The sequence below is a fragment of the Diplotaxodon limnothrissa genome, linkage group LG7 (assembly GCF_057381915.1).
Source record: "Diplotaxodon limnothrissa isolate DT_005_m linkage group LG7, D_limnothrissa_male_GT1.1, whole genome shotgun sequence".
Taxonomy (NCBI): Eukaryota; Metazoa; Chordata; class Actinopteri; order Cichliformes; family Cichlidae; genus Diplotaxodon; species Diplotaxodon limnothrissa.
The window spans coordinates 19816682-20105039 of NC_140602.1; the positions used below are offsets into that span (position 1 = coordinate 19816682).

Genomic DNA, 288358 nt, shown 5'->3' on the forward strand with positions numbered 1-288358 from the left:
GAACCAGCCACCCCTGATTGTTGCCATTCTTAAGATGGGGCCGCTCTCCAGTTCAGCTCTGACCACTCCTTTTGTGTTTGCTGGGAGGGTGAGGGGGGACAATCAACCCTATGTGACAGATAATAGCCTCACTGGCCTGCTCACCCTTCACTCCCCACTACTGCTCTATCCTCCCATAAAATTCCACACTATAATTGCGTTCCCTGGAAGCCAGTAGTAGAAGAGGAGGAAAAACTTAGAGGAAGAAAAAGAAAGATTTCTATAGTGAGGAGCCTGTATTCATCCAGGGCCTATGCACAGCAAACAACAAACTGCGAACCACAGTCTAGAAAGAAAGAGCCATAATAGTCAAAAGCAGTGAAGGACTGGCCCACCGGTCTCCAATTCAGTAGGCCCTGGCTTCTTTAATAACTGAGTGAGTTCACAATTAAACCCTGCTTGCTGGTAATGCAAGTCTTCTTAGAGTTTCAATTGGCATTGGTGGGAGACAGGGCTACTGTTGTGTCCTGGGATTAAAGCAGGCAAGGGGAATCAAAAGCCATTTTACAATACAGTAATCAGCATGTTTTCCCTCTGAAAGGCCCTCTGCTCCCCCATTTAGAAAACACAGAGCATTACCTCTTTTCTGCTCTATACAAAACCCATTCAGCCACATGCTTTATTATATGCATTAATCCTATGTGTTGTTGGGGTTCTGGGGCTCTATGAAACAGGGGGGTGAAGGTGAAGAAGTGTCCATTCCACACAGATCGGTAAGAAAAAAAAAATCCATGAACTGACCAAGAAACAGACCTGAGTTATATCCCTTGTATCTTGTTTGAAAAATGTTGAAGGCTGCTATGATATAATAAATCTAGATTTGTTTTATTCCTTTTTAACGAAAGATAAAATTCATGATCTCACTATTCATTTACACATTTACAAGACATTCTTTTCACATACTATTTGCAAAAAAGGGAAAAAATTCTTTAGGTACCAAGCAATACTTTACTTTTTCACTATTTATGCGAATTAGTGGGCAAAAGTAGCAATAATAATAATGCACACATCAGAACGTATAAGATAAAACAAAGACGAAATAGAAATATATGCTGAATAAAAGAGATGGAAGATAAAACCAGTGAGTAATAAACACTAAGTAAAAAACAAAAACAAAACAGGAATAGCACCAGATCTGAATGCTTTTAGCAAACTTCTTAGGATTTATATTTTTCTTAAGTTGTTATAGCTAGTAGAACTGTAACCTCGTGCTTGTGTATACATTTTACAAATACAGTGCCAGAATTAATTAGTCTTACATGGAGATGGCACGATACCGCTTTTTTATGTCCGATACCGATACCGATATCATAAATTTGGATATCTGCAGATACCGATATGAATCCGATATAGTGTTTTTTAATCAACAAAACTGTTTTTTAAAAATATCTTGCTGCATTTTGTATAAGTTCATACTCAAGTTTAAAACAACAACTACACTAAAGCTATTCTGTTATACCTGTATGCAAAAAAAAATAATTTCATAGTTCAGCAACACTGATCAATCTAATAAACTTAAACCTACTCCATCCTCCCTATTCTGGTATTTTAAAGAGTACTTAGCATAAATATTAAGCAACTTAACTAATAGGGTTCCAACTCCCAGCAACAACAAAAATAAATAAATAAAAAATAGGGAACCACCCCTCACGCTCCACCTCATGATGCTTAATCGACGTAATCAACCTTAATTTGATGCAGTGTAAAAAAAAAAATGCACAGAAATCAATTATTTTTCAAGAAATATTAAATAGATTCAACATCTTTCTTCAACAAAATTGCAGACTGCACAGATGGTACCTTCCCAAAGGAAAAAGTACTATAGCTTACTAGGGTATATATATATTAGACTTAATAGTTACTATATACAGTAATGGACTTCTATTCATTTTACATCAAATTAAAACTTTGGGTGTCAGATAATTATTTATTAAAAGCTAGACATTTTAAATGAGAATAAGAAAGAAAAGTATGTCTTTGTGCCCCCTTTTCCCTGTTCATGCCCTATCGGCCCCCCTGGCTAAACTTTGCTAGATCCGCCCCTGCACTGTTACCAGCGTCAGCTACGTAAAAAAAAGATCATCGAGTAGAAAGTAATATTAAATAAATCCTAACAACAGCTTATCAAGCTTAAACGTGCTGCTGTTGTTCAGCCGCTGGTTTCCTCTTTCTGGTGCAAAGTGGGCCAAAAGCAAACTAGAGACACGGACTCGCGACAGAAAAGCCGATCAGCTGATCATTAAGCAGTTTCATGATTGAAGTAGCAGCAAGAAGAGGCAGTCGCTTGTTAAGCTTAACGCAGGAATGCTTTACAAACATTCAGAGATGGACTTACACACTTGCTTTACTTCTCTCTGGGATAACTTTGTCGGAGATGAAATGCCGGGTTGCTAGCGAAGCTCCAAATGCTATCCAGACCACCGACAGGTCCCGCATGCCACAGCCGCTCTATCATGTGATGCATACTGCTCCGAGTGCTAACGTTCTGAGGTGAGTTACGGCGTGTTGCAAGTTTTGTGAGGTGCTTTCGTGATATTTAATGGATCGGATTACATTTTTTATTTTTCTCCGATATCCGATCCAGTAATTTAGGTCAGTATCGGACCGATACCGATACGTAATATCGGATCGGTCCATCTCTAGTCTTACAGCCTTTTCTATAAGAACATCCGTGAAAAAGCTCTTAAGGCCACAGAAAATACCTGCAGAGAGTCAAATACCAGAACAGATAAGGATGACTGAACAATATAAAATGTTTTGACATACCAACCTGAGAACTTCTTGAATTCTCTATGAGAAAGCTTACAATATGATTCCACTCACATGGATACTAGAATATTAAGTAATATACAGGCCCATTGGTGTACTTGTAAGGTTCATCAAGAACTTGATGCTACTATAGAAAACAACTCCAAGACCAGTGCACAAGTTACCACCAAGCATAGCAAGATGATAAAATGTTCCTTTTGCTGTTAACCCTCACCAGATAGGGGTTTCAGGATCTCATTTGTAGTGGTGTGGTCAAATGTTGGCAAAGGAATTTGATCTGTACTGAAATGTTTTAACTTAAGGCCACATGGGGCAGCTACAACTACCTTGGGATCCTACAGGCCACTGGGGACCATGATGAGAGTGCAAGGAGATTGACCACGGCCAAATGGCTCCAGAATAAGAAAAGAGGCACTTACACGCAGAGTGATAGAAATACGATGCAAGCCACTATCCAGTAAACATACCAGTCATCAGATACCCAGATGGAAGGAAACCTGACCAAATAAAGAAACCGATCCCACTGATGTCAAAACCGGCAACCTCCTTGTAATGCAAGGGGTGTTTCCATCCAAAGTCTAGCACAATGAGACTCTAGAAGCAACAAAAGGCGATAGTGCAAAGATTTGTGAGTGTCAGAGCCACAATACAGAATGAAATGAGGAGCTAGCCTCATTTCATTCATTGTGATGAAATGCTATGAGATCATGTCCTGATCATAACAGGACAAGAACAGGTCTCAAGCACCAGATCCACAGAGGCAGGAGTCTACAATACTGGTCCTAAGTTTCAAGCTGTGACAAGACACCACTGAGATAGTCCAGCACACAATAACAGGATATAAGACGCAAACTACACCATTCATGGAGAGGCATAACCAAATAGTACACAAAAACAGAAACATTAGTCAAGTCAAGTCAAGTCAAGTCAACTTTATTTGTCAATTCTGCCACATGTACAGGACATACACAGAATAGAAATTGCGTTACTCTCAAACCCTAGTGATTAGAAAAATGCAAATAAAATAATTAAAAAGTAAAAATTTAAATTAGCAGCTGAAAGAATAAAACTAAGAAAGGAACAATACATTGAATCACTCAATCAGAATCGACTGAATGGAACTGAAATATATGGAAAAACACTTTAATCACTGTGTTCTCACACCATTACTTTCTACCAGAAATGTTATTTCAGCAAATATCTCCCTAAGAGACTGGTGAATTTCTTTTTTCCAAGAATATTGAACAAGATTATTCTTAAGCAATAGACATAAGCCAACAATGGCATGCAACAACTTTACACTTGAAGAAAAAATTAATGATGTCATCAAAGGTTTTATAATATGGTCTATTTTAATTGTGTCTGATAACAATCTATTACAAAAGATTCAAGATTGAAGAGCTTTATTGTCAATACAACAGCATACACAGTATACAGCGTACCGAAATGCTGTTTCACCCCAAGCCCCCTATGGTGGATTTATAAGTATATAAAAATATATCTCCAAGAGATATAAAACTAGGAATTACAAATAAATAAACAAATGCTAAATTTGGGTAAAATTAAGGGATAAAAGAGTACTAATTACTAACTATACAATACTATACAAGGGCAAGATCCACGCATTACCATGTGAAGAGGAAATATTCCATGTTGCTGACCTTCCACTTCTTGATCCATAACAAGCTAACCAACCAATTGAGTTTATCCTGAATCATCCACAGTTGTCCATGTAATTGATCTCTCTGAAAAAAAAACCTGCTCCATGTCATGGACTTTTGACTCCTGTGTGAAGAAACACAACTGCTGACTTTTACTATGGGGTACCTATGAATGTACACTGAGGTTTGAAAAACCCTGAAGCTAAGATCTATAATCTGCAGATCTAAGCATTGAATGAATAATCACAGAAACTAAAAAGCTAAAAAGGATTGGGTAGTGAATGAAAAGCTTCCTATCTGTTGCAATTCATAAAAACGGAATCCTTTAAGCACAGTGATCCAGTTTTCAGAATAATTGACTTTGAATGAACTTAGTGATGTGCCGTCTTGGTGAGTGCTTTGTGATCAAGACTCTGGGCATGTTTTGTTGGATCAGAAACACAATCAAGCTTTAAAGAATACAATGCTCTCAAATTGCGAATGACAATATCTCATGATTCAGACATTTTCATTCATGGTTAATTTAAGGTTTCTTTACAACATCTGCTTGTGGAATCTGTGTATAATTGTGTGCAGTTGCTTCTGCTCTGGTTCAAAATTATGTTATGTTTGAAAAGCACTTAGCAGAGCATTAAAGGACTAGAACTGTTTGCACTGACACTAAGCCTAATGGAAATATTGACATTATACTACTAATTTTTAAATGCTCATCTGTGCTGCTGGAGGCCAGTATTGGTATGCTGAATCACACATCCACCACATGTCAGTATGTTATCTTCTGTATCTTAAAACATGCCTTTGCAGAAAAACAAAATGTAGCACAGTAAAGTACTGATCCATCTGATGCGTGGGTAGAATGGCCCAAGACCAACTTTTATCAATTTAAAGAAATCTCCCACATTCCCAACCAGCACCCAACCCCCAATTGCTTTTTGTGCAAGCCTGTTGCAATAACCTTACTCATGACCTCTGTGTTTAAATCAGAAAAGGGAAACTAAATAAAAAGGAGATCCTCTTGAAGTGCTTTTATGCAACAGGAAGGATGATAATATGGTACTTTGTCTCCAGGCTTGTTCTGTGTTGGGCAAAACATATACTGCGACAGAGTGTCATTTCACAAACATCTTGTATGTCTGTTTTCTCTGTCTTGGGTTGTGTCATTCATAAGGAACTTAGTGGCAGATTGTTGAGGAAGGAGGGAGGGTTTAAGGGCATATGCTCTTAGAAGGAGAGAGAGAGGGATGGAGAGAGATGGGATAGAAGAGAGTGAAAAGGCCAAGAAAGTGGGAGGGATAGATGAAATACAGAAGAGTAGAGGGGAAGATCTTCAGTGAGTTTGGCAGCTTTCCACAGAAACCATTAAGCATGAAGTGCATGTCTATGTTCGTGTATGCGCATGTGTGTTTTTGTGCACTGTGCACCAGGTAACCACTCAGTCCACCTGGCTGGAAGAACCACACACTGGAAAGTAGTAGTTGAGTTTTGTAAGTCTTCTTCCTTGGGCAAAGTTTGTTCTGTACTGTATACCTAAGGAAATGTCAGCACTGACATCCACCAGCTTTTAACAGTGACACAACAGCTCTGATGACACAACTGGGTCTGTCACAGATATATTCTTAGTGTATTCATATTCTTACATAAAAGCACTAAAGAAATGGCTTTGATGAACCTTATTATTATGAGAAAGAATGTGTAATACCAACATTTATATGTTACTGGTTTGATGCATTGTGAGACATTTAAAATTCATACACTGCTAAAAAAAAAAAAAAAAAAAAAATTAAAGGAACACTTTGGAAACACATAAAATCTCAATGGGAAAAAATCATTTAAGATATGTGCCACATTTTTGGTGTAAATAAAAATAATGAATCTGAATTCAAATAAAGTCAGTTTTACTCACATTTCATTGCAGCATTTTCAGAAAAACACTGTGATGAAACGTATTCCCCACTGCGTAATTCATTATCGCACATTAAAATGTATTAAGAAATGATTAGACAAAAGAGGGGTTTTCAGGGAATACTCTTAATTCTCAGTTCCATATGTCAGAAGAAGACATAGAGTGTGATTAAAGTTTCATTGTCTATCTACTAAGCAATAGTCATAATGGACAAAAAATATGATAACAAGATCCTTGATGACAAATTTGTCTTTGAGAAACAAATCCAGAAGAACTGTTTTTGGACCGCCTTAAAAACAAACTAATGAAATGAGTTAAAGTAGCGGTTAGTGTGCTGCTGTTCAAGTGTAGACGTGTCATGAATGCTGATACAGTCCTCAGCCAAGGCACTGGAGAAACTAAGGACTGTGATTAATATTCCATGGCCGCACTTGTTAGCATGCATCATCTGGTCCTTGCTCATTCTCTTACAAATAGACACACGGACTCACGCCCAGACCCATGCTATCCTCCCACTCTCCTGCATGGCCTCAAGTGCTGAAGGGAGATTAGATTCTAGGAGAGGCAATGCTCCCCATTACTCTCTTGTTTGGTGGCCCAAAAGCAAAATGAAAAATAGCCCTGTGGTCCTAATCCTGAAGACACTCAACACACTCTTATAGTCCTCCCAGCGTGCACTTCATTTGGCTTCCAGTGCTGCCATGGTGACTGGTGGCTATAAAACCATTAGTGAAATTGCTATAAAAGCAGCATGAATGCACAAATCACAAATACAGCGCATGCAATTTATAACCACTTCTAGACAAACATTTGGTTTTCATTTGAGCTTCATTTATGTTTTGCCGTGATTACAATGATAACTCTTCTTTTAACATGTGCTGTCAGGATGAAAACATATGAGTTTAGTGCAAGAAAAACACCGTGAGGTTAGCTGAAAATCCCCTCGATATGGGTTCCCAAAGACTAGTGGTGCTAGAAGCCTGGCTCACTGCCAAGAAACCATTACTAATCCCTCAGGACTGTTAGAGTAAGGAGTGCTCGTGTGCGTGTGTGTTACACGAGTGCGACTATCATCTAGCATATAGCATGTAGTGAGCGAGTGTGTGAGAGTGTGTCTCCCGGTTCCTTCCAATTCCTCATGACCACGTTCCCTTCTAAAAAAAGGTCAACATCTAGATAAACTTAGTAACACATGGTAGGAGCTGAACTAAACTGTTCCTAAGCGTTGACAGTATTTCCATACAGATAACAATGTGTGAGTATGCGTGCATGCGTGTGTCTGTGTGTGGACTTGGGTTGAAGGTTTTAAAACCATGATTTAAAGCAACAATCAGAGTACAATTCCATATAAAAGCTCATTTAAACATGAGTAACTAATCAAAATTGTTTATCCACCGTTAATATCATTTACGAGTTCCTTTACAGCCTCTGGCACTTTTACTGTATAGCAAGCGCAAAATATGCCGTGACAGCTAATGTGCGAATAAATATATATCTTTCAGTCTCTTTTTCCTTACCGCCCCCGTGACAGCCATAAAATGTGTTTTTGAAAACATGATTGTGTTTACCAATTAAATGCTGGCTGCAGGCCCTTGAACTTTGTCCTGCAACTAAACAAACCCGAGCTAACCATGTGTTGCTATGAATAAATGCACATCGGGCCGCGACAAACCTTTCCCATGCATGTCTGCATGACAACCTCCAATAGCCTCACAGCAACCACAGTAAGATGAATGAACACCCACACACGTATACACAGACATAGCACAGCACAGAGGAAAATGGAGTGCCAACATCAACCTGGTGGTATATAGTCAAGTTCAAAGGTCAGCGCCGGACTGTCTTGTGGTTCAGTTTGGCATGCTGGCACTAATTCACAACATGCTCGGTTGTTATAGCTGAAAGGTTCACTGGTCTTTAAAGAAGTGCATAAGACCATTTTAGACTGTAGTACAGATTGCACATTAAGATCATCTGTCCCTAATTAGCTAACATGTTTTGATCATTCTCCAGTAAAATTAAGAGCAGGTGGTTAGATTGTCTTTTGTTGTTTCATTTCCTGAAATTCAACCATTAGCTATCTTTTTTTCCCCCTGAAATAAAATTTGCCTACCCAGAAAGCAAAATATATTTTTTGTTGTTTGCCAAGAGCATAACATTTGCTTATTTGCTAATCATGTGTTCAAAACAAAATCCAGAATACATGCTGACCTCACAGGCTCGACCGCAGGCACGACAAACACATTAATTCACCCGGCGTCATAAAATGCACCTCACAAGAAGCCAAGGCAAAGACAAACACGAATAAAATAGCGTGCAAATCTTTCTTTCCTCCCCTATTTTGGGGAAGGGCAGCCCAGTGTTCTGTGAATGAACCCTGTCTGCCAGTCAAAAAATTTAAGAGCAAAATTACAAGGACACCTCCTGCATCTGTCTGGCCAATGCTGCTAAGCGTCCACATATTTAGCCTTAACTGAACTAGCTGTACTGAAATTCTCCATTGGCTTCAGATCACTTTGCAGGGGAAATGTCTCCTAATTCACTTATTTATTACCACATTTCCACTGAGCCAAAATTGTTTTACACACTCACACTTATAACACACAGTTACCCCAAAACCTACTATCTTTTTTAACCATGATGAAAATATACTTAAAATATACTTATATGTCTAAAACCTGTTAGATCTCCCTATTTTTCACAGGGTCTGAATATTCCAGTCACAATGAAGAATTATTAAACAAAGATGCATATCAAAGAAATCTGTGTGGCCATACTCATTAATGTCTAAGATCTTAAAATGATTTATGAGTTGAAAATGTTAAACAAGTTGTAATAGATACGGGAAGCAGGAGATTAACCGCAGTCAGAGAGGTATATTTACTATCAGTAATACAGACAATTTTTTTTATCCTTCTTGCTACTAAACATGGGTAAAACTCTGGGCAAAGTCTCTTTTGAGCAAAACTATTTTATAATTTTCATGTGTAGCCTGTAAGGACAAATATCCCTCCTTGGCTGTCTATATAGGGTTGTTTGGATTTTAACCATTATTACATCTTTAGAAAGAGGTGTATTTCTAATGTCTGTGAAGCTCATCGTAGTCTAAGGAGCTTGGAAAGAAAAGCATCTGGACTTCCTTAAGTAGCTTGAAGACGTTTCACCTCTCATCCGAGAAGCTTCTTCAGTTCTAGGGTCAAATAATGGTGGAGAGTCCCAGATTTAAGCTCTGTGGGAGTAACCCACCGAGAGGGACAATGGACCCCCTGATGATCCTCTACCCAATCACATGAGCCAAGGTGTAAAAATGGGTGTAGGTCACAATCAGCCAAGGTTTCGGGTGAGCTCATTGTGAAACCTAGCCCCACCCTATCATGTGATTTCCTGAGGTCAGATGGCCCAGGATGTGAGTGGGCATTAAGGCATCTGGGAAGGGATCGCAAAACTGGATTATAGATGGCAGACAGTTGGTGTCATAAACGACCGCCTCTGTTCAAAGATGGTCGCTCACAGTGGACGTAAATGGCTTCTTTTACTCCTCTTTCAAACCATCTGTCCTCTCTGTCCAAAATATGTACATTGGCATCCTCGAAAGAGTGACCTTTGTCCTTTACATGCAGATGGGCCGCTGAGTCTTGTCCTCTGGAGGTGGCTCTTCTATGTCGTGCCATACGTTTATGAAGTGGCTGTTTGGTCTCTCCGATGTAGAGGTCTGGGCATTCCTTGCTGCAATGTACCGCATACACCACATTTTTAAGTTTGTGTTTAGGAGTTTTGTCTTTGGGATGAACCAGTTTCTGTCTGAGTGTGTTGCTGGGTCTGAAGTATACTGGGATGTTGTGCTTGGAGAAGACTCTCCTGAGTTTTTCTGATACACCGGCTACATGGGGGATGACAATGTTGTTGCGTTTGTCGTTCTTATCCTTCCTAGTTGGTGTCTTTTCTTCTTTTCTGTGCATTTCTAATCAGATGCAGTTATGATAATCAAAAGGTTAATGAGCCAAAAGATAGTGCAGGTTATTTACCAATCGGACAGTTAGTGGTTCCATCCCCAGCCACTGCAGCCTATTTGTAAGTATCCTTGGACAGGATACCCTGATTTGCTGTGTCTGTGCAAACATTAGGCATGGAAAAAAGTGCTTGTCTGTGTAATTCAGTGAATGAGGCTTGTACTACAAATCATTCTGAGTGCTCAGTTAGTGTAGAAAAGAGCTATATAAGTACCAGTCCATTTACCATTTTTAATGATAAGTGTAAGTTGAGGCAGTCTCTGTAAGACTCACTATCAGTCTCACAGATCAACAAATCGATACATCCATTTTCTTCCACTTATCGATGGCTGGGTTGCAAGGGAGGCAGGTAAGCAGAAAGGTACAGTCCTCCACCTACCACCTCCAGCTTATTAACACTGAGGCATTCCCTCGCCAACCAAGAGATGTTATCTCTCCAGCATGTCCTGAGTCTGTCACAGGGCTTAATCCCAGTAAGACAGGCAAAGAACACCTCACCCAGGAACTACCCAGAAGACATCCCAGTCAGATGCCTGATACACCTCAAGCAATGGCTCTACTCTTGGTCCCTTTCATATGACTGCACTTTTCACCCTATTCTAAGGGAGAGGCCAGCAACCCTTAGGAGAAAGCTAATTTCTGCTACTTTTAGCCACAATCTCTTTTCAGTCAATACCCAAACCTCACCATAGCTGAGGGTAGGGACGTAGATCAACCTGTTAATCGTTAGCAACCCATCCCTGATCCAGAGTGCAGACTAACCTTTTCCAATTGAGCACCATGGTGTCAGACTTGGAGGTGTTAATTTTCATTCTTGCCGCTTTGTACTCATGCAAACAGCTCCAGTGCATGCAGAAGGGCATGCACTGGAGCCAACAAGAACCACAAAAGGCAGTGATAAGATTCTAAGGCCACCAAGCCAGAAGTCTTCTGCCACTCAGGTACACCTGGAAATTCTGTCTATAGCAGGCTGTCATGATGGAGTACAACATCCACTAGAAATAAGTCTGAGTTACTGCCTCAGAAGTGTTTAGGTTTACGACATTGCTGATAAACCTATACACTCAAAATATCCCCACCAGGATACCCTGAGGGATGCAGATGAATGTCTTCTCTAAGTCCGGAAAACACATGTAGGGTGGATAGGTAAACTCCCACGCACACTCAAACATCCCTGAGAGTATACAAAGTTGGTCCAGCATTCTGCGACCAGGACGAAAACGGTATTCTTCCTCCAAAGCATGATGTTTGACTAATGTAAAATCTTTACTTTCCAGCACCCTGGCATAGGCCTTATCAGGTAGGCTGATCCCCCTGTAGTAGGAGCACACACTACGGCTCCGCTTTTTAAAGATGGGAACCTCGCCAGAGGTGCTGCCAGACCTCCATGTGACATTGCAGAGGCATGTCAACCAACACAGTCCTCAGCATCCAGAGCATGAATGGCAGTCATTTTCACTCTGGCGTTCTTAGCCAAATAAAAGTGTAGTAAGCATTTGTAAAGATGAGCAGCTTGGTTGAGAAAGAGCAGCACCAGCACTGGTGATGATTGTGGTGATACATAGAACGTCAAATATATGGCACTCCTGGAAATGAATTCCATGCTCTGTAGAAAGATATTTGAGCTTGATCTTTCAACCCTACCTGAAATAATCAAATTACAGACATTACAACTAAAACTGTTGTTATCTTTATGAAGCAATGCTTTGGACTGCTTTATCCTATCCTCTATGACTCCATTTTCCTGACAACACTAACATGCATATTGAACACCTTTTATTTGCAGTGTGAATTGCCAGTATCTGCAGGCATTGACAAAGGAATTCATAAGCTCAGGAGAGTAGGATAGCTCAGATAGCACAGGTTGTCTACTAATTGGAAGGTTGTTGGTTCAATCCTTGGCTGCTCCAATCTGCATGCCTCGGGCAAGATACTAATCCCCAAGTTGCTATTGGAGCGCGATTGTTAGATTCTTAGGCACAGAAAAAAGTGCATGGAAGAATGAGGCATGTATTGAGCGCTTAGTTTGAGTAGAAACGTGCTTTGTACTAACCAGTCCATTTACTACTCAGACATGTATAATTTTGATCCTTTGGAGAATTTGGACCCATTTCTCAAGTGGCACCAGTTCTCAGTTCGTGTTGTCACGCATGTGTCAAAAATCTGACAGAGATTTTGCATGCAAACTCATTTTATGCAGAGTAAGAACATTTCTATGCACTTATTAGTAAATGAAGTCCAATATTCCAGAAGTCTTGTGGTTTGTTCAGATGCAACTTTGCAAACCTAAGCCATGCTGCCATGTTCTTTTTAGTGAGAAGAGACTTTCTCCTGGCAACCATTTCATACAAGCTATACTTGTTCGGTCTTTTTCTAATTATACTGCTATGAACTTCAACATTTAATATGCTGTGGCCTGTAGAATCTGAGATGAAGCTCTTGGGTTTTTTGCTGTTTCTCTGAGCACTGCATGGTCTGACCTTGGGAATTTGGGAAGACCATTCCTGGAAAGATTGTGGCATTGTCTACTTAGTTCCTCATAAAACAGCACAGAGTCCTGTGAAAACCTTTGTTTTTTCACATGACTACACATCATATCTGCATGAAAACAGCCCAACCTGAAAACTGTAGGGCACTGGGACTGAAATGGGTGCAAGACATAACATAAGCATAACATTTTGCACTATCGTATACATCAAGCTGACATAATTTTTAGGTTTTCGTGACATTATATACAGAATGTAAAACAATTTCTCTAAATGACCTTAGCCTTAAAAATCTGCAGCACAATAATAATCCATATAACACTGATGGGAACACATTTCTGCAGATAAATTCATTTCTCTTTTGAAGCTTCATGTATAATGTATGTTTCCACTAATACAGTTTTATAATGTAGCGAGTTGTTTTCAGTGTTTTATTGTTCATTTTTGTAATAGAATGGTTCTAAAAATAATTCCTCAGCCACTTAAATAGTAAACAGAAATAACAAATGTTACACTTCTTCAGCCACAAAGGAGTGCAGAAAGAGTGCAACAAGCTGCAGGAGGTTGTCAGAGTAAAAAAAGGAAAAAAAAGACAGGCAAGACAAAATGGTGTGTTTTCATCTGCTCCAATGTCTCCTGTTAAACAGTGGAGTAAGGGGGTAGGGGGGTTATATTATCTTGTTGTCTTCCTCTAAAAGTCACTTTACACCACTACATCAAATAATATTATATTGTAGAAAATAGTATATTTAAAGTTAAAGAAAGTATGTTTAGCAGTAGGAAACAGAGCTGCTACATTTAGGCGCTTATTTTGACATATTCTCACACAAGCAGAATACTAAAAGAGAACCAAATGTATACAAAGCCTGTGATTACGGGAACATGTTGATTTTGACGATGCACAAATTCAGCGTCACGGAGTGCAAGAAGCGTGCACTGGTCCATGTAAATGAGTCCCAGTGGATGTGATGACAGGAAAGTATGGCGTGACTGCAGGTGTGTCTCCTCTTCATGCACTGAGAGTGGATGCGCATGACTGCAAACAATTCCAACAACACCAGATTCTGGAGCTCCCATCAGTCCTTTACATTATGTGTTGATAAATCTATATTGTTACAGTGAGCCTGTGTTTACCTCAATGAGTGTTCGGCATTAGATCTTTTTCTTTGGATGGGAGATTATTGAATAAGAAAAAATACAGTAAAATGTAGTTGATTTTGTCTTTCATGTATCAACTCGTGAGGAAAAATTAATAAAGTGGCTATGGGATCATTGCCGTGCGTTTCTAATCCTTTTTAGTGGTAATGGGTGGTCTGCAAATTTGCATAAGACAACTGCTCTCAGACGGATTACAAACTGGAGCTGGCAGCCTTTTATTGCTGGATTGTCAGCTGAATGTCAGTACCTCCATCCTGTCAGCTTAGCTTCAAACATTAAGAATCATTTAAGTGGAAGAGTGAACCAGCATTAAGCAAGGATTAGAGAATCCTAAAGGTTTAACATTGCCTGACCTGGGCCTTGTTTCCACCAGGAAAAGAACTGACAGGATGTTTTGCTGACATGCTGTAGGATTTTTAGTTTTGCAGTAAAAATTGTTATTGCAGAGATCTTTATATTGGTCTTTGTGTAGATAAAGAATTTATCAATAGTAATATTTTTCCAGATTTTGTTGACTTTTGTTGTAAATATGGTGATCATGGCTATAAATTAATTTTACTAATAAAATCATAGTGATGCCATTCTGTACATTTTTATGAGTCATTTTGTCCTTTGGCCTGCTGAGAGAAAGTTTGTATAATGAAAAAGTGACATCAAAAGGAGAGGTGTATTAAAAAGCTCTTGGCTTTATATTAGAATTTAGTTAGCTCTGTATAAATATGATCTTATCTTATTACTCTATAAAAAAACAGGGAATTAAAGTTAGAGGTTGAAGCTCAGGGAAAAGAAAATTGAGATAGGGTTAAGGAATATTCTAACTATAATAACTTAATCTTGCTGCCAAAAGTTGTTGTTGCCATTCATATCTCACTAAGAATTACTCTTAATCTCACCCTTAATTCTGTCTTTTTTGTTAAATCATCCACCCTCTTGATCTCTCACTGTGCCAGTAAGGCAATAAGACAGGCAGGCGGACCTGTAAATGGTCTGTGCATGGAGTTAAGAACTGAGCCAAGCATGGTGAGTCATGCTGCAGGAGCATGCTAGTGGATGTAAAACAGAACCGTTGTTTCCTGCTGAGTCAAACCCACAGCTCTCATTAAGTCATTAAGACATAATTAGTCTGTGTGCTAGAGAACAGGTAGTAAGAGAGCAGTAGAAGTAGTAATCTGCTTCTGAAGTCTGTAGCCATACCAAGCAGATCTAAACTCTGGTTTCATAATATAGTCCACTGCCAGCCGACTATTGTTTGAACTAGGATCTTTATCTAATCTGTGCTCACTTTGATGCCATGCTGGTTAAGGCTTGTATCATCTTATAATGGCATGTTAAGCAGCGGTTACTAGAGGTCAGGTTTTGCACACGTTATCCGAATCTGGACCGGGTTCTGGCAGTACATCTTCTCCATTCGGAGTGATGAAGAATCCACAGCGTGCATCCGTATCCTAGCAACAGACAAGCCATAAATCAGCACCAAGGAAAGGGACACACAGGACAAGCTGAAGGCTAACAAAGGTCTTTTGAAAGTACAAGCATTTTTCAAACAAAACACTCTCCTCTCTCGTCTTGCATCTCTCCTTTCTCCTCCTTCTCACCCATCCATAGCAAGAGCACTGTGGCCTTTTTGTTTTAATGCGTAATAATATGCAGAGAAGGAAAGTAGGCCTTTTTTTTTCTTTTTAGAATGCATTACATGCTGCACATAAATAAATAATTGGGTTAATATAGTTTGATGTTTGATGTATGCGATACTGCTTCTAGTTTTATTGGCTAAGTAAAGTGTGCAGCTTCTTCTTACATTGCAGCTGGTATTTAGAACAATTGCGCTTGGGCTCACAACTCAAAATCAGAGAGATGTCAAGATCACAGAATTGTATTGCTTCATTCTTTCCTGTAATGCCACCTGTTTGCCCTAATGACCTTATCTCTGCCTGGGAAATCCCGAATTGCACATCAGTAGAGTCATCCAACATTTAGACTCCATTTGCGGTTAATAAGGCTGGCAAGCATCAAAGCCTTGACTGGTACGATATGTTTAAAGCTGCCGTGAGCTGTTACGAGTTGCTATGAGGTGTTACGATGTGGTACAATGATTTGAAATGACCTCGGGGGTCATTTGTCACCAACCTTAATGTGGTATCTCTGATTGAGTGTTGATGGTAAAGTGCTTCGGGGCTTGGAACTAAATCAGTAATCGGCCAGCCAAGGCAGCAGCTGCACAAACCACATGAGGAGCTGATGGCAGGTAGAGCAGGTGCTCTCCGCCAAAGAAGGGCTTTAATCAAACCTTAATGACACAAAGATTATGATTGGCTGGGAAATATAACTTTTTATTCAATAAGAGTTTCAAAGATACTTTAATCGTGATGTGGAAATGGGTGCCAAGGGGAAAGGTGAGGAAAGAAAGACAAAGAAGGATCCAAGAAAAACTGCTAATTAATTAAACACATGGCATCCAGTGAGATCAAAAGCAAGACTTTTAAAACGGAGCTTTTTCACCTCAGGCGATGATATGAAAATCCTTATTGTGTTTTAACTTACTGGCTTGTGTAGTTAAGGTGATGCTTTTTCCATTAGATGCTGGATAAGATTAGTCACAATGTATGTTGTTTCTGCAGTTTCCCTCCTGGAAAACATAAACAGGTATTTCAGAAATATGTAATTGGCACATCATTTTATTTTCCATTCATTAGTAGCAATTGTTTTGTTTTGCTTTTACACAAAAAGGTGAGGTGTAACGTTGACATCACACACATGTGAGGGCAACAAGCAACCTTTTTAGAAGAGTACGAAAATATGTGCAACAATGCCACCCCAGCCTCCTCACAATCACAGTAATACTGACACACATCACCGAACAACCACAGATTATAGGCCACTTCTTCAGTAATTACTACTGGCCAGGCCTAAGGCATAATCTTGCAATTTCCTCTATGACGTGCAAAGCATGCAACTTCATATAGGTAACTGAGTCCACATGGATTGCCACATTCTTTTCAAACTTGGAACACACATACTTTAGATTCTTCAGATAAGCAATTAGCCATTACATCAAGTGTGCCTGTGATTCAAAAACAAACACTGCTTATATGGGTTCATTTCCTCGCAGTCATGACGACTGAGCACTTGCTTTCCTCCTCCTTGGCATCACACACCTTGCTGAATCACTGTAGAATGCAAGCTGGGCCACATGACCTAATGATGTGAGAAATGTATACTACCAGGTCTTCTTGTGAAACTCACAAAGTTGTGATAGAAGTTAATTTCCTGGAATAGGCCAGTCAATGTCAAAACTTCCCATGACTACAGTCAGTTTGAAGTTTCATATATGCGGTTGATTCTTTGGCTATCAAAATAATATTATCCATCCATTCGCTTCCGCTTATCCTTTTCAGGGTCGCTGGAGCCTATCCCAGCTGTCATGGGGCGAGAGGCGGGGTACACCCTGGACAGGTCGCCAGTCTGTTGCAGGGCCAACACACAGGGACAGACAACCATTCACACTCACTCGCACATTCACACCTAGTGGCAATTTGGATTATCCAATTAACCTATCCCCACAAGCTGCATGTCTTTGGACGGTGGGAGGAAGCCGGAGTACCCGGAGAGAACCCACGCAAACACGGGGAGAACATGCAAACTCCACACAGAAAGACCCCGGCCTGATGTGGGAATTGAACTCAGGACCTTCTTGCTGTGCGGCAACAGTGCTAACCACCGTGCCACCGTGCTGCCCAAAATAATGTTATAAGGATTATAATAACATTAAGGTTTTGAAAGTGCTGAATATTACTCCTTATGAGTCAACAATTCTGCTTCTTGCTTGATTGAACCTGAGAGATAGCAAGTGTCTTCATTTCTTGACATTAACTCATTTAGGAATGGTCCATTTGGCTTATAAATACATTCCTATACAATCTTTGTATTCATTTTACTAGTTTATAAACAAAAATACTCTCATAGTGCAGAAATGAGACCAATGCAACGCACAAGTACTGTACCCCCACTTCATTTTGTCACTGCCTGTATGCAAAAGATGGAAATTGTCTCTAAATAGCAAGTGGAGAAGTACTCTGACTAAGCATTCTTTCTGATGGCCAGTAGGAGGTATTCACATGAGAACTTTTCTGATTTAATTTTCTGTTTTTGTTTTGTTTTTGTTGTTGTTGTCAGACAACTGTACAGGCACATAGGTTCACATAGGTGTAACTGATATCCCCATGTTGGTGTTGTTCTTGCATCATCATCGTAATGTTGGATCAACTTTGCAACTGTGGGCAAAAAGAGAAAAAAAAACCCTTGCTTATATAAAACTCTCTTCTTGAACAAATGATATTTTATTTTCAATGTTTTCTTTATTAATGTATAAAATATAATAAATATACTATCAAGTTAAGTTTGCTGTTGTCCAAATTTAGGTTACTCGTGTTTGTTTGTTGTGGCATTAGCCGCTGAAATGTTGATCTCGCATTGATGATGATGTAGGAACAACACCAAGATCCACCACGGAGGCAACAGATTGTACTTTCAGTTATAGTCACATGTAAAATTACCAATCAGAAAGAAAATTTGAAATCACCAGAGGCCAAACCTTCTTGTTTACAGCAAACAGTTGGCGTTGTTACTCAAGAATTTTTTTTTCCTTTTTGCTAAATCATATAGTTAGGGATGGATCTGACAACCATGAGTCCTCCCTTAGTTATGCTGCAATAGGAGTAGGCTGCTGGGGGATTCCCATGATGCATTGAGTGTTTCTTCTTCAGTGACCTTTCTCACTCACTATGTGTTAATAGTCCTCTATGCATCACATCATTACTTGTTATTAATCTCTGGCTCTCTTCCACAGCATATGTTTTGTCCCATCGTCCTTTTCTCATCCCAACTTATTGCGCCAGGTTGCCGCCCTCCCTGGTACTGGTTCTGGAGGTTTCTTATTGTTAAAAGGGAGTTTTTCTTTCCCACTGTTGCCAAAGTGCTTGCTCATAGGGTGAGCACCCTAACCCTAACCCCTAACCCTGATTGTTGGGGTTTTCTCTGTATGTATTATTGTAGGGTCTTCCCTACAATATAAAGCGCCTTGAGGGGACTGTTGTTGTGATTTGGTGCTGTATAGATAACACTGAATTGAATTTAATTTAATTTAAAACCTATTCTAACAGCTTGGCCAAAAATAAAGTTATGATTTTGTAAAAGGCACACTTCACCAGATTCCAAATATTAAAAAGGCGTTTAAAAAAGAAAATGGTTTGGGTTAACAAGAAACACTCCAAAAATTTTTAATTTTTTAAATAAAACTGTACAGTTGTTCATTTTTACCCTATAACTCATTTATAATTCTGATAGTAAAGCTTTTTTTTTCTTTTTTCTTTTGGAATAATGCAAAAAAGTCTAACTGCAGGTGATTGAGTTTATTGATTTGCATTAGCACCAAAGGTCCAATCTGACTCAGGAAAAAACCTTTCCAATCCTAATGAGGATGCACAAGATCTTTCTATTCAAAATCAAAAGCCAGGCCAAAAAGCAATTCACAAAGATCAACACAGTGAAAGAGTAGAAACAAGAAAACAGAAACACTGTATCTGGCATGGACAGAATTTGCACCACTTTCATGCATGTGCACAGATAGACCCCAGGTACTCCACCACCTGCACTTTTGACCTATTACTTGATAAGTATAGTTTCTAGTTTACAATTTGAATGTTTTATTTTTAATTCACCCCATGGCATCAGTTCTCAATTAAAAGCATGTAATACCCAACAACTCAACTAAAATTCTGCTGGACTCCATGTGCTTTTGTGTCTTTTCTTGTTGACTTTGACTCTTCTTTGTTGTCAAAGCAAGTTACACATGCCATTAGAGTGCCCTGAGGAACAGCATCACATCTCTGACCTGGTGACAGCCAGGCCATGGTTGGGTTTACCCTAGCCTCATCCATCGCCCTCATAAAATAAACATACTATTACAACAATGTCAATGCAGTCAGCCAAGCCATTAAGCAACAATAGTCCTCCATTAGCTTATAAAATCATTAAAATGTACAAATAAACTCTGTTAGGCTCCTTGCCTGAGAGGAGAATGCCATCATTAGTCTGTGTAAATGTTTGGATGTCAGATATGTTAGTACTCAATCAATATATCAAGATTTGTTCATGTTAGCTTACAGGTTTTTAATCATTTCCATTGCTTACAGACGTAGTCAAAAAAAATTTGGATTGTTAACTCACAAGAATATTTTATGTTGGATGAAAACATAGTAAAAAAGAAAATCCTGTTGCACAAGTGAACCACATGTCTGGGGCTGTGGGCACCACAAAGAAGAGCTTTCTCTCTGAGTGGACTGTTCAGCAGTGCAAGCGAGATGAAAGAATAAGTTTGTGCTCAAGCCCATGAGTCATGATGTGTGTGTGATTCTGACCTGCCACAGATTAAATGAGAGGGCCAAAGATAATGGAGCTAGTTTATGTGTGATGGCCAAATTAGTTTGAATAGTTTGTGCTCTGGCTGATGAAAATGTTACCAGCATTAAGAGAGTAAAAGTCCAAAAATACAAGCCTAAATCCAAAGTGCACATTTTAAATCTGCTCCAAGAGTCAGAGTCAGTTCCTTAGTCATCTATATCACTTTTTTACCATATTTGATTATCTTACACAGTATTGATTTTGCATTTGCCAATTGCTGAACAATGCCAAGGAACCCCCTCACCCCCCAACACACCCACACAAAAGTCACCTCATCCAACCAAAGTGAGTTGATTGTAGCCCAAGTGTGCAGACACAAGGAAGATTTGTATAAGTAATGACTGATGACTAATGTGATTACTGAATGTAGACAGTTACAACTAGAATACAAATCCTTTCCCTGTTCAAAAACAGCTTGTAGTCCAAAATTAATTATTATGCCTATAAATAAATGCCAGCAAAGAGAAGAAAAGATTGATTAAATTCATAAGGAAATGGAAATGAGACAGTAGAGGAAATGAAGTTGGGTTGAGCCCATGTGAAAGGTCAGACATCATGTCCTGTTAGCTCTGGATGCTGTTGCTCCATAGTTCATGGTATGTTGTTGACATTCTGCAGACCCATCTTCCTTGCGGTTTTAACCGGTAATATAGATATAATGGAGTGTGTTCTCCTCAGTCCTTATCAGTTCTTTAGTGAGAAGCCCTTGGAAAGGTCAAACTGCTAATGTACATTGTGAATAAAACAATATGTTATATTTAAAAAATCAGACATTCAGCAGGTCATGCACTTCCTTGCTTAATATTTTTTTAATAGCAAAATAATAAATAGGCCATAATATGAGTTTGCATTTTATGGACGTGAAGAAAGGAATCTAAACCAGTTGTAATCTATAAATGAGTTTTAATAGAGGAATTTTGTTTTAAAGATGTGTTTGGCTTTTTATGGGGTGTTTCATAAAACTTGAGAGAATGAGAAGTACAAGCTTAACTGATGAATTAATCAGTCAACACAAAACTTCAAACGCTTTATTAACAAGCGCATGTGTACCACTTTATTTGCAGGTTCTTTGTTCTATGAGGGACTTTCAAAGCGGTTGAACGAACAGTCAAAACGGTGTCATGCCATCACCAAATTTTCTCCAACAAGAATGGTAATAGTAAAATTTAAATCCGAACATCTCCGAGTAATATCCCTTCCCCCCCGTTTAATGACAGAGACAGGAGAGTGAGAGAATTTCAAAGTCTGAAATAAAGGGAGGAATGTAAAGTTGTTGCTGGTATTAGGAGAGTCAGACACAACACTGACACCTAGTGTTAGAGCAAAACAACCTAAAGCTCATCTAACAGCTGTTCCCATTCGCTTTATTAATGATGTGCTGCGGGAACACAAGACGGTACCTGCAAGTGATACTTTATAACACAGGAAGATTCATGTAGGTATGGAAAACACGGAGAGTGAACAGTTCACGTGTGTTTGTGTTTCCCACAGCGAATTGTCAAAACAAACAGAAAAGAGGCTTTAACCAAAATATGAATTAGCAAAGAGGTGAGTGATGCTGATACAACTGAATGTGGCATTGTTCCCGAAACCACACAAAGACAAATACACACGCCATCGTATGTCCTACACACACACACACACACACACACACACACACACACACACACACACACACACACACACACACACACACACACACACACACACACACACACACACACAAAGACACTTATACAAGTACGGTGAGCCTTTAAAAGCCATTGAGCAGAGAGTGATAATTATGTGTGTGAATTCCAGGACCCCTCTCAGCAGCTCTTCTGGCTGGTGTTGAGAGCTGTGTCCTACTGGCCCTACTGGTAACGCTAACCCACATACTGTTAGCTGCCACTGCTTGTGGCCCATATTATACACTTTCACTGCATCTCTGAAGCTCCTGCACAATCTTGTATAAACATGTGAGCGCAAGAGTTGGCTGTGCATGTGCTGGGGAAAAAAATACTATAATGGTGACCACCCATAGACACTGATACATGTTGCTGAACAATAAAGCATGCTGATGTTTGTTTTCAGCGCTTACCTTTATTTACAAAAGGTTTCAATCAAACTAAATGAATGATAGAAGCACACAAAATGAGTCAACTCTCATTTCTTTATATTTTACATATAGGGAGACAGACTTTCTGGTAATTATTTAAAGTCTTGACAAATAGTTCTCCAAGATTTGTGAAGGTCTTTCAAACATTTCTTTGGAGATTGGCTGCAGTTTCACTCATTTTTATTCCAGTTCTTCTGCTCAGTCATTTTCAGGGAAATGTTTTTGGTTTGTTATGAATTTAAGCATAAAAAAGCCCAACTCAAGGGGTGAACCAGTGCCATGTAAATGTATACAGTAATGGACAACTTGGCAATAAAATCCATTTTAAATTGTGTCTTTAGTGACTTTGTTTAAAGCATGTCCCCAAAACACATCATTTGGTCCCATTTCTTTAGTTGATTCCACAACAAAACAAATATAACTTACAGAGATACATTAGTTGTATGGACATAAAATGCTATTTGTGTATCAACAAGGTGATTCCCCAAAACCTATTAGCCAAATATTTGGCATATCTTTTCATGGTGTGCACTGTCCTTAAAAAAAACTGAAGAAAATAGGGCAAGAAGTGGCAGGCCTAAAAACATATCTACAGCAGATTGACAGTATTTGAAAGTCTTTTTTTTTTTTTTTAAAAAGGGTGGCTGTCAAGAAGTCATTCTTAAGTAAGGGAAACAGGGAGATACGGCTGAGGAATGCCAATTTACACAAGAGCGGGATTAAAAGTGACAGCAGGCCTTATAGAGTGATGAATCCAAATTTGACATCTTTGACTTAAATTGTCTTCAGTATTTACAATACAGAGGTACAAGAGTAAGCATCTAGTCATCTGTAAAACATGAGGCAGGTTCCATTTTTTTCACATGACAATGATCCCAAACACACTGCTAATGCAGTGAAAAGATGATAGAAAAATGCACAATGGAACACTATCAGACATGAACTGGCCTCCCCGGAGCGAAAGGCAGTCATCATCCAAAGAAGAGTTTTAGGTGTCCTTTAAGAAGCATGGAGAACTGTTCCTGAAGACTAATTAATAAAATTACAAAACTTACAAACTTGTTAAAATTCTACAAACTCTAGTATGGCCTTATATGCTGTATTTCCGTGTCTGTGAGAGCATCTATGCTCTTTAAGAATACACTTGCAGACTTTACAAAGACAAGAACCCCAGGAAAAGGACCATCTTTAGGTAGGAAATATTGAATATTTGCATGGAGTAAAAGAAAGATAACTGTGTAGTGGACTGTGTATTGCATCAGTCCAAAGCATTACAGTGACCCAAAAGAAGTGCCAGGTGTCTGACACATGGTTCATGCTTTTCAAACCTTTTAAACATTTGCCCATGGTGCAATGACAGATTTGCTGTATTGCATATACAGTATCAGGACACTATCATGCAGTTTACTTACTGTGAATCATATCAACAGATAGCTTATCTGATGGTTTATTTTGCAATCACTTCCTCTTTGTGAGACTTTTTAGTGAAACTTGCTACATTTGGAAAGGAAAGCTTGTGCACACCACAAGGTGAAGTCATCCTAAATGAAAAATCACAATGAGTGAGATAAGCTATGAAGCTGGTGGTGAGAAGACAATGCACATCCACCGTGCATTCTTTTTTTGTCAATGAGGTGCTATAAAAAAGACTAAACTGAGATCTTCCTTTAATTATGAACCCATAAATTCCATGAGGTCGACATAACCACCACAAATACACAAAGTTTTTTCCTCCTTTGTCTTCTCCCATGGGAATTACAGCATTATGTTTTCCCTTTCCGCTGAATGTCTGCTCTGGTGGGTATGGTGGTGGTTTGATGTCTGAGGTGCAATGAGCCAAGACTGCCGTGAACACACTACTGCCTATACCCAACTGATGAATGTTAGGCATGTAGATAAAGCGAGTGCCGCTGAACCAAGGCCACGCTGCTGCTCTGCGTCCCACTTAGCTGGAGAGAAAATTGTGCGTGACAAACATCAGCCTGAATTCACATCTGCATCTTAAGGCAGGGTGTCTGGGATGCCGAAGAAAAGAACGCAATTTATTGAACACAGCTCATGTCTGGCTGGGCAGATGGCAATCACATAATGCAACTATTTTAGCATCACAGTGGCAAGAAGGAATCAGCTGGTTTAGTCTGGGAGGTGACTAATAGGCAAAAAATAGGAGGGAACAGAGAACTCTGTGGCGACTGCCCTGGGCTAACCTGGCCTATACCAAGCAGCTTGTCAGCAAAAGAGGCAGATGACAAACGCAGCATAGTGGATGGTGGGTGGTGATGTGGGGAGTGGGGGTTTGTTTCCTGTTACATCATCGGTGGCTGACAGACAGTGTGGCAGACTTATCTGTCTGTGGTCTGGACAAGCGGTGAGTCACACTTTCTGTTTACCTCAACGTGAACCCATCCCTGAAGCTTCTCATTTGCCATCCAACAGCCTCCATTCAACAGCCACATGAGGGACAGTAGCAGGGTGGCTTCCACCAGCGGGTTGGCATTCAAATCCAAGAATGTGCTATGCCCACACCTTGCTAAACCGTGACACCTTTCCTGTGGTGCAGAAGCTGGTTTCTTTCAAAAGGCTCTCAACTGTAACCAGAAAAGTAAATACAGTTCTTCTACTGTAGGCCTGCTTTTAAGTCGAGCAGACTTAAGTTAAAGAGTGTTGGTACTGATATACTGTTTCTTTTAGTCTACTGCAGGGTGAGATTTGTAGGATTTGAGATAATACATTGATTAAAGCTGCTTAGACAAGCACAGGAAAGTACTTAGAAGAATGTTTTACTGACAACTTAGTGTCAAAACTAACCTGATGTGGCAAAACTGAGCCACCTGGTTCCCTATGAGAGATTTATACAAGTACTGACATGTTGACACAGTCCTAAGAAAAGAGTGAATGCATCTCTCAGGGTTGACTGATTAACTATCTAAGAATTTTGTAAAATTATTTTAAAAGGAGGAAATAGCATTAAACCCATCACCCAATTCTTAGTTTACCATACTTATGGACATACAAATACATTAAAGTGTGTGCTGGGTTCGTCATAACATAGAAAAATCTGTTGTTAACAACCCATCTGAAATTTGAAGGAAAAAATAAACAAAAGTACATAAAAATTGTTCTCAAAACTGTAAAAATACAAATAATATGAAGGAAAATTTGCAGTATTCTCTGCTCTTAAAAGCTGCAGCAATAGTTCCTGCTGTCACTGAAAGGATGTGCCAACACATTGGGAGGGAACCTGGAGATTGGGAATTTGGAGTCCTGACAAGCATGTGGATTTTACTTTAACAGATTTTAGACCACATACACCCCTTCATGGCAACAGTTTGTCCAGGCACATGGCAAAAATTGCTCAGGAGTGGCTGGAGGAATATGAAAAAAAGTTTAAGGCATTTAAAGGGCCTCTACATTCCTCACAACACAATCTGATCAAGTATGCATTGGCCTGATCTGCTGCTACTTACTTAGTGCTTGATACCACAGGACACATTCAGAAGTCTTGTGGAGTACATGACTGCAACTGAGTAGCTCAAAGCCACTCTCCCCTCCCCTCTCTTCCTCTGCCTTGCATGTGATGACTGCTTGGCTGTGGTTCCCGTGACACCCCACCAATCACCACAACCTATGACCAAGTTCAACAATAACCAATGATGACAACATCCTCAACTAGTCAGGAAGTCCCATCAGTGGGACACAAATTCAGATTAGTGGCTCATCCCCAGTGAAAAGAACTTCTGGCACTTTGCCTTAGCTTCCAAATCTAAACCAGCAGTCTCTTGTGAGAATGGGCTTGAGCCCCTGATGTGTTAGCTCTCTGTCAGGCAAATGTCTCACCAATATCCTTTTTTATATTCTGTCCCTCAGCCTGTGTTTTTAGTCATTCATCCATATATGAAAACCTGTTGCAAGATGTTTGCAAAATGTGTTGGGGGAAAAAAGCCTAAATATGATATTGGCTAAAATTCAAAGAATACCAAACTGGCACACTCTGAAAATTATTTCTTACTAAAAGTTATCTGTTTCCATTTCTTTCAAATTTCTGCAACACATAATTTACTAATATAAATGAGGAAAATCACAGCTATTGAGATACTAACAGAGCCATAAAGTAACGCCAAGCTTTCCATATATTATAAGAATTTCTAAAATGGCCTTGGATTCATGCCACAAAGATGAGGCCATACTTCCAGTAGAGCCAGACTAATCACAAATGCAAATAAGCACAACGAATGGGAGCAAGAGAGCACTGCAGCATCCTTTGATAAACTTCTGGGAAACAGCACTTGGCACGTCTTGGGTTCTACTTATCACTCAAAGGGAGGCTGAAACATACATGCCCGCTGAGACAGTCTTATATATCTGCCAACAAGACAGAGATTAAGAGGGTAAATGAAACTGAGAGGCATAAGATTACCGGATAAATTTGGCAAAAGGGCAGCGTAATCAGCTCTGCCAATTTGTACATTACAGTTCAGTGCAACCACACACTCTCATTAGCAAAGGAATATCCTTGGACCTGTAAAGAGCAATAAAGCTGTGTATATCTTTAGGAGAGATCACTTAAGAGTGTCACTTAACTTTGATGAAATGTTTTGAAGAGATAAGCAGGCTGTGAGGAAGAACTTTTTATGTGTGATGTGATAGTTGTATTAGGACTGATTGTGGTTTTTTGGTTGTGTGGGATATTGGTAGCTAGTGTATAGCAGTGCAACCGATATGCTAAAATCTCATGCTAAACTCTAGGCTCTGAGCCTGGAAGATGCACTCAAGTGCAACAAGATATATCAACGAAAAAGAAGCCCCTAAATTGCAGACGTCTGCCTCAGACACAACAAAAACCATATAGGCACATTAAGTGTGCACGCACGAGACCTTATGTATATTGTCCAAGTGTACTGCCTGTTATTCCAACATAAAAAACAAGGTGCATATTGACTGAAAAGGTTTAATCTGAATGTTTGGAAACAAAATAATACTGGTATCAAATGAGGATGTCATTATAGTTTATTATCTGATTTGGACATTTGTTTATGTTCAAAGAGATTAAGTGCTAGTTTAAGTGGTTGTTCAGTGCATGAGTCAAATTTAAAATCATTGTAAATCAATAGCTAGAGGTTTAGAGAAGTGCACAATAGCTCCTGTCACAAAGCAGGACTATTCAGAGCAGACTATCTGGAGTGGAGTATGCCAGTTCACACTAAAACATAAGCAAATACTCAATGAGTGAGCCAGCTTCCAGGAAAAGGCAGAGCCCAGTGGAGATAGCTGCTAATCTGAGCATGAAGCAGAAACCCAAACAGAGGGCGACCACAGAGCGGGCCAGCCGAGCACAACGGCCAAATACATCAGACACCTTTGGGTGATACCAAACCACAGGATGCGCAAGAATCCTGGGAGAAATAGCATAGGCAGAGCAGCTGTAACCCACCACTGAAATAACTAACCACACAGAGAACATCAGTGAAAAAGAACACTTCAAATTCCTGAGTGCAAAGAACCAAGACTCTATACTAATAATAATTCAAAAGGATGCATAAAGGAATCACTGGTGGCACTGCTGAATATTTCACAACTGGTTGTTATTCCATTATTCCATTATTATTATTATTATTATTATTATTATTATTATTATTATTATTATTATTATTATTATTCTCACATTTTTTTTTCGGTTTAAAAAGAATACTAGACGGCATTAAAATACTTGTAGAAATTCGGGGAAAAGCAGATATTATTAAAGGTTTGTTTGCCAAATGAGACAGAGCGTTCAAAGGGGAAACCACATCGTATTGTGTAAGAATCTGTGGTACTACAGGCCATCATTAACATTTTGTCACTGGGCAATACATATATCTTTGGGATTAGCTGTTTAGTGTTGATTTGAGCCTGAAAATGTGTAGAATTCTGCCTTGGGATAGTCCTATTCACTGACTCATGAATGCTGAACAGCCATGTGTCTGCTACTTCAATGGGTTATAAAAACGAAGACTCCTAGGATTACTGATGATCTTTTCTTTTCAGTAATCCACAGCTGGCAAAGTTAAAGTCAGTGTAACTGTACAGTTCATTTTCCTTTTCTTGAGAAATAAGAAAGCAGGATGCAGATGTAATGTGCCCATAGTTCTTTCCTTGCACTGATTCAACAGAACACTTTGTCAGCATTGTTACAGTTCTTTAAAGAAACCTGTGATTGTACTTGTTTTCATCATTTAGTGATGTATCGTAAGATGTCCCTGCTTCACTGGGGACTTTTTTTTTAAGCGACATTATCCCCTCTCCAAATTAGGGGTTACCTACTTTAATGTATGCATTTGTAAGTTAAAACAAGGAAGCACTTCTGATTTTAGGTTTTCTTTTTCAGAGGAGCCACAGTACGTAGTCACATCTAGAGTCATAGGCAGTGAGGATTTAACACTATTAGCATGATAATCAACCCCAGGGGGAGCAGAGTTTAGGTAGCGGTGTTGGTAAATGGCATTAAAGAAGGTAATAGTGGAGAAATTATATCCTTATGCTTAATTATAGCATTTTCAGAAAGACATCTACTGTAATGAAATTTATTCCCCACATCTGCGTAATCCATTATAGTAAATTTACATGTTTTTCAATAAATTACACGTTACAGGGAATACTGTTAAATGTTCAGTTTCTATGCCATATGTCACAACAATATCCACTTGTGGATGTTTCAGAGAAGTCAAATGAGTCTAACAATTAAATGCATGTTGAAGCTGTCATGTTCAGGATGAGGATATTGTCCTGTCTTTGTGAATTTCTATGCTTAAACAATTATTTTACTTATTTTGGTTTGTTTTTTGGTGGTCTGGGAGCAGACACAATATCTATGGGAATGCATTTTTGGGTGGATTAAATGAGAAAAGAAGTTGCAGAGAGGTGTAATAAATTTGGCCAGATTTCTAGAAATGCGAGCTACTCCAGCTAAAATGGGATGGATGTTGTCTCCCCTGACAAGACTGGGTTTTCCCCAGAAAGTTTCCCAATTATCTATAAAACCTACATTTTGTTTTTTGGACACCGCTCAGACAGCCAGCAATTTAAGGAGAGCATGTGGCTAAAATGTCACTCCTGGTCCGATTGGGGAGGGGACCAGAGAAAATTAGAGTCCAACATGGCAAAGTTACACTCCAATTCAATATAAATCTTATTCAGGTGTCATTACTGCTGATGTTGCCTTATTATGGTGAATTATTATGGTGGCTTATGGTGCTGGTGCATTATAATCCTCCAATGTTTGCAAAATTCCAATCAAAATCAAAATGAGTAAAACTCACAAAACACAAATAAAAATGTAGTGCTCTCCCAGTAAAGTCTATTTGACTGTGTCCGAGATTCATTTTGCAAGTAAATGGGCAGTTATAGAGAAGGATTACTGTAATTCACACTGACACAAAAACAATAAGTGAGTGGCTGTTTCACAAACAAGTGGAAAAAAGCAAATGTGGATTTTCCCTGTATTTTTGTTTGTGGAAAAGCCTGTTTGTCCTCAATCTGTCACATTCTTCACCATCAGTGGCACAACACACCACATGGCCTTGACCTAATGTTGTGGGTTTCCTCGTAGGAGCAGTCAGGCATATTCAAAACAGACGCATTTCACACGTGTTGCACTGAATTTCTGCAAACAATTTTTCCTGAATGTTTACGCATCTGTTAGCAACAGTTATACTGAATAATTAAGCTAAATTTCTAAAAAAAAAAAAAAGAAAGAAGAAACCATACAAATTTATATACAAGAGCAGCACAAAAATGCATCTAAAGAAATTATTGCTCACCCATAAGGAAGTAAGCAGAAAAAAAAAACTGTAAACAGGAAACGTGGGCATAAGAAAATGCATTCTGCAGTTTCAACTCCAGTCTGCTCTCAGCACAGCATCTATTTTTGGAAACGCTGTGAAAACACTCAGCAGGCATTGCTTAAAAAAAACTACTCCTGGTTTTGGAGTGAAATAATACTACATTATATGGTCAAATAAATGACAAGTCTAATGATGATAGTAGATATGTTACTATGATTTTTTTCTAGAGCAGTAAAGACCATAAAGGAGGCCACTTTTCCACTTTATTGTCCGCAGCTGTCTAGTTGAGCCACTGGTACTGCAGATTGGCAAGTGGGTAATGCTTTTTTCAGACCTGGCGCGTTGCCAGCGTTTGGTTCCTGTCATTATCTATGCTTTGTGTGTCAGTGATGGCTGCATGCATGTAATGAATATTCAAAATCTCTTCCCATTAAAATAATAGCCTCATCAAGAGGGTTCCTTTCAGCAAAGCTGCATCAGTGCCCAAATGAGCTCTGTGATTCAAGACAGCTCACAGAGTGGAGGACAAAGGCTGGAATTTTAATTGTTTCAAAGGAATCAGCTAGTTAGCCTTCTGCACAGACATCTGAGGAAGCGCTTTATAAGAAAGATGATGCGCAGATAAAGATTAGGTTTGTAGAAAATGTTGCTGTAAATTAATCCAGCACAATCCATAGCTTTGATAGGTTTTGCTTTGCTGTGATAAGCTACAAAGGGTAGACTACAAAGAGTGGAGGACTTGAAAGAAGAGTGGTTGGTGGTTATTTGTAAAACTTTCTAAAAAAAAGGTGCATCCTTTTTAGTCGCAGGGAGATTAAACCTTTTATTCAAGTGACAAAACACCTTATTAACCTCCACCTAACCTCTCAGGATTGACCTTTGACTTGTGACCCTGACACCGCTGTGCTTTACTCCGGCTGGGAATCGACATGAGCCTTTTTCAATACAAAAGTTGTGCCAAAATGGAAAAAAGTGCTGATTGTCTGAGTGTATGTGGAATAGAAGATTGAAGGGGGTGGAACAGAGAGAAGAGTTTAATTAGTGACACAGTACCCCCGGTAATCCACTCTCCCTCAGCTCATAAAAAGAATATGGGAGGGAGGGATGGGTGGGAGACATGAGCAGTTTTTAACAAGAGGTCAGGGAAACTTTGGCTTAGAACATGGGCTTTTATCAAATCCACTGGCAAATCTGCAGATTAGTCCATTCCTTTGTTTTCAGGAAGTCTGCTCCCACCAACTCAGAATGGTTCTAAATCCACTTAGGACCGTTGCAAGAGCTCCAAGTCACTGAACTGGATGGCAAAATACGCATGTGTCTGTCTGTTTGTGCGTGCACATGTGACTGCATGTGCAAGTGTGGAAACACATGTGCACGAGTTTCTATGAGCCGGGGGGATGACACAGTCAGGAAGGGGTTGTCAGGAAGCCTTGAGCTTAAACAAGAAGCATTGACCAAAAAAATTCCAGTGATCGCTCATGACTTTCTGGCCACCAGAAGAAATGCAAAAGGATGGCAGGCCACTTTCCCACTGTGACCTCTCCATAGATAATATGTACTTTGGAAACTGTCATACCTTGTGGTTTCATTAAAGGTCTTTTGATATTTACATGGCCTGTTGAGCTGCTCTCTATACAGAGTCAATTTGGTCAAAATGTGAAATTCTCCCCCTTAAGTAAACACCATGCTTTCTTCCCTGCAGAATCATTTTACCACAACCGAAGTCACTGGCATTTGATATAGGGTTATGGTCAAAACACTTGTGGACAGCAACAAAAGTCAGGGTCTTTAAATCCAATATTCAGTTCCTGACAAAAGCCCTTTTCTTTTTCAGTCTTCCCCTCTCCTTTACCTGTTACTTTCACCAAATATCTCTAGCTTTATGCTTCCTGTCCTATTCAACCTGGGGAAATGGGGCATTAGAGTGATGACAAGGAGCCAGAATCACTGAGTGTGCTAAGACTCCACGGGATGCTTCTTCGTTCACTCCTGCATATATTTAAAGTAGGTATCTTTCAACTCCAAAACAAAGATCTAGAAGAGAAAACACATTAGCAAAATTGGCAGAAAGCTGAGACACAAAAGGCAAATGATTTATTATAGCTTTCAGCAGAAATACCAGAGTAGTGCAGGCCCTCAGGTGCTTTTTTGGCAGACTATAGTGGAGGATAAGAGAATCAGTGCTGAGAGATGTGCTGGAATGATGAGCCTGGGAAGCAGAGAAGGTGTAGGTAGCGCTCCTTGCAGGTGGGGAAAACTGAAGGAAAATGCCAATGAGGGGGTACTTTTAAGACTTCAAAGGAATTTCAGCAGGTTTTGCAAAAAAAAAAAAAAGAAAACCCCCCCACATATTTTTTACCTGCATATCTGTCACCTGAAACAGAAAAAATATTGAAGGTGTTTTATTTCTCTTTAGTAAATCTAAATTAAGGACCATAAAACCTTTTAATTAAAAAGAAAATTAGAAATTACAGTCCTCTGGAGAGATTTGCCTGTGACTGACCTAGTTGCAGCCTAATCATATTTGTTATTGGCCCATGTGATATCAGATATTTTCTTACAGTAGTTTCACCCCTTCCACAATTATGCTGTCCAACCAACAGACCTCACCGCAACTCCTGGCAAAGTTGGATCACTAAGTCAGTGTCTCATTCACTGCTGGAATATAGGTTGAAATTCATGTTTAGGAGCTGGCTGACTGTCAGTCGACTTATGGACATTGCACTGAGCTGACTGGGGTGATCGTGGTGTATGCAGAATAACAGCAGGAAAAATATATCATCGTGGTACATTCTGCATTTGTTAGTGACTTGAGACATTATAGTAGGCTCCACAAGTGTTTTTCATGGCTCCAGTAAGTTGTTGAATATTATCAGTGCAGTGTTACCTTTGTGTGGCACCAATCATTATAGAACAATTAGTACATTTTCATGCAGTCAGTCAGTTCAATCACCTTGAAGCTTGTGCTTTAACCCTCTTGTGTTTTTTCCAGTGCCCTCTCAGCTTGGCTATTATGATACCCAAGAGAAAACATCCTCATTTTTGTAAGCGGGTTATCAGCCAGTTATTTTAAGGTGTTCCTTCATGATTAGGATCATCAATAATTTTAAGTAAGTGTTGTTAACAGGTCACTTGTTTGTGTTGTCAGGAAATTTTGGCATGTTGTTATCTTTTTCAACCAGAAAGACTGCTTTCTGGCTGTCCAGCGCTTCATGCCAAATACTCACTGTTGGATCTCTTCCTCTGTTTGGGTCTTGTTCTAGGAGGTTATTTGTAGGTTTATTAGCCACTTGGCATTGTGTTGGTGGGTAATGCCTCTTTATTCCACAGAATTGCTCAGTCTCATTTATGGGAGGGTTGATCTTTGTTCTGTTTATCCTTTGGAGATGGGTGTATATTGTAGATGGTTCTAAGAGAGATGGATGAGATGGAAACAGATGATGTACTGTGGTGACGCCCAGGAGGAGCATTTACTCAAGAGGAGCAGCTGAAACAAGAAGACTATTGTCATTAACATAAAGCTAGATCTTGCCTTTATTTTTCACCATTCAAGTTTCATAGTTTCAAGGTTGTTTTTTGCACTTCTAGGTCACTTAAGTGCTTCTCTACTCCTTCGCTAATCTGTAGTGTTTCCCGTGGTTCAGTCCTGGGTCCATTACTATCTTCTGTCGACATCCTTTCTTTAGCTGACACCATTCAGTCTTTTTCTAGCATTTTCTATCATTTCTGTGCCGATGATATTCAGTTGTATCTGTCTCACTACCTGGATAAGTTTTCCACCCTAGTCCACTGTTAAACCCGGGTTCATGACTGCCTCTTTAGCAGTTACTTTATCTTAAACACCAACATAACTGAAACCATGATCATCACTCCTCATGATTTGTAATGCCTTGTGCACTGGATTGGATAAATTAGCTCTTATAAATATCTCCTACACCCAAGAGACACTTCCAGAATACTGCAGTAACACGTTCCAGCAAGCGAATTCATGTCACTCCCATTTTATATACTTTATATTGGCTTCCAGAATTTGTTTTAAAATCCTTGTTCTCACATACAGATCACTAAACAGGATCTAGACATTTATCCCTGCTAATACTGATACTATTGCTCATAGACTTTGATCTTAGGCTCAGAATCTGCTGATTGTTCATCATACAAGAATGAAAACAGGGTCACAAAGCATTGTTTTTAATGTTTTGTTACTTACTTTCTTAGTTACATTGGGATTATGTTACTATTACCTGCTGTGATGTGTTTTGATATAACATATGAACATGAATTAATGGTTTAAACTTGCATTAGAACCAGAAGGAGATACAAGGAAGCTATAACTTTTGTTATTAAAGATTAAGTGCAGCTTTATTATAGAAGCGCACAGGTGAAAGGATCCTTTTTTGCAAGTGATCGTAGTTGTGGTATAAAGGAGGAACCAAAATGTAAAAATTTTATTGCTTTTCCACCAAAGGAAAACTGAGTCTTTTTTGATTTACATTGTTCTAGAAATTATATTACATGGCCATTTTAGAAGGTATGCCCAAACAGTATAAACAATGTTTGTAACATGTTATTGTATTAAATTCAGTAATTACGTCATCGTTACAGTTATGTTGTAAGTTGCATTACAGAGATCCCTAGATGTAGAGATAGAGTTAGCGATAGAAAGAGAAAAACATCAACATTCTTCCACTTGTGCTACAATCCGTTGATTTCAGTTGGTGAGCAAGAAGGAGGAAAATAGCATAGTGGTCTAGGACATTTGTGGAGTGACACAAGAAACTGTGTCCAGGACAGAAACGCAGATGTTTCTGCATTATGCTAGATTAAATTCATTTTCACCTCAAAATACCTGAAATTAGTTGCAACTTCTTTAAAAAAAACTTTTTTGAACATGTACATATGTATTCACAGACTTTGCCATGACACTCAAAACTGAACTTAGATGTTCCTCTTTATATAAAGTCCCATAGTTGCAGTACATGTCCGAGCACAAATCAGCCCAACAGTGTCAGATCCACTTAAAAAAAAAAACACGTCAAAACAGTCGCACTTTATTAACAGAAACGTTCAACATATCCTCAAAAACTCATCTCATCAGTCTTGTAAGTGACTCCTTTCACAAGGAAAGCTGAGGTAAACATCAAGGTAGCCAGACTGAAGAGCCTACACTCACTACAGATGAACGGGGACCAGCATTGCTAGGATTATGCACTTAAAATGGGTGGAATAAGAAAACAGAATACAGTTGACTGCAATCTACTGACATCTAGTGGTGAGATTTTACAAGTCATTTCTTCTTCATGTCCTGTAGACCCTGGCCTTATGGCCTGGCTGTCACATGTTGACAAGATCATGTTCTTCCTCTTTAAGGTTGGGGAATCTCTTTCATGGATTTTATATCTCACATAAAACTTCCAGAATACATTTACAATTCTATGTTTATCAGTAATTGTGCTATGGTTCAGGTATATCAAAGATTAAATGGTCTTTATTTGTCGCTTTCATTGAGGCTAACTTCTTTACAAGGCTGGAAAACTACACCAACCTTTGTACTGCAGTTAAACCTAGCCAAACAGAGTTGCCCACAATACAAAGTATTGGTCAGGCTGACTAAACAGACCAGGGTTTTTGTTTGGGTTTTGCCATAGTGTCACGGATGCCAAGTTACTCATTTGTAATGTCTGCAGCTTTGTCTGTGTATTTTTTCAATGTAAATTCTAGATGGGGAAAGGTTCAAACACTGTTGTGATGAAAATAAACATGACTTTAATTGCTTACAATTTGTTGTTCTCTCTTACAATGTAGTGAGCAGGCCCTGGAGCCTTCCTCCTTTTGGGTAGTAATGCTTTTGCTCATTCATAGGAACGCACATTAACATCCACTCTCAGTATTGGCTTTCACACACACCTCACCAGTGTCAAGTCTAGTAGTTCTAAAAACGTCATTGGCAGCTCGAAGGAAAAGCAAATATTTAACTAGAACTTAAAAATAATTTTCCACCTCACTAAGAGGACCACACACACATACACACACACACACGGATGCACTCACACCAACACATATGCATGCATGCGTGTTAAAATCTTCTCCTTTCCTTGTGCACTCTCTCTCCCTTTCACAAACACACACACACATATGCACACGGACACGGCTTTCCTTCAAACCCACATCCTGAATATCCTTCCCCAGGGGAGAAGATTTACACTGTGGTTGTCCTTCAGGTAAACCATAAGAGCTCTGCACTGAAGCCTCTACTCTCACAACCCCATGATTTTTGACTTGGTTTACAGTCAAATGAATACAGTGGAAAGAATGGAAAAGTGGGAGAGTTGCATTTGGGTATGAAATCATATTAGTAGCTTTACAAAAAATTCAAACTTGTATCCACGGGGCAATTAATAATTCCATTCAGACATAAAAACACACCCTCACAAACACACAAGACAAGAAAAGTGATACTAATTGCAACACTCTAACCTATATAGTGTTCTTACTCTATATTCTTTGGCTGGGCTGCTCTAGAGGTCTAGCAGGAGAATTGATGGGTGCTTAAAGCAGACCAGCAAAGCTAGGCTACTGGAGGAAGCAGTGGCAACAATTAATTCAAGCCCTGTAAACGATCCAGATTAACTATACTCACTTGGCCTCTATCATTGTGGCTTGAGAGTATAAAACTCTATTCTCCACAGACTTGGTTGGCACCAGTGTTTAAAAAAAGTCCGGCATTGTAAATGTCCTGCAGTACTAGATTTGGTTGTGACTACAGCAAGAATCTAGCAGTTTTAATGCATTCCAGAGTGGACCAAAGGAGACTCAATACTTGAAATGTGCAATTCACTTGTATTTTTATTTTTTATTCCTATTTATTCTATTTATCCCCTTTGTATATTTTATTTATATTGTCTCTGTATTTATATATATGTGTGTGTGTGTGTGTGTGTATATATATATATAACAATTCTGTAACTGTAACTTCGGTCGTTGCTGTGCTTTTTTTTTTGGAAGTCGAATTTCCCAGAGGAACCCACCCGAGGGATTAATAAAGTTCTATCTTATCTTATCTTATCTTATCTAATTGCTACAGCGCAGAGAAAAACATTTGTGTAGGGCTGCTCTTTCAAAACAATTGAGTGCATAACGAAACCCAACAGATGTTTACTGAGAACACACTTGGTTAGCCATGATATAAAAACGAGCTTTCCACCCAAAGGTATTAGAAATACGAAAAAAATATTTCTCTGGATAAAACACAAGAACATTATGTTCACGCTGTGCTTACATGTAAGCTAGGAAGGAAACTGGACTACCGGATTCAGTTTAGCTAGTAGCTAAGCTAATGGGTACGTAACAACTGTTTTTCTGCGTTCTTGTTCAGTTCAAATGTTTAACCCTTGTAAATTTGTAGGTTCATTTATTTTTATTTTACCACTTGTCAGTGCTGATGTTTAGTTTAAATGTGACTACTTCACATTAGAACTGTAAAACTTTATGCTTCATCCATTAAGTTCATAAAGTCTGACAGTCTTCCATAGCCTAATGAATGAGTTGTGAAATCACTTGTGAAGAGTGAATATGGAATACTATATGTAAGACAGTGAACAAAATTACACACTCTTGGTGTTAAATGGTCCACAAATGTAACTGAACCTGACGTCAACAGGCTGGTTGGTTGCTGTCAATAGATTAATAGCTAACAGTATCAGTACCAGTTATTCATACAGAGTATTTTTTAAACAAGGACTGCACTGAGGAGAGCCACGATGTGAGGGGGGGGGGGGGGGGGGGGGGGGGGGGGAGTCTGGCATCTCTTCCTCAGAGCATCCATTTATTTGTTTTTGTTATCCTTCGCACACGTTGACCTATTTTCCTTGCAGACGTGCTGATGGGATTCCTGATCATGCTCCTGTAACATAGTCATGTTGTGGTGTGATGTGCATGCTGCAATCTGTTATGTTGTAATCTGTTTGGATGTACTTGGGAAGACAAAGATTATTTTATTGCATAAAATAGCGCTGGTTGCATCAGCTGACTGTGCCACTTGGTACACCTGGCAAGATGAGGAAAAATCAGAGTTACATTAACCCATTGTCACTTAGGGCAATAAAGTTAAAAGCAAGTAGTTGTCACATAATTTAGTTTTTCCCACCATTCTGCTTAGAAACATTGTCCTGTTGCATGACCTGTTTTTGGTCAAGCTCTAGCTGACAGATGACCTCAAATTTGAATCTAAAATACTTTGCTAGACAGAGTAGTTCATGACTGATTCAATGCTTGCAAAGTCCCCAGGTCATGTGGCTTCAAAGCAAGCCTTGATCATCACCCCTCCACCACTGTGCTGTTGGTACCAACTGTACAGTTGGTATGAGATGTCTGTGCCCATATGCTGTTTGAGTTTCGCCAGACATGGATATTTCAAATTATGGCCACAAATTTCCACTGTGGTCTTGTCTGTTCAAAGGACATTGTTTTAGAAGTCTTGCAGTTTGTTCAGATGTAGCTTTGCAGTCCTAGCAACCTTTCCAAGCAAGCCACGCTAGATGAGTTCAGATATTTTTTAGTTGTACTATCATGAACTTCAACTTTTAACTGCTAACTGAAACCTGTAGAGCTTGGGGTTTTTTGTCATTTCTCTGAGCACTGCACAGTTTGAGGTTGAGGTGAATGTGCTGGAATATCAACTTTTGGGAAGATTGGCAGTTGTCGTGAATGTTTTCCACTTATGAATAATCGTTTTCACTGTAGAATGATGGACTTCAAATTATTTAGAAATGGTCTTGTATCCCTTCCCAGTTGAATTATGGCTGAAGTCTTTCCTCCTTGGGTTTTTTAACACATGCCTCAATGCTGCAGCAAACCAGGAAACTCACACTTGTTGATGATTAATTAAAGTTCATATGATCAGCAGCACCTGACTGGTACTTACCGTTTTAATTCCTATGGAATCATGTGAAAAATTTCTTCTTCATGACTGTATTAAAAACTTTCCACTCTGAAGAAGGAGAATTAGTGATACTTTTCACATGAGATGCATCCTTCTGAGTACAAATTTCAGTCTTGTCACTGAAACTTAACTAAAATAAGAGGTACATGGCACATAAGATTGTAAATTTAAAAGATTAGAGAATGCCTTAAAGGGAAGAAAATAAAATTGACTTTGGGTGTGAATTATTGTGCATGTTTCCAAACCTATTATATTCAGTTCATGCTGACACCAGTACCGTTTTCCCAATCATTTTGTGAAAGACTGTTCTGATGATTGGCTGGTGATAAACACCACCCACCTAATACAGGGGTTACCAATCTACAATAAATGATAATTTAGCTTCCTACAGCAGGCAGGGTGTCAGCTTACACATCATCAGCATTCCTGAAGTCTTGCCCAGTGCAAAGGTCTATTTACACTGCCATAATAACACAATTGTTCAAATGGGCTGTATGAAATATTAAATGAAACAGGAGATGAATGGAATCCAGTCTGATATGCTTGGTTTCAGAAAGGAAAGAATCGCCTCTCTCGCCTTGTTTATCATATGCAAGAAAAATAAGTCATAATACTTTCCAGCCTATGAGCATATGATGCCGTTGTGTGGTTTCTTGTCACAGGGCACACTGTCAGATGCAATTACATACAGCAAACCTTCTTCTTTGAAATATACCACTCACAATAGAGGTACTAGTGCACTCACAGTAAATTGTTACCCTTTAGGCTAAATTTAATGTTGTTTACTTTGTAATGTAGTGGCTGTATGTACAGATTTTGAAGTTTTACTTATCAGGAGGGACCATGCGTTTACCTGCTGCTCCTTGGCAGGTAGCTCCATGCCCTCCTGGGTTTTAATTGCACCTTAGAACACATATGCATCAACACTACAATGAGCGGGTGGAGGGAGGTTTGGAGTCTTCTCCCACCCCCATTCTCTGCAGCCTGCTGGAGCGGGAGGGCTAGGTGGAGTTGGCCGTCCGACTGCGGTCTGGAGTGTGGGGCCTCCCTGCTGCTACGGAGTCGGGGTGGTCTGCCTCTCCCCACCGCAGGGAAAAGGGTAACACCACCTGGGTCTGGGTGCAGTTCCCCCCTCCAGGGGCAAGGGTACCTAGACCCGGTTTGTAGAGTACGCTTGGGGAGTGTGATCGTGTGTACAGCGTCTCTTTATGTCCGTCTCCACGTTGGTTGAGTGTGGAGTGAGTGCACATGAGAGCAGGGGGGGGGGGGGGGAATGGATGTTTGTGTCTGTGTGTGCCTGTATGTCTGTGTCTATATGTCAGGTGGGGTATCAGACGCCACCTCTCTGGGGACACCTCAGGCCCTCCAAGGTTTGGAGGCCTATCTCCACCTACCACCACTTCCCCTGCCGGTGGCGGACTCCCTCAGGTGTCGGTGCGTTGGTGGTTCTTTGTGTCTGGGGGTGGGCGTCCAGGTACACACTGGCTCACTCCTTGGCGGCCGCTTATCGGGGCCTGGAGCCTGGGGCTCGCTCGGGCCCCTTCGGGGGTGGGGTGCCCCCGGCCTCTCGGCCTGGGGCTCGGTCACTCAGGCACAGCTGGCGGCCGGCGGAGCTCACGGGCGCGTCACTGCAACTCCCCCTGGCTTCTGCTCCGCGGCTGCTGAGTGAACCCTCATCTGGGACTCTCCTCAGCTCTTACTGGAACAGTGGCGCGGCTGCCCCTCTGTTGGTCTTCCATGGTTTCTTGTGTTCTGGGGGCCTCTGGATGTCTGGAGTTTTGATCTCCTCCATACCTGCTTCACACCCTGGAGGACGGGGCTGTGGCCCCCCCACACTCCCTAGCAGATCGTTACATGGAGAAACCTTTGGAATACAAGCGCGCTGATCCACACAGGTATGCACACGGGTGTTCACTGCTCGTAGACCCAAATTACACCTTTCTTGGCTGCTACCTCGAAGCACATCTGTCCTGCGTGCTGCACAACAACATTGAATATTTAGTATTTACTGCTGTTTACACTTAGCTAGATTAATGCGATGGTGTTGTGTTTAGTATGTTGCTTTGTTTCTTTTTTTTTTGTCTTTTTTTGCTTGTTTTCTATTCTTCTCTCAACAGGTGATCCAGGAGATTTTTATTTTTTTTCTCCCCCCCTTTCTCACTGTCCCTCTCCCCTTCTGTTTTTCCTTTCCTTCCTCTTTCTTTCTCCCTTTCCTATCTCTCACTCATGTCTGTCCCGTCTGTAACATCTGAAAATAAAATATAATAAATAATAAAAACAAAGATCGACCAAATGGACCAATACGGCAATGCCACGATGATCCATTTGGCAAAGTAAATCCATTGGGTATCCTTGTTGGTCTTCAGACAACAATTCTGATGGCTAAAGAACCAAATGGGACAGGCGAAAAAAAAAAAAAAAAAAAAAAAAAAAAAAAAAAGTTTTACTTACCTCGGGTTTAACACAAATGTAGCACTTCTGTTTTTTTTTTCACACAGAGTAGTGATTGCATACCATGCTATAAAAGCACATAATTCCTTTGCAGTACATTTCAGTTTTGATTAGAAAACACCCCATGGTGGTGTCTTGCAGGTCTGTCATGGGCTTCTTACTTTAGATTATTTTTATATAAGCCTTGATAAAGCATGGCAAGCTCAGACGTGCAAGAGTCTCAAAATATTGCCAAATACTATGAACACCTTAGATACCAAGGCATCCAGATGTAGTTTTTCTGCAGGGCATCAAACCGGGAACTTGATCCAACAGCACAAAGCTGAACAATGCAGAAAAAGGGTGTATTTTAGTCCCCTCTGTTTTTGTCAAGCAGGAGAAAATCTCTGTATACTTTTTGATGTATAGGTATGCATGGCTTTTACGCTCAAACTATTATAACATTGCTAACCTAAACCTGTGTAAGTACTGACAGGTGACTGCAATATGTGGTATACTGTGGTATACCACAGTACTAGCAGATATTTACATTCAAGTTCTCTGTGTTTTTCTGCAAAACTCTTCCATTGTAATGCCCCAAAATAGTTGTGTAAATGTCACTCCAAATACTTATATTGCCTGCCATTACTCAACATCTCCCCATGAGGTTGAATGATTATGGATAGTTTTACAATATTATGCTAAGCCAGGCAATATGTCACGTAATATACAAAACACCAGTGTGCGCCAAGCAAAAACCATGTTATTGTCCAGCTGTGGTCAGAGAGTCGGCTTCCCATGAAACAAGGCTCCAGGGGCCAAATGTTGCCGGATTTGTGGCCAGGGCCACACTGCAGTTTAGCCATCACGTGTCACAGATCTGCCTCGTCCCCCGATGGTGGAACAATGAATGTGTCCAGGACTAGGCTGAAAGAGAAAGCTTCCTGAGGTCAGATGAGTATAATGCACTAGCTGGCTTTGAAATAAAACTGGTTTGTTTTTCTTAAAAGAAGGTTGAGGTTTTGGGGTTTCAGTCCATCACCCCCACACAACACCACCTCCACTCCTCTCCATTTGTTACAATGGAAGCATTATGACTTATGTATTTTGACCTTTTTGATCTTAACACGAGATGGTGATTGGCACAAAACTTGTTTCATCATAACTGGAGCTCTGGTTTGGCCCACTTAAATGTCAGCTATGTATAAACTGTGAACATAGTGCTTTTGTTAAAAAAATTAAAGCAGTCATGAAACACTACATGTATAAAGTCTCATTTATACCATGGAGCCAGTTTTAACACTGTCTGTGAGGCTGGATTTAATGAATAAGTGTTAAAAGGTTTTTAGAGCATGTGTAGCAGCATCTTGTGCCAAAACAGAATGTGATGTCACTAAGTTGGTTTGTTGGTTGCTACTGATAGACTTATAAAAGTTTAAGTTAGCTAACTAGTGACAGAACCAATAAATAAGTGGAAAACAAGGAGACTGAAAGTATAAAATGGTCTAAAGGAACTGTCGCTGACTGCAACAATGAGTTTTATGTTTAAAAAAAACAAAACAAGGATATACTGTCACTTTCACTCTCTGTCTCTTAAGCAGTAAGTGGTTCTTTAATGTTGGTTAGCGGCACCTAGCCGCTAATTCTCCTGTTAGCCATAATGTTAGGGTTTGTAGAGCACTTCATAAATGAGGACTGCATAAAAGAGAGCCCATTGTGTCAGGTCCACTGGTTGTTCACAGGACCAACAAGCCAGATGGCGACAAGCTGGAGACCGACACTGTCCCCTCAGTTTACAGACTGGGCGGTGCTATAAGTTGACAGAGCAGAAGTGATCAATGCTTATTCAATAAACGAATCTGTTTTCACATCCAAACAGTTTACAACTGTCTGGTGAATCACCGGCGCACCTGAATCAAGTGCCCTAAAACCCCTAACATTATGGCTAACAGGTGAATTTTCCTGTTTCTGTGCAGCTAGCCAGCAACAAAGAACCACTTACTGTTTAAAAGACAGGGTGAAAGTGAAGAATAACTTGTTGTTGTTGTTGTTGTTGTGGTTGGGGTTATCAAAAAACTCCTTGTTGGACCCAGGGGCAGTACAAATGTGACCAGCTTATACTGATTTTTAGTTAGTTAGTTATTGGTTCTGTCACTAGTTAGCTAGGATAAATTAAAGTAAATCTATTTGAAGCAACCAACCCAGTGACGTCACATTCTTTGGCACAAGATGGTGCTACAAATGCTCTAAAAACTTTAAAAAAAATTTATTTATGAAATCTTGTTCCACAGACAGTGTTAAATCTACAACAGATTTTTAGAGTAGGACTCCGTGGTCTAAATTAGCTTTTATACATGTAGTGCTTCATGTCCAGTTTAAGAATATTGCATAGAATAAACATTGAATATAAAAAATGTTTTTCATTATTTTTTCATCAACAGTAATTTAACTGCCACTGAAAAAAAGTTACAGAGCTGCTTCAGTCTTCAGAAACAGCATGGCCCAAAAAAAGAAAACAGAGTCATCTTATTTTATAAGGTCTAACCTATACTGAAGGCGGTGGCAGAAAACGGAAGACATTATGAACAAAAAGTTTATCTTTTGTCACACACAGAGATTATGCAAAGTGTAAATGTACTCTCCTAACCTAGAGATAGCCAGGATCCAAAAATAGTTAAAGCTCATTGGGTGTAATGGTCAGCAATGGTCAGTAATGGCCAGTGGTTTGGCCCAATCTGCTCCTTGTTACACAGCTCTTCCTGTCCACACACATACTGTATAATAAAGACTTCCTCAACAGGCTGGAAACCACTCCATTCTCAACAACAGTCTTGAGGTCCGCTTTCTCTCCTTACCCCCCTCCCCATCTCATTCTTTCTTTGATTCTTGCTTTCTCTCAGCCTTTCCCATCTCTATCGCGCTCTTTCCTTCTACATACTGACCTTCCCAGGCTGGCCTGAGTCTTTATATTTCAGGCTTTGAGGCTACATCTGAAACAAAAGCAAAATTATGGGTCTGGTTTGGCTTGGGGAGAGCGCAGTGACCCCGGCATGCGGTTTTCTTAGGCCAGACCAGAGAGAGGTGAGGTGGGGAGAAGAATTTGTGTGAATCTAGCTGTGTATTTGAAGAAACCCCTAACCACACCTAATTTGAATGTGTCATTTGCAGGAGGGGGGGCGATCTAAACTTGGGCTAGCCAGTGATAGACTAAAATCCACATACTACAGAAGGCACCCCTTGTTTTACCTTCTGTGTTAAGAGGTTTTCCGAGGGGCCATAGTCCGGAGAGAAAACATACAAATTATCACCTCATAAATATGCTCCCCTCTTCGCCGTTTATCCAATACATCATTTTTTACATTTCCATTATTTCTTTCATGTTGCTTTGGGCCATCAACCTGAAATAGCAAAGCATAATCTGAATGCTTTTATTGTCAAACTGTCACATGTTCAAGCATTCACTCATACAGTTTATGTTTTTAGAAGATTATCAATACAAATTTTGAAGTAACAAAGAAAATGCTTTAATGCTAGCATCTCATTGTTTGTATTCATGAAGAAGAGGTGTAGCAATGAGAAAGATTTAAAAAGACATATTTTAAGACCATACACAGATGGATCACCCTAAAGCAAAACAATCGGTGAATAAAGCTCACAGTTTCATCCTGTGTCTCTGAGAGTTTCCTACAGTGGGTCTGCATCGTACTGTGTGGTCTTGAACCCTATTTAGACCTAGTGGGTGACCACTGTACAATTAGGTATTCCATGTTTCACAGCAGCAGCAGAAAGTGGAATTCCTGTCAATGGAGGAGACCTTCTCATGTTTACTGCTCACATATTCCTCCTACGATCCATGGCAGTGCACCCAAGCCGGCTTATGGTTGATTGTAACACTCAGTATGAAAGAGACAGAATTTGAAAACCCCATAAGACACTGTGTTTATCTAACTGTAGAGCCTCGAAGGGAAGATCTTACTACATGCAAGGATGAAAGTTGACGCCCCATGTGGCAATTCGAGAACAGGCAGCTTGACAGTGTTTGACATAACTAATTCAAGGATGACGCGGGTTCATGTGATAGGGAGAAATCATCATTTTGTCCTTTTTTTTCTTTAAGTTGTATACATATAATGAGAGCAACGCAACACGCAGTCATCAGCGTTTCTCATTTGTCTACATTTCAAGACAAACCTCATGTAAGCTTATCTTGAAGTTTTATTTCTAAGCTAAAAATAAACTAGAATCAACAATCCGGAGAAGATTTCACCAAACAATCACACAGTCTTGAAGTATTTCTGTTTGAACTTTTGCGGAGAAGTCAGTTGCCACGGAATACAGTTGCCAAGTATTCCGTTTGTTTACTGGTTTAAGTCAGTGACTGTTGATAGATGACAGTCACTGACAGCTCTAGACATCTCCTGACAGCTCTAGACATCTCCTAAGACAGACCAGATAGTCTTGATTCTTTGCAAAGAATCAAAGAATCAAATTGCAGTGGGTCTGCAATTTGGGGAAAATGTATAACAATGGGGAGAAATCACATTATGGTTTTCATCCATTGAGCCAAACAGTGCCATGCGTCATTCGTAATGGTGGAAAGGCGACTTAAAACATCAAAGTATAAAAGCAGGACTTGATCCATGACAGTTTTCAGAAAAAAAAAACAGAAAAAAAGCCACAGCTTTGGATTCATATGCTTAAATCATTATAGAGTAAGACCCCTTACCACTGCAAGCGTGCTCTAATGAGAAATCTCTCCATGCTGCTTGCTTGCTGAGTGGTGTTGTTGGGAGGTTTGATGACAGACCCTTGTGTGAACAACTGTAGCTTCATCACCGTTACATCCTTGAGATTAAGCTGTATAAGCAGCAATGACCTCTTAGTAGAACCCAAACAAATGCAATGGCTTTTTAAAATCTATAAGAAAGGGCCCTTCTCACTTTTTATCATGATTGCCACAAACTTACTTCATTTCAGAACAAAGCTGGCATCCATAAATTGTAGGGTTGGTCGATTGGGCATGAGCTCTTGGAGAGCAAAGAATCTAAAATCTACATACTTATACTTAAGTGATGAGAAACAGTCACAGACTAATGAGCTCATATGTTATTGCAAATCCTTGGAGATCACAATTTCAGGAAGGTGAATATAGAAAGCCTATCCTGCAAAAAAAGAAGAGCCAAGCAACTGGACAGATTAATTTTTCTTAGGTTTATCTGTCAACTAAAGATAGATTAGTCTTTGTCATAAAGACAAGGCATTTCAAAAGCAGAGAATAGGAATCGTGCCATTATTGAGACTTAGGAGGTAATGAGCCAAATCTTGGCAGCACCACCATTAATCAGTTTGAGGAGGCTTCCCACTATAAAAGATAAACTGGTATGTAGCCATCTTCGACCAGACTCACAACAAACATGAATTGGACTAGATTTGTTCAGTCAGTGCCATCATTGCATAAATGTAGTAAAGACCAAGAGATTTGTTGATTTTCACTTCTCAAATGGCGTTTACTATTAGTCAGTTAAAATCTTAAGACATTATTTTAACATCCTTTATTTGATCCAAGAAACATTCCTTCAAAAGAGCCTTAAACAATTCAATTCATTTTTGTTCATATATCACCAAATGACAACAACAATCACGTGAAGGTGCTTAATATTGTAAGGTAAAGACGATAATGATGATAATAACAGTGTTCCTTCCTTTGGTAAAGGAACTTGTTCTTGTAAATTTAAAATGTTTCTTTTCGGCTTCACTCTCAGCAGGTGCACGGTTTCCTGTTGTCCAGCTGTTTGGCCATGGTGTTCAAAATGGTGAGTGGTAGAGATTGCCAGCTCTACCCTCTTCCCACACTTGGTTCCTGTGCAACTGGGCAGAATGTGCTCTAGTCAAAGGTCTGTGTGTGGTCCATGGAGCTCCCACGGCAGCTCAGTGTTGCCCAAAAGAAAGCCAAAGCCAAATCCACAATCTATGTAAAATTGCAATAATATTTCTTCAAATCTGGAAAATCATATTTAGAAAAGTATACAAAAGGACCTCTAGCTCCCTGGTCACCCTGGTCTGGTCAGCTATCGTTGCTGAAGTCACATTTTTTGCGACTTGAAAACTTTTGACATGATACAGAGTCTAATGGAACTGAGAAAGAAAATAATAATAACAATAAATAATCTTTTCTTTTCTCTATATTTTTGAAGTAATAATGAATGCTAGGACAGAACGATAGAACAAAATGTCATGGCATTTTCTAAGCTTAAATACTTTGCCCCTATTGTCATGTCTCAAAGGACAGTGCAAAGCCTGCTTCTTTATCTTGTGCGTTCTCCAGCACACAGCGTGTCTGCTCTTAATTGTGGTAGGCGGAACATCAACAAGACTCATTCTATTCTTCATTTAATCCCACAGACACACCAGAAAACAGCTACAGTAGTTTCTGCAAGCTACATTTTCCACGGGAAACGGCCACAAGCCCAAAAAAGCAAAGCGCAGTGTCATCACCCAGGAATCCAAGAAATACCAGAAAGTCTGAGTTTTATTACAAAAATCATCTATGAGCACAAACAAATGTGGAGCACAAACATGCCTATTAATTGAGAAGGCAGATGGTCCTGTTGCGGGTGGGACGCAGTGAGCAGGGACTGTGGAAAACAAAGCATCCGCGGTGACCACGACCTTCCATTTCTGTCGCTCCAACTGGGAGACAGGGTCTGAGGTTGAAACCCACAAGAGTTGAACAGAATTTGCCAGTGTTGCCTCAGCAAGACACACAGACAGACCAATTCACAGGAACAAGTTGTATTGGGTTTCCGGGGGGACTGTTGTTTATCCACTTCATCATCAGTGTTGTGTTTTCGATTCTGTTTTTTTCCTTGATAGCTTTGGGCTTGAATTCACTTCCACTCTGACCTAAAATCCCCAGTGCAAAAGGAAAATTCACAAAATCAAGTTTTTAGTAGTAATATTGAAACAAGTAGACTCTGGAAGTGACAAGCAAAGCAATTATCAAAAGCTCATTTGTCTGTAGCCTTCCATAATTTGGGGAATTCCACTGGGTGCTTGATTTAGACAACACATATAAAATAGTTTTCTTTAGGGTGGGATCATACTGACGCATCCCAAGAAACAAAATTCCCCCTAAAGATGTCTTTTCTCCCAGACATAGTAACTGGATCCTCTGTTTAATAGTTTGCCGTAGCAGGGGACTGACAGAGTGGTTTCCATTCCGCTGGGCTGTAACCGATTGTCCCAGTGACCACAACAAAGGATAAAAAAGGAAGGAGGGTGAGTGGATAGAGAATAACTCAGGGCTTAGTGTGGACTTGAGAATCCTGAGATCAATGACTCAATGGCTTCCAGAGTCTCCTCCAGCTTTTAATCCTCAGCACAGTATCTGTAAGTCAAGGCTGCGTGATACAAGTATAGCATAATCATATGCACAGGATGTGGTGTCCTACCAGTCAATCTGGCATTTCAAAATGTTACACAAAGATGCGGGAATCAATGAAGCTTGACCTATTTAATTCATCCAGATATGAGTTTAAACCAAGGAAGAGACATCACCACAGTGGGCTACCAACAGTGCACTCCATATGTCAAATAAGTGGCATTCAGCCCTGCTTTGTGGGGTTGGGTGCTCACACGGGTGACTTTGAAGGCAACAGACAATTTATTTCAGTGTGTGTTGATGGAGCAGTGTTACCTTCACAGACTTCCTCTCCAGACGTCCATGGGTAACCATTAACCAAGCCTACTTTCTGTGACCTTCTACCACTACAAGACATATTATGATGGACTTCCTCATCACTCTGAATTTACAAAGGGTGATAAAAAAAAAAAAATTACGACAATATTAATTATTGTTGGCAATTGTGTGCTACATTAAGCCACACAGAAAAGCTCCATGCCAGGGTGCCAGAGTCAAAGACACTCATTAATATCACAGATGACCTTTTTTTCCTTGTGGTTTATGGAACTCTAAATCACTTGCCTAGTCATGCACAAAGTAAAGCAGAGCACTAAGTAGGCAGAGATGCAGTAATGTTAAAAGGAAAGCAGGCAAACACATTTTGACTGTCATCAAATTAAAAATACGCCTTTTGATGCCCTAAGTCCTTTTACCCACGATGGTGTCTTTGAACAATTGGATAATTAATTCTCTAAATCTCTCTTCTTAAAATCTGAGTGTATACAGAGACAGTGGTTTAGGAACAATGACATACAGATGTGCTCTGGAAGACTGAGCTTTGCTATTATAAACCCATAAATAGTATTTCTATCAAAACTTATTTTTTTCCCTCGCTCAGCTCCAGCACAAACAATTGTGGATTTTAAACTGTATGACAGCAGCTAATATATTCTTCCCTTCTCTTTTTCAGATTAATATTGTTTCAGAATGAGTTTGGCAGGAGGCTCATTATATTTAAATCTGTTTTACACTTTAGCATTATGATTATGGCAATTTGAAGTCTAGAGGTTTTAATACATTTTGTAAATAAGCGGTGACCCAAGTCATATAGATCAGGGGTGTCAAACCTAAGGCCTGCGGGCCAGAATCGGACTGCCAAAGACTCGAATCTGGCCCATTGGTCAACTTTAATAAATATGGGCATAAAGTTTGGACTTTTAAATGTATTTTCATAAGTTTTAAGGTTTTTCCTGCTCATTAAGACCTCCCCCATGGCCATTTATACTGCACTAAAGTAAATAAGAAATAGATATGCAGAACAGTTAAATGACAGAAAGTTCATGTTTTTTCACCAATTACTATAGAAATCCGTGTATTTTACAGAGTAACAAAACAAAAAAAGAAAGTACACATTCTGTCAGTTAACAAAAATGTTGTGTTTTATAATCACAGGACAGTCTAAACAATGAGCAAACAGAATCTTTTCTGTAATTTTACACATTTATTCCTTGTGTTAGTTTGGTGTATTAAAAGTGTTTTAGTGATAAAATAATGGCTATGGTTCTGATCATGGCAAGTGCGTCATAGTCAGAAGTATAAAGTGAATTCCCAGCCATTGCATACATGACACCTAAATGCAAAACATACAGTACGTATTGGTCTCAGATGAAAATGCAAAATTCCGCTGATAATTTCATATGTTTACAGAGTAAACCCTTCGTGTTTTATGTTCACTATCTGCTCACTGCTTAGAGACCCAGAGGCATCTGAGAAAGTGAGAAGTGTCCACTGAGGGGTGACAGTTGGGTGTATGTGCTTAGTCACAGACAAAACAAGACCTTAGCAGACACTGAAAACTCACAGCTCATTTTCAGATACAATGAAAGCTCAAACATTTGAGGTCTGAAGGCTCTGAGATCATGCTCATTAGTATATAGATATAGCCCTCAAAGGTCAAGCACATAGCTGAGCACTGGAAAGTGAAGACAGCTATAGTTAATGATGTAAGTTTAATATGGGACTGGAATTCTTTTAAAATCCTTGTTTTGCATTGTATTCAGCAGAGCAATTGGCATAACATGTCTATTATGGTGCATTTTCTGAAAATACACAAGTTTCTATTAACCCTCTGTGTAAAATGTAAATAACAACAGAAATATTAACAGAACACAGTTATTTGCAAATATTATAAACCAGTATTTTATTCAAATAGAACACATGTGATAACATTTCAAATGTTTAAACTGAAACATTTTCTTTTTTTTAGTGAAAAGCATAATAAACATTTCTTTTAATTTGATGGCATCAACACATCTCAAAAAAGCTGTGACGGGACCAATAAAAGGCTTGAAAAGTAAGTGGTACCAAAAAGAGACAGCTAGAGGAACACTTTGCAACTCATTAGATTAATTAGAGTGATTGGGTATTACAAATTTCCCACGTGTGGGACTAATAAAAGTTATCTTATCTTATCTTATCTTAAAACCATCTTAGACAGGCAGAGTTTCTCAGACTTAAAGGTTGGCAGAGGTTCACCAATCTGCAAAACTGTCTACAACAGTTTCTCAATTTTAGAATAATATCTGATCAATGAGAAATTATATCATCAAAAGATTCAGTCTCTGGCGGAATCTCTGTGTGCCAGAGACAAGGCCAAAACTCAATATTAGATGCCCGTGAGCTTTGAAAATCATTCCATGGGCTCAAGAACAATTCCAAAAATCCTTCTCTATCACAGTTCAGTGTGTTATCCATAAATGCAGGTTAAAGCTTTATCGCATAAAGAAAAAGCAATATGTGGACATAATCCAGAAACACAGCTGTCTGCCCTGGGCCAAAGCACATTTACAGCAGCCTGAGGCAAAATGAAAATTTCTTCTATGGTCGGGTGAATTGAAATTAGAAATTTTCTTTCAAAACATGAACGCCACACCCGCAAAACTAAAGAGAAGAGGAGCCACCCGCTGTCATTTTCAATTAAATTCAATTGTATTTGTATACAATGTTTAAATAAGTAACAAACAATTTGAATAAGCGCTATAGAATTTATAGTATAGAATCAAAACAACAGTTACACTTTTCACATTCAAGGCACTTTACAGTGGTCTGAAAAAGTATTGGTCCCCTTCCTGATTTCCTGTTTTTTGGTATGTTTGACACACTTAAATACTTCAAATCATTAAACAAATTTAAATATTAGCCAAAAATCACACAAGTGAACACAAAATGCAGTTTCTAAATGAAGGTGTTTATTATTAAGGAGAAAAAACCTACATGCCCATGTGTGAAAGAGTGATTGCCTTCTAAACCTAATAACTGGTTGGGCCACCCTTAACAGCAATAACTGCAATCAAGCATTTGTGATCACTGGCAATGAGTCTTTTACAGCACTGTGGGGGAATTTTGTCACACTCTTCTTTGCAGAATTGTTGTAATTTAGCCACATTGGAGGGAACACATCAGAGCATGACCCATCTTTTTTTTAAGGTCATGTCACAGCATCTCAATCAGATTCAGGTCAGGACTTTAACTAGGCCACTCCAAAGTCTTCATTTAGTTTTTCTTAAGTCTTTCAGAGGTGGACTTGCTCGTGTGTTTTGGATCATTGACCTAAAGCTGAAGCCAAGTGCAGCTTTAGGTCATGAACAGATGGCTGGAAATTCTCCTTCAGGATGTTTTGGTAGACAGCAGAATTCATGGTTCCATTTACCAGAGGTGTGGACTCGAGTCACATGACTTGGACTCGAGTCAGACTCGAGTCATTAATTTTATGACTTTAGACTTGACTTGAAAAAATGTTCTAAGACTTGTGACTTGACTTGGACTTTTACACCAATGACTTGGGACTTGAATTGGACTTGAACCGGTTTACTTGAAAAGACTTGATATTTTACCCCAAATATAAAATTTAACATGCATATTATATAGAGATTGAAAATGTGACGTCATTCAGGGGTAAAACCGCAAAGGATTCTGGGAACTCGTGGCAAGCGGTACTAGCGCACGCAGGCTTTCAATTAAAATCAGTCACACAGCGATAAAAAGAAACACAAAAATGTCAAGAAGCCGTTGTATTATTAACTGCAATAGCCGGTCACATGACAGCCACAGGAAGCCGACGGGTAAAGAGATCGGTTGTTATCGGATTACGTCGTTGAAGAGAAATTGTTCGAGCCATGTTTCCGAAGTAACAAAGACGCGACGGATGGCCTGGATTGCAGCCATTCAAAGATCAAATATAACGTCCCAGAACACTCCAGCTCACAGGTTAGTCTGCTCCAAGCATTTACACGAAGGTCAGAGTTTTTTAGTAGTTAATACGTCATTTTTCTTAACATAATTGGTGATATAGGTTACAAGCAAGTCTGACGCTGAACAGAAATTGTGGCGCTATGCTCCTTTATTTATTGTGTTTATCGTGCATAAATAGTGAATTGTCCTGACACAATATTGCGTTTCGCTTCTGTTATTATGGTACATTGACAAAAACATATACTTTTATTCACAGGATAAAACAGTTGTTTTGTATCACTAATTGCCCAGTACGATTACAGCATACAGTATTATTGTCACTGCTACATTTCTGTGATGCTACCAGAAATTATTTCCACTACTAATTAATTACCGTTGAGCTCAAAGGTTATATTAATAAACGGTTAATGAATGTGTATTTATGACGACGATTTGTGAGACTGGTAAACTTATGATACGTACGATGGTCTTTCGTTCTACACGGTGCATTTCAAGGTCCTGCACCCATCCGTCGGTAAACTGTACCTGCTTGTTGCAGTGACCTGAAGTTACTAAACTTCATGAGTGTGTGCACTCACTCCAAGAACCGTATGATTATAAATATGCATATAAATATGCTACGATGAGATAGCTGACTTCATCTAACTAGCAAATGTTGTCCAGGCTACGTTGGTGATGCAGTTTTTTTTAATGTGTATGATATTTTTGTCATGCGATTTTAAAGCTGGTCCTACAACCGCATCCAAGAATAACATGCAGCTTATCTCAGAACTGTCGGTGAAAATTATTCTTGGAGCTAGGTTTAATTGAGCTGCATTTTAAAGAGGTGCAATTTCACAATTTGTGTATATTTTCTAAGTTCACTATTTTGTCATGTGTTGAGAAAAACACAGATTTTAAAATTACATGGTCTAATATTTACATTTAGCATAACTGCAACATTCTTTTTTTCGTTTTTTTTTTAAAGACTCGAAAGGACTTGAAATTCAAAATTTCAGACTTGTGACTTTACTTGGACTTTTACACCAGTGACTTGAGACTCGACTCTGACTTGCCTGACATTACTTAAGACTTGACTTGAGACTTGAGGATAAAGACTTGAGACTTACTTGAGACTTGCAAAACAATGACTTGGTCCCACCTCTGCCATTTACCACAGCAAGTCTTCCAGGTCCTGAAGCAGCAAAACAGCAGTGGTAGTGTGATGTACAGACCGTCACACTACCACCACTGTTGGTATTTTCTGAAATGCTGTGTTAGTTTTATGCCAGACATAACGGGACTTAAACCTTCAAAAAAGTTCTATTTTTGTCTCATCAATCCACATAATATTTTCCTAGATGTCTTGGGGATTATCAAGCTGTTGCTTTGGCAAATATGAGAAATGGCCTGCATTTGTATAGTGCTTTTCTAGTCCCTAAGGACCCCAAAGTGCTTCACACTACATTCAGTCATTCACACACTGGCGATGGCAAGCTACATTGTAGCCACAGCTGCCCACTGACAGAAGCGAGGCTGCCGGACACTGGCGCCACCGGGCCCTCTGACCACCACCAGTAGGCAAACATGGGGTTAGTATCTTGCCCAAGATATTTGGCATGCAGCCAGGAGGCAGCCTGGGATCAAACCACCGACCTTCTGATTAGTGGCTGACCTGCTCTGCCACCTGAGCTACAGCCACCCGAGAAGAGTACTGTTCTCCTTGAACACTCCTATTGATATCATTTTGCCCAGTCTCTTTCTTACTGTTGAATCATGAACCTCAGAACCTTAACTGAGACGTGTGAAGCCTGTGGCTCTTTAATATTGTTCTGGGTTCTTTTGTGACCTCCTGGATGAGTTGTCGATGTGCTCTTGGAGCAATTTTGGTAGGCTGGTCACTCCTGGGAAGCTTCACCACTGTTCCAAGTTTTCTTCATTTGTGTATAATGGCTCTCACCATGAATTAATGGAGTCCCAAAGCCTTAGACTGATAGAGGTCAAAGACTTTGTTTCTATGTTTTTTCTTTAGATTGTGGCATGATGTGTTGATGTGTTTTTGAGATCTTTAGCCTGCTTCACTTTGGCCGCAGGTTGTATTTAAGTAACTTCTTGACTCAACAGGTCTGCGGGTAATCAGGCCTGAGCGTGTTTTGTGAAACTGAACTCAGCTTTCCAAAAATGAGGTTAATCCCAGTTAATTCATGATCTAACAAGAGGGCTATTACTTTTTCACACAGGTCCAGGTAGGTTTGAATTACTTTTCACCCTTAATCAGTGAAATCATCATTGATTAATCATCACTGCATTTTGTATTTACTCAGGTTATTTTTGTCTAATATTAAAATTTGTTTGATGCTTGGTCTGTAACATGTCATTTGACAAATATGCAAAAATGCAAAATGTATATTGTAAGGCAAATACCCTACAATAATACAAAGAAAACTGAGTAAACCCCAACAATCAAACAACCCGCTATGAGTAAGCACTTTGGCAACAGTGGGAAGGAAAAACTCCCTTTTAACAGGAAGCAGAGGCAGAAGCAGGCTCAGGGAGGGGCGGCCATCTGCTGCGACCAGTTCAAAAGCCTATATCGCTGATGTGGTATGGGGTTTCACCAGATGAAAACAATGGGTCCCTCATACCATGAAATATACAACAAAGAAGACCCGGGAATTTTAAGCAGCTAGAATCCTCTATCAGGCACAAAATGGGACATTCCTCTCCCCAAAAATGTTTCTCAGTTTAAACATTTTATGTTTTTCAGTGTTTTTATTTACATTTCTCAACTTCTGTTAAACTGGGGTTGTAATCTTTAAGTTGTCATTGGATATTTAAACCTTACAATTAGAGTGTCATTACACAAAAAGCATATTGTTCACAATAAACAATGTACTTTTTGTGCTTATAAAGAGCATTTTATTCAAATGTTAAATTTTGCAACCGGTAGTAAAAGTTGTCTCAATACGTAACAAATAAAGGCCACATCAAACAAAACCATGTCTATACAGTCTAAGGTCAAGACTATCACACCAAGACTGTATGCGGTTGGATTGATTTTCCCTCTTTCCCTACGATATGCATCCACTTAAGCACTACGGACGTCACAGTGTGTTCTGAGCTGCTTGTAACAACAGAGAGAGTGCACACTGAATTTTCATGAGTACAGCCTTGGTCTATAGTCCCAAATGTGATTGATCTACTGTATAATCTGGCAACAGTTTGAGTTCAGTAGCGGTTATAAATGGTTACATTTACAATCTGTAATTTATGTAAGGGCACACATCTGTGCTTTGTGTTTTTCTTTTGGGTCAAGGTGGGGCCCCATTTATAATTGGTCAAATGTCTATCACATTAAAACTCAAAAGATTGAACTGATTTAAAGAGAAGTAAGTATATCACAAAAACAGTATAAAGTAGGTAATTTGCTGTGGAACCAGTCATTTATGATCCTATAGCTTTGTTTGTTTTTTAGTCATGTAAGACTCTCACAGTGGGTTTGTATAATGCAACACTCACAATCAATTTCACGTGGTATATATTTAGGAAAGATGGACATAGGTTTAAGTACACTATTTTTGTTTGACTTTTAGCTGAAAGATAGAAAAAAGATGCAGTTAGTTGGTTGTTTCTGACATTTTAATGCAAGGTGACATTTACTCAAGGATCTTTGTAGGATTCCCTGACTGTGCAGTGTTGTGTTGTATGTGTCTGCCATCTATTGGACTCACAAGAAACACCACTTGGCAAATTCATGTGACATATTTAGAAATAAGTTCTTATCAATAGAGGTAGATAACTGTAATTCATTTTTGGCTTTTGCATATTTAAAACTGTTACAGATAAAACTTGAGCTAAGTTTGGATTAAAATATGCATCAATTAAATACAGTTAATTTACAATTACATTACAGTTGTTATTAACTCATTATCTCTGTGAATAGAAAATGTTCTAAAGAGATGAACATCTGAGGGACGGGGGGGAAGCATAGCAAGTTGGTAGTGCCCACCTAAAAGAAACATTTTTGTGTTTATGGCAAAGAGGAACGGTGGTTTGTAAAATAGAGGAAAAAAATAAATACCCACAAATGTATTAAAAGAGCTCACTTATATCCTATAACATGTGTTGCGGTCAGAGCTGTTGTAGGACGCCAGGAAAAAGAGGGAGTGGGTGAGTGCAGGAGTCGGCTGAGCACGTGCCTGCAGAGGTCCTCTGGTCTCTGTCTGGGATCAGCCTGCCACACCAGCCCCTGGGCTAGACTCCCATCAGCCCCATACCCTGTCTTCTCTGAGCCAGACACCACCATGACCACTTGTATTGAGAGCTCTGACCGCCATTGTGCCACAGTAGAGTACACAAACAAACAGTGCAGACACACACCGGTCTGCTCTCCTGCCATTACGTCTACTCAAGCCCACTTGGTTTAGTCATACCGTAGGTCTCCATTGCAAGCAGCTCCTTCTTGGCTTGGGATGAAGAATTTGGCAGAAGATATTTGCTCATTTGTCCCCACACATGTATGTGGTTTGGTAACTTTGCTAGGGACTGCTGCCCCAGTCTTTCTTACAGTGGAGCTTCAGAGCAAGCCAGGCCTTTTCTGGGTAATGTCCTCCCACACAGTCTGACTATACAGCTTTTTGCTGTTCGTTTCCAGCTGTTTACATCCTTACAATGTGTGTGTGTGGTTTTTTGTGGATTTTGGTATGCACTATAGAAAAGCCGAACATGTGGACATCTATTATCATCTGTCATCACAGCAGTTCACATTATTTCATCATTTACTTCCAGCTATTCCCACCTCTTCTCCAAATAAGGCCATACAAAAAAAAGTCAGGCTACTCACTTATATGTCATCCAGAAATAAAACAGTTACAATGCATGCATTAACCATTTGCTCAGAGTATAGCTTAACGTTGTGCACATGCACATGCACTCACATCCACAGGCACACTGCATTTCTTCTTTCTTTTCATGTTGACCACAAGATTAACCTGCTGCCCTCTATTTCCTCTGAAGAGGATTCCCCCTCCTCCCCTTCAGTAGAGCCTTAAAATCTATCACAGACTTTAGATCCTGATGTATGTGCCCCATCCTCTGTTTTCTTTGAAGTCTTTAACTGGCCCTGGCCACATTGCAGTCTGATAGCTGGACTGTCGCTTACACATATTCAGCTTTTTTCTGTCTGAGATGAGCCTCTCACCCATCCCAACATCCTTAGTATTGTCTGAAGAGGGAATATCTGGTTTAAACATAATTTGTCAGGCACAATTAAAAATACAGTTACATGGGTTCAAGTGACTCTGGCCTTTAAGTGTTGCTATCACCTTGTTTCCTATTGTTACTTTGCCATGTAGGAAAATCTTACATTTCCCAACTTCTAAACTGCAAAAAGATCACAAGTACTGATATGTCTGAATGCTCAAAATCAACTTTAGTACTTGTAATGACGATGGCACTCTAGGCAAAATTATAAAGGATCACTAATGTGATAAAAATACATTTCACATATGCTTACATTTAAAATATTTCTTCACTATTCTGAGCCATCAGGATACAAGGTTTGAATTTTTTTGTTTTGTTTAATTCCAGTTTTAGCTTGTAAATCCTGACATCTTTATACTGTTGTCAATTTCATCTCCATGTGTGAATTCTGCCTTATAATATATTTTATTTCAGTCTTTACATCTGTTTCTGAGATCTTAACATTTATGGATTACTTGTATTAAAACAGCCAGTAGTGAGCCTTTGAATGACATGAGCCCAAATAATATTTATACTACAGTTGGTATACTATGTTAAGGTAGTAAAGCAATTTGAAATTACTTTGCATTGCATACCTTGTTTTACATTAAAACTGTGTTGGGTATGTCAATGCCAAACATGATGAAGGATAGGAAAAAGGACTGAACCAAAGCTGTTAAAATAACAAACAATTTTGGTCTTCAAATGTTATCAGGAAAAAACAACAGATATAACAAATACTGTAACAAAAAAAATAATGTTTATTCCTTTAAAAAAGTTTGTGCACAGTAGGAAAGGAAAGGTAGGTGTTTTAAAAACAGAGGCTTAAACATCATGAAAAGAGTATGGCTGAATGTAATCCCCATATCCTTTAAGGGCCTCTCCAAATGCATGCACGTTCAATTAAAAAAGTCTTTTTAAAATATAAAGTTTCTTCATATTTGTGCACATAATGCTGAGCTTGTCATCAAAACAAAGTGTATTGCTCTTTTCAGAAGCAGCTAGGAGCATTTCATCTCAGCAACAGTCAAAAGCAATTCCATAGTCAACACATAACATTAAAACCTCAACACTGATATGTCCATTGATATAACAAAACCAATGTGTACAGTGTTGACAATGGATGTCTTATATTGTGATTGTTGGTAAAATCTTGACATTTTCAGAACCAAAACTCTGAGACAAACACATGGACGTTGACGATGTTATGGCCAGAGTCGCCCTGAATTGTCAGGTTGCGCATAGATAGCTTGAGTACTGTCATCGCTGGACCAATCAGAGGCTTCACCTGGCGAACAATACCTGGAAAAGACAAAGATGAATGAGAAAAAGTAGTATGGCTAAATGTGTAGATCCGTGCTAAGCAAGACTACTTGTTGTATCATGACATGTCTCAATAATCTCAATAAACAAAAAAAGAATTATTTTGTTCAGAAGCTTGAGAGTTGGTTAGCTTAAGGAACTACAATCAGTCAGAATAATTTTCCTCAAAGAAACTGTTGTCATTGTGGAGTCTTTTTGTCATTATTAATGTAGTTCTGTGTGTTTTAAATATGGTTTCTTTGTTCACCCTAGTGATATCTAGCTCTGGATAGTTTGGGTTTATAGTGTTGAGGATCAAAGTGTTTGCTCTTACCTCACTACAATTAAGGACAGTTTGTGATTGTATTTGTAATTTACCAGCAAAAGTGAAAAGACAGTAACATGTAGTCACAAGCTAGTCACAGCTTGCTTTAACTAGCCATTCTTCAGTCGTTAATTTCACATGTCTGATAGCTCTGTCAGTCTTGCATATCCTTAAATTATCTGTCTAGACAGGTTGCATAATAGCTTAGAACATATTTTTGAGTTTCAAGCTTATTTTCTTCCAACTTCAATAACTGAATTTGCAGCATACTATGGTTATACACATCTAGAGTCTTAGGACATGAAGTTTAATCAAAATTGAATTTATAAACTACTAATTTACAAAAACAGTTGTCTCAAGGATGCTTTATATTGTAAGATAAAGACCCTATAATATTATTATAGAGAAAACCCAACAATCAGACAATCCCCTATGAGCAAATACTTGGCAAGTGTAGGAAGGAGGAACTCCCTTTTAACAGGAAGAGACATGTGGTGGAACCATGATCAAGGAGGGCCAGCCATCTGTCATGACTTGTTCAGGGGTGAGGGTAGAACCTGAAAGCTGAGGGAAGTCCCTTAGCAGACTAAACCTTTAAGTTTCTAACCCATAGGTTTTTATCAAAAATCAAAGTCTTAAACCTAATTTAAAAGTACAGTTAACTCTGCTCACAACTGTGCAGCAATGCACAATTCGAACCACATCATCAAGTTCGCCAATGACACGACTGTGGTGGGTCTCATCAGCAAGAACAAGTCAGAATACAGAGAGGAGGTGCAACAGCTAATGGACTGGTGAAGAGTTGTCAAGAGCACCAAATTCCTTGGTGTCCACCTGGGGGAGAACCTCCCCTGGCCCCTCAATACCAGCTCCATAACTAAGAAGGCCCAACAGCATCTCTATTTCCCACAGAAGCTGAGAAAAGCCCATCTCCCACCATCCATTCTCACCACCTTCTACAGAGGGACTATAGAGAGCATCCTGAGTACGCACACCTTCATACATCAAGTTGCTTTTTGCATACTTCTCAGACTTTTGCACATTTCTATTGCACTGTTGTGTCTGCACTGTCTTGTGTCTGTATCATTCTGTTCTGTATGGTGTTGCACTGTCTTTGTTTTGTTTTGTTTGCAATTTTTGCACATTGCACCTTAAGTACTCCGGTGCTTATTGTCTGTTATATGTCATATGTGGCACCATGGTTTGGAGGAACGTTATCTCATTTCACTGTGTACTGTACCACTGCACGTGGTTGGAATGACAATAAAGCCACTTGACTTGACTTGTGTCTTTCCCAAATGCAAACTGGAAGCTGGTTCCATGGGACACAGGGCGAACAGTTGAAAACTGCCTCCCATTCTACTCTTGGAAAGTCTAGGAAACATTAGTAAGCCAGCAGCCTGAAATTGAAGTGGTCTATTGGGATAGTATAATACTATGAGGTCTTTAAGGTAGGATCATTCAGGACTTTATATGTAACAAAAAGGATTTAACAGTAAGTCAGTGAAGAGAAGCTAATACAGTATGTGAGATGTATAATCTTTCCTTCTAGTAGTGCTCTCACTGGGGTACTTTGGATCTTTAAAATATCCTGATGATAAGGAATTACAATAGTCCTGCCTAGAAAGAGTAGTATTACAGCAGGATTTTCCAAATTTTAGCAAAACTGTGTAGACGAAAGGAGGCAGACCTAGATATTTGATTAATGTGTCATATCCTATACAAAAATGACTCCAAGATTCCTCACAGTAGTATAAAACTTTGTTAATTTGTCTGGATTTATAACTTTAAAACAACACAGGTTTTTATGTTTTTTAAAGGGACATGTACACAGGAAGCAATTCTGTGGTTCCCTGGTTATATAACCCTCTAATGTATAAGTCAATCAACTGTCATGTGTTAATCAATGATATTATTTGCTCTCACAGGTAGTGGGTTCAACTCCTTCCCTTCAAATTGAGAAAGTTTTAATTCAGGACTCACTCAGTTTGCATTGCCAGTGGTTAATTTTTTGTTGGGACTCGCAGTCAGAGAATATCATTAAGTATCTACTATCTGGGGCTCACCCCATCACTGCAAATCACTTCCTGTGTGATTAAGACATGTCTGCAGTTTAAATAATTGATTTGTGCCGTTTGGCTTCATTAACAAAGATGACTATCATTTGAACGACACAAACTTTGTAGTATTTTTTTTTATATCTGCTAAAGGTTTTATGTATTAAATGAAAACTATTGGACCCAGCACAAAACCTTGTGGAACTCCATGACTAGATTTCATTTGTGAAGAAGACTTTTTTATACAAAAAAATGGGAATCTATCAGATAAATATATTTCAAACCAGCCAGTGCATTTTCTACTAATGGTGTACACTATTCCCTGTAGTAAAATGTAGTAAAAAATTTCTGCCCACAGTCCAGTGTGCTAGATTGTTAACTTCCACGTCTAGGGTATACCTTATGTTTTACCATCCACTGACTGAGATCTATTGATCCATCCACAAAAAAGGGATGAATCAATAGTTGTTTCTTCAGTAGGAAATATTTAACTGTTCATTAATCAGGCTTTTGAGCAACAGATTTGGGAGTTTTTTAGCTCTATTCTTCACTGTCTGTGCAATCAGGCCTGTCAACTCAAAACAAAAAGTCAAACTGAATATGCAGAGATTCTATGTTCTCTCCCTCCTTATCTCTCACAATGCAACGATTAATAAATTATAAAGTGTATATGTGACTTGTTTTCTGTCTTGAGATTTTGGCCTAGATATTGACCAGCAAACCTATTAAAAACAGAGCATGTTAACTACCAGACACCGTGATGGTAATAGATGCTACTGTAGAAACAAATATGTATAGTTAAAGATCACTATAGCAAATGAAAAGTTCTGAATAACAAAGTAAAATGAGGCACAGTTCAAACCACCGCACGCAAAGCTAACATATCACAACTCTATCAAAACTATGTCATTGAGAATAGAGTGGAGGCTGGAAGTTGGGTCGATCTTTAAAGAACAGTGAAGTAATCATCAATGAATACTGAATAGCATTTATTGCTTAAAATGCGTTTCCCTACTTTTTTGGCATCAGCTGATCAATTTAGATGAGTTTCAAATAACCTTTGCTGTTAATGAGCCTAAGATCTGCCAATGAACAACCCCATAAACAGAAGACACAGTGATATCATGGTAAAACAGATGGAAGAATAAACATACTGCAACAGAGCATTACTGAATCCCCATGGAATTCATTGGGTGCTCTTTTTAAGTGAACATGCGATTAGAGGGGGGAAAAATGCCAGTGTTTACACAAGCTGTCAACAGACTTTTCTCTGCAGAGGGCTGGGGACATTTCAGCTCTGGCCTGTTTGAACAGCTATCGGTGGTATAGTCAGGCAGCACAATCACCACACTGTCCTCCTATCACACCTTCAGCCGCCCTCTTTCTTTTTCCCCATTTACTTCTGCTTCTCATACTCATCTGAGTCAGTAACATGTTAAAGCCTTTAGTAGGATGACTCAAGAGTTTAACTCAGCATGGATCAAAATGACAGATCACTGCCTAGATCACTATGAATTATGAGGCTCTTTCCTGTGGTACTTGTAAAAAAAAAAAAGGCAGTAAAATCCATTTGGTTGTCATTCACTACAGGGCAAATGATGATCCATTATGAGCCATGCACTGGGTCCTGTGGGACACTGGCATTGTATGATGGCCCCCCACTCACATATTCGCCTTTTTTTCCCTCCCTTCTCTTCCCTTCCTGAGGGGGGCTGGCGTTTGTGGCACCATCACTGTGGCCCACAAGGCTAAATGAGTCCCATGTGTTTGATGGAGGGGAGCAGTTGCAGTCACGCGATACAGCCATGGAGGCATTTCTCCAGGAATCGATCTTTAACTCTGGGAGGGGCAAGCTATAGGAACTTAGACTGGCGTCTCTCCTTCTCTCTGTCACTTTATTTTGCTCTCTTGTCCTTCTCCGAGCCAGGAATGTGGGCACACAACAGATTCCAGCAGATTCTGGTGATAAGCACTTGGAGAAGTGTGGAATGGGGCCCACTTCTACCAGGGTTGCCCCTTGTTTTGGTGTTTTGGGATTCTGTTGCGTAGTGACACTAAAGGGGCCCGGGTCTGAGATTTTATTGTTTCCAAACCATTAGCGTTGTCAGAGAGAACTAACCTTTTCTTAAACCTAACAACAGCTGCAATATTAAGAAAATAACTGACATGGAAAAAGAGATTGGATTTTGAGTCGGAAAATTATTTTCAGACATAAGCCAGCTGAGATGGCATGCAACGCCAGTGGAGTTAATCAGTGCAAAGGTTCATTCTTTGCTCATTTGCTTAAATCAAACGAGATCTGATCAAAAGCTTCCGTCCTGGGATGAGCAATCATGCAATGAAGATGAGTAAGTTGTTATGAGCACAATATGGACCACCGCAAGGACAGATGGGTTTAAGTCCACATTAAGGGCATTTTTAAAAAATGTTATTATTGCATTAATTGTGGCCTATATCTAATTACGGCTAAACACTTATAATCAGGGCCAGCTGAGGTTAAGTTTTCCATTAAAACTCCAGAGGAGGGTTTCCGTGAAAAGTAAAACAAAAAAAATCTTACCACATAAATAAATAACAAAAACACAGAGACTAAACTAAACTAAAATTTATTTAGGGCATCTAAACAAGGCTATGTGGTATGTGTGTCGGCCCCATTAGAGTTTTGTAAATTTGTTTGTGGTCTAATTAGCACATGCAGAGTGCAAAAGTGTGCTGTCCGGAATTTTTGCAATGGCTCGTCCAAATCCTTCAGTTTTCTCAGAGCATTTGAAAAGAAACATGAACCATGGTTCAGGGTTCCTCACTTCAGATTTTGGAATTTCTTTTAATCCTATATATGTTCATCTATATAAGATGTGCCACAGTTATCTTGCACACCTCATGTGAACTATTTTTTGTGAACCTTGAGGACAAGAAAGGGTCATTATGTCATTATACTGTGGGCTTAAGCGCCCAACTCTGCACGAAGTAGCGTGATACCATAGTCGTTTTACATGACCTCTCGGAAGCCTCAGCGAAATCCCAACATGATGACTTTGTGTTTCCGTGAGCTTCCCATCAAAAGCACAGTGGTATCCTCAGTGAAGGCAAAGCATCAGCTAACAGCTGGGCCTCAACGCACTCACAGCGAACCTGAGGTGAAACCACAACCACATACGCATCTTTAACATTTCTTCCAAGCTATAAGGCAAAGGGCCAACATCCACATAACAGGTTGACTTTGATTTGCTGCAATGCCACCTGAGATTCATATAAATAAAGACGGGAAGGTTTTCAAACCTCTACAGCTGACAGCATGCCCTGTGACTGGGTTGCAAAGTTGCAAAGTAATGCCGGAAAAGTTTGTGGTGTCTTTCCAATTCTTTGAAGTATCTGCCGCAGGGTGCAAAGGTGACCCCACTGGTTTTTAACAGCCACCATCACACTAAACCCTAACAGCTGTACAGTTTGTCCACTCCCCAGAAGCATCCCACCACACAATAAAGTAGCCTCCCATGAAGAAAACAGTCCTAAATAAACACATAGTAGTAGCAGAGACGCTGCCCCCAAAACAAAGTGAAGCAAATGCCAGGAGGCATTTGTCATCCTTCATGGCCACGAGGTCTGCAATATTACATGTAAACAGTACAATTTCGGGGTTTTCTGGTTTCTACAACTCAGCAAGGAAGTGTATGACAAAATCCAAAATGAACGGGTTTAACACCAGAGACAAATGAAAAGTATGCATTGGCTTCACCGCAGTATTGTATAATGACATGCTGGTTGTGGCGCTATGCATGCTCACTGCAGTGAAACCCCTGGAGAGCATCCAGGTGCTGTACAAAGTTCCAGTATACAAAGAGGGTACTGGAGGACATTCTTGAGCACCCTCACTGTAGTAACTGTGAGATCATCCGGATCTCTCACTGATGTACCAAGTGCATCTCTTACTGATTCACAGCTGCTGGCATTTGTATAAACAGAGCAAAGAGTGGTTTCTTTTTCAATAACTCTTTTTTACTGCCTGAAAGGTTTTCTCCATAAAAACTCGAAGGCAAGCCAAAGAAATTGCTAACTAGCTCCCTTGTTACCCCATTAGTAAAACAAGCAATTTCAGTTTTGATAACCCTTCAGTTTGGCTGAAATATAATACATTCAAATGTCCCGGCGCGGCAGGATAATCAACTGTACGAAGACAGCGTACAGACCCCTCAGGGTCTGACTTTGTATTTATCTTCTGACTGGTGCACTGATGGCCACTCAGGTCAGGCTGTCCAAACACAACTCTGACCACTCCAAAGAGGGAGTGGGACCCATGTATACCCCATCCATGTCTGTGTGGCTTGGTATTTTAAGGCCAATTAACAGTGATTCACTGTTGGACAGTGGCACGCATGGGCTGTGACATCACTGAAGTGGCCTTAGGGAACTGGTTGGTTCTTTTCTTGGACTTTCTGTTTTAGCAGTTGTGGGCCAGAGCAGCTGAGATGACATAACATGCACCATTATCTTTACCACAACCTTTGCACTACATTACAACTGACCTTTCAAAGCGAAAAACCATAGCTCAGGGGCATAAAATAGACTTGAATGTAGACTAAATGGATAAAAGCGTATGTGAGGAAAAACTGCCCTGTTTGCATTTTAAATCATTGCACTTTATTATGCATTAGAACTGAAGTATACAGCGTGTTCATGAGCTTTTAGCGCACTTTGCTATCTATCTGGGCAAGTCACATCATGAGCGTGGATTAAAAACAGGCATTAATTTTGGGAATTGAGTGGTTAACTAAACACAGTTGGTTTTTCTTAAAAACACAGTGCTGGAAAGCAAAGAGTAATGATGAGTGTAAATTAAATGGATCACCAAAGCACGGGAGATAAGTGTATCATAATGAATTATTGCGACAGTTTTATTGCGAGCAATGTGTACTATATGTGTTCACACCAGTGTCTTGGTAACTTGACTTACTGACTGGGTACGCAGAATGTCTGTGCGAGCTTGACATTGCTGCATCGCTATCTCTTCATCAGTACATTTGAATGCGGTGGACCACCCGAGCGGAGCGCTGTGTGTTTGATTGTGGGATTACTGTGTGGAGGAGAACGTGTTTTGATTAGCCATACTGTAATCTCCCGACAGGGATTCTTCGTGGGCTTGGCGCACTCTGGTGGGCCGTGTAAAGATCCAGCCAAATAACAGCCTCGCTCGAAGCAGAGCGGCGTGTTGTCTGCTTATCTCCACAGCTGTCCTCAGCTTCTCACCAGCAACAGCCACAAGCTAGAGCTGCAGGCTTCACTGGCTCAGAGGCGGTCATGTCTCACACAGAAGGTTCACATTCCGCCAGTCACTGTGGACGGCAGCATCGAAGACCACGACTACCTGCACAGAGGCGCTTTGTCCATGGCTACCTCGCTTGCTGCCAACATCGTGCCAATGGGAGTGCGAAAGATATTTATCTCTGGACATCGTATAAACCACTAAGGCATATTTCCACCTGCCTTTCAAACTGGAATGGAATTTAGCCCCAGCGTCTCAAACTCACAGATTCTCTACATCATGGCTGTGATTCATAAACAAAGTCATTACGTAATCTGTTGCCATCCAGCAAGATAAACATCAATACTACACAATAAAATCTGTTTTTCCAACTTAAAAGAAGAAGAAATGCAGACAGCAATGATTAATGGCACATTAAAATCCTTCCATGACAAATAATTACTCATGAAGAGGAGTCATTTGAACAAATCCAAGGCATGACTAAATGTGTGGTGACTGGTTCATTCAATGGTTGGCTACTGATTGTGTTGTACATTGGATTTACACACAAGGATCCTGGTCAGGGGTTTGGCTGTGTCAACTGAAAGTGGAGATTGCATAGCATAAGAGCTGTGGCTGAATGTATAGTTACTTATAGTTAAAGCGGTCACATGAAGAGAAGCCTTCTCAGTAACAGTTAAAGTCAAAAGAACGCTTCCATGCTCTCTGAGCTGGCCTTGATACGTGGTGATAGAAAAAGCATGACCATTCTTGGATGATAGTTCGCTGGTAGACAATCAAACAAGGGAACTACCAGCATTTTATTAACACCTCAAACCACGCTCGTGCTTCCAGCTGAAGCCACCGAGCCAGTGTTTTTAAAAGCAGGATTCATCTACCCTCCCGCTGACTGCCAGAGTCAATCACCCCGTCATCAACCCGACTCAAACAACCTGCCCCTAATCAAAATCAATGACTGCTTCCAACACTTTTTGACGGGTGACAAATAAAACACTTTGGAGAATCTGGTGTTTGTCTACCTGAAGAGATGTTTCTTTGTGTGGTCGCTGTTGCGCTACTGCTGTGGTCATCCTGGGAATTTGTCCACGTCTGATTGGTTGTGATTATGTTTTCCAAGTGCTGAGGGATGTCTTTGTTTGCACAGATGCATCAGGGTTGTTATCCAGATGTGACAGAGCTGTTGAAGCCAGTGATGGATGACCGGGAACTATGAAAGAGCGGTGTGGTTCTTACATTGTGGTGTGTTCTCAGCCAGTGCTGTACATGTGCGTGTGTGTGCTTGCGCGTGTATGCGTCCGTGCATATGTCTACGGCTACACCGCATGCATGTGCGCGCTTTTAAAGTTGATGGGTTTTAAAATAGGGAGTGAAAGGGAAAAGAGCAGCAGCCAATCAGACCTTTTTAAGAATCACTTTTTTTCGAGTTAGCAACAGATTCTGTGGACTGCTAATTGCCTCTTTTGTCCCGTTCAATAACACAAAAAGTGGCCAAAAATAATGACCGAAGTCAGTTTGAGTTCACACACTTGTTCATTAGTGGAGCCTCAATGTCTGCTACTCTTCACATCCCACCAAGCTGTAATACCACTGTTGGAGACACACTGGAGATACTGGAAACTAAGCTTCCTTAAGTGACACGTCAGCTAGCCTCACAATGGTTATGCAACAGCTGCATCTGCGAGCCAAAGCACCAGCAGCACAACCCACTAAATAAAACCAAGAGGGCCTTCATCACACCATGGACACCACACTTCACAGCAAGTAGTCAGTGACCAAAGGCTCCAGTGCGCAGGGCCTCAATTTGGATACGTGATGGGCAACTGGTGCTAACATGCAAGAGCTGCATCCAATAAGCATCCAATGGGTTTGGGAGAGAAGTGGCTCCTCACAAACAGGCCTTTCATGTGGTCGTCAGTTTAAGTGCTCTAATGCTCGGCGAGACACTGAGGCCTAGTGCAGGGAAATGGAACAATACATTTAACCACATGAAGCACAGCGCCCAGGATTACTTCTGCACATATTTTCTCTCTCCCGGCCTCTTTGACTGAACTGCAGTCTCTCGCTTTGTCTTTCTCTCCATACGCTTTTGCTCTCTTTGCTCTCCCTCGCGCAAACACACGCTGCCCCTGCAAATGAGCACCGCTATAAACAGGGAATTTCTCCTAAACCCTCTTTATACACATGCACACAGACGTGCACAGTGGATGACACATTACAAAACAGAGCTTATCGTTCATGTAGAATTACACCGTTGTGCATTCCAAGAAAAATACACCACTCGCAAGACAGTGCAATATAATTATAATTGGTTTTACAGGAATTTATGTGAGTTATTGCTGGTGATAAACTGGTTTTTTTTCTCTCCCATGTCTTTGGGTGTATTTGATAAGTACACATCTGTTTCTGCAAGTGCATGAAAGAGGAACACTTGCGTGCTCGCACCAGTCTGGCCTTAACCAGTGACAGCCACACACTCTCTCCTCCTCCTTCCCTCCCTTTAATTCTTTAAAGACAGATGTGCATACTGACAAGCCATCCCTTCATCCATCACTCGGAGAAGAAGAACAAGGAGAAAAGGAAGAAACTATACTTCATCTACCAACCCTGCCTGCATCTCAACACACCAACTAAACAAAAACACCTAAGCAGGTCCAACAATGTGTCATCTCAGGGCTGAGAACGCCCTCATCCTCCCTCAGCCAAGGCTCAGTTCTGCTCCTCTACAGACACCACCAGTAGCCTTGGGTCACCACCACACTAAAGTATACCAATGGCTTCTACCCAAACATCTGTTGTTGTTACACACCGCTGGAGATGGTATCTGCTGCTCCTACTTGAAACAGTGCAAATCCTTTTTTTTTTTTGTGCATAGTGGCAGCTACTGACCAGGTAGTTATGATGAATTGCCTGTCAACAGCAATTAATCATGCACACATGCATACGAACACACAAATGTAGATTTATGCCCTCTATTCTTGCACGTTCAGGCCACCATAACTTATTGTGGAAAATAATGATCTTTGGGATAAGCATAGCCATGGATAAGTGAATTAAATGGTACTTTGCTTAACCACAAGACTGTGAAAACCGATGCCAAATATTTGGTCAGGCAGAAACAGGCCTTTGTCTGTCTCAGAGAGCCACTCAGAGGACAGCTCGCCGAGCACAGAGACACGAGGAGCCCCCGTGAAGACGATGACAGCTACATGATGCCACCACGCTGCAACGACCATAACAAGCTGCGTCAGATGTACTTATGTCAATACATTCATCGTGAATATATTTTTGTGCTGTTTTGTTCTTGCACTTTTTAAATGCACACATGTGCGTTTGATTTGTTGTAAAATAGATATATATATTTCAAAATGAGATGAGGTCAGAAAAACCACCTCCTTTGTCAAAAAGAAATTGCAATTTCCAGTCACAGAGACCATCGGGTGGTATGTGTTACACGTTAAAGTCACTCTTGTCTGAATGTGCTATTGGTTCACCCAGACAAGCAAAAAATACCCTGTACTCACCCACATACAGCCCATTCTCCACTCGCTTGATGATGTCGAAGGCGTTGTCCACGTTGCCCTCCAGGATGTCAAACTTGACATCGTAACTCCCGAAGTTATAGGACCCGTAGGCTGGCACTGTTGTTCTCAGGAAGACGATCTCTGATGAATTATTCAGGGAGAAGAAGTTAAGACAGTGGGATTGCTGTGCAAAGCCGGTCCCAACTGTTGTTTTTTCTGAATTTAATTTTTTTTTAAAGAAATACAATAAAGTGTGTGATGACAGTGCTTGTGTTCGTGATAGTCAGAGAAACCTTAAGGATTTTTAGCACTAGTTCTTTACACTCCAATTCAGGACATATGAGGAATGACAAGAAGTGACACTGAGAACGGCTGTGTCTGAAACACACACTGCATGACAGCCAAAAGATGCTTATCAGCTGTCGCAACCTGCAAATGATTACAGTTGTTACATATGTGGCAGCAGTTCTCTGGGGAAAGCCAGCTAAAACTGTCTTCCACTGAGGACTTCATGGAAAAGCTCATTTGGGTGTCAGAGGCAGCCGTATGGATTCTGGCAACTGTACAGAAAGCAGTTGATGGGAGCTCAGAGATTAAAGCATATAAAATTAAGATAATAATAATAATAATAATAATAATAATAATAATAATAATAATAATAATAATAATAATAAGAAGAAGAAGAAGAAGAAGAAGAAGAAGAAGAAGAAGAAGAATGACACTGAAAAAAAGATGAGATTTGGAAAGAAAGATAAACATTTTTTAAACTTGGTGATGCTAAAGGAATTCTTCCAGTCCAGAAAAAAATTTATAGTCATGGTAAAAAGAAAAAGCACCTCTGACAGTTTAGTGTATCAAGACATAATATTAATTTTTTTTTTAAATCATCTGGTTTAGAATAGGTGTTAAAATCATTCAAGAACAACATGATATGAACAAAAACACTTGACATATTAATCATTATATTCCATAAAAATTAATCCAAAATGCAGAAGCAGTGAAAAACTAAGGAATTAAGAGGGTATACATGTAAGTAGCAGCCACATGCTGTTAAATCAAATGTACTGCATGTGTTGTTGTTCATCTGAGGTTGGATTGAAAGACCTGCTAAGGTCTTTTTTTATTATTATTATGACCGAGGCAACTGTCTATCTGTGTGACATATATGAAACAGGAGAGGAGGAGGAAATGAAAGTCAGTAGAAGTAGAGTACATGTGTGTGAATGAGAGGGAGACAGGTGTAAAAGGGAACAGGCAAGGAGTGGAGATTGTGAAGGTAGATTTTAGGTGGAGTTTAAATGCCAATGCACAGTCCAACCCAATGCACAGTGCAGATGAGAGATGAAGAGAAGAGGGGAGGCATGGTGGAGACAAGTGTCAGGGGTAATTTTGTGACAGAAGAATAGCAGCAAAGATGAAAAGAATGGTTTACCAAATGATGTATATTTTGGTGATGGCGACTTTAACAAAAAGACAGGAGGCCAAACTGGATGTGGCAGGGCTGTAAATGCTAATGCGTTGGTAGTGAGCAGGGAGGACAGAATTAGAAATGAGTACATTAGAGAGACAGCTCGGGTTGAGCAGTTTGGAGACAGTTAAGAGGTTTGGACACATGCTGAATGAAAATAATAAGAAGATATGTATATAAAACAGCAGCCAACCGCTTAGCTTCAGAGACCACAAGATATCGGCACATTGAAAACCTTTTTCTTTAAATAGAAAAAACCCCTCTTGTGTTTAGTGCTTTATTTACTGGATTATGTACCTTTTGTGTGACTATTCAAAGAATAGTCGTGTACCTACCCTCAGGCCTTGGTAGTTCTCTGAAAGTAGGCAGGGAAATGAAGGTGTGTGACACTGAGTGCGTGGGGTCCAGAACGCAGGCGATGTTATTGGGCTGACAGGACTTTACACAGCGAACAACTTCAGACCGTTCAAGCCTCGCCGCTCTGAAGAAGTGAACAAACATACTTACCCACCAAAAACAAAACAAAAAATAATTGGAAAAGAAAACATGCACAGCCTCTGACCTTTTAGGTTCTGCTTGCTTAAAGCTAACCACCTTAGAACAAATCAGGGCAGCGCGATGCTGTTGCACAAACACTATTTGAATGAGGCAGAAGGGGCACTGAATGTAGCGCTCGGCACAAGAAAACAATCAAATTCTTCAAATTCTATGTGGTTTGGAAGAATAATAAACCAACAATGGCTAAGGCTCATGCCACAGTCAAACTTTGTAGCTTGTGGAGACTTGTGCTGTCATTGATGTCTTTCTGATCCACTATTTCAAGCTGTGTGGGAAATGAATTACTACATTTACAGAATGATCCACAACCTGCTCAGGAAAATATTTGGATTTGCAGAGCATCCCCGGCTTCACATCAGATAATCTCTTGAGGAGGATTTATGGGGAAAGGGAGTGTTCTAAAAGACTCCTAAATTGTAAGCCACATGACTAGACAACTCCCCAGCCTCTCCCCAGGGCAGCTCTCATCCTATTATTTAGGGCTTTGTTTATTCCACAGACTAATCAGTGACAGGTCGGAGGGATTGGAGTGCCTCTACTGGCTCCTAAAGCTAACGCCACCTGAAACATCACTATTAACTACCTGTCTGCTACATAAGACAGCTTTTTTAGAGAGGTTTCTAAGGCATTAGCAACCCCATAAATCAAGAGTTTGAAAACTTGTGATCATTTGGGAACTTTTAGAACAAAATAAAAGCCTTGATTATGACATTCAAGATGTTAAACTCAAGCTGAGCCTTGCTTGAGTTTAACAAAGGAGGCAAGTCAGTACACGGTTACACTGGGTTATGAAAACATCCATGTTGTCATGTATAAGTCCAGTTAATGTGCATGGCAGCCATATAGCCACACTGTGAGTCATGCCCGTGGATCTCTGGCGCTCCTCGGGGGACCTATCTGCTGCAGCTCAAAGCTCAAGCCCAAGCTTGGGTTGCAGGGCTCCTTTCATGGAGAGCGAGGAGAGAAGCCCCTGACAAAAAGTCAAGCCACCACTGGGTAGGGGCTTGTAATTAGCAATTAGCGGCGGGTCCAGGTTTTGCTCTGCTCTGGGCCAAACCCACAAAATGTTCTCCTAGTTTATAATACCACGTCCTGAGCTGCAGAAAGACCCAAGTGGGGCTCTAGAGGATGAGGTGAAAGCTGTTGGGGTAGAGAGTAAATTTATGAGAAGACAATGACCTAGAGTGAACTGCCCCCCCCCCAACCCTAACCCTTTTACACTCAGATGGGCTCTTCAAAGCAGAGGCATCAGCTCAATGTAATTACAGTTCAGTGTAAAAACAAAAAAACTTCTACGTCTTCATTTGTGAATATGTGTGCATTTATTTCATGCACACACACTTGGACACACATGAACATATGCGCGCCTTCTCCATGTCCCCATGCCTCACGTGGCCCAGCCCAGGAGAAAAAAACCCCAATATTCTCAGACCAGAAAGAAAAACAGACTTTTTTGGATGAAAGTCTTCTGGTCAAGTGTAGGGCCTTTTATTTTTTTGGTAATTATTATTTATAGTCAGCACATTGATAACGCCCCAACACAAACACTGCAGGGCATCATTCATTTTGTGCGCGGTGATGTTGCTGTACCGCAAATTGTTCAGACCACCGGCCAGAGCCCAGAGCCCCATAACTCAATGTCAAAAGGGGAGGAAAAAACTCCTGTACGCCACTAGACTCTTTTAAGGCTATCCCCAACAGGGACCAAGTGCATCCTTACTAGCCCAAACGTTCGGGACAGGAGGAACCTGAGAAATCTGCATTTACAGTTATTAAAAGCCACAGCCGCTCAGGCAGCACCCTCACAGCATGTCAAGCTATTTATAATCTCCGCTGGTGCACATTTCCCCTCTCCTTTCCCACTGCATCTCTTCTCATGTCACTTACTCAGCCTTCATTTGGAATTGTCTGTCTGTGTTGGGGTTTGCACCCGCAGTATGCAGTGGAAATCTGTGCAACGGGAGCTAAAGAGATGTGCACGAAAAAAATCACTGGTAATGGTAAGTGACATTTGGGAAGCAGGAGTAACAATGCAAAGTCTGGTGTCAGTCTGGCTTACTGGAATTTGAAGGAGTGGAGTCACTCTAAGTACTTTATATATTACGTGTAGTTAGTGACTGAAGGTTTTGCTGTTTGCGATTTTTAACAGGTTTTTTTAAGCCAATGTTAAAGACAAAAATACAGCCTGGTTTGCACATATGTTTGCAGATATAATGCAGGAAACCCTTTAAAAAAAAAACAAGAAAATTAACTTTAATGGCATCTAATAACATTAATAAATGCTGTTTAGCACTAAAATGTTTAAAATACTAAAACACTTTCTTGTAATTGAAGAACTTTTTTTTTTAATGACAAAACAGAATATACGCAATGTTCTGAAACTACTGGAATAATAGTAATATGAAACTTTGTGAGGGGAAATCTTCATGCCTCCATCTGTGACTTAGCCTCACATTCCAACTGCTCCCTTTGCTGTATTTGATTAAACCCCACAAAGCACCATTATCAAACACTGGTTTTAACTTGAACATGTGTTATTTCTATTGCAGTTTTAATAGAAAACTGTTCATCCAGCACATAAACCATAAAATACTGCAAAATGTCAGACTTTATCATGCAACCATCATCAAATTACACTCAGTTGTCGGCAGACTTGGGTTGTTACCATTTTGAGAGTTACACTGACCTAGAACGCCACCTACAGTGGCTTCTTTGACAATGCCTCACCTAAAAAGATGCATTCTGTTGGTCCTAATATAAACTCCTGAATAATAATCCATGTTTTTTTGTTTAAAACAAAAGCTTTATTGTGTGTAATGCTATACAACTACAAATTGTGATTGTTTTTCCTTCTGATTAATGTATTTTACAGTGTCATTAAAAAAATAATGTGCCATGTTTAATGTGCATTTATTAGGAGACAGAGTAGTATTTGAGTTCATTCATTTAAAAAACTGTAGTAGAAAAAAGCCTCAATAGCAGACAAGATAAAGGGGACAGCGGTACCATAGTTTTGGACCAGCAGTAGCCCTGAAAGGCCTGCACTTGCCAGAAACTCATGAAAATTTGAATTATATTTTTACCTGTACATGCTCTAACTATACTTAACTTGTGTAATCATTAATATATAGCAGGCTATATTGCATCACCATCCTTTACTCTTGCATGCATTTTGCAATTTTTCTGATTTCTTAGTGAGATTAAGTTAATATGCCACATCCATTTTAAGGGGGTAAAAACTTGTGCAAACCTATGAATCCCTTTTGTTTATTCTAGTAGGGGATTATAAGGTACTCTGGGCTCCTCCTGGGTAACAAACACCAGCACTTTAGCCAGGTATGTAGTGATTGTGCCATAGCGGCGCAGCCTCAGTTCCAGAGACAGCTCAAAGTCCTCTGGCTTGTTGATGAGCTTTGCCACTGACATCACACCACCAGTGGGCATCTGCTCAGTTCTGAAGAAGCCGCCCTCGTTGCCAGCTGTGATAGCAATGTGGATGTCATCGCCAGGCACGGTGTGGGAGGGGCCCATGCGGAAGATGGTGGTGAAGATGGGGATGTTGGTGGGGAAGGTGAGGTAGTAGTAGGTTATTCTCAGGGGCATGGTCAGGCACTGGACAGACTCATTGCAAAGCAAGCGTTCGCATCGACTGCAAAAGAAAAAAAAGAGATCGGAGGCAGGACGGGACAAGACGGAACAAAACGGGCAAAAAGAGAGAAAGAGAAAGGGAGATCAGGTGAAAATTTCATTTGCCGTGCATGGCATGCAGAGAAAGGAATTATCACTTTCAGTTATAGTGCCCTCTTTAGGATCATGCAAAACGTTCTGTCACTGGGTGCCTCCAAACAAGGGTGTGGGTGTACACATTGTCATCGTCATGTGCGCCAAAATTAAACTGAAAAACACCCATGTGCATGTCATCACTCGGAAACAGCAAAACATGCTACAGCCAGATTCATACTGAAATCATTCCAGCATTGAGCATACTGGACATGCAGGGGCTCTGATCCATATACAAACCAGGAGTGCTTTAAAAAGCCTGATATGTAAACTTAAAGCTCTTTAGATGGTGACTGTTTCAAATTTAACTATATGGAGCACAGACCGTGTTCTTTGAGTGTTGCATGAAACTATGTAACAAAACAGAAAATGTCCTGGCAATTGGTTATTTTATGCCTTTTTTTTTTTTTTTTAAATGGTGATGGTCCATAAATAGTAATTGATAAATGCTAAAATTAAATATGTGGTTAAAAAAAATACACGAAAAAAATGTGAAATTTACTATATTTTTACGAATTTGTTTTAATGTGTAATAGGGGTAAACTCATTCAATTTAATTCTGTCGTAACACAGACAACACAATCATAGTTATGCCTGTTCATAAACATGTCCCTGCTCAGCAAAGAATCTGCACCAGTTCAAATACTCACGTCTCTCCGACCCGTCTGTAATTGTTCGGACACTCGAAAGACAGGCATCTGAATCCTCCCTGTACATTGAAGCAGCTTTGATTCTCTGTGCACGTATGGCTTCCTGTCACACATTCATCAATATCTGAAAGACAAAAAAGGGTCTTAAAAGTCACTAACATGATTTTTTTCCCAAAGCTGGGGAAAAAGGGCCTCCAACAAACGCCACATGACTGCAACATGACATTACAGAGAGCTCACCCTGGCAGCTGCGCCCGTTTACCGCCAAGGTGTAGCCATTGACGGGGCAGGAACAGTGGAAACTGCCAGGCGTGTTGTGACAGCGGTAGGAGCAAATGTGACCTCCGGTGGGCAGGGCACATTCATCTATATCTGGAAACGTCAAAGAAAAAGGTGAATTTGTAACACATTCATTTTATTTATATACACATAATAAGGATGGCCAACCACCATTAATGTCTGATCCATATGTGCCACACATTAGCGTTCTCACATACGTCTCTGTCAGGTCATGTCTAGAAAAATTCAAGGCTGATCTGCATGTTTGAATGTTCCTATTTGTGGAAATTCGGCTAATACCCCCAACTCGTCACAGCAGATGGCCGCCCTGGGTTCTGGCAGATGTTTCTTCCTGTTAAAAGGGAGTTTTTACTTCTCACCATCGCCAAGTGCTTGCTAATAGGAGGTCATCTGATTATAAGGCTTTTTTCTGTTTTTTTCTGCTATCCTTCTTTTATTGTAGGGTCTTTACCTTACAATGTGCCTCGAGGTTGTGATTTGGTGCTATACAATAAAATGTCAACTGAATTAAACTGAGTATCAGTTGCAGTTCACATGCTTCAACTTTACCTTCACAAGTAGTGCCATCTAGGTCACTGAGCTGGTAGCCACGGCGGCAGTAACACTGGTAGGAACCGTACACATTGGCGCACTCTTGACTACATGGGGTGCTCTCACACTCGTTCAAATCTGCACAGAGAAAGTATCAAAGTTAGCATCAAAATGTATGCGTGCATGTGTCTGTAATGCAATATTTACCTATTTATGGATAAAGAACAAGTAACTATGAAAGCTACCTAAAAAATATGACTCCTAGATTGATGACTGGTAAAATGCTACGTAGGCTGAAGATATACAGCAACATATTTCTTAAGTTAGACTTGAAAGTGTACCCCAGTGTACACAGGGGTATCTAGGTGTATCGGTTATCTCTTTGTTGGTCTTGTTCCAGCATTACCATAATAATGTTGGTCCAGGATCAACATTGCAACTGAATGCTTCCCTGATCCTGGACCAGTATTATTATGATACAGGAAAAACATTAACACTGGGATGTCAGATCATGCAGGATTTCTATTGTGTAAGTCAGAGGGGAGACATGTTATTGACTGTCCCTTATACTATATGGCACCTTTCTTCTTTAAAAAAAAAAAAAGAATCTGACATTCAGACCAACACTCCGTTAGATGCATCGGGGGCAAAAACGCATTTAGGAATGCATGGGGAGCAGGAGATTGATCCACAAAGATTCTGATTACCAGATCCACATCCGCCCACATAAACTCTGTCTAGTCAACAGTATCTAGGCTCTATAAAGTCTCCCAAATTACTTGATTGTCTTACCATCACAATTTCTGCCGTCAGCAGCTAACGCGAAGCCTGTAGTGCAGCTACATTTGTAGGATCCCAAAGTGTTCTCACACTTATGAGCACACAGACGACCAGGGTAATGCCTGCATTCATTGACATCTAAGACAAAAAGTCCAAAACTGACAAAGTAAGAAGCTGAAATTGTGACTTCAATGCTTATTTTAACTAGAAGTAGTACACACACATACATGCTGTGGGCATTTACATGCTCAGGATACACTTGGATTTAGCTACCAACGTAAGAACGCAAAGCAAAAGAAAAAGAAAAACAGTTTACCTTCACAAAGCCGAGTGATGCTATTGAACATGTAGCCAGCTTCACACTCACATCGGTAAGACCCCAACATGTTGAGGCACGCATGACCTCCACAGACGTTTTCAGTAGTCTTACACTCATCGATATCTGTAAGCAGGGGTGCAAGCGACAGAGAACACCATGATATCCACCGCAGGTAGGCTAGTAAGACACTTTGCATGTAGGTATGATGAGCTCTTCCGTACCAACGCAGCGTGTGCCCTCTTCATTGAGGTGGTATCCTCGACCGCAGTTAACCGAGTTCCTCTGGCAAGTGTACGAGCCCACTGTGTTGACACAGATCTGCCCCCTGTTGCATGGACCTGTCTGGCTAACACATTCATTTATATCTGAAAACAGGAGCACAGATGACACAGATGTTACTCTAAATTTTAAAAATGCCCTGATGTTCCACAGTTTCTGTTATATTTTTTTCTTATCATGTCTTATATTGTTACATGATCAATTCCTTCTTTTTGTGACCCATATATAGAATAGAATAGAATAGAATAGAATAGAATTCAACTTTATTGTCATTGCACATGCACAGGTACAGGGCAACGAAATGCAGTTTGCATCCATCCAGAAGTGCTTTAGTGATATAGATATATTACAATATATATTAGCAATAGTATAGATATGTAAGTCGTATCTGTCTTAGTTTCCTTGACTTGTCTTCTTTTTCAGTTCCTATTTTAATTGGATCATTTCTATTCCTTGTGTGTGTCATTCCTTTCAGCTGTTTGTCTTCTCGTGTAATGAGGCCCTGATTGCCTTGATTTAACCTGGTCTTGTTTCCTAATTAGTCCTCTGTCTATAATTTGGCTCCTCTCAATCAATGTAATGATGGCAGTGATTAACCTTACACCAGGTAATTTATTGCATGATGAGCTAAAAACATTTTTTTTTTAATTTAAGTCAATAAAATAAATAATTGATAAATCAAATTTGACCACAATGATGAGGACAGGTTTGAGTTTAATAGCGAGCCCCAAAAAGACCTAAGTCTAACTACATAGCTGGAAATTTAACTGACTTAAGGCTTCAAGAACAGAAGTCTTAATGATGTTAATTTATTAAAGAGCATATGCCAGTCATCATATTGTTAAATATTTTGAAATTTACATTAATATGAGGACATTTTGAGGGAAGCAATTTAAGAATCTCAATATCCTTACAAGTGCTCAAGTAAAGATCATAAATGGCAGCGGAGCTCTGTATGGGATGCTTGGCCACAATAAATCTTTTGGTGCTAATGCTTACCAATACAGTTTCCAAGAGCATCCTGGATAAAGCCAGATCCACACTGAACTTTGGGCAGACAACGGAACGACCCCTGGGTGTTTTGGCATTGAAACTGCGGTCCACAGTTATGGATACCGGTCTCACACTCATCAATATCTGGATGAAGACATCACAGAAGAATTGCCTGTCAACACGCTATGAATAGCAGCCAAAAAAAATACAGCAGATCAATGTCTCCCTACAAACAGCAGAGACCTTTGCAGTTGTTGCTGTCAGTGAGCTCATATCCTGTTCCACAGCTGACTTCTCTCTGGCAACGGAACGAGCCCTCTGTGTTGATGCAACGCTCTCCTCCCCGACAGTTGCTGGCTCCCACCAAACACTCGTTGATGTCTGCGAAAAAACAGGACAGACAGTAAAGGAATACATCACATGTCTCCTGCTGAGGCTCTGTTGTGTTAGTCTTTTCTAGTAGAAAAGTATTTTCTTTATCACCAAAAACAGTCCTGATATTAAAATATAAGACTGAAATCATTACATATATATAACAATACAAAAGGAGCTTACCCTCACAGCTCTTTCCATCTGGTTTGAGTTTATAGCCTTTGAAACAGGCACAAGTGTCATTCCCCACACAGCGATGAGCACACTTCCCTGAGAGGCACCACAGAAACATTAATATCTGATCCGCGCTTTTTAACGCAAGTGCAGAAATCACAATTGTTAGCTTTTATTGTGCTTTACCATTGCACTGATTATTTAATGCTGAATCTCCATTTTCAGTTGTCTCGTCCTTGTTAGGCACTGCAAGAGAGAGAAAAAAGCATGCTTATTCATGCTTTCATACCTTATGCATGAAATCATTTGGCACAACATTGTGTTACTAGTGAACTTCTGACTTTGATGGTCATTAAATTCTTATTTTATCCAGTCCAAAAGCTCATAATCAGCATGCTGAATCTTACCCATTTCCACATTAATGCTCAGTAGCTGAACCTAAGCTGCTTTATATTATGAGCTAAGAAAATGAGCATGCGATGACCATAAGCGTCCACTAGGGGGCGGTGTAGTCTTATGTTTGACACCAGTAGTCCTCCTATTTCTACTTCTAATTATTTTGTTGACTTGCATAGGTTTTCACTTACTTTAATCCACTTTTTTATGCCCACTCTACTTTAAATTACACATTTTGTTTGTTTTATTTAAAAAAAAAAAACAATAAAAGAAACTGCCTCCTGCAGGATCACATTTTTTACCCACGTTCTCTCTGATGCGCTGTGGCTCCTTCCACACAGCAGGCCCGGGACACCAGATTGCACTGATGGCCAACAGATAGGTTGTGGTCACAGGGTAGGCCAAGCTCATGGGCTGTTTTACCCAGAGTACAACAGTCACAGCACATCTATCGAAAACAGCATACAACACAGTATTAGAGAACTTAGAAGGATAGACATGAAAAATGTGCAAATAATTGAAAGAAAACAAAATACAGATCTTTTCAGGATATTGTGTACCAGCAGAGGTAAAACAAAAACAAAGAATAGCTGACAGAGGGTTGGTATGCTGGTTGGTTAAAGAAGTGAGACAGCCTTTTAAAGTGACAGCTGAGAATAAGTTGCTTTAGACAGACAGCCAAGCTCTCAATCAACCAGACAGACAGAAAAAGAGCTTTTTTGAGACGATACGCCAACTGGCAGGCTTCAGACGGGACCAGAAAGGCAGTCAGTCAGTTAGAAAAAGAGAACACAGAGGGAGACAGTGATGAGATGACATCAACCCCCCTCTCCTTAATGCATGCTCAGTCAATCATTATGACAGCCCGGTAATGTCAGTTATGGACAAGAAAGGTGGGGAGTGTGACAGATGGGCATGTTTTGGCAATTTGGTTATGCAGCTGGAATCTGACTGTGTGTGCGGTGGTGCACACGTGCAGCGTTTGTAGCGACTGCAAGACTGAACACATGCTAAGGAGAGCAACTGTAAGAGTTGTGTACCAATAGTGGCTGACTGCTACTCTCTGTGTTTGTTTGTGTGTGCTTGTTTATGTGTGGGTATATGCCTGTGTGGCCTTGACTGCTAGAAAACGTTTTGTTCTTAGGACTCTTTTAGTGTAAACCACTCACAACAAGCACACAAACACACTCCTGAACAGTTCGCACACACAACTGCTTTATATCTTGTTTTTGTGCAGCTTTTTCTTGCTTCTCCCATGCTTGCTTAGAGTAAGTGGCCTTTTTATTAGTTTCATATGTGAAACATCAATACAGCATTCTGCTATCATCACTGCAAATCTTACAAAACACAATAATGCAGTTTCTAAATTGAAAACATAAACCTTATCCAGACAGCACATTGAAGCAAATCCCCTTTTCTTCTCTCTGACTGCTTAGAGAAAGTACAACATTATTTTCACAGATATTGTCATTATTTATCATTTAAACGTACATTTTGTTCTGTCCATCTCGCATCGTCGTGCTTTTTCCTTGAGAACACACAGATTATTTGAAGAAGTTCGGAGTTATTGAATAAGCCACCCACAGTCCTGATTTCTTTCTTGTCAATCTGACGTCCTCCATATCAAGTAAATGATTTTTGTGGAGTGTTTGTGGAGTTTTGCACATTTGAGACATATTTTCACACTATGTAAGCACCTAGAGATTTTAAGCATATTTGAAAATGTGCATATTTTTCTCAAGCTTCTCGTGTTCCTTCTTCCTGATGTTGGGAAGGTCCACAGCTGTCTTTCTCTTCGTGTCCACGGCTACTATGTCCGGTTGGTTAGTCATCACCAGTTTGTCAATGCATTTCTCAATCATCCTTGGGGACGTGACCTATTTTGACCTCAGGACTTCCAGGCCATAATCGGCAGAGATATTCCTGTATACTATGCCAGCCACTTGGTTCATTTGTGCTGCCAGATGCTCATAGAGTTACAGTCACTTTCTTTAGCCCGTAAGTGTGACTCATGTCAGGGCCAGGTACTGTCTAACGCTTCATGCTTGAGACTCTTTCTTGGATGTCTGCCGCTGTGATGGTTACTGGATCCTGTTCAGGGAAGTTGCTGTGGTCTTCTCTTAGCTCCACTAGCCACTGAGCATTGTTGTTATGTGTTGCAACCCCGTGGTGGTGTTATTCTCATATTGTTTTCGCGCTACTAAAGATGCTCCAGATTTTAAGCATTTTAATTTCACAAAAAGGGTGTGACAGGAGAAACTTTGTAAAACAACTTGAAAGCACTGTAGAGAAAATTATTTTTGTAAGTGCATCATCATAGCATGCTGGCAGCCATGCCAGCAGCAGCAGCAGAGAGAGGAACACAGAGCAGCTGATGTTTGCCAGCATAGAAGAGGTTCTGGTAAATATGGAAAGTAATCAGCTTTGGTTATGTGTTAAGGTTGGCTCATTTTCCCTCATCAGAGCTACGCTGCTAATTTTATTTTAAAGCATATTTGTAGCATGCGGTGGCTGTGTGGGGCTACAACACCTTTAAAAGCTTCTATGCAGTATATAGTAGATCACAACTAAACTGTTAAAGGATAGAAATTCTAGACCAATTTCTTTATTAAGTAATTTATCAAAATACTTCTGAAAGACATAAAACCAGTTAAAGGGAACTAATGAAGGTGAGAAAAAGAACACATTTAAATCTGTAATCAAAGATGGAAGCAGAACTTACACAAGCCTAGTTTTGTGTAAAAGTACAAATTTTCATGCTAGTTATAAAGCTCACTAATAATGAGGTTATATTGGATTGTAACCCCATTAAATGACTATTTATTTCAATTTAAAACAAATGGGAACATTTCTCTATAATGTTGATGTTTGGTGCAATAGCTATGCCTAATCATCTTCACTGTTTTGGTCCTTTTGTTTCTAAAGGTTGACTTTAGTGGTGGTTTTGATTTTCCTGAAGGAGACACCCTCATTACTCATCGAGTCACACCACTGACCAGCCAGTCGGTGGCATGCAGTCTGTTGATGACACATTTTTGGATTGCTCAGATCGCTTGGATCCCCAGAGGAATCGCTACTAAAAAAGTCCTGGTACCAGGTACTTCCATCTAATGGAAAACCCTGCAAACCGTGGCGTGCCAACCTGAGTAGCTACTAATGGAAAAGGGACTTAAAATTACAAGAAAGTCTGGCTTCTTGGAAGCAAAACATAAGGAAACCAAGGGTGATTCAAGATTTTTTGCCAAAAACACTGTATATACTGTGTATATAGTACATATAGAATGAAAATAAAGGCAAGAATTTGCCTGAGTTTGGTTAAGAAGCATTCACTTGCCATAATCATCGTCCAACAAAGTGGTGAAAGAAGTTTTTTGGTGATTTACTTTTCTGTTTTGTCATTTCTATTAGCAAAACACTCATATACACTCATACAAACACACCTTTGTAGTCTTGGTGTCGCAGGTGTTGGTGAATAAAGAATCGCAGGCCCCCTGGTCTTTGGCAATGTTGATACCATTGGTGCACATTTTATCCTCGAGCACTGTTACACAGCACTGCTCCTGCACTATCCTGTCAGCAAGAAAAAACACAAAACACAGGTGGTGCATTTACTCTCCGCTCTATCAATAATTGGCTTACGGCAAAGAAAATCTGTCTTAGAAGTGCAGCTCATTAAAATTGGCCCGAGGCGAGCCTAAAGGGGATCTCATGTCACACTGAAAACTGACGAATGACTGGGCTGAGTATGTCTAGAATGAGCTCAACGATGGACATTGTGTTTGCAATGCTGACAGCTCTCTGAGGTCTGTTCAGATTGTTTAACACCCAAGAAGTTAAACCAAAGATTTTAGTCCCGAGCTGCACATTTGTCCAAAAATATCTCCATATTCTTTTGCAGAGCAAAATCACTAAAACAAACCTCATCCTACATACACACCCTATAAAAACAACAAACAAAAAAAGCAGAACAGCAGGGGCCCTAATCGGCTGACTAACATTTGCCAGTATCTGTAGTTTACTTGCAGCCACAATGACATCACCGGGACAGAATCAGTCTGCATTTCTTAAGAATTTGGTGACACAGTTAGGATTTGAGAAATAGCCATAACCATAAAATGAGTAACATCTTGATACAGGATGTATCGTAATTGACCTTCACCTCTGAGATCCCCTTAGGGATTAGCATAACACAAATTTTCTGCAAGAATCATTTAAAAAATGACAATAGCTGTTTAATTGGGAAAAGCAGTACTGGGAAGCAGCCAGCCCAATCTGACAAAAGAGTGTTATCATAAAAATATGTTTTACTTAATGTTTCTGTTCAGATCAGATTTCGTTGTATTGTCTAACTGTCTGCCCAATCAGTTAAGGGAGCGGAGGGGAGGTTGACTGTTCCTCCCTGGTCTGGATCTCTGTCTCCCTGCAGTTTTACAAGACAAAAAAACATAACAAACCAAGTTTTTTTTATCATCTCTTACCAGAAACCTCTTTCCACATAAACCACTCGAGATCCGAAAGTCACAACAAAGTACACACCTCCTCTGCAGAACCTTTTAAGGGCACAGTAGCGTGCTCCTGTTTTCCTTTTACCATTTTTCTCCTGTTTTTTTTTCTTTCTTCTTACGTTGGTGTCTGAAGTAATCTCTCAGATTTCCTGTTATTCCCTCCCTCTATGTCGGATTTCACCTCTAAGGTATTTCCTGGGTTTTGAAACAGCCCCTCTTCTGACCCCCCTCACCTTTTTCCACCCCTAAATATTACCCTGCTACCCCCACAAATCCCTGCCCCTTTTCCTCTCCACTCCTCACACTATAATTTAGACAAATTTGGAATCACTTACAGTGGCTATGGCAAATGTGTTTGCCATCAGTTTGGCTTATAGGCCCTGAACCTGTGGTAGCACACCTTCTATGGTTACCAGCAGACGTGTTATTATCCCATCACTATTAGCGCTTCCTGCTCTCACGTGAAGTGAATAATGTGCCTAGAGATTTATGGGAGTAAGGTAAAGTGATCTCATATTAAGGGCATTTAGACATTTCCTTAATATCCAGCACATGCCAAATCACTTGGGCCCAGTACCATGGATAGAAAATATGATTTTAAGAAATGCAGCATTTAACAGCTTGGAAGTCTATAAACTACCACACTTAAACATAACAGAGGAAGGTAGCAGTCAGCAGCGGCTTACCTGCATGTGGTTGACTCAGAGATAAGGGGCAGGGATGCACAGTCTTCATGATCGGTGCCATGCTTTTGCCCATTTTTACAGCAGTCCTCCATTGAGATTTGTTCTGCTCCTATTAAAAACAACATTGTTTTTACCTTTGCATGTACAGGTGAATCACAACAGGCCCCACATTATAGTGCTGGCCACCTGCCTGCCTACACACACACACACACACACACACACACACACACACACACACACACACACATCAAGTGCCTAAACACACTGTGCCTCAAATATATATCAGATGGCAAACTTCTGAGCATCATTTGAGGGGAATGAGCAACATTTATCCGATGAGCATTTGTCTTTCAGCAAGACCAAACAGTTTTTATTAATTGAGCAATGATGATCTGTTTTTTTGTCTCTCTTTCCTAAACAAAAGACAATCCTGCTATTGTGACCCAAGACAAATTGTATAGCAAATAAACAAAATTCAGAGTCTGTTTAACGATATGAAAAAAAGCCTTGAGAGATTTTTTTGTTTGTTTTTTGCCAAAGACAATGAATGATGGATATGTTTTTGCAGAACCACATGAGGCCTTTTGACTGGAGCGCGACCAACTCTGTGGTAATCTGGCTGTTTATTCATGTGGATTAGAGAGTTTGGAATGCTTCGACTCTCTAAACAATCAGCCGTAACAATCACATCAAGCACATTCGTTTGCCTGTGGTTAGTGTGTTATATGCCAAACGTGAAATAGCTTTGGCAGATCCACGTCTTGGGCTTTTTTTCCAGTTTTTTTGTTGCCTGTCTCAAACCAAGATCGGTCTACAAAATTGACATTAATCATCGTTATTTCCCCCCTGAGAGGAAAAAGAGAAAACAAATATTGAATTATCCAGAATAGTGATTGTGAAATACCTCAAACAGAACCATCTGCGTCTAGCAGGAGTAAGCAAGATCAGATAATAAGTTAGATTAGGCAGGTAGGGAGGGAGGACAAGTGTCTGGAATTGCAGTCCACAGTTTTATAGATTTGCTGCCCTCTCCCAGAGGTGCAGGAGGAATGTTTTATTATGACCATTAAATCAAACTAGTCAAGCTGAGGCGAAAGCGGGAATAGTTGTTATCACAAACAGTCTGCATACTGGTAAACCTCGTGGAAACACAACGCAAGAGCTGCTGTAAAACTTCATTTCTCAGGTTCATCACAAGTTTCTATAAGTCCCGCTTAAAATCTAGAACTAATATGAGGAGAAGCATAACAATGACACAAGAAAGAGTTCTTTAAAAAATGACACGTTTTGATTGTTGTCTGTTTCTTTAAGAAAGTAAGCGAGGTTACAGGAAAAAACAACTGTGCCCATTCCTACTACAGAAAGGAGGTTTAACCTGGCAGAAAGGAGCGAATATGGATATAGGATTTATTGGTAGACAGGCACATTAGCTGACTCACTACTGACTTCTGGAAGTCTGGCACATCACAGTATTCTCTGGCCAATAAACCTTGTAGCAGCTGGATGAAATGAGATGACATTTTAAAAGCTTTTCACATGGACCTACCAAGCAGGCTCCCCCAGCCTCTCTCTCTCTCTGTCTCTGTCTCTCGCTCACTGACTTAATTTGTTTTCTGAATGTGTAAGTAATAACGGGGTTTTCCAAAAAAGCTAGGAAAGCAAAACTGTGCTCACAAGAGGCTGAAAATATGGATGTTTATTAACAATAAAGAATCCTATTTAAATGTGTGTACCCCTGTGCATATGTGTAATGTTTTGGGTTTTTTTTACCACTTCCAGTAACTGACACCATCTTGTCAAAACACATGATTTGTATTAGAACTGGAAAGGCATCCAAGAGGTGTCCAGAGTCCATAAAAATGAACTAATCCTAAACTCTTTCTTAGCTTAGTCAGTGCATTTTAAATGCCAGGAACAGTTGGTCACTTATTCTAAACTTCCCCCAGCGATCTGTTCTGGACTTTTCCCCTCACAGTAGCGTTCTGCTGATAACTAACTCTAACCCACTAGGCATCACTGACTCATTCCTTTGCTACCGCTGTCTACTGACTTGAAAACCTAAGATTGAAAGACCAGAAGTGCTTTAAAACTGCATGGCTTCTTGTCTTTTATCAAAAAAGAAGAAGAAGAAGAAGAAGCAAACCAGGCACAGCTGTGCTCTGGTTTAGATACAGCCTGCCATAATTCTCAGTCTCCTCGGTGCATTGTCTGTCTGGAGAGGGCTAATTTCCATTTTGGATGATGTTGTAGCTGTGAGGGCCATTCTGTCTTGGCAGAGCAGCACATGTCTTGTCTGCGTCTAGACGTCTCATGTAAACAAGGCATAATGAGCATAATGAGCCTACTCGTGGAGCCCCGCCTACACAGAGGAGCTGGCCTCAGACAGACATCACAACATAGAAGTGTGCATCTCTTTCATAGGCACCACTCAAAGCTGACATGTGGAAGCTTCTTCCAATCTTACTGATATATACAAAAGGCTGAAACCAAAGTCGAGCTTATCTATCTGGAATGCATTTGGTTATGCAGTTGGTTGAGCTGATACCCAGCAGATCTGCAGAAAGACCTGCAACACAACCTCCTACAGAGAAGGCAGCTGAGAGAAAGGTCCCCCTGCTGACTGTGAAATTGCCCCGTGTGTGACCACAGCACACTGGGCTTTTTAAGACACGGCTAGTCTTATGATTTGGTGACCCTGCTGTGAGGCTCAATCTCACCCTTCTGTCTAGGACCACCCTGCCCTGGTGAGATACTGGTTGCTCTTACATAGCATCACAGCATACCAGCACTCGGCCTTTGACTTGCAGGGCAGAGAGTGAAGAAACCTCAGGCAGGGATGACTTTTGCTTCACAACTGGTGTGAAACTACATTTTAACACTCTCCATGTGGGGTAACATATCATCACTTCATGGAATGGAGTGATTCCACTCCACAGTGTAACTAAATAAAACACAGTAGTGAGAGAGTTAAAGGTAGAAAAGGTTAACTGTAAAGTTCTATAGTTGTGGGTTTTGTTGATGCAGTGCACAAAAGTTGGAAAATGGTTTAGATGGCACTTTATATGGTCACACTGCTACTTATTGTACATTGTAAGTGGTAATAAAAAAAGAAAGAGGTGTGGGATTATAATATTATTTTATGCCATGTTAGACCTCTAATTAAAGTTTGTGAATTATTATGTAGTTTTAGTTTGCATTATTCTCCTGAATTAGAAGAAGGTGGTAACTATTGCATTTGTTAAACTGATTTGCATTATATTAGACTGCTGATTTATTGTGAATGAATGACATTGTTTTATGATGCATTATACTGCTGAGTTATAAGAAATACTGTTCGCAGAAAGTCATCGCCTTATTTGTCTGATTAGAAGAGAACAGAACATACTGGAGTTTTCTGCCCCATCTCAGCAGGAGCAGATAAACAGGGAGCCAAGGTCGTAGCTTAGGCGCCGTGTGAGAGAAAGCATGTGAATGTTTAGGCTTTTATGAATAGGTGGGGGCCACTAGAGGCTATAAGAGGTTGATCAATGCTCCACCATTTTGAGATCGGATGCTGTCTGCGTACGGTGTCCATCTCCCACGCGTGTGATCATTAAAATCATTGTTTGACTCAACCTGGCCGGACCAGTGTTGTTATTGTGGTTTTTCCTCTTGTATCCATCCCCAATATCAATATTTGAATCCGTAACAGAGGAAAAACAATGATTCTAAACAATAGTTTCAATCTTTTAATTTGAGATGTTCGAGCCTTAGCAATTTTAATAAAGACCTGCAACACTTTGAAGCACCCACCTTTGCAAACTTTGCTTTCATCACATGCCCCAACTAGCCCCCAGACAAATGCATCACTTCCCCAAGTATCACCCTTTAGCCTGTTATCTGTCTGCTTCTTACTTTGAGTACTTTAAAGTGAAGCTGTCATGCAATATGCGCTATTCATCCAAATCACTGTCACATGCACAGTCCCACTGCTTGGCTCACCTAGCAGCAGTGATACCCAGCTTCTCACGCTTACCTTGGCCAAGAAGAACTCCGAACAGAGAGAAGAGCAGCGCTACGCGCAAAGCCATTGAAAGAGGTGAGACTCAAAGTATCAAAAACTGGAGAGAAACAGACGTGGACGAGGTGGACTTTCCGATGCTGGTTGTTCCGCGGGGATGTGTGAAAAAGCTGCAGTGCTCCTTAAAAAAAGATGAAGAAGAAGAAGCTAGACTGGGAAAAGAAGTGGATTTGATGGAGCTGAGAGTCGCAGTTGCAGCTTGACTGAAGGAATGAGCGTCTAATTACGGCACCGCGAGGGGCGGGCTGAGGGCCACAGGCGCACACTTACTGCTTATCTTGTTTGTGTGGCTTATTTCAAACCACATCGCAGTTAGAGTTTATGATTACAATATATAATTTACAGATAGTATATTTTAGCGAGTGTACAAAAGAGCTGTCGTTTTAAAATACCTCCTATTGCAGATCCTTTGTTGTTGTTGTTGTTGTTGTTAAGTGTCCTGAAGCAACATCTGAAAAACTGCCTCTGGAGATGGGACTCGCAGTCATCTCCGGGCTACTGTACCGTGAAGTGTGCGCTCACACATGGAAACTGCACTTCCATCAATGGCAGAGCAGAGTATTTCTGCCTGTGACTAATGACTGTAGTGATTACCCAACATCTGGAGCTGGTTTGGGGGTATTTTAAAAATGTGTTGTGGCTATGTCCAGACTGTAAGCCTTGAAACCTTTTGGATTCCTCTGAGGAAATAAGGAGAATAAAAAAATAAATAAATATTTTCACTACCACTAACTGCTGTTATTCGCTGTTATTTCTGAGTTTGGTGCACTTACAGAGACCTAAGACCTGGCTCTGTGACACCCCCGCCTCCCAACCCATCCCACCCTTAATATTGTATCTTCACAGCAGTGTCACAGGTCCCTGCAGTCCTACTATAAAGCTTAATTTTCTATAGTAATGTGAATGAATTCAATCTTCCCTAAGTGTGCCACATGTGTGCAATCAACATCAGTCAAAGTGATCACGAGCTGTGAAAAGTGGCTACATATAAACAAGCCACAGACGCATGCACTCACACACGTCTACCAGAACTGGCAAGAAGTGGAGAAATAATTGATATAGTGCTTTATAAACATTTTGTACCAACTAAGACCCTCTGCAAATTCAATCAGTCTACTGGCTCTGGGCATTGTGACAGAGAGAGATTAAATGATCTTCTAATCAAAGCCATATGGCTCCACCACCACCAGTCTAACCAACAAGAAACACCACCAAGGGCTTGATATAAGGACACCACAGGCGTATAAAAAAGGCCACAGGTATATGACTGTCATAAAAGGATAACTGCCCTTTTAAATGTGTAGTGCTTGATGATCCGTGTCTTGATCTCTTTGTGCTTCCGTCCACTACAGTGTGTATTTTCTGCTAGTACTCTGACAATCTCTCTGTAAAAGTACATTTTAATACAGCACACTGGTGTTTTGAATGTTGTAGCTCATTTAATAGAATAAACAAATTGCACATTCTTGGCAGTTCTCTTTCATTTCACTATACCACACCAGTTTTACAGAGGTGGGTAACTGGGGTAAGTTGTTAGGATGAAAATCCACAGCTTCCTTTCTCAGTATATGTATCAAATTGCAATATTTCTAATATAATATTTTTGAAAATGGGCTTTATATTATAAACAAGCTTCGGGGGAAATTGTTTGAGCAGGTAATCCATCACAGAAAGGTTTTGTCTCTTTTTTATTTCCTCCTTTTTCACTTCACCTGCATGGAAAATGGGAAATATTTTTGAATCAACCTGCACTTGGACACTACAGTACAGCAATTAGACCTTGCCACAAGTAAAAGCAGACACGGTGGGGTGGCTTTTGTAATGGATTGCCAAATCATTTGGAAAAATAAGCAAAGTCTAGTATCAGCAAGACAGGAAAAAAAGTTGCTATAAATCCTAAACGGTGTTATCAAAAAGTATTTGGCCCCTTCCTGATTTCTTTGTGTTACTTTCTCACAGAAACAGAAACGTCCACGACGCAGGACTTTGTTGTGTTCTCAACCTGTGGGTTAAGCCTCTACTAGCAGTGCATATGTAGTTCTTGGAGACCTCTATGAGCCAAGGATCCAGGGGGGTTATCACAATAACAAAGGCAATTACTTTTTCACACAGTCAGGTATGTTTGGATAGATTTTTTTTTTACCTTAATAAAGTTACTTATTATTTCAAAATTGCATTTTTTTTTCTTTCTCATAGTTACCACTGTTGCTTCACTCAAGGACATGAGTTTAACTCCACCATCTGGCCTTTCAGTGTGGAGTTTGCATGTTCTCCCCATGTTTGCATGGGTTGTCTCTGGGTACTCCGCCTTCCTCCTCCTCGCCAAAGACATGCAGTTAGTGAGTTTGGGTTAATTGGTGATTCCAAATTGCCCATAGGTGTGAATGTGAGTATGAATGGTTTTCTGTCTCTGTCAGACTGTTGACCTGTTCAGGGTGTACCCCCACCTCTTGCCCTATGGCAATTAGGAAAGGCTCCAGCGCCCCCCAGCAGCAACCCCCCCCCCCACAACCCTGATAAGGATTTGGTTTTTACTCTGGTTATTTTCATCTATTGTTAAAATGTGTTTGATGATCTGAAACATGTAACAAGTATGCAAAACAAAAAAAAAGGAAAGGGGGGGGGGGGTGCTCTGTGTGCTGTACCTTTGGGTTAAGACTGTAGTACTACTATAGTAAAGCATATGTAGTTCCTGGAGTCCTCTATCAGCTGAAGACGTAGCAACCCCTTCTTAGAATTATCACAACAAAGGGCAAGTCTTTAGTGCTGACCAATCTTAATCTTATCTAATAAGAGATAATATGCCATAAAAGGAATGAAGAATGTCCAACATGAAAGCCAGGACCCTGCCATGCTTCCAGTCCAGCTGGCTGGAGAACAGTCAGAGGGCAACTTCCCATGCCTTTCAGTCCACCAAAAACAACTAAGCCTCATTCCTTCACTCCACCTCAAATCTACATTTGGGTTTTAACAAGTAAACGCAGCATGAGCTGACTTGCAAGCTAATAGGTGAAGGAAATTGGAGTGGCCAAGGTCGCATTCAAACAGTGTTAATCTTGTTGTTGGGGGTGTAGCGCAGCTCCTTTGAAGCTCCTTAAAGCTGGTCTTGCCACGTCTATGTCAATCTGCAGAGGGTCACAAACACATCAAAGGCAGACTGAAATCTGCCCCGTGGGACACAAAGGAGTTTGTAGAACAACATTAAACTCTATTAACATGGAGCTACCGAGCAAAAAAGGCGTAGAACATTAAACCTTAGCTGGAGCTGCTACTCAGTATATAAGGAATAACAGTTACTATACTTGTTCAGTTATGCAAGTTGACCTGAATGCAGGAAGGTGTATGCGTAAATGTTTTGACCTCTGGTGATGAGAAAACCATTCTCCATGCCTTATGTTTATAAGAAAGCTTTTTACGTCAACATTATGCCCCTGACGGATATAATCACACATATTGTTACATGGGCAGCGTCACCAGAATATATAATATAAAGAAGCCAGAATATACATTAAAAGATGGTAAATAAAACTGCATTTTCCTTCACGATGTTCTGGCTGTGAGAGGCCTTGAAACACATTTTAACAATAGAAACCTGAGAGTTTGTGATTACTGTCATTTGATTACAGGAGTAGTAACAAAAGAACAACTAAAATGTCAGGTTTCAGTCAGAAGTAGAAATACTGCAAAACCTACTAGCTTTAATTCTGATTTGAACACAAAAAAGTACCATTTGATGTCTGAATTGATAATTCTTGTCATGCAATACCATTTAATCATTAAAACTAAAATGTATTTGGTAACTTGAAGGCAATATTTTTTAATAAAACAGTACACACCACACATTCTTTGTGCCATCTGGCACATATCCAATTGTTTAGGAAAATTGGAGCTTTAATCCAATACCCTCTTCTCCACTGTGACAGCTTGGTGCATCCTGGGAATCTGAATATGTGCGTTGGCGTTTTGCAAGTGGGAATATATTGTCAAGAGACTGGAGTTGAGAATCTTGACAATCGGGTGAAGCAGTCTGAAACATCTCTGGTTTTATTTCTGGAAAGGTCTGATCAGGGTAGATGAGCTTCAGATAATCTTCAAAGAGTTCTTTAAATCTCCTACATGTCACGGCAAGTTCAGTGTTACTCTGGCACTGAAGGAAGATAAAACGAAAAGGATGAAACAGTTTTAATAACAGGTGTCAAGAACTGAATAATAGTTATTGTTGCAGAATATTTGTCTATGGTACCTCACAGCAGGCCACACAGTTTCCAAAGATGAGCCTGATGTCTAATACAAACTCTGCGGGGTTTTGATAGCACATACTCTGCTCAGCCTCTAGACGGTTTTTCACTGTGGAAAAACTCACTGGTCCCTTTATAGTCAGACTGTCATCAGCATGTACCTGTAGTATTTAGAAAGGAAATGATAACAGAACAATAACACATTATTGTCATTTTAGTTTTTTCAAATCTGTGGTGTCCATCGACATGTAAACAGCATGCACATGGGACTATGGAGTTTTACCCTGTTTTGCCATGTAAAAGTTCAAATAAACAGCTATTTCAAGCCAAACCACCAGAATCACACTGACCCCTCAAGTCCAATTATCAAACACTGCAAGTTCTGGGCCTGCAATGAACTTACGGTTTATTTACAGTAAAGCTGCTCTGCCTCTGATTTCTAATTTCTGTCATCACTGATAAATATGGTGCATTACATACAATTAAAATTACAGTTACAGTAACTCCATCTGACAGTAATCCTGTTAATTTTTCCACTATAGTCAGTCTTACGTTCAGACTCACCAAGAGAGATGCAGACTTTTGAAAGACTGAGTTGAGCTCACTGCAAAACAAGTACAGCAACAGCCTCTCACACTTCTGCAACACAAAAAATAAGCCTGAATTAATACATGTCAGAACAACCAAACACATTTCTCCCATCTGTGGTGTGTCAAGCAGAATATTAAACTGGTAAGAGTCGTCTCTCAGGATCTCTCAACACCGTTCTGCTTTGTGTCAGCCCTTGCACTCTTACCAGTTGTTATCAGTTATTAAATGCATGATGCAATGTCAGGCATCTAGCCCTTCAGATACTAAGTTTAACAAACCACTGTTTTAAAGCAATGTAAATGTTTTACCATAAAAATAACAGCCTTGAAATCCTTTTGATGGTAAACTGATTTGTAACAGGGTGAATGACGTCTTTATTTCTACTCCCTGCCTCCAACGCCTGTTCTGGCAGTGTTGTACTTGGAAGTGCAGGTGAAATCTCCTGGGAAAATGAACTGCGTAGCTGAAGACTGAGCCAGCAGACAAGACCCTAGTGTGACAGCACAAGTCTTGGTTGCACGTAGGAGAAGGCAGTGCACTGCAGAAGCAGATGAGAATATTAGCTAACCTAACAGCTATCACGTACAGGATGACTACACATTTACTTTTTCCATCAAACATTTGCTTTATGCATGTTATTTTTTTTTAAAAACAGAACTTTTCTTGTTAAGATAACAAACACAAAATTAGACAAGGAACTCCCTTCTAACCCAAGCTATTTCAATTTCAATTTTATTTATACAGCACAAATCATAACACGCTTCAAGATGCTTTATATTGTAAGGTAGACCCTACAATAATAGAAAATCCCAACAATCATATGACCCACTGTGAGCAAGCACTTTGGTGACAGTGGGAAGGAAAAACTCCCTTTTAACAGGAAGAAACCCCAGCTGAACCAGGCTCAGGGAGGGGTGACCATCCGCTACAACTGGCTGGGCAAGAGAAGAAAGACATGAAAAAACTTGATGGTTCATTTCCCAATTGACTGACACTCCTGTTCAGGGAAAAGCAGATGAGCTGCACTATTTTACTACTTACAATTACTATTTTTTATTGGTGTTTGTACCCATGAAATCGTACATTTAGGAACATAAGCGCTGGTTACAAATTAAAGTAATGTCGTATAAACTAACAAGTTTTCTGCCTCCTACACACTATAATCAAGTAACATCCCCACATAAACCGAGACGAGTATTTCTATAAATGTAAAGTTATCTGAAATGTGCTGAATGTGAGAATGAAAAGACCAAATTTGAACATTCAGACATTCGGCCTATATTAAGACAACATAACTGGTGGATCAAACTGAGGTAAGATGGGATGATCTATCTTATTGCAGAGAACGCAGCTGTATTTACGGTTTATATCTTATATAATGTAGTCATAATGATAACTGGTGATTCTCTGTTAATGAATGAGTGGATTTGTTTTTTAAAAAAGATGCTGCTTACTGGTGTTTTACAAAACGGCTGTAAATTTGGAAAATACATGACTTATCAGATTATGCTGAATTCTGAACTTAATTTGAATTACTTGGCATTCAAGTCATTTGGCTATTGTAGTATTATCATTATTATAATTACATAAATGGTAGTAAATCATTTTTTTTTTAAAAAAGCACTGACTCGTTTGTCCACAGGGGAAAATGCTCCTTCAAAATCCGTCTCCTTCTTTATCGTTTTGGCTTCAGGTTTGCAGACATACTCCATCTCAGGCATTAACAGGTCACAACAGAAAGTGCAAAACCATTCCCTGCTGAAAAAGAGACCATTTACAGACTGAAAACAACAGCCAGTAAGCAGTAACTCACATCAACAAGTGCATAATGCTGCAGTCAGATGTAAATCTCACACCTCCAAGATGTAAAAATCAACTTGCCAAAAGTGGATTTGTTCTGACGTGCTTTTAATTCCACAAAGAAAACAAGCGATTGAATTGCTATTAAAATGAAAACATATGAGCTGTGACATTTTCATCCAAGACCAGTAATAAATAAAGTTTGATGGAGCTGACCTTGGAGATTTGAGGAGAGCTGGAATGTGGCACGTCAGATGAAAAGCTTTATGACATTTTTGGCAGCACAACAGCTGTCCTGTAGTCTGACACACAGCACACGAGGCCTCATTAGAGTCTTCCAGTTGGGTTTTATTTTGCTCTACCTGCTGCTGTTCCCCCACTGAACTGATATGAGTTGGAGGTCCAGTCTTACTCTGGCCCAGTGGCTCACTTGGAGCGTGTGAAGGGCAACAGGGTTTGTTGTCTGTGCTATGTATACAAGTCTGGACATCTTCACCTTGGGAATTTATTTGGGATTGGTCATCTGTGCTGTCGGGGAGGCTGGCTCTTTGTTTGGGATGTACCTAAAAACAAGAAAACAAGAACTGAAAATAACATAACCAACATTTTACAGATTTATCATGGTGCTGAAAGTTTTCATGATTGGTTATTACTGCATTATTATTATTATTATTGTTGTTATTATTATTATTGATAGTAGTAGTAGTAGCTTTAGTTTACATAGCATTTCCCTGTCTATTCCTTCCACCGTCTTGTATTTGTCAAAGTCAAAGACCATATGTACAGTTATACACAGGAATTTGAAACTGCAATGCTCCCATGGCCCTCAGTGTACACAAAAAATCTAAAGGGAGAAAAGGGGAAAAAATAATAAAATAAAATAAAAGTCTTATGTACAAGACAATACAATACTATACAATTATTTATGTATGTATTATTAAATACGATTTATGCATCACTGCCTTTTCCAGTCTTTGATATCATGTCTAGTTTGTGTCTAGTTTGAGTCTTCTTGTCTATGAGACAAGAAGACTTTGTCTTCTGGTTATTTCCTGTTTTACTTTGAAGGTGAGCTATCTGTTGTGCTTCCTCCTACTTTCTGTTCTTCCTCCCTCTGTGATTGCCATCCTTGCCCAAATTGTTTTCACATATTGCTCATTACTTTTACCTGTGTTCTTCTACTTCCTGCTGCTTGCTGAGTTAACTAGTCCCCTGTGTATATATATAATCCTGTGTTCCTCTTTGAGAAACACTGACTAAGCCCATTTTATAGGTGGACACCTGATTTGTTGATGTACTGATCAAATATGGACGTTTAAAGGGAAACGTTGGTTTTCATTTGCCAGTCATTCATAATATTTAATTCATTTATGCAGCTCCAAATCATAACAACATCCACCTTAAGATGCTAAACAATCACAATCATCTTTTTAATCACTTTTAGCCAGATTGTTTAACACAATCTTGGAAAGTGGCAGGATGCCTGAGGAATGGAGAAGTGTACTGATATTGCTGTTCAAGAATAAGCATGATGTGTAGATCTGTAGTAACTATAGAGGGATAAAGGTGATGAGACATACCATGAAGTTATGGGAAAGAGAGGTGACGATCAGTAAGCACCAGTACAGTACAAGTGCACTGAAGTCTGCTTCAATCACTACTCTCTCCCTCCTGGGGACACAGTCTAAACACTTCATCCACCTCATTCCAGAATTCCCCTTTCTGTTCTGACATCCAACCTGTGAGACATATGCCCTGACAACATTCAAGGTGACCCCTTTTCCAGCTTCATACTCATAATTCTGTGTAATACCACCTTCACCTCAACAATACTAATCTTTTCCTTCAAGATTACTCAATTTCTCTTCGATACCATGGTAGAATCCACCTCCAATGGTCTTGGCCTTGCTTGCCTTCTACCAGGTTTCCTGCCCCAAAAAATAAATCTACCCTACTTCTCTCCATCATGGCATCCAATCTGCTCCCTTTATCAGTCATAGTACCTACATTTAAAGTCCCTACTCTCACCTCTCAAACTCCTGTCTTTCCTTCTTTCTCACTGCCTCCTAACACGCCTTTCCCCGTTCTTCTCTCTCTCTTGGCTCTCGGCGAAGGCGGTCGCACTTTTTTCCTCTCCTCCTTCCCCTTATCTTCCCTGCTTAGCCTCTTGTCCTTGTCTTGTCTCGTGTGTATTACTTTCCCTTGAACAGTCTCTCACTGTCGTTCTCTAAAACCTAAAAGAGAATTATGGATGGGAGATTGAGAGACCAGTGTCTGAGCTGCTCGCATAAAAAGAAAATTGACAACATCAACATGCGGACACCATGGCGCCAGCTGGGGCTGGAGCCGAACAAAAACTCCCTGATAACGACTGTGTGATGACTTCCCATCCCATGCACACATTTCCCTTCCCCTTCCAATGCCTTCGATGCTTGTTGCCTCCTGGGAACACGAGGCGGGTCTGGGCCCGCGCTGGAGAGTCGGTGTGGTGGCAGGATGACTGCTGTGTTGCCTAGGATTACTCCTTATCCCCTACCCAACCCTCTTGCTGGTCACGTGCTCTATAATGTTGTACTGTGGACATTTACTGTATGTGCTTTTCTGTGCAGAGGAGTTTTTTTTGTTTCCTGTTCTCATGCTGTCCTCCTGTAGCCCAGCATGAGTAGAGGTCTCTTTTTTTCCTCTTGTACCTTTCCCATTGTAGTGTACATTTCAGTGTTTTTTCTGTAATGCAACCATTCTCTGACTTGTATCCCCATGTGATGTCCGTGTTGTATGTGTAAGGTCGGGGGGCGGGTTCATTCCACTGCAGGGCAACCTGCCACTGCATGTGGCAAATAAACTTTGAACTTGAACTTGAACTTTCTTTCATTGTCTTCAGCTTACAGTAGCACAGTTTTCAAAGGGACCCTATTGGCCAACAAGACCAAAGGCAGTTGTTGTTAATGCCGATCTAATATGGAAATCTCATTCTTTAAGATATGCATGGTTGAACTGGCCAAGATTTACCCTTCTTTATACAACCCTCACTGCTTATCCGGGCTTGGGAACAGCAGTAGGAATACACTGACTTGTGACTTGTGAAGTTACAGATAAAAGCAACTAGCAACAATACAAAATCTATACAGTATTTGAAATAAATCATTCCCTTCTTACATAACTACTTTCATCATCTGGCTCATCTTTGATGACAATTATAGGCCTTGGAGATGATCGTTGTCTCTTCTTTGCAGCAGATCCCACTGCTCCACTAGCCTGGTGTATTTCTGGGGCTTTCCAAAAAATGCTGCTTGGGAACAAAGCAAAAATCAATCAAAGATAAATTCACTTAAGAGACCCATAGCACAGAGTTAATAGTGCCATAACAGAACAAAGAGATAATCTGTGCTTGTATACTTGCAAAAGTGCGCATACTGCTCCCCCCTACCTTGTTTTTTTCTGGGATACTGGAGTGTACACCACTGAACTTTGATGTCTTGGTGCTTCAGAAAAGTTTACAATGCATTTGTCCATTATAAAAAATACAACATTACACATATTCTCTATGCTAAAAAAAACTGCAAAAAAAACAATATGCAAAAATAATTGCAAACATACCATTTCTGCTTGACAAGGAAGTTTCTGCTCCCTGAGGATAGTTTGGTTTCACTGTATACATTGGACCAGTTGAATCATTTCTCCTGGTCATATATGTGGGCTCAGTCTAAACACACCATTGCAAATCAATTACTTAAAAGCAGATATTATACCATGACAATGCCTTCAGTCAATACAGGAAGTTGCTTACCCTCTGTTGTGAATGAGGTAAACTGACACTACCACTGAGGGGTGGCGGAGTTATTTGTGCATAGAAAGGTGTGGAGAAAAATCCATCCATGGGCTTGGTTTGGTAGGTGGAGCCACTTCCTGTCCTTCTCTGCTGATACTATGATGAATGGAGACAATACAGAAAAAGGGAGAGCATGCCACAATCATTTTACTGCATGTGATAAAAAAGGCCCCACCATTATGCCGCAATCTAAAAACCCAATGCAATGTGACCACAGTATGCTTTGAAAAGTCTCAATCAGCTTTCCAGATTTGTCTGCAGAAGACTGCTGCTCCTTTACTACTAGTTTCCTGTGCAGCTTTAACAACTTGTTCACATCAGTAGAAAACAAATGTCTGCACTTTACATGCCAGTATTGTCCTGCTGCAGAATTGAAACCCAAACATCCAGTGAAGCAGACTAAACAACTTGAATAAGAAGATATTATCAAGCCTTACTCAAGAAGTTTCCCCTTTGTCCTCTGTTACATGCTGGCTTGCTGTTTGTCATGCAGATTTATTTGATTTACTTTATTTTTGAGCTATAAGTTCATCCAAAACTAAAATCCTTCCTGACAAGGAAAGACATAAATTGCTCAGGATGTGAAAGCTGTCAGCTCTATTTAGGACAATGCCATCTGCTGTCTGTGCTTGTTAAGAAGGCTTGTCAGTCAAACTTAGGCAAGCACACATCCACACTCACACAAAGAAACGCACAGTAACCTGGGGAGAAAGTATGCTCCTAGTTGAGCTAACATGGTTGGGCAGAGGCCTCGTAAACCTGTGGTCTGGTTGGGGAGGCAAACTGTGGGAGGGAGAGCCTCTCTGTAGGGGCCCTGGGACAGTTTGCTGTAGTTGGATGCTTTGGTGCCATGTGCAGGGGGGAGGAGGTGGTTGGGGCTGCCAATGAGCTTGGGGGTTTAGCTTGTCCACCTGCATCTGGAGCTGAGCCAGAGTGCTATGGGGAGCTCCCAGGGCAATGCTGTGGGGTGAGCCTGAGGAACTCTGCCCACTGTGGGTGTGCTCATGATGAAAACCACCCAGCTGGTGGCCTGGTACACTCTCCACCATTAAAGTGCCTGAGAGGACATACACACAGAGACAGGATGAGCATAACAGGGAGTGATGAAATATATACAGTACAGAAAGAAAATTCCAGAGAACTGTAGGGAGATATATGTAAAACTCGAGGCAGTTAGTAAGTAAAATTATGCTAACTTGGGTTACAATTGGATATAAGCAACAAAAGATAACAATTTCAATTAATTTGTTCCATTTAATCAGTTACTGTATAAACTGTGAAAAATCCACATGTGATGGTATTAGTTTTCTTGTTTTTATATTTCAAAATGCTATGTATCCAGTTTACAGTTATGGAAATTCTGCTTTCCTCAGACACTTCTGTTGACTAAATTAGACAAATGTTGCATTTCATTATGATTGTCAGCCTCAGATGAATATAAACAGTAGGGGTGCAACGATACACAAAATTCACGGTTCGATTCGGTTCGATACTTTGGTGTCACGGTTCGATATTTTTTTCGATACAAAAAAAAATGTTCATGCCTTTTTAATTTGTCATTTATTAAAATTATAAATATATATTTTAACTCAAAAGTACAGTTTTTAAATTTAATGTTGCTGAAACAAAAGTAATTTAAAAAAATAAATAATCTGATTGAGGAATCACTCATCTTTGGAAAAGAGAGTTTATTACAGAGAAATGGCTCTTTCCAAAATAAAAGCTATACTATACGCTTCTTCTGGGCTATATTCTCAGCAGCATATTATAGCGGGTCAGGGCTGTTCGGGGTTCTGTTTGTACAGTTATGTTTTGTTTATGTTGCCATAGTGACGGGTGACGCCCTCTCGCTGCGACGGTGTGTCCTTCCGGGGTCAGAGGGCGCCCTGTGTGTTGTTGTTGTTGTTGCTGTGCGGTTGCCGCGCTGAGCAGTTAGCTAGCGGCAGTGTTCTTCTGCAGATGTCAATAAACGGCTGTGCTCCCTGGCTAGCTCACGGGAAGCAAGACCAAACGATACCTCCGTCTCCTCATTGTCTGAGCTCGCCACAATATTAAACATATCAGGTCCCCATAAGGAGAATCATGTGCTAACGGCTGTCTAAATGACTCGGGTAAAGTTTGTAGCATGCATGCTTGTTGTTTTTGTCTGCTTCCACTTGTCTTTGCACTAGGATGATGTCGGCGTAAATGTGCAGTCATATTCGTTGTGTTCCCACTAGTGCTGTCAGCGTTAATCTCGTTGAAATGACGTTAACGCCACAACACGGCAAATCTCCGTTAACGAGCTATCCTGCGTGGGGCTAGATGGCCAACACGTTAACGAGCTAACTGCGCTAACACACTAGCTCCCACCCATGTAATTGAGCATTGCGTGGCACATCCAGCATACTGTTTTACTTTAGTCCATGACGCGCTTACCTTCAGGGTCATACGTCACATGAAAACCAAAATAATTCCAAACGCCAGATCTGAATGAGGGTGGGGGAGGTTCAATTTGCCATGTTGCAAGGAGAGCTTAACTTCTGTCTCGCTAGCTTGCCCTGCGCTCTTCCTTCTGACTATGCTGTCTGTGTGGAGCGCTCAGTGGATCTGCGCTCGACAGTGCAGCCTAGGCGGAGTAGTCGAACGCAGATTCACTGAGCGCTCCACACAGACAGCATCGTCAGAAGGAAAGTTGATAAAATAAATTACAAATGTTGTATTGTTCGATACATATGCGTACCGAACCGAAAGCACTGTATTGAACGGTTCAATATCGATACGAATATCGTTGCACCCCTAATAAACAGCTAGACAAGGATTTTCATTTAATGCTGAGCTCTGCTCTCAATGAATCCTTCATTTAGATAGATAGATACGTTATTGATCCCACAAGGGAAATTTGTGTGTTACAGCAGCATGATGAAGAGTAAAAACAGTACAGTACATACCATGTAAACAACACAATTAAATAAAATGCCACAGGTGCCTAGTAAGGAGGCTTATAGTGTGAGATAGTCCAGGAATTTATATATTTACAACAGTGATAAAAAAACAAACAATTAACAGTAAAAATGAAGGTAGTTCAAAACAGTCAGAGTAAAACTGACATTGTGTGAGAGAGAAGTGCAAATGCATTAATAAATAATAGGATTTGTCATCCAAGTTTTACTGGCCTCCAGCTAACTCCCCGTGACCATCTGACTCTCCTCATGCCTGTTTATTAATACTGTGCAAGTCTCACTTAGATCACCACCACAGATACAATCTTATGGAAGAATGCCCCTAAAATTATTAAGTAAAATTGAAATAAAATTTCAAGGTATACAAGTTTACTGGAGCAGAAAACAAATAATCCATTCATTCTCAGGGCTGTGGATCACATCATTTGTTAATCTCTTACCCAAATCAACATTTGAGGCCCAGTAAGAGGCTCGGCACTGGAAGCGTATGGTGCTCTGCGGTACGAATGAAGCACTGCATTTTGCCTGAAGGAGGTTTTCGATCTGAAACAGAATCTGCAAACAGAAGGAATGTTATCAGTCATTTTCAGAGGAGGAACATGCATGCTGCAAAAGCCATATGCTTGCGCTTCATCACATCCGAGACATACTAGGCTTAAAGACAACCTGAGATCAGGAAAACAAGACTGTGACAAGATACTGCTTTATGGTTAATTGATTAAAGAGGCCTCACCAAACGTTTACAGTACAAGAGGGCCGTGCCCCCATTCTTGGCTGTGGCCCATTTGATGAAGTCGATGACATGATCCAGGTGTTGGGAGAGATAGCCAATGTCTTCCTGTTGTTTACGCAAGAGACTCTCATGATCTTTTGTAACAGCCTGCAAAAAAAGAAAACGAAAAAGAGGAGTGCAGTGTTAAAGCAGCTTGAGTGGCGGAACTCTGAGCCTCAAGGCCACACGAAACTCACCATACAAATAACATTCTTCTGGAAACAACTCCACAGCAAGCTACAGGACTACAGAGTAAAACTAGTCCATGATAGTTTTACTACACAGTATTGTTTTGCTGCATGTAATCGTCTTTGTCATACCTCAAGTTGATCAAGTAGAATTTTGCCCTTTTTGTTTATCGCGAGGATTAAACTGCTGACAGATTTCTTTATTTCATCACATACAGAAGTACGGTTCTGTTCCACCAGAAGAAGTCTGAAAAACATACATTTAAAGTGTGACTAAGAACAAAATATACATTTATTAATATGGAAGAAGTGACTTTTTTTTAACTAGACATCTTTAAGGAAAAATGAAATACATACCCACTATTTATGGAGTCTGATACCTCTTCTATCAGTTTCTTTTTCTCCTGTAACTGATGAGTCATATGCTCCATGTGCTCTTTGTGGTTTTTATAAGCATCTTCAAGGAACTGATAACTAATTCAAAAACATTAGTGAGTTAATACAGACAGGTTAATATGCATAATATGCATAATGAACTGGGGGGTGGGGGTGTAACTTAATCTCTCAGTGAATTTTTTTCTCCGCCTCAAATGCATCACATGGAGAGATCACAGTATCAATCAAATCAATCCATGAACAGTGGTGAAAAAAAATTGCAATAATAATGTATTGTGATATCATTTCGAGGGGTGCCTGGTGATTCCCACTTCTGTCAATCAATATTACTGAAACAATGCGGTACCTGTGGTCTTTATGCTTGGTGAGTTGGCAGTCCCGACAGGTAAGCAGGTCACATGTCTCACAAAAGAGTTTCAGTGGCTCTTGTTTGTGGATATGACAGAACATCGGCCTCTGATTCGACACAACACAAACGTCTGGAAAACAGCAAAAGGCTCACCATAGTTATTTTTAAACTAATTCTTACAGTATAAAAAGCATGCAGTGCATACTGATGTATACTTATCATTTTGCCCATTAAAATATTGCGGTAGCAAGAATCACATGATACGTCAGCACAGGCATTTAATTTTTTTAAAACAGCTAAATGAGCAGGTAGGTTTGAGTACCTTGTGATACTTCTGACTTCTGTCTGATCATATGGTCTTTGGTGAATTTGACTCTTTGGTGGGCCTCCACACAGGTGGTACACAAGTACTCCACACACTCAACACAAAACCCAGCAGCTTCTGTGTTGTCATTGCAGGTCATACAGAGCTATAGAAAGAGGAGTCAAGCATCAAAAGTTAATAAATATTTGGAAACATGACGTGGAGATGATGGCTCGGCACATGTTTTACCATTTCTTGTTCAATCAAGGGAATGCAATGATGACCCTTATCTGCTAAGTTGATATCAGTGAAGTTTCTACTGACAAGCATTGCTTCTGCTGCCCAGATTTCAGAGCTACAAACCAACAGAAGACAAGGTAGCTTTGTTTTTACAGATATCTCCTTTAATATAGTGTGCACCTGCCCATTAAATCACTGCAAATGGAAATCATCTAGTGCCTTATTCTGGTTCTTACAAGAGCAATGTTTTTTTCTGCATGGCCAATGACAAATAAAAAATACAAGTAAAACTTACGTAGTTATATTTTGATAATTACCCTCAAAAACCCAGCCTGTCCCCAAATTGATATTAATTCATTTGTTACCAACCTGGACTGCTCTCTCCACCGTGCTGCTGGGAGCCTCGAATGACTCCTTCACGAACATATTATCCACCACATCTGCCGCCATACATTCCTGCCTGCACACCGGACAGCGGATCACGTTTACTGGAATCAAGCAGGAGCATAGGTGTTGGTGTAAATCAGTAAAACTGTACATTTCTGGTATTATTTACCATCAGATTATATTTTTTATGACATTTAGACATTTAGGTGATTATGGTTAGAGGTAGCTACAAGCATTTGTAAAATGTATGCAGTTGTGCGTGCAGCTGCTCTGGTTGTAGAAAAGGTTGACAGCCATTAATCGGTCCTTGATCTGTGTTTGTAAACAAAGTGACTCACGTGGTTTGGTCGCGCCCTCGTCGCTCTGGGAGACGGACGGTTCCGTCACGTCCAGATTCCTCGACGGTAAAGGCAAGCACCTCTCGCAGAAAGTGTGCAGGCACGGCAGAAGTTTGGGCTCCTTGCTATGGAAGCTTAGATGACAAACGGGGCACGTGTCCAGGTCATGTTGGTCGAGTGCACCGGACCGCTCCTCTCGCGTGCTCTCTGCTTCGTTCTCGACTGACAGGACAGCAGTATGTCCCGACTCCTGTTTTTCCATCGCATCCATCGGAAACAGTTTCTGTTCTCCAAGTCTAGTTTACTCTGATTCAACGGCACGTACAGGGAGGGTAGTCTGAAGCGTAGGCTATATGTCATTGCTCTCTAGCCGAAGAGAGCGCCTACTTCGTACCTGCGTTGTCCTCCGCGCGCTCTCTATCAGTTCAGCATTTGTAAGCGTCGAGGGTATTATTGTCTACGTGTGATATTTTGGGGAAAATAATTTTTTGGACTGTTGCAGCAAACAGGAAGCACTAAAGAAAAAAAAGGGTACCTGTGTCGCATGCTCGTGTGCCCCAGATGTTGTTGGTCAAATTAGAGCGCACGCGCTCGTTGAGGTAAGAGTGGGGCGGGGTCAAAATCTTGATATGAGAGCCACTGGCTGCGTGTGCTGTGCTATCAGGAGGACAAAGTCCACTGAGCAGCAAGAGTTTGCCTGATTCTTGTTATTCTGAAACTTTACACAGGGTTCAGTTCAGTACAGTAATACTGTGTTATGCTTCTGGTGACGTTATTTATTTATGGCACTTCATGATAGGCTGTGTGAAATTCAAATGTATTAGGTTTTGTTGGCTTCAGGCTTCAGCCAGGCCTATGGACATTTTTTTGTAACGTTGTAACACTGTTTGCTGAAAAGATACTCACAAAGTGCTGGTGTCATATTCACATTTGATTATGATTATAAGAGTGTTTTGTTCTCAAGTTAAATGGCATTCTGAAAAGCTGGTGAAGAACTGTTTTAAAAATGGACACACTGCTCTGGTTCAGATCAAAGTCACTTGTGCAATTGAGTGGAAGATAATGTCTTCATGGTTCAAGGTTCATGGCCAATCTATGGGTTAGCCTTGAGAGAAGTGCGCTGCAGTTCAATTGTCCACATTTTGGACACAAACATGAATCTAACAGCGGAAAGCCACAGAATCCCTTTGAGTAATGGTAACAGTATTCCACTCCTGGGACTGGGCACCTATGGGGACCCTCAAACGGTGAGGAAAATATCACGTAGTCTCTCTATTTCTAGATTTAGAGTGCTGTGTTTGATTCCCCGTTTATGCGAGGCTTGTTTACCTTTAGTGATTTGAGTTTCACTGAGAAGTACACACTGTGGCTGTAGCTTAAAAAAAATCAAATAAAATGTATATTTTCTGTGATTTTTTTTAAAGACACCCAGAGGCACTGCATTGGACTGTGTCAAGCTGGCCATAGATGTGGGCTACAGGCACTTTGATGGGGCGTTGGTATATTTCAACGAGCATGAAGTGGGTCAAGCCATTAGGGAGAAGATAGCTGATGGAACCGTTAGAAGAGAGGACATCTTTTACTGCGGAAAGGTAATATTTGTTAGCTTTTGTTTAATCAACTTTCATTCCTATAAACCTATAAGAATTAATCATGTTATTGCAATGGTCTGTTGCCTGGATGTTCAGGTTGTTTAAATTGTTTTTTAAATTTAGCAATGTTATTTTTCTCAGCTCTGGAATACCTTCCATCCACCAGAGTTGGTGAGACCAGCCTTAGAGAAGACATTGAAAGCCTTAAAACTGGACTATGTGGATCTCTACATCATTGAGCTTCCAATGGCCTTCAAGGTTTCTAAAAAATAATTTTACTAATTTTTACAGCAAAGTATTTTTAATTATTTATGCAAAATTAGATAATAGGGGTTCAAACACAAGAGCTGCATAGCAAATACTTCAAATCTGGCCGTTGCCACATTACACACATTAGAATCAGATAAGATTATGTAGACAGGTGTTTGGTTAAGATTGGGTACCTGGAATCAGTATGTTTCTTTGTTTAAGCGTTTTGACCATGAACACATTGTGTCACCTTAGGTCACTATAAATTATATGCTTAAATAACCACTTTTAATGCAAAGTATTTAATTATGCATATATTTTAGCCTGGAAAGGCCTTTTATCCAAAGGACCAAGATGGAAACTACATCTACCACCACACAGATCTCTGTGCAACATGGGAGGTGAGCTCTATTAAAACAATGGTCATACTATGTAAAGTCTTTGCATGTCTACTGCTCATCTCTAATATAATATCACTATGAAATTAAAAATCTGTTGTTTTGTTATGTAAATTGAAATACTTTTTTACATTTGTATTAGCAGCTTGCATGAGAATATGCTTTTCCTCCACATGTCAAGCTAAGCATGACTTCATTGCAGGGCTTGAATGAATGAATCCCGATCAGCACATCAAGGATTTCATTCTTCATGTAGTTATGTTATCATAGGCAGAAAATATTAAAATCAACGAGCAGAACTTAACACAACCTTTGTAGCGACATCATAAAGCCGTCACTACAAATGAAATCTAACGATTGAGCTCTTGAGCCACCTCTAAGTTCTTTATACTTTGATTTTAGGAGCCAGACTTCCATGTGATGTTTAAGAGGTCTTGAGAACCAGTTCTCCAAGCTATTATTCTTAAGTCATTGGGTGGTTTTCATTTCTGCATTTCGGCCAGTGGTGTCGGTGATTCTGTCAAAAAGTGGAATGTAGAACCGAATGGTTATCACTCATTGATTGGCCTTCCGTGACCCCAGATCACAATGTTATTGAAGCAGTGTTGGATCATCTTGACAGAATGGAACAAAATGCAGTCAACACTGAAAGAAGAGCTTTGAATATCCTTCTAGCAGCCTGGAGAACTATTCTTGAAGACTACTTAAAGGAGTTGCAGACTGTGTTAAAGAATAAAATTGGGCATGTCTAATAAACTTTCAAGCTTGTTAGAATTCTAAAAACTCTATTTTGTTATATGTATAATTTTATATTTTGGTTAGTCTGCACCTATTTTCCATTTTGCAAAATATTTCTTTAAAAGGGAGATGGCTCACGACTTTTGTACTTGCATTTGTACTGCATGCATCTAATAAAATATTAGGTAGGCATTGTTTTATCTTATTCAAGTGTTCTTACATGTTAATACTGGTCAGAGTGTTTTTTTCTGCAGCACATTACTCTCAAGGACAGTGTCATAAACAGTTTTTTTTCCTTGTGTCTTGTATTTTTCTTGGCTATCTCAGTTAGCCTGTAAAGATTACTACTATCAATCTTTGATAAGATATTAATATTTTCTTCTGTCAGGCTTTAGAGGCTTGCAAAGATGCTGGACTGGTTAAGTCCCTGGGAGTCTCCAACTTCAATCGCAGGCAGCTGGAGCTGCTTCTGAATAAACCTGGTCTCAAACACAAACCCGTATCCAACCAGGTGATCCCAGTTTGTTTCCTGACCCCTAATGACATCTCAATGAGGGTAGTTTACAAAGTAAAAAAGTACTGTACGGCATACATTAGTATTCTGGGTTTTTAATATGAAGGCATTTCTAAAATAGACTCTCTGCCAAAAAATAGTCAAACACTATGCTGAAATACATTTTCTTTCATTAATCTAGATTAAATGGAATAGATTTTACTTTTGATTCCCATCCAGTTTCCTTCCTACTTGTAAGACTGAGCCCTGTCATCTTTTTCCCTTCTTCTTATTTACCTTTAGGTCGAATGCCACCCATATTTCACACAACCAAAACTTCTGGAGTACTGTCGTCACAATGACATCGTGATTGTTGGCTATTGCCCAATTGGCTCCTCCAGAGATGCATCTTGGTAGGTTTGAAAATATATACACTTATGTAGGCTGGTGTGAGGTCATTGTGATTTTATCCCCCCTGTTACTGCATTAATGTGAGACTGCAAAAATAAAAACAAATTATTGTTGTTACCAAACCCTCAACGTGACCCTAAGCAGAATTCATTTGGTAAATGACATGGTGCGTATTTAACTGTGTCTCTTTTATAGGGTGAATTTGAAATGTCCTCCTCTGCTGGACGATGAGGTGCTTGTATCCATTGGGAAAAAATACAACAAAAGTAGTGCCCAGGTGGCCCTGCGCTTCAACATACAGAGAGGAGTTGTAGTGATCCCAAAGAGCTTCAACCCTGAGCGGATCAAACATAACTTCCAGGTACTGTACCAACATTTTTAACTCTATGTGCACGTAAAGTCAAAGTTATGGTACCATTGCTGCCCGGTTTTAACTCTTACATGCATTTTTGGTTATATTTGACCATTTTGACATTGGAGAACAGTAAATATACCCAAAATGCCACCTTTCTGGCCTGAAATTTGATGATGTTCCCTAAAATGACCCAAAATTAAAACTATTTTAAAATGTTATACTTTTGAGCAGGTGCTACAAGTTTTTGTAGGCTGATGCGCAGCCCACATCCTCAACTCTGCTGTTTAAGCCCCAAATGCATTTTCCTTACACATGTGGAACATTCAAGGGGAAATAAACAGGCCTTGCAACAGTGTGAGATTTATTGCCAAGAAGCATTGTTACAACAAACAAATAATCCACCAAACACAAATATCCGTAGGTTTTGCAACAAGTTTAGTTATAAGTGTAATTATATTATTAGCCTACACTGACTGGTGCTTGTGCTTTGCACCTGTAAACAAAAGTAAGCATTATGTAAGAAAATAATCGAACAATAAACTAATTAGGACCCATTTTGTCTGAGCTAAGTGAAATTAAAAAGAGATCGAAACAGGGATCAAAAGAGGAATTAGAGGTCATAAGATTATAAAGTCACCTGATCTGCCATTTCAGTAAATGTAAGAAATGTGCAAATGCTGCACAGGCAATGCTTTGAATGCTCAGACTATTTTGCAATAAGCAAGTTTTTTACTCTAAGTTTAAAATAATATTGAATTCACAAAGACATGAGGACAGCCTTTAATGTTTGTAGTGATTATACATGGTTATGCAATAAATCCAACCAGTTCCAGAATGGTTTTGCCATTTTCACCTTTAATAAAATCTCATGAAATCGTTATCGCTATTATTTTCATGTCTAAAGTAAATCAGAGCACGAGATTGTGCATAATATTTATTTTTCTCCCTGCTCTTTGAAACATTAATTAAAAATTAATCCTCCATTAATGTCAGCTAGACTATTTATACACTCTAAATAGATCTGTAGTTCAGACTTTGTTGTAGACACTTAGGAATCCTGGCATATCATAATGCAAAGACATGAAATATATACAGTATGTAAGGGTTAAACAGTTGAATGAATGAAATAATGAATGGATGAATTTAAACAGAAGCAAATTATTTTTTTCAGATATTTGATTTTTCACTGACTGAGGAAGAAATGAAAGCCATTGAAGCACTGAACAAAAATATTCGGTTTGTTGAGTTGCTGATGTAAGTACAAGCTTTGACGGACAAATATCTAAACATTTTTTTGTTGTATAATGCATGAACCAAATCCTCGATATTAATGGTAGTAAACACTTTTTTTTAAAACTCAGGTGGAGTGATCATCCGGAGTACCCCTTTCATGATGAATACTGACCTTTGTAACTTTTACGTGATGTACTTGATTTTTAAGAAAGATGGAATAAATAACAGAGAAATAAAAGTTCACACATTTGTTGAACCAGCTTAGTTTAGTTTGCTACCAGTTTGGTACATTTTCCACTCTAAACACTAGAGGTCTCTAGCTCACAGTGGATTAAAAGAAGTCTAACAGGCCCATAATTCATTGTTAATTTCACCAGCATAAACAGCAGCTGCATTTAAGACTAAGATCTTGAGCCACCCTTCATTTCTTTAGATTTGCATCCAAGGAGCCAGACATTTTTTTCAAATTTTTTAAAGTGGTCTTGAGCAATAGTTCTCCAAACTTTCTGCAGGTCTTTCAAAGTTTTTCTTTGGATATTGAATAATTTAAAATCATTTTAGTCCAGTACCATTTTCACAGGAATGTATCTTTGGGCACTTTGTTACTAGTAGCCTGTCACAAAAATTCATGATTTGTTCGTGTATTTGAAAAATGCCAGTGATAGCACAATACAATAGTACTAACGACAAAAAATGAAATACTATTTTTGCACCAATACAATGATAGCCAAAGAGCTATTGGCAAAACATTTGGCATGTCTCACCATGCCGTGCGCTGTGTCCTTAGAAAATCTGAGGAAACTGGGTGAGGAGAGGACAAAAGAAAAACCAGGCCTAAAAAAACTATTGGCAGCAAAAATCTGTCTAAAAGTCATGTCTTCATGAATAGGAAAATATCAAGCAAATGCCTGACATAAGACCTGAGAGATGCATCTGGCCCTTCAGTTTTTATCAAGTCTCATCAAAAATGTTCTCAGCGGAAGAGCGGCTGTCAAGAAGCCATTCTTATCAATCAGAATCAGAATTAGCATACTTTATTAATCCCTAAGGAAATTATGTGGGTGCAGTTGCTCCAGTACAGTAACAGAAACAATACAATATGTTACAGATTTAAGAAATAGCACAATATATACAAATCACTTAATATTAAATTATCAAGGATCAAGGACTGACAAAGGTGAATAATAAATATCAAGGATTGACAGAGGTGATTATAAATTAAACTCAACCAACTATATGATTGTGGTGGTTGTGTGAGTGAGCCGTGGTGTGTAAAATGCTTTGAGTGCTCAAGAGGAAAAGCACTATAAGAACCAATCCAATGACCAGTAACTGAAAATCAGTGGCAACATTTATTATAGAGTGAAGAATACAATTTATATTGTAGGGTAGAACCTACAATAATACATAGAGAGAAAAACCCAGCAATCATATGACCCCCCTTTAAACAAGTACTTTGGCCCAGTGAGGGGCGGCCATCTGCCGTGACCAGTTGGGGTGAGAGAAGGAAAACAGGATAAAAGACATGCTGTGGGAGAGAGACAGAGGTTAATAACAAGTATGATTCAATGCAGAGAGGTCTGTTAATACATAGCGAGTGAGAAAGGTGACTGAAGAAGAAATACATGCATCATGGGAATCCCCCAGCAGCCTACACCTATTGTAGCATAACTAAGGGAGGATTCACGGTCACCTGATCCAGCTCTAACTATACTTTAGCAAAAAGGAAAGTTTTAAGCCTAAGCTTAAAAGTAGAAATAGTGTCTGTCTCCCGAATCCAAACTGGAAGCTGGTTCCACAGAAGAAAACTGAAGGCTCTGCCTCCCATTCTACTTTAAAATACTCTAGGAACAACAAGTAGGCCTGCAGTGCGAGAGCGAAGTGCTCTAATAGGGTGAAATGGTACTACAAGGTCATTAAGATAAGATGGGGCCTGATTATTTAAGACCTTGTATGTAAGTAGCAGGATTTTGAATTCAATTCTGGATTTGACAGGAAGCCAATGAAGGGAAGCCAATATAGGAGAAATGTACTCTCTCTTTCTAGTCCCTGTCAGTAGTCATTGTAAACATGTACACAGGAGGTCATTAGAGAGATACAGCAGTGAGCGTGTACAGTCATCTGTATTACATCGTGGAAGTTCTGTCGTGGTTTTGAGGTGCATTTCAGAAATGGTGTTAGGGAGCTTGTCAAAATGACTGTCAGGGCACTAAAAGTATATCTGGATAGAAAAACACACACTATGACACCTTAAGAAATAGTACATACATATTTGTTTTGTCGTCTTCTTCCCAAATCTGATTTCTATGTTCTATTAGCCTCCCCAAAGCCCTCAATTATTGAAGCAGCATGAGATCATGAGATATTGACAGAGAACAGAATAAGCCCACAACCAAAGAAGATCTTTTAATGCCCCTCAAGATGCCTATAGAACTATTCCTGCGGACTACTTTTGCAGGAAAGTGTGCCTAAGGTGATCATTCCCAATATTGACTTTCATGCTTGTCAGAACTGTACAAAGTCTGTTAAGCTCTATGACCTTATGTACTGTTTTGATTGATTGATTGATTGATTGATTGATTGATTGATTGATTGATTGATTGAATCTTTATTTTGAACATGTTGAAAAAGTATAAAAAAAAAAAAATAGAATTCTAAAAAAAAAAAAAATTGAATTTTTGCATGTATCTTTGCAATTTTCAACAAGTCTCTGCAACAGTTTCGCAGGAAAGTATTTTAAGAGGAGGGGTGGCTCAAGACATTTTTAAAGTACACTAGTACACTTTATACAACAGATTGGAGATGGATAGGCTGAGGAGTAGCTCAATTCTTCTTAGGCAGGCCTTCTTGTAGGGTGTATGCGACTCAAGGAGGCCTGATTTAAAAAAAAATTACATCAGAAATTATGCTTGGGCGGGGCTTTTCCCACTTGTGGGTATTTTCCATTCAACGGTTATTTAGAATTAAAGAATATGTAAAAGAACCGGAGGCATATTTCAGGGCATGTCTGCACAGGTTTTTCTCTCCCCGTCACGTTTTTATTCAGTAAAGTCCTTTGTGTTATAACGGAATAGGATGTCGGGCCACTATGGCAACATGTTTTCTTAAGTTTGAGGTTTTCAGTTGTTGTGTTACTTATGTCCTTATCATACTCCAGAAAATATAGCAGTATTTTAATTTAACTAAAAAGGTATCAAGTGTGATACAAAGACCAAGATCATTTTTATCCATGAATGGAGGGAACTGTACAGCTCCTGAGGAAAGAACACTGTTGTCTATAAGATTATAATTTTCTCGTTGCAGTTCCTCCTCTGCAAGTTAACAAACTAACACATTTTCATGTTGAAGGTTCCAGTGTAGTGTTTTGGACAATGATCGGTGGGTTATCCAAAAAACTTAAAACCATTTTAAACCTAGCCACTCATTTCGAGAGGCTTAAAACTAGTGAGACAAAATGATATAATTTCAATATATGATGGGGTATTTTGTTGTTTTTTTATACTTTGATGAAAATCATTATTTTAAAACATATGGAAGTCACCAACTGCTATGTTTGCTCCCTTGCTCTGCAGCCACTTTGATCTTTGCATTCACCTTTATTCACCATTAAAATCATGGATGAGGCAAGAGTTGTCTGTCAAACATTGATGTGAATTGCCTAATAATGTCTGTCTTGTTGCTTTAGAGAGGGTAAATGAGTTCATTTGGATCAATTGGAATTACAGTTGTGGGTATTTTATGACTGGCCCAATGCTTCTTGGAAAAAAACGTTTTTGTAAATAGCTATATAACATCTTTTTTTAACCTTAACCGACACATTTTAAGGTCGCCCAATCCAGTCAAACTGCTGTGGATTAGATTTTAACCTATAGTCTCAGCAAGCATTAAACAAGATGTGTTTACACATATGGTTTAACCAGCACACTTCTGTTTGATCTGTGGAGACCAGATGGACCCTGGAGAATGCACAGAGCAAGCTTGTTACAGGTAACAAAAACTAAACTAAAAACTAAAACGTTGTATAAAAAAACATTTTGAATTAATGAAAATATATATTAAAGTTACACTTCTGAAAAAAAGAAAACTAACTGAATTGATTTTGTGAGATTGAAAAATGAACAAAACTGACATTAGATTTAAAATATACCGAGGATATATCATTTGTTGATTATTTGTTTTGCTTTATTTTATTTTTTAAATGAAATAAAAAATAAAGCCTATATATAGAATTCCAACCTGTAAGAACTCTGGCACAGGGGATAATCAGAGTTGTGATTTGTGGCTGCACACTTAAGGGAGCAGCAGAAAAAGACGAGGAAACGCAGCCCATTGCTGAGCTCTCCAGTGTCTTTTACCTGGTTTTGCTTGTCTACACATGTTGCTACAGAAGCGTATGAAGTAGTTGTAATAATTTAAAGCAGTGGTTCCACCTTGGTGAAGGTCAGAGTTGCATTTTTATCTATGGAAAGGGGCCCTATGGGCGGCGAAAAAAGCTTAGAAACCACTGATACCTGTCTGTACGTGTTAACAGCAGTTAAACTATTTTTTTAGACGAGTTTTTGAACTTCTAAGTTTCTCTTCTGTGTTTTCCTCTGTTTGTCTGACTACTTTACATACTCTGTATTTTTCTTTTTTGATGTAACTTTGAAAAAACTTTACTTACAATGCAATGCTCATATTTGCAACTTTTCAGATGCCCTGTGTGTTCAGTTTGTCACAGTAGAGGAAACTAAAGGGAATCACCGATGGCTTCATTTGTATGGATAATGCATACGTTTTAAAACGATGGAACAGTGGGGGAACAAAGGAGATGGAGTTTAGTGGGTTGGTGGGGGTGGGGGTGGAGTTAAGAACATCTTAACTCTGTCCTTAAATCTGTCTCCACCTCCACACAGATCCTCTGCATTGTGACCTTATAACAAATGCCTTGAACTAGACCGATCTGGACCCCTGTGGTGGGAAAAAAAAATCTGAATGGGCTTCTGGGACTGTGAAGAAGGATTGAGGGAATAAAGCCTCCTTTTTCGTGGTCTGAATTAATGGTGTTTTTGGAGCCGGGACTTCATGAAGCAGGATGGATATTTTAATTCCCAGGAGTAGAAAAATACTGAAGAGAGACAGCAGAAACAACTAGAACGATTCGTTTGAGCAGATGATTCAAAGTTGCACATTCTAAGCATGATGCATTTCTGCATACCAGCCCCAGTAACAAACATGACTGAACATGTGTGCTGATGGTCCACATAGTCCAACCAGTGTCTCCACCGTACTAGTTGCTCTCAGAACAGACCCTGGGAGAATGTGCGCGTCAAAAGGTTACGTAATTATCCCACCACGGTAAGACAGCACAGACCTCTAGTGTGCAGTGTGTGTGCATTTCAGTCTGGGGGTGTCTGAATAGAAATGGATGGCAGAGAATGTGTGTGTGTGTGTGTGTGTGTGTGTGCGTGCGTGCGTGCGTGCGTGCGTGTGTGTGTGTGTGTGGTGTGTGCGCGCGCGCTTATGGGGCAAAGCAGAGGGAAAATCACTCAGCTTCACCAAAGTTTCCAATTTCTCAGTTCTCCGCCCCCTTCACTATATAACAAGCGTGTTATATAGTGAAACCTGAAGCGGCAGCAGAGCTCCATATGATCTGCTCTCTCCTGGAAACTGTCACACTTTAACACTATGAAAGGTGAGTAGCTTTGATTATTAAACACTTTATATTGTTCTGGGTTCACAGATGAAAAAAATAAGTGAAGTCATTGCTCCAGAAAGCTTCAAACTTATTTGGTACAGAAGCTTAGTGAAAGCTCTTGGGACACTTAGTTTATTAACCTGATCTCTGCACTAGTTCCCGATTTGTCCATGAAGTACTGCTGTGTAAAAAGACAAAAACAAAAAAACGTACTAACATTTTTTCAGCAAGCCGTTTCCTTCATTGTCTGCAGTTATTAGTTCTGTTCATTAAAAAGAAAGCCTGCAAAACCTGATTAAATGCACTTCTCATCTAAAGCAAGAGCTTTTGATTAAAACGCAATTCTTATTAACTAGCTGTGCTTTTCATTGCATTGTGTCTATCAAGCATTAATTTTTTTTCTTAGATGTAACATCAAAAATTACAAAATGTCAGAAAAACTGATTGATTAGCTCAAAGGCTAAGCTTATTCATTTATCTCTGAGACGACTTCTCGTGCAGTATTTAACTGATGGCCGATAAATCCAGTGTCCACATACAAGCAATGCAACTTACAACGTGTAATTTTAGAGTAGATGGCGTGAGAGGATTTGATATAGTGACGACAGGAAATATACACAGCTGACCGACAGTGTGGTGTTCAGTATTAAAACGTGATTATGAAAACAAAGTGTGAGGAAAATAGCCTTGAGAAATCTCCGTGCTGTTGGTTCTTGGCATCTCACAGTCAAATAATGACCGGGGCTCCTCTTCCTAACACGTGCACTCAGAGCAAGTTGCACATAATGAGGCTCCGACCGTTAGCTAACAGCAGTGTGCGGTTATTTCGTAATGGATCTCTTCCGAGAACAGGTTATGGCAGGTGTCGTGCCAAGGTAGTTATCCCCGACAGAATTTGTTTCCAATGCGTCGGGAGCGCGCACTGGACAGGGAGCGCGGATCCAGTTGACTCCTCTACCATTCCAACCAAGCAGGCGTGGAAACTGAAATGCTTTAGTGAAAAAGTGAAAGATGAGTGTCGTTACATAACCGTTCAGTTTGTAGCTTGCAGCAGAAAACGTTACATTCAGTGTTCTTACGTGGTGTCGGAATTGATTATTCATCAACCCGAGAACTTGTTGCCTAATTACAGGATAATCGCAACTGTGTAAACTTAGTCTGATTGTTGGACATCGATGGAAGTTATGTCTGCTGGAACCAAAACTACACCTTTCTGAGTACATCACTGAACACAACCGTTTTAGTCTTGTAAAACACAACCTAACTAAGCTTTAGAGGGAGGAAAAATAACCCGTTGATTGTGAAATAACTTTGCCATAGATCAAGTTGTTGAGTTTTCTTCCAGCCTATCTGAGTGATAACAGATTTTTTTAATACATTACTGTTTACAGTCCCACTGAACTTAGAGCAGGGGATGTCAAACATAGTCAGAATCGATCGGCAAAGACTGCAATCCGGCCTGCTGAATGGGTTTACAAAATATTAAAGAAGGTACCGTATAAATATTGGAAACTTAACTTTAAAAAAAAAAACTTTACAGTTTTCACTGCTGATAAAGACCTACCCTACAGCCATTCATTATGCACCAATGTTCAGTTCAGTAATAGATAAACAATTAAATGACAGAAAAATTGCTATATTTCACTGTCTACTATAGAAACGTCCGTTTTATGAATATGGGACAGTCAGTGAGCTACTGGAACCTTTTCTGTAATTTTACACATGTATCATGTAGAGAAACTGAGATGTGCTGCCAAAATTGTAATTGTAAATTGTAAAAATTTTATTATTTCATAATCTCAGGGATTAAATGTGGAAAGTGTAGTTTCACTCTTTGGGCCCACTTAAGATCAAATATCCAAAAGGCTGATTCTGTTCATCTGAACGTAGTGTTTTCAGTGGGAGGAACGCTTCGGCACTCATCCAAGTGACTTCTTCAGTCTCAGCTGACTGCAGGTTTTCACAACCTTACATTTGCACAATGACTTAAACTAGGCCACTGATCAATGGTCTTTGATCAATGGTTGTTGATCAGTGGTCATGACAATTTGCACGTCAATGATCAAGTTGTGCACAACCATTACAAGTAAACTTTTTAACTTCTTTCCACAGGCTAATTTCCTTATAGATTTACAGTATTTATGTTCACAGTGTTACCCACTCAAAATTAAGTCAGTCAGATTTTGGATTTGAAAATAATAGCCCTGTGAATTCACCTATATGTGAATATTTTTTGACTCAGTTCAGAATCCTATTATAAGGACACAAAACCCAGATCTTATAATATAGCCCTACTTATCAGGCAACATTTTGAATACTAAAAATTTAGTTTACAATAATTATTTACCGACTTTGATGTATTTACAATACAGTACTGGACCACAAAGTCAGCCTAACCTTCAGTCAGTCGGCCAGTCATTCAGTAGCTCAGTCTGTCGGTCACTCAGTGGTTCAGTCAGCCCATTATGTTTCAGAAAGAGGAAATGTTGGCTCCGTTTCCTAGGAAGAAGGTCCTTTTTGCCTCCATGAGCTTGTTCCCAGTTTTGGCACATTTTCTCACAGTGTGCCTCTTCTCTGATGTCCTGTATTGAACGTGTGTGAATACCTACTATTTCAGCAAGGAAAGGCTATTGTAAGTTCGATCTTTTAGAGCCTATTAAAATTATGCTTTTTGAAGTGAGGCACTTGGCCCACAGAGAAACTGTGAAAAGGGGAGGTAAACTGTGATCTGGCTGCAAGGCCACTCCACTTTTGTTGAACTGAGCCTTCATTCCCACCAAGTAGCTTCCGAAAACAAGAGCTCTATTTTTTACCTCGGCCACAATTTGGCTCTGCCGCTGAGATTTTGGCTCCTAAAGTGGTTCTAACCTCCATCCCTATGTACACATCACATACAAAGTCACTTTTGTGCTCCACCTCTGCCCTTTATCAGCAGGAGCGAATTCCTGAAGATGGCTTCACACAAGGCTTTGTGATAAATGAACCTTCTATCCCCCGTGCTGTTTTCAGAAGTAAACATAGAAAACATGGAGAAACTACTCCTGTTAAACTAGGTCACACTACATGTAACTTGTGTTTGTGTGGATGTTTGGGGTGAAAAAAGAATTGGTGCATTTTTGTAATCAGATTAGTGTGAGCGTGTTTCCTGCAGAAGGATGCAGGACTGCAGCAGTGACCATAATGTGTTCCAGAGAGAGGAAAAAGGGGTAACAGACGGACTGTGAGAAGCCTGTTAATGCAACCTGACAGGAGTGAGCACAGTCAGTGAGCTGTCTGTTTCCTCCATAGAGAGAAATTCTTTCAGTAGTGCTGGCCCCAAAACAGGGTTTGGCAGAGGTCCTGACCAACTTCTAATGTGGTCACATAACCTCAAGTAATTGCTGACCTCATTCAACGCACAAAAAAGATGGCATACATTTTGGCTTTTGTAAATACAATAATAGATGGCACATCATATAAATGTTCACCAAGAACTACCCAAGGTCCTGAAATTGCTTAATCTCCTGTTGAGGTTGTTGGTGCATTATCCTGAATGCAAACATTTTCACGGATAAAAATGCAGAAACAAATCTCAGTCAGAATTGTTGCAGCTGCGTATCATCACAAATGTATAGAAACACTTTTTATGAAGCAATCAAACGTGTTAATTTTATAGACAAAAAAGTTCAGTCTGTACGAACTGCTGTCATGGTTGAATTGAAATGAGAGTGACTGGGACAAATAATGCATGACGTTTTTCAGCAATCTACCTTTAAGCTCTACTGAAATTGGACAAGCCATAAATGCCTTCTGAATGAAAGCTTTATTCTCTGCCTTTAAAACAAATCCTGACACTATGTTATGTTCAATTTCTTAGGTCAATCAAACGATATGGAAAACACGTCCAAGGTGGAAGCTTCTAATGGGCACAGCAGGCCGCTGGACATTGTACCCAGTACAGAGGAGAAGATGACAGAAAGGGGACAATGGGGCAACAAGGTTGAGTTTATTCTGTCCGTGGCAGGAGAAATTATTGGCCTTGGGAATGTCTGGCGTTTTCCTTACCTTTGTTATAAGAATGGAGGAGGTGAGTGTCGCCAATGAACGTTTTTTGCTCGTTACCTCGTTATCTTGAGATATCTTTAGTTTATTTTTGCATTTACATAGTCATACACTGCATCAGGGTCTGGTGGCAAGATTACAGCCACAAGACACTTCAGATTAGTAGATGTAGTAGACTTTATGCATCATTTCCTTTCCTTTGGAAAGAGTAGTCCACCTAGCATGCAAATTAAACTGATAAACTGCAAGTGCTTTGCTTGAAAGTTGGATTAATTATCATTTTTTATAATTACTATCGTATGCATTAGCGTTGAAAGAAAAAAAATACATGAGCTAACGTGTGAAATTCCAAGACAATCAATAAAATAGTGAATAAGTAGGCCAGGCTTGTTAAATCCTTTAAAAATATGAAGAATGAGCCAATTCATGCTTAACTTCTAGCAAAATAACTTTGGAGCAGGATGTTTTACTAGAAACTTTTTTGCAACCTTACCTTGCAGTATGTGTACAATAACTTCAAGATGCAGCAGTCCTAACTGCACCACATTGCTCGAGGACATGTTGAAAACAACTTAGTCAACTTTTCCTTCAATCTGTGTGTGTACAGGTGCCTTTTTTATACCATACCTCATCTTCTTGTTTGCTTGTGGGATCCCTGTCTTCTTCCTGGAGACAGCGTTGGGTCAGTACACCAGTGAGGGAGGCATTACCTGCTGGAGGAAAATCTGCCCTTTGTTTGAAGGTAATCAACTTGTGTTCCCAAGAAATCATTTTATGGATATTTTATGGTGTTAACAGTACCATACATGGATACATTTGTCTAATTCACGTGTTAAATGTAAATGTGTCTGCAGCAGCTGCTTGTGAACTACAGAGTATTCCTAACAAAAATGTAGAACAACACTGAAAAAAGATACAGTACAAAGTAAATGGATATAGGGGATTGCAAGTTGTGCAGGGTCGAGTGAAGGAAACAGTCATGTAACTGAAACTTTTTCCTTACTTGAACTGACAACTTTGGGTGGATCACATCAGACACAGCACAATTAGCTTCAGTGGAGCTTTAGTGTTTACAGGCTGCTGTTAACAAGTGATAAAAACAGATTCAGTACATCTCCAGCTGTGCTTCGACTAGTACATGTCACAAGAATGTGACAATATTAAAGTACGCCTCTGTGGAACTACACTAAACAATACATTTGCACAGTTACCTGACTGTATGTTGGTTCAGCGACAGGTACTGCGGAAAAATAATGACCTAACTGGCCTGACCAATCAAGTCAAAGGATTGGTAATAGTGGTATTTTATTGCTTATCACCAAAAGCGTGTTTTCTGTTTCAGGCCTGGGTTATGGCAGCCAGGTAATTGTTGCTCTGCTGAACATCTACTACATTATTGTGTTAGCCTGGGCCATCTTCTTTCTGTTCCACTCCTTCACCTGGGATCTGCCCTGGGCATCCTGCAACAATAGCTGGAACACAAGTAAGACAAAGATTTTGTATCTCTGCTTATCATATAAACTTAAGAAAATTCTTATTGGTGTTTATGACTTTGCTGTCCACATAGGGTAAATTTCTTTAATGGCCATATTCTAACACAATACATAAATACAATATTCAAGTATCTTACACTGTCACTATGAACAATAATGGAAGAGCATCTTTTTATTCTCAATAGACAAAAGCAGCAAATGTGACCTACACACAGTGTCATCCATGTCGGGCAGTTTGGATTGGTTGAAAAGCCCTCTCTGTAGGCTGTCTATAGATAAATACATATATAAATGAACACAATTGTGATACAATAAACTGAGAAAAAGGGATGCTGATCATTTTTATGTTGGTTAAGATCATAGAAACCAGCCAATTATAATACCTCATGGAATTTCTGTGATTGGTCCTTTCTGTCATACAATTTTTTGTATTCAAGTGTAGACAACCTGTCATACACAATATGCAACATTTCAGAACAGTTAATATCCATGTAAACCACAGGAGGAGTGGAAGGGGCAGACTCTTTGTTCTTCTTGTCACTGACAGTTCTTTGGCATCTGTATCTGTATGTTTGGAGTCACTGCCAACTGAATTACGATGTTTAAGAATTTTAGCATGTGAAGTGCCGAAAATTTTTGCCGGTGCTGCACATACTATTGGTGTAATCTTTAATCAAGGATACCTAGGTCAGCATCTCTAAAGGTCTCTAAAGACTACTTTTAGGGATGCAGATAAAACGTCCTTTTGTGATTTTTTTCCCATATTTTTGAATAAAGGGAGTGAATGCTGCAGGAAAACTGTTTCTGTCTGTCTCAGTGTCGGCACTTGTTTGTCTTGCCTGTGTGTAACTTGGAAACCTTGGAGAACGCTTGGATTTCTTCACAGGATTGAATGTCTTTTTGTCTGTCCTTCATTCAAGATTCCTGTATGCCATTGCAGAAGGGGAATACCTCCATCAATCACCATGAGAACACCACCTCTCCTGTCATTGAGTTCTGGGAGTAAGTGTCCTTTTGTTTGACCATGTCCTCAAATGACCTTACATACCAACAGATTTACTAAACAAAAAATTTATTCTAGAGGTTTGGATTAAATTAGGTCAAACTACTTGTTCAAAGTTGTCTTATTTTTGTTTCTCTCCGCTTTTTAACTCTTAGCTTCTGGTTCCTAAGGGTTTGTATCAGTACATTAGGTATGATAATTAGTTTTTCTCCTGTGCGTATGTTTTCGATTTAGGCGCAGAGTACTGAGAATATCTTCAGGTATTGACCACATTGGTTCTCTGAACTGGGATCTGGCTCTGTGTCTTGCCTTTGCATGGGTAATCTGTTACTTCTGTGTATGGAAGGGAGTGAAATCCACAGGCAAGGTAAAAAAAGAAAAATAATAATAATAAACCCTCCCGTGCTAAACATACACAGTTAGAACAGCATCTGTGTTATTGATGTGCACCATTAAATACCAATCTTCTGCCAGTCTTTTGTTGTTTGTAATAAATGAAAAACAAAGATTTGCGTTTAACCAAACTCATATAATGAAAATCTGCACTGCTTAATGCTACGAAAGATATTCTACTTTTTTTTCATATTTGAAATTTTTGCAGACTAAAGAAGTCACATTTTGGAAAAAAAAAAGAGAGAAAATAACACGTTTAATTGAAATCAAAAAAATAGAATGGTAGGAATTGTTATAAAAGATGTTAGAATCACAAGAAAATGTTGTTTCCTTCCAGGTAGTTTACTTCACAGCTACTTTTCCGTATGTAATGCTCCTGGTTCTCCTGATCAGAGGAGTAACACTGCCAGGCGCCTCCATTGGAATCCACTTCTACCTTTACCCCGACATCAATCGACTGTCTGACCCCCAAGTAAGTTAAAAAAAAACAATACACTTGTGCTGAGGTGGTGAACAGTGGTTCACCTTGTCAGAAAAACATATGTCCAGGCATGCAGATCAAATCTGGGAAACACAGCCTTTCATCTGTTCCGCTAGACAAGTACTGACTGATCCATCTGCTAATTTGGCAAGACTGTGGCATCTGAGAGACAAGCTAATAAAATTTGGGTTAAGGAGAGAAACTTGATATAAACTGACTTAAAACCTGCTCACAATGCAGAGGTCCCCAGTCAAAGTCCAGCATCCTAAGAATCTATGAAAAATAATAAGAAGTAGGGTGAGGGTTAGTGAGTGTCAGAGCCACAATGCAGGATTAAACAACAGAGTATCTGTGAATATATTAAGATGACAACTTTGAGTTCCAGCTGCTGGCAACCAAGCATATATAGAGATGGTTAACAAGAAGCATAAAATGTAGTTGTGATAGAGTCAAAGGAGCTTGCAAAGAAAAGCGTCTGGACTTCTTTAAGTTGCTTGAAGACGTTTCACCTCTCATCCGAGAAGCTTCTTCAGTTCTAAGGTCAAATGGTGGAGAGTCCCAGATATAAACCTAGTGGGAGGGACCCCCCACAGAGGGACAAAAGGACCCCCTGATGATCCTCTAATCGCCTGAGCCAAGGTGGGAAACTGGGCGTGGGTCCCAATCAGCCAGAGTTTCGGGTGTGTTCATTGTGAAACCTGGCCCCACCTTATCATGCGAATTCCTGAGGTCAGATGGCCCAGGATGTGAGTGGGCGTTAAGGCGTCTGGGAAGGGATCTCAAAACTGGATTATAGATGGCAGAGAGTTGGTGTCGTAAACCCCTGCCTCTGTTCAAAGATGGTCGCTCACAGTGGACATAGATGGCTTCTTTCACTCCTCTTTCAAACCATCTGTCCTCTCTGTCCAAAATGTGAACATTGGCATCCTCGAAAGAGCGTCCTTTATCCTTAAGATGCAGATGGACTGCTGAGTCTTGTCCTGTGGAGGTGGCTCTTCTGTGTTGTGCCATGCGCTTGTGAAGTGGCTGTTTGGTCTCTCCAATGTAGAGGTCTGAGCATTCCTCGCTGCACTGTACAGCATACACCACATTGTTAAGTTTGTGTTTTGGCGTTTTGTCTTTCGGGTGAACCAGTTTCTGTCTGAGCGTGTTGCTGGGTCTGAAATACAGGAGAAACTCAGGAGAGTTTTCTCCAAGCATGACATCCCAGTGTATTTCAGACCCAGCAACACGCTCAGACAGAAACTGGTTCACCCGAAAGACAAAACGCCAAAACACAAACTTAACAATGTGGTGTATGCTGTACAGTGCAGCGAGGAATGCTCAGACCTCTACATTGGAGAGACCAAACAGCCACTTCACAAACGCATGGCACAACACAGAAGAGCCACCTCCACAGGACAAGACTCAGCAGTCCATCTGCATCTTAAGGATAAAGGACGCTCTTTCGAGGATGCCAATGTTCACATTTTGGACAGAGAGGACAGATGGTTTGAAAGAGGAGTGAAAGAAGCCATCTATGTCCACTGTGAGCGACCATCTTTGAACAGAGGCGGGGGTTTACGACACCAACTCTCTGCCATCTATAATCCAGTTTTGAGATCCCTTCCCAGACGCCTTAACGCCCACTCACATCCTGGGCCATCTGACCTCAGGAATTCGCATGATAAGGTGGGGCCAGGTTTCACAATGAACACACCCGAAACTCTGGCTGATTGGGACCCACGCCCAGTTTTCCACCTTGGCTCAGGCGATTAGAGGATCATCAGGGGGTCCTTTTGTCCCTCTGTGGGGGGTCACTCCCACTAGGTTTATATCTGGGACTCTCCACCATTTGACCTTAGAACTGAAGAAGCTTCTCGGATGAGAGGTGAAACGTCTTCAAGCAACTTAAAGAAGTCCAGACGCTTTTCTTTGCAAGCTCCTTTGACTACGATGACCTGGATGACTGAGAACCTTCACAGACATAGTTGTGATAGACGTGACAATTACAGCATACAGCAACATCAGGAAGAAGAAACACGAGAAAATAGAGAAGTACCAGAGCCTGAAGGAACAACTGGAACAGATATGGAATATAAGGCCAAAGCATTTCCAGTAGTTACAGGAACATTAAGAGTTGTAACCCCAAAACTGGAAGAACAGCTTCAACAGATTCCAGGCTCAACATCAGAGAGTCCTAGGAAGAGCTAAGATATTGTGCAGAACCTTCAACTCCCAGACCTTTCGTAGACGGTTGGCCTGATCATGTACTTAATGGTTCACTGTGAGACTGGCAGCTTTTAACACCAAAAATTTCTAAACATATGTACTGAATCATCTTTAACGTTTTTGTTGTATTGTACATTTGTAATTTCTTGGAAAGTCACCACTGTTTACGAGAAATTGTCAGCATGACTGTTTGATCCATCCCATAGGCAAAGATGTGATTTCAGGTTCAGATAGATTTTCACTGCTTTGCCTTTTTGCTCTTAAGAAAAGCTTTTCAGATTTGTCAAAAGCAAACACCGGATACAGCACTTAAGATTTTGAATTGAGTGCACTGTTACTTTGTGTTGTTCACTTTTATGGCCTCATAAAGTCACTAGCCACATTGGGGTGGTTGCTCAAAAAAAGCAAAAAGGAACATCCCAGCAAGCTCAGTATCGAGCAACACAATTAAAACAATAAAGCTTTGAAGGCTGTTACTGAATGGCCAAATTTGCATTCTATGTTTAGAATTTGACTTTATGTACTCATCCATCCACCTAAAGCTAACACAGTTACTCCACCCATCATCCTGTCTGTCTGAAAAAAAGAGATAGAAAATATGTTTCTCTTGGCATTGAGACATTACCAAATTGAGAAAAGTTTCCCTTTTTAGCTTCACGCAGAAGACTGACACACTTAAGGACTAGCTGGAGGATCACTGAACAGCTAAAAGATAAAGCCAGTTATTGTAGGTTTATGACAGGGGTGGGCAATTCCAGGCCTCGAGGGCCGGTGTCCTGCAGGTTTCTATATCTCACCTTGGGTCAACACACCTGAATCACATGATTAGTTCATTACCAGGCCTCTGCAGAACTTCAGGACAAGTTGAGGAGCTAATTTAGCCATTTAAATCAGCTGTGTTGGTCCAAGGACACATCTAAAACCTGCAGGGACACCAGCCCTCGAGGCCTGGAGTTGCCCACCCCTGGTTTATGATGAGGGACTGAATCCTGTCTCATTTTTGTGCCTTTAAACTAACTAAACAACTGGTTGCTTTAAACCGTTTTAACAATCACATGAGAGTGGGTTGGGAATATGGGTGGTAACAAGGACACTTGCAGTTTCCTTTGTGCTTGCTTTTGTTTGAATTCCAAACACTCGCCCCACCCCTCCTTCATTGTCCTTTAGAGAATGAACACAAGCCACGTGTATGCAGTCCTAGACAAGGCTGAGTGTAAAGCGTTTAAGAGTTCAAAATATCTGCCTTTGGTTGTAATGATGTGTCCAGAGTTACTGTCAGTCAGATCTTCAGTCCCGGCTGCCAGCTACCTTGAAAAATGCCTCAGTGCAGTGGGAGCATTTTACCAGAAAAGCAATTAGAAAGAGAAATCTCATTTACATGTTGAAGTGTGAGTGAGTGTTCCAAGAGTGCTCTGCTTTGTGCCTTAGATGTGGAAATGGCTTTACTAGGAAGCTCATGTCAGGGTTGTGGGGTGAGAAGAGATTTCAGAGATAGTAGCAGTACTTTTCTAGACTTTTTTCAAAAATTAAAAGGGACATGGGAGGTTTCGAAGACTGAGTTCACTATTTGCATTTTTGGGTGTGGTGCTGCCGTTGTGCAAAACAATCTTATCTTACCCTGATCACACAGTGATCTGGTGGGGCTGTATCTGGCCTTTTGTCCAGTGTCAACTGCTCCTGCAAACTGGATAAGAGGGCAAAGAGAATTTTATGGGTGGGTGTTAAAGGTTTCTTTTAATTCGAAGCAGAAGAAAGAAACAAAATAACAGCGAATGTAGTTCTTGCTTAATGTTATGGATTGAAGTCTGTTTCCAAACATTCAAACTGGACTGAGCCTTTCAGGAACACAGAAATATGCAAACCAAAATAATGTGTAAACTTGTCTGTATTTTCTTTGGTTGTCAAGGACATCTGATTATTCTGTTGGTAATATATTCTCTTAAGGTCATCCCATTTTTTTCATACAGGGTAGGTTTGGTTAGACTGGGTTTTTTCGTTAATAAATTAAATCATCATTTGAAAACTGCGCTTTGTAATATTAAACTGTATTTGATCGTCTGAAACATGAAAATATGACAAATATTAAAATCAAAAACAAGAAAGAAATGATGAAGGGGAAAATATTTTTCACAACACCGTAGAAAGCTGATAAACATTCGTTTTTTCTTTTTCTGTCTGAGTTTATCCTTTTTTTTTTTTAAAGAGTCTTTAAAAATGTATTTCTTTCCTCATCTGGTTTCATTTCTGTTCAAAGGTATGGATGGATGCTGGAACTCAGATCTTTTTCTCATTCGCCATCTGTCTTGGCTGCCTCACTGCCCTAGGAAGCTACAACAAATATAACAACAACTGCTACAGGTAATGACTCTCTCTCTCTCTCTCTCTTCGTCTTTTGTCCAGTGACAAAAGACGCTTTACACTCATATATATATATGTGAGCATATCAAGTAATTCTGTTCCATGTAATGTCAGTAATATTTTCAACAATTTATTTTCAGTGACTATATTCTTGTTGTGCTGTTTGCAGGGATTGTGTGGCCCTCTGTTTCCTTAACAGTGGTACCAGTTTTGTTGCGGGCTTTGCCATCTTCTCCATCCTGGGCTTCATGTCCAACGAGCAAAATGTGCCCATCTCAGAAGTGGCTGAATCTGGTTTGTAGTTCTTATATTGTGTAGGTAGGTAGGTAGGTAGGTAGGTAGGTAGATAGATAGATAGATAGATAGATAGATAGATAGATAGATAGATAGATAGATAGATAGATAGATAGATAGATAGATAAGATAGGTTTGTACATCAAGGTCCATGCCAGGGGTTGAGAAACCAGTAAATACTGATGTGGGTAGTGGAACAAAGCTAATATGGACAAGGACTTACAATGTGGAATTGATGTAAAGCTACTAATCCAACTGAGAGGTCATATGCAATACATGGGAGTGCAATAGCGTTTGTAGCAGTTGAAGACAGCTACTATTGAAGGTGAAGATCCAGAGCCTATAGCACAGTGGGAGGTGTATTGAGCACTATTGACATAATTCATTTCAATTCTGGAATAATAAGCTAGCCACATAAGGAGATAAATGCCTCTGATGTCAAGACACAAAAACTGCTCACAATACACTGAGGTCTCCAAAATCCTGAGGCACTATGAACAATGAATAGAGGAAGGGGTGAGGATTAGTGAGTGTCAGAGTCACAGTGCAGGATGAAGATAAGTGCCCCACCCCCAGCCCCTGTTGAGATCTGAGGCAGCTGAAGACAGACAGTGATTGGAACAAGAAGAGGAACCGTCATGGACCACCAAGCCCCAACTTGGCCTGTACCTCTGACAGATACCATCAGATCCATAGAGGCAGGAGTCCACCATAGACAACAGGACCCAAGTTGCAGACCGTACAAAGGTGTCGTGAAGACTATCCAACATATAATAGCAGGATGTAAGATGCAAGTTGATGCAGTATATCCCAGCTGGGATAGTGTACAGGGACATCTGTGCACAATATAGACTAGATGTCCCCAAGTCCCGATAGGAGACACTACCAAGGAGAAAAGGTCCTGTGTTGCAGCCTTTGAGTTCCAGCTGCTGGCAACCAACCAGATGTAGTGGTAATCAACAGGCACAACATCAAAGGGTCTCCGTCCAGAAGAGCAAAGTCCTAGGAAAAGCTTAGATACTGTGCAGAACCTCCAACTCCCAGGCGGTTTGTAGAGGGCCCGAGTTTGAGGAACACACAGAGCTTTCATGTATCCATATAGATGTATATATAAAGATACGGTGTATTGATCAGTACTGCAGGATGTTTATTGGGTGTGAATCAATGCATGGCAGAATACAATTTTCTAAAGCGCAGACAGTTGAACTGAACATGTCAGTATTATATCAAAATATGTGCTTGATTGAAAAGAAAAACACAAATTCTAACTTCAGTGGGATTTCTGTGTACGACAGGTCCAGGTTTAGCCTTCATTGCCTATCCTCGAGCTGTGACCATGATGCCTTTTTCCCCTCTGTGGGCCTGCTTCTTCTTCATTATGATTGTATTTCTAGGACTGGACAGCCAGGTGAGGCCAGCATGTAGCAAAATAACCCACACAAGAACACATACAAAAAGAAAATTCAAATAATAGTCATATGAACACAATCCCAACTAGTAGCCTTTGTACAGCTCTGCTATTTTTCCTCAGTTGCTCAGTACCTTTTTATTAACAGCTGGTCTGTGCACATGCATACACAAATGCAGTACACAACATCAAAAAGTACGCACATCTCATAACTTTGGCTTTTTTCCTGATTAGTTTGTATGTGTGGAGAGCCTGGTCACAGCCGTGGTGGATATGTATCCTTCCGTCTTCCGCCGTAAAAACCGCAGGGAACTCTTCATCCTGGCAGTAGCAATAGTATCCTTCTTCCTGGGCCTCATCATGCTGACAGAGGTTAGTTTGTGCAATTCTTTCAGTTTTAATACATACATAATTTCAAAGTGATACTGAGCATAAATGCTACCAATCCATGGTCTTGTGAATTTAAGTGAAGTACTTACTGGGGCATTTTGTTTGGGTTTTTTTTTTTATGATTTTTTCCTAAGTCAGACTGTCGCCAAGCAGTCTGCCAAACTCATTTAAAGTGCCTGAGTTCACCTACTGTAGCTTCTCTTTAGCAACCTATTAAAATTCCTTCATATCCAGTCACTTGGCACAAATCATGCTGTGACACAGCCAACTGTGAATAACTTTTGTTGTTGGCAAATTGTTTCCACTTTAGTAAAATCCAAGCACATAATGGATAAATGACCTGAAAGCAATATTTTGCGTCATGCAGGTTGTGTTTCATTTGTTTTATCTTACACTTGTGAACTCATGTCTGTCTGTCTGTCTGTCTGTACCCACAGGGAGGCATGTATGTCTTCCAACTCTTTGACTACTATGCAGCCAGTGGGATGTGCCTGCTCTTCGTAGCCATTTTTCAGACAGTTTGCATCGGTTGGGTTTATGGTGAGTTTGTTATTTAAGACTGTCGGAACTTAAAAATGCTCAGTGCTTAATTTGCTAATAGAGACCATCCATAAAATGAAAGGTGTAGATTGATGGTTTGAGTTCAAAGGAATTAAAGAAATGATCATTACTAGTTGAAAATAACTGCAACTTGTTTTATTAAAATAATAGTGTGCTGGGGTTTTTAAGCTCTCTACTGGTCAGGGTGAATCTTGACACTGATCCAACTTTCCTCTGACCACAGGGGCAGATCGCTTCTATGATAACATTGAGGATATGATTGGCTATCGCCCCGGCCCTGCCATTAAATACTGCTGGCTTTTCTTCACTCCTGCAACATGCTTTGTGAGTTTTGCTTTATTAACAGTTCTCTTCTGAAAGTAGAGCAACCTCTGCTGGTCAAAATTAGAAATACATGTCAATAAAACTGGGCTAATATCTTAAGATGATACCAAAATTATACAGTCAAAGTATTCACTGGTGTATTAAATGTCAGTTATTTATCAGTGTTATCATACTTCACACAGGGAACCTTTGCCTTTGCCTTAATCAAGTACTCACCTTTGAAGTACAACAATGATTATGTGTACCCGTTGTGGGCGGATGGGATCGGCTGGATCCTGGCTCTGTCCTCCATGCTTTGCATACCCCTTTGTATGGCATTCAAACTGTACAATACCCCAGGAACACTGAGAGAAGTAAGTCCGAAACTGTTTGGATTTTTCTGTGCATATGAAAAAACTGGCACCTTAAAGATTGAACCACAGAAACAAAACCAGTCAGATTCGTCATAATTCAGTATTTTTGAATGAACAATAGTTCAATTTGTTTGCTTCTTTGTTACAGAAGTATGTATACATATCTCAAGAGCATTTCCTTTTTGCTTTACTTTGAAAAAGTTCTGGATCATCCGTTCACTATTTCTATTGTCTGAAATTGGCAGCTGCCATAGAATTCATCACAATATTTGAATATATTTATTTATATACACCGTTATCTTAAGTGAATAAAGGGAACTTCTATCTTCTGTTGGTTAAGGTATTCACCAAATAAGAATATTGTTCCAGGTTTTCAGCAGGAAAACATCGTAACTTACCATGCCCCCACCTTCCCAAAACCATGTCCCAAATGCAGACACAAGCAAGCAGGTAAATGAGCAAGAGTACCTTTTAATGAGTTTACAGATAAATGACAACTAGTCCTGCAAGGCAGAGATGAAATGAATCCATTGCAAATCCCACTGAGATCATTCCAGCAGGCAACAAGATGAATCCAAAGAGGTGGTAATACGGAAAATCCAAATAACTGGGTGAAATGAAATGATGGCACAGAGAGAGAGGGAGAGAAACAAGACACACAGAGTTCAAGTTTCAAAATCATAATGAATGTCTTTAAGTTAAAAAAAGGTTTATTAGAAATTGAAGAACAATCAATCAGTTTGTCAGACATCATATCACTGACATGCTTTGTTTTTTAATCAATTTTCTGTTCACAGCGTTTTGTTCTTCTAAGCACTCCTTCCACTGAGTTACCAAAGACAAAGCAGGAGCAGGAGGCACTCCATGCCATCTTTGCAGCAGACGGTGAAAGCCTCCATCAGAAAGCACCTCCCTCTCGAGATGGCTACGTCCCTGTTGGTGAAAAGGAGTCTCATTGCTAGAAGTTTGAGGATTGGAATCGGAGTCTATTTAGAGGTCAGTTGTCACTGTGAGGCTCTCAGTGACTGGCCCCATCACTGTTCTCTCTGTATTACCTCACAAGATAAGCTGGTGAAAACAGACATGTATGCAGACTTTTACAGTCTGCTCACCTGCTATTGGCTGCTGGAACTTTCTTCTTTGCATGTTGTCTTCAGTACACAGTGTTGTGCAAATATCCTGAGCTGCCCTTCATTTCTTTATATTTTGCTAGCAAAATGTGAAATGGGTGCAGTGATCTACTGAAACATGCAACCATACATGGTAATAGAGCATGTGAGGCAAAAAGTAACCTTTGGGAATAGTTCTCCAGGCTTCCAGAAGGACATTTAGATGTTCTTTGGCTGTTGGCTGTCTTTTGTTCCATTCTCTGTTAAGATGATCCCACACCGCCTCAGTAATGTTGCCTATGTGGAGGCCAATCCTTGACTATTAGTGTTCCACTGTGTGTTTTTCTGTCCAGGTACATTTTTACTGTATTGACAGTGTGTTTGGGATTACTACTAATCAGACATGTTCAAGATTGTATTACATGGTGGGTGAAAATTTGATAGTACTTTTTTGCTTTCATAATTCCATCATTTTTGACAAGATTCCCAGTACCGATGGTTGAAATGCAGACCCATACCATGCTCCTTCTTTTTTGGCCACTTGTTCTGTTTCCTCAAATTTTTTAAGTACAAATTACACACCATTCTAAGCTATGCTAGGTTTCCACGTAATAGGTTTTTAGGAATCACCTTGTTGGTGCAAAAATACTCTTTCTATGACAATACTGTTTTTGCAACAGGCAGCTAGTAAAGTGCCTAAAGATACAATTCAAAGTGAATTTTTCGCTAAGTTGTCTGTTGTGTGTAGACACAACACCGGTTAATACCTGGAGTTGGGCAACTTAGGTTTTTGCAAATAATTCACAGGTCAGTGTTAAACAGGTCATATATTAAAAAAAAACATTCCTTCAAAAATAGTCAGGTCTAAGAATTGGGATGAATGAATGAAAAAGCAAACCATCTTCAGAAAGCCTGGAGATCAACCGCTAAAAAAATCAACAGTATAAAGAAACGATCGGGTGACTCAAGACTTTTGCACAGTACTGTACCATATGATGGCAACAGCAACATTACGCAAAGATTTACTTCCGTTATTTGAAAGTGGGTTGACATCTCATTTGCCTGTGGCAGAGTAACGTGACAATGTAAACACTGTTGTTACACAGTGGCAAAGAATTTACATTTGACTGTCTGCTTTCTAAGGAAGCATTTTCTTCTGTTGTGGACATCTCTAATGTTCAGTGAATCTCATTCTGGCTGCTTCATTAAATTTAACAGCCGTCTGCTGCAGACTGAGTGCAGGAAAGTGTCACATGATCGCACAGCTCACAAACCCCTCTGGGCTTAAATTAATCTGCTTAATGTATACAGAGGAGAACCACATTGTTTATCCACCAACAGTTGAGGTGTTCTCTCAGGATTGGTAAAAAAAAAAAGTCACAAAAAACATTACTACACAAGGTGTTTTAGTAACCAATGCTTCAGGATACAAAGACTGGTTACATTTCTACAGATCAACCCACTTAAACTCTGTTTGTTTATTTTTATCTTAACACTGTTTGTACCATTTTAAAGGCTTCTCTGTATAATTTTGGTCTGCTTTGGGCACTGCAGATTTGTATTGATGTTTTATATTAAATGTTTATGTTAAATGTTCAGATTCTTGACATGGATTTAATTTAGTCTTGTTTTAATGTGCCTTATGTCTAATTCTGGGAATGTATGAAATAAAGTTAAAAGGTACCCAAAGCAAAGGGACAGTTGATCCACTTAGATTATATCAGAAGTGAGTTCCAATGCAGGAGATTCATTCCAAAAAAGAAGAAGAAGGAGAAGCTTGTTATCTCTTTCTGCTGTATCGCAATGAACTTCAGCCTGTGTTTCTTTTTCTTTACATGTTGAAATGAATATATGATCACTGATTTTGGAGCATGAACACTTTTTGTTATAAGATTTTATACACTAAAACACTTTTTTTTAAATGAATGAATACAAATACCTTCATTTGGAACATATATTTCTACTACATGTGTATATTTTGTGGGACATCTTCAGTGAATTTGTGTTGGCCTTGATTACAAATAAATGTTTTACATTTTAGCAATTGTGTATGTGATGCCTCATTTCCAGTTATGAACATTTATGTAGAATTTTACATTCAAATCACACAACCCAACCAGGACGTCTACGCTATAGGTAAAAAATAAATGCTGAATTTTATGTTTTGACAATTTAAAGTGTACTTAATCGTACTTAAAAAACATCATGAAGGTCAGTAAACACCCACAACATCACCTGTTCATACCTCTGCCCTCGGGCAAGCGCTACAGGAGTCTGACATCGAGGCCTAAAAGACTCAAACAGCTTCCGCCCACAGGCCATTAGACTCCTGAATAAAACAATTTACACAGTCCCTCTCTTACCTCATCACAGCTATAGAATGCAACTGTATTATTATGTTGTATTTATTATTGTCTGCTATCACACTAATCAGTACAGATCTCTTTGCAAACTTGCACAAGAATAAACAAAAAGCCTCAGGTCTCTGACTCATTTCACTGTTTGCAGATTTATTACTTGTACTTTCTCTGTGAATTTCTTGGACATTTTTATAATAATAATAATAATAATGTATACTTTATTGATCCCTGTGGGGAAATTCCTCTCTGCATTTAGCCCATTCACTCAGTGGGCAGCCATTGGGCGCCTGGGGAGCAGAGTGTGGGGACGGTACCTTGCTCAGGTGTGCCTCAGGGTAGCCGTTCAGTGGATTCGAAACCCCGACATTCCAGTCATGGGGCCACCACTCTACCTACTGAGCTATCCCTGCCCTTATTTACTCATTTTATTTATTTTTGCCTTATTACATTTTTATAACTTTATGCTATTTGTCATATTAGAATGTCTCTGACTGCTGTGTGAAGTGAGTCTCAGTATAAACTGTATTTCTGTATTATTATTATTTACATATGACACATATGACACTACTTCTGTTTCTAAACATCACCCCTGACACCTGTCTATGCCCGCTCCACCTTGCCTGCACTCTCTTCTTCACCTCTCTTGTGCACTGTGTGTTGCTTTGGAAGTCATTTAGCTCGCCTTCCTTCACTAAACCATGAACCCATCTATCACTCCTACCACACACCTCACCAATGTCTCACTCCTCTCATGCAGTGCCACCCTCATATACTTATGCTCCTAACTGATCGTTGCCCCTCTTCTAAACCCAGATTTAACAATTCTTTCCCATATCATAATGGTGTGACTCATCAGCTTTATCTCAGCACTGCACATCACCCTTCTTTTTGAAAATTGCTTATCCTTTCCCCAGACATCTGCTCACTCTTCATCACTGTGTTAAACTATCTAGTCAAAACTCCACTGCCCTCTCTTCAGGACATATTCATACTTCTACAAGTTTGTCATCTGGACGCACTACCTTTGCACTCTTTTCCCACCTCATAGTTGCCCTCTCCTACCTTACTGAGCCTCTTCACTTCCTGATTCACAAACAGTCCTCTATCCTCCCCCTCATTTTCTTCATTAATCATCCCCTCAGTGTACTCCTTCCACCTTCTCAGCACACCCTCTTCATTTGTTTGTTCAGTATTTTTTTGTAGATTGTATTGTCATGATCCTTTTATTGTTTTATATTTACTACTTGTGAATAATCTTTCTCACTATAGAATGATGGACTATTTGGAAGTGGCCTCATAACCCTTCTCAGACTGGTGGGCACCGACAGTTGGTTGCCTGGGATAATTTTTGATGTTTTCCCTCTGTGGAATTATGGTAGCACACACCTGAATGCTCCGATGATCACATAATCAAATGCCTTTGATTGACATGACCTCTTAATTCCTCTGAAAGCCATTAAGGTGTGCTTAAATTTTCATGTAGACTGTGTTTCTGCATTTTTGGCTTAGTTTTTCATCAATAAATATTAATGACACCATGTGATATATCATGTTTTGTTCATGTCAGGTGGTATTTAGCTAATTTTAAGGCTGGAGAGGTCGGACGATATTTTATTTTTAAATCTCCTGGTATGTGAACCTAGAAGTGAAAAAGGGCGCACTTTCTCTTTACCATGACTGTAGATGTCATATGCCGCTACACATCATCAGCATGAGAAATCGATGCATATATGTACAACGCCGGAGTGTTAGTCAGTATCAGCCATCATACCAGGTATTCCAGGCAGATGCATATGCACTCCCGGTTGTAGTTTCTTATCATTTTCTGTCTTATAGTACACATATAAAAATGTAGAGGTTTATGAATTTAGTTTTAGCCCTTGGCTCTTCAAAGTAGAAGACATTGTCTTACATCAGTATAAAGAATGACAGGCATTTAACAAACTCAAAAACAAAACATCAGAATCTCTTATACAAGAAAGTATTTATAGGCAGTGACCCTGAGGAGATGGTATGACTAACACAAAAACTTCCTCTGTCGTTTCTTCAAAGTGGTGAAAATCCTCAGAAATATTAGTGAATTGCTTGGGGTATTCTCTTCTAGTGTTTTGACAGGATTCGGCATGTGGTCCTGAAGTAAAATGTCACAATTTGACATTTAGTGTCAGAAGTGTGAGTTACTGGAAAAGGTGAGGTACAGGCTGGAGTGCAGCACCAAGCTATTTGGTGTCAATTACTTGGTGTAACACCAGGTAAATGTGTTCTAAAGCTGTTTTGATACAGAAAACACTGAATTAATCTGGTTAATGATTGGTTTAACAGAACCAATATGTTCGAAAGTAATAATTCCACTCCAATTGTAAAAGGATTGTTACTGTGCTTCTGATAATATTGGGGTTGTTTTTCCACTCTTTTCTTGGCAGTTAAATGAGTCTAAGGTGTGAAACTTTGCACTCCACCTCCCCAAAGACAAAATTGCATTCCTTAGCAAGGCAGCACTGAAAGCAGCCGGTGAAGGGATCCATGTGAGATGCAGAACAAAGACCAAAATTTACATATTTATTTTGGAAATAAAAAAATCTGAACCTGGATGAAAAGAAAATCAGAAACTTGGTGCAGCTTTAAGTGGAAACTTACAAGCAGTTCTGGGTGACTGTAGACTGTAGATATATTTTTCTTTATTTTTCTTTTTATTTATCTTACAAACAATAGACACGGTGAATAATGCTCACGATTCATTTTCATGCATTATATCTTGTGATAACAATTAACTGGGAGGCACATTTATGTTTAAAAAGTGCCATTCATGAACCGATAGCTTCTTTATTTAAGTAAATGCAGTGACTACATTGATGTCAAGACAAACTACTCACAAATGCTTGTCTATTTAATTGCTGAATTAATGCACAATCAAGTTAAACATTTTAGGTTATATTCAGTTAAATTGAACCTTAATTAGTCAGTTAAACGTATTTCTTAAAATAATAAAATTGTTGATATTGTCAATAATCGTTTTTTTTCTTGTTTTTGTAAGCACTGCAAAGACATTTCTAGACAGCCTCCTGCAGCCTCTTTCCGGGCCAATAGGTGGTGTGTGTGGACAGGTAACCGAGCAGAAGCGCTGATACCGTGGTCCAGATCAGACTACTGTGTGCTTCGTGGCTATCTGTCTGTGCCGATCTCTTCCTGCAGGGGTCGCTGCAGTCACCTGCATACGCCACTGTTTACGGAAGTCCAAGTGACGTGTCAGTGTCCAGCGAAGCATTGTGGGAAAGAAAGTGGAGCTGACACGGCCGCTGATGGCAGACTGCTCAATTTAGCAGATGTCTTCGACTAGTAAGCAGCCGTAAGAAGCAGAAATTTAGGGTAACGATGCGACTCCTTGAAGCTAATGTCAGCTGGCTGTGAGGAGGTCGGACTTATGCCGGTGTCATCGCTGCTCACCTGCGCACGGGCGCTCGAAGCACAGAAGTGGGATCCCGTATCAATGGACCGCAGCGTTTTTATTTCCTTTTCCGAGGGAGGCGAATAAAGTAGTGACGGATTATATCCCCCCACGGTGGATGGGTGGTGGGGGGGCGACCGCGCTCCCACATTCCTTTCAACGTTTAAAGTATTTCTGAGGTTTTCTATCGAAAGGCGCCGTCAAAGATGTCGACCAGCAGTCCCGAGGCGGTGAAGAAATTACTAGAGAACATGCAGACGGATCTGCGGTCTCTCTCCATGGAGTGCAAGAAGAAATTCCCCCCTGTCAAAGAGGTTAGCCTGCTAGTTAGCTTCACCGAGCCCCGATTTTTAGCAGTTTGCATCCGTTTGTGAAGCTCGTTTTATGTTTTTATTAGGTTTTACATTAAAAAAATGTATGCGCTCGTTCTGTCACAGCAACCGTGGGGCCTTTGAGTTGTTCCCATACTGTACTTCTCATAAGTTGTATCAGCTGCTGGGCCTCCCTACGCTTAATATGTTTGGTGTAATGCGTTTAAACAGAAGCAGATTCACAAAAACACCGAGCTAAACTTTTTTACGTAGCTACACTTTAAGTATCTTTGTTAGATGTAACTTATGTCAAAGGCGTAAACACTGAAGTTAAATTTTCAGTGGCTATAAAAAGGCAAGTAAAAGTGAGAAAACGTGTATTTTGGGGATGGGGTGAACTAACTATTCAAGTCAAGCAATGTAAATGTACTTTATTTTGTATTTTATTTGATGCTAGCATCTTTGGGCAAGAGTGGTTGGGCCACTGTCACCCACCTTGCATAGGGTTCACATCAAAGTTATTATAGTTAAGTAAAACTAAATGTGAGAAAACATTTTAGTTAGCTAAAATAAAAACTAGACCTTCTAGAACTAGAAGCGATTTGAATGGGAAAAACAAACTAAAATAAAATGTATAATAGATGAAATATACTTAGTTTTGTTATCTTTTAATTTGTTAAAATTTGCTATCACAAACTGCCTGATGAGGCTTTTATGATCATGTTTTTTGAGGCTTTTGATGTCTACAAGACTGAGTCAGCATTCAAAAGGTTCTGTTTATATTTTAATATCTCTACAGATTTTTTTTAAAAATCTACAACTAACACTGAAATTAATAAAAACTAAAGTGAAACCAGTCAACCTGCTATGGAAACTCACTGAAACTTAAAAAGGAAAACTAACAATATAATAAAAAGTAATCAGAAAATACAAAACTGTATTAACTCAGACTCAGAGTCCATGCAGGTGTCTGGCTGCAGAAATCAAAGATACATGGGAAACGCAGTCATTTTTAAAACCAGATGTGATATGAGCATGGATGCCACAGATATCATTTGACAGGGAGTGATTCTCATGATATAAGCGAACAGGCCCTTAAAACCTTTATTCCAATTTATCTTTATTTTTTAAAGTAAAAAGTCTTTGTTTTTAAGGGCTTTGGTGATACTCGGCCTCTGTTGACCTGTCCTGTCTGCAGTCTGACACTGAGAGTTGGTTTCAACAGGCTTGCTAGTTACTGACACAGCCAAGTGATTTCACACACACATTGTTGTTTGAATGACTTACTGTATTATTAAGGCCTTCACACTGGCTTTGTTGCGTGGCACTGTTTTGTTGGTGACATTTCTGATTACTCAATGACTGGAGCACAAACAATACAAGGCCGTGTACAAAAGAAGTACACTTGAACATTTCACTTAGAAATGTAAGCAGTAGTAGCATGATAAAATGTCAAGTTTAACTGTACAGCAGGCATATGCGGGGGCATAGACAACAATGTCGGCAACACTTGTAACTCATCAGTATTCATATTGGAACAACCGCTGGTAGTCGAGGCTGACGTCTTTATGTGAGGCTTTTGTGACCACAGCAGCACTCGTCAGCCAGCTCAGCAGAGCAATTCATATCACGCCATGGCAGCTTAGTTTGTTTCCCCTCAGGGTTCACCTTGGATAGAAGCAACATTCCCATGGAGAAAAAAAGGGGAAATAGCTCAGCAAGTGCTTCCATTTCCTTTGTGTTTTGCTCACTACAGATTTAGTCCATTGACTTCAGTGGTTGATGTTTCAAAATGAGTGGTATGGCCATCAAAAGACATGGCACGCGACTGATCTTACGTGTTGAACTGATTTCTGGCCCTTGCCTAAGGGGTCTTATGAAGTTGCTTCAAATATTGATTTATCATCAGTGAGGTTTTCCCATCCTTATCAGGCTTTTTTCCCCCAAGGGATCAGAGTATTGAAGAGATCCCTTTTGATGTTCCTCCCAACCTGAGTTACCGCCCGCTCTGATCAATGGTGTTGTGATTGAAACAACGTTTTCCAATCGAAACTGTCATGGTTAAATTTGCGGCGATGTTGTCATGCGAGAAACAATCAGGGTACTGTGGTTGCTCTTTGAATTGATTTGTGCAGCTTTTTCATCGTGCTAATGTGGCCATTTTTTTCCCTCATCCTTAGCGTCTACGTTTTAGAGAACTGTTCTAGGGACTTCTAAGGGACTTATGTCTGTAGTTTAATTGTAAAACTAAAATCTCAAATCCTTGCAGCTTTACTACTGAAGAACAAAATGTGCTTTTTCCCAGACTGTCTTCATTCCATTTCCTCTCCTGTTTCTCAGTCCATCTCCCACAGTGACACTACATGCAAGAGAACGAATCACATTGTTTGTTTGTTTTTCTTTTTTCTTCTCCCTCAATCACTCATAGCCTGTCTTACAAAAACAGCACATGTAATGTAATAGAATAGAATAGCCTTTTATTCTACAACCAAATTATTATATACATTTTCAATTAAATAATGAATGAAATGGAAATAAGTATTTGATCGCTTGAATTTTTGTGGTCACTTCCAAACAAATGAACAGTCTGTATTTTTTATGGTATATAATTTTAATGGAGAGAAACATTATATCAGCCAAAGATTCTGACAAAACTCATTGTATAAAAGTTACAAATTAATTTGCATGTCATTGGGTGGGAAACAAAATTGATCTGCTACAATTCAGAAAGAATCTGGCCTAAGCCTACCCCTAACCCATTGATTGATTCATTAGATTACAGATACTTCTGACCTCAACTCATTATGTGTCTAAAGCATACCTGTCCACAAAATCAGTTTCTTCCAATCCAACCTTTCCACCACCATGTGTGACACCAAACAGGTGCCAAAAAATGCTGCACACAGCCACCAGCAAGAAGCTTGGTGAGAAGGTGAAAACTGTCAATGTGGTTATTTGGAAATGACCATCAGTCACCCTCTGTCTGAGGCAAGAGCTTGCTGCATGGTACAGGACTTCACCAAACTAAAGGGCTAATGGTTTGGGCCATATATCAACAGCTTCCTTTCCCTTAACTAGAAAACTGAAGATGGGTCTTGGATGAGTCTTTCTGCATGACAGTTACCCGAAACATATTACCAAGGCAACAAAGAAGAAGCAAATTACCATACCATACCATACCACCTTTATTTATAAAGCACTTTAACATAAAACCAGAGTTCACAAAGTGCTGTACATGCTAATAGCATAAGTAAAGAAAATTAAAATGAGATAAGATAAAATAAATAACTAAAAAACTAAAATAAATTGAAACATGTTAAATTAAGGTCATGAAGTGACCATAGCAAGTCTCCAGACCTCATTCCTATGGAAAATCTGTGGAGTGAGCTGAAGCTTCAGTCGCCAAGTGACAGCCAAGAAACCTAAAGGATTTAGAGTTTCTGTAAAGAGGAGTGGGCTAAATTCCCTCCTGAGATGTTTCAAACCTGGTGACCAACTACAAGAAATGTCTTCCCACTGTGCTTGCCAATTAGAGTTTCTCCAAATACTAAGTCATGTTTTGTAGGTTTTTGGTTGATATTCTCTCTCTCTCTCTCTATTAAAATAAAATTACTATTAAAAATTAGAGAATGTTCATTATTTTGTAAGAGAGCAATCCTACAAGAGTGTCAACTAATTATTTCCAGCCAGCCTTGAAAATTTTCAAATGTATATCGTGATAGATATTTTTGGACATATCGCCCTGCTCTATATACTATACAGACTATACTCTCACTGTTACATTGAAAAAGGCCTTTCAGAAAGTTACTCAGTTTAGAGTCTCACAGTACAACATGTTTAAGGAAGTAAATCTGTGAGTTTCGCTAATGTTGTTTTTAGACGACACAAGCTGGTTTGTAGATCAGGGTCAGTTTGACTTCGGCCACTCCTCAAGTTTATTTATATAGCACAATTCAACAATAAGGTGATTCAAAGTGCTTTACAGAGACATTAAAAAACAAATGCATGATTTAAAATTGATTAAAAAAACAGTACATAAAATCAGAACGGTAGATAAGACCAGTAGTTAAAATGTAAGTTTTGAAATTTAAGCTTAAAAGTGTGGATTTGGTGTTTTACTCAAATGCAGCTGAGAACAGGTGAGTCTTCAACCTGGATTTAAATAAACTGAGTGTTTCAGCTGATCTGAGGCTTTCTGGGAGTTTGTTCCAGATATAAGGAGCATAAAAGCTGAATGCAGCTTCTCCGTTTCTGGTTCTGACTCTGGGAACTGATAAAAAACCGGATCCAGATGACCTGAGGGATCTGGAAGGTTCATACTGGGTCAGGAGGTCACTGATGTATTTTGGTCCTAAACCATTCAGAGCTTTATAGACCCTCATCAGAACTTTAAAGTCTATCCTCTGATGGACAGGCAGCCAGTGTAAAGACCTCAGAGCTGGACTGATGTGATCCACTTTTTTGGTCTTAGTGAGGACTCGAGCAGCAGAGATCTGAATGAGCTGTAGTTGTCTGACTTTTTAGGTAGACCTGTATAGATGCTGTTACAGTAGTCAAGCCTGCTAAAGATGAATGCATGGACTAGTTGTAAGAAGAGTAAGAAGTACTAAATGACTTTTTTAGTTTTTCTGTTTGTGTACTCCCAGTCAAGTCCTGAGATTTCAAACTTAGCATCTCATTCTTTATGTAATGTCCTCGAATCCCACATGTGGTCATGTTTACACAGTGTTTTGCACATGATACTGATAATGGTCAAATAATAAAATACTGGTGGTTGGTATCAGATTAGCAGATAAATGATGTCTATTCTGAAAAGCAGTAACCTTTTGACTTTTTCCTTGTGTTGAGCACATTCAGAATTTTGTTTAGTGATGGCCTAAATAATCTGCTTTGAAAGCTGTTAAAGTGAACACATACCAAGTGTCTTTGAAGGTGGATACAAACTCAAAGAATTAATTCTCAGCCAGGGATTCTCTGCAGCGTGCTGCTTAATGTGACTGATAATGTATCTGTTCAGTGATACCAGAATAGTTGACTTTATGACATAGATAAGAGGGCAAGGTTTTTAACTGATAAATTTTACTAGAGTAACACTGCAGTTACCTTTGAATAGACTTTCAGATACACCAATAAAAGAACTCATGTATTAACATAGACAGTTTCTGGTGTCTCTCTCTGTTGCAATGGCATCATCAGGCCAGTGGTATTATCCTCAACAGTGTGGAGGCTTTTTAATGCTGACAGTTTTCCAGAGACAAGTGGAGGGGATACTTTTTACGCTAGAAAGCTTAAACAGCACTTTCTATGAGGAAGCAGAGAGAAAGATCAGTTTGTCTGCTGGGGAGAAATGTTGCAACTTCCTGTCAACCACAGACTCTAACAATTAGTAGGCTAATGTGAAAATATTTTTATTGTGAAAAGTTTTAATGGTTTTGTGGAAACTCACTGGCATTTTTTTCATATGGGAGGGTTCAGTTGGAGGCAGAATAAAGGACACACAATCTGTTTCTAATTAGAGAACTTGCTTGTCTCTGTTCAACTGACACACAGATTGTCAGTTCATATATGCCTTTAGTTCTCCTTTCATTTTTATAGAGTAGTCACTGTGGTTATTAACAGATATGGCTACTTCGGCAAAGGCAGGCCTTTTAAAAAGTACAATCCACTCTCTCATCACAACGTCAAAAACTTTGACTTAACAAAGTGCGCACATATTTCCCACGACTTTGTCTGCATGCTGCAATATTTCTAGTGCTCTCTTTTGAGTTGAATAGATAGTTGTTGTTGCACAGGTTGCAAATACACTCACTGGCCACTTCATTTATTACATCTTGCTAGTAACAGGTTGGACCCACGTTTCCCCTCAGAACTGCTTTAATCTTCATGATGCAAATTCAACGAGGTGCTGGAAACATTCATCAGAGATTTTTTGGTCCATATTGACATGACAGCATCACACAGTTCCTGCAAATTGTTCAGCTGGATTTCCATTATACCAGTGTCCCGTTCCACCACATCTCAAAGGTGCCCTATTGGATTGAGATCTGGTGACTGGAGGTCATCTAGATGCGCTGAACTTGCTGTCAGGAAACCAGTTTGAGATAATTTGAGATTTGTGACATGGTGCGTTATCCTGTTGGAAGGAGTCATCAGAAAATGGTTCAACTGAGGCCATAAAGGGATGGAAACGTTCATGAATACTCAATAGGTTGCAGTGTATTAAACCTGGTGGAACCTGATGCGGTCTTCTGCTGCTGAAGCCCATCTGCTTTAAAGTTCAATGTGTTTGCATTTAGAGATGCTCTCCTGAAAAACACCTTGGTTGTAACAAGTGGTTATCTTCCAGTTAGCTCAAAGCAGTGTAGCCGTGCTCCTCTGACCTCTGACATCACTGAGGCGTTTTCACCCAAAGAACTGACGCTATTCTCTGTAAACTCTAGAGATGGTTGTGCAGAAAATGCCTGTAGATCGTCGTTTTTTTGCAAATCCTCAAACATGCCTGTCTCGCACCGACATCTATGTTCACAGTTACTTAAATCACATTTCTTTTCCATTCCGATACTCACTTTGAACTTCAGCAGGTCTTGATCATGTCTACATGCTTAAATGCATCATGTTGCAGCCATGTGATTGGTTGATTACGTATTTATGTTAACGAGCAGTTAAACAGTGTTTATTGTATAGTTATAAGGGGTTCACAGTTGTGAAGATGGGACAACACATCCTGGCCTGCAGTTAACAGCAAAGGCTCATGTTTGATATGCTGTATAATTGTGTCGTAACTAATTGTTGCAGTCTGAAACTCTTTCTGTCACAGCTTATGCAAAGCCAGAATTTGCTGTTCTGATGCTGGATTTTTCACTCGTCTGTGCTGATGGAAATATCAAAAGTAGCAACCGGAAGGTTGCAATTATTTCAGACTAAAAAAAGCTCTCTGCGCTCCCCTCATTTTCCTGCAAGCCGCTATGGTTCGGTTTCTGGAACAAAAGGAGAAGAGGGAGAGAAGCTTTTTTTTTTTTTTTTTTTTTTTTAAGAGATTAACTTTTAGGGAGCTGTATGGTAAAAGATTTTCTGAAAAAGCTTAGCCATTAAGCAGGGGTTGTTACCAGCCGTTTAGTAATTTATGAATTGCGATCCTCCAAAGTGGCTCGACTTTTGTGACATGTTGGTGTATTGTAATCATGTTGTTACAGTATTTATCCCGTCAGTGGTGCCTAATCCAAAGAGGTGTGCCTTTTTTAAAAATGTCTTTCTTTAGCCAAAATTATACCAGCCTTTTAAAAAGGCAGTGTGTGTACTTCTGTAGCCACAAAGGTTAAAGCATTATGTTGTTTTCGTGAGGAGAAATACAAGACAGATGGCAGTACTGGCCCTGCAGACGGCCTTTGAGAAGAACTGCTCATAATAAGTTTTAAACAGTTTTTTAAAACATGTCTAAACAGGTGTTTTTTGTATGTGGAACAACTGGGGCAAGAAGTGAAATTACAGTTAAAATTGAAACCATGTAGGAATGAGGAGTGGAGTATTGATGGGAAGCAAAGATGGGAAAGAAAACATCTTGAGAGGCTTGCCGTGGCATGCAGTTGTTGAAGAAAGATAAGAGCGGCCTCTCCGTCCCCACTTGCCATCCTCCTCCTTTTACCCTTCCCATTCTTGACAGTGCTCCTCACAGCTGTTCTGAACATCTCAAGCTTAGAGGAATACCTCACTGGGTGTTCCTCATAAGATGAAGATGTTTTTCTACAACTGGGCCTTCCTATTTTCCGCTACACCCACCATTACAAGTAGCCATGTCTACCACCAGCGGTGCATGTATGCTGCACTGTCAGCACCTTTCAATTTGATGTCACATCAAACAGTTACCTAAATGTCTGTCCTCTTTCCTCTCTAGGCTGCAGAGTCTGGTATAGTGAAGATTAAGACGATAGCAGCCAGGAACACAGACATATTAGCAGGTGAGTGATAATAGAAGTACTTAGTTGTTCTTCAATTGGCTATGTGTGCAGAGCTAGTGCTTTAAACTGCAACAAGCTTATATTCAAATGTTCAGGGAGATGGCAGTATTCATGATTTTCTGTTCACACAACTGCATCCTGCATACAAGTGACAGACTGAAATAGTCACTGGGCTTTCATGTATTTTCCTTTCATAATGCATGCATTCAGCCAAAGGCAAGTCATGTACAAACGGCCTTTGACTCCACCCCAAAAAAACCAAACAAAAAAAGTCATTGTGTTTATTAAGTTATATGATAAATGAGTCTTTTATTTCCCTCCTCTCTGAGCTTTGTTTGCAGTCTTTTTCTGGCTCTTTCTAGCTTGTTGCTCTGAATTATTGAAGTATTTTCAAACGGGGCTGGTCTCTCAGCACTCGTATGGAAAATTGGTTCTAGCGCCGTCTCTGTAAACAAGTCTAGCTTTTTGGTAGCATTTGCAGAGTTGACACATAGTTGACATTTCCTGAGTTCCACTGATGACTGTCCACAACCTGCTGCCCCTCTGTAGCAGCTCACTGTTCACTGTTTCAACTTTAAGTCTACTTGACGCATCAACTTTATGGTGATTAACTGGGAAACCTGTTGTGCAGGTGTAAATAACTGGTGAACCTAAATTCAGTTTACTGGAAAAGGAAATAATGCACTTTTCACTTTTAAGTGCTGTTTAAAATGAGATGATAAAAACCTCAGTGCAAAATGGGTACCTTTTTTTTATTATTATAATTGTTGAGCTAGAATAGTGTTGCATGATTCACACTTGAGAATAATTGTTATTGTAAGTTGATACCTCCATGTATTCTTTTCATTTACTCTCCAAAGTTTTCGTTCTGCAGTACCAGACTTCATGAAATCAGAAGCAAAACAAAAGCAAACACATGTATTTTTTTTTTTTTACTTTAAGGCATTTTATTAGAAGTAAATTGCATGATGACATCTTTAAAAAAAGATTATTTGTGTCCTTTATTTGTGTCCCTTTTTCCTGCAGCCCTAAAGGAGAACAGCTCAGAGGTTGTGCAGCCTTTCCTGATGGGCTGTGGCACCAAAGAGCCAAAGATCACACAGCTGTGTTTGGCTGCCATCCAGAGACTCATGTCCCATGAGGTCGTATCTGAGGTGAGGGCTATAAGCTAGCCTTTTATTTGAAAATAGGATATTTATATTTTCATATGTATGATCTGCAGATGTGTACACAAGAAGGGAATCTAGTGTGTAGAAGGCCAAATAAAACCACAGTGTGGTAACAAGCAGTGCCGAATTGAGGACAGTTTGATTGATACATGTTAATTTACACACATCACAATAAATGCAATAATAATCATCAGGCTGTTAGACTAATGCACTCATTGGTGAGTTGCTTTTGGCAGGTGCACTCAGTAAGAGGCCTTTGCTGATCCGCTGTGTGACATTGAGCTTCACAAATACAGTGTGATTGTTATTTCAAAGAGTGGCGAGTCGGTGCGTGCGTCCTTGTTGGAAGGTTGTTCCCAAGCGAAGAAAACTCTTTTATAGAGAACACAGCCATGAAAAACACATTTTTCGAGTTTGTGATCGAACGACTCATTAAAAACAACGGAAAGTAGATGTGCTGTTTTGCTTTTTTAGCATTATTTGAATCTTTCGGGTTGTGGCCTTCTGTTGTTTTTTGTTTGATTACCTGGAAGTAAATAAAGACTGTTTTAAACCTCAATGTTTCATGCTCACCTTCAGTGTGTAAGTATGGACAAATTAAGGCTTGATCGATATCCAATTGGGTCAATACTGCAAGCACTGCAACACATCAATACCCAATCAAGCAGTGTAAATTTAATTTGACCTCGTTCCTGGCGCAAAGGCGCAGACCACCTTTACCACTTCCACTGCTCATTTTCGTGAAACCCGTTGACCTAGAAAATCTATTACTTGAACAGTTTAACATCATCTTTATGCGCAGTGGCAGTTAAACAACTCAGAAAAACGGAGTGGAATAAGGTACCGATCTCAGGAAAGGGGAGGCTACAATAACTTCCAAATTGAAATCGTCGTTTAATGGTAGCCTGTGAAATGGGTGTAGGGGTTTTCGACCTTTTAAACAACGCAGCTTTTGGCAGACCTGAGATGTGAGCGGTTTCCAAGATGTTACCCCAGAGGTGTTAGCACACTGCAAAGCAGGCTTTCTTCATTTTAATCATCATTTGTTGGATTACACTAAAATAGATTTCAGAGCTCTCTTTTTTTTTTCCTTTGGTGGGAGAAAAGATGCGCTCGGCATTCCCTGAGAAAATTCTTTGTCAGAACTGGTCACGCTGGGTTACTTAGCGCTAATTCTTATCAACTATTTTTGTCACACAGATCTCGCTCTCACGCTCTGTCTCTCTCTTTCCACGCAGTAGTTTACCTCAAACACTGAAATGTTCTGAATCCCAGGACATCCAAGAAGAAACTTAACTAAATTTAAACCCTTGTTGCTGACCAGAGGAAAAATGGCTGTTTCTTAAAGCTGTATCCTTGAAAATAGCTGTGAATTTTAACTGTGAATTAAAAGGAATAATACATTTTTAATCATTCAGATTCATTGTTATTTCCCCCACTCACCAGTAGTAGATGGGTAGTAATGTTAGTTAAACAGACTGAGAGTTTAAGCGTTTAGTATTTTATTTTACAAATACAAAAAAGTTTGCACACAAAAACAGCACAGCGTGGGGAGCGGGTTGATGCAGGTCAATCCAGTAAAACAGAAAGCAGCTTCTAACCTGTGCTGTTTCGTTTCATAAAAAGAAAGAAAAAGAAATCCTAAACTTCTTGAACCTCCATGGCCAAAACAACAAAACGATGCAGGAGTAGCTCCCCTAAAACGGTGGTCTCTAACAAAAGCAGCCAGGAGCAGAGGACAGGTGAACCACACCAAGTAGGCGGGACATAGGAGAAAGACAGGATGGTGAAGAAGTACAGGCCTCTCCAAACCAACTGAGATTTAGTTCCCATCTATCTCCCCAAGCATGTCTTGTCTATTCACGGAGATCTCAGCAATAAATTCACATCATTTCATTCTTGAATCCACCTGGACATTTGTGCCAAATTTGCAGAAGTTCCTTAAGGCATTGCTGAGATATTGCATTGAGGAGAGTAGACGACTAAAGCAGTGCCTTCAGGCAGGGCTGTGGCAGAGCATAAGACGCGTTCATATTTGAAAATTGAGTTTGTTTGTTATCTTGTGAATTGAGCCAGTTACACATAAAAGCAGCTGTTAGGGGGATGCATGTAGATTTATTTTGGATAGCTTGACCCTGAGAAAGGACGTGCGGTGTCACTTACTATCAGCAGAAACTGACAGTGAGATCTGGTGTAACCCCAAGCAGGCACAACCATCTGCTCCCACAAGAGTGTGTTTTTGTGCATGTCTATTATTTATGGCTGTTACCTTGGGCAAGCCAAAGGCCTGATATCAGCTAGGAACTCTGATAATGCCTCCTAAATTCAGAGTGTGGCTATGTACTTTAGTTGTGTGTGTGTGTGTTTGTGAAACAGGCAGCAGCAGGGAACATCATCAACATGTTGTGGCAGCTGATGGAAAATGGTTTGGAAGAGCTGAAACTTTTACAGACAGTCCTCGTCCTGTTGACCACCAACACAGTTGTACATGATGAAGTGCTATCCAAGGTAAAAGCATAGACACACACACTGTTTGCATGTATTATATGGATGAACAGTATAGTAGCAGTAGTTTGTTTTTTCCCCTGTGCCCAGGCTATTGTGCTGTGTTTTCGTCTGCACTTCACCAAGGACAACATCACCAACAACACAGCAGCTGCCACCGTTAGACAAGTTGTCACCGTGGTGTTTGAGAGGATGGTGGCTGAGGACGAGCGCTTTAAAGGTTAGAGTTCATTGGTTCTGAAAGTAGGAAGATGATACAGTAAAATTCTGAGATGCTTAATATTACAGATGGTGTGAAAAACTGAAAAGTACATCTTTACACCTTAAGCTATTTAAATAGAACATAGATAAAAATGCTTTTTAATTGCAAGCTAATTTACTGTGTAATGTATTTTGTATTTAACCTCAAGGCATTGTGGAGCAGCCCCCTCCTGTCCAGGGAAACACCAACCGCCGGTCTGTTAGCACTTTGAGACCCAGTGCAAAGGATGCATACATGCTGTTTCAGGTATGTCCACCAGGGGGCGGTAGCCTTCTATAAGCCGTCCTGCCCTCTTGTCAGAGTTGGTTAGATGCTGATTTTGAGATCTTTCTTATAATCTCAAATTGAGGTCCAGTAAAACTAATTCAGAAATATTTCTTTTCATCTCTGAAATGAAGTAATTTTTTTAAAGAGGGATTCGGTTGTCTTGAAGTCTTTCACCCACATTACACTTTCATGTGATGATGATTGTTCTTCACGCAGAGCTCGGTCAAAGCCCTGTTTCAGCCACTGTGATGTGGGTAGGACAACACTGCATTGTTTTGAAGGCTGTTGTTCACCTTCCTGCAGGACTTGTGCCAGCTGGTGAATGCTGACGCCCCCTACTGGCTGGTGGGGATGACAGAGATGACACGGACGTTTGGCCTTGAGCTGCTGGAGTCTGTTCTTAATGATTTCCCCGGTGTATTCCTGCAGGTAAAGAGAGAAAAAAGAGCGAGTTTGTGAACATCTAGACCAGGGGTGGGCAATCTCAGTCCACGAGGGCTGGTGTCCCTGCAGGTTTTAGATGTGTCCTCAAACCAACACAGCTGATTTAAATGGCTAAATTAGCTCCTCAACATGTCCTGAAGCTCTCCAGAGGCCTGGTAACGAACTAATCATGTGCTTCAGGTGTGTTGACCGAAGGTGAGATCTAAAACCTGCAGGGACACCGCCCCTCGTGGACTGAGATTGCCCACCCCTGATCTAGACCAAAAACAAGGTGTCAGACCAGAAGTGGCAAAAAAGAGAAAAGTCTGCTCATTGTTAGGTTCCAACTTTTTTTATTTTAAAAGGTTTAGATCCATCTGATCCATCTTGTCCTTTCAATAAAATTCTTAATGAAACATTCTACAATAAAATAAATTAATTCACAGGATGTTTTGGTCTCCCTTTGTTTCCTACCCAGCATCAGGAGTTCAGTTTCCTGCTAAAAGAAAGAGTTTGTCCCCTCGTCATCAAGCTCTTCTCCCCTAACATCAAGTTCCGGCAGGGCAGCAGCAGCGCTGCTTCACCAGCTCCTGTGGAGAAACCTTACTTCCCCATCTGCATGAGGTTGCTGCGTGTGGTCTCCGTCCTCATCAAGCACTTCTACAGCTTACTGGTAAGTAACTGATCCGTTGCGATGGTTGGGTGGTCAAAACAGTTGTCTGATGGTTGTTTTTTTATGTCTATGGGATTTTCTTAAGCACAGAGCTGATGCACTTAATTGATCCAGTCAGATTAGCATTGGCTTACCCAAGCAGTAGTTTTGTCTTAGTTCTCCTCCAAGCACTTTAATGAGCTTAACTACAATCGAGTAACTCAGCATTCCAGCTGTTTTTATTTAGTGGCATTTATTCAATTTTTGAGATGGAATTTTTTTTTCTTCTTTTTGCTCAAATTGATCAAAAAGCCGTTCCACTTCCACAAAGCCAGAAGGTATTCAGAGATTTTGCATCACTTTCAGTCTGATATGTGTGTGCTTGGCTTGCAGGTGACTGAGTGTGAGATCTTCTTGTCTCTGTTGGTGAAATTTCTGGATGGGGAGAAGCCTCAGTGGCTCAGAGCAGTGGCTGTGGAATCAGTCCACAGACTGTGTGTGCAGCCTCATTTGTTACGGTAAGCAGCTTTAAAAAAACAACACAGATTTTTAGTTACAGGGTCTGGAAACTTACTTTTTTTTTTCCTACTTTAGTTTAAAAAAATATAGCTGATTCTGCACAATTACATTCATTAAACCCTTTTGTGACTAAGGTTGTTTAACTGTTTCTCAGAGTGCAGTTTGGCCTAATGAAACTTGGCAAAGTCTGAAGTGTCCTTTTTTTTTTCTTTCTAATACAACCCCACACTGCTGTGATCTCACTCTGCTCTTTTCTGTTTCAGTTCGTTCTGCCAGTCTTATGACATGAAGCAGCACTCCACTAAAGTGTTCAGAGACATTGTCAATGCCCTGGGATCCTTCATCCAGTCCCTCTTCATCGTTCCCAATGCGGGAAACGTGGCTGCTGTCGGCGCGCCAGCTGGTAAGTTGACTGAGTTGTCCTTATTTAGAATTTCTATTGATGTCAAGGAGATGTGTTCAAATGGGCCTGAAATTCAGATTTACTGCACTTATACCCCCTTACCTCATTCCTCTCCGGCTTTTGTTGTAGGTGGGTCGGGTTCAGGTGCTCAAGGCACAGCACAAGGCGGTCCAGGCACAGGAGGGGTCAGCGGCACCCTGACTACCCAGGCTGCATTTGAATACCGTGGTACCTGGATCCCCCTTATGACTGTTAGTGTCCAGGGAAGCGCCAAGGCCACCTAGTAAGAATTTCTTTTGTACATACTGAATAATCTCCCCTTATTTATTGTGTGTTTATAAGGATGTAATTCCAGTCACAGATGCAGAAAGTAAACAGTTCCAGGACCGACTAGCTTTGTGCTGCAAAGTGGCATAAATATAGACAAGCTTGTCATTTTTTAAATTAATTTTTTCCCCCAAGATGTTGTTTCTGACGTTAATGATACAGCAGATCAAAAGTTATTTGCTGAAAAGAAATGGCTGCCTAATATGTTAATGGTCTTGGAAAAGGAGGCAGCTCTTATATGTCAATTTTCCAGACAGAAACTTCAGTTCATGTACTTCACCTCATTTCTCTTTCTCCATCTCTCTCCCAGCTTAGAGATGCTGGACAAGGTTGAGCCCCCATCCATCCCAGAGGGCTACGCCATGTCAGTGGCCTTCAGTGCTCTGCTTGACCTGGTGAGGGGCATCACCACCATGATTGAAAGAGAACTGGCCGCGGAGGAGGAGGCAGCTGCTGAATTTAGAGAAGCTCACCCTGACCAGGAGTGGAAGCCGCAACCTGGTGAGAATGTACAGAAGGAAAAAATGTTCTTTGGAGCGTTTTATTCTCATGATACACCCTGACAAGAAGGATATTAATCAGTTGAAAATATATGAAAGCAGACATATGGAGATGGGGAAGCAGGAGTGGTGTGTATAATGGTCTAGCCTGTCATGATTCTGGGTGGTAGCACTTGTACAAACTCTAGTGACCACAATTATAACCGAACCTCTTTATAATTTCAAATAAGAAGTGGAAAAAAATTAGAGATGATCAATTTCTTTTCTTTTTCCCCAACATGAGACTGTCCAGACTGATGTGATAGTATTTAGGAATAAACCCCGTAATGTTTTGTTTGTCTCAGGGGCTCACCTGGTGTGGGAGGAGATGGTCAACGCCTGCTGGTGCGGTCTCCTGGCTGCACTGTCTCTGCTGCTGGATGCCAGGTACGGATTCTGGAGTCAGCAGACATGTTATATATTTACAGCAGTGATTCAGACAGGAACGTTTTAAAGCTTTAGTCATTTGTAAATTGCACCACATTAAAGATTACTTTAAACGCACGATGTATGCTTAACAGATAAATACACATTTAATTTCCTGTTCAAGTGTTTGTTCAATAGAACTAGGAGGTGAGTTTTTGTGCTGCTGAAACAGACATTATCATGTTGTAGTTATTAATGAATATTAATAATAGCTCTGTGTCCAACATAACAACCCTCAGGTCAGTGGCTTAGAGTTTAATGGCCTATTTATTTTTTTTATTGGCTTGTGTTTTTATATTTTTAAATAGTCATGCAATTTAATTAAAACAATATTTCAGATGATTTCACTTACAAAATGGAAAACGATACAGAAGCCTTGAAATTAATATGGCGTGACCATGGTCTCTAATGCGGTCACTTCTCCGTTAGCTGCAGGTGTCGCTCCCATGTTAAATAGGACGGCGCCCTCAGCCTTCATCGAGCTGTATAATTTAACCAGTCTGGTATCTGGTGTCAGACTAAGTTAACTGTTCATATTTTAATACAACCTGTGCACATCTTTCACGGTGTAAAACTAACAGCGGTGGATGGAGCAGCTACAGAGTTTGCTTTTCTTCAGTTTGTTGATCAGGTGGTTCGATGCAGGACTCCCGCTCACTTTTTTCCCAGTTAAGGTTTTAATGGTGATCAGATGTTTTGGTGCTGCTGTTTTGGATGCTAGAAACATGTTTTCTTTTACTCTGAGTTCACTGTCTCAGTAATGGCTCTGCCTATTTACTGTTCACAGCGTGTAACGCTGTAGACTCTGGCTCTGACATTAAACTTTGCCAGCATCACCATCACTGCTTCTGTTGTGTTATCAGCGTTTTTGCTGAAAAACTGGAGGCTGCCTGGACTTAGGGTTGTCATACGCTGCTCCTAAATATGTTTGTAGTGCAGGGTCTGTTTTAAGTCGCAAATGTGGGTTTGCATCTTTTAACACAACAGCCCGCTACACAGCCGTGCATTAAACCATTAGTCCCCCTGATGCCAACATCATTTTTTGCTGGTCCCCACAACATAATATTCCTAGCAATGTGTTTCACTGTGGGGATGGAGTTCTTGTGGTTGTAGGTTTCTCCCTTCTTTCTCCAAACATAAGCAGCGTCTCTGTGGCCAAAGAGCTCAAGTTTTATCTCACCTGATCAAAGGACGCACTTCCAGTCCAGGTTGTCCTCAGCATACTTCAGTGTCTGTTCTTCCTGTGTTTTTCTTGGTCTGCAACCTCTCAGCCCATTCCTGTGCAGTATTCTAGTGATTCACTAAGTCCCTAGCAGTTGTGACTTTAGACACAATTTTCACTAGTTTTCTTTCCAGCCTTTGAAATATTTAGCTTCCTGCCTCTGTCAGGCTCTGTGGCTCTCTTTGAATTTCTTAATGATACTTCTCACTACAGTTCTTGACACTTGGAGATGCTGTGATAGCTTTCTATATCCACCTCCTGCTTTGTGAGCATTAGCAATTCTTTTTGTGGAGTCAAAAGAGATTTCTTGTTTTTGACATGATGCTTTCTCATGTGACAGCTCAAACAGTGAGTCAGTTGGAAGAAAACCCTCAGTTTTAACTTGCGTTTACAAGTTTTGAGCATTACAAAGTTAAAACACATCATTGCAAAGGTCAGCTTTTCAGCTGCTAATAACACAAACTCTGCTCATTTTTATTATTGTGTGCAAACAGAAATAATTGATGGTTTCTAAAGAAGACTCATTTGTTTAGATGTGCTATGTTGAAAATTCTTCACTTGGTCATAAAAGTACTTCGAAAGAAATTCAAATTTCATTGCTGGGTTTATCTATACATATCCTATCATGTTCTAATAATGAATAAAGGTCTAATATAGCCTTGGCAGCATTTCTTAGGATATAAATATTAAATTAGACAATAAGGAATACAGTCTGCAGTGTGTTATGTTTCACTTTTCTGTCCTCTTTCTTCCTTTTCTCACGTCTTGCGTGTTCAGCACTGATGAGACAGCGACTGAGAACATCTTGAAAGCAGAGCTGACCATGGCCTCGCTGTGTGGCCGTCTCGGCCTGGTGACACCTCGTGATGCCTTTATAACGGCCATCTGCAAGGCCTCTCTGCCCCCACACTACGCCCTAACTGTCCTCAGCAGCAACGCGGCCACCCTCTCCAGCAAAGGTGGGTGACTGAGAATGCATCTAAAGATAAATACAAAACACATTTTCAAGGGGACTCAAGTTTCATATAACCTCTATTTTTGTTGTACAAGTATGTCAGGCATGTAGTTATTCACTTGTACACACCAAGAATTGCAAGAGCAAATACATGTTTTATACTGCAAACCATTAAAAGTCCCCATGTAAAGCCCTGAGGGATGGCCTCTGGTCACATGTGTTTAATGAGCAGGTCTAATCTCCCACATGGGTAAGATGTGCCCAACATGTAAACTGTTGGCACTCTGCCTGTCCCTGTTCTCCTGCTCTTGTTGCATTAATCCATAAGTTTTCACTGTGGCTTCTAATTAGACACACCAAGGAGAATGTGCCTGGGGAACGTAGGCGTCCACACACAGCTGCTCTCAAGCCGGCCGCTCAGACTCTCACTATTTGCATATCAGCTTGTAGAGATAAAGCCGGCAAATTGGGTCTTGACTCACCGATGGGATGTTTGTCTTGGAGTTAATTAAGAGAGCTTTTCTTGCATGTTGTAAGCTTGCTACAAAATCCCCTCAAAAACCTTGACTCCTCTACGTGTGCGCGTGTGTAACAATATGTTTGCGTGGGTGCGTGTGTGTGTTTTCTCCACAGCTTATTCAATCCAGGGCCAGAACGTGCAGATTATCAGCCCCTCCAGTGAATCTCATCAGCAGGTGGTGGCTGTGGGGCAGCCACTAACTGCCCAGCCCCAGGGCACTGTTGTGGTAAGGACGCACACATTTGGAAGACTTGGTGGTTACATACTCGATAAGTGTAACAGATTTTCACATTTTAATTTGTGTAGCAGTTTTCCCAAAACAAAGCTCACAAGTGTTTTTTATCAAAACAAGTTAGATTAACAATAATCTTCCATAATGGAGACAATGTCAGCGGAGCTCTTGCTGTTGGGCAGGTTAAATCCAGATAAAGCAGGAAAACCACTTTTCCACAATAAATAAACAAATAGCAGCAGTTTGGTGAGTCCAAACGGCTCCAAACAATCAAGTTTAAAAAAATAAAGTTTCGTGCACTTTATGTTCAATATATGTATTTTGTTGTGCCTGAAATGAATGAATAAATGAAATAAAATGAAATGAATACATCCAACACTGAACTATGAGTTAAGTAAAAGTAAATGGTTTTAATTTGTTGGTACTTGAAGGTTTCGGTAAATAAATATGTTCAGAATCTCTGTAAACAAAACAAAACAAAAAACCCCAGCTTCAAAACAGGTAATACTGCTTAACCATATTAAGCAGTATCGCCAGTATCAATGTGCATAGTAGAGTATATTCCGACAATATTGACTATGTGAAATAAGATGCTTTTCTTTGTCAGGGCCTCGTTCAGGTCGATAGTTCTTAATAGATGCTGGACATGGATGCTTGTGCGCTGAAATGTTTCTTGAGGGCAAAAAGATTTAAAAGTACCTGCACAGTGACCTCGATCCTGACCTGGAATAATCATGCAGAGTTTAAAGTTTTCCCTATAGTAATGTTAGCATATTGTTTTCATTTCCTTTGCTTTTACACTACGTTTCCACCACCTTCTTTTTGTTAACACACTTTTCATTGCCTGTGGTGAGACGGAATACTGTCATAAGTCATAATAACTTGTTCTATAGATGCGACTCACTTGGTAATATACAGTGTGCCTTAGAATTGACTGTAACGTTACTCTCTCCCTCTTTTAGCTGACTGCCAAAAACATCCAGTGTATGCGAACCCTGCTCAACCTGGCTCACTGCCACGGAGCCGTGCTGGGCACCTCCTGGCAGCTGGTACTGGCTACCCTCCAGGTACTACAACCACCTACAGCCACACGCTTACTTACTTGCAACCACGCACATATGTACACACTCTCATGTAATTAGACGTCACATACAAATCCATTCCATGTATAAATGCACAAAACTGTTCTTGCACTGTCTGCATTGTGCTTTATGCACCTCTCAGAGAGAAAGTGGAATCATTCTTAGCACATTTACATAAAAATACATGTCTTTCAGCATGTTGGTGTACTTTTTCAAGACCTGATATGAACTTTTCTTCAACTCTCCTTCACCTTCTGTTTTTCTCCCAGCACTTAGTGTGGATCCTCGGGCTTAAGCCAGGCGTGGGTGGTGCCTTGAAGCCTGGTCGAGCAGTGGAGGGCCCCAGTACGGTCAGTGTTTTTTATAACCTTTGTATTGAACTTGTATTGCACATTATGTTTCCCAGCTCATTGTTGAAGGTGATGGGCTTACATGCTAATCGTGTGTCTCCAACCTAAACAGGTGCTGACCACAGCAGTGATGACAGACCTGCCTGTTATCTCCAACATCCTGTCCAGACTGTTCGAGAGCTCTCAGTAAGGATCAGTGTGCCTGAGCATATGTAGATACTTTACTTACTTACCTGATGATCTTAAAATGGATATGTACAATAACCATTTGTTAATAAATATGACTGGGAAGGAGCACAGTATTTTCTTAGAGAGATAGGCTAGTGTTGCCTGTTGTAAAATCAGAATTTTAAGTTATTAATGCTAAGCAGAATAGGCACATGTTATCTGAAATAAGTATTTTTCTGTCATCTAGGTACCTGGATGATGTGTCCCTGCATCACCTGATCAATGCTCTCTGTTCCCTCTCCCTGGAAGCGATGGAAATGGCTTATGGAAACAACAAGGTAAACTGTTTCTCTAGTTGACTGATGTTTAGGAAGAGATTTGAGTTTGATTCAAATCTTATAAGGAACTTGTGCTTCTGTGAAACATATCCAGTGTTTTATTTTGGGTTTTCTACACCTTCTGTTTTGTGTTATGTTTTTTTTCAGGAGCCGTCTCTGTTTGCAGTCGCCAAGCTGCTTGAAACCGGTTTGGTCAACATGGATCGCATAGAGATCCTGTGGAGACCACTGACAGGCCACTTATTGGAGGTAATGACTACTTAGAACAGAAGCCTACACGTACATTTCATGTTAAATGAGGTACAGTCTATTTTTCCTGTACCTCTTTGATCAAATATCGCATCATTTTAGCTTAATAAATAAATGTACCTGTTAAATTGGTACTCAAGGTAAAGTCTTTGTCTTTGGAAATGTAGATTAATTATGTAGACATGAGTTCATGTAGTAGCTAAGACCAAAAAATGTCTTCATTTTTTTTTTGTTAAATAAACTATACAGAATTTAATCGCAGTGATTGGTGGTATTAGGTTTGTTTTTCCAGTACATATTTGTCTTAATACCACCAAATTTCCACTATACTGCTTACTGTTCTTTAGTGTTATATACCCAGAGTAAAACCTGTATGTTGTGGTAAATAATGCAGAACATAGGTCATATCAACCAGCAAGCTGACCTATCATTTCACAAGCAGTAATACAATATATGGACTGATATGAGCGATAAACTGGGTTTTGGTTTTTTTTGTCATTTCTTCAGCTGTCATCAGAAAATCCCTGCTATGTATCTGTAAACATCTGTGTTTTGAGGTTTTCGTCACATTTTCTCTATCTCCTTTTTCTTTTGCACACCCGTTTGTTTTGCAGAAGGTAAGCTCAGATCCTCTCCTCAGTAAACACTGACTTTCCCATCTCTCCTTCCCTCTCTGCCTCTTGGTTCCAATCTGGTTGTTTTTTTTTTTTGTTTTTTTTGGTTGTTGCTTTTTTTTGCTCCCTCTCGATCAGACATAAACATGCTGGAGCTGAGAGGTCCCTATGCCACAGTGTGTCCACAATGTGTTTGTGCTGTTATCAGTGTTTGATCCTACATTATTTTGCAAAGCTTTCTCAGTGTGAATTCCTGATTTGTCTCAAAGTAGAATCCAAAGCTGCAAACTGGCAAAAACGTGCTTAGATAAAATGCTGAATATCTTTCTTTGCGACTTTGTCTACTATTCATACAGATAACGATAATAATGAAAAATGTGCGGCGTTAAGTAGATACTTAAAGCCACACAGTATACAAAAGGGTGCACATGGATCATCTGGGTTTTGAAGCAGTAAATCTCGAGAATCGAGAAGTCTGATGCCATAAAAGTAGAAGATTTGTTTGACAAAGATAAACAAGGATGACTGATTTGGAACACAGAAAACACGGAAATGTTTTCTCTCAGATTCTTCAGGTTTTGTACCACATAGTGTACTTTTCTTTGCTCAGCCTGGTCTCTCCATGTGTATCTATGCTTTCATGATTACACTGTCTAGCACAGCATAATCTGTTGCCACAGGGGGATCCCAGTCTCTATCACACAGTCTGTGGTTTATTTCACCGACTTGTTTCACACCCACCCACTGTGAAAACTGCTGGGAAACGCTGTTCTGAACCGCCTGTGCATCAGATCTGTCATTGCGCCTGTTTGTGTCTGCATTTGTCCGTAAATGCTGTGTCCTGCAGGTCTGCCAGCATCCAAACTCCAGAATGAGAGAATGGGGAGCCGAGGCACTGACAGCACTTATTAAAGCTGGACTTGCCTACAAACACGATCCTCCACTGGCCCAAAATCAGGTAGGCAACGACACGATGGGTTATTTAGAAGAAGAAAAAACAAAGACGAAAGCAAACATGCACTTATCAGACATAAGATTACAACCATTGATAGGAAGTGAATAATGCTGATTATCTTTTCAGCGTGGCACCTGTTAGTGGGTGGGATGTATCAAGGAGCAAATGAACATTTTGTCCTGAAAGTTGACGCATTAGAAGAAGGAAAAATGGGCAAGCGTGAGAATGTGAGTGAGTTTCAAAAGGGTCAACCTCTGGCTAGATGACTGGGTCAGACCATCTGCAAAAATGGAGCTCCTGTGGGCTGTTCCTAGTCTGTTGTGGTCAGTATCTATCAAAAGTGTTCCAATGAAGGAAATGTTGTGAACCAGCACCAGGGTCTCAGGCGGCCAAGACTCACTGAGTGAAGGCTGGCCCGTTAGGTCAGAGTTAATGCTGGTTCTGGTAGAAAGGTGCCAGAATACACAGAGCATCACAGTTTGTTGTTTCTGGGGTTGCATAGCTGCAGACCAGTCTGGGTGCCCATGCTGACCCCATCCACCACTGAAAGCACCAACAATGGACACATGAGCATCGGCACTGGCCCATGGAGCAGTGGAAGAAGGTGGCCCGGTCTGATGAATCCTGTTTTCTTTTACACCACGTGGATGGCTGGGCGTGTGAGCGTCGCCTACCTGGGGAACTCCTGGCACCATGGAAGAAGGCAAGCCTGCGGAGGCAGTGCGATGCTTTGGGCAATGTTCTGTTGAGAAACCTTTGGTCCTGCCATCCATGTGGATGTTACTTTGACACCTACCAAAGAATCTTGCAGACCACACACATCCTTTCATAGGAAACAGTACTCCCTGATAGCTGTAGCCTCTTTCAGGAGGATAATGTGCCCTGCCACAAAGTAAAAAAGGTTCAGGAATGGTTTGAAAAGAACATGTTTCAGGTGTTTACTTGACCTCCAAATTCTGTCGATCTCAGTCAAATCGAGCATTTGTTGGATGTCCTAGACAAACAAGTCCAATCAGGACTTAAAGGATATGTTGCTGACATCTTGGTGCCAGATACCAAAGCACACCTTTGAGACCAACACAATATTTGGGCAGATGGTCATAATGTTATGGCTGATCGGCATACTGCACAATGTGTATGAATAACACAATACTTGCCTGTATATGATGCTGATGTTCATCCTGTAAGCCACGACAGAAAGATAGAAAAGTCACTTTATCTTGTCATTAATAAACACAAACTGTGACCTTAACCTTGGTGAGACTGATAACAAGCCTTATCTAAAACAGGGTGTGTGGAGGTTATATGAATAATAAAAATGACAGCCAATGAAACAATATTTTTAAAGCATTTCCTTGCATGTGGACAAGCTTTTACTACTTCATGTTGTCATTGCCAAACAAATTACTAAGCATAGTGACTCATCATCAAACCACTGCGTTTGAAAATTCAGTAAGCCTTAATCCTTTCATTTTCAAACATGCAGAGTTAAAAAGTTTAATGCCAATTAGGAAAAAATGTCCAAACACATTTTTCTTTAAACAGTTTGTACTTCACCTGTTTACCCTTCCAATATGAATGTTATACCGTAGCTTTAATAAAGGCGCCACATTCTACTCTTTTAAAATTTAAAATACAAATTTATGAATAGAAAACTTGACAGGTAAGTTGATCACCGTCTCCCTTTTCTTGATCCCTAAGCGGCTGCAGCTTCTATTGCTGAACCCCCTGAAGGAGTTGTCCAACGTGCTGCACGCAGACATCCGGCAGAAACAGCTCGAGTGTGTCCTGCAGATCCTGCAGAGTCAGGGCGACAGCCTGGGGCCTGGTTGGCCCCTCGTTTTGGGTGTTATAGGAGCCATTCGCAATGATCAAGGGTAAGAGTGTAATAGAGGGGGCGATTTTTGTCTCCACCAAAGAGGTGGGTGGGTGTCTGTCTGTATGTATATTTAAAAAAAAATCTATGCAAAGAAATAATACTATTACTATTATGCAATGCTATTCCCGGAAAAGTAAATGATGCCCAGAGAGTGAGCTGCCTGTGTGAAAAGAAATCATTAAAAAAGAATTTTAAAGTGATTTTATGTCCACAGTTACACTGCACATAGTTAATGAAACTAATGCATGCCGCATGTCTTGTTCCTTCATCAGTGAGTCATTGATCCGAACCGCCTTCCAGTGCCTGCAGTTGGTGGTGACAGACTTCCTTCCCACCATGCCTTGCACGTGCCTCCAGATTGTAGTGGATGTAGCTGGCAGCTTTGGCCTTCAGAACCAGGAGCTCAACATCAGCCTCACGTCCATCGGCTTACTGGTACGATGACAGATGTGTACAGCTGTGGTAGTTATTATAAAGGATTATCAGTCAGACTTTTTTTTCCATGCTTTGCTGTCAGATGGTACCTGTAATTAAACAATCAAGTAAGTTTTTTGAGAGTCAACTAGCAGAGTAATGTGATGTAACTGGTGAATTAGCAAGTGCGATTGTAACTGTGAAGGAGAAGCAGGACGACTCTTGCTTGCGAAGGAGTGACAGGTGGCCCACGGCTTTACTTTTCAAACACTAGTTTTCAAATAGAAACCCGGTGTTTTTAATGTATGATCAAACAATTGCAGTTCCCCACCTTTTTATTTATTTATTTTTTTGTCGTATTATTTTCTTCTAACTCAACAGTCTTCTAATAACATTAGATAGACACTTTATGCAGGATTCAGGACATACAAAACCTGTTATTGATCTGTGGTTTGCCAGATTATTTCTCTTGGAGTGTGCCAGTTCCTGTGAGGTTACTTTATGGTAATATGGATAGCAAAACTATCAGAAGCATCTTACTGCTTTCTCTCCCTAATTTATACCCCCACTTCGTTTTTGGTTTTTTTCTTCTTCTTCTTACCCACAGTGGAACATTTCAGACTACTTCTTCCAAAGGGGAGAAGCCATCACGCAGGAGCTAGAGAGGGAGGAGGAAGCGCTGCAGAAACAGGCCCAGGAGAAAGGAGAGACCCTCAACAGGCCGTTCCACCCCGCCCCTCCCTTTGACTGCCTGTGGCTGTGTCTGTATGCCAAGCTTGGGGAGCTGTGCGTGGACCCGCGGCCTGCTGTGCGTAAGAGCGCCGGCCAGACGTTGTTCTCCACTATTGCTGCCCACGGAACCCTGCTCCAGCAGCCAACGTGGCACATTGTGGTGTGGAAGGTACAATCCCTGAAACGTCTCCATATAAGATGGAAAAAGAAAAACACGAAAAAATGTAAAATTTGACAGTACGTGATTGTTTTGTCACTCGTCGCCTCCAGGTCCTGTTCCAGCTGCTCGACTGTGTAAGAACGTCCTCCACCACAGCAGACAAGGAGAAGATCGAGTCAGGCGGTGGGAACATCCTTATCCATCACTCGCGCGACACAGCCGAGAAACAGTGGGCGGAGACGTGGGTGCTGACGCTAGCGGGCGTGGCGCGCATTTTCAACACAAGGCGGTATCTCCTTCAGCAGCTAGGTGAGCCCGCACGTGATGCTCTGTGACATTCAGCAGATTGCAGTTGGTGCATTTCTGCTTCAACACCTGTCAATATGTTCTGAGCCATTAATGCAGGACATCTTTGAAAATGGTGTCAAATATCAGAGCGCTAATGTTTCCACGCCGCCATCTTCTGCTGTGTATCTGCAGGTGATTTTTTTGAGGCCTGGGAGGTGCTGTTGAACCATATTCAGTCAGCTGCCCTCAGCAAAAACAATGAGGTCTCCCTGGCTGCCCTGAAGAGCTTTCAGGAAATCCTTCAGATCGTTACACCTGTTAAAGACTCGGACAAAGCAGGCGACGCACTTGCTGCAATGGGCGTCCCTCCAGTGCTCATTGACCCGCTGTCAGCATCCGGTCCTGGAAGACCCCTGGTGCGTTCAGATTCACTACTGGAACGGTTGACACGGTACAACGGAGCTGAGCTGCAGGCGCCCCCGCCAGGGGAGGAGTCGGCCTTGGAGGACTCGGCACTGTGGTGGTCTGCATGGAACACGTGGTATCGAATGGGAACGGACAGCACGAGACCACCTACTGGCCCAACAGAGAAGCTCTCTTTTATCCCCAGTCAGCCCTTCCTCACAGCATTAATCCAGATTTTTCCAGCACTCTACCAGCACATCAAAGCCAACTTCAGTATGGAGGATCTAAAAAAGCTAGGGGTCATCCTTCATGGGGCTGTTTCCGTGCCTATCAGCAGCGATGCCTCACCCTTCATCCTCCCCTCATACACTGAGGCAGTGCTCACCAACCTGCAGGAAGCCGTGCTCACCGCTCTGGATGTTTTGCAGAAGGTGGGAGAAGGATTATTGCCACCGGTGAAGCTTTTAGCAGTTTGATGTGAGGTGGTTTGTGCTACAGTGTAGCATCAAGATAAGAGCGGGGTCATGTGTGTAATCATCATCTGTTCAAATCCAGCAGGAGGTCCCATGTTGCATCTCGTTCTTTCCTTATTAATTACTCTAGCTTTTTCAGCATGCTTACCAAACATAGGCCCTTTCAGTTTAAAGTTAATTCCTCCCAGTTCGTTTCTATTCAGCCCAGGAAAGAAAAGAAAGTGTCAGTCTGCTAAATTGTGCAATATGCAGTCCTGTGGTGGAAGTCAGCAGTGTTTGTTCCTCCCTTCCCTCCCTGCTGCAGGCCATCTGTGTGGGCACGGAGAACCTGCAGGTCATGTACCCGGCCATCTTCGAGCAGCTGCTCCTTTTTGTGGCGTTCTCCTGCAAGCCGCCTCAGTACGGCAGGATGGAAACCAAACACGTGGCCAATGCCAAATACAACCAGGTAGGAAATGAAAAACGGACACCTAAATATTTGGTTTTCATTGCAGTTTATTTGCTTTTACAGTTTGTTTCATTAAGACTGTTGGATGACGCACATTGTTATTCACCCACCTCTCTTCAGCCATTCTCAATAAGATCATATCTGTTCTTTGATGCTCGTGAAGTCCCCCTTCCACTCCCTCTGCCGTCTTGTCCTTATGAAGCTTCTGTCACGGCTCTTCGTGAGATTGACAGATTGTTCTCGACCCCCATTAGAAGCCCCAAACCATTCCTTCCTCAAATTCCTTCCCTCATGATTCATCTTGCTGGGCGGTTGCCAGAGAAATGCTTCAGTCCAGCACAGTTCATAGTCATTTAAAAAAGGAAAAAACTAAGTGTTTCCAAGGCACCCAGTAATTTTGAGCAAGACTATTGAAGTCACAAAAACGGAGTATTTTTAAACGAGTCTGACGTCAGAGTCGTCTTAATCCTTGCTGTTCTGGAAACCTGGAAGTTCTGGAAACACGTAGCTCAAGCAGATGTTATTCCTGCACAGAAATCCTGAAAGGTGTCTCGATCAAATACTGAACGACTGATGGAGTCGGTCTAAATCCTGACCCTGCCTGTTTTAAATCTTGGCCGTGTGTCCGTCCTGCATTGGAGGTACAGTAAACTGGACATTTGTGTTGATCTGAGTCTGTTTAAATTGTTTAAGTTAGATGGTCAAACAAAATTCTCACCCAGCCAAACACCATTATGGGTGGTCTTTTTATTGCCTTCTTGGCTTTTATTCAGTCCTGATGTCAGATTGCGTCAAATGTCCTCAGTGCTGCTGGGAGGTTGTTTTGTTTTCCCCTCTTTTCCCTCGGCCCAGATTTTGGGATCTCGTTTAGCTGAGAGACGCACTTTAGATTTGATACAACTATAAAACATCGGTTTAATTTCAATCTTGTCTCATTCTGTTTCTTCGAACTACTCACTGGATAACCATTTTAGATCCAGCTGTTTGCGCCGGTGAGTGTCATCATCTCCCTCACCCCCACTCCCCCTCTCTGTAATTGTACTAAGCTGTGCTGAATGGTGATGATCTACCCTCTGCGGTAGATGAGATATCACTCCGCATGGTAGGCTCTCGCGTCTCATCTGCGTCTCTCACTCACTCCATGCTCCCCTCTTTCTCTGCCTGTCACTAACTGGTGGTTTTGCCTCTGTGTGCACAGCCCCACCTCCCTCTGTGGAGTTCATTTTCAGTTGATTTTGTGACTTTTGATGGTTTTATTTTGTTTTTGTTTTTTTTGTTCATATGCATACTTGTGGCTCTGTTTTCTATTTCCTAAAGACACACTTTGTAGAATAAAATCTTTAGTTTGGCTGTAACGTTTCAGTTGTGGTACTGTAAACCTAACAAAGCTTGAAGCCGACTAATAGCGACTGCAGTTTAAAAATAAAATGGCGTGTTACTTGCGTACTTATGCAAAGTGTGTCTTTTTTTTTTTTTTTTTAAACAAATGCTTTCACTGTCGCCAAAAGGTGAGCATAATGCCCATTCCTGTTTTGTTTGGTTTTCTTTTGTTAAATCTTCTTTACCCCTACAGGCAGAATGGGTTGCCTTAAACTATGTGCCCTTTGCTGAGCGCTCCTTGGAGGTGGTGGTGGACCTGTACCATAAAACAGCCTGCCACAAAGCTGTCATCAATGAAAAAGTTCTGCAGAATATCATTAAGGTATTTATCCCTGGGTGGTGTACTCGCTGTTGGTGATGGTGAGAAAGAGAAAATGTTTGATGTGTTTTATCACTGTTCCTGTTTAGTGCAGCGAAATTTACTGTTGAGCTGCTTTCTGCTGACCACCCAGTTATGTTTGAACCCTGCATATTCATCCAGTGTGGAAGATCAGTTTTTCAGTTTTGAAATCGTTTAATTCTGAGAGACCTCCAGCCTCTGGGCAGATTTTACTTGATTGCCCTTTGACCTCACTGTATTGATCGTAATATTGGGTTCATACTGTACATCAGCGGGCAGATGCAAAGTGTTCCCAGTATTTTCAAAACTTTTTTCCAAATTCAGTCCATCAAACACTAAAGGATACTGTCAGTGTAAGCGATCCAAAATCTGCCACTCTTCCTTTTCCCCCTACTTCTGACACCTGTGTTTAACTGCTCTTTTCTTCTCAGTGAATTTTTAGAAACCCAAAACTGAAATGAGTCAGTTTATCAGAGAGATGCTCAAGAAGCAAGGCACTGGTATTTGTGAAATGTCATTGTAGGGAGCGCCAAGCTGCTCTTGGAAATAAGATGACTTTGTTAAAATGTCGGTGGCTGACTTTCTCACGAGGTTGATGAGGCGTCTTTACATTCTCCACTTATATTAACTCTGTCTTTTGTCTAAAAGGAAGAGGGGTGAAAGTTTTTCGTGCACCGCTGTCGAGATTAATTTTAAGTGTTCCTTTGTGTTTCAATCTCATGAGCTTTTTTGTTTTGTTTTTTGCCTTCAAGACTTTAAGAATGCCCTTGAGTCTGAAGTACGCCTGTCCGTCAGAGAGCACCTGGAAGCTCGCTGTGTCGTCTCTGCTCAAGGTGCTGTCCATTGGACTACCAGTGGCACGGCAGCATGCCTCATCCGGGAAGTTTGACACTATGTGGCCAGAGTTGGCCAATGCCTTTGAAGACTTTCTTTTCACCAAAAGGTAGAGATTCCCCCCACCCCCATGCTTATTGTGCAGCTTTCAGAGGTTCTAAGCAGAAAACTGTTGTTCTGTTACAGTACTCCTCCAGATAACCTGTCTATCCAGGAATTTCAGAAGAATGAAGCCATCGATGTAGAGGTACGTGCTTGTTTCTAGACTCTGATAATATATCCCCAAATAGTTTGCAAGTTTTTCCCAAGTTTGCATCATCGTTTCCCTCTTCATTTTAGGTGGTCCAGCTGATCAGCACAGAAATCTTACCATTTGCCAATTTCATCCCCAAAGACTTTGTTGGCCAGATTATGGCCATGCTGAATAAAGGATCCATTCACTCACAGTCTCCCTCATTCACAGGTAATATGGGACTCTGGCAGCTAAGTTGCTTTGGCTTTAGCAGTTGTGTATTCCTGAAACTAGCGCAACAGCATGCTGGCCAAGTGTTGGAATCTTAATTTAGGTGCTTGGTTTGTTGCCGGAGTCTTTCTTGCGGCTTATCAGTAACAACTGTGCATGTGTTGAGCCGTACAGCCAAACCCTGTCAGTCCCTCTCACTGTCAATCGAAAATAATTCTTCCAACAGAGGCAGAGATAGATGTGCGGATGAGAGAGGAGTTTTCCAAAGTGTGTTTTGAGACACTGCTGCAGTTTTCCTTCAGCAACAAGGTTTCCACCCCGCAGGAGGGTTACATCTCTCGTATGGCGCTCTCCGTGCTCCTCAAGAGGTCCCAGGATGTTCTCCGACGATACGTAGAGGACGAGAGGTTGAGTGGACGCTGCCCATTACCAAGGTACCCAGCCACCATGGGTATCTATTTGTGTGTGCTTTTTTTTTAGCGCGTGTTGTTTTACACATTTTCCAAGAGGCCATTAATTCTGATGACTGTAATGCTACACTTTAACCACTGGGAGATTTAGCAAATGCAAAATCAAGACCAGCTCTGGCTTCATTTATCTCTTATTTCTCTTTTTAAACAATGTAAAACCGCCATACTTCTACCACATTTCTCCAAGACTCAGTGGAAGTTAAAGATGCCCATGGATAAACTGCACCACAAGCAGAGAAAATAAAGGGAGAGGGGGGAGAAGTAAAATATATTCTTATGTCTTCTGTATAAATACAAAGTTGGTTAAATAAAAGGGCCTGAAATAAAACAGTACATGCAGAGCTTAACAAATCTATTAGAGCATCTATCAAAACAGCAAAACAAATATCTCAGAAATCTGTCCTGAATTCATTTTTTTCAATTTTGAGCCGGCACACTGGACAACTTTGAAAAGTCAGAAATTAATCAAGCGTAACATTCAGCCACTAAGTAAATAACTGTAATATGACATCTTAATCAAAAATAATGATGTACTTTACCATTTTTTTCTGCTTTTGCTGTAAAACTGAAGTTTGAAGATTCATGGAGAACAACAATAATTATATTTTAACATTAAAAAATATTTTTGTTTTAAGAGTTCCTGGTTCTTTCTTACCAGGTTTAAGCAGTGTAGCCATTCTCCTCTCACCCTTTGCATTTTCACCCAGAGAACTGTCGCTCATTGGATGTTTTCTCTTTTCAGACTGTTCTCTGTAAACTCTACAAGTGGTTTCATGAGAAAGTCCCAGTAGATCAGCACCTTCTGTAATACTCAGACCAGCCCGTTTAGCACCAACAATCACAGTTCTGCAGCTCTATATACGTGTGAACAGTATTAACAGAGAAAAAATATATAAAATGTACAAATATACAAACCAGTGTAAAAAGTAGATATGTAATAAATAGTGTTATGTATATACATGATTGTTATTGGCTCTCCCCCTCGCTGTTTGCCTCTTCCACTTTTCTCCTACTGCCGTGCCTTTGTAGCTAAGCAAGGCCTTTGTTGTTTTTCATTTTAGGCAACAAGTGACAGAGATTATCTTTGTCTTGAAAGCTATCAGCACTTTGATGGACTCCCTGAAAAAAACACAGCCAGAGAATGGTGAGTATCAAACTATAAAAATGGATAAATAAGTCTTGGAAAGATAATAAAGGAGACATTTTCTGCCCATTCTTTGTATCATTGCTTGTGTTTCTGGCAAGGTCAGTTAGAAAAAAAACTAAACAATTTCCTATAACTGCAGAAGATTGAAGGTAAGACATGGTGAAATAGTGTTTTTGAAGTGCCCTTCCGCATATTTGCATTGCATCGCCCTTTGCTCGATAAAATTCCTACAGGCACAGGGAAACAGTTTTGTTCTGAATAAATTGCTTTGATTGTTTTCTATTCACAACTCATATTCCCTTCCTTCTTCCCTCCTTTTCTGATATTCTCTCATTTACTTCCTGCAGTGGATGGCAACACGTGGGCTCAGGTGATCGCCCTGTACCCCACACTGGTCGAATGCATTACGTGCTCATCGTCTGAGGTGAGCTCAGCCCTGAAGGAGGCCCTGGGGCCCTTTAAAGACTTTATGCAGCCACCCATCTCCAAAGTCCAGAACGGAGAGTCCTGACCAGGCTCGCTCGCAACCCGGCATTTTTTTTTAGTTTTTTTTGGTCTTCTTTCTAAATGAAGAAATCCCGAAGGTGTCTTCTCGACTTGACTCATGCACTTCACAAGTGCACGGATGTGAACTCTGCGGTGACATGAAGCAACCCACGGTGAATAGCGATATCGAGGCTGCCTCAGACTATACCATTGACCCCGACCTTCATGCACATTTTCATATGCTTTTCGTGTGAGCTGATAACGGGCCAACCCCCCCGCTTTCACACTCATATAGACTGGCTGCACTTGCCTGTTAACTACAGAGAATTAAAAAAACAACGGCAGTGTTGCCTCTGGGTTTAGTTTTTGTTCTCCTGAAGAGACTGCATCAGTGTACAGTGTGTGGTGAAAGTGTTGATGATGTTATAAAGAGAAAAATGCAAAAAAACAACAAAAAACTGGGGCTTTACTGATCTTAAAAAGAAGTGAACATTTAATCTTTTGCAACATTTTCAACAGTGAGGATTTTATGCAAGAAAACAAATCTTACTGTAACATTCCATGTCATCTTTAACCAGCCATCGGAGAAGGGATGTATGTGTCTGTGTAAAATAAATGGGACAATTCTACAAACAGCTCTTGAGTGTGCTCGATTAAAGTGCATGTAATGAAAATGCAGCTTCCTAGAAGCCCAGATATACCACTTTGTACACAATTATATTTCTGAGTCATCCTGGTTTGAGACCTTTGGCCTGTAGGTGGATGGTGTTGATGTCTAAAGGCCTTCTGTGTTGTCTTGTAGCCTTCTATCAAAGACTGTATATAAAACAAGACAGCCACTGTAATTTGGAAAGTCAGATTTGGAACTTTTTTGAAATGAGACACCGCAGGTGAGACGTGGATCTGACTGAAACCAGTGATGCTGCGCGCTTATGAGGTGGTGACCTGCCAGTTACATCGACACCTCTTTGACCTGCATCGGTGCTCTGTCTCAGTGTTTTAAATTGGAACATAATTTGCATAAATTGTGTGAAGCTAGCAATGAATATCATAGAATAACAAGATAATTTTTTACTCATAACTCATAAATCAAGTTGAGAAAATATAAGAGAAGCATTTGGGTTTCTTTTAAATGTAGAGTTGCCTCCTGCTGGCTATTAGAATCCATAAGCCACAATTTTCAGACCTGTGACTATATCGATCTTTTATATACAGTCTGTGGCGACCTTATACGTATATAGAACTCATCTGATAATAGCCAAATAACAGCCTGGCATGTAGGGAACAAGCTTGTTTAACTAAGTAAATTACTGGTTTCAGGAGAAAAGCTCACATTTGAAAATGAGACCCTGCGGTATTTTTCTCTATCGCCTGACATATTAGAGACAGAATTAGGAGAAAAATAATGAGCAGTTTGACTTTCACATTGCAGTATGGTCAAAACATTATTTGATTTTTGTATACATAGGTATACAAAATACGTAGGTGTCTAAGTATCTATTATTAACCTTTTTTTTAACACTGATAATTCTTTACACCATCCCATTATAGCATCTTTTACAGCAGGGGTGGCCAACCCGCGGCTCGCGATCCGCATGCGGCTCTTTGCCTGGTTTCATGCGGCTCTCACGTTCATATCAAAGTTTGTGTTTTGGGGTTTTTTTGTGTTGTTTTAAAATGTGCGCGTTCGCTTCGTTTGAGTTCAATACATTATTTTCATCAAATGCGCATGTGTGTGAGATGAAAATACCGCAAAGTTTCCCAGTAGGAGCAAGTTCGCCCTTAAAATGGCAGGAAAAAATGCACAGCAAAAAGAAAATATGAAGATGAACACGGGACGTTTTTAACAGAGTGGGAGAGTTTATATTTTTTTGTTGAACGCAATGGCAAGCCATTCTGCCTTATGTCAGACGTCATTAGCGCATTTCAATGCTTCAAATCTTCAGCACCACTTCAGCTCACTCCATGCTAACATCGACCAGGAATTTCCAAAAGGGACTGAACTTCGCAAGCACGAGCTGGCCACTTTGAAAAGTCAGGCAGAAAAGCAGACACAGTTTTTCCAAAAATTTACGAAGCGGTCAGAGACGCTCGCATCCTATCAGCTGGCTTGGAACACTGCACGGGCTAAAAAGCCACACAATGCCTCAGTGATGTTGTTGAAATCTTGTCTCCTGAAAACGACAAATGAAAACGCATGGTATCAGACGTCCAACTGTCCCGCCACACTATTGAACACAGAATATCGGACATTAACAGGGCTATTGAATCACAGTTGCACTCTGACCTTCAAGCATGTGAGTATTTTAGTGTCGCATTGGATGAGAGTTGTGATATACAAGACAAGCCTCAGTTGGCAATATTTGCACGGTCTGTGTCAAACGATTGTGTGATCAAAGAAGAACTCCTGGATATTGTACCATTAAAAGACGGAACCCGTGGCATAGATGTGAAAGAAACCATGATGGCTGCATTAGAAAAAGCAAATCTGCCCATAACGAAATTAACTGCAATAGCCACGGATGGAGCACCAGCCATGATGGGATCTGTGAACGGGCTTGTGGGGCTGTGCAAAGCTGACCAAACTATTCCTGACTTTTGGATCATCCACATGGAGCAACTGGTGTCTAAATCATTGAATTTAGATAACGTCATGAAGCCTGTGATGGAAATCGTCAACTATATCCGCACACATGCGCTTAACCACAGGCAATTCAAGAATCTCATCGCTGAGCTGGACCAAGGGCTTCCAGGTGACCTGCCGCTGCACTGCACTGTGAGGTGGCTGTCAAAAGGCCAGGTACTCTCTCGCTTCTTTGAGCTTTTGGATGCCGTGAAACTGTTTACGGAAGAGAAGGACAAGGACTATCCCGAGCTCTCGGACCTCAAGTGGATTATGGATCTGGCCTTTTTTGGTCGACATGCTGTGTCACTTGGACAGACTGAACCTGACCCTGCAGGGTAAGGTAAAAATGCTGCCTGACCTGGTGCAAAGTGTGTTTGCGTTTGTCAACAAACTGAAGCTGTTCAAGACACATATTCAAAAGGGAGATATAACGCATTTTCCCACTGCTAAAAGCCAGCGGGCAAGTCTCCAGCGCTGCCCTGAGTAAGCAAAGAGCCAGATATGCAATGCTGATTGAAAACTTGCACGAAAGCTTTGTGACCCGGTTCCGTGATCTACAACTGAAAAGGCTACAGATTACGTTCCTCATCGACCCATTTAATGCAGAGACCGGCTGTTTGAAAGTCCCGCTAGTCACAGATGAAGCTGCGGCTGAGTTGGAGATGATCGATCTTTGAGAGGAGGACCAATTGAAACCTGCTTTAAGGGAAGGGACCATTGAGTTCTGGAAAAGTGCGCCAATGGAAAAATACCCCAATGTCAAACGGGCTGCGCTTAAGATACTGTCAGTGTTTGGGTCAACATATGTCTGCGAGTCTGTGTTCTCATGTGAAATCAAAGCATCGATCTGTTGTGACTGACACTCGTGAAAGAATTGCTCCGAGTGGCAACAACGGAATACAAGCCAGATTTGAAGAGGATTGTTCAAGGCAAGGGATGCCAGAAGTCCCACTAAACAACATGCATTGTAAAAGTAAATGCTATTGTAGATTATTATATTTTTGTTTCTGGACTTGGTTGAACTGAGAGTTTGTGTGTGTGAGACAGTGCACACAATGTTCATTGTTGAAAATGACTGGCCTGTGGTTTTAGTACTGTAGGAGTCCATTTCTGTCATTATCACGTTGGTGTGTGACATTTACAATAAATCTGGCTGAGCAGAGATGTGTGTGTGTGTGTGTGTGTGTGTGTGTGTGTGTGTGTGTGTGTGTGTGTGTGTGTGTGTGTGTGTGTGTGTGTGTGTGTGTGTGTGTGATAGAGAGGGAGGAAAGGATGGGTGATGTTCATGTGTGCCCATGCGTATGATGTGGCTCTTTGCGGTAACACAGTAAAAAAAAAAGTGGCTCTTGGTCTCTGACTGGTTGGCCACCCCTGTTTTACTTATTTAACATATCAATACAAATGCTTTAAATATATTTTTTTCTTTTCTTTTTGAGCATTGAGAGTCGTGATGTGTGTATTCTGTACAGCAGGTGGGGTTATAGTTTCTTGCAGAGGCATCTTAGACACAAAAATACTAAAACTGTTTCAGTCACCCACGAATTTACAAACCAAACCACCATTACATTAAAGGTGGACTCCACTGCTGTCTCTCAACGTGCTCCTGGGGGACCTCGAGCCCTAGCTTGGGATTATGCAGTGGGTCATATGAGGGGAAAGGACCTTTTTGTGGTTTGCACTGAACACGCGGAGGAAAAAGGAGGAGGAGAGAAAGGGGGAGTAAGTCTGCTTGGGCGGGGTTTCCCTCAAGTCTGCACAGAAGAAGAGCGAAGCGGGAGAGAGGACGGAGCGTCTTCGGCTGCGTGGGGAATGTTGCTTTCGTCGGCGAAGCGGGGCATTTCTGTCCCTTTACGGCATTTTTGTACTGTTTCTTTCTTCGTTTTCGTCTTATTACCACGTACTGGCTGAGGTAGTAGTTTGTGCTGTTGGTTGGGTTGAGACACTGCCCGCTATGGAGATGACTGCGCAAGCTACTGCCTTGCTAGTGCTGGTGCCTCCACTCCAGCCGAAGGAGAGAGGGAGAGGAAAAAAGCCCAGCTCCCAGCGCTGTTAGACGGTTTTTCCAGGTAATGCACACCTAGCTATGTAGGCTAGCCTCTCGTGGTGTATTTGAAGCTGTAATTTAAACAAGGACATCTGCTTACTGTTGATTTCTAAGCTGAAGCAGTTTAATTGCTGTATCATGTTTTTTCTTCTTCTTCTTCTAATAAAATAGTCAATGACTGTGGGGAGGGGGGGCACTTTTGTCAATGTATTTTTAATTTTTATTGTGTGAGATTTGAATTATTTTTGGAGAATGGGTGAGAAAGCTGGCATGTGTAGTAATATAATTAGCGAGTTTAAAAAAGAAAAAAAGCAATTTTTTTCCTTTCTTTTTTTAAAGATGCACGAGGAAGTGTGTATGCTATAGATTTGCAGTTTTCCGCCACCTCGGGCGGAGAGGGCTATGTAGGAAGCATGTAGGTCAACAGTACTGTTGCTATGAGGAGAGCAGTGACGTGGCTGCTGCTGCCCACAGAGGTGTCCTACAGTACATCTGCTCTGATGCACACAAGCTGGCTGTATGGCTCTCCCCGGACTTCTTTGTTAATAAGAATGCATACCATCATGCTGTGTGTGCTTCTCCTGCACATGAACATCTCTCATATATAAAAGCAGGGCATAAACGTGCACTGTGTTCTCCCTGTATTCTGCCTATCATGCTAACTCTGAATGGTGAACCTCTGTGGTGTCCACACACAGTCACACCACATGATCCGGACCCCCCCACACACACACACAGTCTGTTGAGCAGCGGTGTCCTCGCGGGTGTCGGTCATGCCTTGCGAGTTAACCTTTGAAATCCTCCCTCAGCTGCCCAGCAGCATCTGGCTCTGCTCTGTAACACATCACCATGAGCCGTCAGGGGTCTCGTGATTGGGGTGTGACCCAGAATGGGTAATGAGCTTTGATTGGCTTGCAGCCTTGGTCGATTAACCCCCACCCCACCACCCTCTCCACACATCCTGAGATGAGAGCGAGCCACTCATTCAGTCGGCTGTCTGACTTGAAGATTGAATTCTGCTTTGACCTTCCAAGAAGACTCCCCATGAAATATTTATGAGTTCACGCTGGATCGTGTGCTATGATAGAGTTATGTTCTTCCTGGGCCACAGTTCTGCCCACTAGCATCTGTGCTGACATTACACAATAAATTCTACGCCGGCTACTTGCTGTAGACACATGTAGGTAGGTTGTAAAGTAGGAGCGCCTTGTGTTTGCAAAAGCCTCTGACTGGTAAATGTAGCACAGTGGAGAGGTGTAGTTATCAGGCCCATGGAGCGGAGGTCCTACAGGCGTTGCATATATTCAAATAACTCCCCCATGTAAGAAATGCAAGTAATCCAGCCTGGAGGGCAAAACCAAACATCATTTATCATATCCTGACTGTAAAGGGAGCCGGTCTATGGATCACTGAGCAACACAGAGGCGGCCTATAGTGTGTCCTTCTCATCCATCTTATGCTGAAGCTCTCATTTGCTGCAGATAAATCATACTTCAGGCAGCCGAAACCCTAAAGCAGTAAATTACAGTCCCCTTTGTGGAAAGTCTGCCAGCTCAGATGGGTATCACAGCTGCACAGATGAAGCGGTGCACCGACAGGACGGTCAACCCTCGCGTGTCCTTTGTGTTATCAGATCCCTATGCATGATTGTAAAAGAGAGGGGGGCAAGACTGAGAAAACCAGCAGTTTGGCACATTTAAGAAGGTGACGGAAGTGTTTGGCACCTTTGTAGACGTGTTCAAAAATAACTGAAATCAACACTTTCTGAAAGCTTATCTGTGTTGGTGTGTAGAGGGCTCGCATGATTATTAGATGGATTGTGAACAATGTTTTAAAAAAATTTTTTAACTAATAAATATATAGTTTAATGTATAATGTTGAAGTAATAAACACGGATATTTAGCAAAAACTATCTCTCCTTTTGCCTTTCATTGACACAAACTGGTTACATTCAGGCCTCTTTGGAAGGCAGCACTTTTATTTTTTTTCCTAAGGGCTGGGTTAATAAAACTGTTATTTACTACCTTTATCCTCCTCCAAAAGGAGTGTTTCAAGGCCGTGCCCTCGACTGTCCCATGCGGCACTGCAGCGAGGTAACGCATCACCTTCTATTACAGCAAATGAGTATCGCACTCCGAGCCCACTCAGCATCTCCCTCAGATCTGTCCATGGGTGGGGTGGGAGTGCTGTGACCTTGGAAAAAACAAGCCACCCACAGGAATGACTGTGTCATCATTGTCGTCATCCAATCTGGACCACACACGCACACACGTGTGGAGAGTAGGAGTGGAGTGCCAGATCCGAGCTGGCCTGACTGGAGGAGGATGCGGTGCTGGCCTGTGGGGACCAGATGGCCCTCCAGCTCCTGCAGAGGACCCAAGAGTGTGAGATTCCCACGACAGCGCTTAAAAAAATCTTCTGAGCGCGTTCCACATGCTTTCATAAAGGTGATCAAGTATGCAATATCTTAATATTGACATGTTGGAAGGATAACATTGGTTATAACAGCAATTACAGCTCCATAAACATAATCCTAGGTATTTATTTACTGTTGAATTACCGAGAAACTATAAAGTACAAATTTTACCAATAAAAATTGAACATGGAAAAAGAACAAGTTTAAATAACAGCAAAGACCTGGCTGCAGGACCTTGCTCAACATTCCACACCCGTGTTAAACAGCATTATGCAGCAGTGCCTGTGAAAGGATGTCAGGAACAAATGGTCTTACTGATCACCGTCAGTGATGCAACTCTGATGTCTGAGAACTAAACGAAATCCAATCTCTCCAACTTCCTGTGCACAAGAACACAGTTATTACTAATGCTTCATTTGACACGATCCTCCTTTCATATTCCTGAATGTATATTTAAAGGCAGTTGTTTTCTTTTGTTTGTTCGGAGGTTATTTTAGCTACACATTGGGGACTTTTGAGTGTCACAGCTGGGGAGTGGGGGAAGAGTGGGGTGGGGGCACTATTAACCAATCCAAAAACTAACACTTTCACTTTAAACATTTAATTAGTTTAGCCAGGTTTACTTTCCCTCCTGACTCATATTGGATGTTTTATTCTCCTGACATGTTAATTTAATTTACATCCATGGTCTCTCAGGTATTTCAAGTATTCAGTATGACATCACCGGAGAAGGACTCAGCAAAAATGTTGCAGATATTCCTTTTAGCTCCACAGATGTTTGACTTGCATTGACAGAATTTTTGGGTGAAAGAAAATGGCCCACATTCGTACCTTTTTTTGGTCAAGCAATCAAGTACGTGTACGTACGTGTTTTTCAAAAAGTCAAGATTACTTTCCTTGCAGCAGCCTCCACCAGGAAATCTTCATTGAGTTTGGCTATCGTGTGAACTAATACCCTTCATCCACATTTTTGCTTCTGGACTGTCTTGACACAGTTTGTCAGAGCGGTGATGGTCTTATGTGGTGCAGATACTGTCTCCATTAAAGTCTAAGTTCCAAGAAAATTTCTTGTTTGATGCAGAATCAGTTATATCCAGTATTCGATCGTATTTGATGAGTCATTTACATCAGCGCTATATCAGTTCACGTTTTTAAAAAAATCTTTTCTTTCATAAAGTTCATTTGATACAGTTACCAAAGAGGCCAGGCCGCTACTTTTCCCAATACTCTGAGCTGTCTGCCAAGTGCATTCCAGAGCCAGGATCAATCAACACCATTTATTTATTTTTTAAATCACTGAGGCAGCAGAGAATTGTCACAATTGTTGATCAACTACTTTAATAGAGCAGAAAAATGAACTTCTTCACATTTATTTTTTTTATTGTTCCTATGGAATTCTAAAACAGTACAAATCATGTGTGTTTTGGTTTCGGTAAGATATGCGTGACTTACAGTAAAAGGAAGGGAGAGTTTGTCTGCTGGAAAAGGTTATTTACATTTTTACATTTAAATAAATTTACTCAGTTTCACCATTTTCACCTTCAAAATAAAAAAAAAGAAGTACAATTTGAAATAAAATATGGAAACCCACTCCGTAACGTAAGAACTGTGTTGACTGCTCAGACACAAGTTTAGCAATGACGGGCCAGATTTATGCTCTGAGGGACATCTGTAACATCAGCGTCGTTACAGGTACCTGTTATTTATACATTTTGATGTATTTTTTTTTTTAAATGAGAACAATAAATCTGAGAAAAGGTTCTATGAGGTAAAGCAGGGATGTCAAACTCCTTTTACATCATGGGCCACATGCGGCCCACTTTGATGTTAAGTTGGTCCGAACCAGCGATACTCCACTCCTTCTGTCAGTGTAAAGACATTTGACTACACATTTAATCCCAATTACTATAAGAAAAAGAAGTGCAATTTTTAATTTTTCTACGTGATAAAGAACTGTAGCTGTTGGAAATGAGAGAAATCGGTCAGTGCAAATAAATAAATGTGTAAAAATTACAGAAAAAGCTTCTGGTGGCTCATTTACCCCCCGCGCCCTTGTAATTACAAAACTGAAGGTTTTTGTTAATTCATAGAAAATGCCTTGTTTTATTTTTATTTTTACTCATTTAAAAAAAAAAAGTTGAGTGAGAAAACAGGAACCTTTTTGTTTTGATCTTTGTTTATCTGTTACATTATTACCAGTGTCTTATAATTGGCAATAAGGGAGATCTTCATAAGGGGAAATGCTATGTCCTCTTTCACATATCCCAAAGCCATCCAGTGGGCCAGATTGAGTCTTTGCCAGGCCAATTCTGGCCCCAGAGCCTTATATTTGATGCCCCTGCTGTAAAGGATGACTACGTAGCTTAATGATGGCACATGCAGCAGGTGAACGACAGCTTAAGGAGGAACATGTCTGAAACATGTTTGTTTTTCTTTGTAGATCTCAACTGATGTTCAAATAAATACAATAGTAAAGAAATAAGGAGTGTGAAATGTATTGGGCCAAAATCTTTTAAGTGTCACTCCACCTGGTAGTGTAGTCTTCATTTAAAAAAAATCTCTCCTTAATAGCAAACGCAGTATCGCAATGGTACAAATGAGCAAAAAAATGGCAACTGCAGTATTAGAAGTAACAGCCGAAAGTCAGCAGAAGGAAACCCATTTTTCCCACCCATTTCACTGGGAGGTGTGGAAAAGTGAATGGCTGAGTCTGGCTAAGTTAAAAGCGTGCGTGGAACAGAGCTGGAATGATTCATATTTACAGCAGCCTTTAGGTTTTTGGGGGGGGGGGGGGTAAACACTGTACAGGTGTTCAGCCAAACACACTTAACCAATGTCTTGTGTTTCAGATTATTTACATTTTCACATTATTAAATATTGTGCATTAGTTAGTAACAGCAGTCCTGAGATGTCGTCATCTCATTCGAGAGTCCAGGTTTACAGGGTTTGCCCCCCGAAACACAGCTAAGGATGGCTTCCACGAGAATTAAAAAAACAATAATAACAGTAATCATTAACAGCTACTCTTATGATTGTTTCCTTTTCAATATTTAAAAAAAGGGAGAGAGAGAGATCACCCTGATTGAGGATAATCAGGGTGAAACTGAGACAGATCAGGTTTTGATCTGAGCAGAAACAAAAGCACTTTTAAAAGGAGAACAAGGAATGAGGTAAAACTGCACATGTGAAGTTTTAAAAGGTCAAGGCAGGGTTGTGTTTCAGCGATGGCTGCGGTTTCGTAGCTTGGCTAGTTCTGCTTGTTTCCATACATGAGGGGAATGATGTAGACAGAGATGTCATCTCCGGAGCCTAATCTGTCGTTGGCTATCCTCCAGCCTCGATCCTTCAGCACCCCCCTCGCTCTCATTATGAGGTCTTGAGCTGCCATCGTGTACCTGAGGGAACGAAAGTGAGAAGTAGTTACGGTGTCAGCATCACACGGCGATATTCAATTAGATAATGATCAGAACAGGGAATAATGGCAACGTGCAGCCATTGAATAAATGCCTCTGCCCACAGTCAGAAGAAAACAAACAAAAATTAAAAAAGTAAAACCATTGAGGAAATAATCAGGGAATCCTGTTAATGAGCTGCTCTTTGACATCATTATCTGAATGTTTGGAAATTTGCGTAATCGTGAGAAGATAACCACGTTCACCCTCTCCAAACAAGACAGAGGTGAGAGGAAGTTCAGGCCTGTCTGCGACTGCAGCTGTGTGGGATGGGTGAACATGCCTGTGCTGATCGTCAGGGTCGCAGTTTGCCAGGAAACAGCCGACCGATTCAGCCACTTCCTGGTTGGAGAGGACGTCCCACAGTCCGTCAGTTCCCAGCACCAGAACGTCATCGGCTCCATGCTCACACTGTGCTAAAGGATAAACTCTGACCTGAAGTTAGAAAAAAAAAAAGAGAAGCAAGAATTGTAAAACTTTGCTGTTTGTACAAACCTTGTACACCCGTTACATATTTATAGACAGAAAATATTGTATAGATGGATTGTGCATTTTAGCCGTGTTTAACCTGAAAAAGCTGCTGCAACGCACTTTATAATGTGCTGCACATTCATCTGTTCAACATGCTCACTCTGTAATTAATGGACAGCAGTCTTAAGCCTTAGCCATGGCCTCCTAGTGGTTATCTTTAATCTTGAAAGGGTAAACTGATCCAGATTATATTCTAATACCAGGGTGGTGAATCTGAATTACAGCAATAAGAGCATTTAATAATTTCAAGACGGGATGCAACTTTAATACTTCAAAACTAACAGAGCAGAGGATTTGCTCTGTACACAAGGCTCAGAGTGAATCCTGGAAGTTCATCTCTGTAACTGATGGCTCAGCTGATACTCTATCACACAACATACTGCCTGTCAGAGGTGGGAAGCAATGAAGCACAGACACTTTATTACTGTACTCGAGCAAAATTGTCAGGTAACTGTATTTCAGTGTTTATTTTTCTGACAACTTTTTACTTTTACTCCCCACATTTTAACACAATTACCTCTGTTTTTTACTCCTTGCATATTCATGTACAGGCATGTTATTTTTTGGTTCATGCATTTTCGGGGAGTCATTGTTTTGTATTTGTCATTGGTGCTTATTGCATAGGATTCACTGCAAATCTTACTGTGCACATGATTCATTACATTATACTCAGGGGTTAATATGTTATAATATGTTAATAAGTTGTGATTGCAGAATACAGCACCTAAGTATGTATACTCCTGCTTAACTGACAAATGTATGTACTTCTGCCACCCGTCTTGGCTGTTTCATACAGGACATGTAGCTTCGGCACCTCTGCAGGCTGCTCTGCAACCCGCCTCAATCCCAGCTGTTTTTCTTTCTTCCTGTATCTGATTTAATCTGGGTTGTATCTGTTGTCACTGACGCCTCTCCTTTTCTGTGCTGCTACTCTCCCTGCTCCTGGCTTTCAGTGTTACAATGCTTTCCCACAATGCAATACAGAAGGCAAGCAGAGGAGAAGCTGGAAATGGCGTAATAATGAAACATCCGATTAAAGTACACCATCTTAGTGGTAAATGGACTGGTTTATCTATAGCACTTTTCTACTTTACTTGAGCACTCAAAGTGCTTCTTGCTTCAAGCCTCATCCACCCGCATTCATACAAGCAATTTTTCTACGCCTAAGTGCTTTCTATGTCTAACATTAACACTCAGAGGGTAACTCAGGATTTACTACCTTGCCCAAGGGTACTTTTTCCATGCAGAGTGGAGGAGTCAGGGATCAAACCACTAACCTTCTGATTAGAAGATGACCTGCTCCATCTCCTGAGTATACTATAATGTTTGCTAATGGGTCACTAACCAATGACTTAAGAAAAAATGGATTACTGAACTGCTCCCGAGTGGAGCCACGCTGGCCATCTTTTACACAGTCACTGGTACTGTTCAAAGATTTGACAGCTTAGAAACCAAAATTTTCATCTATCATTAGCGCTACATGCCAAGTCAAGGGATTTCCAATTTCATTGTTGTGCTTCAAGCAATTCTGGACCAGAGTGCTGGACCACCCAACATTTTTATTGACATAAGCTACTGAGATTATAAGAAGAAGAAAAAAAAAAATCAATGGCAGCCACAGAACACAATGTAAACTGTTTTGTGGATTACCTGTACTGTAACAAGTCTCTTAGTGTGGATATCTCTACATGAATCTCTCAAAATATCAGAAGAAAAATTACTAGGATGATCTTTCCATTTAATCTCTACTTTCTTAACACATCCGCCTCCATATACTTGTCTAAACAATGTTGATGGTCTCAATCCTTCAAAGATATTCTGAAGCAGGGAAACTCGTGTTACTGTGGCAACTCTGGTGAGGCACAGTCTTTTAAATTACTATGGGCGAACAGAAGCATACTCTGAAACAGCAGGCAAAAATAATACCCAGTGGCCTTGGATGGCTTTTGTTTGGTTGCTTCAAGTAATTCTTTTGCTACTGTGGAGGCGTTGCCTATTCACAGCAGGCACACCAACTTAGGCTACTTTAAAAACAGAACACCACACGCAAGCAGGGAGAGTCACTGTAAGATTATCAAAATGAGTTGTGTGTGGATCACAAGGCTCCATGTTGTGGGGAACCTTGAGATGAACAGTAAGTCAGGCTTTGAAAGAGAGAAACACAGCGAGACTATCAATCTATGAGGCAGCATTCCTATAGTATGTCAAGAAAAGGGAAGGACCTGATCCTCTGATTTTTACTCAAATACCCAAATTCTATGTCAAAATGACTCAAACTGCCAAGGTCAGCCTGTTTTATTTATTTTTTATTCACAACCTGAGAGAAGTCTGTAATTCTAACTTGACAGTGTGCAGGGAAAACATGTCCCCGCAGGACGTTTTCACATTCCCTGCAGGGCACTCTCCCACACATTTCTTTGAACATATAAACTAGTGGATGTCAAAATAAGTCAATATCAGGAAAAAATTCTTCTTTTTGAATGCTTGTATATCTCCTGTGAGAGGCCAGTGGTCTATCCAAGGTGTACCCTGCCTCTCACCCTATGACTGGGATAGGCTACCCTGAATTAGCTGAAAAACCTGAAGACGGCGAATGGGTTTATTAAAGCCTAAGTTACTTTGACAGTGACCTTCAGTTTGTGTGTATTTTGGGGTTCATCTTCCTATAATACACCACAGATTCTCTATGGGGTTGGGGGTCAGGTGATTTGGTTGGCCAGTCAAACGCAGTAATAATTAGTAGTAGTCCTGGCACTTTGGCAGAAACTTCACACTGGAGTTTAAAGACCTTTTTTCTCCTCAAGACTGTAGGACCTTGATTTTCCCATAAAATGCTAATTTTACTTTCATCTGAAGAGACTTTGGACCTCTGAGCTACTGAAACGCTTCTTGCTTTCCTCAGCTCATGTCAGATGCTTCTCCGGTTCAGGCATGGCTTTTTATTAGCGTTTCAGTAGCCTCTTTCCTGAAGACCATCTGTATGTGGTGGCTCTTGATCCACTGACACCATTCACTCCTTGTGAAACTCTCCCAGTTTGTTGAATTTACTTTTCTTAACAATTCTCTGAAGGCTGCAGTCATCACTGTTCTTTGTGCACAGCACTCTGACAACAGTCATGCCTTTCATAGTGACCCTCTGTGACTTCACCCTTAAGCCGATGTTTAATTGTATTGTTATTATTTTTCTTCAAAAGAGGCTATTATGGCCCCTTAATGCTCAGGAATACCACGTCTTTCATATAGAAATCATGTTTTTATGCTCTATCTGGAAAAACCTTGACTTCACTCATCTTATAGGAACATCAAAAAAAGGAGGCTGAACTATGACTGAACTTTGAGTGCAATGAATTAAAGATCAAGAGAATGTGCAGGTTTTCATGACTACTGCAATCATTTGCACTGCAGGGACCATCAACGCACACGTTGACCACACAGTTCACAGTCCCTCCTGTTACTGGCTATCAGCGGTTACCTCTGCGCTCTCGTTATATCAGGCGGCTGACACAACGAGGGTAATATAAAACTAAAGAGCCCCTCTAAAACACTAATGTTAACATACTGCCACTCTTGTTCTGACTTTTCCTTTTATTCCGTTTTCTCTCCTCCCCTCCTGACACATGCTCAAATGCAAAGGATTTTAAACCCTAACCCAGACTTTGGCTCCCTTCCCCAGAATAACTTAACATATCTCTCAGATTTTAGTCATTCAGCAGCTACGCAGCAACAAGGCCAAAAAGGAGTAGGCACAGATTTCCTCACTAACAGTCCAAGCGATGTATGTGCCACAAGAGTGCTCTGCTTTCATCATTCTGTATTTGTGTACCCACACACCCACTGTTTTATAGCAACAACTTTATGTAACCTGACGGAGGATAGATGCTGTGAAGTGACCGATGAAGGTGACTCTTTGAGAAGAGTGAGAAGGTAAAAAACAATTACATTACAACTGCTAACATCCAGGTTTTTCTTCTTCTGCTTTGTGACAGACGATGTAATCATTGCATTTGATGCAGTCATGTGAAAAAGTGTAACCCACAGAAATTGTTCCTATTAAGGCAGGTTATAAACTCAAGTGAATAGCACACAAAATTCATATTTTGTAGACGATTTAGATTTTTTAAGTGGCTTTAAAAATAAGTAGGTACATTTTCAGATTTGTTGCCATAGATTCAAACATCCTAAAGTGTGGTAGATGAATCCAAGATACTGTCTGGCCACAGTAACATTAGACCTGATTGGTGAGACATGGGCAGCTCTGTGGGAGAAAAACCTCATACAAGCTATAAAGGACACTGACAGAAATGTTGTATTTTGGAAGTTGCTTCGCTGCCTCAGATACTGGGCACATTGCAGTCATTGATTCAAATATGTATTCCGCACCATATCTAAGAGTGTTAGGAGATAACACAAGGCCATCTGAAGAGCAAGGTTTGCAATTTCATTAAAAGAGCACCTCTCTAACTGTTGAGCACAAGGAGTGAGGATCGATAAAGCCTTCAACTTGTGCTGAGGCCAGTGGCCGGGGGAAGCGTTTTAGTTTAGGGAAGAATAGATTCAACTGAATAGCAGCTGTTTCAAAAAGAAAACCACCTGTGAAAAAAAGAGAGAAACTGAAGATGAAAGAGGATATGATAAGATAAGATAAGATAAGATAAGATAAGATAAGATAAGATAAGATAACTCTTTATTGTCATTGCACAGTCATACATAGTACAGTAGTACAATGAAATTGGAAAAACTGTCCTACGTCGGCACTACATATAACACAACACGACACGATATGACACATCACAACGTAACAAACAACACAACACAGTATATTAACTTAGTATAAAAAAGAAGAATAAGTGTATGTGTATTGCACACTGTTATTATTGCACATTAATTATTATTGCACCTTGTTATAAATATAAATATTATTGTTATCGTTTTAAACATTGTTACCTCCCCCTAAAAAGTCCAGGGAGGTATCCAGTCAGGTCAGCTATTTACATTGATCAGGGCTATTGCCCTGTTGTAAAAGCTGTCCTTGAGTCTATTTGTTCGGGACCTCAGCAGCCTGAACCTCCTGCCAGACGGCAGCAGCTTAAACACCCGGTGTCCTGGGTGTGTGCAGTCCCGTAGGATGCTGCGTGCCCTCTTGAGACAGCGAGTGCTGTACAGGTCCTTCAGGGAGGGAAGAGGATGTCCAATGATTTTTTGGGCCATGTTGATGACCCTCTGGAGTGCCTGATGCAAAACAAACCTCAAATGCCACAAAAGCTTAAGGCATTCAAGTTTGAAGGTTTCACTGTGGCCCCATAGTCCTCCAAAACGCACATTATCGGAAACCTTTATATATGTCGTACATACAAAACGGCCCAAGAGTTTCAGAGAATTAGTATCCTATAGATAAGAACTGCAGGAGAAAATCCACAGAAAGAACTGAAAGACTGCTGTTTACAAAATGCTTTTGTAATCTGTAATAGTTTGCCAAAGGAGGCCGTGCAGTGTGTGGCCAGTCTTTGCTCTTACTTTCTTATTTTGAAACTAAAAACGATGGAAACAAAAGTAGTGCGCTCACCGTCTCGGCTATTTTTGCATATTTGCTGTGGTTGTGTTTGTTAATATCATCGTTATCTATAGTCAGTATTTCAACGATTGTCAAATGTCTGGTTGCTCAGACAAGCCATAAAAGCCAACAACCTCCCATGGGATGTACTTATTTTTTCACATGACTGCATATCCTTGAGAGCCTAGAGGGTGGTAGAGCCTGTTCTTGTCAATACTTGGCGAGAGGCCCAAACCCACTGGACAGGTCGAACAGAAAAGACTCTGAATCCTTTTTCCTTCTTTGCTGTAAGGCAAAAATTCTAACAACATGACCAAGGCAGACATAGAGAAGGACACAAAAATGTAAAACTGGAGCGTACCTCTGGGCAGCAGGACAGGAAGGGCTTAATGTAAATGTTGGAGTCGTGCACTTTGAGACTGTGGTCTCCGAGGCCTCTCGTTACCCCGATGGTCGCCAGCACGCGAGCCTGGAAAAGATCAGAGGCATTTAAAGCACAGCCTCCGTATGAGTCAAACAAAGCAGCAACAAACTCTACGAAAGGCATTTTCATTTCTGCCCATGACTGATCGTCTTATAATGAGTGAGAGCTTATGTAGATGTTATCTAGAAGGCCACCGTGGAAGCCTTTTTAAACTCGGGTCTCCATTTTGAAGCTTGGTCATCATTTCTGCTCTTCGTCACAGACTGCAGAGATCGGAGAACCTGACGACACCATGACTGGTGAACAGTTTAGAAACGAGCCAGAGGTTTTGATTATTTGAATCGCTTTGCTTTTAGGAAAATCTTACATCTAAAATCTTGCATAAACCACCATGTGTAGAGCAGGTCGCACATAAACCAGGAAGATAGATGTCAACAACATCAGCCTGTGGTAATAATTCTACCATTCATTATAATTTTTCCAAATATTTGGAACATGTGGTTAACATTTGGGTTTGTTTAATTATGTCTGTGGGTTTTAGACTTCAGGCACTGACTGCAAAGTATTAAAAACAGCCCTTAGATTTTAAATTATGTTAGTTTGCTAAATTACTTTTGAGCCTCTGAAAATGTGGGATTCTGTATAAAAAGAGTAAATGTAGCACTTTGGATCAATCCACTGAGAGACAGACAGCCATTAGGCATCTAGAGCCAATTCAGAAAAACTAGTTAAACTAACTACATGTCAGAGAGAACATGCCTCACAGCAACAGATGGTGGGTTCAAACCCAGGACCTTGTTGCTGTGAGGTATCAGTGCTAACCACTGTACCACCGTGCTACGCTTTTCCCCCCCCTCTTTAAATCCTGCAATTAAAGCTGAAAGTCTGCACTTCAATCACATACTGATTGTTTGATCTTCCCTGAAGCTGATTCATATTGTCTGGAAATCTCTACTGTACAGAGAAAGAACTTTTAGGCACGAGCACAAGAGGAGCCGAGTAGGACTGAGCTTGGATCAGTATGCAGAACGACGCAGGGAGAGTGTTTTAAAGTGGTGGAAAGGTTCCTCCAGCAGAGAAAGGGGTAAAACATCCTGGGATTAATTGTAGAGTGCCGGTGCCCAGAGGGCGGCGCACCAGGGGCTTTGAAGTGTTCTGGCGTTCCTCTCTCTCACTCTATCTAGCCATCCATCTCCGCTCCTCACTTCAAAGGGAGAGGACACGACGTGGGCACCGGCAGCTGCGCCGGGGTGAGTCTGAATGCGGTTGTGGGCACATAGAATACTGTAGGGGTGACATCTTTCCCCTGCTGTCAGTCAAACTCAAATCTATTTTCTGTACGTATGGAAGTGAAAACTGGGGAAGAGCACGGCGAGAGCATATTCGGGTCTATCACACTGCTCCTTTGACCTTTTCAAGTCAAAAAAAGAGAGAAAGGCTCCTACACACCACTGCATGTACAGTGTAACTGAATGAGGGGGAAACTCTTGACCTTTTGTTTTGTGTCATTTCCCTTTTTTCAGCGTTGACAAGATTTTGTTAGTACAAGTCAGTGTTTCAGTATTGATATATTCAGTTAGCATATGTTACCTTTCATCAGATCCATCTAACACACGACTCAGATAGGACCATCACATTAGACCTCTGCCTATTTTGTTTTTGTTTTTGTTTTTTAAATTGGCTGAAAAACATAATAATAAGTCCTTGGAGAGCTCGTTTGTGCTACAGGTTGTGCAGGATTCAAAAAGGCCAGGAATGTCTCTACACAGCGATTTGGGTGATGTGAGGTCGGGTGTACCAATGATGCCCCGGTGAGCTTTGATTACATGCATGGCACATGAGGCTGTGGAAGCACTTCTTACCTTCTTCCCTTCACCGTAGATCAGGGGAAACTTTAGGTCATCTTCCTCTATGGTTTTATATGCCCTGTGCAAAGAATACAGAACACGTTAATGTTTTTTTTTCTTCCTGTTTATAGCAGGCTGCACACACACATGCCCTAGAGATACTTCACTTCCATACCCCCACCCCCTCTCCTTCCCACAGGCCCTGCTGCTGACATGAGGGGACTGGCACAGAGAGAGAAAAGGCAGAGTTAAAAATTCACACAAACACACAGAGATCCTTAGCTTAATTCTCTCACTTTCTTTTCCCCCCCGTTTCTAACTGATCCTGTGAAGGTATCCCTAGCGACAAAGAAGACGCCTGCACGAGACAGTCTAGGTGCACTGTTGGTTTTCTGCAACTGTCTGTGGCGCCTGCGCATGTACGCCTCTGAAGGTCTGAAAGTAAAGCAGCTAAAATGATGCAAGAGAATCCACACTTTCCATTCTCCTGTTCTCAGAGCACTCTTTAAACTCCCCACGCGAACTAATGAATAATTTACCATCTTCACACTGGGACTAGACAGAGCTGCGCTGTGAGGAGGAAGACTGTACAATGCTCGCTGTATTCATCTCAGATCTAAGCGATACACTTTTCACCTTTACAATTCGGAAAGTCGAAGTGAAGAAACCCAGCACTCTTGCTCCTGGTGCGTGTGCTCCTATTCATCTGCGAGCAGCTGTACTTCACAGGAGCAGCTGTGTAACTTTACTGTACCAGATACATAACAAAACCCAGCCAATTTCCACGAGAGCTGCCAGGTCAGAGTTTTCCATTCAGAACTCGCACCAGGTGCTGTGAATAAAATTCTGGCTCTTGAGCGAGCGCTGACTTGGTTGAAAATACAATTAGAAACACAGGTTTCTCTTTATTTTAGCTGTCAGATCACAGGGAGCGAGGAAAAGAATATTCAGAATGGTCATAAAAGTGGCCTAACGTGGATCGGGGGATGCTTTTCATGTAGGGAAATTTCCTGAAAATAAATGTTTAGTTTGAAAAGCTGCTAAAAAGACAAATGTTTCATTTGTGAATGTGACCCAAGTCTGCCCAGCACACCACAGTCCATGTACTTCAGATTAGCGGGGACCAGGATGGTTTCTACATTACTGCTGGTTTCACTCAGAGAGACCATATGTTTCCACCTTAGGCGAGCGCTACACTGCTGCACTCAGCACTTTTTTTTTTTTTTTTTTAACTGTGAAAGCAAGAACTATCACAGAGAACACAGCCCACAAACACAGGAATACAGTCTAGAGCCTCATCTAAGCGAGGAGAGCTGTATTACCAAATAAGAGCCTTCAGAAGGATTTCCTCATCAGTTTCTTAGATCTAAAATAGCACGACCGATGATACGAAACTTAAAACCATCTACCAAGACAGGGTTCACTGTTTTTGTTAGGAAAAAAAAGAAAGAAAGAAGAAGAGGTGCTACTTCTGCTGTGTCACTCAAAACTTCTTTTGTTTTACCCTTTCACCTTCAAGATTTGTTAAATCTCCTGAAAAAAACAACAAAACTACGACACGGAGACACGCATTCCTGTCATTATTTCAAAGATGTCTTGGATAAAATCCCCAGAGCCTGCTGTCAGGGACGGCCTCCCCCTCGAGACGAGTGTTTACAGCGAATCCAGCCTGTCTGACTCGAGATAACAAGAGTGTGACAGGATGAGAAAGATACACATTAATCCTGTTATGATACCTGCTCCTTGCTCTGGGACACTGAGTTCTAAAAACAGCAAAGAAAGTTGCTCAAGGGCCGCGCTGTTTCACCGGTCACATCCCTGTGGTCACATCCTCACATCCCCTGAGCTTCCCAGCTCAGGGGATGTTAGAGGTGGGCGAATGGAACCAGATATCGACATTATCAATACTACCGCTGGAATTGGTATCAGATCAATTGGGCACGTCTATTTTATTTATAACCTACAGTAAAGTGCTGTAGAGGCAGGTGCATTTACACTCCAGATCTTCAAAACCCCAAATCAAAATACATGAAACGTAAAGTAAAAATAAAAAGAGGGATTTATTGGTGAAAATGGGTTCAGAATTGGCAAATTAATGATGATTCATCTCATAAATCTCCCCTAAATGACCTGCCTTTTATTGACCCTGTATTTACTTGGCATTGGTTCAGTATGAAACTTTGCAGTATTGTAAAGCACCGCAGGATGTTTGGTTGCTTGATACATTGCAGCATGTGACTAAAAGGGGGGCGGGTACACCAGGGAAAGAGGGCAGAAGGGGTTGTATCATGTTTTCCCTGCAGGTGACTAAAAGGTGGACAGGAGGGAAGAAGGTGGTGTCACCTCCGCCCGCTGCAAAGAGGGGGTGACAGAAAAACATTGGCAGTGCATGCACCGCGTCATAACTCGCTTGCACACTGCTATATATACACACCTGTCAACAGATACTGAGGTGACATTGTAACGGGCCGTGTCAGCACTGGATGAGTCACACAAATTAGTGCAATTGACAGTTGGTTTTTAAAAAAAAAACAATTTTTTTGGTCAACCTTGATAGATTGAGTGGTGCTTTCAAGAGCAAAGCAAGGCCAGAGAAAATGGCAGTGACCCAGCGACTCCTCTAATGCAAGCTGTAGGCATCAGTCATACCAATACAAAGCCATAATGGAAAAAGAAAGAAGGAGCAGATGGAGGGCTGGAAGACAGAGAGATTCCAGGCGGGCGAAATTAATACAGCACTTTGTGAAGTTTTCAGCACTATGGCTGTTTAGACGCATCGCACGCTATAATCAGGGAGATATCTAATCAGCCCCCAAATTCATTCATTCTGCAGCTTGACAACAACCCAAAACATGCATCCACAGTCATGAAGAACCATCTCTAGCAACAAGGAGGCCTGCAACAGATGGTCTGGCCCCCACAGAGCCCCGATCTCAGCGTCTTGGAGTCAGTGTGGGATTACATGAAGAGAGAGAAGCAGATGAGACGAGGCGCGTTTTCCCGAGATGCCTGGAAAAATCTATTTGCCAAGTACCTTGAAAAAAGTGTTTGCCCACAAGAACCTGGTATTGTTTTCAAGGCTGACCATGGTATTTTCTTTTTCTTCTTACATACAACACTCTGTAAGAAGAAAAGTATACCTTAAAGACTTTTGAGTGAATGCCACTGATACGACTGTTTGTGCTTCACAACCATTCACTGTCATCCATCCCTTCCCTCCTTTGTGACCAACACAACATACCAATCATCCTTCCTTCATCTGTTTATCAATTTTTACATCTTACCTCAATCCACTTACTTCTTTTTCCTTACTCCAGTCACCCACCCCTCTTCCCCAACCTCCTTCCCTCCCTCCACCTGCCCGCCTGCGTTACCGCAGCTTCTACATTACGGCGAACACGGCCGACTGCTCAACATCCATCATTCTGGGCAAATAACACAGCCTTCCATGCCGGCCAATGACCACTATTACAGCCGACAATGCCAACGCCAGAACCTCAATCTGGTCCAACTGGCCGAGGGAGGGGAGGTAAAGAAAGCAAGGGAGGGAGACAGAGAGGTGGGCTGCAGGCCTGTATGCCTTCATTAGACTGCAGCCTTGATCACGGATGCCTTTGAGGGAATTGGACGCCAGCGTACGCCTACGCGCTCACAGCATGTGGGCACACAGGCTGCACATACACATATACATGCACAGACAGAAAGCTGAAGAAAGATTAAAAAAAAAAAAAAAAAAAAGATCCTCTCTCCCTATACAGCATATAATCTGCACCTATAGACGATGACACAGTTAAGTCAGAGCCATGCACTTCAGATCAATTAGCTACAGCAGCTGACAGGGTACTAATTTAAGACCCAGACTTAGTCCGGGTGAAATTGAGCCATAACTGGGTTATGGGTAGAACCTGATTAAAAATACATCACAGGCTGTCTCTGCTGCTCAGACAGTAAGCAGGCAGACTGAGTGAGAGTTTTGGGCCCAATAAGAAGTGCAGCCACTGACTGACCTACATCTGCTTGAACTGAGCAGAGCCATAAAACACAACTGCATGCAGGTGGAGTCAAAAAAATATATCCTGCTCAACTCTCGTCAGTCACCCACTTCATCCTCAGTTCACGCTTTCCTTCGATAGAAGTGTCTCTCCTGTAAATGCATCTGCATAGCAATACTTGTAGTTTTCTAGAAACAACACAAAACATAAAACACACAATAATTAGCTCTGCCAGTCATTGCATGGATTCTGCTTAGTATCTCAGCCAGCTCGGGATAGACTGCTGCCAACGTATGTCGCAGTGCAAGTGACACAAACGGCACTGAAATCCTATTTAAGAGCCCAGAGCATCCTGACTGAGATGCAGAAGTCTGATTAGAATCACATTAAAAAGCAGGCTTTCTAAACTGAAATGCCTTTTCCACTAGTTTGGGGATTTTTAATAAGGGATCATTCTACATATCAACTTAAATAATCTGTAATTATTAATAATGGATAAAAAACTGTTTTTAAAACTATATTTAACTATATTACACGCTCTCAGTGTCAGCACAGGTTACCAGTTCAATTTCCTAAAACAGTGAGTCTTTTCTAAGAATTAGTCACACCTCAAGTAGAGCACCAATACTGACTGTGGTCCACCACCACGAACCAGATACGTGAATAATAATAATAATAATGATAATAATAATACACCTGCACCTTCACTTCGAAACAAGCATCTGGTTTTGAGCGTTATATTTTTCTCATCCCCTCTCTCTTTACGTGTGTCTGTGTGTGCTTGCATGCATGAGTCATTAGTTAATAAGAATACAATCATATCCACAAACTTCATAAAAGGCTCTCTGAAGGTCTTTCAAAGATTTCCTTTGGATATTGGCTGCTTTGTCACTCGTTTTCAACCCCATCCTTGTACCTGAGCATTTTTGGAAGAATGTTTTTTTCCCCTTGTTAAACTGACTTATGAATTATTCAACCTTTAAAAGCGGTCAAATCGTTATCAGGATGTAAGGAGGAAGTCAGCTGAGAGGTACAACAGTGAGTGTCTGTAGCCAACTGTAAAACATGGCAGAGGCTCGGTCATGGTTTTTGACTTGTCTAGATTTTGATTCGCAATGCAACACCATTCGGAAAGCATCTGATTGGCTGAATTTATCAGCGTGGCAATGAACCCAAACACACCGTCAATGCTGTAAAATCATACATGAATAGCAAATCTCATAGGCTAGCCTAAGCAGAATGGAGAGCTCAATATTATTAATATAAGGAGTGTTGTGATTGCACGTATTTTTAATAAATCTGTAACTCAATTTCCTTTTTTTTTCCATTTATAGAGCTTTGCACTGTTCTATATGTTTAGTTTTGTAATCCATATTGTGTTAAGTTACCTGGGTAAATATGCTAAATTAGCTGTTTAATCGTAAAGGTAGCGATGAAGACCTTACTTTATTTCTGAGTGTTTTTGAATTGCGGTAATGCTAGTTTAATAGATTGCCATGGCTGGAAAAAGTAAAAACAAAAGGTGAAGATTCAGCAACGATAACTAAAAGCTTTAGTGGTCCTACAAAATTAAATGATCTATCCTTGAACCCATTTCTACATAAAGAAAATGTAAACACAATGTTTATATAATATAACCTTCCCTGCCTCCGTTTCTCTGGTGCCCTGGTCTCAGCTTTTTCTGTTAGTCACTTCTTAGTTTTTATACATTTTTTTCTATTTCCCTCCTTTTCTCTCCATCTGTACACTTTTTATTTTTCTCTTTACTTTAGGACACAGGGCAAGGTCTTTGCTTTGCCCACTAACACACAAAAGAAGAAATACGAAGGACAGTTCCTGACCTCTTTATGACAACTGATGACTTGAATGACTTTTTAAAAGTAAAGTTTCTTCTCCCCATTGTGGCCATTGTGTTAATAGTTAAGTACTGAGTGCTAATGAACTGAATTACTCGGTGAATGGGACACAGATGAATTTCTTTATAGGGTACATAAATGCATTCAACGAGATATGTGGCTAAATAACATCGACAGCATTTCTAACAAATGTGAAGGACTTGAGTGCAGAAACCAAAATGTTATCCTCCCAGGTGGATACTGGACACTGACATACATTCAATCAGCAGTAATTTAGTCAAGAAAAAAAAAAGAAAAAAAAAAAGTATTAGTTAACCCACCATCCTGACATGGTGAAGTCACGATACAGCATCCTCTTCCCCACCTCCTTCCTCTGGACTCTCCTTGGGAATTCCAGATGTGTAAACTCATTCCCTAATAAGTGGGGCTGCATGTAGGCCTGTGATATGAAAAGAGAAAAAAAAAACAGAAAGAGAAGAAGATTGACGCGCCCTAGGGATAGGAAAAACAATTCCATAGTCTATTAAGCTGGCACAGAGAGCAGGCCGTGTAAGAGAGACAGAGCTAAGCATAGCTGGTGTCTCAACAGGAGGGGAGGCCAGCTCTGCTAATATCTGACAGCTGTGCTTGCTAGAAAGGAGCTGAGAAAGTTTCTTTCTTACCAAGAACTGCAGTCGCTGCCTCTCTGACTCTGGTGTGAACTCTGCTGACATGGGAATGACTTCCCCAGACCGGATAATGATAGCTCTGAGGGAGAGGAGCAGACAAAGCAAAACTCTATTCATCCAGGAAGGGACACAGTTGTTCCTGTAGGCTAAAGGGCACGAGAAGGTGAGCGAGAAACACAGAGACGAAAACAAAGAAGATTCTACAGTCTGCTACAGCAGGGGAAATCACTATTTTTGAACCTCTTTCGAATTTGTTAGTTTTCTCACATACAAATAAACAACATTTTAATGAAGAGGGACGGAATATTAACCAAAAATCCAGAACAAATAAACACTTCACATAAAAGTTCTAAATTAATTTAAAATGTTATTAAGGGAAGTAAGTGTTTGATCCACTACGATCTGCTGCTACAGATTGGTTGTGCGCTTGTGTGCCACACAGATTACAATCAACCAAGCAATTAGAGATACTCCTGATTATAGCTCATTATGTCCACAGACACCTGTCCACAGAATCAGTTTAATTCATTAAAACCTCCCCTCCACTGTGGACAAGACCAATGAGCTGTTAGACCATTAACAAGAAGCTTCACGTGAAGCTGACCACTGTTGGTGTGATTATTCAGAAAAAACTCTCTCTCTCGGTCTGGAGCTCTTATGTAAGATATCACCTCATTGGGTGAAGATGATCATGAGAAAAGTGGTGGAACAGCCCAAAACTACACGGCAGGAGCTTGTAAATGAGCTGAAGGGAGTTGGACCGCAGTCACCAAAGATGACCCAAAGATTACCATCCCCATAGTCAAGCATAGAGGCGGAAGCGTTATGCTTTGTTCGTGTTTTGCTAGGGGATACTTATTTTAGTCAGTGACATACAAATCAATACGTATTTTTATGCAATGTGTTTTTTTCTGGATTTTTGGTTGATATTCTGTCTCTCCATTAAAATAAAACCAGCATAAACACCAGAGACTGTTCCTCACATCCAAGCGAGCAACCTCACAAACTCAGCAGGGGATCAAATAATCATCCCCCCCCCACTGTATCTTACATATACACTCATTGCATGTGTATCACACCTGCTGTCCCCGGCATTCCCCACATAGAGGTTGCCGAGTAAATAGACGACCACCAGCGCTGTGCAGCCACCTGAGATGTTGTAGACCGCCTTCTCCTTTTCTATCTGTAAATCCTAAAAAAAGACAAAACACACAGAGACACAGACAGATTATGATGACGAGGACACATAATCCACAACCGATCCTCTGCACACCGTCATGTTTCTAATCACCACAGCTTTGAAGAACTGTTTTTCCCCATACAGCTTAAAACTGATACTGAGAAAATATTGCCTTGATACTCAAATCCTGTCATGATGCCGTTATTAATTATAGCACCATAATGAATTCATTTATCAAGAGTGCCACAAGTCAAGGAGCAATAAAAAAATAATGGAAACCAAAAAGGACAGATGAGAAAGTTTGGAGGGGCCCACTGATTATTACACCAGCTAATTAGCCCAGATTAATTTGGTGCTAATTAAACCAAAAATGATTTGAAGAAAACCATGCCGTCAGTTCATTCATTAGATGAATAATTAAACTGTCACTGAATTAATCAAAGCACTAACGTAAATTTGAACCAAGCCGCTCAGACTGCATTTAACCCTTTTTTGTGCTCTCCGTCTGCTGGCAACGGCTCCTCTGTTTTTTTTTTTCCTTTCTTTTAAATCGCACTACAGAAGCGGGAAACGAGTGACCCCATCAGGCACCTCATTCCCATCCCGGCGTCACTATCAACAGACTGAGTGGGGCCGATAATGTTGGCAAACACATTTGCAGCAAGTCCACCCTAGCACGTTTTTCCCATGAGGGATGTCACCCCTTACTAAAGCGTATCGCCCTCTGCTCTGCCGCCGACGCCCTCCATCTGAATACAACTCTGTAAGCGTGCGAGCATTGCAGTGCGAGCAGTGTGGTTCTCTGACAGGAGACAGGAGTGGAATGCAGCGTGTGCGCACTCTGTGTGCATAACTATGTGTTCGTGTCCAGATGTAAGATGCATTAAGTGTGAATCTGAGTGCGCGTGTGTGTGGGTTGCACTCCAGCAGACACTCCTGGGGGTAGGGGGCTGAAGGAAGGGGTTGGAGGATAGGAGGGGTGAACAAATGTGTCCTTCACCCTGGATGAATTATGAATCCATAGCGAGCTATGCATATTTATCCTTGCTGTATCCAATACCTCTTGCTGCAGGCAAGTCTTCAATAATGAAAATGTCTGCATAAACATCTACACCTTTCTCCTGTGCGCCTGAGCCAGGAAGAAACAACTGAGCTTTAAACCAGAAGGCAGACCAAAAAAAGAAAGACGTAGAGCAGTTCAACGCTCATACATGCTCATCTCTTTATACCATACTACTATAAATGCTGAAGCGCTTTTTGCACAGCCCTGCATCTTTATTGTTTCCTGGAAGGAAGAAAAATACCATCAAGTAATACTGGTAGGTCTGACATCCCTGAGTGTCACATCAGTCGTGCAACATATCAACAAACTAGCCAACATACCAACAACTAAAGGGACATTAAGTGAATTAAAACAAATTTAATCGGACATTCTAACAAGGAGAGTCCAACCAGAATTAAGCAATTGTTTCCCACTTCAAAGTACAGCAAGTATACACAAAAGGTATCGTACGATTCACGCCTATATCGCATCAGACAGCTGAATCTCAACTCAGTGAAACACAACTGGGAAAACATTTCATAAAAAAAATCTTTTAGCTGTACCAACCCATCAACCAATCAGCCCATCAACCATGTTCGTTGCGGAAGATGACTAACTGGTTCTGCAGGATATCTTCCTATCCTAAGTTTTTCCTTCCCAGTGTCACCAATTGGCTGCACAGGAGGTCCTCTGACTGTTGGGGTTTTATCTGTATTATTGTCGGGTCTTTACATAAAGCAGGTTGAGGTCACTGTTGTTGTGATTTGGTGCTATATAAATAAAACTTAATTGAATTTGATATTTATGTATAGTGCGCCCATAAATAATTTGGATGTTGCTGTTTTAAAAAAAATCTTTAAGTTGCTCTAAAAGTCAAAAATAGACACGAGGTAGACTCACATTTTGTGTGACTGCATTTTCGAAGACCAAAAGTTTTTTGTGTGTTGTTCTTCCAGTCAGGAAGGCCACAGTACTGCTCAGACCAGCCTTATCATTTAGTGAGTTTACTGAATCAGTGAGAGAGCCCAAAGATATTAGGTCCAAAAGCAGGAAATGAAAAGAAATAACTCAGGACAGTCACAACAGGAAAAGAGGATTAATTTCAGGCAAGAGAGCTCTCATGATCGACAGTGTGGCAGGTAATTAACGGAATTAATCATTTTGAACTAATTAGCGACAGCAGTAACTATCAGTTGATTTTGAATGCAGAAAAAGACCTTTGGGTGAAATCTTTTTGCAAATTAGAAAAACAATCCTAGCATCAAACACACACTCACACAGCCACAAGCCTATCTGACAGGACAGGTACTATTCACTACTGCTATACTATGGCCATATGAAAAACAATGTTTTCAAATGACTGTATGCAGGCCTGGTGGTGGGACTCAAGTGAATGATATGAGGATATGAGGGATGAGTCAAAACATTTGCACAGTCGACTACTGTGCAAATAAATACTAGTTTTGTGTCTGCATGATAAATATACTGCTACAGTAAGCAGCTTGTTAGCTCAGTACAGGCTATAACTTTAAATCAAAATGTTACACTGTCACATGAGAGGTTATGTGCAAAACTATTTTAAAGCTCGGGCCACAACACTTTCAAATAACCTGTGATTATAACTCGTACGCATATTTCTCTCGTTCTGGCTCTTACGTATTTTTAACTGATGAGCTGGTATTTCAGCCAATTAAGCTAACCTTGGTTTGAGTCTCTCTCCTAAAGCTGCAAAGCTAATAGGCTAATTTAAAAAGTCAATAAGCATGTTGTAGCTTTTGAAAATGTAGTTCTAATGTAAGCTTACAAATCAGAGACCAAGCCCCACAGTTCAAAAATAGTGGTAAAATGTACAAAGACAATTATTATGGCTAAACTCGATTATACGATGTATACATAGTAAGAAGTGTATATATGATATGATCTACAAATAAATTGGACAAAAAAAAAAAAAGGTGAGTGAGTACTGACATATTTCCTGCCCTGGCTTTAGATACAGCTCAGGTGATACACCTCCGTCTATCAGCTAACACTGGTTTTGATATTTACACAGGGTTTATCAGGCCTCAACAGCCCCTCTATTTCCAATGGGGATGTGTGCCAGAACTGAAGGTGGAGCCTGCTGATAAGATACAGAGATTGAGTGAGATCTTTTTTGTGAGACCAAACCTTTCCAAGACTCCCTGACACTTTCCATTTTCTTTCTTTCTTGCTTGCTTTCTTTATGGGGGGGGGGGGGGGGTAAAAACGAGCTTCCTTGAAGAAAAACAGGTCTACAGTGGGGCAAAAAAGTATTTAGTCAGCCACCGATTGTGCAAGTTCCCCCACCTAAAATGATGACAGAGGTCAGTAATTTGCACCAGAGGTACACTTCAACTGTGAGAGACAGAATGTGAAAAAAAAAAAAATCCATGAATCCACATGGTAGGATTTGTAAAGAATTTATTTGTAAATCAGGGTGGAAAATAAGTATTTGGTCAATAACAAAAATACAACTCAATACTTTGTAACATAACCTTTGTTGGCAATAACAGAGGTCAAACGTTTACTATAGGTCTTTACCAGGTTTGCACACACAGTAGCTGGTATTTTGGCCCATTCCTCCATGCAGATCTTCTCGAGAGCAGTGATGTTTTGGGGCTGTCGCCGAGCAACACGGACTTTCAACTCCCGCCACAGATTTTCTATGGGGTTGAGGTCTGGAGACTGGCTAGGCCACTCCAGGACTTTCAAATGCTTCTTACGGAGCCACTCCTTTGTTGCCCGGGCGGTGTGTTTTGGATCATTGTCATGTTGGAAGACCCAGCCTCGTTTCATCTTCAAAGTTCTCACTGATGGAAGGAGGTTTTGGCTCAAAATCTCACGATACATGGCCCCATTCATTCTGTCCTTAACACGGATCAGTCGTCCTGTCCCCTTGGCAGAAAAACAGCCCCATAGCATGATGTTTCCACCCCCATGCTTCACAGTAGGTATGGTGTTCTTGGGATGCAACTCAGTATTCTTCTTCCTCCAAACACGACGAGTTGAGTTTATACCAAAAAGTTCTACTTTGGTTTCATCTGACCACATGACATTCTCCCAATCCTCTGCTGCATCATCCATGTGCTCTCTGGCAAACTTCAGACGGGCCTGGACATGCACTGGCTTCAGCAGCGGAACACGTCTGGCACTGCGGGATTTGATTCCCTGCCGTTGTAGTGTGTTACTGATGGTGACCTTTGTTACTTTGGTCCCAGCTCTCTGCAGGTCATTCACCAGGTCCCCCCGTGTGGTTCTGGGATCTTTGCTCACCGTTCTCATGATCATTTTGACCCCACGGGATGAGATCTTGCGTGGAGCCCCAGATCGTGGGAGATTATCAGTGGTCTTGTATGTCTTCCATTTTCTGATGATTGCTCCCACAGTTGATTTTTTCACACCAAGCTGCTTGCCTATTGTAGATTCACTCTTCCCAGTCTGGTGCAGGTCTACAATACTTTTCCTGGTGTCCTTCGAAAGCTCTTTGGTCTTGGCCATGGCGGAGTTTGGAGTCTGACTGTTTGAGGCTGTGGACAGGTGTCTTTTATACAGATGATGAGTTCAAACAGGTGCCATTCATACAGGTAACGAGTGGGGGACAGAAAAGCTTCTTACAGAAGACGTTACAGGTCTGTGAGAGCCAGAGATTTTCCTTGTTTGAGGTGACCAAATACTTATTTTCCACCCTGATTTACGAATAAATTCTTTACAAATCCTACCATGTGGATTCGTGGATTTTTTTTTCACATTCTGTCTCTCACAGTTGAAGTGTACCTCTGGTGCAAATTACTGACCTCTGTCATCATTTTAAGTGGGGGAACTTGCACAATCGGTGGCTGACTAAATACTTTTTTGCCCCACTGTAGATCCTTTGAGGGGTGAGACTCTGCCAAAATCAGCTTTTGGGTAGTTTCTCAGCAGGAGCAGAGCTGACAGTGTTTTGTTCCAAGAGGAAATGTGTGCCATTTGAACCAAACTGCATCTAATTTTACGGAAAAATGATTACTGAAATTAAAATAAGTGACAGCTCGGGAGGAGAGTAAGTACTGTAATTAGAACCCATTGTGTTGTAAGAAAAAACACACTGTGACCACCTGAAGAAACAAATTAGTGTAGCACTGAACAATGAACCTAAAATACACTGTATGTGCTTTAAAATATATGATTTAAAAATAGCTCTTTCAGGGGCAAGTTCGGGAGGAAAAGAAGCCAATGTTGGTTGCAAGTAGAAAAATAAAAGAGTAAGGAGGACTCCACCACAGAGAATGTGCTGCCTTTTCGGTGAAACACTGAATTGAACCCGAAACCTGATTTCTACTAATTAATGCCACAATGTTCAACAAATGTTAGCCTGACATTGTTTCAGTAATCACCCTGACTGTTTCTAAAAACATCCCTCACAACTTCGAATCAGCAGTTCAATAATCAACAATTCACAGTTGAACTTTTAGTTAACTAATCCTGCAAAAAGCATTGCTGTACCTACAAAGACAGACGAGCACCAGTCCACAATTTCTCTTTGGTTGGCAGTGCGGCTTCTTAAACATTACTAACCACACACTACCACCTAGTGGTCAACAAATGGAAGCACTAGACGGCATTAAGCACTGATTTCTCCGAGGAGACTGGTCCACACTGCCATTCACCAATATCTGACCCGTGTTACATTTTACAGTTAGAATTTATGATTTTGCAATCAAAAGGATAATTCAGTGTCAGGCCTAGCCTATTACAGGAGGGGGTTTACCTCCACCACACAGATATTAGTCTAAACATGGGGATGTGTGGTGTACACAAGTGTAGTGACACAAATTGTGTTGTGTTATAAAGAACATATCACCTAAAAATCTTCCAAATCAAACATGTGGCGATCCCTTGTGTATAACACAGCAGACGGAAGCAACGTTCCCAGGAAATGCACATTATGGGCTAAGGGACAAAAAGATTCCGGCTTTAATCATTAGTAAATTCCATGTTTGAGGTACAGGTGCATCAGCAGTTAGTTCTCACCTGTTTTACTGGAATTCTGAACATACCTAAAAACCTTTGCTTATGTAAACTGGCTGACAGGCATTATACTGTTTACATGGGAAACTGTGAATGACTGCAAATGAAACCCTCTTTGACTTAAGAATTTAATCTCCCTATACAGGCGTGCATAGGATCATTACAAACATAATCAAGAACAGAGAGCCTGAAGGTGAAACTGAAAAAGTGAACTTTGACCCCTCAATCACACAGGCTAGCACTGTTTTGATTAGCTCTGCTCTTGATCCCATGGCCTCTCCACGGGTTAAATCTCAAGCATCCACTTAGAGCGCAGCCAGATGCCGAGTGCTTGTGACCTGCAGCAGCTTATGGCGAAAGTACATTACTTCTCCTGGCTGTGCTACTTGCCGTCTGACTCAGGCTATCAGGCCTCTGGTAAAATTTACAGCGTGTGATCACGCCATAAGTACCTTATCACCTTTAACCAGCTGTCAGAGACACATAATCTCCTCTCTAAAGTGCTGGAGGATGATGCTCAAGACAAGCCCATTAAAACCTGCAGTACTGTTAATACAGAAAAAGTCAATTTAAAAGGTACAATGTGGAAAATCTCACCACTGGATGGCAGCAGTTGGCTCTTTTTGCACCGATTACCTGCTGTTAGCCAGTGTTAGTGAAACTTCCTTTGATCTAACATCGCTGGACTCAGACACTCAGTAAAGAAACTCTCATACAATGTGAGAAACTGTTAATTAGAGGAGTACCAAAACCATCTCAGCCACTGTATTTAAGATGGTGGAGCAACATGGTAGTTTCCACAAGCCAAACCTGCTCCTGTGTTTTTTTTAATGGATTAATTCAAGTTTATGAAAATGCATTGATTTGTGGGAAGACATAGTTGGGCACTAATCAATGTATATTTATGAGTACAATATTCTTGTTTTCTATTGAATAATCTCAAACAGTGACTTACTGTACCTTTAAGTTTTGAAATACTAATGTCGGCTCTAATGGATAAAGTCATTTAATAGTGTAGCACATAATTATTTTACAGCTGTATAACTGAACATACTGAGCAAATTAGCAGCAGAAAGGGTAGCTCAGGTCATTTCTACACCGTAAACAACAGATTATATTGTGTGCTGTATGTGTGTACGCGCTCACCTTTACACACCAGCAGGAAGTTAGGAGGCTTATGTGCAATTGGCTTGACTGTCTAATCATGACAAATCAGCATTTACTGATAGCAACTAGAGGCTAACAGATGTGAAGATTATTAATTTTATAGTATGTGCGCAGGCAGTGATGAAGTGGAGCATGGGATGCAAAAGAACAGTAGTTTGGAAATTCCCTGTATGTGTATGACAGCTAAAGGTGTGTGCAGTGATCAAAAAGTATTATATGGTTATGGGTTTGTAACTTAGCTTAACAGAATACAGTTAATCTTTTCATTTCCAGCAACGCCCTGCTTCCAGGCAAAACAGCTGGAAAAGCGTCATTTTATGAAGAGCAGGAGAAGCTTTTCTTTGTATTCTTTTCATTGTTACAGCATTTTTTTTAACTAGCGGATAAAAACAGGTGTGGGTGTGGGCAGTAAAGTGCTCTGCTTAGAGATACACCACCTGACTTTAATGAAAGGCCCAAAAGTGCCATAGAATCAAAATGCTCCTCTCGAGCCTTGAAGATGGTATCCTGCAAATCAATCTATGACGCCACTGTGGCTAAATCCATCGTTTATATACAATCTATGCATTTGACATGGAACGTTTACAGGTCAAAAGACAACTACAGATCACGCACGTGCCTCTTACCATGTCTTTGAAGGCGTTCTCGATGGCTCCAATCACCAGGCTCTCCTGCGACACCTTCTTCTCTGTGAAGAAGCGTGTCGGTGGGGTACTGGGGGAACCCGGAGCCCCTGCGGCACCCCGGAGCGATGCAGCCCTTGTAAGGACACGCTGAGATGAAGGGGTGAGGTGGTGATTGATAGGTTCCTCACCCAGGCACGTGGGCGGCACAAGGTTAGGAGTACAGAGGATCTCCATCACTTCCTGTAGGTGCAGGGCAATGTGGTGGTGGAGAAGACGAGAGGCCATTACAGCTGCCCCGGAGCCAGCGTGGCCATCGAACAGTGCCCAGTAGTGTAAAGTTAGGTCTTCAGAGTTGTCCTGGAAACAGATAAGAATCAAAGTAAATAAAAATGTGTCATATTAGATTATTCTGTTATTATATGTTACCTTATATATGTAATCAAAGTAGTTGAATTAGAATACTGCTGTAGATCACATTATACCCTTTAATATAGAGTGTGTGAGCTGTATGTAGTTTAGTTCTCATTATACTTTTGAGTTAACAGAACATATTCACATATTAGTTCATTAGATAAATGTGCATCACTCTGTATCCTTGATCTGCTGGGAATGTGTTACACTGTTTTCTTGACATGCTTAATTGTTGAATCATGAAGAGAAGGTTGTAAGCAGGAGACTCTGTGTCTAAAGACAGGGGAGATAGATAGACCACATTCCACACCCCCACCTTACAGAAAGCAGAGAAACAACTGCCGAGGTCATAACTTAGGCGCTGTAACCGAGAAAAAATGTGATGTTTTGGCTTTTACGACTAGCTGGGGGCCACTAGAGACTATAAAAAGCTGAGCAACCCGTCACCATTTTGAGACATGTGCCTGACCCTCTGGTAGCATCTCTCCCGTCCGGACGTTGTAATGCTCTGACTGTTGAATTGTATGGAAATAAATGATTGTTGATTGAGCATTTATACACCGAGTATTGTCCTTCCTTCAGCCCAAAGATTCAAAGAATTGGGAGATTTCAACAACTTGGTGCCGTGTGACCCGGATCTTTGGTGTGCTGAGGAGGTGCAGATTTGACCTTTGGTGAGATCGTGAGGCGAGGTGAACAGAGGACCGGTCCAAAAATAAAAAGGTAAGCACAGCCTGTTGTATTATACCAAATGTGCATATTGGGCTTTTCAAATTAATCTGTTCACTGAGTCACATGTATTTTCACAGTAAATTTGTCGGTGTCTGGTTTTTGGCGCAAGATACTAACAACATAAGTTGAGGCTGAATTCCAGTGTGTTAAATAAACTGCTTCTACCGAGAAACTAATAAGACACTACGTTGAGCTAGTTGCAGTAAACTGCTTCTACCGAGAAACTAATAAGATACTACGTTGGACTAGTTGCAGCCACTTTACCTTCCACATTTAATTTTGTCTAATACTGGCTTCTGTAGCAATAATACGTTAGAATTTCTTCTGAAGACGCGGCCATTAGTCCAGTACATTGAAGTCGAGGTTTGTTTATTTTGTTTATGGTGTCAGTGACGTCCTGGCTTTTGCCGGCTATGAAATAGAAGTTGATTTAAGGAAAAGCAGATGCTGGCTTCACGGTGCAGTTGAACGCTGGCAACGCGAGAGCGAAACACGTCCGTAGGTTTGGTTTATGATACGGCGTGTTCCGGTGGTGCGGCCGTGAAGTGCAGTAGTGGTTGGTGCTAGTTTTAGTACATTGGATAGAGGTTTTGACGGTGGTTTGTGGCGTCAGTCGAGTTTTAAGGGCTGCGGTCATAATACAAAGTAAAATTTTAAGTACATAGAGCAAAACCTGGTTTATGATGTCAGGTATAACTTCGGGGATGCAAGCATCACTTTTATGATGCGACTTTGCCCCGTTGTGGCGGTCATAAGCGCAGAGAAAGGGGTATTTTGGTCTATGGTGCAGTGTGCTTTAAGAAGATCTAACAGTTGAGCTCAGAAGTTTCTGTGTAATCTTCCACTGATGAGGAACGCTCTCTGTGTGTCTCACTGATGGTGTAACGCGCTGTGTGTGTAAGGCGCGCTCTGGCTATGTGTGAGGCGCGCGCTGAGTGTGTTTCTGTGTGTGAAGTGTGAACACAGTGACAGTGACGGTTGATGTGTTTGATTAGGAGGACATTAGAGCAAAGACACATTTTAGGATCAAAGGTTGATGCCTAGTGTACCTGTGGAAATAATTTTGCCCTAGGAGTGGCGACCCTCCTGTTCGTGGACGCGCGGCCAGGACCGGCGGCGTCCGGGTGCCGAGGTGAGGGCCCCCGCATAGCTACGGAAATAACACTGGAACGGCCGTGTAATCACGGGTTCACATTTATTCCGGACTAGAACAAGACACATTTTGCGAACAAAGGTTGAGTCTAGATTAGTAAAGAAATATAAAAAGGTTGAATTCCTCGTTTCAGTGGTTGAAATTGTTGTGTGCCTGTCCCCTGACGAGTGTGAAATTAGAATAAAGAGGGAATTTGGAGCCACATAGAGATAGACGGGCATAATTGGGTGTATTACTCTGTGGTGTAATAAAAATAAAAAGGAGAGATAGTAAGAGGTGTGCAGTGGAGAATTATGGAGGAGTACAGAGAGGAATGTGTTGGGAGACTGGCGTACAGTTTACGCTGTCAAGGTGGGCGTGTTGCCTGCTTATCTGTTTAACATGTGATGAAAATGAAATTAAATAAATCTCTTAGTGTGTTAATACAGGAAGCTGCGGACCTGGACCAACTGCCCCCACAAGCACAGCGGTCGAAGCAAAATTATAGGTAATGGGAACCACACCCAGCACGAATCAGCAGCTGTGAAAAAGACAGCAGCGAGGAGAGAATTAGAGGAGAAATTAAGAGAAGTTTTAACACATAAAATTGGGGCCAACGGACTTGTGGAGGTTGGGAAGGCGTCCGGAGCATCACAACAAAAAGGTGAAACAAAAACACACACAAGCAGAGAAATCTGAGAGAAAGGCTCCTTTTAAGGTAACGCCTAGTTTGAGAAAAGATAAAATTAACCTGCTTTTATACAAATGCACATACACGCAATGAAGAAACAGCTTACACTCATGAACACGTGAAGATTTTCCAGCAAGGTTAAAGAAAAATTAACATACTTAAATGATGAAGTCTATACATTACTGACAAAGAAACCCTCTGGGTTGCAGGACAACAATTTAACTAAAAAAAAAAAAAAGGAACACTGGTCTAACCAACCAGGCAAGACACAACAAATTTAGTGGTTAAAAGATTCAAATTGTGACATGTTTTCTGTTGATTGATTAATAAAAGTGATTACTGAATGAAAGAAAGTTCCTTTTTTGGGCTTTTAAACATGATCTTAAGAATTTTAACATATACCGGTGTTGTCCTGTCAACTTGGTGGGTTAGGAGTTGATTATATCGGGAGACAAAAAACAAAAAAAGGGGGAGAGAAGGCTGACACAGGGCCTGGCCCCATTGTCTCCCCTCTGAATAACACAGCCAACACAACATCATTTTCCTGTTCGTTTGTTTTTGTTTTTTGTTTGTTTTTGTTTTGTTTTTGTTTTTTCTATACATATTTAATTACAGGCTGCTTTGCCGGCCCTGAAAGCCGAGGCTGACTGGACTCCTGCTCTCCCCCATACGTGACACTGACCAAATGCTGCAACAGCTGGACCCACAACAACGACCTGAGAATGTCAACAGACCTGCAGGAATGTGATCTCATGCAGCCGAGACGGAGAGCACTAAACCTAAGGCCCGTTTCACTACACGGGGGAAAATTCCCAGACTGCGTCAGCTGACAGAGCTGTGACGAGACGCCCGCCAAGCCCGAATGAAAAGTAAGGCAGAGCGAAAGAATGCTGACCTTGATAACTTTGCATTCACACTGTGCAGGACAGTGATGGACCAACACGGATGATCGGGTGGCGAAAAAGGGCGTGACCGAGACAAGAGGAGTAACTGAGGACAGAAGGCACCTCAGAATGGACAAAAACACAGAAGAAGATGCAGGTTTCACCTGCGGTGAACATCGACACTGGAGAAAGGACTGCCCCAATTGGGGTCAGAACCAGGACGGACTGAATTTTGAGCAGCAGAAGCAGCAATGGTCGCAAACAAACTGAAAAGGAGGGGGGCAGGACCCCAGGGCATGCTTCAGGCCGTGGTTTACCCAGAACAGCAGAACAGGAAAGTGATGAACACACACACACACACACACACACACACGGGAATGCTGATTCACTGAGAAGTGATGCACACACATACACATGCACACGCTTGTGCAATGAAGAGTGATCCACACGCACACACACATACACGCTGATGCAATGAAGAATGCTTTGCTTATGCTGATATGCAAAATGCTGCACACAAACATCCCAATGCATAATTTTTATGAGGAGCCATTGATTACCATTAAATACTTAGAATGTGTTATATGTCACCCAGAGGGCATTTATGTAGATTTTAGGAATAAGGTCTAAAAAAGTTTGGTTATGAAAACAATGTCTGTGCGTGATGTCTGTTTATGGCTCAAGGCCTTGACTGAATTCTTTGCTGTGCTTCACACAGCCCTGATGAGGAACAGTGGCACAGAGTGAAAATGATGAATTAATAGTGTAAGTTTTAGGTCGGAGTACGGCATTTTCTGTGATTGAGTTTTAATTCAAGGAGGAACAAAAGGTGTTACGGCACCTGAGGTTCTCATTCCCACACAATATTGTCCCGGCAGGAAGCAAAATGTTCCTGTGAATTTCTGGTTGATTGTTTGGTTTTGTTTAGCGCTAGCTTGATTTTATCAGTGAGCTTTGGCTTGTGTTCTTTCTCGTAAGCGAGAGAGGGATAGTTTTATGCTTGGACATGTCTGCAACGGGCCCTAGTTTGTGTTATTTTAGTAGTATTTTGTTGGTTATGTCTGTTTTCGTTTTTGTTACAGTGCACTGGAGAAAAAACATCTGAGAGGTGTGATCCACCGGTGGTGATATGTTGATATTTTGTGAGTTCATGATTTAACAATCAGCTCTTTAAACCAGGCCTGAAAGATTGAAATTTAAAGCGCTATAAAATATTATTACTGTAAACAGTTGCAAAGTGTGCTTCTCCATGATTGTAATTGGCTTGGGAGAAATTCACTTATAGGGAACACTGATCTAAAAGGATTGCACCGAGTCAATCCGGCCCAAAAAACAACAAGGAATTGTTTTCCTTTAAAATGATGACGTCATCTTGCTGGTGATGGAGGCTCGAATAGGTTGCGCGGGAGACTCCATTATCAGCAACATCTGGTATGAATGTGTATGGAGGTATGCATGTGAATGGACTGTGATGGACGGACTGGAAGCTTTGAGTGACTTGATACTGAGACAATGACTGCACCAACTTTAGGATTAGTAAATGCCAATAAACAATTCATAAACAATTCACCCAGCCGACAAGAGAAGGGTGGATGCTTCGCTTTGTTTTGTTTTGTTTTTTCAGGAGCAGGAGGATAAGAGAGACTGGAGGAGGAGACTCTAGCTTCACATAAGTATGAACTGCAGACTTAACACTGTGGTTGCTGATTTTGAGTTACTGATGTTTGCATTAAGAAAACTGTGCTATATTAGCTGTGTTTTGAGTAAGGTATCATGTTATATTATTGGGAATGCCAAATGCTACAGTGGAGAAGACTTTTGATACCACTCATGACTGGAATATGTTATTATTAACCATAGCAGGCCACTGTAAAAAGTCAATTAAATTTTATAGAGGAAAATCGCCAAAATTGAACAATACCTATGAATGACTGGCCACATTCAGAATAGAGATATGCAATAATAAACATTGGTCCACGTGATTTAGGTTCTCACTTGAAATAGTAAGTTATTAGATGTAGAATATAATTGACAGGGACATTTGATAGGATGTGGTACTGAAAAAGAACAAGAGCAAAGTAAATAAAGAAAATATTGTGTTTAGTTTGGATAAATTCAAATTAAAATGTACCATTACACTCAGAGGATCAATATGAAATAAAACATATGCAAAATTTGTAGGAAGTACATGACTGATAACTGTTCTGTCCTGAGCGTTTGTTTCTAGAGCACCCACTTGACCACACCAACAGTTTCTCGCCACCGAGGAGGGGTACTTGCAAAAAGAATAAAATAAAAATCTGAGTTTAACAAAACATTTTAAATGTAAATATCAAGCTTACCTTTCTTTTTCCATGAAATGTGCTTGTGGGCACGCCAGCCATTTTGAAAAGGTGGGCAAAGCAATTGGCAAGGCCACACCCCCACACATGTGATATAATTTTAAAGGTACTGTTGCCCTCTCTAAGAAACATCAGGAATTAGAGGAGTGGCAAGTAGAGTATGCGAGCTACAAGCAAAAACTAAAATGTGTACTACAGTGTGCAAAAATGAAATACTGGGTCATCAGGGGGTCATGAGGGACATTTATAAAACTAAAAGTCCCACTAACCTTAAAGTGCACTTGAAAAGCCCACACAAGAAGGTTAACCTAGCTTACCTAGAAGACCTCATCAGGGGGAGCACACTCCCCCTCCTTGAAGAGCTCACCCACTCAACCCGCATCCCCAGAAAACAGCTAACCCCAGATAAGGCAGCGTGATGTATCCCGAGACAACAGGACTGGGACATCTAAATAAAGGTGTGAAACAATCGCCTTCAAAAGGTTATCAATTCACTTGAACCAAAATTAGGACCACTCGGTGCGGCAAGAGTTAATAGTTATTAGTCTCAACACCCAAGGATAACCAGAAGAGCATGACTGATATGATGGAACTGGGATTTTGTTACACTTAATTTTTGCAAAACACAAATAAAACTAAATTGAAACTAAGGATTTTCAGAAAATAAAAACTACACTAAACTAGCAAAGAATTGGTAAAAACTAATTACAACTGGCAAAAAATTGAAAATCTGGAGTCGAAACTAAATAAAAATAACAACTAATGGAAATGGCGAAAAGTTTAAAACCCTGGTGCAGAGATTGGCAAATCTGACCAGGAAACGTTATAAAATGGATTGTCAGGATAGTCAGCGTTAAAGCCACTTTTGACAGTCCATACTAGGATGGCATTGGACATCTTCAGGGCAGAAAAGGGTTGGTGTGACCAAGGTGTGGTTTGGCTTGTTGTATGTACATTTCAAAATGTTACAGCTCTGGATGGACCAGTTACCAGGGCATGGAAGGATGACAGACTTCATTACATGAGGAGAAGGGACATTTTCGGGATCGAAGATCCTCAGGGATGACAAGGCTGGAGCAACGGTACTCGAGAGAAGAATTTCTGATACTTTCTGAGATATGATGTCACCAACCTTCTCTTTTAATTGTCTAGCTCCAATGAATTGACACATGGGAGTGTGTCAAAAAGGGGGAGTTGAGTTTGAACATCAAACAATGGTGATATGAAAATTTCTATGAGTTTATTTTTGTGTTTAATAAATTAGCTATGGTAAAACTTAAGCTTATAATGTGTTAGACTTAGAAAGGGTTCACTAATTTTTGATTTCTTTTACACACACATAGATTATGATTAGAATAAGTCCTGAACATAATATTTTAAACCAAATTTGAATCATTAGAAGAACAATGGATAACAATATTAGATTATCAAGGCTAGGGAGAGAGGTGTTTTGGTTTTCTGTCTCTTGCAGAGAAAGGAACAGACACCAGACGGGGACCCGGAGATGTGAGGACCCTTCACAGCAGGGACAGATGTAGGGACTGCCGAGACAGCAACTGGGGTCAAGTGTCATGACGTTTGGGCTCCTGGAGAAGATGGATCCCACAAACACAGCAATAACCATGAAGGGGTTGGCAAAAACCAGGAACACCAGACCAACGAGGTTCAAGAGGCTCTTGGCAAAAAGGGGGACACGCCGGTGACCCCAAAATACACAGATCTTTGTTTGAAATCGGGGCAGAATAATCCCCAGAACTGTGCAATGACTAAAGGGTGGTCTAACCCCGGAGGTCGAAGAAAGAAGCTGAGAATCACCCAACTGGAAGACACTGGTAGCTGCAGCAATAAAAATAAAGGTTAAAAGCTCCTTAGACAGAGGTTCTAGTCTAAGTACATTTGAAAGGTATAAGGGGGCATTAAAATGGGAGTGGAAAACTGGAGCACCAAAATAAAGCTGTGGGAGAATTGGGGAGTGATGGGAGAGTCATCTGTAACTGCTGTTATGGTTGTAAATCTAACTTTGCTTGCATCTGAACTGCGTGAACACAGAGGTCATCCCACATATGGTCCACCCGTTAAAGGGGGACAGAGGGCCTCAGGATCAAGAAAACCTGGACCTTGCGACCCTGGAGTGCATGTTGTAAGTGATCTCTTTCAGAGATCAAAAGGGGGAATTATTAGATTATTCTGTTATTATATGTTACCTTATATATGTAATCAAAGTAGTTGAATTAGAATACTGCTGTAGATCACATTATACCCTTTAATATAGAGTGTGTGAGCTGTATGTAGTTTAGTTCTCATTATACTTTTGAGTTAACAGAACATATTCACATATTAGTTCATTAGATAAATGTGCATCACTCTGTATCCTTGATCTGCTGGGAATGTGTTACACTGTTTTCTTGACATGCTTAATTGTTGAATCATGAAGAGAAGGTTGTAAGCAGGAGACTCTGTGTCTAAAGACAGGGGAGATAGATAGACCACATTCCACACCCCCACCTTACAGAAAGCAGAGAAACAACTGCCGAGGTCATAACTTAGGCGCTGTAACCGAGAAAAAATGTGATGTTTTGGCTTTTACGACTAGCTGGGGGCCACTAGAGACTATAAAAAGCTGAGCAACCCGTCACCATTTTGAGACATGTGCCTGACCCTCTGGTAGCATCTCTCCCGTCCGGACGTTGTAATGCTCTGACTGTTGAATTGTATGGAAATAAATGATTGTTGATTGAGCATTTATACACCGAGTATTGTCCCTCCTTCAGCCCAAAGATTCAAAGAATTGGGAGATTTCAACAACAGTCAACATTAAGTATGCAAAATGCGAGAGGAGGAACTTCATCTGACTTTGCATTCATACTGATCTATGAACTGCACGCCAAAAATCCACTGAATATCAAAGGTGGAAGTATGTGAAGTACAGCCTGATGGGCAAAGAGTCGTGACATTTAGGAACCGCTGATGTACAATCATGGTAATGGTGCACAGAGCGAAAAGAGAGACCTTTTTAATACCAAATCAGAACCAGTTGAACTCAAGGTACAGCTCTCAAACACAAACAGGAAGCTGTACTATGTAAATTGCGCTGCTCACAGTTGGTGGATGAGAGCGCCTTTCTACACAGCATTCAAATTCATCCCATCGGTCTTCAGTGTGAAGACTTCGTAATCTGATCTGAGCTCAAACCTCCCCACAGATATGCACGATGCCCATAAGTGAATGAACCTGATGTTAATGTTTGCTTTCGCTTAAATCTGGAGGTATTAGTAGGTGCGGCATGATGCAGTTTGTGCTCTGAAACGTACACCGCGTCCTCTGTGTTGATCTACAAAGTCTCATCTCCCACATAAGATTCAAAATGTCTTGTGATCTGGCTGATTCATTGCTCACCTTTGAGTTTTTGGTCTTCACAAAAAAAAAAACAAAAAAAAAAAAACAATGGCCTGATTTCTGTTTAAAGTCTGTTACATATCAGCACAGCTCCCCTATCAGTAATGAAGTCACATAGCCACAGAGTTGCTGTTGCATGCATCACATTTTGCTGCGCAAAGTAAGCCTCTGATTGTCTATATATGGCACAGGCAAATTCTACAGCGTGAGTCTACGAGGCAGGCAAAGAGCACTAAAAAGGCTACATCACTGCGAAAGTGAGTCATGAGATACTTGCATGAGTTTGCTGTAGGCTCCGGCTGGGCCTGAGTAAAGTACTGGTGAGCTGAGAGGAGATTTTATGAGCAGTATTAGTATACTGTAATCACAAAGGACTTTAAAAGAGCTGGTAAACATTTTGCGCTTTTCATCTTTTCTCTGCCTTGTAGGGAATGGGATAAATTGCAAGTGATTGAATTAAGTGTGTCAATATGTCGTGACAGTAGAGCAGTGACACTGCATTTTGGTATAATGATACAGTTTTCTTTAGTACTCCATGACACAATGTTCTTGTGAAAGCAAACAAGGGTGACTTTAAGAGTCATTGAAGGCTACTGTGGAGTGTGAAGGACGCTAAGCTGTCCGCTCCAATAAACTGCTGGGTCTCACCAACAGGCCCCAGGGGAATTCACTGATGAACTCATTCTACCTGCATTACCTTCATCAGTAAAGCTAAAATGTAAAGGCTTCAGTCTGCCATGGCATTTTTCTAGAAAGAAAGGAGGCATTATGACCCTTAAGTCATGCATGATAATCTGCTAAATTCTGTAAAATGTTTGGTCTGCAAATATAAGACTGTCTCGTAGAACACCGTTTCACTTGCTCAGTGATCCTTTATTAACTTTCCACCCGATTTCACCAAAAGACTTTTCCTTTTTTCCATTCTTTTTACTTCAGTGCAAATAATTATTTTGGCTGCGCACATGTTTATCCATCCAGACAGCGTGCTATTTCTAAAGATAACAAATGGAGAAGAAATGCAATAGATCACAGCACAGTTTGTACTCTATCCTTCTCTGTTGTCCTTTCCTGTCGTGAAAATGCATCTGCAGAATGTCCGTGAAGGTGGATGTGATGGGGGGATGGGGGGGTTGGGGCATGAACCCTCCATTTTGACTTACCGGGTTCTCCCGGAGGCCCAGACTCTCACCATTAGGCAGGGACGACCTCCTGCGGGTTGTGGGGGTTCGGTTAGGCGCGAGGCTTCCTGCAGGTCTCCCTTTAACAACCAGGACCTCACAGCAAGCCTGATCTTCATTTAATGTGCTTTTCCCTGCATTGATGACCCTGGACAGAGAGATATTTAAGAAATTCCATATATGAAACTATCATTTACACACTATACACATTGCAATGGCATAAGAATCTTTAAATTAATGTAAAAAATTAAATGTCTGTGTAAAAGAAATACAGAAATATAGTCTGGTACAGAACAAAAATGTTTAACAGACACGATATACTGTAGTTACAGTATGGTTATGTGGTATAGTATCATGTAGAATAGGTACTTTATTAAATTCAAATATCCAGCAGCTCCAAAACAAACATCCTTCCAAGAAATAAATACACTAATTGCATAATATTAAAAATAGGATTAGTAAACACATTTTTGAGGGAACTATATATAAGACATCAGTTGTCATCTTTGCTCAAATCACTTCAAGTACGTCCTTCTACCAGGACAAAAACAAATTTCAATAACAGCTGTGGTCTGTGACTGTGCCTTTAGCGCAGTCACATAGACATGAATGTTCTACATGTTTAATAGTCTTAAAGTTTCTTGCTCAGCACATGGCTGCAGATGTATGAGATGGAAGCTGTGTAGTCTGTCAACCCAGTGATGGTTTTTGGACTGTAAAACCATCCAAAAACACGATTTCTGTGAAACAGTTTACGTGACACCCATTTTGACAGCGAAACATTAAGAAATGACATCAACGAGTTCACTTTAAATACATATTTCAATTTAAGCCTTACACAAGCAGGCCAAAGGACAGCAAGACACATAAATACTGCATTATACAACACCTGGCAGATGGTGCGCTGCTGCTGCGAGCTGCTGTGTAGACATTGACAAGCACACGCTGCTTAACACCACTCCAGGCATTCTCATTTTAGCCACAGTGAAGTCTAGTCAAGTGAAGTGAAGTTGTCTACAGGGGGCTTTTCAAACTACGTGTATCATTTTTAAGATCAGACCACAAGAGAAAAAGAGCCAACATATGAAACTGGAATGTAAATTTATAAAAATTATGCCACTTTTTTTCCCTTTAGCCCGAACCATAACAAAGACCCTTTAATATTTCCTACTATCCTTAAAAGCATTAAGCTATTTTGGATCTTATGTGTCCAAAGGGAAATTAGACCAAATAAATGACAAGCGATATGGCTACATGTTGATATGAGAGGCAGTCACGATTATTTCCCAAAGGAGAATCCTTTGTAAACAAACCATGAGAATGAAAGCAGTGATCCTCTGTCTCCAGCTAAGAAAACACTGAGCCATAAAACTGACAGGATATTTATAGGATATTATTATTGCTGACCTACACAGTGAGCTATTCACTGCTTCCCCACCCCAAAAAACACAATAAGAGCAATGTGTGTCAAGGATACCAACAACCATTAGATGACATAGTCATGGGCCAGAACTCTTAATCTCTGAATTCAAGTTTTTTAAGCCTATTGCCACAGGTCTGTAAAATCAAGAACCTAGCCATGCAGGTCGTAAAGAGTTCCTACTATAATAGGATGCCACCACGGCAAAAATACAATACAATACTACTTTATTTGTATAGCACATTTAAAAACCAGCGGTACACCAAAGTGCTTCACAGTAATACAATAAATTAGAGATAGGAACAATAACAATAACAATAAATACACCAGCAGGTGGAGAGCACTAATTAGCTGCAGCACAGTGTAAATAAGTAAAAGAAAATACAAAAAAACTCGACTAAGAGGTTATTCAGCAATAAAGTAAAATGATTAAAAGTACATAAGGGAACATTTGCAGGAAACAGGCACTAAAAGACTGAATCGATTCAGATGGACGAATAGCAGTAGGAAGATTATTCCAGAGGTTGGGTGCAGCTATAGCAAAAGCACGATCACCTCTGGTCTTCAGCCGTGACCTAGGTTGCATTAAGAGCAGTTGGCCCGTTGACCTCAGTGCTCTCCTAGGAGTGTACAAGCTGAGAAGTTCAGTAAGATAGCTAGGAGCCATGTTATTTATAATTTTAAAGGTAAGCAACAGAATTTTAAAATCAATGCGGTATTTGATGGGAAGCCAATGCAAGTCAGTGAGGATGGGGGTGATAGGATCAAACCTGCCAGTTCCCGTTAAGAGGCGTGCTGCCGCATTTTGAACGAGCTGCAGTCTGCAGAGAAGGGTAGATTGGAGGCCAATATAGAGAGAGTTACAGTAGTCTAATCTGGAGACGATAAAGGCATAGATACGTTTCTCAAGATCCTTACAGGGTATGTAAGGCTTGGTCTTGGCAATTTGGTGTAGTTGGTAAAAGCTAGATTTAACTACAGTGGTACTTGTTTGTCAAGTTGACAAGAACTGTCCAAGAGAATGCCCAGGTAGCTTACAGTAAGAAAGTCAGAAAGAAAGGTAGCAAACAGCCCAAGTGAACCTGTTAGGTTCTAGGAATATGGCTAGTGAAAACTACAATTTCCGTTTTGTCGTTTACAATTTCCAATTCATCCTGTTAAATTTCTTCCCTCCAAGATATTCTACAATGAGCTGTAAGTGTTATTAATACAAAGTGAAAGCACAGCAATCAGCCACGAAGTTACAGAGGATACGACACATGGTGTGTAAAAGTCACCAATGCTCTGAAGACTCCATGATTGGACTGTTCCAAACTTCCTCTGGCATTAACATCAGCACACAAACGGTGCGCCAGGAGTTTCATGGCATGGATTTCCAAGGAGTTTGTATAGAAAGTGTATTGTATATTGTAGGTGTATTGCGTAGGGGGTTCAGAACTATTTTCCACAAAGTGTAGATAGAGAGAGAGACAGAATTATTATTTTTTTATTAATGTAGGTGACTCAAAAAGTTTCACCATTAGTTTTTTACATTTTCCAGCTACTACACACCATTTTTCTCTGCACTTTGAACAAACGGTTGGTAAATTAAGTTGTAGTTAAAAAAGAAATAGCTGAAGCAGCATTTGATCAGTTTTTAATGGCAACAGGTGAGTAACATGGCTGTGTATAAGAAGAGCATCTTAGAGAGGCAGTTACTCAAAAATGAAGATGAGCAGAAGTTACCCAAAAAGGTTCACCAGTCAAATTGTGGAATAGTTCCAGAACAATGTTCCTAAACAGAAAATTAAGACTACAGTACAATCTACAGTACATACTCACATCTCAGATTTAGAGAAATCTCTGTGCACAAGGGACAAGGGCAAAAAGTGGCACTCCATTAAAACGGGATCGATTCTATCATGAAAATCACTGCATGGGCCGAGCAACACTTTAAGAAGTCACTGTCTGTAAAAATAGTTCCCAGTGACATTCACAAATGCTGGCTGAAGCTATCACACGAAGAAAAAGGAGGGGATGCTAAACAGTGGTAAAAATGGCCCCGCCCCAACTTTTGAAATGCGCTGTTGCCATCAAATTTTTCCTTACAATCAAAATCACATTCACTCAGCGTTCACTCGCTTATCTTGGTTATCTCCAGCAGCTCTATTCCCCTTCAGTCCGGCTTGCCCTACAATTTCAGAAGCACACCACTCGAAGGCCGCTAACTCCAACTCTTCATACACCATCATGCATGACTGAGGCCAAAGCACTGCGACGCCCGACGGTCAATTGACCGTGTAAAATACACATAATCACAAGATTCACAACAGTTGAGGTTCCAATCCTTTCATCTCTTATATGACAGGAAAAACCATCCACACCCGGAGGCATGAACTGTGTCCGAGAAGAGGGCTGTCATATTCACTTACTTCATTTCAGCTCTTCATATTAGAGACAGTGTCATGGCCTTAATTATCCTGTCAGATGTGTGATCTACATAACTATATTCCTTCTTTGGTTTGAGGAACTTTTTTTTTTTTGTCATTTTTTTTTTCTTGTTAACATACATTTATTGTAGTTTTGTATCTATATAATTGGATACTGTAAAATTTTACATGTGTATTGTGGATGTAAAAGCCAAACTAGGGACAATGACTGGAAATTAGCAATAGCTATGAGCAGTAAGTCAGTTTCAGTTAAGTTGTCACTATCAAATTGAAATTTCAGATAAATGGACCGATTCTTACATAGCCCCGGAGTACTCAAAGTGCTCTATACAACATGCCACATTCACCCAATCGCACAAGCACTTTCTCTGAATTGAGTGCTTTCTAAGTACATTCACACACATTTATACTCCGACGGATGCATCGGAGAGCAACTTGGGGTTAGAATCTTGCCCAAAGATACTTGACACGTAGACTGGAGGAGCCAAGGATCGAACCACCAACCTTCCGATCAGAAGGTGACCTGCTCTACTTCCTGAACTACAGCCACCCCGATAAACGCACTGAGACTCATCTACCATATATACTGCCAGAAAACTAACACAGAATTTTGATATGTGATTTATCATTTAGTGCCATTTATTAAAGAGGACTTAATGTTCTTTGGAGTTTGTTTTTGCAGTTTGGGGATTTCCTAAAATCTATTTATCATTTAGGTTCAAAAAACATTTTTAATTTTAGAAATTCTTATTTTGAATTATCAACAACAAAAATTGGTTTTGGTTGCATTTCTAAATTGAAAATTAAAACAACAACAACAAAAAAGGTGATAACGAGACAACAAACAGAGAGAGACTTTGGACATAAATACACACAAGGGGTAACGAGAGAACAGGCCACAGGTGGGAACACAGATGATCTAAGGAGCTTCTCGGATGAGAGGTGAAACATCTTTAAGCAAGATGAAGAACATCTTCATCTTCAAACATCTTCAAGCGTCTGGACTTTTCTTTCCAAGCTCCTACACTACAATGACCTGGATGACTAAGAACTTTCACAGATGAAAACAGATGATACTAATCTAGAAAAATTAGACAAGGGAAGCAAAACTGAATATGTCACACAAAAGGCAGGAGACTATCAAAGTAACACCGGAAGTAAGATAAGCACAAAAACAAAGACTAAGACACACAGGCTTGACACTGGGACCGGGGAGGCAAAGAAACGAAACAGAGAGAACACTCAGAAACTAGGGTTAAATAATGGTATAAAGAACAAACGGTCTGAGGCTCAATTGTAACACTCATGATAACCTAAAAAATAACATTCAGGAACCAGACATTATCAGTCTCTCTCCTCCTTTCAAAAAATACAAGTCCAGACAAAAACTCACAGAAGTGATGCCAAGTTATAGAAAAAAACAAAAAACAAAACTAACCTTGAGGCAATGAACACATAATTATAGCTTTTCATGTTAGCTAATAGATGCTGAACATCAACCCACCTATTTCAATTCTTTGTGTTTTTCAAAGTTTTATAATGTTACTATAATGATTGTAGGGTATCCATGTCTGCTCCCTAATTTCTCCTAGACACTTTAATAAGTCTGTTACTTGTACATGTATGTTTTTATCTGTATGCAAGTTTAGCATTTTTAGTGCAATGGCACATGTCTGTATATTTGCTACAGTGGGGGTGGGCAGTGAATTCTCCCAAGAGACAACATAAGAAACTGGCACTGTTAGCTGGGAGGAGGAGAAGGAGGAGGAGGAGGAGGAGGAGGAGGAGGAGGAGGAGGAGGAGGAGGAGGAGGAGGAGGAGGAGGAGGAGGAGAAGAAGAAGAAGAAGAAGAAGAAGAAGAAGAAGAAGAAGAAGAAGAAGAAGAAGAAGAAGAAGAAGAAGAAGAAGAAGAAGAAGAAGAAGAAGAAGAAGAAGAAGAAGAAGAAGAAGAAGAAGAAGAAGAAGACCTCAGTTTGGCTCGATGTTGATCCTGAGGAAAATGAATTGCACATTCCTGTGCTTTACTGAAACTCCCACATTATTTCTGCTGATTGTTATAAATATTCACACTTAGATTCAAACTAACTTAAAGGACAAATATTCCTATGTTATGCATGTTTGGGTAATTTTTTCTACTTTTGTGGTTATATGCTGTTACAGCTTCCTGTCACTTCTTCTGCAGAATAATATTATCATGATATCAGTCATGATAACTTGATTAAGGAAGTGCAACACGTGTTTTGTTCAACAGTTACTCATACTTAAGATACAGATTCATCAGGATTATGTCATTCCTACCTCTGAGCGATGTGTATAAGCAACATAAGCAAAAAACCATGTGCTGCACCATGTGACGCTCTGTCACTGGGAAATGTATGAAGTGTGTATGTATGAAGTGCTGCTCATGCGCCTCCTCTCCACAGTTGGGACTGACATTTACTTTATGCATCTTCTTTCCCATGGGAATGATAAATTATGTAGGCTACCGGAAAGACAGTGCACTGATAATGCTTATCCACATTTACTATGCCACATGTTTGTGCTGCTTGAAAAAATGTTATCTTTTGTTACCTTGAAAATGTTAGCTGAACACACCCTAGCTGTCAAACACCTCGGAGCGCCCACTCTCTCACCTGTTAAAACAGATTTGATCATCTCACCGGCATGCCCTCACATATGAATGCCAGCAGACCTGCAGATAAAACATGCAGTGTGCAGTGGTGGGACTAGTTTTTACCTTACTTGATTGAGAATTGATTGTACTGCTGAGGCTGCAGTGTCCACTGGGTCAGTGAGTGATTGAATGAGTGGGTGGAGGTCAACACAAGCATTTGGCCTCCCCAAAAAACAAATTTCAGTCATACTTTAGCAAATATTAGTAGGTAAGATTAACTGCCTTTACAAAAACCAAAAGCCAAAGTCTAAGAAATCTGTTTAATAAAAGGTTAGAATCACCAGATTCCCCATAATACGATATTATCGTAATATTTCACTCACCATACAAAACTATTGCGATTTTTAACATTATGTGATATGCTGAGGATTGCAATGACATATCTTGTGATTTATCACTTTTTTCCAGCTGCAAATTAAATCTCGAAGTTACAATTTTTCATTGACTCTTTTATCCAATAAGATAACCTTATCTTACTTTATTTATTTATGCTGCTCAATTAGGTTGTCAAGCAGAACAACACTGACACTAAAACCTGCCAAAATGTTGCAATAAGCATTAGCTTGCTTTGAATTAGGAGGTCGTGTGTCCAGTGTTGGATGGTTTTTCACTTGATTTGATTTAATGTAAGTGCTTGGCTAACATTATCTCAGGATAGTGGCACATGAGATGTGCCCATAGTTTTCCTAGATTATTTTAACTTATTTAATAAAATATGGATATTTGGTGTCCCTGGATCAATACATATGCCATGCAATATATCATGATACTATATACTGATTTTTTCCCCCACCCCTACAATTTAACACGATTGACCACTCTCTATCACACATAGAAACCTGGTATGGCTTGCTAACTTGCATACTAGCTGCAAAAGTAAACTCCCCTGTTGTTCTGCGAGTACATTTCTGTTAAATAAGCCATGGACTCATTCCTTTCTTCCATACTGTTCTTTATATTTTGACCACATAAAAGACTAACTGAGTCTTTTAAGAGCTAGATAAGCTTGATTAAGGTGAGAGCAAGAGAAACTCCCCTCAGCTTCTCAAGTCTGGGAAAGTCAAGCAACACATAGCATGACAGTGCTACACCCAAACAATAGAATGAACAAGCGAAACGTTAGTGGTCTTTGTGTTTAGGGGAAGAAAAAATAAAACACTGGGGAAGAGCTGCTGTAAGTGTTACCTTTCTGCAAAAGTGAGGCATGCGAGTGTGCTGCAAAGAGACAGTGACACAATTGGAGTGAGCAATACTCAGTGATCCATTCAAATGTTCGCGTTCACTGGAGCAGACAGTGCACCCACTCAGAGACAGTGCATCAGAATCCTCCTTGTGAAGGCGAACTGCTCATTCTTTCTCTGCTGGAAGCCACGAAATAACCCAGGATAACCTCGGAAAGCTCAGCAAGGACTACTCAGAAGAGCAGGAGCAAGAAGGAGAAAAATGAGGCTGAGCCAGCCTAAGCCCAATCAGACTTTTACTTTCCATCGCCAGTGGTCAAATGTTTCAATCAAACCTACAAGAGGGATTAAATATTCATAATATTGAAAAAGCAAAAAGTGCAACAAACATGAGCCATTTGAGTAGAAAGAAAAAAACAAAAAAAGCAATAAATGTGGTCAGTACTATATGCTGGTATAGTACCTTCAAAGTCTTCATGTTTTTTGGTTTATCAAAGTGATCCATTGACTCCACTAATCCTTCTGAGTAGACCTGCAACGGATCACCACTTCTCAGATGGGCTCAGGTTTTCTCAGCTGGCAGTGATATTTCATGACAACAAAGCCTGCTGGTCAGCCAGCTGTTGACAAATCCCTGGTATGACGTATGTCTCGGTTTTGGTTGATTCTATGCCAAGCTAACACACACACACACACACACACACACACACACACACACACACTGCTGGCGGGAGTATCCGCTGGATGTGTTAAGCAGAACTGTTGAACTGATCCTGCAGAATTATGCATCTCATTTGAATATGTTGATTTTTATAGCCACAGAAACCTTGTGACACAATGATGATGAATAACAATGATCACAGTATCTACACAAAAATCTGAATTTTCATTTTAATGGAAACTTTGATCATAAAAATAGTCGATGGCTTCTAAAAACAAGCCAGTCCTAATCTGCTCTTTTATGTCTTGAGATTAAAAATTCACTATGGTAGATTAGTAAAAATAAATAAATAAATAAGGGCGACTCCCACAATTTCTCTGTACTTCTTAAATCTACATGAAGAGACAGCAGATAGCTCTCCTAGTATTGAAACAGTCAATTTATCAACTAGCTGATCAGCAAAAAGTAATAATAATAATAATCTGCTGTATTTAAGCAAGACAGCAAGAAATGTTTTTTTTTAATTCTCTTCTTCCAACTTCTAAAAATTCAGGATTTAGGAAGTAATGTTTTTACAAATAACCAGTATTAACAGATCACACTGAGCTCTTGGAAATGATTTGGATCATTTCCTGCTATAGTTTAATGTTTTTACTGCATAAAGCAAGAGGAAACATTAACAAAAGATCAGGTCAACTGATAAGCCAAAGTGCTCTTTCAGGTCCTTGTCTCTATGCTGCTCAAGCAGCTGTGTCTTAAGAAAAGAGTGCTACAGCAAGAAAGCCTCGACTTGAGATGACATTCGCTTGCACTACTAAACTGGCTTCCTAGCAGGACTGCTAAACTGGAAATATTAGATTTCCATCCTGGTGCTCTTACTAAATGTAATCGATCAATAAGGAAAGAGAAACTTCTTTATAGAGAAACGGCATGAAGATAAGACTGAACTGGGGCGTGGGGCAGTCACGCACTGTAGGTGTAGGTTTAGGATTTTTAGGACAGGACACAACCTCACTGACTTTTTGTGGGACTGCATGAGTAGGAGGGACTGTGACTCTGCACTCTCAGGAAGCAGATAATAATGAGACATCCCCAGATTACTTGAGCTGTGTACATCAAATGTAAATGGAACATAGTGATGAAGTAATTATTTTTAAGCATGTAAATCTCAATGACTCATTTGTTTCCTCTCCAGTGTGTAGGCTTTAGAAACAGGTTGAATAATTCACCCTGTATTTTATCATGTTCCGCCATTTTAATTCAGCTGTGTTCCTTGCTGACCAAACGCCAAGCCAGAAATTGGCTTTTTATGACTCCAGCAGCTGCACTAAGCGCTGTTTATAACACAGTACGTCCATTAAGAATACATTGCAGTTTGTATTGCACTTTACTGCAGCCTTGGAAGGAAGATTCGTGAGAGCCAAATGTATGCCTAAACAGAAGATGTGATATCAATAATACAGCAGATGATCTCAGGTCCAGTTGCAATTTTGGTCTCAAGTTATCATGTAAGAGGATCACGGGAGTGTAACATAAGCTACATTCGAGGTAATTCCCCAGCTTTAAACAGATTAACTGAGAAAAACTATTGAAATGAGATTTTTCACACAGGGAACGAGTGAACGGAGTACAGAGATGAACCTGGAGACAGTTATTCAGATCCTATCTGTGAGTGCACTGCTTATCTCATACAATATCAAAGGCCTGTGACCTTGTGTTATCCAGCTTAACTGGCCTCGTTATAACCTGCTTTATGGTATCTTTCCCTTTTCTACACCATTTGAAAAATAAAGCATTCTTATCTGGTTACAGGGGAGAGATCACAACGACCTTCAGCTTGGTGGAGGTATTTTTATGTCTTGGAAATACAGGAAACCTTGATGTTTATAATAATATTTGGCATGGTGCATTATAGAGCCATCAGCTGTACTTGAACCTGTTTATCATCTGAAACATATGTGAAGCAGATCATAATAAGTAGAAGAATAAAGAGAGGGGCTTGTGTTTTCTGTTTACGCCTGTGTGAGTGCTCTCAGTGGTCCAGGAAGACCGCGCTCACTTCCAAAGGATGCTGCGTGGAAGAAAAGATGGACGCATACAGGTTATACTCACTCTGCGTAGCCGGTGGACCACGGCAGCCGCTTGGTCTCCTTCAGGATGAGGATCGGTCTTGCGATGTGATCCGCCGAACACTCGATCTCGTCTGGCGACAGTCCCAGGAAGTCCGGTCGGGTGTACGGGAATTTCAGCGGCAGATCCGAGCCGCTGGGATGGTCTCCGTTGGAGCCACCGGCCATCATACCTCCCATGAAATTGGCTACCGCCGACTTCACCCGCGTGAGCATGGTCCTGCTGCGGCGTGGGTCCAGGCAATGCGATTGCGTGAATGCCACCCCACCCCACACGCACCCCCCTCTTCCAGTCTCCCTGGCAGATCCCCGCACGGCGACGCAGATTCGCGGCGTGGAAGAAAGCAAAACACTCAGGATCCGCGGAAAGTCATTCGGCACAGCGATCCCTCTGCGAACACGGAAATAAAAGCTGAACAGGCTCTCTCTCTCACACACACACACAGAGCCAGACTGAGCTGCACAGCAGTCATGTGACAAACCGGTTGCTAATGGTGGATTTGGTCGCTGGTAGCCTATCTCAGTGAGCCGCTTACTGTTGACAGTGCTGGAGGTCAAAGGTGCGTAATCCCGATGTGACGATTACCTCCCGAACAAGGTGCAACACAAGGCTTTGTAGCCTGAGAAAAAGGCGGTGACCCAAATACATACATATACATATAAATGGAGCCACACTGACTGAACAACACACAGTACAATAAACCAGCCGTGAGGGTTTCAGTGACTCTTTTATGGACATCTGCAGTCGTCTAGTCTTTGTTTTTTCTTGACAGGGTGTGGTGCCACAGCTGTGTTGGAAAAATTAAAACCAGCTGTTTTGTTTCCATCTTTCTACAATTTTCTTTATCAAAAGATTGGAAATACAGTCATTGGGGAAAGTGTGGTTATCAAAGGTCAAAGCTTACAACAGATCAAAGTTGTAGGCTATAACACAAATCAAGGCTACATGGGTAATATTCTTTTATCAAAAAGGCAGTTTTGTACTTTGAAGCTAATGTCCACAAGAAAGGGGTCCAGTCAACACAAATATGCAGTAAAAACCAGATCTGTTGTTTTAAATATGGCACTTACTGGGAGCCTTTCAGTGTCTAGTGGCATATTGCGTTACCACCTTCTGATTACATTTTTTCTTTCTCTTCCAAGAGTCAGTGCAAATCTTACTGACTGGGCATTAAGCCAACCCAGCAGGATGTCTGTCTAGAATTTATGGACTTACTCTGTCAACAAAGCTCCATTTTGGAGAAGTGAACCCTACTAAATGATATGTCATAAGTGAACCGCAGTCTGCAGAGCGACCAAACCACAGAATCGTACTCAGCTGTTTCTTCAGTGCTGAAAGGTGAGGGCGTTGCAACAAAATGACTTCAAATGATCTGCTCATGATCCATATTCAATCCCAAAAGTTCACTGAGGAAACAAAAAGCCGTGTGGACGCAGTCAGTTCTTTCAGCTTCGGTTTACTGAGCACAGACATGCCTTCAAATAGAAGTGTGAGCATTTCACGTCGGAGTCCCAAAATCCCCAGCCAAACTGACATATGGCATTATTTCTAGCCTTTACCTTCACTTTAAATGCAAATGGCAAAATCTGCTCTTAATCACTTCATCACCTATTATCTAAGTCATGCTCTTTATAATAAAATTCCACTTATTTGACAAACACTAATGTGGTTTGGGTTTCTTGTCAAGACACCAGAGGAACTTATTTTGTTACATAAGAGCAAAAGTTTGCTTCAACCTACCAGCATCCAAACTCAAACACGCGTGTCATCCAGTGCTGTAGGAAAGAAATTTGATTAAACTTACAGTTAACCTGCATATTTTTTTTCTTTTTTAAACAGAATGGTCCTCTTTCAGCACAAAACTAAAACTAAGTGTGGACGCAGGGCCGCTTTCTAAAACAGGTTCCAGTTCCCCAATCTCTTCACTGGTTTCACTGTGGCAACTGTATAGTTGCTTTCTGTTTTATTTTGAAAACCACTATGAAAGATATTTTTTGAACACTGTGCTTGTGATGTACAGTTTCTGTGTGGAGTTTGCATGTTCTTCTGGTCGGCGTGACTTTCTCTCATAGTATAAAGACATGTGATTTAGTAAGGGTTGGGTTAACTGGTAGTTCTGCAAATACAGCAGGAACGGTATTGCCGAAACCAACACAGATATTTTTAACCCATGAGGGCAGCTCATATAGGACAGAGCAATGTGTCATGATTTATGCAATTTATGAGCTTTATGAGATAAATCATCAGTTTGCCAATTCTCAATTCAGATTGTTGTGATTTTTACTTTCCACAATAATTGGTTACCTACCTTTCAGCTTTATTTTGAAACTGCTTCTTTTTTGTTGTTGTTTGGAGACCTGGAATGCAAATGTGCCTGTCTCTGCTGCACTTTGGGTCAAAAATGTGCTACAGACTAGAAATAAAATAGACACAAAAAGCTTTCGGACATTTTTTATAGTGCATGTTAAAAATGGAGTGCATGATTTTATTTTTTTTATTTTTTTGATGGGAGTGATTTTTTTTCTTGAGAATCCTGTAAAATACAGCATGAACTCTTGGGGTTTATATTGAGGAACACTCAGACACATTATCTCTTAAATCTTGCGGGCCAATTAAAATCGTGAGCACGCTTATTATACAGAATGTCTCCAGTGAAAATGAGTAAAGTCTGATGAAAGTGAAGTTGGGAATTTGGCAGACTATAGTAAATCAATAATTCATGAGCTTGCCAGCAAAGAGTTCTACTGACCTAATTACACAGGAAAAGCAACAGCCTGTGAGCAGGATGCAGAAGATGATATACTCTACCTGCGACTGGATTTTCAATCAGGGATAGCTGGTAAAAAATTAACCAGAACAATGAGTGTGGCTCTTGTCTTTTCTGTGCTAATTATACCCCATAAACTGACAACATGCACAAAGATAAGCTCATTTCCCAGGAGACCTCACATACATTCTTTTGAAGTGATAAACTATTCAAAGCTTCCAAATGACAACAATTATTTAATGGAAACCATGTGTTCAGCATGCGCACTTTTTAGCAACAGCTGAGGCAGACATTCGTTCATTTGATCTGTTGTTGCACAAGATGAAAAGTGAAGCATCACCAAAGTCATTAAGACTTCATCTGTGAAACATCTATGCAGTCTTAAGGCAGTTTATCTCATTGTTATTTTAACTTGATGCACTGTAGTATCAAAACAGGGCCCCACCTTGCTTGCCTTTCGTGAAATAAACTAATTATGTGTTTCACTAACGCATTTATAGTCAAATTCTGAAGTCTTGTTACTGTTTCATCTTCACAGAATGTACCATTGTGGTTCATGGAGGAGTGTACAGCCTTTATCATTTTCTAGGAAGATGGGAAATAGTTGCAGTGATTTATTACAGTATGTAAGGAAAAACAGTTTGTACACTTCTAAGAAGCTTGAAAGTCAATATTTGGTATGATTGTCCTTTATATTTCAACATGTTTTGGCTCTCTTTTGCTTCTGTTCTCTATCAAGATTAACCCACACTGCTTCAGTTATGTTGACATCTGAGCTCTGGGGAGGCCAATCCATGACCGATAATTTTCCTTGTGTGCTTTTCTATTTATATTTCTATATCAGCAGTGTGTTTGAAATTGTTGTTGTGCTAAAAAAATAAAGCTGTGGCCAATCAGGTGTTTTCCAGACGGTACTGGTCAAATAAAATCTGATGGTTTTTTCTGCATTCACAAATCTATCAATGTCATTTTCTTTTCTTTTTTTAACTGAATGTGTGGAGTAATTTAAAATAAAAATAAATAAATTAAATCTCATCTGGACTCCAATGTAAGTCTTAACTTTATGTTGTGGTTTTTGAACCATGTTGAATGTTGTTATCTGGCAGATTAAGACCTCCACGGGTTGAGATGCAGCATCAAATCATGACAGAGCCTCCACCGTGTTTTACACATGGCTGTAGTTGTGTTTGAATGATATGTTAAATATGTATGATGTGCAAACTGATATGTTTAGATCCACCACTCCATGAAATCCGTTTCCACTGATTTTCAGTCACATTAATGTGTAATCGGTCATACCTTGCCCCCCCCCTTCCTTCCTTAAGGAACTGCCTCTTGACAGTGAGCTTTCCACTGCGCCCATTTCTTATCAGGCTTCAGTGAACAATAGATGAATCAACTAAAGGATCAGATGAATCTCGCAGGTTTTTTTTGCTGGAATTTATCTGTCTTAAGTACGATTTTTCAGATGTTTGCCTGCAACAGAGATTTTACGCCTGTCATGATTTCTTTTGTCCTCCACTTGTCCAGTTTCTTCAAAATTTTAACCACACACTGCACATCATGTCAAGACATGCTGAGTTTACAGTAAATTGCTCTTTGGGAATCACCTTGTTGACTATTTTATGCCTGTCAAACTGTTATCTTTGGCGTTTTCTTATATTCAACAAAAGAAATCGGAACAAACTCAGTTTTGTGACGGGCTGCTACAAAGTGCCTAAAGATACAAATTGAAAATTGGTTCTTTGCCAAGTTGTGTGTAGACATGTAGCTTGTTTATGCATGTCTTGAACTATTGCTCAAGATCTCCTTAAACAAAAGAAAAGTCTGGCTTGGAAGAAAAATATGACGAAAGGAAGGCTGGTTCAAGACCTTTGCACAGCACTCATTTTCCAGTTAAAGGGGTTGATTTGTCTGCAGAGAGACATCTTTAAGGCCTTATCTTGTAACATCAGTAGCTGACCTTACTAATAATCTTGTGGCCTTATGGGAGCAAAAATTCCTACTGCCAAAAGCAATAATGGAAACCACATCCAGAAGAGGGAAGGCTGCATAGTCCACAGATTTGAGATGAAATGTGTATCATATTGGTGCAAACCTCAGCTGATCCCCCAGAATAAAGCGTCATCAGAAAAAGAAGCCAGAAGAGATGCAAGCAATAAAATCAACCGTATATCTCTCCCCTTGCTACATTGCATAATTTGCAATATTTATCCAGTGACTATTTGAAAACTACAGTTTTCAAATAATCTGTTAAGCGTTTCTCTTTGCTCTGTCTTCAGCTCCTTGTTATTCCTCCCAGGATAATGATGGTGATGGCAGGGTCAGGATAGCTTGAAGAATCTGTTTGCATTTCTGTAATCAGTCTGCTACTTGAACTGATGACTGACTCACAGATGGATAGAGATGGCACACATGCATACTTGCAGCATGGGGTAATGTGGAGACAGGGAACTCACATATAAGCATGGATCACGGCAAAGGCTTTTGTTAATCTGCAAAGTCAGCAATGAGTAAAATCTAATTTTGAAGTCAGGATAAAATAATTATTTTCAGATCCTGACTGCAATATTTGAGATCAGAATCAGTTAGGGCTGGATAAGGTGACCTTGAAGCATCACTTTTTTTATGCTGCATAGGCTGCTGTAGGACTGTCTGTGACGCACTAAGCATTTCTTCGATGCACCTCGTTTCACTCCAGGTGTTTCTGTAACATCGCTGTATGCAATTTTCTTCCTGTGTTTTGTCTCCATCTCCCTCTGCTCTCCTTTTGTTTCCCCTCACCCCCAACTGGTCGCAGCAGATGGCTGCCCCTCCCCGAACCTGTTTTTTCTTGAGGTTTCTTCCTGTTGAAAGGGATTGTTTTTTCCACTACCGATTTTGCAGTTTAGGCTACATCATATTAAGAACATATGCAAACATATCAGTTCCTGTTGAAAGGAAGGCATTTTCCATTGCTTATTGTGATTTTATCACCAATATCATTCGTTCTGTACCTTGCTGCATGGGACAACTGTTGTTGTGATTTGGAGCAATGTAAATAAAACTGAATGGAAAAATGATAAACTACTACTAGTGGTAATTAGTGTTATTGCTCCCAATAGAATGCAAGACCAAGCCAAAAATAAAGATTCTTTCCTCCGTTTCCTTTCCATTTTATTGCAAACATACAAACCCAATTTTAAGAATGCTGAGATGGCAGCAACATATCTCAAAAGCACGGGGATGAGAACAAAAAACAAAAAAAAAAACAAAAAAAAAAAACCTAGAGACGTGGTACTAACAAGAAACAGCTGGAGGAACACTTTGTAACCAATTAAACTAAGTTAACTGGCAACAGGACCGTAACATGACTGTGTATAAAAAGCATCTCAGAGAGGAAGACTTTCCTCAGAATTCGAGATGGGCAGAGGTTCAGTCTGCAATTTTGCAAACCAATTTCAGAATCATGGTCCTCAATGTGAAATTGCAAAGACTTTGAATATCTGGTCATCAACGTCACACAGCATCAGCGTTCTGAGGTTCTGTTGAAATCTGTGTGCGAGGGAGAAGGCCAAAGTCATTATTGGATCCCTATGAGCTGAGGGCCATCAGAGAACACTGCATTAAAGACAGACGTGATTCTGACATGAAATCATGGCATGGGCTCAGGAGGTTAAAGCTCTGTCATGTAAAGAAGAAGCCAATATGTGAAAGTGACTTGCATCTCTGATGGTACATTAATGAAATTGAATTGGGAGCTTGCACATCTGGAAAGGTAGCATTAATACTTTAGAGGTTTAAGAGCAACATGTAGGGCCATCCATGGAATGTTGTTTTAGGGAATGACTTTCCATATCCAAGCAAGAAACTGTTCAACTCTGTCCATTTCAAAAATGACAAATATGAAAGACCCAGGACCAGCTAGAATCCTAAGACAAAGAGGCACAGGGAACATGGCCCTGTCCCAACTCTGAGAGGTATTACTGCCATCAAATTCTAAACAAGTTAATATTTTTCTTAAGGTAGGTCAATTATCTCAGTTTAATCTGCCAGATAACAACATTAAACATACTTCAACATGGCTCCAAAACCACAACATTAAGTTAAGATTTACACTGGAGTCCACGTAAGGTTTTACGTATTTTTTATTTTAAATTACTCCACACCTTTAGTTTAAAAAAAAAAAAAAGAAAAGAAAAAGAAAGAAAAGACACTTGCCTTCATACAACATGATGGCAAGTGGTGACATCTCCCCTAGCCAGCCTTACTTTATCCACTCTGTAGACAGTTGGCAATTAAATCTTGGCAACACCCAGAGACTCTTTCACGAGTACAAGCTGAAGAGGACTTAAACAGTTCCCGTCAAAAGGGTCACTCCAAGAGCCCCAAATAGAACTTCTGGACTCGCCCAAATTTGAAAACCACTGGGGAAAGCAAGCCATCACATGTGCTTTCCAACAGGGAAAAGGTACTTATTTGTTAAAATTCTAATGAAACAATAAGCAACCCTGCACAGAATACTCAGTTGCTAAAGTGCATCATGCAGAGCAAAAACCCCATTTTAAGTGCACCATGCCAAATATACATGGATACTCCAACATGAGTATGCCACAAGTTGCAATAATGGACAATCGTAACATCATAAGCACAAGAACCACAAACTGAAAGGATTAAACAAACAAAATTACTACCACACAACCAAAAATAACCACTAATCCCAACCAGAAGGGATCTTTTGTCCCCACAAAACAAAGTCACATACAAAATGACCCCATAACACAACAAGTTGCTGTTCACAAATGAGAACTATACCCACATAATTATCACAAGGTCGGCTCAGCACCGCAGTTAATGCCGTCACGTGGCCAGCAACATTCACAAGTCATCCACCACAAGTAGGCCGACATCGCCACAACACTGAAGGTCACTGCACAAAACACTCACCTTCTCATTAGTCATCCATAAACACTGCTGCAGATGTACGCGCGCACGCTTACCTGACACAACCAGTGGGCCATAACTAGTAAGGGATCTCAAACGGTTCAATTCAGTGTTACTGGTTTAACACACCAAAACAGCTTCTTCCCCAAACACTGCTGACCTCAGTCCGACAGTAACTATGAAGAAACCACCATGTGCAATATTCTTCTGCCTAATTCCACGTCCTACCCATCAGGACATAGCGCCTAATGTACGTCTTATAATATGTAGATTACACACGTTCAGTTTAAGTGTGCAATATTCTTACATCCCAGTGTTACTAGATGGGTAGGCATGGTATAAATGTTTAAACATTTTAATTCACATCAGGAAATTTTATTTAAATAGTGTATGTCATATTAAGGGCGACCGTGGCTCAGGGGGTTGGGAATCGCATCTGTAACCGGAAGGTCGCTGGTTTGATCCCCGGGCTCTCTGTCCTGGTCGTTGTGTCCTTGGGCAAGACACTTTACCCTACTTGCCTACTGGTGTTGGCCAGAGGGGCCGATGGCGCGATATGGCAGCCTCGCTTCTGTCAGTCTGCCCCAGGGCAGCTGTGGCTACAACTGTAGCTGCCTCCACCAGTGTATGAATGTGAGAGTGAATGAATAGTGGTATTGTAAAGCGCTTTGGGTGCCTTGAAAAGTGCTATATAAATCCAATCCATTATTATTATAATATTTCAGTATGTTTATGTTATTTTAGATTATTGCATCACACAAGGGAGTATTGCTTTAATTTTGCTGTGCTTGCATAATGGCAAAGCATCTTGAATCTTGAACTTTGAGCAACTTTCAGCATAACACAAAGAAAACTGTGCATACCTGGTTTTCAATAGCGTGCCAGCCCTAAGGCACGTTTCAATGCTAAACTCAAACAGACCTATCACAGATGTCATTCACTGCCAAACTCCAAAGTATAACCACCACCTGAGGCAAGCTCCAAACACAAACTAAAACAAAACAAAATAAGAAACAAGTACTTCAGCGGAAGGGCAGCACAGACACCCAGCTGAAACTCTAAAGACAGTCTGCTCAGTCGCAGTGAACGCCTTAAGTAAACCATCACTCACCCCACCAAGACAACTGCTGATATTTAATCTCTTCTAAAGACTATTGATTGAGTTATGACCCTGCAGGAAAGCTACAAAATAAAGGAGAGTTTGTTGGAACATAAATGTTATTTTAAATCCTGTAATAACCCCAACTAAAAACAGCCCACACAGCATGAAGCCAAAAAGAAAAACCCTCAAATGTGCCTCAGGCATGCCTTTCTCCACACTACGACAGGTGTAGACAATTGACAATTAAGCCATGGCAACCACTAGAGACTCTTGAACTGTCAACAGATAAACAATTACAATGGGCTCTTAACAGAAAGTGTACAAACAATAATCCAAAAACATGAACCAAGTACTATAGTAGGCCTGCAGATAGGGAACAAAAACTGTAACAAACACAAGCAGGAAGACAGGACTATTTATACAGAGTGCTGGTGAGGGAATGACTGATGACGTTACGTCCCATAATTAGTAACAACATACAGGTAAAGCGGTGGTACGGTGGTTAGCACTGTTGCCTCACAGCACGAAGGTCCTGAGTTTGCGTGGGATCCTCCCAGGTACTCCAGCTTCCTTCCACAGTCCAAAGACATGCACTTAGTGGGGATAGGGTAATTAGAAACTCAGCACGGTTGTCTTTATGTGTTAACTGGAGGTAACCAGAAGGCAGATACTAAATGCAAACACTCACGTTAATACAGAGAGGAAAACAATGGAACAGAGAGAAAACAAAACATATGAGGAATCCAAACAGAGAATCATATAAACAGGTATCCATAACTCGGGAAAAACTAGACAGGAACCAAAGATGATATAGTATATTAAGAAAAGAATTCAAAGTACTAAGATAACAACCAAAACAGAAACTAACAGAGTCTAAAGCTCAGACTTTGGAGAAATGGAATAAAAGCTTCCAGGCTGTGTGTCATTCCAAGCTGTATTCTCATGTTTCACTTTAGTTTTGTTCTATATTGGATGAAATCTTGATTTCAAAATTTGTGTGTTACTAATTTTTATGTTAACAACCGACATCCCAAACCCTTTAATATTTTTCTTTTTTTTTTTTTTTTTACATATCTTTGCGAAGTCTCTACATAAATGTAAAATGCACCCTGTTAGTGAAGCTAATTAATTCTGTGTGTACCCTGTTGTTTTATTCTCTGACCAGTAGATGTCACCAGCTTACTGAAAAATGTGCGAGGGAGTTCCTTTGGCTTTTATTTTATGAAAACCACATATCACATGGCGTGTCTGGCTGCATGCTGTTGTTGTGCTTTCCTTACTAAAATACTGGAACGTATACTTTTTTTATGTGATACAAGGAGGGGACTAATATCACACCAGCCTCAGACTAGAAGAGATGAATGTGTGTTATTTATAGCTGTTATTGGGCCCAAATTCTTTCCCCATCCCTGCAGTCACAAAGATAAGCTCGGGGTGGTCAGATTCCCCACAGGGTGAGCCTGGACTGAGCGGGCTGGGTCTGTGTGTGTCTCTGCCTTTTTTCACTCTTTCCTGAACAACATCTCCCCCATGCAGAGTTAACTGGAGAGACTGTCAAAAGAAAAAGAAGAAAAAGTCTGGGTTGCTGTTGTTTTTGGAGAGGTGTTAGGAACATATTCAGTGACTGTGCCATGTCAGTGTTTAGTAATTAAGAATGACATCACATTAAAAAAAAACAACTCTCTTGCTTTAGTGTGCCAGAAAGATAATTTGTAGCCTCTAGCTAAATCTCATGTTACTCTGTGTGTAAACATATAAATAAACACATACAAGCAGAGGACATAATGTGAAATGGTGCTTTTTATTGCTTTATAAATACACGTCAATTACAATTGAAAAAAACTCTTTGACATGTGACTTACAACTAAATGGATCATGTTTTTTTCACTACTGATTTTGCAGTTTAGGCTACATCATATTAAGAAAATATGCAAACATATCAGTTGCATTTATTTCATACACTAATATTTGTATTCTATTTATTACACCATATTAATGGAAACTCATAACAACACATTGTTACGTTTTACTATAAAATTGTGCCCCAGGGATTGGTGCAATATCCCATAACAGTCATAATAAAACCTTAACTGCTTTACAAGTGTAAAGATCGGTGGTGGGGGGATTATGGTGTGTGGCTTTCAGGAGTTGGGCTCGGCCCCTCAGTTCCAGTGGAAAGGAACTGTTAATGCTTCAGCACACCAAGACATTTTGGACAATTTCGTGCTCTGAACTTTGTGGGAACAATTTGGAGATGGCCCGCTGTTCCAAAATGACTGCACACCAGTGCAAGAAGCAAGGTCCATAAATACAATACAATACAAAGCAATTTTATTTATATAGCACTTTTAAAAAATCAGAGGTGTGCCAAAGTGCTTCACAGAATCAAAAGACATAGAAGAGCGAGCGTGATGTGGAAGAACTTGACTCCTGACTCCAGAATCCTGACCTTAACCTGACAGAACACCTTTGGGGTGAAATAGAGCCAAGACTGCAAGCCAGGTCTTCTCATCTGTGTCTGTGGAAATCTTTTCCCAGAAGAGATGAAGCTGTTATAGTGGAACATTAAAACCTATGGATTAAGAATGGTATATTTACAGCATATGAAAGTACATGATAAAGTGGGATTCATTGGTGCATTATAAAAGGAAAATGCAAACTTTACTACGTTTAAGCATGAATGCCCATCCTTGACCTTAGAGAGAGTCTCATTCAAAAAACAATGCTAACAATATGACAAGTTCTGGTATGGTCTCATAATGGGGCTTTTTTGGGATAAATATCTCAAACTGCTATTTATAAAGTCAACAATCAACTGTTATTGTACACTTACATTTAGGTATTTTGGTTATAACTTAACAGGCTGTCAAAAACACAATCATAATTATTGAATTTCTTTTTTATTCAGTAATATCCTGTCATATTTTGAAATCACAGACATTTGTGGGCACTTTACTTTTACTCTCTACATTTTGTCTAGTTTTGTTTGCTTTTCCAATTTTCTGCCTCACCTGTCCATAATCAAAGTATATTATCATCCCAGTATATGTTTAATTACCTTGCCAGTTGCCTTGTTGCATTTTGTAGATATCCAGGAAATTTCTCATATTTTTTGTAGTTCAAGTCTGTTTCTTTTCCTAATGTATGACCTATCCTATCTACCTACAGCCTTTCTTTAGCACAGGGGTGTCAAACATAAGGACTGGGGGCCAGAATCAGCCTGGTGAAGACTCCAATCTGGCCCACCGGATGACTTTGGAAAGTAAAAGTGGACATATACATTTCTGACTTTTAACTGTGTTTTAAAAAGTTTTTCCTATTGATAGAAAACTCCCCCATGGCTATGCACAATACACCAAAGTAATTTAAATATAGATTTCTGTAATTTTACACACATTTACCTTTTCTAATCTAAGCTCAAAGAGACATAGATATTGTCGAAATTGCACTAGATGTGTAGTTAAACTTCTTGAGCTTGGGAGCTAATATAGAAAAAAAAAGTTATAAAGCTACATGTTTTAAAGACTCTTGTCCCTCCTCCTTTTTATAATGTTCAGAAAAGTGAGCAGTACGCATTAACAAGTTTACATAAAGTCTGTTTTCATTTATAAAAGAAATATTGTGATTCCTCTGGTTTCGGTCCTCAACGTAGCCTAAAGATTCTCAGGAATTCTCAGGGAACACATTTCTAAGAAGGTAACGGATTGTGCTTGTCAGCTACTGGAAAAGACATCGATCAAGCAGCCATGCAATACCTCATCTCTGTCCTTCTAGTGACCACAGAGAAGGCCTTCATAATTAACGAGGGTCAAGATTCTCTGACCTGTGTGCACAAGCAATGAAATCCATTGAGCTGACACTTTGTTAATCATTGTCCACAAAAACAGTTTGACCTGCTACTGGTGTCTAAGCAACAACTCTGCTATGAAGGTATCACTCTCCTCTCATGTTCTGGCCATTACATGCTCGACATTTTTGTGCAAAATATACCTCAGACTAGTAATAAACACATATAGAGCAATATACTGTGATGTTTTATCATCATAATTTAATTATGTTGCCAAATTCTTCAGTAAAGAATTTAATTATGTTTTGTATATTCTGTTTGTAAGACAGGGGCTGGTGAACTAATGAATAACATGTCCAGCAGCCTGTCATTTTGCCTCTCGTGCTCTGCCTTTGATTTCCACCTGGGTTCTGTTTTTACACAGCAAGTCTGTAATCTAAATGCAGACTATGTACAGCCCTGCGCTGTGATCCCACGACACATCAAAGCACCTGTTTTGATTAATAAAATCTAAACATGTGACCTTTCCTTCTGTTTGAGAAATGAGACGAAGCGGTTGCTTAGGTGCATGTTAAAAGCACAAAATGTCTATCCAGAAAAAAAAAACCTGTTGGCTGTATTAAAGTTTATTAATTTTTTAAAACATGTGATGTTTTTGGTGAAGTCATAGTTACTGCATTTCACTCATGTAGCAGTGGCAACAGAGAGAAGGTCACATTACTGAAAGGTCTCTGTATGAAACGTGTGACTCATAATGAATGTCTTAAACCTCCACCCTTATAAAAATGAAAATTTTGTACTGTAGTTTTTGGATCTTTCTCCAAGTAAAAAATAAACACATTGGGTCTGGGTGCGGAGCTCACGGGCACGTCACTGCAACCCCCCCTGGCTTCTGCTCCGCGGCTGCTGAGTGACCCCTCATCTGGGGCTCCCCTCAGCTCTTTCCGGGACAGTGGCGCGGCTGCCCCTCTGTTGGTCTTCCTTGGTCTCCTTTGCTCTTGGGGCCTCTGGATGTCTGGAACCTTGATCTCCTGCTTCATGCCCTGGAGGACGGGGCTGTGGCCCCCCACACCCTCTAGCAGATCATTACATGAAGGAACCTTTTAAATACAAGCGCGTTCATGCTCACAGGTGTACACATGGGTGCTTACACACACAAACTACACCCTTTTTGGCTGCTACCTCAAAGCACACTGTGCGCTGTCGATATTACGTGCCGCACAATAATATTTAATATTTGGTATTTACTGTTATATTCACATAGATCATCGTGATGATGTTGTTTATTATATTGCTCTCTTTTTCTTTGCTTATTTTCTCTTTTTTCTTTCCCAACAGGTGATCCAGGTGATCGATGTATGTAGTTTCTGTCTGTTTGTTTTGCTGGTTTTTGGTTTTTGCCCTTTATCACTGTCCCTCTTCCCCGCTCTTTTTCTTTCCCTCTTTCTTTGTCCCTTTTCTTTTCCCCAGTCAATATATATATATATATATATATATATATATATATATATATATATATATATATATATATATATATATATATATATATATATATTTTTTTTTTTTTTTTTTTTATTGATATTTGGTAATTGTACAAAAGGAGGAAGTCTGTGCTGTAATTTTACCAAATACTAATTAGCAGCTGTTCATTTATGTATACAGTCTCTGAATGCATCTTGCTAACTAAGAATGCTCATATTAGCTGATAGGCTCTAGTCCCAATATGCCCGTGTTCTCCTTTTTATACAGTCTGTGGTTAATGAAGCAATGCACGTTCCCAGAGTGGTTTTAGAGCTTAAACCAGCTGAGCTACCCTCTATCACACAGTACATCTTGATTATCACCATATTAATTATTTGTAGTTTGTTTAGCTCATTGTCACCTACAAACATACTCAGCTTGTCAAGTCAGAACGGTCCCAACCAACCAGTCTAACTGGACTTTTTTTTTTTTTTTTTTACCAAAAACACATCCAGATTCTTCATCTTTTTAATTTTTCTGTGGCAAACTATTTTTGTTGTGTTGTTGTGTACTATGTATTTGAGAATTTTTTTTAAATAATAAATTGATCATTACTACTATTAAGCTGTCCAGACCAGTTTTATTATTTTGATATCAAATTAATGCTGCTTCTTTATTTAATTTAGTTTAGTTTTACTTTAGTTTAATGTTATATTTCTTTAAGAAAATCCCACCTTAACATAATGATTTTATAAGTAATCAAATTCCACTCATTCAGCGATCTGAACTAAATAAATTCTGTTGCAACTAGGAAACAATAACTTACAGTCGGTCAACTGGCCTAAGAAATTTGCTGACAGCTGAGACTAAAAGTAGACAATAGACATGCTGCCCACAATCTATGTGAAGGAAATTTGTTTGGTAACACAGAACATGAGTAACAGAAAAAAAGTTAGTTATGCAAGCCTTGTCTGGAAGAATGTGAATGCTTTATTTTCCAGATTTTGTGTACTAGCATATTTTTTTTTTAGATCAACCTGTTTGAATAGATTGATTGATCTCTGGGGGGTGATTAAAGAACACAATGGTAAATAGAAATATGCGTTACTTTCATGGACAACAGAAGGAGAACAATGGAGCAGGAAGACAGAGGCTTGTATGTAACTGAGGCAAATATGCTGCCACTCTGACAGACCCTCTTCTCATTTAACTCTCATCAGAGAGCTGAAAGAACTTCCTGTGTTTGAGACTCTTTCAAGTCGGCTCCACTTAGAAGCAACACATCTGGTTTGTTATGTTACCATTAACCAATTGAAGTCTAATTCAGCCAAGAAAAGAAAGAAATCTGTATCCCTCATTTGTTAACATGAACACTTCTGTCAGATTATTGACTTTCTAAACATTTTGTAAAGCCTGTTTCGTTTACACTAGCATGCAAGCAAGAATCTCTGTACCGGGTTGAGGAAAGGCCAGGGTGTCAGGTGGAGGGAAGGCAGCTGTGGACACAATTGTCCAGATCATAACAGAAAACAGGACTTGGTTCCTGCTGGAAAAACACAAGTTGTTTAGTCATTAAGAAAGGGAGTATGAGTCTTCTTGGCATGATTCCCGAACAATGCGGGATCTTAATGTTTTTTAAGCTAAAGAATATGACAGATTGGATATCATTAGGAATTCTTGTGCTGAATTCTGTGGCATGAGCTTAAATGCTGAAGGAGAAGCTGAGGGATTTCCAAGAAAGAGCAAAGTGGTGCTTGAAAAATAATGTTTCATGGCGTTGAGATTTTGGAGCGAAGTCGGTGTGAAGTCGCTCTTCAGAAGGGTGCCAGCGAACAAAGACCTTCATATGCATCTGCAGCTCATATCTCTGCATTTTTCAGACCCCTTACTGACATCCCTCCAACTCTGTCTTTGCCTGAGGTATCCATACATGTGGCACACAAAAGATATAAAAGTCTTTGATGTTGTCGCTCTTCACAGACCCCTGCACTCCAGTGAGATCCATTTATCCTTTTTTTGTTCATCTCCCAAGCAGCTCGGGGTGAATAAATAACTGTATGCTGAAACTGATTTGCAAAAATAAGAAAGAAAAAGCCTTTCTTCACAAACTTCTATGTAAAAAGACCATCAGAATAAGGCATGATCACAGCCCGATACAAAATGCTCTGGTCTCTATAGGTAATATACTACTTCATAACAAATCTAGGGGATAAATATTTTTTAGCTATTTAATTTTTTTAAGGCTTCAAGTTACAGATGTATCCACTTTGACTGGCAGTTGGCTTTACCTAGACCACAGGTGTCAAACTCCAGGCCTTGATGGCTGCTGTCCTGCTGGTTTCCCAACTAACCTGCCCTTGTAGCTTCTTATTGGCAAAGCACACCTGATCCAGGTAATCAGTAGCAGGTAGGGCAGGGATATCTCAAAAACAAGTAGGATGCTGGCACTCAAGGACTGGAGTTTGACACCCCTGACTAGACGCTGTAGGGTTCACCTCTCCTAATAGAGATCTCTGGCCATCTCACCTGCATTTGTGGTTTTGGTTTTGTACAAATTGCATTGCCCTGTTTCATGTTTCCAATACAAAATATAGAAAATCTTGGGTTGTGCACATATTCTGTGGATATGCTCCTAATTTTGCAGTCCTTATAGTAAGATGTCTGTTTTCTGAATTTCTAAGTTGAGGTCCTAGTTGTTCAAAGTCTCTAATGAAGCTCAGTTATTATTTTCTCAGTCTAGACTCTGACTGCAGACCCTGTCTCCCTGTCCCCCTGTCCCCCTATCCCTGGCTCATGGCCAGCGTTTCGTAGGAATGCTTCTTCATGGTTGGCATTTTGTAATGAGATTCACAGTGTATGCTAGGTGAGGAATTTGAGCTATGTTCACCATATCTAAAACAACTGTCTCTCCAAAACCAGTCAGAACTTGATGTACTCAGCGCTATGTGAAGGAGTCATCATTTCCTGTAACGAGTTCCTCTGTCATCCATCTATGACACAGTCAACAGACCCCTGCATTCTTAAAATCACATGATTGGTGATAAATTGTACCTTAGAGGACATAGTGGGGTGGAAAGGTTTTAGATACTGCAAAGGGGAACTCCAAAAAAGCGTCATTATCAACAGATGCACTAAGCAACAGCAGATATCATTCTTGTTCCAAATGCTAAGCAGTGTGGCGTGGCTGCTAAAGTAAAGGACTAAGACATTTTTGCTATTGTGAAACAGAATAATGCAATAATATGATGTGTTACACAATCACACAGTATTATTATTATATTACAGTATTATCACTATTATTAAATTAAATGAAATTGCATTTCTGATGGAATCTAAAGGATGACTGAAGGGTCAGCTTAATTAGGAAACATGTTTTCTCACAACGCTGGTTTCACGTGTCTGGATTTTGAGATATTTGCCTCTGAGATTTGTAGAATTTTGATTTAATGGATGAAGAAAATAAAAAACAACACAAATCTTACTAGAATCTGAAACAACAACCTGGCCCTCTGAAAACTATTAACACTCTGTTTTGTGAAGCCTGTTGGGAGCTATGGTTTTTGGATGGATTAAAGCAATGGTCTGGTGTTTGAGGAAGTGTGCTCATCTGGTTTCTTGTACTGATAATCTGTAGGATAAATGTGATGCTACTGCTCACAACTGGTTAGCTTGGTTCATAAACATTGGGCTAGTCTGTCTTTGTCGTAATGATAACAGAATCTATTAAAAAGTTATGACTCATTAAATCTCTTTTTAATCAGCTGGAGTTGCCAACAGCCGGTTAAAGCTCAAGGCAACAACTACTTTGCATGAAAACCCAGGAAAACTGTGGCACATGACACAGTAAAATCTGTGAAAATATGGTTTTACTATGAAGGGATTTTTCTTGTTAGACTTTTTCCCCCTACTGTTTTTAACCACATGTTGAATTTTACCATTTATGAAAAAACTGACAAAATTACCTGGACATTTTCCATTTTTCCATTGCCCATTTTTCTACTAAAGAAATCCTACAGATAGATGTATCTCAAAACCTCCTCACACTGAAAATAAACAGTAAAAAAATCTTAACTCTGTTGAATAGGTAAAATGACCTTTTAATACAATGATTTATCACTTTATTACAAGGTGCTATTCATTCTATTGGGACATATATTATCCATCAGTATGGGGGTGGACAACATGTTGACAAAAGGCTGCTCATTAGCAGAATTTCCCATTCACACGTTTTCAATTGAAAGGTCAAGCAGTTGCATAATCCCAGAGCTTGGCAAGCTTCAACTGCTTAGATTGGCAAGAGACATGACTTCACAAAGCACTTCATTTTCAGCAGAAATAACACACATAAATTTCTGTGGCTGTGCACCAGCTTCATGAAGCACAAACTATGAAATGTTCCATGTAGTAAAAACAGGAACAAAGACAACGTAATATTTAATACATTGGCGTGTATATTTCAACATAAGGTGTTACAGTAGGTTACCTCTTAAAGATTTGCACAAGCCATTACAGACCAGCAACTCATGCCCAATAGATTTACATATATTACTCCTATTTACAGACATTTAAGTGTTTTTAATATACAACTATGCAACATTTGAATTGATATGTACATACTTTGATACACAGTGCACACATATATACACAATATCTATGTACAATCTTGATTCAATATAGCTTTTTTGTGGGGGTGGGGGGGATTATTTTTAATCCGACAATCATTATGGTGTCACATATCACATTGATTTCCAGGAAGTTGTTTATCTCGAGTGCAAATGAAGCCAAAACTCAGAACCACCAGTGGTGCAGGATGTCTGAGGAAAATCAGGAAGTGTGCTGATGTGTTGTGTGTGGAATGTGTGAGCTTCTTCCCAAGATTTTATGAAAGACATGGGAACAGTTTGTGAGAAGGTGGGCTGACTTATCCAGCAGTGGTCAGTCTCACTTCATCAGAGCCCCCTGCTTTCTATCTGTGAGTGTGTGTGTGTGTGTGTGTGTGTGTGTGTGTGTGTGTGTGTGTGTGTGTGTGTGTGTGTGTGTGTGTGTCTATAAAACTTGAAGGAGATCTCATTTACCAATGCTGAGCAGAAATGAAAGCCATCAAATTTAGGACTGTCTTGTGCAACATGAAACAATTCCTTCAACAAATCATAAAAGTGCACATAACCACAAAAATCTGGCTGATAAATGTAACTCCACATGCTTCCCTTTTTTATTTTATTTTACTTTTTTTTCCCTCAGGTCAAAGCAAAAGGTTCGAATCAGATTTACAAGCCACTAAAATGTGGTTCTAAGAAAAACAGGAAAAACGGAAAGCTAAACACAACGGATGAGGTGACTGCCTTGGTTACTTGGAGACGAGTGGTCTGGAAAAGTCGTTTTCACCATCACTACACACATCTCGGCTGCTATATGGGTTTTATCTTTGTAAACACTTTAACAGGGAAGGGTGTTCGGCAGCACTGTGGGGAGGCACAACAACCTTTGATTCCTGGAAAAAAAGGTTCTCGCTAAAGAAAAAAAAGGAAAAAAAACACTCAGAAGAACTCATGCAGGAATCTGCAAAACACTGAATATTGAAGATTTATGATTACATTCAATAGAACAATTTAAAGCCTGTGCATGCTTTTTTCTCATTATTTATCTAACGTTTCTGCTGAGGTTATCTAAAGAAAGAAAGAAGATGTATGCACGTTCCCTAATGTGTCCATATTTTCTGCTTCTGTGAACCTCGCAACACCCTGTTTCATGTTTTTTTTTTCAAACTAAAAAAAGCTTGGTTTTCTGTATAATTTTAAGACATTGCAGTTCCTGTCATTCATGCCATTTGGTGCCACTGTCAAACATGTGTTTACTCTGCTTGAATAGAGGGCTTGGAGGAATTATCCAGCTCTCTCCAGTAGCCGGTACTACCTGTTGGGCTCCGATTGGTCATCTTAGTCAGCAAAGTCGTTCTGCGGAGGCTACTGTCTGAGTCTTCTTTCTTGAAGTCGGTGTTGATTTTGCGGCAACACGAGAAGCACTGCACAAAATCCTGGAGGAGGTGGCCACTGAAGATCATGTATATCCACGGGTTACAGCAGCTGTTGAGACTGGCAAGGAGTGCAGACAGAGACACTGCTGTGTTCTCTGAATCTGGAGAACAGAGAGAGGAAGGAGGGAAAGGATGATTAATTCGCAAAACATCTGGTACAGGCTGTAGAAATGCCTGTTTAACTCAGTGCCTCTGGTGTCTAAATGCTGCCTAAATGTGCCAGACTCTGAAAGTTACAAAGGTGTGCCAAAGTTAGAAGAAATCTCTGTTACAGATCCAACTAGTTTTAAGACTTTTGGAATAAAATGTAATTTTCATAATATAAGCAAAAGGCGGTAATCCACCTCCTCAAACACTGACACTTAGTCAGATAGATTTAAGTATAAATTCCTTCTCTCTTCCTACATCTGAAACACTTTGATTGGAGGATAATGTGATCTGTTGGTGTCTTCACTGTCACAGAGTTCCTCACACCAGTAACAAAGGAAGCGACGATAAATTAATCAAAGGAGCTTGCAAAGAAAACTGAGAACCTTCACAGACATGACGATAAATTAACGCATTTAAAAAATGACAGGATCTGTTTTCACTGCAGCCACGGTCATTTTCTAAGCCAAGACAAGAAATTTTGGTGCCTAAAATTATAAGGAAAAAAACTATAATGAAGACGAGGAAAGCTATAAACAGTGGTCCAACTCAGGGAGGAGTTTGTTTCATCAGCTGCCAATATAGTAGGCCCATACAGTTTATTTAGTGCCATGACATGAGTTTATAGAGCTATATAAATGATTGTTGTTGTTTTTTACCTGCAATCATTTGCAGGTTGATGACATATATAACAACAACAACAGCAACAACAACAAAACCTACGATGGTGCCTTTTTAGAACTTCCCCAAATTTCTACAAATTTGAGTTATATTGCACTTTATGTTGCACTTTATGATAGGGCAGAAAAATACTAGAAACCAGAATTTGAAAATGTGTAAATGTGAATCATCTGTAAATTTCCTGTAAAATTTACTCTCACTGAGAGCTTTGGGCCCAATTTTTGTGGGCTTTGGCCTTCCAGCTAACTACCACAATATCTGACTTTATCATCTAATTGCAGTTGTCATTGTTTGTGTTTGAGTTGTTGGAATTATCCATCTCACTAGGACTTCAAAAACTTTATTTCAAAACAAAAGAGATAATAATGAAAAGTGATACAGCTAACCTAAGAATTTTACACGTAAATTTTTATTCTTAGCATTCACCCCACACACACCTACCCATCCCAACACCGTCACCAAAAGTTAACAATTGAATTCAGCCAAGAACGGAATGAACTTATCAGCTAGCCAGCAATAATTAATTCTACTGATCCACAGTCAGACTGATAAACTTTGAACAAAAGTCTGAAATATTTTTCTGTGAATTCACTTTTTAAAAAACAGGTTAAAATACTTCGAGTAAGGCAAAGTAGGGCATTTGATAATTAGTGCAATAATATAGTATTGCTGTATTAGTACCATATAAATTGTATAAAACAGGTTCGGCTAATGTGACTTAAAACTTTGGTTAAAAAAAGATGTAATCTGATTTTAGACAAGAGGAGATAAAAGGGAAACACCTTGTGGACAGGACAAAATATGTTGCTTGCACATAATTTATACTAGTGGCGTGGTTTTAAAGCGCCATAACATTTCACCACTTAACGTCTCAAAATGCAGATGTAGGGTTTTTTCCTTCCTAAATCTCCCTGGAAAATTCTCCAAATGGACACGTACGGAACATAAGATTTCATTTATTTGGTGAAATGTAGTTGTGGGTGTGCATGTGAGCGCGTGTGCGTGAAAGGTTTGACACTGTATACGTTTTAGATTAGTATGTTTACACGTTTTGTTTTTGTTTGTCAAATAAGTTCGTGCGTAAAGGCGCGCAATTCGTGGATTTTTTTCCCTTGCGCAACGCGATTCTTAAGTTTCTGTTCATTTTCTCCCCCTGCAATTCTCAACATTTTTAGAACGATTAAAAGTGTGACATTTAATAAGTATTTTGTTCATTTATAAGCACTCACCATCCCACTGGAAGTTTTCATCCCACACAGACCACATCTGCACGATGAAAAACGGTGCCCAGCAAACAATGTACGCCAAAACGATCACAAAAGTCATTTTAACGGTTCTCAGTTTGGCTCTTGAGATAGTTGTAACGCTGCTGACCGAGTTCTTTCCAATCAGTCCATTCCTGCTTGCCGCACCAGCCGTCGTTTTTCTTTTCTTGTATTTAATATTCTTCCAAATACTGTGGCAGATAAACCCGTAGCACATCATGAGAAGGACCACGGGCACCAGAAAGATGCCCACGGTTATCCAGGTGATGTACGCCCTGGCGCCCCAGGGCTCGATAAAGCGCGCCCAGCAGTCGTAGACGCCCGAACCGTTCTGGATCTCGCTCAGGGAGAAGATGAAGTACTGTGAACAGCTGAGCACCAGGCTACATATCCACGTGGAGATGATCATGATGTACGAGCGTCGTGTGGACTGCTGTAGGGTTTTCAGAGGGTGGCAGATGGCAATGTAACGATCCAGGGTCATCATCACCATCATATAGGTGGACGCAAACATTCCCATCACCTGGAGGTGCTTCACAATCCTGCAGAGAAAGTCTGGGCCATAGAAGCGGAAGGTGATTTCCCAGCACAGCTGTGGCAGCACCTGGAAGAAAGCAACCACCAGATCGGCCAGGCTCAGGTGTTTGATGAAAAGGTGCATTCGCGACATCTTCTTCTTTGTGTTGTACATGGCCAGCAGGACGCTTACGTTCCCAATGACAGCAACCACGAAGGTGATGCTCAGAACCATTATCTCTATTTGTGCCACCTCCTCGTTCCTTGCAAACGGATCTGATCCGTTATGCTGGTCGGTGCCGTTTCCAGACGTTCCCATCATTAGGTCAGTGGTGACAGTGAACACCAAAGTCTGGTTCTCTTCGTTCAGGAGCATACGTTTGTCAGGAGCGTACATGGCACTGCCCCTCTGTGCGCCCTAGCAAGACTTAGTGCCAGAGGGGCTGCAAAGTGCCTCTCCAATCCGTATATGGAGCTACCTGGCGCCCGTAGAGAGAAACTCGTTGCTTTGTGAATTGTGTCTCCTGTCAGCGCTTTTTAAACTCGAGTTAAATTTCAGACTGCGTGCGCAAAGCAGGATGCACTGCAAAAACATGAGGCACCTAATGATTAATTTATATTGTGGCAAGCACACATTAATTCAAATAAAATGTAAAAATAAATGCAAAATGAACATAGACATCAATGAGGGATACTTTTCAGTGAAGGTGTACCCAACGCAATCTAAAGTGTTCAAATATGCGAAACGTGCGTTTTCTTGAAACTGTGTTTGAATATCAGCATAAATATAATCAAGCCAAAAATGATCCGTGCTGCGTTTCCGATTCCTTGTCTTGCTTTGGAGACAAAAAGTTTAAAATGTGACTTCCACAACATTATGGCTAAAAAAAACCCATTTTTTGCAGTGCAGAGCTAAGCCCTTCCCGATGCTTTACACAACATCCACATCACCACAACTCCGCGTAGGTATTGTTTATTAGGAACTTTTGTGGGTATTAAAAAGTCACAAAATGTGCTGAAAATGTAAAGTGTTTAAAGTACAATGAACAGAGTAACACAATTTTTATTTACAATTTTTTTTCATACACTTTATGAATATTTGAGGTCCAATAAGAAAAGACAGTCCCACCCAACAGTTCACAAATAACATTTAAATGCTTTTTCCCCCAGCATAATAAGCTTTAATAGGAATGTGTTGGGCAACAGGCTGGAATGTTGTTTTTGTTAAAGCCCAGATAAAAACCACACTTAAAAAAAACTGTTTAAACTGAACTGTGACTTGGTTTATTCTGTGATTAATTCATTCCTAGCTGAAAGAAATTCTCTTACTAATGATTAATAACATTAAAATTAACTTATTTGCTGCAGTCGATTGTTCTTGTGAATCTGCCTTCTCTGCACTTTTAGCTCCAGTTTCAGTCAGGTTTCCAGCAAATGACATACTCTTAGCACAAAGTGGTTTTAGTTTAAACAATCAAAATGCACTGAATTCATTTCTGAAAGAAATATTTGAAGGAATTTACTGTTCAAACTTGTGAAGAGGTTTGCTAATGTTTTCAGGAAGCTATCCTGTTTTAGCTTTCCGAGCTGCTACACAAAAGTGTTCAAAGTTTTGTTTGAAGATGCCAAAACATCCTAAATATTGTAAGTTTTCAGTGCTTTGAGCAACAGGTGCATATATTTCCAAATACACTTTGTAGGATATGATTATAAAGAAACTTTCAGCGCATGAGTGGGAACAAAAGATGGAGGTGAAGACGGCCTAGTGCAGCTCGATGGGGATCAAACATTATTAAATAACAAAGGAAAAGCACATTTATCAAAAGGATTTGATTTTTTTGCTTGACATCACCGCGGTATTCTGCCCTGCCTGCAACCTTTTCACTGCATCACCTCTGGCTCTCTTGTCCTCCACAGTTTAACCTCTACTGTTGCTTTCTTATTTCTGTTGTTGGTGACGTTTCCAGGTGACCCATAATGTAACTTGAGTATCCCAATTTCTATTAAAAAAAGCACATGATTGCAAACTGGTTGCGGATGTCTGGCAGCAATTCATCTTATCTGATCCATGTGCTGATACTGAGGATGGTTATCTTTATTGTGTTTACATTGCACCTATCATCCAGCTCTGCACTTTCATTTCCGGTTGAGCTCCAATTATGAGCACTGCAAACTGGAACTCTTATCCTAAAATTTCCTGTGCACTGGTTAAACTGGTTCACTGTTATAATTAAGTTTTCTCAGCGACCCAAAGTCAATTTTTTGACAATCTTTCCATCAGAATCATAAGCAAGGGTAATTTCTGTTGTCCAGCAAAACTGCTTCCTCTCTGGGAGCCCTGATTATTATCCATCCACATGCTCTACAGCAGCCTTAGCGGATCTTGAGGGGTTCAAGGACAGTATAGTGGATGCCTCCCTTCATGCTGGACAGACACATTTTTCTCATCTTCTGTTTTTAAATATGTTCACCAGAAACCTTTTGTGCTGTTATTACAGCTCCAGGCTTGATTTGTCCCGTTGGTTACAAAGCATGACAGCTCCGTTCACCAACCTAAACTGCGTGTTGTGTGTCTGGGCTCAGGAATCATGGGAATGCACGTTGTGTCTGCAGTAACCAAAGCAGTCAGTCTGAATCACGTCTGATAGGTTTGTAGCTTGAACCTATTCGCTGGAACGTTGAAGACAATATAATTACACAGCAAGCAAGACACGAAGTAGGCAAAGTTCTTCATGTTTCTCGTGCACGGGAGAGAACCGGACAAACGCCGTTCCTTCGCTTGACCCCAGTTGCTCTCGTCCACTCCCCCGTAACACTGCTCTTTTATCGAGGTTACATGAATATGCATAGGTTCATTAACATATGACGTCTACATACAAACAAAGAGTACCTTGCCTGTGTGTGTGTGTGTGTGTGTGTGTGTGTGTGTGTGTGTGTGTGTGTGTGTGTGTGTGTGTGTGTGTGTGGTCAGAGTGTGACCCCATAAATGACTTCCCTAAACCTGCTGGTCTGGAAGTCCAGCGGTTCATCTAAACAAAAGGCACTTAGCCTAAAACAGATACAGCCACGTTTATCCTGCCATAAAACAATAAAACAAGGTACGACCTCTTCCCATGCTCCCATCCAGTGTGGAATACACACCAAGCCTTTGCAGCCTGCTAAAGATCACACATCCTATCACTACACAATCGATTATACACCTCTAAGCATATATGGTTAAATATTTCTAAGCATAAATGACAATCAACAATAGAAAACCTAACAACGTCTGTGATGCTTCCCTCTCAGGAGTATCAAATCAAATCAAATCACTTTTATTGTCACATCACATGTGCAGGTACATTGGTACAGCACATGTGAGTGAAATTCTTGTGTGCGAGCTTCACAAGCAACAGAGTTGTGCAAAATACAATAATGTAAACAAGCAAAATACAAGAATGGCTACATCTGAAACTAATAAATATATGTACAATATATAATAGTATATGCATTTCTGGATGTGTATACTAAATATTTTTCTACGTGTGTGTGTGTGTGTGTGTGTGTGTGTGTGTACACATATTTTACAAATTAAATAGAGTAAACAATAAATAAAATATATAAAATAAAATATACAGAGTTGAATATGTGCAAAACAGTGGCGTTACTGTACAGTATGGAGTGCATAATGTTGAAGTTCCAGTAGTGGAGGTGAGGTGTCTATGACGTGTTCAGCAGTCTGATGGCCTGATGGAAAAAGCTGTCTCTCTGTCTGCTGGTACGGGACCGGATGCTGCAGAACCTCCTTCCTGATGGAAGCAGTCTGAACAGTTTATGGCTGGGGTGACTGGAGTCCTTGATGATCCTCCCCGCTTTCCTCAGGCACCGCTTCCTGTAGATGTCTTGGAGGGAGGGAAGCTCACCTCCAATTATCCGTTCAGAGCGCCGCACTACTCGCTGGAGAGCTTTGCGGTTGTAGGCGGTGCTGTTGCCATACCAGGTGGTGATGCATCCAGTGAGGATGCTCTCAATGGCACAGTGATAGAAGGTCCTGAGGATGCGGGGGCTCATGCCGAATCTTTTCAGTCTCCTGAGAAAGAAGAGGCGCTGCTGCGCCTTCTTCACTGTTTTGTTTATGTGTACTGACCACGTAAGATCCTCAGCCAGATGTACTCCAAGGAACCGGAAGCTGCTCACTCTCTCCACAGCAGCGCCGTTGATGGTGATGGGGGTGTGTACTTCTCTGCACCTCCGGAAGTCCACTATCAACTCCTTTGTCTTTGCGACGTTGAGGGTGAGATGGTTGTCTTGACACCAGTGGGTCAGGGCGCTGACCTCCTCCCTGTAAGCCGTCTCATCACCATTGGTGATAAGACCCACCACTGTAGTGTCGTCCGCAAACTTCACAATGATGTTGGAGTTGTTAGTGGCCGTGCAGTCGTAGGTGTAGAGTGAGTACAGGAGAGGGCTCAGTACACACCCCTGTGGAGCACCAGTGTTCAGTGTGATGGGGGATGAGGTGATGCTGCCCAGTCTGACCACTTGACGTCTGTCAGACAGGAAGCTAAGGATCCAGCTGCAGAGGGAGCTGCTCAGTCCTAGATCCTGCAGTTTCCTGTCCAGCTTCGAGGGAATGATGGTATTGAATGCTGAGCTGTAATCTACAAACAGCATTCTCACATATGTGTCTCTCTTCTCCAGGTGTGACAGGGCAGTGTGTAGTGTCAGGGCTATGGCATCATCAGTATGTTTCAATAAGAGCTGCTCAGACTCTTTGAGCATTTTGGATTTTCTTTTGTTTGGTTTGTTTTAATGAGGGATAAAGAAATTTGTCAAGGAATTCAAACAATGGATGCTACAATGCGTTGTCCAAACCATCTTCTTGAGGTGTGTAGCTTATACTATTAGTGGTTTGGGACTCAGAGTGGATTTTAAAAATTCCTTTCATTCTGTTGTTTGTACTTTCTCCGAAATGTTTAGCTTTGCCATCCATGCTCATCCAATTAAGATTTACGGGGGCTGGAGCCTATCCCAGCTACCATAGGGCTGCCATAGGGCATAGGCCCCATGGCAGCCCTTTAGGACAGACCAAAGACACGCTGGAGAGATTACATCTCTCAACTACTTTAAGAACCCCCTTGTGTCTCCCTTCAGAGGAGTTGGAGAGGGACATCTCTGCTTAAACTGCTGCCTTGGGGTCAGACAAGCATCAGGCAATGGGGGGATGGATGGTGGATTTTGCTGTTGAGAGTGTTTTTAATTACAGGTCAGCAATCTTGATTACAGTTGCTAAAAAAAAGACTAGTAATTAAAAAATACATTAAAAAACATTTGTTTCTTGTTTCATAGCAAGAAGATCCTGCACTGAAAAAAAGGCCATGTTGGATTTACTTAATTCAGTGGACATTAGTTGCACACAACCGTTTTGCTTTGGCAGACACTTAAACAACTGAGATAAATCAACACAACTTATTCATATTCAATAAACCTGTGCATTTTGTGTTGATAAAACACGATTGAAACATGTTTAGATGAAGTAAAGTGAGCTCTTGGTATATTTTTATCCTTTGCAATTTTGTCATTTTATTTCAACACTATTCAATAACTTTTACCCCAATACTACTCGGTCACTTAAATACTACATGTTGTCTTTATATTACATAATGTTCAACAAAGTCTAGAGTCTGGTTAACATAAGAATTGAATGGATCTACAACGACCGTCCTCCTCTCTTTATCCATGTTGCAGGGAGGCTGGGGCATAATCCAGAAATGATAGGGTAAGAGGCAGGGTACACCCTGGACAGCATTTGTGCTCACATTCACAGGTAATTCAGAATCACAAATTAACCCAACTTTAACAACTGCATGACTTTTAACTATGAGAGGAAGCCAGAATACCCAGAGAGAAACCAGTGCAAACTAGCCAGATTGTGGATTTGAACCCAGGGTCTTCTTGCTGTGAGGCAACAGCACTAACCACCATGGCACCAATCCAGGCTTAACAAAAGTAGAAATTGATATGATTTCAAGGCTTGATGCAGAATTTTCTGTACATTTTTGTCCTTGACAGGTTAAACTACAATAAATAGCATACACGTGGTGTGTGCAGTTGTCTGCCTCTTATAACTCCAGTGATTTTCCTGCAGTTTGAAATCTCGTGTGATCTTGTGAATTTAATGAGTCCAGCAACTAACCACTCTTACTAGACTGTATCATGTCATCTCAACAAGAACAAATTAAGTTGTAGAATTTCATACAGATCCTACATGATTTAATTACGTTCAAGATAGAAACATGAAATTTTTGTGTTCAAATTACAAGGTAGACTTTTTTAATATAACAACCACACAATTTACTTTTTTGGGTATACCGAAAAAAGTAGAGGCAGCTGCTCGACTTGACTGAGATGGATGCGTTCCTCAAACCACGATCCAACGCGTGCAAGACTAAAATCCCATGCGGTGTCGCGAGATTCAACATTGCTATACTATTGACTCACTTCACTCGAACACGATATGAACAGTTTAATCTGCCCTCTCTGCATATCATGTAATTTCAACACTATATAGTCATTAACTTTAAAGAATGAGGCAATTGTGTTAAATACACGCAAGATGCTTACGTAAATCCAAGAGATGGCCAATCCCTTTTTTTCAGTGTGGGCTTGAATCCACAAGTCAGAGTGGTGCCTTTATGTGTGGAGTTTACTTGTCTATGCTTCTTCCTAACACATGTCACTTCATTGATAATTCTAAATTAGCTGTACTCTGCCTCCTGCCTCGGCTCCAACCCGAACCCTGAACTGGATAAACAGAAGAAAATGGATGGATTGATTGATTGATGAGCACCCAGACCTAGAAATGTGTTTGTAGCCTTTTTTGGTTTGCATTTCTAAAAGGCTTTATCTAAGGTTCTGTGAAAGTGAATCATCGTTTTCACCAACGTCCAACCTGCTCAGTAAGTGAGAAGTCAGTGAGCTAACTTATGTGAAGCTCAGAACACATTAAGCAAGCAATCGGAGCAGAAATTCTTGTAATTCCAACAGATTCCAAAGGATTTTCTCACACCTGTAAATCTTACCTTGAGATTGCATATGTTATTTATGTGACAGACATATGCAGTTTCACGCAGTAGAAGAATTTCCGCTTTGATAAATTGCTTTGATAAATTGCTTTGATAAATTGCTTTGATGCTGTTTGTTCTGTCTGGCTTAAGTCTTCAATACCTCACACAATACAATAACCCCAAGTTCATCATTTGACATATTCTGTGAATCTGACACAGCACGGCGCCAAGAAGGAGCACCTGCAAACGTGAAACTAAAGGGTCTAAAGAGAAACTTTAAAAGCCAAGAGCCTGTACCTTCTTATTTAGACTTCTGCTTCTCTTATAAACTCACGACTCAGATTGTCTCCTGGGCGACCTCAGTCAAACAAAGATCACATTAAACAAAACATTAAATTAACTCTGTTTACTTTATGACTGAATTGATGGCAAAGAACAGCATCTCCAGAAAGGTCACTTATAATAGGTTCATTACATAAGTTTGTATGTACTTTTGCACGCTTTTGTTTGGCCTCCAGGCTGATGATAAATCAGTTCTTTAGTAAGCAGGACATTCAGGTTTCTAATCATGACCTACATTAATGACATAATCGAAATTTAACCAAAGTGTAATTTAGTAAACAATTGCTCACACGATGATTAGAGAGATGATGATGAGAGATGATTGAGTCAACAGACATATGAAACAGTTTTTGTTTTAATTCGGCACATATCGCGGTCATTCAACTCAGGCATTTCCTTATTTGCCTGTTGTGTTGGTGCCCTAGAAATTAATGGATGCAGTGATCGTCTTCAAACTGGTGGACCTCCAGGGTATGAGCAAGGCAAATACAGGCTATATAATCTGAGGATGGCTTATTAGCTTTGTCTGCTTTACACTCATCAGACACTTCAACTGATTGTTAATGCAAACATCTAATGAGACAATCACTTGGCAGCAATTCATTGAATTAATGTACACAAATAGAGCCAAAATGCCCTGCTAAAGCTCAAATTGCAGATAAAAAAGAGGATTTAAGTGACTGAGTATTTTAGAAACTGCATCTGAGCATGCAATACAAACAACCTTGTAGCAGATGGGCTAAAACATAAGAAGAACACTACTATGAGCTAAAACAGGAGACTGGCACAGGATGACCAAAACTGAACAACAGATGACGGGAAAAAAGTCCAGTTGCCTTATGAGTCTCCATTTCTGCAGCAATATTCAAATGTCATAATTTGATGTTAACAACACAAAAGCATGGATCCATCCTGCCTTGTGCCAGCAGTTCAGGCTGGTGGTTGTGGGGTAATGGTGACCAGAGACTTGATAGAGTTGTTGTGTTCCTTCTACAACAATCGTGTAGCACCCGTCCCATGTACCAATGAGCAGGGCCTGGTTCTCTGTTGTTAATGATTATAACCCAGAATGTGAATTAAAATATGAATTATGGAAATAAGCCACAACACAAGAGTTTCATTTTCCAATGTAGCAGTCTCAATTTAGTGATTTCAGTTCAAAAGAACAAACAAATAAAAGAAAGCAAGTAAAGCCTCTTGGGTATAGGGGAGAATAACATGTTATACTGGTAAAAGTGATGTTGAATAGTGTTTATTCACTAAGGTTCCTGATACCAAACTGAAACAGCCCTTTAATTGCAACAGTCTCATAAGTTCTGAAAAACACAACCTTAGTTGCAGACCTGGGTCATGGCTGGCGTGCATTGCTGCGTAAAAACAAATGGTCACTTCACTTCACAAGGCACGTGCAAATATCAGTACTCAGGGCTCCAAATAGAAGGGAATGGGTGGGGGTAATGGGTCAAGACTGCCATCAGGGCACGGCAGCAGCACACATAGGCTACGTTCACACTGCAGGCGAAAGCGCATCAAATCCGATTTTTTTGACCCTATGCGACCCATATCCGATCATGCTATGACAGTGTGAATGGCGCAAATCCGATATTTTCAAATCCGATCTGGGTCACTTTCGTATGTGGTACTGAATCCGATACATATCCGATGTTTTAGAAAGCGACTGCTGTTTGAACGGTCAAGTCGCATTAAATCCGCCTTTTACGTCACCGACACAAGACTGAAGCCAATTATCAGCGCCCGAGAAGACATCGCGAACGCTTCCTAGCCATCCAGTGTAGATGTCAGTGAAACTGTTGGGAAGACAACGTAAACATTTTATTTGTACTGTATAATCTGCAGATTCTGACAGAAATCTGCAGCTATCCTTTGAAGCACCGCTCCTCTCTTAAACAGCAATAAGGATCATTATTAGGTTATTTACATTATTATGTAAATAACAAAATAACTTAAAGCAAAAATTGGGAAACGTAAAGTCCGAAGTCTTTATATTAACGGCCATCAGTCAAACTGTTTGTTCTTGGTCTAAACAGAGCGCGTTGTGTGTGACATCTTCTTTTGCGCATGCGGGCCGCTTTGAGCGTTCACACTAGAGCGCGTTTGCTGTCGCATTTTATTTGTAGTGTGAACGAGGAGACAAAAAAATCGGATTTGATCAAAAAATCGGAATTGAGCATTAAGACCTGCAGTGTGAACGTAGCCATAGTCCACCGGGTCACACAAAATCTACAGCTCATACCAGCAGAAGGGACCGCGTGGCTCGCCTCTGTCACGCTGACAAAACATCTGTCCCTTCTTTCTGGATTAAATTAACCAGCTGAATATGAACCCATAAGAGAGATAATACCATACAGCTTATGACAAAATTTAATCCGAAGTGATTGATGGCCCTAATCACGACCTTTTGACCTCCCCCCCCTCCCCCCCCGGAAGTGTGTAATGAGCGTGACGAATCGCATCCGGAGAAGGGGGGGTGAACCCCGGAAGCGCGCCATCTGTTGCTAAGCGTGTCGAATTGCATCCTGAGAAGGGAGGGGGGAAACCTCCGGAAGCGCGCCATCTGTTGCTAAGCGTGTCGAATTGCATCCTGAGAAGGGAGGGGGGAAACCTCCGGAAGCGCGCCATCTGTTGCTAAGCGTGTCGAATTGCATCCTGAGAAGGGAGGGGGGAAACCTCCGGAAGAGCGCCATCTGTTGTTGGGAAAAAGGGTTTTTAGTGGGAGGGACTGCAGCAGGGGAGGAGAATAAAAAGCAGAGAGGAGGAGTCCGTCACAATTTCTAAGTCACAGACACACAAGATGGAACCTTTCATTCTGCAGCCCAGCAGCGTTCCTGTGTCCGATGAGATCTGCTCTCCCAAAGAAGAAGGCTTTGAATATGACATATTCAAATACAGCATATTTACTATGGAAGGCCTCGATCCGGACCTTATGACCCTACCGGAAATACTCCGGAAGTGTCTAGTCATTTTCAGACCTGATGCGTCATGTTCCCTAAGCACAGCGGTGATGCAGCAGATGATTCTGTGATGTATAGAGAGACAGAGCGGCAGCTAGTTTTCCGCAAACTCATAGTCTGAATTCTGTTTCAATATTATGACAATTTTCTCTGTTTTTTTTTTTTTTTACAATAGCGGGTGTAATTTTACTTTCTTAAGCTGCACCGGCGTTTGTAATGGAAATAAAGAGTGACTTCCTGTAGAGATTTCAATAGTATTTTATTTTCCTATAATACAGACGCTGTAAAAAAAACCTTTAAGATACACCATAGCTTGTGATGAAAAGAAGAACTTTCTATCCGCTTGTAACCTACAGGCTGCCTATGTGTAAAAAACGAATAAATATCCCTTAGTGAATACTACTTTTCCTTTTGAGAGACTGAAAAACAAACCATAATTGCAGCGACAGGCGATCTTGTTTCACACACACACACACACACACACACACACACACACACACACACACACACACACCGCGGGTCAAGGAGGAGTGAGACGGCGGAAGTTTTTTTTTTTTCTTCATTACTTTTACAATGGGTTTTCTCAATAGATAGAAAATGATGACGCTGAGGAGTCAACATCCGATATTATCATTGCTTGTAACCCGGTAAATAATTTCGTACATCTCCCCATAAAACAAGTCTTAGTGGAAAAAAGCTCATATTCGTATAAGTTTATTAAAGCACCCCCCCCCTCTGTGGGAAAGAGTCAACCATGAGGCGAGTTTTGTCAACAGGAGACGGGTTTTGTCCATTTGGTAAAACAAATATCCGCCTCAAAGTCGTAATTTTACCGTTGCAGAATGTGGAAAACAGACAGCCCTCACAGGAGGCACCCAGGGGCCCACCTCACACACCATAGTTAAAATATTTAAATTTCAACTAAATTTGTAGTAATGATCGGATTTCCTCACTTATCTACACCACACTCCTTGTCCTTGATTTCTTATCGTTTCTTATCGTTCCTCTGTCCCTTAATAGAAACCACATATATAGAAACTATCCTCCCTTTCAGTTGTCTTTTGCACTTCCATATCGCAAAGCAGTTACTGTAGGTTATTTTCTGCTTATGCATTAATGTAATTAATTAACTTATTTATCCTTAAGTAAGGTAATGACTTGAGTTCTAATGCTTTTTGTCTCTTGAGTTAGCTGTCAATGTGGGGTTTTTTCCCCCTTTTGTCCAGTTAAAGCTGCCTTTCATTCTTCAACACAGCTTAAACTCTAATAGGTAAGCTTTCTTGTAATTTCTTAGTTCTGCAGGCTTCTTGAAAGACATCCGAGACTCTTCTTTGGATGCTGGCTGCCTTTTGTTTTGTTTTCTGTCAAGATGATCCCACACTGCTTCGATTATCTTGAGGTTCGAACCCTGGAGAGATCAATCCATGACTGATGCGTTGTTTCATCCAGGCATACTTTGACTACATTGGCAGTATGTTTGCGATCATTGTCGTACTGAAAAATGAAGTTGAAGCCAATCAGACACTACGTGGTATTACATGGTCGATCAAAATCTGGTGGAACTTTTCTACATTCACAATTTGATTAATTTGGATAAGAGCTCCAACAACACTGGCTGAAATCCAGCCTCAAAGCACGGTAGAGTATCCACGCTGTGTTAAAGACGGCTATAGACATTCACTGTTGTATCTCTCTTCGGACCTCTTCCATGCATATTTCAAATTTGGATTCATTACTCCATAAGACATATTACAGCTGATTTCTTTTTCCAGTCAATTTCTTGTGTAATTTGGCACACCTCAGCCTTATTTTTCTCTGTTCTCCTTCCTTAAGAATGGCTTATTAACAGCCACCCTTCCAACTCAGATAACTTTTGATGAGGTTTCATGAAATGTTTACAGCACTTGAGTTACTCGCCACGGCCATCCTAAATGCTAAAAACACTAAACTTTAATTCTAAATTACGTAATTAACGTTAACCAGAAAAAACAAGCCAAAGTCGAAATGTTGCTGAGCTGACCTGTGGTATGCTATGTCTTCTAAAGCACGTATAATGTAAACAGAACTGGTCTTTGCACAGAAGCCTGTGGAGCTTCATAATTAACCTCAGTGTGTGAAGAGGACTCTCCATTTAATAATAGCTGTAATAAAATGTTATGGCCGACGGTGTTAAACGCTGCACTTGGGTCTAGCAGGGAAGATTTCAACTTTTCAATATGAATGAAGGCTGAAAACTGATTAGATTAATGTCTGATGATCTTTTCTGTGCTTCTTCAAGTTTGTAACACCGAACATATTAAAGGATGATGTAAGGCTCACAGGAAGAGTTTAATTAGACACACATTTACTATTTTTCTTTATACTCTTTCTTTCTTGACATGTTTAATATGATTACTATCAGAGGAGAAAATGAACCTTGTGTAGTCTAAAAACTTTTTTATTTAATCAAACTGTAATGTTGTTGAACTCTGACGGACGTGTCTTTTAATCTTGTCAACAAATCCTTAATCATCTAAATCTGCCATTTATCATCTTGTAAAATGTTCCCTCTGCTTCTGTTGCACATCTCCCCCCGACACTCTCTGCTTCACCAGCCCTGTGCAGGTGGTCCAACCCCTGCCTGCCTCCTTAAACTGGGGTGTTTAAATCTCTTTACCTCTGTTGTGAACTTCACACAAAGTTTGTGGTAACAAAATCAAACTGACGAGGATCTCGTTTGAAAAACACACACACTCACGAGACAAAATAAAAACAGACTGCTCAAAGCAAAAGCAGAGCCCTCACAGCTGGTAGTACAAACACAGTGACAACATGCGTATTAGATACCCTCAGTGCCAAAAGCATAAATATGAAAAAATGTGATCACCAAGAATATCCTAAAAATGGCATTGAGGTGCGTGTTACAGTAAAGAAAAAAAAAAAAAAGCCAAATTTTCATCGGAAAATGTTGAATTTTAGTAAAAACAATGCTCTGTAGTTTGATACTGTCGTTACAGACAAAGCAGATGTTTAAAGCCTTTGGACGCACATTTGAAACGCACTCATTCTCCTTATCAGCTGGAAACATTAAAGCCGTAAAATGACTTTTTCAAACGGATAAAAACTATTGAACAGCAGCAATGTTGAGCCTGTTCCAAAATTTGAATGTACATGTGTTGAAGGTGCGGGTCTTGTTGAATTATTAAACATACATTCTTTAATTTTTCGAGCCACAAAAACAACAACTTTTAATTTTCTTCTGCTTGAGTATCGGCCTCGGGTAGCTCTACTTATCATTGCTCAATCAGTTGTCTGTTTGTGCTACTTTTTTTCAAGGAGCAGTGGATTATTGGTAAGGGTGACTTTATGTGTTTAGTTACTTAAGTGGAAGTACTGTGGATAGTTTTACCTTACATACATAGATCTACCAGTACAGCTTCTGAGGTATCTGTTTACAAAATGTTATAATCTATTCAAAGGTTCTTTGCAATTTTACATTGATAAACATTATCCTTAACACATTTGGCCCACATAAAGTACTATGGCCATCACACGGTCATTTAGAATTGTTTAAATAACTCGTGTCTTAAGTCCTTCCATCAAACAGAAAATAAAAAAAGTCGCATGGTTCACTTTTACATCACAAAATGTTAGAAATATAAGCCGTTCATAACAACCTGAAAGGCTGGGAGTTTAAAATGCAAACCGATGGAAGCAGAAGTAGAAGACTATAATGTCTCAGAGCACACGGTGTCTATTAATGTGTAGACATGTATAAATAAGAGCTTAATAAAGATGCTTAATTTCTTAAGAAATAAACAGGTGGAGTGATCTTTATCAAAAGTGGATGTTGCATCTGTGGCTAAACCACTGTACCCAAAAAAACTTTAAAAATCTACTGTGTGTGAGGCTGTGTAAGTAAAGCTTGCCCTTCACACCTGCGTGTAATAAACCATTTGTTGGGGGTTGTGGATTTGGCACCTCAGCATTGTGAAAGTGGGGAAACATGTTTCTGGCTGTGCATAAGATTCCTCCTTACAACTTAGAATCTCAGTTCTAAATGAAATTCAGATGTTTTTTTAAGTATGGCTAATGTATTATTTGACTTCTAAGGCACACACACACACACACACACACACACACACACACACACACACACACACACACACACACACACACACACGCACACACACACACACACAAGAACAACATAGAGAAGAAGAAGAGGGGGTCGTTTTACTACACATCATAAAAACGCAATCATTCATCTTCCAACTGTATCTTTCTGTTCTGGCTTTAGAATCATAGGTTGTTTACTGAGCCGTACTTTGGGAGTCATACTGTTGTGATACTGAGGAGAAAAGGGTAAGGTTTGATAGACTAAACCATTACACACACAAAACTTGAATAACCTAAAGAGTGTGTGAGACTGCTAGCTGTGTTGTTCAGCATTAAACTCATCTACAAATGTGTTAGTAAAGAGCGACTTGTACTTCTGTCCCATTAAGCAACGGTTTAACAAATTTCACTGCAAACTATAAAAGGAATCTGGATTTATATAGAACATAGTAGTGATGGATTAAGTGCAGGAAACACTAGTATAAGGTGTCTATTGAACAAATCTCCTTCAGCGTTCAAAATGACCAAAGTGAGGCCTACAGGCGTTTCTCTCGATTGGTTGTGTTCAGGGAAAAAGCAGCTAAATACACTGAGACTGCTCCACATTGTTAGCGAGTTAACTCTGGATATCTGTAGGTTTTGTCAAACTTGGAGTGAACAAAAGCAGAAAAACAGTAAAAGATGCAGACAGTGAAAGTCTGGTTTATTTCATGAACACAATGAAACATTTTACAGTCCACAGAGCAAAGTAGCATACATGATAAATAGATACACATAACATGAGAAGTAAAACTCGTCGTCTTACCACATGTTATATTCTGTAAACTTAAAATAACCACAGAAATTAGAGTTTAGTGTTTTAAGTCATCTATTAAAAAACATGAGTCAACATTACTGAAGTGACGCTTTAACGATGCGTCTTATCACCGTGTTTATGATGATAAAACATGTTCTCTCGTTAGTAGATGTCAGCGCTGTCACTTGTCATGAAAATGTCCAGAGCCAGGGTTCCTCTTTAATTACCATTGATCATTAATAGGGTCACAAAAGATTTGTCACATTATCCCCATAAACAAAATTGCTTTTATAGAAATCATTGTGATACAAATATTTAGATTCTTGATTCACAATGTGCACGAACTCAAAATCTTTAGAGGTTCATATTTATAAAGTATCGCAAATAATACATTTATACCATTGTATGAGCTACACTTCTTGTAAAAAACTGATTGAAAAAAGCTCCTGTCGTGACCTTCCTTCTGTGAGGACACACACACACAGAGAGAGAGAGAGAGAGAGGAGGAGATCATTAGGATTGGAGGCGTTTTTGGATTTTCACTTATTGTTGGCTTTACAGTCACATAAAATTCATTCCAATTTTTTTGCCTTTGCTTCAATTAAGGTGTTTCTTTAAATCTACAGCAGCTTCCTTTTCAAAAAGTTTACTGACATAGTAAGGAAGTAGCTAGGGAACTCAGTAAGTATGAGCAACAACAGCTTAGGGACTGTTTCTACAATAAAGAGGAATTCATCATCATAAGTTGTAAGGAGGAATCTTATGCACAGCCAGAAACATGTTTCCCCACTTTCACAATGCTGAGGTGCCAAATCCACAACCCCCAACAAATGGTTTATTACACGCAGGTGTGAAGGGCAAGCTTTACTTACACAGCCTCACACACAGTAGATTTTTAAAGTTTTTTTGGGTACAGTGGTTTAGCCACAGATGCAACATCCACTTTTGATAAAGATCACTCCACCTGTTTATTTCTTAAGAAATTAAGCATCTTTATTAAGCTCTTATTTATACATGTCTACACATTAATAGACACCGTGTGCTCTGAGACATTATAGGCTTCTACTTCTGCTTCCATCGGTTTGCATTTTAAACTCCCAGCCTTTCAGGTTGTTATGAACGGCTTATATTTCTAACATTTTGTGATGTAAAAGTGAACCATGTTTTTTTTTTTTTTTAATTTTCTGTTTGATGGAAGGACTTAAGACACGAGTTATTTAAACAATTCTAAATGACCGTGTGATGGCCATAGTACTTTATGTGGGCCAAATGTGTTAAGGATAATGTTTATCAATGTAAAATTGCAAAGAACCTTTGAATAGATTATAACATTTTGTAAACAGATACCTCAGAAGCTGTACTGGTAGATCTATGTATGTAAGGTAAAACTATCCACAGTACTTCCACTTAAGTAACTAAACACATAAAGTCACCCTTACCAATAATCCACTGCTCCTTGAAAAAAAGTAGCACAAACAGACAACTGACTGAGCAATGATAAGTAGAGCTACCCGAGGCCGATACTCAAGCAGAAGAAAATTAAAAGTTGTTGTTTTTGTGGCTCGAAAAATTAAAGAAAGTATGTTTAATAATTCAACAAGACCCGCACCTTCAACACATGTACATTCAAATTTTGGAACAGGCTCAACATTGCTGCTGTTCAATAGTTTTTATCCGTTTGAAAAAGTCATTTTACGGCTTTAATGTTTCCAGCTGATAAGGAGAATGAGTGCGTTTCAAATGTGCGTCCAAAGGCTTTAAACATCTGCTTTGTCTGTAACGACAGTATCAAACTACAGAGCATTGTTTTTACTAAAATTCAACATTTTCCGATGAAAATTTGGCTACTTTTTTTTTTCTTTACTGTAACACGCACCTCAATGCCATTTTTAGGATATTCTTGGTGATCACATTTTTTCATATTTATGCTTTTGGCACTGAGGGTATCTAATACGCATGTTGTCACTGTGTTTGTACTACCAGCTGTGAGGGCTCTGCTTTTGCTTTGAGCAGTCTGTTTTTATTTTGTCTCGTGAGTGTGTGTGTTTTTCAAACGAGATCCTCGTCAGTTTGATTTTGTTACCACAAACTTTGTGTGAAGTTCACAACAGAGGTAAAGAGATTTAAACACCCCAGTTTAAGGAGGCAGGCAGGGGTTGGACCACCTGCACAGGGCTGGTGAAGCAGAGAGTGTCGGGGGGAGATGTGCAACAGAAGCAGAGGGAACATTTTACAAGATGATAAATGGCAGATTTAGATGATTAAGGATTTGTTGACAAGATTAAAAGACACGTCCGTCAGAGTTCAACAACATTACAGTTTGATTAAATAAAAAAGTTTTTAGACTACACAAGGTTCATTTTCTCCTCTGATAGTAATCATATTAAACATGTCAAGAAAGAAAGAGTATAAAGAAAATAGTAAATGTGTGTCTAATTAAACTCTTCCTGTGAGCCTTACATCATCCTTTAATATGTTTGGTGTTACAAACTTGAAGAAGCACGGAAAAGATCATCAGACATTAATCTAATCAGTTTGCAGCCTTCATTCGTATTGAAAAGTTGAAATCTTCCCTGCTAGACCCAAGTGCAGCGTTTAACACCGTCGGCCAGAACATTTTATTACAGCTATTATTAAATGGAGAGTCCTCTTCACACACTGAGGTTAATTATGAAGCTCCACAGGCTTCTGTGCAAAGACCAGTTCTGTTTACATTATACGTGCTTTAGAAGACATAGCATACCACAGGTCAGCTCAGCAACATTTCGACTTTGGCTTGTTTTTTCTGGTTAACGTTAATTACGTAATTTAGAATTAAAGTTTAGTGTTTTTAGCATTTAGGATGGCCGTGGCGAGTAACTCAAGTGCTGTAAACATTTCATGAAACCTCATCAAAAGTTATCTGAGTTGGAAGGGTGGCTGTTAATAAGCCATTCTTAAGGAAGGAGAACAGAGAAAAATAAGGCTGAGGTGTGCCAAATTACACAAGAAATTGACTGGAAAAAGAAATCAGCTGTAATATGTCTTATGGAGTAATGAATCCAAATTTGAAATATGCATGGAAGAGGTCCGAAGAGAGATACAACAGTGAATGTCTATAGCCGTCTTTAACACAGCGTGGATACTCTACCGTGCTTTGAGGCTGGATTTCAGCCAGTGTTGTTGGAGCTCTTATCCAAATTAATCAAATTGTGAATGTAGAAAAGTTCCACCAGATTTTGATCGACCATGTAATACCACGTAGTGTCTGATTGGCTTCAACTTCATTTTTCAGTACGACAATGATCGCAAACATACTGCCAATGTAGTCAAAGTATGCCTGGATGAAACAACGCATCAGTCATGGATTGATCTCTCCAGGGTTCGAACCTCAAGATAATCGAAGCAGTGTGGGATCATCTTGACAGAAAACAAAACAAAAGGCAGCCAGCATCCAAAGAAGAGTCTCGGATGTCTTTCAAGAAGCCTGCAGAACTAAGAAATTACAAGAAAGCTTACCTATTAGAGTTTAAGCTGTGTTGAAGAATGAAAGGCAGCTTTAACTGGACAAAAGGGGGAAAAAACCCCACATTGACAGCTAACTCAAGAGACAAAAAGCATTAGAACTCAAGTCATTACCTTACTTAAGGATAAATAAGTTAATTAATTACATTAATGCATAAGCAGAAAATAACCTACAGTAACTGCTTTGCGATATGGAAGTGCAAAAGACAACTGAAAGGGAGGATAGTTTCTATATATGTGGTTTCTATTAAGGGACAGAGGAACGATAAGAAACGATAAGAAATCAAGGACAAGGAGTGTGGTGTAGATAAGTGAGGAAATCCGATCATTACTACAAATTTAGTTGAAATTTAAATATTTTAACTATGGTGTGTGAGGTGGGCCCCTGGGTGCCTCCTGTGAGGGCTGTCTGTTTTCCACATTCTGCAACGGTAAAATTACGACTTTGAGGCGGATATTTGTTTTACCAAATGGACAAAACCCGTCTCCTGTTGACAAAACTCGCCTCATGGTTGACTCTTTCCCACAGAGGGGGGGGGGGTGCTTTAATAAACTTATACGAATATGAGCTTTTTTCCACTAAGACTTGTTTTATGGGGAGATGTACGAAATTATTTACCGGGTTACAAGCAATGATAATATCGGATGTTGACTCCTCAGCGTCATCATTTTCTATCTATTGAGAAAACCCATTGTAAAAGTAATGAAGAAAAAAAAAAAACTTCCGCCGTCTCACTCCTCCTTGACCCGCGGTGTGTGTGTGTGTGTGTGTGTGTGTGTGTGTGTGTGTGTGTGTGTGTGTGTGTGTGTGTGTGTGAAACAAGATCGCCTGTCGCTGCAATTATGGTTTGTTTTTCAGTCTCTCAAAAGGAAAAGTAGTATTCACTAAGGGATATTTATTCGTTTTTTACACATAGGCAGCCTGTAGGTTACAAGCGGATAGAAAGTTCTTCTTTTCATCACAAGCTATGGTGTATCTTAAAGGTTTTTTTTACAGCGTCTGTATTATAGGAAAATAAAATACTATTGAAATCTCTACAGGAAGTCACTCTTTATTTCCATTACAAACGCCGGTGCAGCTTAAGAAAGTAAAATTACACCCGCTATTGTAAAAAAAAAAAAAAACAGAGAAAATTGTCATAATATTGAAACAGAATTCAGACTATGAGTTTGCGGAAAACTAGCTGCCGCTCTGTCTCTCTATACATCACAGAATCATCTGCTGCATCACCGCTGTGCTTAGGGAACATGACGCATCAGGTCTGAAAATGACTAGACACTTCCGGAGTATTTCCGGTAGGGTCATAAGGTCCGGATCGAGGCCTTCCATAGTAAATATGCTGTATTTGAATATGTCATATTCAAAGCCTTCTTCTTTGGGAGAGCAGATCTCATCGGACACAGGAACGCTGCTGGGCTGCAGAATGAAAGGTTCCATCTTGTGTGTCTGTGACTTAGAAATTGTGACGGACTCCTCCTCTCTGCTTTTTATTCTCCTCCCCTGCTGCAGTCCCTCCCACTAAAACCCCTTTTTCCCAACAACAGATGGCGCTCTTCCGGAGGTTTCCCCCCTCCCTTCTCAGGATGCAATTCGACACGCTTAGCAACAGATGGCGCGCTTCCGGAGGTTTCCCCCCTCCCTTCTCAGGATGCAATTCGACACGCTTAGCAACAGATGGCGCGCTTCCGGGGTTCACCCCCCCTTCTCCGGATGCGATTCGTCACGCTCATTACACACTTCCGGGGGGGGAGGGGGGGGAGGTCAAAAGGTCGTGATTAGGGCCATCAATCACTTCGGATTAAATTTTGTCATAAGCTGTATGGTATTATCTCTCTCCCATATGGTGTTTCATGTCGTCTCAGCAATAGCTAGCAGTAGCTGAATGCATCAATGCAAAGCAGAGTATGAGCTAAGCCGAAAACCCCCCCCCAATAGGCTATCGGCTAATCACAGTTAGTGATGCCAACCTGTTTTAAATTGCGGGAGTTTGGAAAAAACTCACAGACTGTCATTATTTCTTGGTAGATTATTATAGCTCTACGCATAAAGTAGCTGGTCATAACTAGTAGATTATGACCAGTTGGTTACTGACCTGGCCATAGGTTACCAGCCATGCTGCTCCTGAGTGGGTCCGGGGCAGGCTTGGGGACTTGGGGTTCTGGGGGCTCTCCGCCTCCAGGCTGTGCCTGGGGAATTTGAGTCCTGTTTGTGTGTTGCCGGTATTGTGGGCTGGTGCATGCACTGGGGTCCGGCCCTGACACTGGGGCCTTGAACTAGGGGCCTCTTTAGCTGGCAGGAAGGTTTTTACCATCTTTTTGCAGGTGGTGCCTGATTTTGAGAAGACCACTCTGCAGGCGGTGGAGGATCTACCAGAGGTGGAGGACAGACTCAACCTGGGTGTCTATTGTCTTATGTAGTTTGGAAGTTGACTGAATGTTAGGGCAGGTGTAGTTTTTCCTCTATTGTGGGGTTGGGTGGACTGCCCCGGTCTTGGTGACACTTGGTGGTGCTACTGGACCCTTAGCTGGATGTCCTTTTGGATGCACTAAGGGGCAGGGGAGGTACTCCTTCTCTGTCCCCGCATGGTAACGTGTGACTCAATTTTTTTCCACAACTTAGACAGTCTCATTACTTTTATTCTCTTGACACATACAAATAGGGCCTTGGGGGTGGGCACACTGAACGATGTCCAGAGGGGGTATGTTTATTCAGCCTCATCTCTGGTGCCAGTGCCCACTTCTCATTTTTAAATTGCATGTAGACATTGAGGATTTCTTGGGAGGGGCGGTGCTGACACCAGCTGTTGTCTGGCAGAGAGTCATTAGTACCAGCAGCACACATCACATACATTTGTATGGCTTCCACGTTCTCATTTAAACTCATTTAAACTTATTTCAATACATTTTAAACCACTCACTTTTTGTATTGGAACCATTAATATACATTTTTAAACATTTAAACACATAATGAACTTTAAAAAAAAGAGTCATCAGAATAAAGCATACAAGTGTAAAAATCCTACTATGATAACTGTCCTCATTGTAGAACATTCCTCTGTTATCATAGATATAAATATCTCTCCTTTAGTTGCTTTCGACATTAGCATCGTTGCACTACACTAACAACAGTGATGAAATGACTGTGTAATGTGTGGATTTAAGCAGGTTTTATCACATTATTATAATATTGTTTTTTCTTAATTGTATCTTTAAAAAATGACATTAAAAACAGACCAAAACAAAAATAAAACGTGTTTTATTAGAGCTGCACTTATACCGTAGGTTAATTGCTCAAACAACAGCCGAGCTGCACCTAAAAGTTTCTACACATTCAACGAGTCACTGTGACGTTCAAGATCATTTCCTCAGCTGAATGTGAACTTCGCTTACAGCCATCCTGTGTAATGACCTGCTGTTCTGCTCTCACACAGTCATGGGAGTCTGATCCCATCTTACGTAAGATACTTGGGCCGTTGCATTTTTCAGATCCCTCTTCACATGTCATTGCATTTTTGTTGTACAGTCCATTCCCAATCACAATTCAAATCCAAAATTAGTGTTTAATCATTTACAGTACACAATGTTCACTTTCAGAATTTTGTATTTTATTCAAGTCAGTTTCTTCACAGAGTCGGACTCATTCAGTAAGAGTTATCACTTAGCCTCCTCCGTGGTACAGAGACCAAAACAGAGGCCCTTTTTTGGCTGTCACATTCACCAGACATGTACCCAGTGGAAGACTTGTAGTGGATTTTGTGTTAAACAAACACCATCATCATCAAAATCCCAAATAGGCACACATAAGCTTATTGTGGCATCATCCAACAGCGTACTGGGGCAAATTATCTTGGTTTATCATTTGTCACCAACAGCCACAGGAACTTTTCCCATGGACTAAAAACTTCTGGGTGGACTCTTTCCACAACATGATCTAAATTAAGATACTGGGAATTTATTTTTGACCCTGCCCCACCCCCTCCCACGAAAAAAAAAGAAGTCTTTGCTCAGTAGGTGATACTTCCTGAATCAAAAGAGTAGCCTGTTTGTGCTGTTTTGGCTAGCAGTTTTTACCAAAGATTGGTAAAAATTCATGTGAAAATTGCTCATTAATTTTTTAAAATCTGTTATGTAGACGTTGGGCCTCTTACTCATTTTAACGTGACACAAAAGTGGATGCCGGGGGGGTTAAAACACAGTAAATCACAGAAAAAAAACTATATTTTCTAATGTTTTCAAGGCAGTTACGCTCTGAAGCAGAAATAATTTCCACACACCTCTGCAAATTTCATTTTTCATGCAACCGAAGAGCTTTATCCCGTCTGTTGTGGCTGCACAGCATGCGTGTGTGTATCTACCACCCATCATGCAGACACACAGACCTGCAGCTCTGATAAAAACAGACAACCGAGAAGAGAGAAGGAAACAGTTGAGATGTAACCTGCCTGCTACGGTTTTGTAAATTTCCACGTCTCATAAGAGCGGTCTCTATGTCGGCGCACAAATTTGTCTAAACTTTGTGGCTCTTTAGACCACAGCAGAAATATAGACATTCACGGTCTGACAGTCTGTTAGATCCTTAAGAAAAAAAAGTACTGGGATTAAAAGTTCAAGGCATTTTAGTTGGAATAAAAGCAGCTCCTGTGTATATCAAAGTGTGGTGTTGTTTTCATTTTCCTCTGCTTGTTTACTAGGACTGACAAACCACCCATAGCTGGGATTTAATCAGTGGATCTCATCTTTAACCTTCACAAGTAATTAAAATATCTTAACCTTTATGGTTAAGACGCTGGCACAGAAGTGATGGGGCAAATGAGCCTAAGCTCATCAATGTCCAACATATCATTCAGAAAACAGGGTATTCAATACTGACAGTGTTTCTAATGAGCATGCTGTGTATCGGTGATGCCAAGAAAGGCTGATGAGGACAGTGTCATCTTTAGAGCTAAAACTCAACACTGTCAACAACTAAAAAGCTCCTGCCAGTCATGAGACTGACATTACCCCTGAATAGATGAAACACACCTGGAATATAAAATGAAAATTACTAATAAGAAAAAAAGAAGACAACAGTTTCAGCTTTGGTAGTCAAAGTCAGATTCTACATACGCTATCTGTAGCCATCTTTCTGAAAGGTTTATTTAATGTTAGATGGAGTTTACAAGGTTATCACCCACATGCCAAGGAACGCGCTTAAACTGATTTACAAGTACAAGAAAGAATCGGTAATTTAAAGTGACTGCACTTTGAAGTATGCGTGATTAATGGCCTGCTAAATTGTACTTGACTGCCTTCTACAGCTAATAATACGGTGCACACTATAAGACAACAGTATTCTTTTCTTTGTAGCCGGGCGGTCAACTTATTGGCCCCTTTATCTACAAAAACATCTGTTCTGAGGTATGATCACGCTGTTTTCTGCGTGAATAAAACTCCGGCAATATTTCTGCAGAAAATGCTTTGAAACCGCTGCCACATTCTGTATAACTCAAAAAGCCAAGGCTGTTTGAAGACTGAAAGCTTTTCACAAAACACAGAAACTCTTACATCACCCAAAGAAGAAGAACCTGAACCTTGATCTTTTGAGCTGTATGTAATATTTAAAAAGTCATTTCGATAACACCTTCCTGGTCTTATCGTTTCGTCTGTCATTTTTATGAACACAGAAAGAAAATCAGCACAATTCCAAGACACAGTATTTTCACTCCATTATGTTTCACAGTGGCAATCTTGTACGTTTGAATGTACTTACTTGTATCTGGCTGCTGTATCAAGGTACTTTTCCCACCATCATAGAAATTGTTAAACAGCGCATTCAGTTTGGGAGATTTTTGAAAAGGCTGGTGAGAAAGTCACGTCCGACATAAACAGCAGCGCACCGTGGGGTTATTTGTACAAGGACCGATTAGCCGAGTGGAAATGCTAAAGGCAAGCGGGTGAGCTTTGGGTGCGTGTGTGACATGTAAATGGTAAATGGTAAATGGCCTGTATTTATATAGCGCTTTACTAGTCCCTAAGGACCCCAAAGCGCTTTACATATCCAGTCATCCACCCATTCACACACACATTCACACACATGTATGCAACTGGTGGTCTTTGTGTGCAAATATGTGCCCCGCAGCCAGAGCTTATGGGAAACTCTGAGGCAATGAAACAACTTATCATCTATCAGGAGAGCAGACAGCAATGTTCTCACTGCTGTTCCTTTGAATCCACACACAGTGACCCATAAACAACACCAACCCTCTCGGGGAGAATCACTGCCTCCCTTAATAAGGCAAACCACTGGACTGATGAAACAGATCTACATTTTTTTCCTACATCCCTAACTGCTTTGTTTCATTGAATAATTATTTTTGTCCTTTTTCTTCCTCTTTCTCCTTCCACCCACTTATTTATTTGCTGTTTTTAAATTCCGGTGTAATGCCTGAGGGATTGAAAAGGGATTAAGTTATGAATAAAAGATTTATTAAGAAAGAGCATGAGTAAAACATACACCCACATGTTTTTCAGTTAACATTCTGGCTTTGTTTAAAATCTCGGACTTACACACTTAAGGATATAGATGAGTCAGTACCAGACAGACAATGCTTTTTTGTGTGCTGTTACTAATGACTGGTAATAGTTCCAGTGCACTTCTACTTTACTTTAATTGCTGGATGATTATTTTTAAATTAGAAAATAGAAATTACATAAGATAATTGAATAAGATAAAAGTTATCCCTTTTCTTTTTGGCTTGCTTGAAAAGATTCAGCAGATATTGCCATTAAGTGCATTTGCACAATGGTTAAGAGGGTGGATTGAGTCCCATGTCTCTCTGGAGACACATAATAGCTCTCTTACTTCGGTCTGCAGCAGCTCAGAGAAACACAATGAAAATATGGGGTCACAGGCAGGACAATGCAAACTCCAAAGAGCAGGGTTTAATGGACTGATGATGTGATGAATGTATCTTTATTTAGGTTGCTTGGCAAATGTAACCACGAGCTAGTAACTGAAATCACGGCTTACTACATTGAGCGTGTGCTTTAATTAAACACAGCACTAAAACAGTAGGCAGAAAAAGTTCCCACTATTACTAAATTCAGTGTGTTATAGATGCCAAAAAGAGGAATTCCACAAAAATCAGGTACAAGATTTTTCTTGTTCTGAATGAGCATTTTTGACTGCACATTAGAGACAGCTGAAATCTGCTTGTGACAGATTGGGTCCTAGCTATGATGCCCTTTAGAGAAATCTGATTGGCAAACAGAAATAGATTTATCTGAGTTTGGAGTCAGCATGCTGATAACGAGTATGAGTAAGAGTACTCCAGCTTGGCTTTTTACCTAATTACAGTCCTCTTCCTCTTTCGGTCATGCTCATATTGTGTGTAATTGACTCTCCGCGTTTTCTACTGAATGTCATCCATGCAAGCTGAGGCTTTTTGTTCCTGAGTGTTTATTCCTACAGTACATAAGTATTTGAACGGCACTGTAAACTACTCCCATCATGTAAATCAGCATTTTCAATTAACATTTAATTTACATTCAATTTATATTTACAGGTTTTAGCAAAGAGTATTGTCCAAAGCTGGAGACCATATCTATATCTATCTATCTATCTATCTATCTATCTATATATATATATATATATATATATATATATATATATATATATATATATATATATATATATATATATATATATATATATATATACACACACACATATATATAACATATATATACACACAAGAATGTTGATATGAACAAGTGAGAAAGCCTTTTACCCATTTGTGGATGCAGCTTCCAGTAAGGCATGGGAGAGATGTTATCGGAAATTAATATAAGGGTGAGCGTTGCTTGAGGTTCTGTCTCAGCACTCCAGTCCCCTGCAATGAAACCCAGACGGATTTCTGGCTCATCATGGTTTGTTTTTAATTAGTTATATAATACCATCTAGATTCACACTAAACATTCATTATAAGATGTCTTAATAACTACTTCAATAATTAATAAATAAATGAATTCATATAAAGTACTCGGTAGAGTTTCTAAGAATGAGATGAGAATATATTAAAAATCTTAGCTTATCATAGCTAAGCTTTAGCATGACTGACTATTCACACAAAATAGTTCCTAAATGTCATCTTTGGTGTTGAGAATGACACCATGTTTTTTTGCAGTATCCTTCTAAGGCAAAGGAAAAACTAGAGCGATATTTTCTTAATACATCTGTTCAGCACATGAAACTCGTGAGTCATATTTCAGCAGCATGTGAGCTGTTTTGATGGCCTTTGATGGCTGTATTAACTGGCACAGCTGTCAACCACATTTAAAATTTCATATCATTAGATTTTAAATATCACGAGACTCTTCTCGTCTTACTGCCCTGTATCATCTGATATTTAGATCACATCCCGGTTCACAGACATTAATAACATTACCTGTTTCTACTGATTTGTGCACAGAAATGATCTCCGGTATGAAACAGAAAGCAGAGATCTGTGAGAAATTAATATGTTAGTGAGAGAATGCCTGGAGGTGCCTCGACTGATCTGCCTACTGTCAAGGGTGAAGCAGAGTAAAATTGACGGGTATTGACAACACACACACACACACACACACACACACACACACACACACACACACACACACACACACACACACACACACACACACACACACACACAATTTCTTCCAAGTAAATAAGCTGTTGACCATATCCGAACAGTTTGCTAATATGATATGGTTTCCCCGAGCTCCTGTGTAGCATTGGTAATACATCTGTCATAGAAACATCTCAGGCTCAAATGGAAACATCTGGAGCAACACAGACTGAACCATAGCAGCAGCCGAAACAATAACCATACCTAGCGACGGCTTCAACCATCACAGCCAGGCAGAGCAGCTGCAGCTGTTTTCGTAACCAGCAGCTGGATACTGTTGCCGATTAGCCTTTAAAAATGAAAAATGAACACTAAATGGATCAAGTAAAGGGTCACGTTGTCTCTCTCTTCCATAGTATGTGCAAAGTGTTACAGCTGCACTCATCAACAGACCATCTATTGTTTTAGGGATGTAAAACCTATTGAGATGGAGCAAAAATATGTTGACAGAAAGGCAAAGTGGTAACATACAATAATCCAGAAAACCAAAATCACTCTAAGACCTTTTTAGGAGATCTTAATGACTCTTATGGATTAAAATACCTGAATTAGCCAGTTTTGGGGTCATTATTTATTTATTCATTTTAAATAGACTTGGATCACTTACTCTTTTTACTTGTGGAGATAGATATCTTTCAAATAATGAAATATATGAAATAATGAGGACATAGATCAGAATGCCACAGTGTAGACGTTACACAGAAACAATGTGAAGAAAAAACTCAGATAACAACAAAAAGCAAAAATGTCTCTTTGCTCATTCTCAACCAGTTTTGTTTTCCCAACGCAGTCTGGGCATTATGCTCTCTACAATTATCTGTAGACGGTAAAGTGTGAGAGCTCTCGGGACTGAAGGCGCAAAATACAAAACACATTTTTGCACTCTGAGTCTAGACAAAGACAGGTGATTTTCAGGGTAACCACATGAAAGCACTCTAAGCCATCTCGAGAAAGCACAACATTACCTCAGCCCGGCAGCTTTACCGTTATTGCTTTGCTTCACGCTACCGGAGTCTTCTGTCACAAATATAATCTTTGGGATCTCTGATCAAGCTGTTCCATTTGCCTTCTGCCATTTACATCTGCAGCAGTCTGTCTTATTTCTGGATCTGCAGACATTTTCACTGAATACTGGGAGGCTTGAAATGCTCCCTTTTGCTCTTCTCACTACACTGAGCTGGACTCTGATCTTTGCCAGAAAGATTCCCACAGAAAGCTGCATGTGAGTCACAGCAGACAAATGGCCCTTTGACACTGTGTGCCTGTAGATCCCCCCAAAAATGATAATGAAAAGCCGATGAGTTGTGTGTCATGCCAAGTCATAGAAGTTGCGCCAGGGCCTCGTGAGTTAGTTCCTGAAGCCTCGAGTAAAATTTTGACTACTGTGTCTACGAAATATTCAAATGATTACTGGACCTCATTCTGACATCGTGGCTGCTTTTTGTCCTGCTTTTGTTTTCAGCGCCAGATGCTAATTTGTGACAAAGCCTCCTTAATGCTTTTCTCTAAGGAATATTCACCAGACCTGTAACCACTGGAAATAAAACCTGACATGAAATCTGAGATTCTATTAAATCTGAATTTTTAATTGCACGCGGATAAATCTGCGTGATTAAACTCGGGCTGTTTCTGATAGATTGTCTTTATCTGTGCAAAAGTTACATAACCTGTGAGGGCTTTAAGAGACACAAAAATGTTGGCCTCCATATATCAACGTCTGTAAAATAAATCTTAGCAGTGCATTAAGGATTTTGCCAGGGACAGGACAGGACAGTACTGTAAATCCATGGAGAGCTCAAAGCTGCACATCAAATATACTGAAAGCTAATTAATCTATGTCAATGTCATTCTGAAGTATTTAAAAAAACTCTTCACATATATAAAAATATATGCAGTTTATGCTGTCGTCTTCCAGCAAATCTATCACCAGCTCTGTTTCGCCTACAATACGTTTGCACATCAGACGTGAGGAATTTGTTTTGTTATGCCAACTGAACTGGCCAGATTTGATTTTTTATTTATTTTTTTATTCTCTTTTTTGTCTGTCACGCGCAGTGTCGATAACTCGCATGTGCTAAAAGATGCCCATTCTTTAAGATTAAAGTCATAATTTACTGAGTGTTACAGAGTGAACTGCTGCATGAGGTGGCTGCCAGTGTGGAACGCATCTGTCACCACATGGAACAAAACCTCAGCGTTGACTGAAAGCTCTGGACTGGACGCCAGCGCTGCTGTCCTTCTCCTTCTTTGAGAATCTTTTTTCAGGATTGTGCACATGATATCATAAGGCTGTCTTCTGAAAGAAATTTGTATTTTTATTTATTTATTTTTAATGGAATAAGGTTAGATATACAGTGTTGCTTTAACTTCAGATTGCTGAGGCAAGCGTCTTAAAGTGTATTACACTAAAGATATACGTAATCAAGCTCCGCTAAAGCAAAGCTTACAAAGCACACAACCTGAGCTGAGAACTTCTGCACGCGGATGCACATACAAAGTCAATATATAACCCACTGTGGCCTTTTTACAATCGGGCATATCAGCGTTGTCAGCATGCAAATTGTTCCTTTTAATGTTAACTGCTGTTTATCTATTCTGCTGTTCTTATTCTTATTCTGTGGTTCAGTGCAAGCATGCCAAATTAAAATTTATGCATTCAGAAAACATCACTGCTGCTGCTAATCTCTTCTTTTGCCTATCATGCTGACACAGGCACCTCAGGACAACGGAGCTGAAATGGAGAGGCCCTCATTTTTGTCTAAGCTGATGAGCCATGTTTCCTCAAGAGGCCACTTATCATGTCTGTGTTGAGACTCCAGACCCACAGTAAGTAATAAAAAGGCAGAAGAAAGCATGTCCTAAGGCTGTATAGCTGCACCTGTATTTCTATTGGCAGGATATGGATTTTTAAACCTGTTTCAGAGCCATGTGACTGTTTTACAGAGTATTTATGTTAAGACATATTAAGCCCTTTTCCTTATTGTTAAAGACACATAAGAATTTTAAGGAAATATTAAGGAAAAGCAGAATGACAGAATCAAAGCAGCAGATGATTTATTTTCATGAAAGAGTAAGCATTTCCTAGTTAAATCGGATTATTATGTACACTTAGCCATGTTGTTCACAAAAGTTTTAATAGGACCACTTGGTAGTTTCAAATTCTTAAGTTGAGGGAACCATAGCTTCCCAAAGAAACTATGGTTCCCTCGACTTATGATCAGCCTACATCAGCCTAATCATAGCCCTGTATCAAACTTTTTTCAAATGTGTTGATGCCATCATTTTCAAACTTACTTTTGTTTCTTAAAATAGTCGATTTTATCACTTCAAACGACTGTTGTGCTTTTCTGTGTTCTATTGTGAATAAAGTGTGTGTTTATTAGGTTTGCAAATCATTGCATTCTGTTTTTATTTATATTTTATAGAGAGCACAAACTTTGTGGAATTGAGGTTGTATGTTAATGGATAGCAACATGAAACTGACTTATTCAAAGTTTAGTCAAAAGTTACTGATATCCAGCAAAAAGGGAAAAAAAACACCTTCATGGTTGTAGCACATACTGTATGGCTCTGGCTGTTCATGTTACCTGAAGAAGACAATTTTCATTTCAATCACACCAGCAGATATGGAGTAGCCGTAGCACTATATCAAATAATGTGCTACTGAATTCTCCCTTGAAATATATGAATGACAGATATAATTAATGCTAGAGATTCTTCCATATTTGGCCAAATAACTTAAAGCGGAGGTGTGCGATCAATTTCCTGATATTTGTGTTTAATAATGTCTTTTAAAGTGCCTTTGACTGAGGCGCTGGCTCAGAGCTGGGGTCAGTCCCTGGGTGCTGTGTGCAGTTTTCAATTCTGCTAATCCTCAGGAGGCACTAAATGTAAAGAATAATTTTCTATAGACATCAAAGCAAGATCGCTAAGTAATTCGATTCCTCCACATACATACTTTGACTTGTACCTGACTTTGACTTTTATTGTTCACTTGATTTACTTTGTCATAGAATTTGCAGTACTATGTCAGTTACAAGATTTATTTAAAAACTCAAACAGGATTGGAGCATAACGGCTGGCAAGGGACTGAGAAACAGGGCCTGAAGCACAGAGAGGATCATCATTAGCACATCGTTAGGTGGCTATAGAGCGTAGCTTTCACTGGAGGTGAAGCAAGATTTTGTGAAAACAAAGGTTGATATATTGTTGCTCATGAAAAGATGAACTGTAGAAATACCAGCTGCAGAAACTGGGACGTGGTAGGTTAGTAGCAACACAAACTGTGTTGTGAACAAGGATATATAAGGCTATTATAAGGAAACCTATATGGAGAGGGAAGGACAGAGAACAAACAAGACTCTTGGGAGAGCCATAACAATGTCATGCAGCATATTCTATATACAGTCTGCATGTGCATCTGAGTGGATTTTAGTTTTTTAATTGGATTTATTTCATGTCCTTATTTTTTAAATGTTGTTCATAACTTTGCTGTCATATGTCTTTTAAATTATTCTGTGTTGTTGTTAAAAATGTTTTAATATGCTTGCCGTGTACCACTTTGGTGAAAGCCGGTAAGCTGATGTGCCTGATGCTTTTGGAATTAGGTGTTAAATAGGATTTGGAGTTTGCATTAAAGTCTTTGTTAGACACATTAGAAGAGTTAAATAAAAAGTTTGCTTATTAATCTGGGCTGAACTATGAAATAATTGCAAGAAAATTCTAGTTTTTTTTTCTAGATTTTCAAAACTGGAGTTATTGAACCATGTGGCATTTAAAAAAAAAAAGAAATGCAATAACAATTTGTGTCTTAATTTGCATAATTTTTGCTATTATTTTTGTTACATTTATTTAGGATTTCAGGGGAAAAAAATCACAGTGATAAGTCTCAAAATGATACAAAAGCCCATGTTTCAGATGGCATACACTAGCTCTGTCCAATACTGCACATTTTCTTATTGATCGGATAACAAGGAAATACAGGTCCAGTATTTCCGATACCAGTACCAGTATTTTTACTGAATAAAGGCAGATCATAGGGCAGAGCAATGTTAATGATTTATAAGATTTATGAGATTTGCATTTACAGATTGCAAATCCTGAATACATATTATTGACCACTAAATCACTGCAATTGTTGCTTTCGGCAATAATCAGTTAATGCAAAAAAATTAATAAATAAAAAAGAAAAAAAGAAAATCCCCACACCTTTCAGTTTTTCATGTATTTTGAAACTTGTTTTTTGAAGACCTTGAACATAAATGTGCCCTTCTCTAACACTTTGGGTCAACTTCTGTGATTTTAAATGTGCTATAGGCTATAAACAGAGCGGACATGGCACATTTCATAGTCAATGTTTGAGGTATTTTGTTTTCATTTCACAACAAATCAATTTATTTGACATAATTCAGTGAGTAACATACTGAACTTAAAAGCTAGAAACAAAGTATCAGTCCTATCACGTTAGTATCGATCCAATACCAATGTTGGTGTCCATACTATTAATATATGGATCTGCCCCCCTCTAGCATACACTTGGCTTTACAGGGTTCAATATAAAACTCTTAGCTTAGTTTGGTTTAGAGACTGGAAATGAATAAAAGTGTTTTTCCTTTCTTTAAACAGTATGAGTACATTTGAAGTGTATCACTTAACATGCTTTTTCTCACAACCAAAATTGATTTGACTGAGCCTACTACTCAGCAAAATTGCTTTCAACAGGCGTGACTATCTGCATAACGTGCAGAGTATAAATCTTCGTGCACCCTGCTCTCAAAGAGCCATATAACTTTAGGAAAGCTCTCAGCAGTTCTCTGCATTGTTTTAATTTAGCAAAAGGCAACACAGCTGTTTTTAGATGTTAACATTTTTTAGGGGAATAAATCTGGAATCTCCGCATTTTTACATATCATAGAAAATAATGCAGCAACCAGTTGTGAGTGAGTATGTGGAACAGGCAAGCTTCTCCTAAAGAGCAAGCCAAAGCAGCTAGAAAAGGGGATTTAAAAGGCTTCTAGCAGGAAACAGCAGTGATTTCAAGCTCATCAAACAGCTTCTGCTCACTGTGAAAGATAAACCTGATAATTAGGTGCCACTTTTTAGTTACAGCTGAAATACCCATCCATTTTCATGAACACGTTACGACGAACATATGTTTTATTACTGGCTATGGAAATCGTGTACATCATTGTTCTTTGTATGCTGCTGCTAAATGTCCATCTTTGCATATTCGCAGACTCTCCCATTGGTTGATCTTTATGTATAAATCTCTCCTTGGGCTGGTTCCATCTTAATTATGTATTTATATGTGTAAAAACCACAACCAATACAGCCTTCGTTCGCACAATATCATACAATTGATTGTCCCAAAAATCAGAACAGAATTGGGGAAAAAGGCTTTTAAATACGCTGCCCCTGCTTCCTGGAATAATCTGCAGAAGGAACTGAACTGACCCACACATATGGTTCTTACACACACACTGGACTTTCTGGACTTTGTTTTTGCACAACACTGGTCACTATATTCTTCATTTCCGGTTAATACTTGTACAGCTGCTGTTATTGTGTATATATTTATTTATATTTAGATTTCTTCATACATTCTTATATAGTTCTATATTGTGTATTGTGTATTTTGTTGTACAGTTATTTTATTTTCAACTTTAATTTATATATTTTATCTTATTCTTTCCCAGTTAAATTTACCCTTCATTCTAATTTGTGTTGTACAGTTATTTCATTTTTAACCTTAATTTATATTTTATTCCTTCCTAGTTAAATTTACCCTTTTTAATTTTTCATATTTATTTCCTATCTTATTCATAGCCTTTCCTTTTTTGTTTTCTTTAGGTCACGAGCAGTTGTCCAAGCATTTCACTACATATCGTACTGTGTATGACTGTGTACGTGACAAATAAAATTTGAATTTGAATTTGAATTTGAAATGATCAGAATTGGTTACCTTGGGAGAGTTTAAGTCTGTCTTAAAGGAACGAGAGAACAGCTCTTTTACTCAGTGTGATTGTTTTTAATGTACTCTTAATTTGATCTGTTATTGTATATTTTACACATGTTGGTATGGGATATTGTATTTGTTTTAAATGTTATATACCTATGTGGTATGTGACTTTTGTTGCCATGATGCCAGGTCTCTCTTGGAAATGAGATTTTTAATCTCAATGAGATTTTTTACCTGGATAAATAAAGGACTAATAACACTTACTCAATCCAGGGTTGCAGAAGTATATTCCAGCTGTCATAGAGCAAGAGGCGAGGTAAACCCTGGGTAGACTGCCTGTTTATCAGAGGACCAACACAGAAAGACAACGATTCATGCTTGCTTTCACACACGGTGAATTTAGAATCACCAATTAACCAAACATGTAGATTGTAGGACGATTCAAAGCAGAAACTGCAAACTTTTTCTAACCACCTTTTCAGATAACATTTAGAGTTAAAAAAAAAAAAAACAACAAATGGAAAAAAAAAAACACCAAACAAATTTGCATGTGTCATTTTGATGAGTAATTTACTGTCTGCAACGGGAAAAAAAGCATTCTGTTTGATACTTCCTATCATTCTCAATACTCAGTGTTCTTTCAGTGTTATTATGTGAACAAAGGAATGCCTGTTGAAAACCATTTAGGAGTATTTCAAGCCCAGCTGTATATGCATATATACACATGCTCTAATTTGGTGAAAATAAAGAATGAACAGATGTAACAGGAACAGAGGTGTTTGAACTAAATCAGCATGCAAGTCACTGCTGAGGATTAAGAAGATTAGTCTTTTCTTTTTCCTTCACACTTTGACCGTTTGCGCGCACGCTGTGGTTTTATGTCAGCAAAGTGCGTTTTTATTTTTACCTAGAGCATTTATTCTTAATCCATCCTAATTGAGCTACAGAGCACATTTCCACTTCTCATTGAGCACAAAGACAATTTCATACATAAAGCGATCCAGGCAAGGAATGAACCCAATGACATGCAGCCCTGGTCTGGTTAACGGCAATGTCTTCTTAGTGTTTGCCAAGATTTGTTGCTACAGACACCTCAGGCAACAGTGTCATGACTTCATTTCATATCCTGAATCCCATTACTGAACGCTGTAAAGAACATCAAATATTGATTCTTCTTCTGTGGTTTATGTGTTTTGTAGCAGCTTTTATCTCAGTTTTTCGATAAGGCAGCATCAGTGAGAAAGATCAGCAAAACTTCCAAAGGGTATTTAGATAAGATAATCTTATACCTTACATAATCTTAAGCCTTGAACCAGATTAGTTAGCTTCAGGTTCCCTATACAGTTTGTGCTGCTTGGAAAAAACCAAACCAAAACAATTTAATGAGGACTCGGGGCTTAATCATGCTTACAAAAATCATCAATCATATTGTGCAAAAGTCCTTGACTGCATAATCTTGAATGCAAATTTTGTTTGGAAATGGGAAATGCAGGCGATTTATTAAAATGTACAAACAATATATCAGGCAGAAACAGATCCTTGAAACTCAATATTTGTTTTGACCACCTTTAGTCTTCAATGCAGCCCAAACTTTCTTGCATAATTTCTCTAAGTGGTCTTCAGGAATAATTCTCCAGACCTCCTGATGGACATTCCAAAGCTCTTCTTTGGATGTTGGCTCCCTTTTGTTCCATGACAGAGCTGCCACTGTGTGTGTTACAGATAGCTGTAGACACTCTCTCATAAGACCTATTGCCAAAGATTTTCAGTCCACTCCATGTGTAATTTGGCATACCTTAGCCTTTACTCCCTGTTTCCCTTCTCTAAGAATGGCTTCTTAACAACCCCTCATCCATTGAGACCTTTTCTGATGAGGTTTTTGCAAACAGGAGATCATCTGAAGGGCCAAATGCATTTTTCAGGTCTTGGGTGAATTTTTTTCCCTATTTGTTAAGGACATGAATGTCAGATACTGTTCATCTGCTAAAGTTTTTTTAGGCCTGCCATTTCTTCTTTTGTCCTTCACTTGTCCAGTTTCCTTAAAAACTGCCAAGGAAACACTGAGATGTGGTAAGTTTTTAGCTAATAGCTCAGGAGTAAATTTGTAGGAGCAAAACTACGATTCTATTTCAAACTAAGTTATCATTAGTATTTTTTTGTCATTCCAGATTAAGAAATTGGAACAAATTCCATGTTTTGTGGCATTTTGTTAGCAACGAAGTGCCTAATGATACAATCTCAAACTGAATCTTTGCTAAGTTGTCTGTTATTGCAGACAAAACACTATTTTACCCACCGATCATCTGAAAATGGTCACGTTCAATCACTCAAATGAATAAAAAGCACGCAATGCCCAAAGAAAGCTTTGGAAGACCCCAAAAAGCCTGGAGAACTATTGCTCAATACCAACTTAAAAACTACAAGAAAGTCAAGACTTTTGTATTGTACTGTATTCTCTAAAATAAACTCCCCTGCAAGAGTTCGAACGGTTTGTAACTGAACTTGATGATTTCAAATATATTAATTAGTTACAT

At 40.2% G+C, this 288358-nt stretch overlaps 8 protein-coding genes across 16 annotated transcripts; 4 read left to right on the plus strand and 4 right to left on the minus strand.

Annotated features, from left to right (window-relative positions):
- Positions 1 to 59417: 59417 nt before the first annotated feature.
- fbln1 (fibulin 1) lies at positions 59418 to 91395 on the minus strand. Of its 2 annotated transcripts, XM_085359399.1 has the most exons (18): positions 91356 to 91395; positions 90919 to 91084; positions 86904 to 87012; positions 85153 to 85282; positions 82019 to 82160; positions 81503 to 81562; positions 81326 to 81412; positions 81014 to 81151; positions 80777 to 80914; positions 79720 to 79863; positions 79496 to 79621; positions 79192 to 79317; positions 78418 to 78537; positions 77809 to 77940; positions 77569 to 77692; positions 72916 to 73061; positions 71113 to 71253; positions 59418 to 59949 (listed from the first exon to the last, which is right to left on the minus strand). In XM_085359399.1, exons 2-18 carry the CDS (start codon positions 90971 to 90973, stop codon positions 59810 to 59812), a joined length of 2058 nt encoding a protein of 685 aa, XP_085215525.1. In that variant the 5' UTR covers positions 90974 to 91084; positions 91356 to 91395; the 3' UTR covers positions 59418 to 59809. The 2 variants fall into 2 exon arrangements, with proteins under 2 accessions (XP_085215525.1, XP_085215526.1); XM_085359400.1 differs by lacking the exons at positions 59418 to 59949; positions 71113 to 71253; positions 72916 to 73061; positions 91356 to 91395 and adding an exon at positions 75551 to 76787 and having other exon boundaries at positions 90919 to 91195.
- Positions 91396 to 93973: 2578 nt separating this feature from the next.
- LOC146628195 (transcription intermediary factor 1-alpha-like) lies at positions 93974 to 107901 on the minus strand. 7 transcript variants are annotated; one of them, XM_085359402.1, is made up of 19 exons: positions 107338 to 107901; positions 106982 to 107100; positions 106391 to 106538; positions 106066 to 106198; positions 105681 to 105797; positions 105456 to 105570; positions 105097 to 105243; positions 104804 to 104918; positions 102123 to 102478; positions 101380 to 101517; positions 101190 to 101295; positions 101020 to 101074; positions 100749 to 100881; positions 97809 to 98155; positions 97421 to 97550; positions 95766 to 95840; positions 95207 to 95362; positions 94800 to 95110; positions 93974 to 94088 (listed from the first exon to the last, which is right to left on the minus strand). In XM_085359402.1, exons 1-18 carry the CDS (start codon positions 107606 to 107608, stop codon positions 94838 to 94840), a joined length of 2934 nt encoding a protein of 977 aa, XP_085215528.1. In that variant the 5' UTR covers positions 107609 to 107901; the 3' UTR covers positions 93974 to 94088; positions 94800 to 94837. The 7 variants fall into 7 exon arrangements, 6 of the variants coding, with proteins under 6 accessions (XP_085215528.1, XP_085215532.1, XP_085215531.1 ...); XM_085359406.1 differs by lacking the exons at positions 93974 to 94088; positions 107338 to 107901 and adding an exon at positions 106622 to 106727 and having other exon boundaries at positions 94585 to 95110; positions 106982 to 107044; XM_085359405.1 differs by lacking the exon at positions 93974 to 94088 and having other exon boundaries at positions 94587 to 95104.
- A 349-nt stretch (positions 107902 to 108250) lies between these two features.
- Positions 108251 to 113245, plus strand: LOC146628196 (aldo-keto reductase family 1 member D1-like). The gene is made up of 9 exons (XM_085359410.1): positions 108251 to 108584; positions 108762 to 108929; positions 109071 to 109187; positions 109502 to 109579; positions 110703 to 110825; positions 111111 to 111220; positions 111414 to 111579; positions 112745 to 112827; positions 112935 to 113245. Exons 1-9 carry the CDS (start codon positions 108408 to 108410, stop codon positions 112975 to 112977), a joined length of 1065 nt encoding a protein of 354 aa, XP_085215536.1. The 5' UTR covers positions 108251 to 108407; the 3' UTR covers positions 112978 to 113245.
- Positions 113246 to 116594: 3349 nt separating this feature from the next.
- slc6a13 (solute carrier family 6 member 13) lies at positions 116595 to 136907 on the plus strand. 2 transcript variants are annotated; one of them, XM_085359409.1, is made up of 16 exons: positions 116595 to 116793; positions 117500 to 118480; positions 122340 to 122549; positions 123132 to 123266; positions 123867 to 124007; positions 124938 to 125019; positions 125255 to 125387; positions 125751 to 125885; positions 130360 to 130463; positions 130633 to 130757; positions 132053 to 132165; positions 132400 to 132537; positions 132993 to 133095; positions 133340 to 133440; positions 133623 to 133793; positions 134591 to 136907. In XM_085359409.1, the coding sequence occupies exons 2-16, from the start codon at positions 118474 to 118476 to the stop codon at positions 134753 to 134755; spliced, it is 1863 nt and encodes a 620-aa protein (XP_085215535.1). In that variant the 5' UTR covers positions 116595 to 116793; positions 117500 to 118473; the 3' UTR covers positions 134756 to 136907. The 2 variants fall into 2 exon arrangements, with proteins under 2 accessions (XP_085215535.1, XP_085215533.1); XM_085359407.1 differs by lacking the exon at positions 116595 to 116793 and having other exon boundaries at positions 117677 to 118143; positions 118365 to 118480.
- A 3622-nt stretch (positions 136908 to 140529) lies between these two features.
- mon2 (MON2 homolog, regulator of endosome-to-Golgi trafficking) lies at positions 140530 to 173685 on the plus strand. Its single transcript, XM_085359412.1, has 34 exons — positions 140530 to 141021; positions 148910 to 148973; positions 150000 to 150127; positions 152519 to 152650; positions 152738 to 152867; positions 153058 to 153155; positions 153480 to 153605; positions 154078 to 154272; positions 154645 to 154769; positions 155034 to 155173; positions 155303 to 155456; positions 155811 to 156001; positions 156345 to 156426; positions 158465 to 158646; positions 159276 to 159388; positions 160357 to 160461; positions 160746 to 160826; positions 160939 to 161012; positions 161242 to 161332; positions 161480 to 161581; positions 163043 to 163153; positions 164852 to 165027; positions 165302 to 165464; positions 166051 to 166344; positions 166446 to 166644; positions 166816 to 167459; positions 167806 to 167949; positions 169523 to 169651; positions 170422 to 170612; positions 170690 to 170750; positions 170843 to 170966; positions 171193 to 171400; positions 172498 to 172580; positions 172931 to 173685. Exons 1-34 carry the CDS (start codon positions 140914 to 140916, stop codon positions 173092 to 173094), a joined length of 5112 nt encoding a protein of 1703 aa, XP_085215538.1. The 5' UTR covers positions 140530 to 140913; the 3' UTR covers positions 173095 to 173685.
- Positions 173686 to 175266: 1581 nt separating this feature from the next.
- Positions 175267 to 176034, plus strand: LOC146628199 (general transcription factor II-I repeat domain-containing protein 2-like). The gene has a single exon (XM_085359631.1). The coding sequence runs from the start codon at positions 175267 to 175269 to the stop codon at positions 176032 to 176034; it is 768 nt and encodes a 255-aa protein (XP_085215757.1).
- A 7268-nt stretch (positions 176035 to 183302) lies between these two features.
- Positions 183303 to 229025, minus strand: ppm1h (protein phosphatase, Mg2+/Mn2+ dependent, 1H). The gene is made up of 10 exons (XM_085359413.1): positions 228760 to 229025; positions 218265 to 218430; positions 207517 to 207873; positions 199556 to 199668; positions 198471 to 198555; positions 198129 to 198247; positions 191976 to 192039; positions 190051 to 190158; positions 183891 to 184042; positions 183303 to 183550 (listed from the first exon to the last, which is right to left on the minus strand). The coding sequence occupies exons 1-10, from the start codon at positions 228990 to 228992 to the stop codon at positions 183403 to 183405; spliced, it is 1545 nt and encodes a 514-aa protein (XP_085215539.1). The 5' UTR covers positions 228993 to 229025; the 3' UTR covers positions 183303 to 183402.
- Positions 229026 to 247499: 18474 nt separating this feature from the next.
- On the minus strand, positions 247500 to 251954 carry avpr1aa (arginine vasopressin receptor 1Aa). The gene is given in 4 exon segments (XM_085357643.1): positions 247500 to 248304; positions 248306 to 248327; positions 248731 to 248952; positions 250909 to 251954. Coding segments are annotated over 4 exon segments (1272 nt in total). The 5' UTR covers positions 251858 to 251954; the 3' UTR covers positions 247500 to 248225.
- Positions 251955 to 288358: the final 36404 nt, after the last annotated feature.

Excerpts from the sequence above, each read along its gene's own strand:
- fbln1 (XM_085359399.1), bottom strand. The coding sequence starts at position 90,973 with ATGGCTTTGCGCGTAGCGCTGCTCTTCTCTCTGTTCGGAGTTCTTCTT. Across the intron at positions 79,864-80,776 it reads TGCTCTTGGAAACTGTATTG|ATATAAATGAATGTGTTAGC; the intron begins GTAAGCATTAGC and ends TCCTGTTTTCAG. Across the intron at positions 78,538-79,191 it reads TGACGGCAGAAATTGTGATG|ATTTGAACGAGTGTGAGAGC; the intron begins GTAAGACAATCA and ends TTCTCTGTGCAG.
- LOC146628195 (XM_085359402.1), bottom strand. The coding sequence starts at position 107,608 with ATGGATGCGATGGAAAAACAGGAGTCGGGACATACTGCTGTCCTGTCA. Across the intron at positions 106,539-106,981 it reads CGGTGGAGAGAGCAGTCCAG|CTCTGTATGACCTGCAATGA; the intron begins GTTGGTAACAAA and ends CTCTTTCTATAG. Across the intron at positions 105,798-106,065 it reads ACCAAGCATAAAGACCACAG|TTATCAGTTCCTTGAAGATG; the intron begins GTACCGCATTGT and ends TTTTTGAATTAG.
- LOC146628196 (XM_085359410.1), top strand. The coding sequence starts at position 108,408 with ATGGTTCAAGGTTCATGGCCAATCTATGGGTTAGCCTTGAGAGAAGTG. Across the intron at positions 109,580-110,702 it reads ATCTCTGTGCAACATGGGAG|GCTTTAGAGGCTTGCAAAGA; the intron begins GTGAGCTCTATT and ends TTCTTCTGTCAG. Across the intron at positions 110,826-111,110 it reads ACAAACCCGTATCCAACCAG|GTCGAATGCCACCCATATTT; the intron begins GTGATCCCAGTT and ends ATTTACCTTTAG.
- slc6a13 (XM_085359409.1), top strand. Across the intron at positions 123,267-123,866 it reads AATCTGCCCTTTGTTTGAAG|GCCTGGGTTATGGCAGCCAG; the intron begins GTAATCAACTTG and ends TTTCTGTTTCAG. Across the intron at positions 133,096-133,339 it reads TTGCATCGGTTGGGTTTATG|GGGCAGATCGCTTCTATGAT; the intron begins GTGAGTTTGTTA and ends CTCTGACCACAG.
- mon2 (XM_085359412.1), top strand. The coding sequence starts at position 140,914 with ATGTCGACCAGCAGTCCCGAGGCGGTGAAGAAATTACTAGAGAACATG. Across the intron at positions 150,128-152,518 it reads CCCATGAGGTCGTATCTGAG|GCAGCAGCAGGGAACATCAT; the intron begins GTGAGGGCTATA and ends TTTGTGAAACAG. Across the intron at positions 171,401-172,497 it reads GGACGCTGCCCATTACCAAG|GCAACAAGTGACAGAGATTA; the intron begins GTACCCAGCCAC and ends TTTTCATTTTAG.
- LOC146628199 (XM_085359631.1), top strand. The coding sequence starts at position 175,267 with ATGGTATCAGACGTCCAACTGTCCCGCCACACTATTGAACACAGAATA.
- ppm1h (XM_085359413.1), bottom strand. The coding sequence starts at position 228,992 with ATGCTCACGCGGGTGAAGTCGGCGGTAGCCAATTTCATGGGAGGTATG. Across the intron at positions 218,431-228,759 it reads TGGTCCACCGGCTACGCAGA|GGTCATCAATGCAGGGAAAA; the intron begins GTGAGTATAACC and ends CTCTCTGTCCAG. Across the intron at positions 207,874-218,264 it reads TGGGCCTCCGGGAGAACCCG|GACAACTCTGAAGACCTAAC; the intron begins GTAAGTCAAAAT and ends ATCTGTTTCCAG.